This window comes from Vipera berus, assembly GCF_964194415.1.
Source record: "Vipera berus genome assembly, chromosome: 4".
NCBI classification, from domain to species: Eukaryota; Metazoa; Chordata; class Lepidosauria; order Squamata; family Viperidae; genus Vipera; species Vipera berus.
In genome coordinates, this window is record NC_138206.1 from 97187289 (window position 1) to 97455775 (window position 268487).

The following is a 268487-nucleotide window of genomic DNA, read 5'->3' on the forward strand; positions in this document are numbered from 1 at the left end:
GTGTTTGTTAAAGCCATGGTTTTAACGGTGCACACTGCATTTTGTATTGTAGTATTCCAAGGTTCAGGGGGAAAAATAACTGAAATCTGGATGTCAATTTAGAAATAAGCACCACTAACTTCAATGAGGTTTATTCCCTGTAAATAGATAACTGCATTGTTTCCAAAGGTAAGCCATTTTAGAATGATAAAACTTGAGGTTTTCTATAGGTTCTATTGAAATACTTTGAGTAATAAATATTTTTGAGTGAAGTGATGGACAAGGGCACAGAGGGGAGGATCTGTTTCATCTGGAATGGTTACTCCTGAAGACCAAACATATTACAATCATTATAGGGCAGACATATCAAACTTGCAACATCATGTGATGGCGCACAATGTATCAGAATAGTTTTGCCATTGCTGGCAATGGGGTGGGCGTGGCTTCTGCATAACACATCCAGCCCACGGGCTGGCAGTTTGACATGTATTCGGTGTATTTCAGAACAAATCTAGATTCTGTGTGGTTAGTTAATTTCCAGTGAAACTTGGAAAAGTTTTATCAATTTTTTTAAAAAGGAAAACCCAATTCTCTTTACTTATTTTCTGTGCTAACTGGTTTTACAGATGTTCTTATATTCTTGTTTCTCATCATTCTGTGGTTCTGTTTCAACTGTATCCTGGTTTTCAGTCCTCTGGCACATGCTATATTGGTCTAGGCCACGGGTCGGCAACCCGCGGCTCTGGAGCAACATGCGGCTCTTTGAGCCGTCTCCTGCGGCTCCCAGCCGCCCGGTGCGCGCGCACCTCTTCGAACGGGCAGTGGTGCGCGCGCACCTCTCCAAATGGAGAGTGGCACCGCCCGTTTGGAGAGGTGCGCGCGCACCTCCCCGAATGGGCGGAGCTGCGCGTGCACCTCCCCAAACCTTTGGAGAGGTGCGCGCGTACCTCCGCGCGAACGGGCCGCGGCGTCGTTCTTTGAGGAAGCTGCCGTGGCCCGTCTGCAAAGCTGCCGAAAGCGGCAGCTTTGCAGATGGGCCACGGCAGCTTCCTGAAAGAGCGACGCCGCGGCCCGTTCCGAGAGGTGCGCGCGCACCTCCCCGAATGGGCGGAGATGCGCGCGCACCTCCCCAAACCTTTGGAGAGGTGCGCGCGTACCTCCGCGCGAACGGGCCGCGGCGTCGTTCTTTGAGGAAGCTGCCGTGGCCCGTCTGCAAAGCTGCCGAAAGCGGCAGCTTTGCAGATGGGCCACGGCAGCTTCCTGAAAGAGCGACGCCGCGGCCCGTTCCGAGAGGTGCGCGCGCACCTCCCTGAATGGGCGGAGCTGCGCGCGCACCTCCCCAAACCTTTGGAGAGGTGCGCGCGTACCTCCACGCGAACGGGCCACGGCGTCGCTCTTTGAGGACGCTGCCGCGGCCCGTCTGCAAAGCTGCCGAAAGCGGCAGCTTTGCAGACGGGCCGTCGCCGTCGGGTAACCGGGAACCGGTTCCGTCTCACTTTTTAAAAAATGGCAACTGCGTGCGTCCGCGCATGCGCAAAAAACGTTTTGCGCATGTGAAAAATGTTTTTTTGCGCATGCGCGTGCATGGACACGCGCGCGGCTCCCAGTTTTTTTAATTTGTGATGGAACCGGTTCCCGGTGGCTCTTTTCCTTTTTTAGGTTGCCGACCCCTGGTCTAGGCCACAGGTCTGCAACCCGCAGCTCCGGAGCCGCATGCAGCTCTTTCAGGCATCTCCTGCGGCTCCTGGTCCTCTGCCATGTGCAGTCCCCCCCCAAAAAAAGTGGGACTAAAAAAGTTCAATCAATTCAAATATGCAGGGTAGGTGCATATCTCGCCTTGGCTCCACTCTTCAGTCAAACCCTGTTCTGCGCATGCGCACATGTACGTGCATGCGCACATATTTTTTGCAGCTCCCAGTTTTTCCTTTTGTGAGGGAACCGGTTCCGAGTGGCTCTTTCACTGTTTCAGGTTGCTGACCCCTGGTCTAGGCAATCCATATCCTGCAAACTGTTTGAAACAGTTTTGGGAGCAGTACTAAGAATTTACAGAGGTAGACCTCTATGAAATCCTGGTTGCTTTATCAAAACATTTCAACTTTCTGCAAAATCTTTTCACATTTTTTTCTCTACAAAATTTCCACAACCTGCTCTTGGTGACAGTTCTATATTGTTTATTGCCCCTAGATGGAGGTAGTGCAATTTCAGAGAGGTACTTTACTTGGAAGACCACCCTGTCGTGATCTTTCCATAGTATGCAGTATGGAAAATACAGATGAATGAGCAAAATGTTTTAAGAATCTGGCTAAATATTCTACTACAGTAAAATGTGATGGTTGCCAAAATAAATAAAAATGGGATTTTGCCAACTGGACAGCAGGAACAGATTTGTTTCACCAGCTATATCCACAAGCATGTCTTGTTAAATTTTGTAACAAGTATGTTGCATTTCTCGTACCTCTGGACAAAATAAACCACTTGAGATAGAATAAAACCTGCCCTTTGTCCCAGGTACTGGGAGAGCCAAACTTCACTTTGCTAGTGAGAGACAGCTACTTCATCCTTAACCTTTGGAAGAAATGACTAGCTCACCTCAGTGTGTGGTCAGTTCCTGTCTGGCCCTACCTAGATTTTGAAGCTAGATTGGGTTAGGTCTGAAAGAGTAACCAGAAATTTCCTGATCTAGACCAGGAAGTCAAAAAATATTCTGGAAGAAGGCAATGGCAAATCATTTTTGTGATCTTGCTAAGAATGATAAGCTGCCTAGAGTAGCCGCATGGCAAGATAGGTAGCAAGTAAATTCAGCAAATCAATAATAATTAAAAACTACACGACTGCTCATTATGTTATAATGAGTTAAATTTAAGTTGAAGTAGAAATTAGTGTTACATCATCTAATCACATTCTAGGTGATATACAAGGAAAATACAACAATACGAAATAATCCCATATGAACATCAAAACGTTTGGTTCATCTTCACCTCAGGATGAAGACTCAAGGCCATGTAAGAACAGCAAAGAAAAAACTTCATTAGGACTAATGGACATTTCAGTACCTGGAAGTGACAACTATCTAGAGCAACAATTGAAAGAATTATAAAATTTTGAAACTTGAGAAAGGAAAGCCGATGAAACAATTGAGATGCCATGCAGTCACATTTTTAAAATTCTATTACGGTTCAACAGAATTTTTATTCCACTTTAGATACCACTGAAGAGAAGTATTAACTGTCCTTTTATAGTTTTATGAGTGTCTCTTAAAATGCAATGATCTCCAAGGCCCAATTGCTTCTCCATAACTACCTCTTCTGTTGCACTGATACAACAGATTGGGCCTTTTGTATTCCTCAAGGAAACTCGGTTTTACATGTTTCTAAAGCAAGAACAGCTTTTCCCCCCTGCTTATTAATTTCCTATTCATACCACAGGCTGATATTCAGAATCCTATTTTTATAGCCCTCATTTTAAATAAAAGACTAATTTCAAGAATTACAACTACAAAATGTGCACATATAATTACAATGCTTATAAATAACTGAGCACCATATAGCATTGAGCCTTAAATAATTTGACAGCTGCTGGTACATACAATGAGGGTAAAAATTATTTGAACCCTTGCTGATTTTGTACATTTGCCCACTGACAAATGATCAGTCTATAATTGTAATGGTAGGTTTGTTTTAACAGAGATAGAATAACAACAAAGAAATCCAGAAAAATGCATTTCAAAAAAGTTATAAATTGATTTGCATTTTAATGAGTGAAATAAATATTTAATTCTCTGAATAAGCAAGATTTCTGGTTCCCAGGTGTCTTTTATACAGGTAAGGAGCTGAGATTAGGAGCATCTCTTAAAGGGAGTGCTCCTAATCTCACTTTGTTAACCGTATAAAAGACACCTGTCCACAGAAGCAATCAATCAATCAGATTCCAAACTCTCCACCGTGGCCAAGACCAAAGAGCTATCCAAGGATGTCAGGGACAAGATTGTAGACCTACACAATGCTGGAATGGGCTACAAGACTATCGCCAAACTGCTTGGTGAGAAGGTGACAACGGTGCAATTATTCACAAATGGAAGAAACATAAAATAACTGTCAATCTCCCTCGGTCTGGGGCTCCATGCAAGATCTCACCTAATGGAGTTCCAAAGATCATGAGAACAATGAAGAATCAGCCCAGAACTACAATGATCTCAAGGCAGTTGGGACCATAGTCACAAGGAAACAATTGGTAACACGCTACGCCATGAAGGACTCTAATCCTGCAGTGACCGCAAATTCCCCCTACTCAAGAAAGCACATTTACAGGCCCGTCTGAAGTTTGCCAATGAACATCTGAATGATTCAGAGGAGAACTGGGTGAAAGTGTTGTGGTCAGATGAGATCAAAATTGAGCCCTTTGGCATCAACTCAACTTGCCGTTTTTGGAGAAGGAGGAATGCTGCCTATGACCCCAAGAACACCATCCCCACCATCAAACATGGAGGTGGAAACATTATGCTTTGGGGGTGTTTTTCTGCTAAGAGGACAGGACAACTTCACCGCATCAAAGGGACAATGGATGGGGCCATGTACAGTCAAATCTTGGGTTAGAACCTCCTTCCCTCTGCCAGGGCATTGAAAATGGGTCATGGATAGGTATTCCAGCATGGAAATGACCCAAAAAACACGGCCAAGGAAACAAAGAAGTGGCTCAAGAAGAAGCACATTAAAGTCCTGGAGTGGCCTAGCCAGTCTCCAGACCTTAATCCCATAGAACAGACATGTCAAACACAAGGCCTGGGGGCCAGATCCGGCCCGCGAAGTGGTTTCATGTGGCCCCCAAAGCCATCCTGGAAACAGTGAGGGAATGACCCCCACTGCCTTGGCCCAGAGACCCTCCTTCTGCCAGAGACCCTCAGATCTGTCCCACTCCTGCCCAGGACCCCATAGGCACCCTTGATGCGAACGATGTAGAGCTGGCCATGCCCACCCAGTAGGCCATACGCACTCTAGCCACACCCACCCAGTAGGCCACGCCCACCCTGGCCATACCCACCCGGCCCCCTGAGGGCAACCGCAATGCTGATGCGGCCCTCAATGAAATTGAGTTTGACTCCCCTGCCATAGAAAATCTGTGGAGGGAGCTCAAGGGTTCAAATACTCATTTCACTCATTAAAAGGCCAATTAATTTACAACTTTTTTGAAATGTGTTTTTCTGGATTTGTTGTTGTTGTTATTCTGTCTCTCACTGTTAAAATAAACCTACCATTAAAATTATAGACTGATCATTTCTTTGTCAGTGGGCAAACATACAAAATCAGAAGGGGACCAAATAATTTTTCCCTCACTGTAGCTGTTACCATGTTGACATGCATATTTAATGATCACAAATAATGCTTTGGGGGCTCTTACATGAAGGTTGCTTGATTGATCCAATGAGTAGATGATTGAAAGTGAATGCCTACATACTTTAAAGGTCAGCACTTGCTCAGTAGGTCTGCCATTAATTTTCCAGCTAATCAGTGCTTTAGGGTTATTGACCTCAAGCCATTCCCTATGGCAATAAGAAGAGAATACTTCAAGGCATCCAAGTAGCCCCACCTGGGTTATGGAAAATATGGAGGTATCATCAACATAAAGAGATGGAGCGTGAAATTCTAGTTTAGCAAAGGCTTCAGTTACAGCATTAATATATCCATTTAGCAATAATGGGGCTAGTATGCAACCTCATTTTATACCTTTTATCTTGGGAATAGATTTAGTTAGTTCACTTTACCTTAACTTGTATGGTACTTTCTAAGTACAGTCATATTAATTTAAGAAGGTTGCTATCAATCTTATAGCTAATTTTCTCTGGAGTCTCTTGCATGCTATAGAATCAAAGACCATCTTTAATTCTATGAAAGCCACATAAAGGCTGCCTTCGGTAAGGCTATTTCTCACTTGGGTAATGTAATTTTGTGCCTTGGTTCAAAGTTGAATGGCTGGGTGTGAACCCTGCCTGCTCTGGTGCCAGGATGATTTTGGAAAGCCCCCCCCCCAACCGTTAAGTTAATAATATAAAAAACTGGTATATAATTTACTGATTACAGATAAGGGACTGATTTGGTGATGGTTTGCATAATCAGATTTGTCTCCTTTCTATATGTAGGCAGAATAATGGAATAATTGTGGAATTGGGAAAGTTAGGGTAGTTAAGAAAAGAGCCAGAACAGATGCCATTGGGTGAAATTAGTTTTTAAGAATTTGGGTAAAACTGTTTACCACTCTTGGATGGGGTCCTTGTTATTTTTCAACTGAGAAATTAATTTTTGAACTTCTCTTTATGAGACCAGGGCCATTACAGTTTATTATTATTTTCAGATAATTTTCTTGTTTTTATGATGATCTAGATTGCTATCTGCTCTGAATATTCAGGAATATGAAGGATATAAAATAAAGGCATATAAATAAACATAAGGATCCTCTCCTAATTTTCCTTATAATACGCATTTCTTGTATTTTGATATATTTTACAGCTCTTTGTGCTGTTGAAATGACATCATGATGAATAAAAATAGGCTAGCCAACACAAGAAATAATGAGAGCCTTTACTCACCAATGTCTGGTTTTCCTTCTTTGAAACCTCTGCAAAGTGTGTTAAGGTAGAAAAACATTCCCCTTTAGCAAATTTAGTTACAGGTAGATCTCAACTTACAACCACAATTGAGCCCAAAATTTCTGCTGCTAAGTGAAAACATTGGTTAAATGAATTTTGTCCCATTTTACGACCTTTCCTGCCACAGTTGTTAAATGAATTAGTGCAGTTGTTAAGTTAGTAACATGGTTGTTTAATGAAACTGGCTTCCCCATTGACTTTGCTTGTCAGGTCACAAAAAGTGATCACATGACTTGGGTCACAGCAACAATCATAAATCTGAACCAGTTGCCAAGCATCCAAATTTTGATCATGTGACCATGGGGATGCTGCAACAATTGTAAGTGTGAAAACAGTCATGTCACTTTTTTCAGAGCCATTGTAACTCTGGTCAATAAATGAATGGCTGTTGAGGACAACCTGTGTTCAGTCAGGCAAAAGGATGTGCTTGCTAAATTGCACATAGGCACAGTGCAGATTAGTAGCCAATCGGGTGAAAAAGCAAGTGTAAGCAAAATCCTAAGATTCGTCAGATCCAACACTCATCTAATCCAACTAATAATTCAGTAACATTGATGTTACCAGCAAGAAAAGATGTATTCAGAAAACCTGAACTGCTACTATTTTATTTATTAGATTTGCAGCACACAATTGGTTCAGGAACTCAAGGTAGTGTAACAAAATGCCCTACCCTCTAGTATTTCCTTATAACCCTGTAAGTTAAATAAAATGGAAATAACTGAGAATGAGCTACCCTCATTTTAACACCTTAACCACTAACCATAACAGGTCTTTTTTTAAAATTATTGTCTAGCCTAGAAAAGAAAAACCTTATAGAGTTCTTTGCAGTTGATTTTCAATAATACAGTAAACAATATGGTATTATCTCCAATGCTTCTGTATATCAATGTTAAAAACAGGAACAGAATTGTTTTGCTCCTGCTTTTATTTAGATCTTGTGAACAAGATTTTTGGTTGATAATTTATATATGTTCAGCTACAGATCTTATTGGATTCAGATGCAGCATGTTTCTTCCAGGTAAATTGGCATTCAATTGCAGCTTAAATGGACTTTTTATTTTATCAAGGAAAGCTACACACCCTTGTCATGAAGCATGATTTATATTACAATAAATTGATTCTCAAAGGTGAGGTGCTATTTATTCAATGAAGGGAAAATTAATAACCATTTGCAAACATATTTATGTTAAATAGCCAATCACTGGAGAAATGTACAAAGGTGTTTCCACTTCAAGAAAATGTGCTTCAATTATCCTTTAATTATGGAATTTCACAACGGATTCAGGAATCACATTTTTTTTATTTGCAAACTTTGCTTTCTTCAACATTCTTCCATTCTTTTTTGCAGACAAACCTTGTTAATGAGAACAAAACAAAACAATTTTACCACACCTTTTAGTGAGTGCTATTATCTACAACTGCCACTCTGGGAAAGTGACAGGCCAGGGATTATGGACAGCTCCTGGCACAATCTAAAAATACGGTACTATGTATTGCTGTGGAGTTACATCTATGTATCCTTTAAATAAATAAATAATATAGCTTAATGTATTTTTCGGAGCACGCTTGCCAATAAAGCTTGCATGGGGAAATCAATCTGCCTCATTTCTCAAACCAGACACTGCTGCTTTCCAGTCACCTCCCATTTCCTACCCAGTGCAATTTTCTCTTATCGCACACGGAACATTGTTCGGGAGGGAAATGTAGACAAGCTGCACCCTTGGGAAATAACCATTCTAGGATCTGTGGGTGTAGTAACTAAAAAAAAAGCGGGAAACGTCACCTAGGAAAGATACTCTACTCTGGACTCCTTGTAGCATTTTGGGAATGTCATAAGGTAAAGTACCTTCGCTTTTCAACAGCGATACAAGTAAAATTTGACCGGATTTCCACCAGAGGTGGTTAGGAGTTTTCTGTCGGGGATAGTGGCGTCCTCGGCCTCGCTGCGGATCCCGGAGCCGCCCGCGCTGACCGTTCCGATCCGCTTCCCTTTGTTCCCACTTTGTACCGGATTCAATCCCGCGCTGCCCCCTCGGTAGAGCTCGGAACACTTGTAGCCACCGCCACGCCTCTTTGCGCAGGAAAGGCGCACACACCTCAACACCCGTGCCCGTTAGAAGGCCTCCGGAGCCGCCACGGCCCGCCCCCTCCCCTCCCCTCCCTCCGCCGGCTGCCCCCGAGCTTGGTCCACCGGGAGGAGGAGGTTTCCACGGGAAAGGACTCGGCCCTTCGAGGCTGAGGCGGAGCTGTGCTTCTGGGAGGAGGCGGGGGCCGAAGCTGTGTGGCGGGGGCAAGACGCGCCCACGGACGCTGGAGGGGGCTCTACACCGCCGCGCTTCCCCTCCCCGCCTCCCCTTTAGGCGGGGGCCGGAGCGCTAGTGGGAGGAGAAGGAGCAGGAGGCGACGGCAGCCACAGCCACCCGGAGCAGCTGCGCCGGTTCACCCGCTCTTGCCTCGCCTGGACATCTCGAGCTCCCGCTCCCGCCCCTTAGCCGGGGCGCCTTTTTCCCTTTCCTCTGGCGCTTCAGCCATGGCGACCTCGGTCCCACCGCTCCCTCGAGATTGCCCTTGTGGCCCTCCTCCTTCTGCTGCTGCCGTCGCCTCCGCCCCCTCCTCTGTCTTTTCCAAGACCCTTTAATGGCTCGGACCCTCCAGCGACCGCCACCCGATTTGTCTGCGCCGCCGGTGGCCGCCACAACGAGCAAAACCCGAGAGGAGCGCCGCGCACGGTGAGGGAGCGCAGGACTTGGAAACAATGGGAAGAAGCGGTTGGGGTGCGCGCGCTTCGGCCGGCTGGCTGGCTGGCTGGCTTGCGGGGAGGGGGGGGGGGAAAGCTCTGGGGGGGGGCGGCGCGGGGAGAAGGGCTGATTGGCAGAGGTCGGCCTGGGGCGGGGAGAAGCAGACGGCGACACACCGGTGGGGGTGGGGTGGGGAATCTCTTGCCCTGGAAATCCGCTTTAAGAAGGCTAAGCGCAGCGTTTTCCAACCTTAGGAACTTGAAGATGCGTGGACTTCAACTCCCAGAATTCCCCAGCCAGCTACGCTGGCTGGGGAATTCTGGGAGTTGAAGTCCACGCATCTTCAAGTTCCTAAGGTTGGGAAACGCTGGGCTAAGGTGTGTGCGCTGTTCTCTTTCCCGCCCGCCCCCCCCCGCTCTCCAGAACATCCCCGCCCCGCCTCGCCTCGCCTCGGGCTTGATCTCCAAAGACTACTTTGCGAAGTTGGTGCCTTTTGTTTCTTCGGGATTTGGAACTTGTGCGCGCGAAGGGACTTCGCTCCCTGCTCCCCCTTACTTCGCTCTCCCGCCCCCTTTGCCCTTTATTTTATTTATTTTATTTTATTTTAATTCCATTTATATCCCGCCCTTCTCCGAAGACTCAGGGCGGCTTACGAGCTTAGCAGTAGCCTTCGTTCTATGTATATGCCTGCTTGTTAGGGCTTTCACACACACACACACACACACCCCCAAGCGGCATTATTACAAAGTCAGCTTAATTGCCCCCAACAATCTGGGTAGACCAGCGTTTCCCAACCTTAGGAACTTGAAGATGCGTGGACTTCAACTCCCAGAATTCCCCAGCCAGCTATGCTGGCTGGGGAATTCTGGGAGTTGAAGTCCACGCATCTTCAAGTTCCTAAGGTTGGGAAACGCTGGGGTAGACCGCCGGTGGGCGGGGGAGGAGCGGCTGGGAAGGAAGGTGGCATCATCCGAGCCGCTTGTTTTCCCAAGACACTGGAAGCCAGCCCCTTTACACGTTATCACTCTCCAGACCGAGAGACTCACCTTTGATCATCCCGACTATCGCCCCACCCTCCAGTCAGGTGGGGCTGGGCACAAAGGAAGGTGAGGTGAGGGAGAGTCTCCTGGGTATGAGAAACCAGACCTGGATCTCTTTGGTATCATAGTGAAAGGTCGATTATCGCCCCGGGGAGGCAAAGTTGATCAGGACTTTGGAAAATGTGTTATGGGAAGGACAGAAGTGACCCAGGTAGTGGGACTGAGCGGGTCCAGGTCCCGTGGGTGGGTGGGTGGAATTTGAGTGTTTCTGGGGGCAGGAGAAGCCAAAGGGACATACGATTTGTGAGAAGTTTTATATGCAAATATATTTTATTCTTTGTACTATTTCCATCTTCCCTTAAAATATTAACAGAATCCACAATGGTCTGAGAATCAGTATCTCCACTAGATAATTAACAGTCAAGCTGAAACTAAGTTAATCAACTAAAATTAGCAAACTTCCTCAAACCCCAAATAGGTTACCCAGACCTAATCCCTATAGCAAAGGATAAGGTCTGCAAACATGGAGTTAATTAAATTAGCTCTTCCAGAGGAACTGCATGTTCACAAGAATAAACACACCTACGTACACACGCCCCTCAAATGTCACCCTAGAATCAGCACATAGACACTGTCTATGTCTGTCATCCCCTAAACTGTCATTCCCTAAACTCTGCTGAAGATGTTATCTAGCCTGGTAACGAAACGTTCAGAAACCAACCCACAAGCTCCGAAAATGAACCTTTACCCTCATCCTACACCCTGAGGAAACTTTTGATGGATTATGTCCTGCTCCATTAATTATTAGGCAAAAGATGCATTGGGTTGTTCTGCTTCTGGTATTGGAACCTTTTAACTTGACCTTGAAGGGATTGACCAAGAGCCAAATCTTTCCTTTAAAAGAAACCATTCCATCCCAGGGAAGCAATGGTCTAGCCCAGACATGTCAAACTCACGATGTCACCTGACGTTGTGTGATGTATTGTGACTTTTCCCCCATTGCCGGCAATGGGGTGGGCGCGGTTTCAGTATGATGCATTCAGCCTGCGGGCCGGCAGTTTGACATGCCTGATGTAGGCTAATAAAAGTGCAACAGCTGTCAGTATAGTGATATTTGCAACACACATTTAATACCAGTGATATTTGTAAATTTGAAAACTGAACAGAACAATGGTGGAAGCTATAAAATGGAAGAATTCCTGTAATTGCATGCAGTGGATTAGAACAGGGCTTTTCAACCTTTTCACTGATTGTACCACTTTTAGGATATGGCAATATTCGAGTACCACCTGGCAAGGTATGAAAAACTTGATGACCAAAACAAAAAAAAACCTGTTCAAAGTTGCAATCGCACAGAAATGACTTATGAACATTTTTCACACTTATGACCATTGCAGCATGCCCAGGGTCATGTGATTTATATTTGGATGCTTAGCAACTGATTCATATTTATGATGGTCACAGTATCCCAGGGTCATGTAATCCCTTTTGCAACCTTTTGACAAGCAAAGTCAATGGCAGGGCTGCTGGTGGCTAAGTGCTGACCTCCTTCCCTCCTTTTTCATGCCCACCTCCTTCTGAAGGAAGAATTTGAACCCCCCTCCCATATTTTCTCTCTTCCATATATTCAAACAAGGAAAAGCCTCCAGAGACAGAAAAGACAAGCTGCTGAGTGAACTAGCTTAAAAAGGCACATTCCCCTTTAAGAATTAGCTACTGGCTAGAAAGGAAAGTTAAGGAGCGCAACCAGCACTTAAGGAAGAAAAAAAAGTGTAATAAGTATTGGCTGCCGACTAAGGCAGCCTTCCCAAATGGCTCCATTCATAAGTAAAGGAATGCTACAGGCAAAATCCATTCAGGAGAAAAATACTTCAAAATCCCTTGCAGCAAAACTTACAGCTAACAATAGCAAAGCAATAGAATCTAACATGAGACATCAGCCATCCGCCTAATAGAAATTGCCAAGCATTCCTTAAGAACACAAAGCCCACATTGCACAAATCCCAGAACTTCAAAGTCACAAAAGCAAATAAGAATCCTTCCACTCACCATCTCCCTCCCTTGGTGTCTCACCTACAGCTGATACTGCCTTTCTTCATTGCTACCTTTTTTCATTCCTGGTGGAGGGCAACCCCTCCCCGCTGCATTTCTTGCCTGATTGTTGCTGTCAGCACAGGTGGCTGCCACCAAAGTTGTAGATAGGCTCATGGCCAGCCTGCTTGGCCTGCTTGATCTCTCCCCCCCACCATCCTCCTTCTTCTTTCCTTTGGTACAGCTAGAGCTGACTCCACCTCCTCCCAAGGCAGCTTCTTTTTTTTCCCTCTCCCACCCAAACTACCTCCTTTTATAGCCTCTCCTGTCTCCACCCCTCCTCCTCCTTTCTCATGGGGGAGGGTGAGCCAGAAGTGAGCCTGGGATCTTTGCCTCACCCCAGCCACTCTGCAGCTCTGGAGGACTCTCACAGTACATCCTTACCTGCGCTGGCTCTTTCCCTCACCCACTACACTTGGCTAGGCAGGGCTGTGTACCACCTGCCATGTGTAAATGTACTACAAGTGGTACGTGTACCTCTGGTTGAAAAGCCCTGGATTAAAATACACACCTGTATTTCTCTGCTGCAGATCAAAATAATGCGTGTATTTCAGTAGAAATGAAATATATTTCATTGGGCAGCCCTTCTGAACTTGATGCCCTTCAGAGGTTTTGGACAACTCCCTGTTATTTAATGAAAAATAATAAGAATTGAAGTCCAAACATCTGGAGAACCCCAAGTGAGACTGCAAACATGATGAATTGTACTATGATACACAGCTCCTAAATCAGGTGAGCTACTTTCAGATCCATCACAAATAAGCTGTTTTCTTATCACTCAGTTATTCTATGCCTGATGAATTGTAGCTGATTGGATGGATGTTTTATTTATCTAAGTGATTCTGGGCAGTTAACAAATAATTGAATAGAATGGAAAAGCACTTTGACAAGAAATAACATGATTTTTTTTTAGATTCTGGTGACTTACTATTATTTGCAAATTATCAATACATTCTTATGTTTTGGATGCTTGACATTTCTCATTTATTTTATTTCTTTACTGGGGCTTTATGCCACTCTAGTCCAGCAGGACTCTTGGAAAACCCTGCTTGCTCTTCTGCCAGTTATCTATTTCACTCTTTCTCAACTGAATGCTGTTCATATGACCTCAACCTCATCCCCAACAGTGTAACCAGCAACATTTGGAGCATAGTAGATTGAAGAATACTGGAATTTTTAACACTTAGGCATACAGTTAATAGAATACATTCACAAAGAAATACATGTTTCTCACCTATCATGGTGAAGAGGTTTTGGATAGCTAGAATGTTTGGGATTAAGTTATTTGCTATGTCTGTATTTGTACTATCATTGATATGCCTATACTGTGAATGCAAATCATACATTTTGCCATTCTGTTCAGCCCTGCTCCTTAATAATTGATATGTTATGACGACTTCTGCATGTCAGAGATACATTCCATAAATTAATCCTTTCCCACGTATATTTAGATAGCAAGTGAGTGTAATTGTAGTTTGTCATATCTAGGATACTTCCCATATGGCAAACCATCTAGTGAGGAACCAATGCAAAGAAGGTTGAAAGCAAGACAAGACTAGAGTTTCTAGGATGATGCAGGCTAGTTTCTTTGCAGCCAAAGTGCATACAGGTTTTGAATCTCTTTGAAATAAATTCCATTTTTTCTCTTGAAAAAATAAGTGGCTCTAGACTTGGATTCCCTTATGCAATTTGCTGTGACTGGCTCAGTTTCTGTTCCTTAGCACAGGGCTTTTCAACCAGTGGTACAGGTACCACCTGTGGTACATTGGCACCTGGCAGGTGGTACGCAACCATCCTAGAAAAGTGGTAGTGGGAGGGGAATGAGCTGAACCGGTGGCAGCACCGCACAAGCCTAAGCGAGAGATGGCTGGAGCTGCGGGGCTGTCAGGGCTCAGCGGAAGCACCAGGATCAGCACCAGGCTCCAACTGGAGCTCGGTGCTGATCCTAGTGCTTCTGAGCCCAGAAGAAGCCCCAATCAGCTGCAGTGTTGTAGCATCTCCAGGGTCTTGTGATTTACATTCAGATGCTTGGCAACTGATTCATATTTATGAAGGTCACAGTGTCCCAGGGTCATGTGAAGTGACCAAAACCTGCTGCAACCACCCAGCAGAGGGGGGGGGGAATAAAAACCAAACACACCCCACCCCCGCTGCCAATCTTCAACAGAAATGCTCACAACAATGAAAACCTCGGACAGGAGGAAGAGCGCCACCGGGCAGGCAGGCAGGTGTCTTGCTCGGGTGTGGCTTGGGAGGTACTTTTTTCAGTGCCATTGTAACGTCAAACAGTCACTAAGTGAACTGTTGTAAGTCAAGGACTACCTGTACTTCATCATTTTTTTCCTTTTTTTTTTGGTCATCAAGTTTTGGACACCTTGCTAGGTGACTGGTGGTACTCAGATGTTGCCATATCCTAAAAGTGGTACAATGGGTGAAAAGCTTGAAAAGCCCTGCCTTAGCACAACCTATTTTACAGCGTTCTTGTTTCAAGAATAAAATTAAGAGAAAAGCCTCTGTATAAATTCCCTCAGAAAAGGTAGGATATAAATGCCACCAAGAAAGTAATGAGTCAGGACAACCACTGAAACTATTGAATTTGCTTTTGGGGGAGAAAAGATGTAATAAAGAAACAGAGGTCTTCTGAAGGACAAAAAAGGAAACTCAAGGAAGGGCCAGCAAAGTAATTCCTTTCATGCACTATGAAAGTGCATGGAAGGCTAGAAGGGACTTCACTTTGCTGAGTCCTGTCAAGGCATTGCGTTATGAAAGGTATGATTGAAGCAAAGCACCTCTTGGAAGGTTCACATATACATGATACTTATTTCGATGTGAAAAATAAAGATTGTTTAGTTTTTATTTCCTTCCTTTTTAAAAAAAAGCATTTATTGGTTTTGACACTCTTTAACCAAAGCATGTAATGAGTTTTTCAGTCATGATCTCAAGGTTACTTTCAAATTAATAGGACTCTGGGGAACAAGAAGATAACTATGTAGGCCCTAGGATTATTTAGTTACCGTATATACTTGAGTATAAGCCGACTCGAGTATAAGCCGAGACCCCCAATTTCACCCCCAAAAACTGGAAAAAGTTATTGACTCGAGTATAAGCCGATCCGCCGTTCTGCAAGCCTCTGCCGCCAGCAGAGGCTCGATCCGCCATTTTGCAAGCCTGAATACACAGGAATACCCTGTGTGGCCGCGGCTCGTCGGCAGGTCTCCGTTCCTCCTGCCGACCTTTGGGGAGGTTTGGGCGCCTCCCCAAACCTCCCCAAACGTCGGCAGGTCTCCGTTCCTCCTGCCGACCTTTGGGGAGGTTTGGGCGCCTCCCCAAACCTCTGCAGGTCTCCGTTCCTCCGCGCAGACCTGCCGACCTTTGGGGAGGTTTGGGCGCCTCCCCAAACCTCGGCAGGTCTCCGTTCCTCCTGCCGACCTTTGGGGAGGTTTGGGCGCCTCCCCAAACCTCCCCAAACCTCGGCAGGTCTCCGTTCCTCCTGCCGACCTTTGGGGAGGTTTGGGCGCCTCCCCAAACCTCGGCAGGTCTCCGTTCCTCCTGCCGACCTTTGGGGAGGTTTGGGCGCCTCCCCAAACCTCCCCAAACCTCGGCAGGTCTCCGTTCCTCCTGCCGACCTTTGGGGAGGTTTGGGCGCCTCCCCAAACCTCCCCAAACGTCGGCAGGTCTCCGTTCCTCCTGCCGACCTTTGGGGAGGTTTGGGCGCCTCCCCAAACCTCGGCAGGTCTCCGTTCCTCCGCGCAGACCTGCCGACCTTTGGGGAGGTTTGGGCGCCTCCCCAAACGTCCCCAAACCTCGGCAGGTCTCCGTTCCTGTTTGGGGAGGTTTGGGCGCCTCCCCAAACCTCCCCAAACCTCGGCAGGTCTCCGTTCCTGTTTGGGGAGGTTTGGGCGCCTCCCCAAACCTCGGCAGGTCTCCGTTCCTCCGCGCAGACCTGCCGACCTTTGGGGAGGTTTGGGCGCCTCCCCAAACGTCCCCAAACCTCGGCAGGTCTCCGTTCCTGTTTGGGGAGGTTTGGGTGCCTCCCCAAACCTCCCCAAACCTCGGCAGGTCTCCGTTCCTCCGCGCAGACCTGCCGACCTTTGGGGAGGTTTGGGCGCCTCCCCAAACGTCCCCAAACCTCGGCAGGTCTCCGTTCCTGTTTGGGGAGGTTTGGGCGCCTCCCCAAACCTCCCCAAACCTCGGCAGGTCTCCGTTCCTCCGCGCAGACCTGCCGACCTTTGGGGAGGTTTGGGCGCCTCCCCAAACCTCCCCAAACCTCGGCAGGTCTCCGTTCCTGTTTGGGGAGGTTTGGGCGCCTCCCCAAACCTCCCCAAACCTCGGCAGGTCTCCGTTCCTCCGCGCAGACCTGCCGACGTTTGGGGAGGTTTGGGGAGGCGCCCAAACCTCCCCAAAGGTCGGCAGGAAGAACGGAGACATGCCGAGGTTTGGGGAGGTTTGGGGAGGCGCCCAAACCTCCCCAAAGGTCGGCAGGTCTGCGCGGAGGAACGGAGACCTGCCGAGGTTTGGGGAGGTTTGGGGAGGCGCCCAAACCTCCCCAAACAGGAACGGAGACCTGCCGAGGTTTGGGGACGTTTGGGGAGGCACCCAAACCTCCCCAAACGTCGGCAGGTCTGCGCGGAGGAACGGAGACCTGCCGAGGTTTGGGGAGGTTTGGGGAGGCGCCCAAACCTCCCCAAACAGGAACGGAGACCTGCCGAGGTTTGGGGACGTTTGGGGAGGCGCCCAAACCTCCCCAAAGGTCGGCAGGTCTGCGCGGAGGAACGGAGACCTGCCGAGGTTTGGGGAGGTTTGGGGAGGCGCCCAAACCTCCCCAAACAGGAACGGAGACCTGCCGAGGTTTGGGGAGGCGCCCAAACCTCCCCAAATGTCGGCAGGTCTGCGCGGAGGAACGGAGACCTGCCGAGGTTTGGGGAGGCGCCCAAACCTCCCCAAAGGTCGGCAGGTCTGCGCGGAGGAACGGAGACCTGCCGAGGTTTGGGGAGGCGCCCAAACCTCCCCAAACAGGAACGGAGACCTGCCGAGGTTTGGGGACGTTTGGGGAGGCGCCCAAACCTCCCCAAAGGTCGGCAGGTCTGCGCGGAGGAACGGAGACCTGCCGAGGTTTGGGGACGTTTGGGGAGGCGCCCAAACCTCCCCAAACAGGAACGGAGACCTGCCGAGGTTTGGGGACGTTTGGGGAGGCGCCCAAACCTCCCCAAAGGTCGGCAGGTCTGCGCGGAGGAACGGAGACCTGCCGAGGTTTGGGGAGGTTTGGGGAGGCGCCCAAACCTCCCCAAACAGGAACGGAGACCTGCCGAGGTTTGGGGACGTTTGGGGAGGCGCCCAAACCTCCCCAAAGGTCGGCAGGTCTGCGCGGAGGAACGGAGACCTGCCGAGGTTTGGGGAGGTTTGGGGAGGCGCCCAAACCTCCCCAAACAGGAACGGAGACCTGCCGAGGTTTGGGGAGGTTTGGGGAGGCGCCCAAACCTCCCCAAACGTCGGCAGGTCTGCGCGGAGGAACGGAGACCTGCCGAGGTTTGGGGAGGTTTGGGGAGGCGCCCAAACCTCCCCAAACAGGAACGGAGACCTGCCGAGGTTTGGGGACGTTTGGGGAGGCGCCCAAACCTCCCCAAAGGTCGGCAGGTCTGCGCGGAGGAACGGAGACCTGCCGAGGTTTGGGGAGGCGCCCAAACCTCCCCAAAGGTCGGCAGGAGGAACGGAGACCTGCCAAGGTTTGGGGAGGTTTGGGGAGGCGCCCAAACCTCCCCAAAGGTCGGCAGGAGGAACGGAGACCTGCCGAGGTTTGGGGAGGTTTGGGGAGGCGCCCAAACCTCCCCAAAGGTCGGCAGGAGGAACGGAGACCTGCCGAGGTTTGGGGAGGCGCCCAAACCTCCCCAAAGGTCGGCAGGAGGAACGGAGACCTGGGGAGGTTTGGGGAGGCGCCCAAACCTCCCCAAAGGTCGGCAGGAGGAACGGAGACCTGGGGAGGTTTGGGGAGGCGCCCAAACCTCCCCAAAGGTCGGCAGGAGGAACGGAGACCTGCCGAGGTTTGGGGAGGTTTGGGGAGGCGCCCAAACCTCCCCAAAGGTCGGCAGGAGGAACGGAGACCTGCCGAGGTTTGGGGAGGTTTGGGGAGGCGCCCAAACCTCCCCAAACGTCGGCAGGTCTGCGCGGAGGAACGGAGACCTGCCGAGGTTTGGGGAGGCGCCCAAACCTCCCCAAACGTCGGCAAGTCTCCGTTCCTCCGCGCCCTGCCTGCCTGCTTCTTTCCGCTGCGGAAAGAAGCAGGCAGGCAAGGCGCGGAGTTTGGGGAGGTGCGCGCGCACCTCCCCAAACCTCCCCAAACTTCGGCAGGTCTCGGACGGCGGTGGCTTGGGAGAGGTGCGGGCGATCCCGGAAGCACCAAAGCCTCGGCCGCGCACAAGTCCTCGGTAAGTTTTTTTGTTGACTGGAGTATAAGCCGAAGTGGAATTTTTCAGCCCAAAAAGTGGGCTGAAAAATTCGGCTTATACTCAAGTATATACGGTATTTGTATTTTAATTTTTTGGTATGCATTTTTGTTGTAAAGCATCCAACATAAATCTTGGAAGAAGCCGTTGATATTGGATATGACCCAGTTTAAATAATATTATAATGCTGTTTTTTAACAGTCTCTCCAAACTCTTTTGTTAGTAGAAGTAAGATGAACAATTATGTACTCACATTAAAATATTACTCTGCAGTTTGATGTTCAATTAATCAGATTACGTATAATGTAGTATCAAGAGTCTTAAAGAAGCTTAACTGAATTAATTAGTTTAGCTGAATTCAATGCTTAACTGGACTGAAATCTGCACTGACTATAATATATAATCTTCCAGCAAATCAGAAGTGGCATCTTGCTTTAAAATGACTTCATAAACATGGACTTGTGCTTACTGCTTTGATGACTAATACCTAAAACCATTACTCTTTCAAGCAACATTAGCAGAAGCAAAATAGCAAGACTAAAGAGAAGAAAATCATAACTAGCTGTAAATTGTTTGGAAAGTTCAAACATGGCTTTATTCTGTCTGTGGAGCAAATCACAGCCTATTGCAATATCTGAATTGAGCAAACTGAATGGTTGAGAATAGATTGGTATATGGTCGCTATTCCCTTGGACATCTTATGAGCACATGAAAAGTTGCCCTGATAATATTAATTGTACAATATGTATATCTTGAGCTTTCTCTGTTTTTTAAAAAAATATTTTATCATTATGTAAACATTCTACAGAGTGGGAGATCAAAAGCAGAGATAAAGATAAAAGGTAAAGGTTCCCCCGCACATGTGTGCTAGTTGTTTCCAACTCTAGGGGCCGGTGCTCATCTCCGTTTCAAAGCCGAAGAACCAGCGCTTGTCCGAGGACGTCTCCGTGGTCATGTGGCCGGCATGACTAGACACCAAAGGCGCACAGAACACTGTTACCTTCCTACCGTAGTGGTCCCTATTTTTCTACTTGCATTTTTACGTGCTTTCGAACTGCTAGGTTGGGACGAGTAACAGGCGCTCACTCTGCTACGCAGCACTCGGGATTCGACCCGCCAAACTGCCGATCTTCTGATCGACAAGCTCAGCATCCTAACCCACTGAGCCACCGCATCCCATAAAGCAGAAATAGATATTACATAATAAAATATATCGTTAATAAAATGATTCAATATTCATTCTTTTTCCCCCTAATAATTAACCACTATTTAGATATTTATACTTTGCTCAAAATCTTTGTAATTGTCCATCTGAGTCATTTTCTTTTCAGTTCTTTTTCATCAATTTCTCTCTTTTCTTCAAAAGCCGTATTCTAAATGTCTTGGCTGATTGTGCGGCATACATAATATGTTGCATGTAATGCAGCCATTTCTGCCAGAGGTTGGGAGCTTTCTTTAAGTAACTTCACTGGAAAAATGCTTTTATATTATCGGACTGTTTTGTAGCATCACTTTATTGCAGTTGGTGTAAAAATGAATGGGATAATAATTTAAAATACTTCACAATAATGAAAAAGGAGAGAATCTGCTTCTCAGCCCTTTCAGAGACCAAATGAGCAAAAAGAATAAGAGTACTTCAGGTCTAGGATATAGACTAGGGGTCTGCAACCTTGACAACTTTTAAGACTTGTGGACAGAGCTGAAGACCACAAGTCTTAAAGTTGTCAAGGTCACAGATCCCTGATATAGACTATAGCAGGGGTGTCAAACTGCCAGCCCACGGGCCAGTTGCATCATGCAGAGGCCACGCCCATCCCAGCTCCGTCAATGCAAAGAAAGTCGTGATACACCGCAACACGTCACGTGATGCAGCGGGTTTGACACCTGTGGACTACAGTAACCGAATTTTGGAAGCATGGCTGTGTTTGCTCTTCCTTGGGAGACCAGGGAGTTCAGGCAGAGTCATTTTCTTTCTAATGTTTTCTTCACTAGGAAAAAGAAAGTCCATTTCTTTACTGGGCTTTACAGGTATTTCTCGACTAGAATTGAGCCCAAAAATTTCTGTTATTTTACAACCTTTCTTGCCAAAGTTATTAAGTGAATCACTGCAATTAAGTTCTTAAAACGGTTGTTAAGTGAATCCGGCTTCCCCATTGACTTTGCTTGTCAGAAGATTGCAAAAGTTGATCACATGGCCCCGGGACACTGCAGCCGTCATAAATATGGGTCAGTTGCCAAGCCTCTGAAGTTTGATCACATGGCCTTGGGGATGCTGTAATGGTCGTAAGTGTGAAGATGGTCAAGTCACTTTTTAAAATGCTGTTGTAACTTTGAACGGTCATTAAAAGAACTGTTATAAGTCGAGGACTACCTGTAATTGTAGTTTTCTAGCTGTTGCCATGTAATTTCTCTAAGATCGTCCCTGTATATCACCACACTAGTATGATAGAAAAACTGCTAATGGATCACAGTCTTCATGGCTAACATCAACCAGGGCAGATGATAGGGATGAGTTCTTCTTTTCCTTTTCCTTTCCTTCCTTCCACCCACCTGCACACCTTGCATCTCTCTTAATCTTTTCTGGAGGTAAAGTATATGAAAGGAATTTGTAGATGTTTTCTTTAAGAAAAATTACATTATTTTATTTACATCTATTTGGTATAACTTCAGAAGACCAGGATACTCAATTTCCTATTGAATGCAGCATTGAACTTGGTATTATCTAACTCAGCACATGTACTATTGATGTAAGACTGATGATTATGAAGATTAGACTGTTAAAAACTAATGTCAAGCTTATTGATAATAGTGGCAGCTAAGGTTAATCAGTTGTTATCTAATGAGAACCAGTATTTTTTTTTATTTAGGTCTCAGTAATAAGGATACAGATATCCATCCCCCTATTGTTACTTTCATTCTGCCGATGTTTAGTCTTGAAGGACTATTCTAGAATTTTTAGAGGATTCAAAATCAGACTTAGCTGACACCCACCATGGAATTGCACACTCAGTACAGAGTTAATGATCCATGCTTCAATGTTGGTAATTTATGTAGAACTGATGGCAATCCGAATGAAACTCACTCTGTCTTCCACAACACTTATGTATAGGTTCAGCATTTTTCCCATATTTCAAACAAGTGACACTATCTTTTTACAACTGTATGCATGTTTTCTAAATAATGTATATGCACAATAGAAGAGCAGTGCCAGGAGGCATATAATGGAATTGTTAGCCCAGCTCATGATCCACAGAAATGAGCATGGAAATGAACTTTCCAGTGATAATGACTCTCACTGGACTTAAAATTGCTTAGCTGAAGCAACTGCATTACCTTTAATTATAGCATAAAGAAGAATGTGTTCCCAGTTAGTTCTTTAAGTACATTTGTCCAGTGATTGTTGAATTGCAGCTACTTTATATTTCCTCTCCTTTGAAAAAAGGGATCAACCAAACACAACTGTACATTTTCCTGCATGAACCGGGAATGTTAGATTTAGTGGGGAAAAATGTAGGATAATAATAAGACCTGATGCTGTGAACTACTATGAGACTAGGAAAAATAGTTGAAAATATATAATCTTGATTTTTTTAATGTTTTATTTTAACATCCTTTCATTGACCTGTATTTTGTATCATCCAAATGTGATTCACCCTGATACTCATTATGGATTATTTAATTTTAGAAGTGAGTTTCTTGAGTTTTTAAAAATTGGCATATGTTAATTTGCTGTTTATGTGGATAAATGTAGTCAGATTCTTGGACACTGATGGTCAGCTTGATTTATTTTCCAGTTTTTTTCCCATTCACTGCACTTATTTCCTGTTGTCAAGGTTCATATGTAAACGGAAACATCATTTTTTCCCTTTTATTAGGCTTTCATGTTTAATCTCTGTTCTCCTGTCCTCAGTTTAAGAAATAGTTTTGGTGCCTGTTAAACTAACTAACTTCCCACTCCTTGTAAATTTTTGCTATTCTTGCCTGGTGATGTCACTCTAAGTGCTCCAATTATCCAGTATGATACATGTGAAATAGTTTACCTCCATATAGATCCATGTTTTTGTACTCTTAAAATGCAACTTATATTGTAGTGTTTCTCTGAAAGTTCCATTGCCCCTTTCTCAGTGCTGCTTTTGATACATTATTCTCAAATTATTTGAGAGCTGATTTGTAGCCCAGAGCATCCTTTTAATTGTGGCATGTAGAAATAAAGTATGTGCTGGTGCAGTTTTTATTCAGATGCCAGATAGTGTTAGTTTTGTGTTTCTGCACTGCCGTGTTTACACCTCGGTTATATTTGTTACTGATTTGTGAAGTTTTGGAAATCTTTAATGTTGCAAGTATGGCAGAGATTTTATACTGGTATTCCTTACTTGGAAGTCAGAGAAAACCAAGCTGAACTGAGTGTAACCATATTTCCATGAAAAGCATACTTAATATTTATGGAATGATATTTTCCAACCTTCTCAATCTCTTTGGTGTGCTTGGAAGTTATAGAAGGAGGAAGAATTGGTAGATTTCCCCCTGCTATTGTGTAAATTGAGGTCCTGGAATCAAACACATATCTTTTCTGAATCTTAATGAATGAACTGATTTTTTGCTCTGGCTTGCTGTAATTTTCTGCAAATTCCAAACTTCTTTCAACAGAAACAGTTATAAACAACGGCCACTGAGCCAAATATCATTTTGGCAAGCTATGTAACTATAAGATGTTACAGACAGCTTTGTATGCTACCATTAGTAGTGAAATGTTTTTCCCATGGTATACTGTGATATTGGTGAACTGAATAAAGACATTGTGTGCTGCTTGGATAGCATCTTAGTGCTATCAGAATGTGAATTTTGGATTTTCTTCCTATGGCACGCTGATTTGCTGTTCTTACCTTTCTTTTGAGGTAAGAGCCTCTTGTTGCAGGTGAAGAAGGAGAGTGCAAAACTTGGGTTGAAACTTAACATTAAGAAAACCAAGATCATGGCATCTGGCCCTCTCAATTCCTGGCAAATAGATGGGGAAGAAATGGAAGTAGTGACAGATTTTATTTTCCTGGGCTCCAAGATCACTGCAGATGGGGACTGTAGCCAAGAATTTAAAAGACACTTGCTCCTGGGGAGGAAAGCCATGGCAAATCTAGACAGCACACTAAAAAGCAGAGACATCACCCTGTCAACAAAAGTGCGTATAGTCAAGGCTATGGTCTTCCCAGTTGCAATGTATGGCAGTGAAAGTTGGACCATAAGAAAGGCTGAGCGCCAAAGAATTGAGGCCTTTGAACTATGGTGCTGGAGAAGACTCCTGCGAGTCCCTTGGACTGCAAGGCGATCAAACCGGTCAGTCCTAGAGGAGATCAATCCTGACTGCTCTTTAGAAGGCCAGATCCTGAAGCTAAAACTCAAATACTTTGGCCACCTAATGAGAAGGAAGGACTCACTGGAGAAGAGCCTAATGCTGGGAAAGATCGAGGGCAATAGAAGAAGGGGACGACAGAGAATGAGGTGGCTGGATGGAGTCACTGAAGCAGTGGGCGTGAGCTTAAATGGACTCCAGAAGATGGTAGAGGACAGGAAGGCCTGGAGGAATGTTGTCCATGGGGTCGCGATGGGTCAGACACGACTTCGCAGCTAACAACAACAACAACACCTTTCTTTTGAGTGGTCCAGAATTCATATGTCACAGCAACCCTGGCTATTTAATGGAAGAGGCTGGAGTTGGTACAAATGGAACTGGCGAGGAAGCAATAAGGCTGTAGCTAGAAATGAGTATCTCAGCATATAAGTATCCTAATTTAGACAATCTAAAATTACATACGGTAGTTATTTTCCATTTGAAGTTGGGGCTGATGGGCTGAAGTAGTCAGTGGGTTGTAGCCAGCTGACTGTTGGAAGCCTCTACATGTATTGACATCTATCTAGATGGCTAGAGAACTCCCCACATACAATGACATTTGCCTTGCAACTTCAGCCCCATATGAACCAACAGTCAACTGGCTTTCTGATTGTTGGCAAATGCTGAAAGTCCCAGATGAGGTAGCAAGTTATTCTGGCTAGTGAATTTAGGTAACTTCTGACAGAACTCCTAATTGACCTTGCTGATAGAGCAGTCTTTGAGAATCTCTGACTTAGAGGGTCTCCTCTTCATCATACAATCTTAACTCCATCCAGCTTGAACAGATTTTGAATCTAACTTGAATTTACCGGTAACTAAGGTTTGTTGGTTCTGAATTCTTGTACAAAGTGGCCTTTCTTTTCCATCCTCTCCACCTTTTTTCCATTTTCTCACTAAACTCTGCATACACTAAAATGAATAAATAACATCTGGGTTCAGAATTCGTTATATTACATTGAAGGATTTCAATTGAAGAGATTGTTTAAAAAAAAGGAAACTCCTGATTGGCCTTAATTGTGATTGTGTCTGAAAGATTTAGTCAAGAATCATATTTTTTTCTAGATTTTCTTCATTGCTTCTTCCAACTTTTATTTAGCATTTTATTGATTGAAGATTCTGGAGGCTAGTGGCAGTTAATGATCTGCTTTTGAATAGAAATTCTAATAAAAAATATTCCTGAAGTAACTATGAATTTTCTCAGCTAGAGCTATTTATTTATTTGTTGAAACTGTTCTTAGTTGATCATATAACTTTATGAAATCACTTCCTGAAAGGACATAGCTTTGTGGGTTTTAACTAGAATGACAAGGTTTTAATTTGTTTTGATTGCAACCTAGTTTAATTTGTTTGCTTGTAATCCAGCTCATACAGTCATTATACTCTGAGCAGGCAGCCATTGTAAAAATGGAATATGGAGACACAAAATGGTTCAGAATTGAAAAAGACATGTGACAATGTGTTTCCATCACCTATGCTATTTAACATGTACACGGAAATAGTTATGAGAAATGCACATTTGGAGGAATGTACCATTGGGGTTAAAATTGATGGTAGAAATAACAACTTCTGATATGCAGATGATACAACATTGCTTATGGAAAGCAAGGAGGATCTGGAGTGACTAATCCTGAGAGTCAAAGATGAAAGTGAAAAATTTGGACTGCATCTTAACATCAAGAAAAGATAATGACATTTGCAGAGAACACACAGGTCGGAGTGTAGATCAACAATTGAGATCATCAAAACAATAAAGGAATTCATCTTCCTGGGCTCTAAAATTGACCAAAGTGCTGACTGCAGCCCTGAGATCAGAAGGCATATAGCACTTGGAAGAACTGCATTGTCCAGCATGAACAATATCTGGAAGAGGAAAGATATCAACCTCACAACCAAATGCAAATTAGTTAATGCAATAATTTTTCTAAATTGCTACATACAACTATGAAACTTGGACTCTGAAAAAGACATATAGGAGAAGGGTGGAAGCCTTTGAACTGTGGTGGTGGAGATGACTTATTATGCATCCCATGGACTCCAAAAATAACAAACGAAGTCCTAGATTATACCTCACCAAAACTATCACTTGAAGCCAAGATTGCCAAACAGAAGCTGTTACACTTTGGTCATGTCATGTGAGCTGACTCACTCAAAAAGTCAATCATGCTGGGAGTGATCAGCAAAAGAAGGGGGTGCTCTAGTCCCTCTTGTTGGACACTATAAAGGACAACACTGGGATGACCATGGCAGATCTAAAGGAAGCAATGAAACACAAAGAGGCATGGAGATTGCTGATCCATTGAGTGGCCAACGGTCGGACACAACTGAATGGCTGACGATGATGCTTGCAGCCAAATGAAGTGACATTAATACCATTATCATATAGTACTAGACACATTTTAATTAAAAATATAATGTAAATGAATTGGAATACTCCTTAGAAAGTATTGTACCTTTCCAAGAGCTGAAAAGAATTGAAAGAATTGATGTTTTGGATCACTTTCTGTAAGGAAGTTTTCCAGGATATTATATTTCAGAAATCTGTTTTACAAAAGGAAATATGTGCACTGCAAAAAGTAATGTCTCACAAACCTATTATTCATGGGATGTGATCTGCATTCTGTTTTGCCATTTATAGTTTACAATATTTTTCCCCTCCCTATGGTTTTTAAAATAATTTTTCTTTTATTATTTTTTTTATGTTTGCTTTTTGATATGGTGAGCTAAATCAAGGCTTTTCAACCAGAGGTACACGTACCACTTGTAGTACATTTACACGTGGCAGGTGGTACACAGCCCTGCCTAGCCAAGTGTAGTGGGGGAGGGAAAGAGCCAGCGCGGGTAAGGATGTACTGTGAGAGAGTCCTCCAGAGCTGCAGAGTGGCTGGGGTGAGGCAAAGATCCCAGGCTCACTTCTGGCTCACCCTCCCCCATGAGAAAGGAGGAGGAGGGGCGGAGACAGAAGAGGCTATAAAAGGAGGTAGTTTGGGTGGGAGAGGGGAAAAAAAGAAGCTGCCTTGGGAGGAGGTGGAGTCAGCTCTAGCTGCACCAAAGGAAAGAAGGAGGAGGAGGGTGGGGGGGGGGAGAGGAGATCAAGCAGGCCAAGCAGGCTGGCCATGAGCCTATCTACAACTTTGGTGGCAGCCACCTGTGCTGGCAGCAACAAACAGGCAAGAAATGCAGGGGGGGAGGGGTTGCCCTCCATGAGGAATGAAAAAAGGTAGCAATGAAGAAAGGGAGTATCAGCTGTAGGTGAGACACCGAGGGAGGGAGATGGTGAGTGGAAGGATTCTTATTTGCTTTTGTGACTTTGAAGTTCTGGGATATGTGCAATGTGGGCTTTGTGTTCTTAAAGAATGCTTGGCAATTTCTATTAGGCGGATGGCTGATGTCTCATGTTAGATTCTATTGCTTTGCTATAGTTAGCTGTAAGTTTTGCTGCAAGGGATTTTGAAGTATTTTTCTCCTGAATGGATTTTGCCTGTAGCATTCCTTTACTTATGAATGGAGCCATTTGGGAAGGCTGCCTTAGTCGGCAGCCAATACTTATTACACTTTTTTTTCTTCCTTAAGTGCTGGTTGCGCTCCTTAACTTTCCTTTCTAGCCAGTAGCTAATTCTTAAAGGGGAATGTGCCATTTTAAGCTAGTTCACTCAGCAGCTTGTCTTTTCTGTCTCTGGAGGCTTTTCCTTGTTTGATGAATATATGGAAGAGAGAAAATATGGGAGGGGGGTTCAAATTCTTCCTTCAGAAGGAGGTGGGCATGAAAAAGGAGGGAAGGAAGTCAGCACTTGGCCACTAGCAGCCCTGCCATTGACTTTGCTTGTCAAAAGGTTGCAAAAGGGGATCACATGACCATCATAAATATGAATCAGTTGCCAAGCATCCAAATATAAATGACCCTGGGTATGCTGCAATGGTCATAAGTGTGAAAAATGGTTATAAGTCATTTCTGTGCAATTGCAACTTTAAACAGGTGGGGTGGGTTTTGGTCAAGTTTTTATATCTTGCTAGGTGGTACTCAAATATTGCCATATCCTAAAAGTGATACAATCGGTGAAAAGGTTGAAAAGCCCTGAGTTAAAGAAGTGCTATTATAGTATAGTTGTTATACTGTAAGGGTTGAGAAAAAGAACATTCTATTTAGTTGTGTGAAACAGCTGTGTTTAGTCAAAGGATACTGACATTTTTTGAGGATAAATTTTGAAAGGAAAACATATTTTCCAAGAATTCAAAAGAAATACTTAATATGACTGCCAAGTTGGACATTTGCAAACACACTCCCATACTTGTTTTATGCGATAAAAATCAATCCAGATTGAATTTTAAAGGAAGTGCTAAAGATGATCTTCATTTCTTACTAATTTTTAAAATATTATGAGATGCTTTTGAAGTTTTGGGCTGATTTTTTTTCTTTTGTAGAAAATGAGTTCGAATTGATTTCTGAATTTTGCAGAAAGTGATACCCACTGGGGCGTTTTCAAGCGGTTATGTTGCCAATAAAACTATATTGGATGATGTAAACGATCCATCTTTTGTACGGAAAAAAATTCAAGGAAGAAACATGCTGCTTAAAGGAATGATGAAATATTAATTTATTATAGGACTTGGAACCAATGTACATTTAGTTTGTAATCACTTTGTAATTAATCAGATTACAAATACATGAATCAAATTTCCTTGACTAGGTTGTTGAGGAATACAAGAATTTGGTATGCCTTCCCAAGCCAAATAGACTAACTTAATAAAGGAAAACATTTCAGGTTTTAAGGCCAAAGGAATGAATGAATGAACCTTTATTGTCAAAGTACAACCATGTATACATTGAGATTGGCTGAGCCTCCCTTCGTGCCCCCACCCCCAACTAACAGTGACACAAACCCTCCATCTTATTACACCATGTGAGCTAATTGCACAACACACCAGCCTCGCAAGTCAGTCATGCATAAAGGTTATAAAATTATTTCCCATTCAAAAGCCTAACAGCCCATGAATATAAGCTGTTTTTCAGCCTGTTGGTGCGGCTGGCTATACTCCTATATCTCCTACTCATGGTAGGAGAGTAAAGAGGTACTGACCAGGGTGTGAGTCATCCCTAAGAATTTTCCTCACTCTTCCAAGGCAGCGAGCCCTGGTGATGTCATCCGGTGGTGTCAGGGGACAGCCCACAATGTCTTGTGCTGTGCTCACCACCCTCTGTAATACTTTCCTATCCGTGGCTGTCAGACCAGCATACCAAACCACAATACAGTACGAGAGGATGCTCTCTATAGTAGACCAGTAAAAGAGGGTCATTAGCCGTTGTTCTACCCTGTTCTTCTGCAAGACCCTGAGAAAGTGAAGTCTCTGTTGGGCCTTTCTGGCCACCTGGTTTGTATTAAGTATGGAAACTAGTACCGTACTTTGTATATGCTGTAGCTTCTTTGTGGACCAAGCAGCACATTCTGTAATAGAGCACATGCTTTGCATGCCAAAGGCCAGATCAATCATTGGGATTTCCAAACAAGGTAAAGACTTCCTTGAGTCAATCCTAACCACATTTTGTTTGGCTCCTTTCGCAACAGTATGGAAGTGCATTGTCATTGCTGCCTTTCCAGATCCTGCCCTCTCCTCCCCCCCCCAGTTTAGCCAATAGCTTTAGGATTTCAAGGCAGGTGGTAACTGCCTCTTGACTTTGCTTAGTTTTGGGAATATAAGTTAAAGTTTGCTAACTAGAGCCACCGATTCTGAAATCCTATTGTTTTACTACAAGTTCAGATAAAACAACACAATACTTTCCAGATGTGGACCCTGGCATCTCTAGCTCACCATATATGAATAGAAAGGGTAGTTTGGCAATATATAACTAAATAGATTGATAATATGAGTAGAAAGCAAATTTCTATATCCCGATTTGTTGAGTTACATATATCGCATATGCATCTGAACTTTACATTTACTTCTTGTATACCCAAAATTCCAAGTAATTATTTATTATGATGATCAGAAAAGGATTATTTTAAAAGCATCTCAGACAGAATGTATTGATTTTTTTTCTGGCAAAACACTATAATTGGGAAATATTTTTCACTAACGTTTTAGGATAAATTTAAAACAGTCTATAGAATTATTTCTCTTATTTTTTTAGCATTTAATCAATGTCTCTTACTGTGCAGTTATAGATTTCTTCTTCAGTCATAAAGAATGAAATAATGAAGAGTGATTAGGTCTGTTCATTAGCCACCTAATATAATCTACTATAAAAAGAGTTTAAGCAACTCTTAAAATTAGCTGCAAATGTTCCAGCAAGAGTGATTTGTATAAGGCTACAATCCTTTTTGGAGTTTCCACAGAATTTCCAAGTTTGTCATGTTTCTCAGTGACATAATTAGCATACCCAGAATATTTGGAGAGTAGCATAGCCAGGTAGCTGTGGAAACTGGTCTTAAAAGCCTGATTTGCATTTGTATCCATCCACATAACAACACTTGATTAATAATGTATCCCATCAAGGCTTTTTTTTTTGTCATAGAACGCCCGCCCAGAACGGAGTTCCGGCACCTTTTTTGGATGGAACCTTGTAGGGTAGGCAAGGCGGGTTGTATGACGTGTGTGAGTTCCGGCACCTTTTTTCTTTTTGTTTCTTTTTTTAGAAAAAAAGCACTGTATGGGACTTAAAGGATTTTTAAATAGCTGCAAAATGGCTAATATCTAGTGTAGGGCTTGGTAGCTAGTTTCTATCCTTTTGCAAGCTTTATTGATTGATTTTGTGCATTTTAAAATGTGGATTCATCTTACATCTTAACTCTTAAGTATTATTTAAAGGACTGAGAAATACATTGTAGTTTTTTTTCTTTAGGGGAAGAAACCCCCAAATAAAAAAAAAAACAAAAGGGAAAGGAGAGGAGAGATTTCCTCTTAATTTTTTCCCTATTTTTGTTCCCTGAATTTTTGCAGTCAAGGGCAGGCCAAATTTTCGGAGTAGTGACCATTACAGAAATCTTGAAACCACACTGACTGCCTCTCAGGAGGAGGAAAACATGGCAATCTCGAAAATGTCTGTGAGGTGGCTGATAGATCAATAATTTATCATGACAAATAGCTGAGTTTGCACTCTATTATCTGCTATGAGTCTGTCAGAGACTTTGTACCACATTAGCTTAGCTTGTCTCATTTTTTTAAAAAAAATATTTTCTAAGAAAGGTCTAAGACAGTGTTTTTTAAAACTTGGCAGGTTTAACTTGTATAGACCTCAACTCCCAGAATTCTCTAGTCAGCATGCTGGCTTGGGAATTCTGGGAATTGAAATCCATTACTTCTTAAAGTTTCCAAGTTTGAAGAAACATCAGTCTAAGCTACCTATGTTGGCTGAGTGACATTATTACAAATAAAAATATGCAAGAGATTTATATTGTAGCAGCTTCCAAAATATGTTTTAAGTTAAAAGATTTTGATTTTTTAAAATTAAAGTCACGCTTCCTAGGGAGCTTGCGGAATTCCTAGGAAGAGACTTGTAGATGCTGCAATGTCAATGAAGGAATAAGCTATAGCTCATGCAATCTTCTGACATTATACCTTTTAGCCTTTAAATTGCTTAATCCTTAAGGATTATTGTAGTGTTTTGCAACTGCAGACTAAAATAACCTCAACAGACTGGAGTGAATTAATAAAGGCAAACATTTCAGATTGGAGCAAATATTTTAACTAAATTTGTGTATTTGATAGGCAATATGTAGCCTTCCAGATGATGTCAGAAGCTGAAAGGATTGATGGTCGAAAGCAATGAAGCCAAAAAAATTCAAACAGTGCCAATTTTCTTGTATTTCTAAAATTGAAAGTAGTCTTGAATTGCCTCCAAGAATACATTTTGGCTTTTTTTTCAAAATTAATATCTTTCATCGGGGTTCTTTTTCAGATTGCTTCTGGAACGCATCAGGTCTATATTCCCAACTTTAGGATCACATAATATAGAATAGAATAGAATAGAATAGAATAGAATAGAATAGAATAGAATAGAATAGAATAGAATAGAATAGAATAGCATATGTATCTACCTTGTGTTATAGTTGCAAAAAACTGAAATTAGGTTATTTTTTTCTTAATTAAAATGTTCTTGCCTTTACAAAATGGTGTTTACATTATACCTAGGCAATGAGCCTGCTTATTTTGATATGCCATGAGTTCTTTTATTGAGAACTGTTAAGAAATTTTGATTCCTTTATCTTCCATGACATTTACTTTAAAGGACTACAGATAGTTCTCAACTAAATACCACTCATTTAGTGATTGTTCGAAGTTACCACAGTAATGAAAAAAGTGACTTATAATCACTCCTCGTGCATATAACCATTGTAGCATCTCCATAATCACATTATCACAATTGGGTGCTTGTCAACCAGCATGTATTTTCAATGGTTGCAGTGTCCCAGGGTCATATGATCTCCATTTATGACCTTTCCACTTGGCTTCCAACAAAGAAAGTCAATGGGAGAAGCTGGATTTGCTAAATGACCATGTGCTTCACTTAATAGCTGGAGTGATTCGCTTAACAAGTGTGGCAAAAATGTTGTAAAATAAGGCGCAATTCACTTGACAACTGGCTTGCTTAGTAGCTGAATTCTGGTCTTAACTATGGTCATAATAGTTAAATGAATGTGGTGTTGAATGAATGTGATGTTGAATGAATGTGATGTTTTCTAGCTGGTACAAGAATCTTATTTTTAATAGGGCCTGTGTCACAGTTTTCATATATCTGTGCTTTAGTTAATCTTATTAAAAAGGAATTTAAAAGTTTGGCTGCAAGTGTATCTAAGACTCTACTTCATCTTTTCGTATTCTGAAATAACTGCAAAGTGCTTATTGTAGCTCATGGGTTGTATTAACTACTCAACTGTCTGAAAGTGAAAATTTGTGTTTAATGGTATAACCTAAGAGCATTCAGCCAGGAGTTTATTTTATTTTATTTATTAAATTTATATGCTGCCCAGCTCACTAACAAGTGGCTCTGGGCAGCTGAGATCCACAGAAGTCAGTGACACTGGATTATAATTAAATATTAAATGTTTATGGTTAAACATTTTTAAGCTCTTTAAATGGCTTACTTTGTAACAAAATGTGATACTAAAGAACAATTAAAATATTCATAATTTAGAATTAAAGTCTTAAAGTGTATTTTTTCAAAGAGAATTAAAATAATATACTATGGTAGTTCATTACATTTGAAATCATCAAGACTTGAACTAGTATGTAAATACAGATTTGAAAATTATTTTCTTAGAAGCTATGTAAATAAAATAAATTAGTTACCTTTAAATCAATAAAAGGCAGTTTTAGCTATCACTACCTCCAGTAAGCTTGAAAATAGTTTAACTATTTTACCGGATTGTTCTTCATGTAATCAATCTTCTATCAATGCTACATAATTTCAATAATGAAGTCCAGTACCATACTGCATTGAATAGGAAATTGGGGTAGGGTTCTTCAATGGTTAAAAGAATAGACATAAAATACGTTGCTTTTAAAAATGTCTTCTATTCTTAAAAAGGGAAATATGGCAAGAGTTACATTTGGTTCATAGATGATGAGTGTTAACACAAGCTCATTTTAAAAAATGTTAGGTTCTTATCTCTTTTATCTATGTTCTGTTGGATAGTCAGTTCTTCACATTGCTTGAATGTGTGCCATGGATTTACTCTAATAGTTGATTTCCTCCATATGGATAAACTCTTACCAGAATTTATACCTTCTGGTCTGATTTCTCTTATTGTTTATCCTCGATTTCTAACCATGTTTGTATTTCAGAGAAATGTTCCATGTATCTGATCATTATAATACATGAAAGATTACTGATAGATGAAACTGTTAATATGAAGATGAAAATGTGTATTTTGATAAATTTACTCCATTCATCTGAAGAAATAGCCTTGATCAATGCAATCATTATGACAGAATAAAAATAAGTTTGCTTTAAAAGACCTATCAGTGTCCTTACTATTCTTTTACAAACATACTGCATGAGACAGCTTTTTTGGCTTCCAGTTTTAAATAATTTCACTGAAATAACTTGGTGACATTTAGATATTTTGCATTTCCCTTAAGGTTGGCTATAGTTATGACATTTAGGTTTAGTGGAACTTGAAGGTCAAAGTTTAGGGAAGATATCAGATAGCTTATTGCTTAGATAGTTGAAATGCTATAATTAAGAGAGAGCGCATAGCCTAATATTTTGTAATAGGCAATCACTTAAAAGAGCCTTGGTGGAGCAGTGGGCTAATGCCTCCTTAAGTAACACCAGCTGCCTGCAATTAGTGCAGGTTCGCATCCCACCAGGCTCAAGGTTGACTCAGCCTTCCATCCTTCCGAGGTAGGTAAAATGAGGACCCAGATTGTTGGGGGCAATTAAGCTGACTTTGTAATAATGCCACTTGGGGGTGTGTGTGAAAGCCCTAATAAGCAGGCATATACATAGAATGAAGGCTACTGCTAAGCTTGTAAGCCGCCCTGAGTCTTCGGAGAAGGGCAGGATATAAATGGAATTAAAATAAAATAAAAAAATATTGAATGTTCCAATTGACAGAGGTTAATGTCTGTGGTTTTTGTTCTATGGAAAGTTGTAGTCAGGAATGTAGAATGATTACTACCACACCTCCAAACAATACATACATTGGTCTAAATCAGTATTCAAACATGTCACTTTATAGGAGAAATGGGTAGCATAAAAATTTAATTAATAAATAAAATAATACAATTTACTTCATCATCATTTTAGCCACTGTTTATCTACTCCACAATGAAGACCTCTTCCGCCTGTTTCCATCCAATTTTCCAAACATAGAAACGTGGAAAATTTACATACATTTCTCTAAATCAACATTTCTCAATAGCGACAGCTTGAGATGTATGTGGGCTGGGGATTTCTAAGAGTTGAAGTCCACACATCTTAAATCCATCGAGGTTGAGAAACCCTGCTTCCATTTAGCTTACAATGGGTTGAACTGTGAAGTCCTTGGTGTGCTCTGAACTTGGTTGTTTGTTCGCAGATATAGCCAACTAGGTAATATCATCAGTGCAAGCAAGTTTGGTGTTTGCTCCTTGTTTATATACAGTAGTGTGCCCTGTCAGTGTGGTGGCGATTTTTTTTATAGTTCCTTGATTAGGATATTTTCTGTTTAATGGTTTGTCCGTGTTAATCTCTGTTTATTTTGGTTGGCTACTGAAGAGGATGTGTTCTGGTGGTTTTGTTTGCTGCCTATCTTTTTTATGGTCTCTTTTTGAATGGTGTGTAAACGTATCTGCTTTTTATCTCTGTGTGTCTGTTGGTGACTGATAAGGTCTCAGTGACAAGCTTCCAGGAATACCTTAGCATTTTTGCATTTAGCTTGGTCTAAGATACTGACAGTTTCCCATGTGTTGTGAATAAAATGAGATTGAGTGAAGTGACAGGTGGTGACATTTGTATAAGTTACTTTCTCCTTAGGCCAGCAATAAACAGAACCTGAGAATACATTACCTTTACACGAGTCCCAAAACTGCACCAACATTTTGTTTACTATGTTTTTTAGACAGTGCAGCTACCTAAATCAGTAGATTTTTTAAATCATAACAAGTATAGTTTCTTTCTTTTGCTATTCTTTACAGTATTTGTTCCTACTTATTTTTCTTTGTAACCTTGGAAATAGGTCATTTCAGTTAGGCTTTTTTCTTACTTAATATTCTCTTGTATTTCTTCATAATCTCAATTTAGGACTTCATAAATAAGACTACTGAAGCCAAATTATAATTGGCAATAATCTCTAATAGTTATAGGAAAATTACTTTGTCCTTTGTTTATATAACAACACAAGGCTGGCTTTAGCTGCTGTGCCTTTAATATCATTTTATATGATCAGTTCATATTGTCTTTTGGTGACTAGAAGACATTGTACTTGTAGAAACTTACAGTATTTTTTTCCTAGATTCTGGAGACCATTAGATAAGGGGACACAAGTGAAGTAATAAAACTGCCTCTTGACCCAAGCACAGGAATGAATGAATATCCAATTTTTTCCTCTGTAATGTCCATGAATCATTTCTAAATAGGAAATAGGAAATAGTTTAATTGCTGAAATTTTTGTAACACATCTCTGCTCAAATAAACCTTGTTAAAAAGACTTCTACTCATCTGAGGACCCAGATTGTTGGGGGCAATAAGCTGACTTTGTAATAATGCCGCTTGGGGTGTGTGTGAAAGCCCTAACAAGCAGGCATATACATAGAATGAAGGCTACTGCTAAGCTTGTAAGCCGCCCTGAGTCTTCGGAGAAGGGCGGGATATAAATGTAATAAAAATAAATAAATAAAATAAAATAAATAATCCCTCTCACTTGCATTTGCAGCTTATTACTGGAACTATCGGCAATGGACAAATTTGGAGAGTTTTCAAGCTGAGAAGGGAAAACTTAAATCACTCTTCCCTGTATACCATTGGAGATATTCCAGAGTAAAATAGAAAAGTGCATTCTGAATGATTATAGATACTTGTTTCAAGACCTTTTCAAATATTGTTTATTTCTTACTCCTCACATATTGAAATGGCCTTGGAATAAATTTAATGATACCAGCTTCTCCTTAAGTAGTCAATATTGTTTTCTTGGCAACAATATGGAAACGATTTGCCATTGTTCTTTGTTGGGATTTACTTTTAAACTTCTCAGTTCAGGCTACAGCCCTGGAATTTTGAGCCAAATTCAACCCCAACCTTTTTGAACCTCAACCAAACTCAGTTCTATAATTCCACCTGTTCAGATCTTGCTATAAATAGAAGAGAATAATCAACGTTTTCTACAGCAAATTGGATACAATTATTGATATACCGGTAGTTTGACCCAGAGAGATTAAGTAAACATAATGAAGAGCTCAATAATTGAGGGTCCTCATGATTCAATGCAGGAGGAAGTGCTTCATTTTGTAGCTGTCAGATAATTAACCTAGGATAATACATGGAGGGGAAATAATATTCTATTAAAACTTGTTGAAGATGCTATTTTTTTCAGATACTTACTTAATTCCAGTGAAGCAAACAAGTATTTATTCCATAGACCTGGGTAACTTCATTAAACACAGAGGTATAAATCCATTCAAAATGTATGTCCTGTTAGCTAAGAACCTTTTCCTTTTTTTAAAACACCCAAATTTGTATAGCTACAATAATTATGCAAAAAAAGCAACCCCAAAAGAACAAATATCCAACTAGTAGTCAGCCTGCAGCTCCAAGTCCTGAAAGCATTCACACTAACGAATATTCTGAAATATGAATGTTTTTTGTATATTAATCAATATTGTGTGATTTTCAAATAGAGTGCCTGTGATAAATTATATTTATAAGTATGTCAGCCAGGAAAACATTTTATTTCTTTTGTATCTTTCATTTTGTTATATTCTCGGGAATTATAATTCATGAGTGCATAAAAGACATAAAGGATGGCTTATGAGTAACAGCAGAAGACTTTGCACTAAGATTCATTTTGGCTATCAGAGGAGCAAAAGAAAAGATGAAATAATGATCTGATATATCAGACAAATAACATTTACATCCATCAGTTACAGGGCTAACAGTGTTCCATAGTATCATCTTAACTGTTACCCACAAAGAGTCGAAAATATGTAACCTTTCTAAAAAAATATAGTTCAAGAATCAATTACCGTAACTTTCAGTAAAATCAGTGGAACAGTTTCTTGCCTGGAATTTCTTTTCCCGTATAAATTAGTTGAATTTGCATTAATTAAAAAAGGAAACCCCTATTTTAGGCAATATTAAAGCCAAAAAATCCTGATTACCCCTTCATTAATTTTCATGATTTTTCTAGGATTCCAAGCACGTTACAACCAGTGACCTTTATCATCATCACGCTTACTTTACATATTTTTGAGCAATTTTTGTTGTGAACACTGATTAGTGAAAACATGAATAATTTCATCTCAGCCAAAAAAAATCTTAGCTTTATTGTGAAATATTTCTTTTATTTAGTAGATTTAGATCTACTATGTAACCTGTGTAATCCTTGACTTACAACTATTCATTTAGTGACCATTCAAAGTCACAACGGCACTGTAAAATATGACTTACAACCAGTCCTCACACTTGCAACCAACCTAGAATCTCCACACAATCACAATTCGGTTGCTTGGCATGCAGCATGTATTTAAAATGGCTGCAGCATCCTGTAATCATGTGATCACCATTTGCAACCTTTCCAGCCAGCTTCTCATAAGCAATGGGAAAAGCCAGATTTGCTTAAAGACTGTATAATTCACTTAGTGACTAAAATGATTCACTTAAGAACCATAGCAAAATTGGGCATGACCCACTTAAGAATTGCCTTGCTTAACAAAGAAATTCTGGTCTCATTGTGGCCGCAAGCCACTTGAAGTCTTGAAGTAATTGAACTAACATGGTACCATATTTTCTTTGTCTTTGCCCCTTTCTTAGAAGTAGAAGCTTGTCTCTTCAGATATGGGTGAAGTGGAGCAAAAAGCGACAACAGGATCTCGGCTAGGAGTACAGGAGAATGCTGGCATCAGTACTTTGGAACATGGACAGAAACTGCCTTCAACGCCTACAGGAAAACTTATTTCTATCAAAGTCCAAATGCTGGATGATACACAGGAAACATTTGAAATTCCGGTAAGGTGATATTCTGAGTCTATGGTTCATTCTTGGCTGGGGGTAGGGAGGGAAGCAAAAGGTTCACCCAGGCAGATCTGCCTCTAGTTTTGTGACTTTGTATAATGTGATAATAGCTCACATACGTGAGCAGTATTAAAAATCTTAATATTTAAAAGATACGGTAGTTAAAATTGCAATAGGAGTCCAATATCTCATATGTCCCTGGTATCATCACAAACTACTTAGAAAAAAATATTTTTAAGATGCTATTAATTATCTAAATTAATAGCTGCTGCATTTTGTCATCCTGAGCAATAATATATAATGGAAAGAGCCTTTAGGTTCCAACATGAACTGACTGAGAACTAATTCTCAGAACTAGATCAGTATTTTTAATCAGACAAGAAATGTGGTTTGGGAAGGGAGTTTCTAGATGCTCTTCCACCACAGTGTGTCTCTCCTATAGTGCTGCATCCCTTCTTGAGAGTATCTCTTGAGGACTAATTTTTGTGCTTCTTTTAAGTGAGACTAGGGAGATTGGTGGAACAAGCCACAGATAGGATTGATTTACGTCTGGCTGCTAACAACAATATCAGATGAGATGCCATTCTACTATGTAGGAAACCCCTAGATCAGATAAGTATGTCATGATTTATGATGATAAATCCCTTTTAAAACTCCTATAGTAAGAGTGAAAATAGAATCAAGTTAAGCTTTTATAGCAGTGGCGAAAGATTTTGAGTTAATTTTAAAAGGGGAAAAAACTCCTCAATCGTCATTTCCTATAAATAAGTGCTTCAGGGACAAAGTGCCTTCTTTGGGATGCACATCTATAACAAATCTGTCCTTTTATTATCACATTAAGGTTCTCCATCACCAAGTGTTCAAACATGTTTTTACTGGTTTCATTTTTAGTAACTCTCCATCTGGATTTTTAAAATCTTCTTTGCTTTATCACTTCCAGTGTACCAACTCTGATATTGTATGCCAACCTGACAGTGCCGTTGAAAGAAGGATATTTTCTAAATTGATTGAAATAAACTTAGAAAGCTTAAGTACATGGTTGAGCATGAGACACCAGGGGTGTTACGTTATTTTGATATCATCTTTGTTTCTGTCAGATATTATGGTAGCTACTTACCTATGGCTCAGTAGCTGTTTTTTCATGCAGTTTTACTCACTTCTTATCCTTTACCTGCCCTGTTAAGCTTGAAACTCTAAATCTGGCAAAACTATCAAGCAAAAGTTTGTGAAAAACCCATGAAGCAATCTTTTAAACTTTCTATACCTGTTTCATTGTGGTGTAAATTGATTCTCACTCTAACTTTAGAAGTGAACAGTAAGCCAGGTTCCACTTTTGTTTATCTTTGGCTTTTCTTCACCATGCCTGAAAGAATACTATTCATACTCTCCCAACAGATCAAACATTAAATAATTATGAAAGCAGACCTGAGAACAAGTTTAGCCTATGAAATTAAGAATAAAATCAATGATAATTTTTCCTGTTTATTACAAGGACTATGTTAATATCAATTCTTCTTAGAACCACATAATAGATTTTCTTTAAAGATTGATTTTTCACTAAAAGTTAATTGTTTTACTTAAAATGCAGAGAATATATGCCATATCTTTTAAAAGTAAAAAAACATGTAGTATTGAGTGATTTGATCATTTAGCTTCACTAGATATGGCAGCATTGTTTTAAATAATTTTATGGTCAGGGATATGCATTTCAGAACTGATGTGTAAAAAGGTGCCAATAATTTTCTGTTGTTATCTCCTCTGATTTTTTTTTATCATGGCTCTAGCTACTATACAGACAAATTATTGTTCCCATTTGCATTAAGAAGTAAAACGATATCCATATCTTAGGATATATCTTGCACAAGAGATTGTAGATAATTTTGTATGTATGGTACGGATGATAAAAACGGTAGCTAAGTAAACTAACAGACAAGTAGATTTTTATTGTTAGCATTATTCACAAACAACATCAGTATTATAGTACAAATAGCAAATGTTAGGTTGAAATCTGTGCCAATTAGCTTCTTAATGCCAAATAGAATAACATGCATAAAATTATCTGACAAAATAATAGCTGCTTTTTAAAAAATTTCTAATCTGTCCCCTTCATCATGAGTAAGCTTGTATCTTACTCATTTACATGTATTTCTTCCATTAATTCTGTTGTTTGGTTTTCTTTTTTCTTGATCCACATATTTCTCATGAAGTTTGTAAAATGGAATTGGTTTACATGAATTATAGATACTATTCCTATTATTTGAATAATTATTATTAGAATTACTTTTTCCTTCTTGATTATTTTTTTAATCTATGCTATGCTGGATCCTCCATCTGGATAGAGAATTTTCCCCTTTTCAGTCTTTTTAAATTCCACATAGTATTTGGAAATGGCTGCAGTGTTGATATAACACTTGAATACTAAGCTTGCTCAGGGCTAAATAATAATATTGGGTCACATTCTGGCAAATCATCAGCATTTATATAATCCTGGATATTTATTTTAGTCTTCTCTGTATAATCTTGGTTTCACCTTTTGTAAGTTTTTTTAGTGTGCTGTATATAAACATGTTTTATAACCCTATATTGTGTTATATTGTTTGAAAACCTTTGGATCTGGTCTAAGCCTCAAATAGCACTGTTGTACATGGTTTACTGGACTAACAATCCTGTGTTGATTTCCCTGTAAAATAGATTTTTATTTTGGATGGCAGAGTTGTCTATCAACCTAATATCTCAATAGAGTACACCTACCATAAAATTAGTCAGGATCATAAACTGCAGCTATAGGTAGGCTTGTACTATAATGCACCAGATTAATAAAATATAGTTACTATGAACACAAACATGCTGTGCTCCAACAATCTGTGGGGTAGATTATAGAATAATATGTTTATACATTATGCTAAGACAATAACTGGGTTTCCATACTAAACCATTTTAGCCTGTTCTAGGATGCTGTGGGAATCCAGTGGCATTTCATCTGTCAGAATGCTATATACAAGTATTTTCCTTTAAGGTTTCTGAATAGAAAAAAACACACCATAATCTTCATTTAGTGACTGCAATTGGGACTGGCAACTTGGTAGTTAAGTGAAGCAGTTGCTAAATGAAAATGATTTTACTTCAGTTTTTCTTCACTTCTTGCTACTTTCTTCAGGCAAATAGGTGAATTCTTTGAGGACATCTTGTTTTGGGTTGAAAATACCTGCTTTGAAGGTCATAAATGTGAGGACTGGTTGCTAAGTTGTTTTTTAGCATCATCATAACTTTGAATGGTCACTAAACAAGGCAGTCACTAAGCGGCAAGTATCTGAATAAATGTTATATTTCGGGGGGGAGGGTCTCTGTGTTTATATAGAGTGTAGACACTGTATGTTTTTTCAGGTTTCAGTACTGCTTTTGGTTGTCAGTATAACCAGTGGCATTTTACAATCACTCAATACTTCTAAGATTTAAAATCTCCACTCCTTATTTACTATAAGTTATGACAAGTTACAAAATAAGTACATATTATTTGATATGCTAGTTGTTTCAGATCATTCCAGGAAATTCCTTTCTGTGCCAAAGATCAAAACAAGGTTTGGAAAATTGGCAAAGTATATTTGTTTCCTCTACAAAACACTTTTTAGAAACATGCTGAATTGTGGGGGAAGGACGTATCTTAAAAAAGTATTAATAGTGCAGACAAGTGGTTGCTTTCATTTTTAGGGTGCTGAATTATTCTCCCAACCAGCTAGTTATATAAAGAGGAATTCTGGGTTGAATTAGACCAGGGATTGATGGTGTAACATAAATGTAAAATAATCATGGTGATGCCATTGTGTATGTGTATGTTCTTTTGTTGATGCTGAGAATAATGAGAAACTATAAGAAGTTTTATTTAGATTAATCCCAGATAAAAGCAACTCAGTACTCACTCCTTTGCCAGAACAGACAGAATGGAACCCTTTAAGGCAAGCAGGTCAAACTGCCGGCCCGTGGGCCAGATGCATCACGCCGAAACCGCGTCCACCGCATTGCCGGCAATGGGGAAAAAGTCCCGATACGTAGCATGTCACATGACATCGTGAGTTTGACATGCCTGCTTTAAGGGAATGGGAAAGGCAGACGGATCAAGAGCAGTTCATCAGTTTATTTTTTCACTGAGTGAATCTATTATTGGAGTCATTTAAAAAGAAAATAAATGAGAAGGGAATGAGATTCTGGTTGAGAATGCAGAAAGAATATATGAAACCATAATTTGGTAAATTGAGACTGGGTCAGGTGTACTATTTAATGTATCATTTAGGCTTGGAATGTAAATGGGGTTGTCCCTTATTAAGGAAGATGGAAAATACCCTGGAAGAAGGCAATGGTAACCCACTTTCATGTTGCTGACAATGAAATTACATGGACATGAAGTGTCCAAGAAACCAATTCAAAGGAGACATAGTCCAACTAGATAGCAGCACCTAGCCAATCTTGGGTAATCCAGAATGCTAAACCTGGTTAGTATTTGGAAGGAAGAAATCCAGGACTGTGGGCTTGACAGTCTGAACAAGAATTCTTGAAGAAGACACTGGTCAGTCATCTCTGTATTGCCTTAAAAAAATTATATGGATTTCTCCATGTAAATCACAAGGAGTCATGCTAAACCTGAAGGTGATTTGATGTTATACCAGGACCAGGAAAATAAAGGTTGAGGTTTAGATTCTCACTTAACTACTTCTCTGAGTAGCTTCTACCACTTAGCATGCTCAAACATTCTCTGGTGAGGGGTAGTATAGCACACATTGCCTTCAGCTCTTGGAAAGAAAAATGCGATGTAATTGACATGAAATAAATCATGCTTTTTTCCTTGTTTCTTTCTTCCTTTCTCACGCCGCCTCATGAAAAAGAAGCAGTGATGTTCCATAAACAGAACATTTCTTATCTCTGGATTTACAAGATGTTTGACAATGAGAATTACCCATGGCCATGATAATAAAAATTGGCAATAATTATTAACACAATAATTAAATGAAAGTTCCCTGTCTGGAAGTGGTCCATTCTGATTATCTGTTGCTGATAGGAAACAGCTTCTGGCTACTGGTTAATGGAGGCAAAATGTGGAACTAGATTGGTTATCCAGATAATATCCAGCAATGTTATTCATGAAGTTGTGACAACTTGTGTAATATATGATCAAACACTGAGCTATCCAGCATGGGAATTTTGGAATCCTGTCCAGTTATGAGTATTCTGAATATTTTATTTTCTGTGTCTTTTGAGTCAGTGTCAATTCCTGGTGATTGCCTACGCAGGTTCCTACAGTGTTCTTGGTATGATTTTCAGAATGGTTTCCTTCAGAAGTGCCTGGCTTAGGGTCACCCAGCTGGCTTTGTGCCAAAGATAGGACTAGAACTCACAGTCTTCCATTTTCTGGTTCCCTGTCTTTATCTTGTAACAGAGAAAATATTGTATATAATACATCAAACTGTATTGTAGCTTAACGTGTCCTGTTTATGGAATTATTAAAATTCAGTAACAGTTTCGACATAGCTTCATGCCCATGGATTGTGCTTATCTCTTCAAAGTATGTCCTTTTTGTCCCTTCCCTCTGATGAAACCTGAAATAATGTTAATGTATACTTTGTGAGTTTTACAGCTGCATCAGAGATTTCCTTTTCTCCCTGGCCTGTAAATATGTGAATAAAATAAATTCTGTTCTGATGTTAAGATATTTCTGTCTTTCTCAAGACTTCCTTTCTGAACTGCCACCAAGTCCAGCTGGGAATTGGAGAAAGATTTTCTTTCAAAAATAAGCTGCTGACATTTGAAAGATAGTTCAGGCTATTCAGTTGCAGTCTTTTTGTTTGTTGTTTACATTAAGCTTTACTTTTACAAGTCTATAGAGAATGTGATGTTTGGTTTCTGAAATGCTCAGATAAATGTCTTGTTAAGATTTAGCTTTAATAGATCCCATCTGGTGCTTTTTTAAATATATTTTACTCTATATATTAAGAAAAAAGACACAGGCTGCTCTTCCAGTATTTACTTTTGGGATATACCGTACTTCTCTAAAACCATCCTGGTAGATTGGGCAGTTTTTCAGGTTTTGGTTTGAGTGTTTCTTCTGCTCAAACCAGAATCCATTGTAGACTGTTCCATTTTATAACAATAAAAAAGCCTAGGAAAGCCATTAAAATCATCACTGTCTTCTTCCTCAGGGGCATTCAGTAATTGAGAAAAGTTTTTAAAAAATTCTGTCAGTACCTGCTTATTTTTCCCCTAGAATATGAAGGATAGATTTAATAAGTAGAGGTATTATGTCAGGTGCAAATAACCAGGAGCATTTATTGAGTTCAAACCACAGAAGCGTTTATTATTGCTACCTCTAATGAAAGAATCTAGCGAACTAATGATCAAAGCTAAATTGGCGCTAGATAAGGATCAACAGAATCCAGGGGGAGGGTGGTCTTGGGTCTTTTGTGGCAATGCAATGACTCCAAACAGTTAACTCCATCTTCTCTTCTCCTACACGTGCTTGCACTTCCTCCTCCCATAATTATTCATTCTGATATATGGTAATAAGACTACTATCTTACTTAACCTTATTAATGAACCTCTGATAAAACTTCACAGTGCATAGAGCAGTGATAGCAAACCTTTTAGAGACCGAGTGCCCAAACTGCAACCAAAACCCTCTTATGTATCATTGGGTGCTGGGTGGGCATGGCCCATTGGGTGGGTGTAGCTGCGGTGGTAACGGCAGACTGGGTGGGACTAAAAAGTTCAATCAATCAATTCCAACTTTGTGAGATTTTTTTTCCCCTGAGAAGTTGAAATTGATTGATTGATTGAACCTTTTTTTTTTTGCACACGGCGACGGAGGCCTAAAGTGAAAAGGTTTTATAAAACCCAGCTAAGGCCTAGGACTGGGCCGATGGTGTGCGTGCCCACAGAGAGGGCTCTGCATGCCACCTGTGGCACCGTGCCATAGGTTCACCACCACGGGCATAGAGCAACATGTTTCTTTCCATGTGATCATTTTTTTAGGGTGTAAACTGGGAGAAAAATCCTTTCATTAATCTGAAATTATGTTCCTGCACTGTAGGAAATTACGTTCTTGCACTGTAGGTCCACAAACAGTGTTACAGGAAGGACATCTTATGAGATGGTGACATAGGAGGCTGTACATATGTAAGCACCATCTGATGTTTTAAATTTTTATACCATAAACATTGGATAAGTAAAAAAAAATGGTAGCCTTCAGTATCAGCTGTGGTTTGACTGCCAAAAGCTAGGTTATTGTAGAAGTGTGATATTCTGATAACAAACAATGTAAACTAAAGATAGAACTCTAAGCTTCTTATCTCCCAAAACTTACTTAACTCTCCTAATGGCAGCCTGCTAGTAAAGCTGAGAGCACTTACTGCAGGAAGATAGAAGAATGATTGATAACAAGGGGGAGAATTTTTGTTATTATTTAAATACTCAAAATGGCCCTCACAAGAAGTGGCTATCCTCGGCTAGGATTAGGACATCACATTTTTTGTTTAAGCAGTGGCTCAATTGCCCCAAATGAGGCCCTATAGTGTTAAGCCATTCCATGACTGTTCATTAGGGCACTACTGTATATTTACGACAGAGCTGGTTGAAAGTGGAGGAAACCTAGCTGAAGAATTTGCCCTCATGGATCAACAATCTTACATAGTGATAACAAATGACACTTTCATAGAGAAGAACTGGACTATGCTGTGATGTAAGGAGACTGAGAATAAAAATGACCCTCCATCTGGAAGATTAACTATTGAAAATTCTAACGAATCATTACAGTTACCGTAAGTTTACTAATCTTAACATGCATATTTAGCAAACAACAGAAGTTAAATAACCTAGCCTACACTTGGGCACAGACCATCTCCATGATGAAATCCTTTTTGTTGTTGTTGTTGTTGTTAGCTGCGAAGTCGTGTCCGACTCATCGCGACCCTATGGACAACATTCCTCCAGGCCTTCCTGTCTTCTACCATCTTCTGGAGTCCATTTAAGCTCACGCCTACTGCTTCAGTGACTCCATCCAGCCACCTCATTCTCTGTCGTCCCATTCTTCTATTGCCCTCGATCTTTCCCAGCATTAGGCTCTTCCTTTTTAGCAGAATGTAAATACTTACTGCAAACATTGATGGAATTGACTCTTAAAACAAAAAATGGAAAAGAACATAAACCAAAAAATTACAGAACCAGAACTGGAATATCCACAGTTACAGTAGGCTATATTCCTGATTTTGAAGGAGAGGTAGTAGAAATAATAACTGGGAAACAAAAATAAAAACATCCAAAGGAGGTATTAAACTAAGAAAGAAGGCTAATGAAAAATGAAACCAAGTCAACATATTTTTGTTGACTTGATTTTCTTTTTCATTAGCCTTCTGTCTTAGTTTAATACCTCCCCTGGAATCTTGTAACTCAACAAAGAAATTCAACCTAAACAGGCTACTGCATATCATGGAAACTGAATGCAAAAAGGGAAAATATAGGCGGTCCTCAACTTAAGATCACAATTGAACCCAAAATTTATGTTGTAAAGTGAGACATTTGTTAAGTGAGTTTTACCCCATTTTACGACTTTTCTTGCCACAATTGTTAAGTGAATCACTGCAGTTGGTAAGTTAACAACCTGCTTGTTAAGTGAAACCAACTTCACCATTGACTTTTCTTATCAGAAGGTCGCAAAAGGTGATCACAAGACTCTGGGTCACAGCAAAGGTCATAAATATGAATCAGTTTCCAAGCATTTGAACTTTGATCACATGATCATGAGAATGCTGCAAAGGTCGTAATGATGAAAAATGATCATAAGTCACATGTTTCAGTACCACCGTAACGTTGAATGGTCACTAAATGAACTGTTGTAAGTCAAGGAGTACTTGTAACCAGAAAAGACTCTGATATTCAGGGAGAAATATATATACAGGTAGTCCTCGACCATAAATGAGCCCCAAAGGTAAGTGAGACAATTATTAAATGAGTTTTGACCCATTTTACAATCTTTCTTGCCACAGTTGTTAAGTGAATCACTGCAGTTTAGTAACACAGTTGTTAAGTGAATCTGGCTTCTCCATTGACTTTGCTTGTGATAAGGTTGCAAAGGGTGATCCCAAGACATTTCAACAGTCATAAATACATATCAGTTGCCAAGCGGCCAAATTTTGATCACATGACCAGGGAGATGCTGTTATGGTTGTAAGTGTGAAAAATTGTCATAAGTCACTTTTTACAGTACCATTGTAACTTTGGATGGTCACTAAATTAATTGTTGTGAGTCAAAGACTACCTGTACAGGGGGAATAGAGAGAAGTAGATATCACAAAACAAATTCAAAATATGGAGTAGTAAAGGCAAACAAGGAAGCTCCATCCAATTAGGAGATAATAGATGCATAGAATTTAATACACTTAATACACAATTCCATTGAAGCATCCTCTTTAAGAACTATTTAATAAATATTGTGTTTGAACAAAATACTTGGCATTTACAATTGATCTCTATCAAACAGACCTGTCATAATAACAGCTCCAGACATATAATATGGAATGAATCTAAATTAGGAAATGGAGGATGGGATCTACTGTACATGCATAAAATGGGGGACTACTTTCGTAAAAGCATAATACCAAAACTACCAGTATATATGCCTTTCTCAGGTCTACTCCAGATATTTTTATGTAGAATAATTGCAATATTGTAGACAAAAGTTAAGTTTATTTGTATTCAGTATTTTTTTTTAAAAAAATCAATCATTATTTATCATTTATAATCCAATTTATATGATTGCCCAGCTCACTCTCTCTGATTCCTGGCGGCTTACAAAGATAAAACCCCACTAAATAATAACACCCACTTCTATGGCAACAACAATCAGACAAGCCACTTGATGGGCTTCATATCACTCTGGGGTCCCCAGACCCAATGGGATAGACTAGAGTGTCAAAATAGCGGGGGGGGGGGACAATCATAAGTCTGCAAGAATAATGTTCAACAGAGAGGGAGCCATCATGGAGAAGCCCTTCTTGATCCCACTAGATGCACCTCCTTAAGACAGGTGACCCTCCCTGCTCTGGTAGGTCCGGTAGATATGACAGGTGGTCCTTCAGATAATCTGCTCCCAAGGAGATTATAGGGCTTTGAAGGTGACAACAAATATCTTGAATTGGACCCAAACGCAAATTGGCAGCCAATTCAGCTCCCTCAGGAGAGAGGGCATATGTACAAATCTAAGTTTGCACGAAACCATGTGGGCACTGCATTTTGAACCAATTTCTGGATCCTTTTGAAGGGCAGCTCCTTGTAAAGTGCATTGCAGTAGTCAAGATGAGAGGTCACTAGGGTGTGGGTAATTGTGAGCATGAGTCCAGGAAAAGGCATAACTGATGCACAACCCACAATTGCACAAAGGCTGTCCTGGCCACAACTGGCACCTGCAGGAGTCATGAGTCCAGGAGAATATCCAGATTCCACACCAAGGTCTGTCTAGAACAGTGTCACTCCACCCAAGATCAGAGATGGAAATTGTCCAAGGACAAAGAGCCCCAAGATCAGAGTCATTCCATCTTGCCAGGGTTCAGTTTCAGCCTATTGCTCCTCATCCAGCCCTTAATAGGCTAACAGCATCCAGGCACTGCAAGAGGGAGGTCGTGACATCACTTAAATCACCATGGGTTGAGACATATACCTGTGTGTCATCAGCATATTGAGGATCTGTGGTAGCAGACATATTCCATCTGTTTTTAGATACAGATAGCCAGTCTCTGTGGGTTCTTTGGTCATTATATTGATTGGGACTGATTTAAGTAAAGAGCATTCAATTAGGTTGATTGGGACTGCTTTAAGTAGAGAGTATTTGGTATGCTGGTGAAAGTAGGTCCAGTCTTTATTATTCATGCTTTTCAGATGGATTTTCCCTCAAAACTTCTCTGACAGTTCATTTCCCTTTCTAGTTTTATGGTCACACCATGTTTGATGGCTTGAGATTTACATTTGAAGAAGAAAATACATCTTGCCAAAATTCCCTGTATTTCAGCTGCAGCTATGGAAGCTTATGAAGCCAAGTCTCTGAGGACTGAAGGCAGCCAATTGGCTGCACAAGAGGAGATGCTTACTTTCCCCCTTGACCTGAAAGGAGGGAGGGTAATAAGCCAAGTAAGCTGTTCTTCTCCTGAGAAAAGGAGAAGAACTGCATTCCAGGGAGCTTCAAATAATCCCTCAAGTCAAAGGAACAAAAACAGGGTCAGGATCTCTCTATAGAAATCCTGTTCCTATCCTCTTTTCAGATTTTTGCAGTTCAGTTGGCTGTTGGGTATGGCCTTTGTTTGTATATCTGATGCTAATACAAGATTGAGATTTTATCCATCTTTGCAAACTTTCGATTGTTATCTAGATGAGGAAATGGTGAAAGGGATGATAAAAAGGATGGATGGATTTGCCATAGGAGTATAAAGGCATGGACAAAAGGCCTCATATTGAAAAGATGTGCATTCGAGTCTTGTGTGAGTAACTCAAATTATTATCTTGTCTATGCAAGGTTATGACGTTTCCCATGCAATCTTTTTTCCATTTTTGGTGTCGTTTGAGGATTCTTGCAAATAAATACAGGTGTATATTTACATCTTTCATGCCCTAGACCGGGGGTCGGCAACCTTGGCTCTTTTATGACTCGCGGACTTCAATTCCCAGAATTCCTGAGCCAGCATAGCTGGCTCAGGAATTCTGGGAGTTGAAGTCCGCGAGTCATAAAAGAGCCAAGGTTGCCGACCCCTGCCCTAGACAAACAAGTAATTTTAAAACTATTAATGTTTACTTAAATACTGATGACTAAGAACTGTCAACATTATTTTCCACTGTTGAAGGAAAGATGTATTTTTTTATTTGCATTGTTATTTTATGAGTGTATTAATGAAATTAAGCAAGCAAATTGTGAATGTACCTTGTTAAGCATTGCTGGGTAAAGTTCAGTTAGAATTTATGTATATAATTGACAGGATCATTATGCATGAAACATGAAAGAAGCCACTAATGGCCTGTATTATTGTAAAAATACTGGATCTTTGGTGGACTTGCATACAGATTTACCCAGCAGCATGTAAGTCAATTTAAGACCAGTCAGGTTAAGGAAGTAGATTCTTGCTATGCCAGTTCTGTTCAAACTATCCAATGAACAATTTTTTCAACTGCTTTGAAATTTGAACTGCCTGAAACTATTTGGATTGAAAGGACAGTGAAAGGTAGAGAAAGGGGAGAAAAAAACATTTAAAATGCTCCCTGATTTTAATGATTTTAATGTCAATAATCAGTTTTGTTTTAAATCCCGATTCTGCTATGCAATAAAAAACAAAAATTGATAAGAAAACTTGGTAACTATTTTAAAATCAGGAATTCATTCTAGGTTAAAAGGAATACATATTTTTGTCAGCTGAGATCTGTTTGTTTGATTGAATTAGAATGTGCCTATCTTTCCATGCTGTGATGTATCAATATTTAACCAGCATGAGATTTGCAAGTTTTGTGGAAGATGAGATGGCATAAACAACCCAAATCATTTTGCTGAAATTGAGTGGCAAACTGCTTTATATTAATTGATGTGGGAGAAGGAGTGGCAGAACCTGGGGCAGAATTAAAAGAGGATTCAGCCTAGAATCCCCACGTACAATAGCTATAAGCAGACTAAGTCCAACCCTCCTTGAGTGCTGTTGACCCTTATTCTAATTCTAAGTAGTGGCTGACCGTAAGTTAAGAAGATTTTTGTGCAAAGACTATAGCAATAAATCATATGTGAACTTGGTCTTTTGTACCTGGCATTAGTACAGTTTTGTGCCAAATAACTGACAGGGAAACAAGTGAGATATACTAAAAACTAGTCATTGGTTTTACAGTACCATGGAATCCTCTGTCAAAAGCCATCCTTGGACAAATTGCTGAAAACTGATTTCATGATTATCTTGTTCCCAGCCTCCCCGATTCTATTAACATTTTAGTTTCGTGGTGGCGAACCTATGGCACGCGTGCCACAGGTGGCACGCAGAGCCCTCTCTGTGGGCACATGCGCCGTTGCCCCAGTCCTTGGCCTTCAGCTGGGTTTTATAAAACCTTTTCGCTTTAGGCCTCCGCCACTGTGTGCAAAAAAAAAAAAAGTTCAATCAATTTCAACTTCTCACAGGAAAAAAAAAGATCTCACAAAATTAGAATTGATTGATTGAACTTTTTAGTCCCACCCAGTCCCGCAGCCATGCCCACCAATTGGCCACACCCACCCAGTGGGCCACACCCACTCAGCACCCGATGCTACATAAGTGGGTTTTGGGTCGCAGTTTGGGCACTCAGTCTCTAAAAGGTTCACCATCACTGTTTTAGTTCCTTCAACATTACTTACTTCCTGGAACCTTAGGAAGCAAAAGATTTACAATCTCACTTTTAAAAGGTAAGGCTTAAGGAATTCAAGCAGTGGAAATACTTCCCTTGAGCATTTTACTCACCATCTCCCCCCCCTGCTTTAAGTGTCTTCATATTCTCAGTGGAAAAAAGAAATTAGACTAGAATACCACTTGTAGGATGTCTGATGGGAGAATACAGCAAGAAGTGATAGCATCGGATAAATTCCAAGGAACTATACGATTTTTCAGGAAAAACAGACTTCTTCACTTCTTTTTACTTTAGGAGATTTTGAGCTTCAAGGAAGGAACTAAAGCCAATAAAATTATAGAGTTCTTGTTCTTGTTCTGCTTTACAAGAATTAAGAACAGCATATTTTTTTTAAGAAATATTTAAGTGAAAGTCATAATAGATATTACATCTGAGGTTTAGTGAGAACCTAGAGCAGGGGTGTCAAACTCAATTTCATTGAGGCCTGTATCAGCATTATGGTTGCCCTCAAAGGGCCAAGTGGGCATGGCTGGGTGGGCGTGCTCAGCTCAATGTGGCCAGCTCTACGTCGCTCACTTGGTGCAGCTGAGGTCTTTAGTGGAGGAAGGCAAGATCAAGGTGAGCACCAAAGCCTCGTCCACCAGAGGAGCCTTGCAGTGGTGGGGCAGGATGGCCTGGCAGCAGGGCCCCGAGGTCTGTGAGTGTGGTGCAAGGGGGGCAGGGCCAAGTGCGGCTTATTGCACATCCCAGGCTCACATCCAGCAGGCCATTGCAGCTTGCCAAGGAGCAGCTGAGAGGCCAAGGAGCTGCAGCTGCTGCTGGGCAGCCCCCCCCCCTGTGCTCGCTACCTCCTGTGTGCATGCCCAAGAGGAGTGTCCAGCTGGGGTGGGGCAGGGCTGAGGCAGTGGGGGCCTGCCCCTCACAGTCTCCAGGGTGACCCTGCAGGCCAGATCTAAACCCATCACAGGCCGAATCTGGCCTGTGGACCTTGATTTTAACATGTTTGACCTAAAGTATGTTCAAAGATGAAACCTATTAAATTTTGCTCAGTTTTATTTGTTTCCAGCCCTTGCCTTCCTCAAATTGGTATTTTATTTTTATAACTCTAACAACTTACTTTATTTAACCAGGAAGATTAAAATATCGCTGCTGTTGGAAGATCCTCTCCCTTTCCCACAGAGTTACAAAATATTTAGTGAGGAAACAAAACCAAAGATTTCACACAGGCTATTAAAAGAGATTAATGCATCCTGTTAGATTTTGCATGTGGAAGTTAGCATCTTTTGTGGCGAAAGAGGACCCAGAACAGCAGTCTTTTTTTAGCTTCTGCAGGTGGTAAAAATAATCCTGTTTCATAGCTCATTCCTTCAGTCAAGTAGGAGACAAACTAAGGCAAAGATTGGATTAATTTATTTTAACTGCAAAGAACCAAAGAAGTAATCATTAACGTTTCAGACCAACCAGCAAGGATGATCTGGATACTGCTTGTAGCATGTGTTGGCTGGCATTTTGTGTTGTGGAAGAAGCTCATATTCTGCCTCTTCTTGAGGTGTGAAGGATTCAGTTCTGCAGCTGTCAACAGTGCAAGAGCACATCACTGCATCTTTTTCAGGGCTCAAATTGCTCTCTCACAGACTCAGGAAAATGCATATTTGAGTTGAGAAAGCAGCAGGAGGATCATAAGGTTTGGTTGTATCTTGTTGCCACCACCACAATGGACCCTGAACTCAAATGTACACTGATAGCAGCATGCAGTTTGTCACACAGAAAATTGTTTATTCAGGTGCAAAACTTTGCATCCCCAGAGGGAATGCACAAGGACTGAAATGCTCTTCAACTGCCAATACGCTTGCAGAGTTTGTGCTTATATAAATAAATCCTTTTGGACGCTCATTTGCCTGTTACATTATAGCTCACCATGCCCCTCCTTCAAACCTTCTGTACATTTCCTCCTTAGGACTGGTATGGCAAGTAGTTTTAGCCATAGGAATTCCATTTTGTTGAAAAATTACTTCATTTTGCTTTTAGATGTTTTCCCTTGGGGCCTCACATTTCTTGGATCTCACATCCTTGTCCTAATGTTCCTGGAAGGCTATCTGATAGCCTTATTTTACCCATCACCTCCAGTTGTAAAAGTTGTTGCCAGATTGTAATGTTCAGTATGACAAATAGGGAATATTCCTATTAGCCGTACCTAATTAATTATATTTTAACTTCAAATTCAAAATTAGTACTAATTCTCATAACAGTCACATGAGAGGGAGATAGGAGATATGTATCCACATAGCTTCCACATTGCTGAGTCAAACTCATCTGATATAATTATTTTACTTACTTTAAGTTTATAAACCAGGTTTTTGGAATTCTATTGCAGAAGAACCTAATTGAAATGCCAATGATGTTAGATGTCTGTCTTATTTCAAGAAAGTTTACATCATTGATTAGCTTTGAGCTGCGATATTTATAATCTGATGCCATCCACATGTTTTGCACAAAAGTTCCTACAATCAGTTGCTATTGGCTAAGACTAATGGAAATTTAATCATAGCATCTGGAAGGTATCAGGTTATATATCCTTCATCTAAAACTACAGATTACTGCCAATGGTTTCTTCTGTTTTTAATACCAAGAACAGGACTACTGCAGTTGAGAAATCAGTCAGTTCTTCTTCCAAGACTTATCATCTTGCCTTAACTAAAATGTTGTATGCCATTGTCTTATAAAGATATTAATATGTAATTAAACTAATTAATCTTTTGAAATAAATTAATTTTAGTGAGTTAGATGTAAGCGCCATCATGTTAAGCATATGTTAAAAGTACTTTCATGTTAAGCATCATTAATATTGCATTATGCTGTTATGTTAAGAGTATTTTGGTGCATTCATGACACAAAACCATAATGTGAACTTTGTCTATTTATGAACCCATCAATTATGACTTGGCTATATATGTGTTAGACCTCTATGGCTTATTCAACAGACAGTGGAGTCTTGCCTCTTGAATTTAGCTCTGTTTTGATTTTCAGAGCCATAATGTGGCTTGTCTGGGTTTGGCTCTGTACCCTGTATAAATGCTGCTATTGTGTCCATGCCATAGTTTATGATTAAATGTGTAAATCCAGCCAACTATGGTATGGTTAAATGATTGTTTAACATGAAGCTTAAATCTTGCCATTATGTCATGAATCTCTGTGACAGATTAATAAGACATTGATATCACTGGCATTTATTAGTTGTTTTGTAAGAGGAGTAGAATTATTGTAAAGAAAAGCTGCAGAAATTAAGATTTTCCACTTGTCTTTTAGTAGCCACTACTTAAATTTGATTTGATGGCATATTGATTTTAATTATGTCATGCTATGGTCACATCATGATGAAGAAAGCAGACAGATTATTATTGCATTGTGTTTTATTTCTGAGACAACTGACAAACAATGATTTGTTCCATTACTAGCCATGCTGAGTAAAATCTTGTTGGATGTCAAGATGCAGAAACACAATGGAAGGGCTGGCATATTAATATTTATTTATTTATTTATTTATTTATTTATTTATTTATTTATTTATTTATTTATTTATTTATTTATTTATTTATTTATATATTTATTTGATTTGTATACTGCCCTTCTCCCTAAGGACTCAGGGTGGTGAACAGTGACATAAATAACAGAATGCACAAATACAGATATTGAAAACAAATTAAACCCTAATTTTGCCCAAATGCAGAAGATAGTTACCTTAAAACAATAATTACAACAGAACCCGTCAGACCAGACCTGATTGCTCAAACAGATATGTTTTTAGGTCGCGTCGGAAGGAGCGAAGGTTGGGAGCCATCCGGACCTCAACCGGTAAACGGTTCCATAGGTCAGGCGCGCCCACAGAGAACGCCCTCCCTCTGGGAGCCACCAGACGGCATTCTCCGAACGGCGGAACCCTTAGGAGGCCCTCTCTGTGGGAGCGCACTGGACGGAGGGACGTTGACGCTGGCAGCAGGTGATTCCTAAGGTACTCCGGACCCATGCCATGTAGGGCTTTGAAAACCATTACCAGCACCTTGAATCTTACCCGGAGGACAACTGGGAGCCAATGCAGCTCACGGAGTAGAGGTGTAACATGGGAGTATCGGGAGACTCCCAACACAACTCTCGCGGCTGCATTCTGTACCAGTTGGAGCCTCCGAGTGGTCCTCAAGGACAGCCCCATGTAAAGAGCATTGCAGTAGTCTAAACGAGAGGTCACGAGTGCATGAGTGACCGTACGTAGGGCAGCTCAAGGTTGACTCAGCCTTCCATCCTTCCGAGGTAGGTAAAATGAGGACCCAGATTGTTGGGGGCAATTAAGCTGACTTTGTAATAATGCCGCTTGGGGTGTGTGTGAAAGCCCTAATAAGCAGGCATATACATAGAATGAAGGCTACTGCTAAGCTTGTAAGCCGCCCTGAGTCTTCGGAGAAGGGCGGGATATAAATGGAATTAAAATAAATAAATAAATAAATCTCGGTCTAGATAGGGCCGTAATTGGCGCACCAGGCGAACCTGGGCAAAGGCTCCCCTAGTCACAGCTGTTATGTGGTCTTCCAAGGAATACCACTGCAACATTCATTTTGCTGAAGACACCAATGGAGTTAATCAAAAGCTTTTACTGTGGGTTTCTTCTGAAGAGATGGCAACATCTGAGCTGAAAAGCTAAGAAGGATCAGGCATGTTTAATACTTCAGTGAGGGGGAATAAGTAGTTGTAAACAGGCATTAGTCAGAACAAAGGTAATTTCTTTCAATCATTTCACTTGAGCCACTTAGATTTTTGTGCATAAAAACTCAGGCACACATTTTAAATAGCATAGTTCCTGTTGAACATCTGGAAATGAATGCCACTGGTGTTTTCAAAGAGACAGCTTTTTGAAAGAGAACTAACACATATTAGACAAATATATTTTAAAAGTTCTGGGTCTATATATAGAAAATTAAAAGGTATTTTTTAAATGGTCTTATTGTTACATGACTCGCACCTCATCATGATGTTTGCTGTCATCTAAAGGTTGTCTGGATTTGTGGAACCTAAATAATTTTTCTAGTCCAGTTGCTTTTTTTGCACCTTCAGTATATTACATAGGGCTCCTGCATCACACCTTTGGGCGTTCTAATGCAGTGTTTCTTAACTTCAGCAAATTTAAACCATGTGGACCAACTGCCAGAATTGTCCAGCCAGCATCAACATATTTTAAAATTGGTCAAGCTGAGAAACATTTTAAGGGAGAGATCTTCAACCCCTGAGCTGCAGCCTACTACCGGACCTTGACCTTTTTGGAATTAGACCGCATGAGTGGCTGGTCGGAACGTGCATACATGTGCACTCAGCTCAACTTGCACAAGTGGTGGGCTAGTGGGCACTCATGCGCATGCACGCTGGCCCACCACTCATGCAAGAGCTGTGGCTGCACACCAGCCCACTGCTTGCGCAGCCCAGTTCCCCTCTTCCCCCCCCCAACAACCAGGCTGCCAAACCACAAAGATTGGGGACCACTGTTTTAAGGGACCGATTGCTTACATGGAAGCACAAAACTTTTAGTGCACTGGATCTTGAAGTAGCAACTAAAGTCAGGAAGTTGGTACATTGAATTGCACAATTAATCCATCCACAATACTATCCTGGAGTACCATAGTTCTTTTTAAACTCTTCTCCAAAATCTTTTTAACTGTAAATGGATCTGTATAAAAGTGATTACTGCCAGGTAGTTTCTTTTCCTATAGTAACCCAGACAAGTTCTTGCTTTTTAAGCCTTGATTAAATTGTGCTAATAAACCCAAAATCATTGAATATATTTAAGAATTCTTTAATTCTTTAAATAATTTAATGATTAATAAAATTAATAAGACAAAATAAATGTATTAAAACAATTTAATAAAACAACTCAGTGATTTAAATTATATAACTTATGAAGAATCTCAAAGTATCTAGATAAATTTCTGAGAATCCAAACAAAATGTTTTGGTTAAAGCAGAAAATGATAGATTAATTTAATTAATATATTCAATGCAATAAAAGGAATTCCAATTTTAGGGAGGGATTTGTATAAGTACTCTACTCTAGATTCAATGGAGTTGATTTGCTTCCTCCAGTACTGAGAACTCTGCTAAAGAAGGATCTTAATTCATAAAAATAATTAAATACCCTTGAGCAGTTCTGAGATAAAACATGCTAATTGCAAATCAGTAGTGAAGTACTAACTTCATTCATTATAAATCTGCTAATTAGCAATTAAGTAACTGAACAAAGAGTTTTAAATTAGAAGTTAAAGCTTTTAGCATGTCATTCCTAGAGGGAAATAATAACTGGCATAAATAATGAATAAGCAAAGAATAATAATAATTATAATAATAATATAAGAAGAAAAAAGAGGAGGAGGAGGAAGGGACCTTGGAGGTCATCTAGTCCAACCTCCTGCTCAGGCAGGAAACCCTATACCATTTCAGGCAAATGGCTGTCCAGTCTCCTCTTAAAAACTTCCAGTGTTGGAGCATTCACCACTTCTGGAGGCAGGTTGTTCCACTGGTTAATTGTTCTAACTGTCAGGAGTTATATTTTGTTTTTCAGCAAAGCTTGAACAGACATGTATATGCTGTTAATCCTTCAAAGACAGAAACTTGGAGAGCTGTATACCATGAGTGCATTATCTGCTCCTCCTCTCTTTCCATGACTTTGTCTCATGGCTCTTGATTTGCAGTAAGCCAGAATGCCCTTTTATATCTCAGTTGATGAACTCTGAGGTAGTGTCAATTTTTCATTAATATTAACAATGTTAATAAGGTGCAGAATAATTAGAGAAGGGCAAATAAGGAACATGTGCTCATTATGATAGTGGTTTCATATATTCTGAATATCTAGTGAACATGGTAATATTTCTATTTATTTATTAGCTCACCTTTTAATTTTATAAATAACTCAAACTGGTGAACATACCTGATACTCCTTCCTCCTCCTGTTTTCTCCACAACAACCAGCCCTCCAGGTGAGTTGGGCCAAGAGAGAGTAAATCATCTAGCTAGCTTTCATGTTTAAAGCGTGAGTAGAAATCACAGACTCCTGATTTCTATCCTGGTGCCTTAACCATTAGGCCAAGCTAGTTCTTTAAATATAGTCTCTGCTTCAGATTGCAATTGTTATATAGTACTAAACTTATTCTTACTGCATTGGGATTAGATTCTTATTCTGCCTTATCAACATGTAACTGTTACTGTCTTTAAGAACTTATCAGTTGCATTTTAGTAAAAGTTATCAAAAATGTTAAGGAGCCAGACCAATAAAATGATTTAAACCAAGAAAAAAGTCTAAATAAATCATGGAATTATGGCATAGCAGAAAAAAATTCAGTACTGGTATTTTTACTTGTTTTATTTATATTACCATTGTATTGTATTGTTACATTTACATTATCATTATACCCATCATGGCACTGGAATGGTAGCATTTGATCAACGTTCGGCTCATATTTATGCACTTTAACCAGTATCTCTTTGTTGTCATTGTCATTGAAAGAATAGCTCGGCATTCAATAGATGTTTTCTACTTAGGTGTAGAGCACCTAGTAAATGAAATGGGGGAAAAATAGGGGTGAGGAATCTGGCATTAGTATATGTTGGCCAATATGTAAATAATCTCATGATTGGGCTATTACAGTTACTGATTTATTTCAAAAACCTCATTTCTACTGCCTCACTACAAATCTCTTATCTTCCATTATGTACTGAAGTCACAAATCATTTGAATTTATCCGACACAAATAATACAAAGAGCTTGAGCCCATCCATTCATATCAACACTAAGTAATGCAAACATGCATTTCCATAGCATGTACCATTATGTTTAACAGGAATATTGAAGGAATGTTAAATTGTGAGATTTGAAATGGAGGTTGTCATAAAGTGCAATGTTTGAATGTAGTCCCCAAATAACATTTTACTCTTTTTGCCTATTCTGTCAGGTTCTGGGCATTGCATTTTAAGAATAAGTTAGAAAAGTTGGAGGAGGTATAAGAGAAAGCTATAAGGATACACAGGGGACTGCAAACAGTCTTATGAGAAGGGTCTGAAGAAACGCAGTGTGTTCCGTCTTTAGCAAAGATGATTGAAAAGGTTTATGACATGTTTTCCAAATACCTGATGAAGCACAATAGAGAAGAAGGCAATCTCTCTTGTTGCAAAGTGCAGGCAATGCGGTGATACTCTTTTGTTGAACAATTTGACAGTGGTACCAATTATAGAGGGAGATAAGCTCTCCTTCATTTTGCTGAAAAAAATGGCTGTCAATTACTAGTTGCAGATGCTTTAATTGGGATTCCTGCCCTAAACAGAAAATTGGTCTTGATAAATTCAGTGGTGGCTTTTAATTCTGATTGTAGGACTCAAATGTTAACATAATAAATGTTGCCTGGAGGAATTTGTTCAAAATTTGATTGTGGGCCTTTGGAGAAAATATCAGTGGATATTCAGTAACTTTCTTTTATAGTCTAATAGGTTTCAACTGTCAATTGTTCGTAGAATTAAAGAAGAAGAAAAAAGAACATTTCCCAACATCTGCCTATATTTTTGGTCAGCAGGTTTTCTTTTTCACCCTTTTTTTTTGAATTAGCAAAGTTTAATACTGCCTATATCTTGGTTCATTAAGTCAGGTGCACTAGACCATAGATTGATTTAGATTTTAGATTGTTTTAGATTGCAGTGACTGGACTCACAAAATCTGCTAAACAAGAGCCAAAACACAGCATGACTTAATGTGCGCTATAAACCAATGATGATGTCTAATAAAAAAAATTCTTGGAGTGATTAATCACTGTTCCTCTAGTGCAGTTGTTTCCTTAAATCCCATTTCCCATATATTATTGATTATGTGCATAAGTAAACTGTTGAGGTGTATCTGTTGGGGCCAGAAACTATCAAACATTGTTACCAATTGCACTCAAAGGAGAACAAAAACAGCCATAGCCCTTTCCAGAGTTTCAGCACAGAAAGAAACAATTGACAGTTGAAAGTGCATTTTAGGAGAAAACTCTGTTGGGATAGATTATTGTGTGTAGACCAACATATTTCAATTGCTTGTCTTTCTGATGACCATCCAGAGTGATCCTGTTAGCTTTATTGTGAATGTCATTTACTGAATAACACATGGTATATACTTCTTGAACCTTGAACATTCTTGATTATAACCAGAGTCTCCAAATTTAGCAACTTTAAGACTTGTGGACTTCAACTTCCAGAATTCCTCAGCCAGCATGACTATTATAGCCAGACCCCTGATTATAACCAATGCCTTGTATCAAACCAAATGGAGAATTATAGGTGCAAATATATAAATTGAAAAATGCACATTTTCCCCTCATTCCTACAAATAACAATGGCCAGCTTTATGAATACAGTAACACTAAACCAGACAAACAATACTATTGATTGACATGATATTGTGAAACGTTCAACTGTTTTACTTTCCCCCTTGTGTCTTCCGAAGCCTTTCAGTTGAGTTGTTGCTAGCTGAATGAAGGTATTGTTCAACTATATACTCACATTAACTAGGATTAAATTACTCAATCTAAACAAATATGCATACGTAATAGACTTTTTAAATTGAAATCCCAGCAGTTTTTATGATGGCTTTCTATCTGTTATTTCTTGCTGTTTTGCTTGTGAGTGCTGTTTTGTAAACAACAAGAATTCCACCTTTCCAAAAATAGGGTTGGAAGGGAGAGGGGGAAGAATATTGGTCAGAATATGTCAGAATATATATATTTCAGGGATGCTACACAAACAATCTATTCTGCTATTCCTCCTCAGAAACACATTCTTTTCCTGGATGACTAATGTCTGTTTAGCTATCAGCTGACTAGCAATCTTAAATACCCATAACATCCTATACTTCAGGGGTGTCAAACTGCTGGCCCGCAGGCTGGTTTCATCATACTGAAGCCGTGCCTACCCCATTGACAACAACGCAAAAAGAGTTGCGATACGTCACAACACGTCACATGGCGTGGCGAGTTTGACACCCGTGCTATACTTAATCAAGCACTATCCATTCTATAGCAATTTCAGAATGTTTTGAACTTAAACAAATGTATAGCTAATAACTGTCAATAAGAATTTAAGAGAACATTTTCTTAAAATTACTGAAGATGCTGATCAGGAAGAATGCAAATTCAAGTTGGGTTTAGGTAAGATAAAACCGGAGGCAACATTTTTATTATATGCACTAATAAGCTGCCATTCATAGACCAAAATTGCTTAGCTGGCCTTATATTTCTGCAAAGCTTAGCTATTATGCTAGTAGAGATGGTGTAAATATCTATGTTTAGCAAAAAACTGAGTAATGAAAATGAGAGGATTATAGGAGAGTGAGATTAACCGTCTAGACAACTTTCCCACTTTTTAATATTTTCATTTTGGGCATTCCAAATTTGTATGGTTAATTAAAATTAAGCTTTATATTTGATTGCATAGCATATTGAATTTCTGCTTTTCCAAGATTTTCTTTCAGTGTCATGGTATTGTTAAAAACAAAAAGTAAAAAAGAATTACCATGGAGAACTCTTCTCATTGTTTAAAATAAATGCTTGCTTGTCTACTTGTCTGGTTTCTATTTTGCTTTTATGCTGTAGAGCATTTAAGATATCTTGTGGAAATTTGCAGTGAGTATCAAATGCCATTACTCAAATCTGTCTGTTCTTACAATACAAACAGAAATAACCAAGTTTAAAAAAAAGATTTGCTAAACTAGGGGACTCTACAATAGCTCAGAATTGCATTTTGCTAGTTGCTACTATAGAAAACCATTGAAATTAATATTAAGGCTGATTGCATAATGTATTTTAACACTATCAGCTGTAGAGCTCCTTTAAAAGGAAATTAAATCCTGTATGTCAGTTATAGAAATAATGCTGGATCAGAGAAAAATATTGAATCAAATGTTTTCCTTTCCATATGGATGTCTATAAGAGGTCCACAAACAGAACATGAGCACCAAAATGTTTTTCTCAGTTGTTTCCAAGTGTTGAAAGGCTTACTATCTGATATTAGAGGTATTATATGGCCATACAATGAATAGATATTGATAACCTTCATAAATTCATTTATTTTTAAAGCTATGCTAAGTTAATGGCTAACACTGACTCTTATGGTGGTGAATTCCATAGTTTAATAATGTGCTGTGTGATATAATGTGCTTTTATCTTTCTTGTGCCTCCTACCACCCAGCTCATGGGATTAAGGACTCTGAATTAAGAATGAGTAAATGATTTATTCCAGTTTTGGAAGGAAACAGATTGTTTTAACCAGCTGATTTTTGGCAGGCATTATGTCATGAACCATAGATGAGTACGTTCAGTATATCTCTGCCAGACAATAGTACCTGCTAGTATTTAACTGTAAGTCCTTTGGCAAAATAGATTAATATATGTAAACAAAACATTCATATGGGAAATTTTATGATAACACAATTATAAATATAACATAGTAAGTACTGAGTTCACAGTGTAGTAATTGCTTTAAACAACTGCATACATTTTAATGGTCACATTAACATCTTTTAAACCCCACTAAATGCATAGACATCTGAACAGCTATGTAGAAATGTATTTTTAAGATTAAAATGTTGCATACTTATCCACAGTTGCACATTTATGTGCATTGAAAATTATGTGTGCCCCCCCACTATATGATTAACTAGCAATTTTTATTATCAGAAGAGAGAATGACCATATATTTCTATTTCCAGATTCTTAGATCAGTGGTACCCAACATTTCCAGCTTCATGGCCTAACAGGGGTGGGGAGAAGGAATAATTTTGTGTGAGTGGCAGATGCATGCGCAGCTCCATTTTCACAAGCAGCGGGTTTGCACGACCACCAATCACGCAAATGGAGCTTCATGCATGAGTGCTTGCTGCTCGCACAAGTGGAGCTGCATGTGAGCTCATGCTTACCCGCCGCTTGTTCCGAATGGGCTGCAGCTCAGGTATTGGGGACCCCTGTCCTAGATCATTAGTTTTAAACTACAACAACTCATATTCAAATATTCAGGTAAGCTCATAGGATGGTCATATGTAGGCAATCTCAGTTAATTTAATGGGTTTTATGATAAAATGTGGAAAATGAAGAATGAAATAGAGAATTATAAATATAAATATATATATTGTTCGATGATGGCTGCATCAATATTATAATGTGTCTTCCAAGAATAAATGTTACTACATGAAATATCAAAATAATTAGGCCAGTAGTAAAAACATTCAAGAGCAATAAGTATGTCTATATAACACCTTGAAATTACAGCTTTGTGCATTCTACTTACAAATAAATTCCAGTCAATTTGGTGGAATTGCACTCTAGGAAATGAACATAGGATTATATCTTTAGTTATAGACACACACACACACACACACATACACACACACTCATTATTTTAATAAAACATTCAGACATTAATAGCAATAATATTAATAAATCTTGCTGATAATTTTTATTATTATCTTGTCCTCAAATGCTCTAATTTTTCACATGAAGGCTGTAGTCATCTTTTTTACAGAAATCTTTCAAGGCATGTCAACAGGATTATCACTCTGTTATAAATGGGGTAGGAAATTCAAAATCTGATGTGAAATTGAGGTTTAGTTTAGACTATCTAAAAATATCATGGGTAAGGTACAGATTGAACTTTGCACTGGCCAATTTGATTTGGAAAAGTTAAGCGGAGTTGTTAAATTTTAAATGAAAGATCACTAAGAAATCCTAGGGCTTGAAAGAACATTGTGAAAGAAAGTAGTGGCAATCTACTTTTTGGCAACCTACTTAGCATAGATGCAAGGACCAGGCGACCAACTCTATTTGTTGGGTTTAGTTTCTACTGAACTTGGGACTTTTTGATTCACAGCCTATCACAGAGGCCTTTAAACTGAGGGTAATTATCCCTCCCCAAGACACTTGTGCAAAACACCAGAATATTTTTTGTGGGGAGAATCTCAGAGTTGCTTTTCCAAAAGGCAACTGGACTGTTTTTTTCCTTGAGGAAGAACAACAAAACATTTCACTTCTCATCCAACAGGATGGAAGGATAGCTACTGACTGTTGAGACTGGATGGTGGGGGCATGGAAGGATAGGTTCTGACCAGATGGTGGGGAGGGATGGAAAGAGTGTGTTGTTGTTTTTTTGCAGTCATCTGGTCGTTGGCACTCTCCTTGAAAGCTTTTGAGGTCACTTGGGGTTTTATCTTTGCACTCAGGGTCACCTGAATCACAGTGCAATTGGTTGTGGAATCTTCTTGGAACTGCTGCAAGAGCTGCATGGTAGACTGAAGATAGGTGGTGCCTTATCCCTCCCCCTAATAATATTGAGACAGGGATGCTCAGTGTTAAGATAAAAGGCCTCTTTTACCCCTCTTTAAAATCCATCTCCACATCATCCAGTCTCAATGGTCAGTACCTATCTTTCACAACTGTTGAAACTTCTTGGATGAGAAGCGAAACATTTTGTTCTTCTTCCTCAAAGAAAAAACAGTCCAGTTGCCTTTTGAAAAAGCTTTTGAAAAAGACAACTATAACCAGGATCACTGAGAATTTCCACAGACTTGTGAGGAGAATTATTGGACACTGATAAAAGGAGTAATTGGAACAGACAATTAAAGAACCACTGGTCTATCATTTACCCACCGTGTATTCTCATGCATACAGATATTGCTGTTTTCATGCTCACAATGCATGGAGTTTGGAAGGGGCATCAGCCTAGAATCCTTATGTAGCCACAAATGAACTAAGTACAACCCCCCCCCCATTGAGTATTCTTGACCCTTATCTAACTAGCCATGTGCTGATTGTTAGTTGAGAAGTTTCCTGTGCATAGGCTTTTAGTAACAAATCAGCTTAAAATACCGCCCTTATCTTTTGTGCCTGATAATTACCATTCCAGTTTATATCCAATTTGTTTTATTTTCCAAACAGAGGCTAACCTCAGCCACAGGAGGCACTCAGCATTTGTCCTGTTATGTGAAATGCTGACACTATGGCACTCAATAAAGCAGGGATTCTTTTATACAACAGATCATGCATAGCTTCACAACAACAGAGCAGTTTGTCCATACTACATCATAATCAGGACAAGTCAAAAAATCCCAACTCCAGAGTCAGCAAGCAAGGGACCTAACTAGCTGCTTATTTTCACTTCCTCCTTGTAGTCTTGCTGTGAAATTGAAACCAAACTCACTCAATCAGTGCTGAATTTAGTTGCCATGACAGCATATATGTCACAGAGGAGGCTTGTCTGCCTCCTTAGATTATTTTTGCTGCAGATAAAAGTCTGTTTCACAATAGATACTAATACAAAGTGCACAGTGCAATGTTGCATGTTGAACAATATAGATAAAAACATATTGTAGAAAAATAATGCACTAAACCAGGGGTGTCAAACTCAATTTCATTGAGGGCCACATCAGCATTGCGGTTGCCCTCAGGGGGCCGGTTGGGTGTAGCCAGGGTGGGCGTGGCCTACTGGGTGGCCGTGGCTAGAGTGCATATGGCCTACTGGGTGGGCGTGGCCAGCTCTACATCGTTCACATCAAGGGTGCCTATGGGGGCCTGGGCAGGAGTGGGACAGATCTGAGTGTCTCTGGCAGAAGGAGGGTCTCTGGGCCAGGGCCAAGGCAGTGGGGGCCGTTCCCTCACTGTTTCCAGGATGGCTTCACGGGCCACATGAAACCACTTCGTGGGCCGGATCTGGCCCCCGGGCCTTGTGTTTGACATGTCTGCACTAAACAAATGACAATATACAGACATAATCCTTTGGGTAGAGAATAGAACTTTTCAGGAAAAGCTTTTATATTACACTTCCAATTCTCTCAAGATTTCAGGGTTCTGTTTCTGCAGATACAGAAAGCAGTACTGAACAGTAGTGGTGATGTCCATTGATATTAGTCCTAGACTGAAAAAAAATGTGAAGAGATTTCTTATTGTGAGGGGTATTTGGTGCTCTCTGAGCTTGGTTGGTTTTTTGCAGACATTTCATTACCCAAACCAGGTAACATCGTTATCAGCACTGATGATGTTACCTGGTTTGGGTAATGAAACGTCTGGAAGAAAACAACCAAACTCAGAGAATACCAGGGATCCCTCTTTTCAAACCTGAGTTACAAATATTCTCCTTTATTGGTACTTCTTGTTTTAAGAATTGGTCAGTTCTAGCTTTAACCCAGTGCTTCCCAAGCATGGGTAAATTGCCCAAAATTAAAAGTGGGTTTTTTGTAGTGTTTTTTTTGGGGGGGGTGGCGGGGAGGTAATGCCCATCACACCAGGGACATTTAAAGTAGGACACCGTGAGTTCAGGTTCTGCCTTAGCCATGAAAGGCAGCTATGTGACTTTGAGTCAGTCACTCTCTCTCAACCTGATCCACTTCACAGGGTATTGTTGTGGGGAAAACAGGTGAAGAAATCTGTATTGGAACCTCATCTTGAGTTACTTGCAGAAATTATAAAGGCAGGATACAAATCAATAAATATAATTGATTTAGATTGCCATATGCACCAAAATATATTTGGAAACCTTATTTAGTATTTCTAATATCCATTTTAAATTAACTTAGTTAAGACAAAAAATGATGAAATTACTAGTGTTAATATTGAAATGACATAAAGTCCATTCAATGATATCATTTTTATAAACAAGGTAGTCTTTAAGTTGTTACTGGTCCTTGAAGTTTGAGAAGACTTTCTGAACGTGGTTTTGGATAATGAAGGAAAAAAATTGAGAAGCACTGTTTTAATCACTCAACATTATGCCTCTTCGCATTCTAGATCAGGTCCAGAATTCTACAAATTTGGAGTCCTCCATCCAAGTTCCTTATCATTTTTTGTGTCACTTCTGTGAGGGACTTAATGCTTCTGAGTGGCAGAGGTTATCTATTGCTCTGTAAGTCTCTGCCTTCATCATTTCGCTCTGTAGCTCCCACATAGAACAACAGTTGTTTTCTCTCCATCCTGGCCCACACAGTGCTTTAGTCATGCCTGAAGGGCTTGTCCTCTGTCCTAGTGAACAAGGCCTCTTTTATTCAAGTCTATAACAAGTTTTTAGTTTTTTTTTCTTTAATGGCACCATGTAAAAACAACAACCCACAGTCTAGCTTAGCTGATTCCTTTTTAAGTCTCAGTCTCCTTTCTAACGTGGTATGTTGAAATTATAAATGAGATGCCTGAAAGAATTTTTTAGAGAAATAATCTAGTATAAGATGATTCAGTGTGGCAATGTACATAAAAAGGAACACATTTTCAGTTTTAAAATTTGGGTAAGTCTGTCAAAGAGGACCTTCTTTTATTCCTACAGTGCAGCCAGAGAATTCGATGGTGGGATTTTACTCCCTTAATTAAGAGATTCCCTTGAGGGTCTGTTCTGCAGTAGAAGATGGCTCTATTCCCATTCCGTTTTCACTTTGGTTTGGAGAATATAGCAAGTTTACAAGCCATCCATTTGACCAGTCAAGCTTCCAATACCTAGATATTTTTCTTATTTCATGCTTTTAAAAGTGTATTTTTTCCTTAGTTCATTTTTCTGTATAAAAATATTTTTCTTTACCATACTATGTATATAGTTCCTGTATTTTTAGTAAACAATTTACCTTTGTGGGTGTCTAATTTATGCAAACTAGATACCCACAAAGTATTACAGTAATTTTAACGTTAGTAAACTTATTACACAAATATTATATTGCTAAGGTGTTTTAACTTGTTTTTTATTATGTCACTGTGTAGCTTGTAACAACTTAGCTTGTTCTTACTGCAGTACAATAATTCAGGTCATCTTTTCATTCTCTCAAATCTGTGTACAGATATGAAGTGGTCATTTAGTGAAGAGATGCAGAGATACTAACCAGGAGTTCTTTTGTCAATGAGATTAAGTTATCTATAATAAAATTATACATGTGGATTTATACCACAGTCTTCAGGCGCAAGAGTCATTTTCCTGAGAGGATATCTTCCTGCCACTTTTCTAAGAGCTAAACTCAAAAATTCTTTGTGCTGTTTAAGCATTAAAGGTCTCTCAGGGACTTGGTGTCTGGTCTGCCTGAAGTAGCTTGTCTGCCAGCTTTCCATTTGTAATTTTGTAATCCTCCTTAATTGAGATTACATTTGGTCCCTGGATTGTCTGTTCCTAAAAAGCTTTAAAATGTCCCAAAACATAGTATGCTGTATAGTTTTGTCCAAATCGAAGCCACAAGGAGACAGTTCTTTGTTAGGAACATATCAATCTATGATTCATACTGTCATGTTTTCTATAAAAGGTCTGTTTGTGAAATGCACAGTGGAAATACCTTACATTGTTTGCCTACAAAATATAAAAATAAATCCATTTTATGCATGTCAGGAACAGGAAACTTGTCTGGCAAAAAAATTCTATTTCAGCTCATTTGTTGTCATTTCAGTACAAACACTTGCAAAGTATTTTTTCTTAAAAGTACATTCCTTTTTATGGCTCTAGTATACAGAAAAAAGGACAAAAGAAAAATATGGCTTGTAATACATATAGAAACCATCTCAGATTTTAAATACGGCAGGAAATCTTAACTACAAGACATCAAATGATATTTATTACTCTTTCCATTTTATTGATAAACAGCCAGTTCATAAACATATGTAATCCTGGATTGACCCTGCCTGCCTGCCTATCTATCATCTATCATCTATCTATCTATTGGTTTTATACAATTCGAAATCACATTCATATCTTTTAACCATTTTATTTTTCCCAAAACTAATTTAGAACATGAGCAATTAATGAGATATATACCCATATCATCCGTGTATATGTATGTGTGTTTCTGTATTCCTGAAATATATGAATCATCACTTATCTCCTGTTTTGAAAAAGGAACTAGGAAGTTATAACAGTCTTAGCAATCTTATTGTACCTATATTTAATTATGTAGTGCAATATATATATAATATGCTAAATACTTTTTATCTTCCATATCTGATCAGTTCATATTACATTCTGCTGGGAATTGGAAGGTTTAAATATAGAAAAATTGATGGCTATTATATAGTACATTTAAAACATCATAACTCTTGCTTTACATAATAGGGTTATCTTATTATTCTCTTCATTCAATATGCTGACCATTACTTAAAAATAGGAATTTAGAATTTTGTTTATGCTTCTGTATAACCTTTAAATAATGTAACCTTTTTTGTTTCATTTGCATGTTTGAGAATTTGAGAGGTAGACTAATTCTGGTCAGAAGATGTATATTAAACAAATCATAACAATTTACATGTCTGTCTATGGAATAAGTCATTTGGCAAGTCAAATGGATTTCTATTTCCACTGTGAGTACAGTCGCATATAGCTACATGTAGTACTTATATATCAGGGGTGTCAAACTCAATTTCATTGAGGGCCGCATCAGCATTGCAGTTGCCCTTGGGGAGCCAGGTAGGTGTGGCCAGGGTGGGCGTGGTCTACTGGGTGGGCATGGCTCTACATCATTCACATCAAGGGTGCCAATGGGGGCCTGGGCAGGAGTGGGACAGATCTGAGGGTCTCTGGCAGAAGAAGATGGGACTGGGGCAAGTGCCAAGGCATGGTCCACTGTTCCTCTCAGGCCTTGGGGGGGTGTTGGACGGTGGCACGGAGGTCAAATGCCCAGCCAAGCCATCAAGAACCCACGGCACTAAGCCCAGCTCCACTTCCCCAAGGTGGCACGCCCAGCTGCACTTACCTCCTCCTCAAGGCTGCTGCTGCTGTGCTTGCTCTCCTTAGCCAGGTTGCTCATGATGGGTACGAGGGCAAAGTCAAGAGGGAGGCCCACTCCCTCTCCATGGCAGGAGACCTGGCTTTGTATCCAAAGCTTCCTTAGCAATAGGATGGGAGACCCCCCAGGATAGGCCAGGAGGAGGGGGCAAGGGGATGGTGAAAGGGCAGGAGGGCAGGACTAAGGCAGGACTTCCCTCAGACCCTCCCTCTCCTTCCTTCCTTCCTTCCTTCCTTCCTTCCTTCCTTCCTTCCTTCCTTCCTTCCTTCCTTCCTTCCTTCCTTCCTTCCTTCCTAGAACAGAGTGGTAGGAAAATATTTGAGATGAGGGAGGGAGAAAAACAGGCAAGAAACACAGCTGGGGAAGTGTCATCCTTCATGAGGAATGAAGAAATGCACCATCGCCTGGAAGTGGACAGCACATGGCCCTCACCTACTTCACATATCCAGCTTGGTGGGCTCTGGGGGAGGGGATGCCATGAGCAGCATGAGAGTCGATGTTACCTGCGCAATGCTGCCCAGCCCCCAGCCTGCCCGGTTTTGGCAGGCAGTGGGGCACTTTCCTGACAGTGCCGAGAGGTTGAGCTGAGTGGCACGAATCTGAAGAGAAGCTCAATGCTGCCCAGGCCCTAGCCTGCCCAAAGTAGGCAGGGCCATGTGCTGGCCACTTCCAGGCGATGGTGCATTTCTTCATTCCTCACAAAGGGTGATACCTCCCCAGCGTGCACCCAGGGGGCAGTGCCAACATGGCATGGGCTCGTCCCTCACTGTTTCCAGCCGGCCCTGTGGAGCTAAGACTGGATGCATTTCAGCATAGATGGCCACCACGAAATTGTACATTGGCTTCCGGCTGGCCTGGGCCGGGGCCAAGGCAGCGGGGGCCGTTCCCTCACTGTTTCCAGGATGGCTTCACAGGCCACATGAAACCACTTCGCGGGCCGGATCTGGCCCCCGGGCCTTGTGTTTGACATGTCTGTTATATATGCTTCATATTTTCTGGTGCTGGGAAAATAATTCAAGCTATATTATTGTATAATAATCTGCACACTCTTTAAGTCTCTTTTTCTTTCTGGAGGAGTTATATTCAGATGTTGGCCTCTTCCAATCTGTTATCCGTTGTTTTGTTCTCCAGATTTGCCGGCATGGCTTGTTTAGAATTATTACTGATTCTCCCCTGTTGTTTGGGGGATTTCATCAATTCCTGTAGCTTTCTGATTTGGTAATGACCAGCAGGTTGATCTAATTTTATCTTCTAGTACTAGAGGTTCTTGAAAGTAGGGAACATTTTCTAGTGTATTTTGGTTATTGACATCTCTAATACACTCGTGCCCTTTAACAGAACAATTTAAAGCTGAAATCTTCTGATTTCTGAGATCTTTTAGAAGTCTTCCCTTTTTCCCCCATATCTATTTCCATCTTTTTGCTTCACTGATGGTCTTAGGAATTCTTTGTTAGGTGACTTCCTAAGATCTTTGTCTTTTTTGTTTTGTCTTCTTGGAAACTTTCAGGGTTTGTTTTGACGTCACTTTCTTTTATTTTTTTATCTTTACCAGTCTATTTTCACATTCATCCTTCTCAACTTTAAATTCATGACTCATTTCTTTGGCTGTCCAATCAATGAAGTTCAAAACTTTAAAGCAATTTCTGATGAAATGATGGGTATATACTCAAGATCATATTGTGGAAACTGATTCCCTTTCTTATTCTGCTTTAACCTAACTTGAGTTTGTACATGAACTGTTTGTGATCTGTTCCATAATCTTTGCTGAGTATGGAGAGGCATAGTTTTTAAACAAGTTTGCAAATGAGATCAGTATTACCATCTTTTGATTGAAGATGATACTTAAATTGACATGTCTGTTGTAGTGAATTCAACACAGATTGGTTGTTCAAATGTCTTCTAATCCAGATATCATTGACACAGTGCTCCCCAGATATGTTAGGACTGCAGTTTCCAGGTTTCCAGAATTCTCAGACAATATCTCATTCTGACAGTGAATTTTTGGAGTGGCTGTAACCACTAAAATATACTAGTTATCATCATGTGAATATGTATCATCCCTCTGGGCTAGACCAAGGAAAAGAGAACGCTACAGTATTTTATAATACAGACTGAAGTAACAATATCTTGAAAGCCTGGCAGAGTTTCTCTTTCTCTCCCTCTTAGATGAAATAGAGGGAAGGCAGAGCAGAGTAGTCTTGAGTTTCTTTCTCATTATGCAAAGAGATGCCTTCACCATGGGCCAGGCATCTGGAAGTTATCAGTAATTGTTAAAGAAAGGATGAGATTAGGGATATATTTAAAAGGCAGCTAATTGTTTGTCTGTTTCTGAATGGCTTCATACATTACACTAAGCTGTAATATGATTTGATTTCTGCCTAATATGCTATGTGAATGTGACCCGCTACAATTTTTTTTTAAAAAAACTGTATATTTTATTTTTTATTTTTATTTTAATCCCATTTATATCCCGCCCTTCTCCGAAGACTCAGGGCGGCTTACAAGCTTAGCAATAGCCTTCATTCTATGTATATGCCTGCTTATTAGGGCTTTCACACACACACCAAGCGGCATTATTACAAAGTCAGCTTAATTGCCCCCCAACAATCTGGGTCCTCATTTTACCTACCTCGGAAGGATGGAAGGCTGAGTCAACCTTGAGCCTGGTGGGACTCGAACCTGCACTAATTGCAGGCAGCTGGTGTTACTTAAGGAGGCATTAGCCCACTGCTCCACCAAGGATAGTGCCATACATACAATAATCTCATTGCAATTATCACGTAAAAGACAAAATCCCATGACTGTCCATCAGTCCCAAAGGAAAAACCTCTGGCTTCAATTATATATAGGTAGTTCTTAACCTATGCCCGGTTTTTGACTGTTTTTCGAGTTATGACAGCTTCAGAAAGGGTCCTTCACAGCATGTAAAGCACTTACAGCTGACATAAAATGTCGTGCCATTTCCCCCTCCCAGTCACATGACTGCATTTGAGTTGCTTGGCAACCGGCTCACATTTATGCCTGATTGCTGCAACTTGTGGTTACATAACCTCAATCTGTAATACTTTCTGCCAATTTCCAGCAAACCCATCAGGAGAATGATTTGGACTTATGACTGTGTGATTTGCTAAATGACCATTGTAAAAAATGGTCATAAAATTGTGTCTGGTCACATGGGTGCCTTAATGTATGACTGTCAGCCCCCTCCCCCCCCCCCATGGAAGAAATATTTTCGGGAATATTAAAAAAAGCAGAATATATTTTTCCAAAGGAATAATGGAAAATCTTAGGCAGAACACTCCCCCCAAAGTCTCTCTGCCCCAAGCAGAAACCAGGTGAAATGCAGATTTGATAATTCCTTCAGAAAGATTGGAGCCAGGAAGCTTGGAGCTGATGAGCTTAGAAAGACAAAGACCCCTAAAATCTACATCCTCCACCTAAACTCGTAAGGACAGGAAACATGACCTTTAGGACACAATAGGATTAACCCACCACCATCAGAATACAAAAAGGGCACACACAGACTCAGGTCAAAGTATATGACATGGGAAATACAAAGCCTCAAACAAGAATAACTCCAAACACAAAAGCCCAAGAAGGTATAAAAACCCACCACTCCCAGCAACATGTGGTCAGCTGCTCCAGAGCCTCATGACTTGTGGTTCTGCTCTTCAATAAACTACAACCTTCTTTTTAAAGCAGTCTCCATTTTGTTTATTCCCGGCTTGGACTAGACCCTGATGAAGATTTTTCATTCAACAATTACTTTACAGATACTGCTTATTGCATTTATGAGAAATCTTGTTATTTTCTAAGCAATTGTATTCTGTTGGTTTTTTGCCTTTCTCTTCTATCCTATTTGGTTGAGAAAGAGATTTCTTTCTGAAATTCTATGTAATTACTGCTAATAAATGGTTCATGGTTCGACATACCCAATTGTCTGTATTAACTTGTAACCACTTATATTCCTGGTATTTTCCTGTTTTTAAGACACTTCTTTCAAAGCCCAGTACAAGAAATTCAATATTTTTATGAAGTTTGATACTACCATTATTCTCTCTGACAGAGAGTACATATTTCTTTTGTTCTGGTTTTTCACCAAGTAGACAAATATCAAAAGAAACTAAAGAGCACAGAAAAGCAACTTGTTAATTTTGCACTGAAGCAGAAAGCAAAACTCAACAGTGCAGATTAATGCCTCAACTGGTTCTGCAGAAAATCCTTTGGGGCTGAAACTTATCACATTTCAATCTATTCTAATATTGTTTCATTTCCATTGTCAAGAGAATAGTGGTTTTACTTTGCGAAATGCAAAATCTTGATTCTTCTACAGCATGTCTCCAGATATATGTTACACACATACTGGCCTGCCATATCTTTTAGAATATAGCATGCTTTAAAACACAGTTTCTCTTTTTGAAAAAAAGAAAATATATGAAAGAGAGATAATTTCTATGATGGATATAGATTGTTAACTGAGAAAAGCAGCAAATATTCCTTAATTTTTTAAAACTGCATCCTAATTGTTCCATTTATCTCTAATTGTCAAATAAATTCATGCTGTGGGGGCAGTTTAATTGCAGAAAACCAGACTTCTGAAATGTTCATAATTCTATTGGCTGTTCTTCAATTATATTGGACTGTTGTCTGGTTTGCATTTTTTTAAATCACATTTATATCCCGCCCTTCTCCGAAGACTCAGGGCGGCTTACAATCTAAAGCACAAATCAATGTGCTTAGCAATTGCATTTACCCAGTCATTTAAGGAATCTAAAATTTTATCAAGCTGGCAAAAAGTTTGAAGAGCTGATCAGTATTTTGCTTCTTTAAGATAAGAATTTACTCTTAGCCTTATGCAACATGTTTGCTAATTTGTGAATGTAACAAATGTGTTTCCTGAATGTGAATTAAAATTTTAATTCAATAGAATTGGAATTAATAACTAGTGCTCTTATCCTTCCTGTGACTTGAATATATATTTCTGTTTTATAACTTTCCAAATTTAGTGCTGTTCTTCAGCTACTTCTGCTTAATGATTGTTAATCATTAAAATCTACCATCACTGAAAGAGTGTTAGGCTATAAATGATTAATCCAATGTTTTAGAACAGACATGTCAAACACAAGGCCCGGGGGCCGGATCCGGCCCGCGAAGTGGTTTCATGTGGCCCGCAAAGCCATCCTGGAAACAGTGAGGGAACGGCCCCCATTGCCTTGGCCCTGGCCCAGAGACCCTCCTCCTGCCAGAGACCCTCAGATCTGTCCCACTCCTGCCCAGGCCCCCATAGGCACCCTTGATGCGAACGATGTAGAGCTGGCCACGCCCACCCAGTAGGCCATATGCATTCTAGCCACGCCCACCCAGTAGGCCATGCCCACCCAGGCCATACCCACCCGGCCCCCTGAGGGCAACCGCAATGCTGATGCGGCCCTCAATGAAATTGAGTTTGACACCCCTGTTTTAGAAGGTTTTCAACCACATGACTTATTATTAGTTGTTAATGATAGACGTATAAAGATTTCCACATTGTTGACTGTTTTTACTTCATCTTTTAAAACAACAAAATCTCTTTTCTTTGGTGGTGCAAGCTAGAACACATGTTTTTGTTACGTTATTTTTAATACAGACTATAAATTTGGAAGCTGTTGTGATTAATAGGTTGAAAATTGTGCATTATGAAAAGAATGTAGAAAAAGTAAAAAAAATCTAAAAAGGTCAGTTCTTATTTATGAAATGTCTATCCTGTTTTTTCATGATTAAAAACAATCCCTAAAGTGCAGTATGTTAAAAGATCAGAAAAATCTCTAAAAACATGTCTAAGGTCTTAAATTTGTATTTTAAAAAATTCTAAACATGGAACATGCTCAATGAAGCACAGCTGCATCTGTTTAAACCCAAAGCATGAATGGTTTTATCTTAATCTGGCTCCAGATTAAGCTGCATGCCACATAAAGCTGCAGATATGCAATTGTGTGTTTGCATGTCTGAATTTTCCCCTAGCTAAACCCCATTTAAATATAAAATTAACATCAGATGGATGAGTTCATTTTAAATCAAGCATGTATGCAGTCCATGGACTGCACTGATTTTCTGTTCCCCATCTCTCCAATTTCTTAATTCTGGAGGAAAGACCACACCAAATATCATCTTCCACAACTAACTTGGTACTGCTTGCTTGGTAATTGTTGGGAAAAAATCAAATTGCAGAAGAGGACCCAAAAGGAGAAACACTCAAGATAGTGGAATTCCTGCAACATGGAGAGGAATCCAGGTACAACAAGCATTGTCTGTATACACAGATATGTATATTGTGCATACCTGGCTCCCTTCATCTCACATTCTCCTTAAGACCAAGCAGGTTGCCATCCCATTATATTTTTCTTCTTTATTTGCTGATTTCCTTTGAGTATTAAGAGAGGGAGAGGAAGAAACTTTTTCTTCTTAGGGAAACATTAAGACATATTTCCTGCTGGAGTGGTTTACATTTGTAAAAACCACTATAGCTTGCTGCTTTAAGAAATTAACTTTTACTTGCTTTCATTCTTGAAAGTAAAAACCTTCCTATTTTTCCCAAATCTAAGTAATATTGCAATCCTCAGAACTTTTCCCCTAAGACTCTTTTCAGACAATTTGGATTTGTATTCTGATCCTAGTTTAGCTTCCATATTACAAGTGAAATGTAACCGTCGGCAGAATATTAGACAGATTATTGTATTTAGCTCACAAGATTTTCTCTATAATGTCAAATCCCTTTCCCATAGCACACTGAAGACAGGTAATGTTGTGTCTGTAGATTAATTAAAAGGGGCCTTTCTGGAAGCGCGAAGCTCGTGAGTGCAATGATTGGCTGATGCAACTTAGGCGGGAGTTTCCGGGCTGGGGATTGGCCACTGTTTGAATGTAGCTAACTATATAAGGGGGAGTTAAACGGTTAATTGGCAGTTGACTTATGCTTGTGTTAATAAACGTTCTTGCATTAAACCTCACGGCGTGATCGTCTATTCGAACCTAACAGGTAACCTTGTAAAGAAGAAATGAAGAATTAAAATAGTATCAATAACTACTGTTTTGAAACCAGCCAAAATTAAGTACATCTGGAAAGAGAATACTACCGTTTTATGGTTAATATCTGATAAAGAGATTACGGTACATATAAAGCATGTATATTGAGAATTGAGGCCCTGAAAACATTATTGATTTTCTTTTCCTTTTAATTCTCTCTAGGAGAAGATAACCTGAAATGTCTTTATTTTGAAATCTTGCCTCTGAAGAGTAGAAAAAATAAAAGATTTTTAAAATTCTGCTTCTCAGCACCTTGGTAACATAGTACTGATTAGCAAAAGGATGCACCAATCTCACTTATATTGTACCAAGTTAAATAAATGCTGATTGGGTTAAAATCATCAGGTTCTCCTTAATTCACCCTCACCATGGCAAAAAATCTTTTGATGATGGTGGGGAAAAGTTTTCTTCTGGGTTCATTCTTCTACAGTATGTTATTGTCATTTATTTACACCAGCCTTTTACAACCTACTGCCATTCAGATATGTTGGACTACTACTACTACATTCTTAGTTTGCATAAGTGATGGGAGTTTATATAAAATCAATAAATCTGTATCCCATCCCATTTCCACACATGTAGTCAATGTTATGGAGGATACCAGATTGAAGGGAAATTTATTTCTAAAAAGAGTAGAAAGGTCATCCTCAGATGTACATCTGGTGAGGACCACAAAAAGGACCTTATCAGTGGTGGCCCTTTCTTTATGGAATATCATTCCCCCCCCCCAAAGTGCAGTTCCCCCCATTGCTTTTCCAAAGCCCTTAATAGTTTTGTTGATGGTGGTTTGTTGTCTGAGATTGCTGTTTAACTTTCAAACATTTCGGCACTGGGCTAGATGACATCCTTAGCAGGACTTTGGTTCAAGTGTCTTGTTTCAGTTCTTCACCGTTTTTATTGATTTCATGTGGTCAGTGGGTCATGTGACCAGCTGGTCATGTCATGCAGACCTGGGACCACAAATGGAGTTGGTACCAATTAAATGGCTGATTTGATCGTGTTGTTGCTGCCATTGAGGGTGGGGTAGGTTTTTCATGAGTTTTTATCATGCAGTGAATTTTTATGAGGTTTTATTATGCAATGGAATGTTGTAAGCTGCCAGGAATCACCTATTTGTAACTTGGAGTATATTTGTTAAATGAAATACATACAAATGAAATAAAAATGAAAACAATGTACAACTGCACAGGGAAACACAGAGGCAATTAATTTTTTTGTGTGTAGAAATCAATCAATGTCATGAAACTACCATTAGTAAAAATATTTAAGGATTATCATTTCTGATTGTATTAGCAGACCTATATTTTCTACCAAAGAAGGACACTGCACCAAGTCAAAAAGACCTTGGACTATGTGAAGATATGATGATGTCTTTCTTTGAGTTTATGGTTGCTTCAGAACAGAACAGTTCTACTGCTTTTTCTCTCAAAGTGTTTTCAAATATCACACATTCCTATGACTCAGAAAAGAAAGTGGGAGCTGAGGTGGAGGTTAGGTATGTTTATGTATAGACAGCATTTCAGAAAATAGATGAGGCTACATTAATCATGTGTAAAGCATTCTTACCAGCTTGAAATCTACAAGGTCATCTTTTCAGACTATGGAAAATAATTATTTAAAGTATTTAAGGTTATTCAGTGGGTTGCTTGAGTGAATTAAATTGGCAGAGCACATCATTCCTGGCAGTCTGCATTTTAATCTCAGGAAAAAAAGCTACAAAGCATGTTGGAAATAAATTCTTAAAAGCAGTCAAGAACTCACATTAAGGAATTTATTCCAGAGAGAGAGAGAAAGAGAGAGAAATATCAATATTTAGCATTATGCAAATTAGTGTTTTTTGATAACATAAAACTACTACTACTATAATACTACTGAATATCAGTGTTATTATCTGAAACATAGCTGATGTATCTGTTATAATTGCAAATCTGCTCTTGGATAATACCAGTTAAGAAGTAATATTTTATAGCACTGTGTTTGCTGACCTGGCTTTTTCCTAAATGTTTTTCGGCCTTGCTATACCTCATGTGTTGTCAAAAAGAATGGCAATTCAGCTTTTGCAAATAGGAGAACTAAAAATATTTGTGAATAAAGCTATCTGCAAAACATTTCTTTTTACCATTGGACACTCCAGTTACCACTGCCTCTGATAATCCTGTGTTTCCAGTTTGATACTCTTTGGACACCAGTGTATCTGCCAGTAGTACTTGACTTTTTACATTTAAAAAAATGTTTATATAAGAAAAGGAAAGCTGGAGCTCTACAAAGTAAAACAGAAAAAACATTTTTATATCCAACAATATCTGCACTATCCCAAATGAGTCCCATTAGCTTTTCTAGAACATAAAGTTGAATGACTGCAGTCCACTTTTCTATTTTGAAATAGGTAGTCCTCGATTTACGACCACAATTGAGCCAAAATTTTCCATTGCTAAAAGCAAGACAGTTGTTAAGTGAATTTTGCCCCTTTTGTCCCAAGTTACAACCTTTCCTGCCACTGTTGTTAAGTGAATCATTGCAGTTATTGTTAGTAACATGGTTGTTAAGTGAATTTGTATTCCCATTAATTTTGCTTGCCAGAAGGTCACAAAACGTGCTCATGATCCAGTACACAGCAACTGTCATAAATATGAGTCAGTTGCCAAGCTTCTGAATTTTAATCATGTGACCATGGGGATGGTTGTGAGTGTGAAAAATGGTCATAAGTCATTTTTTTTCAGTGCTGTTGCAACTTTGAACAATCACTAAATGAAAGTTTGTAAATTGAGGATTACCTGTACGCTCATCTGTTCTAAAAAAAAACAAAAATGCACAAATCATTTGGGAAAGAAGCTAGGCCTGGTAAATGGAGCACATTTGCGTCTTGGAAGGATGTGATTTGTAAGGTCCACCATCGCAATCATGTTGTCAGAGTGTCTGGGAGATGCTTTCAGAATTCTAGCCTAGCACTGAAGATGTTACCATGTTTGCGTAATGAAATGCCTGCAAGAAAGCATCCAAGCTCAGACAGAACCAAGGACCCCTAATTTCAATGCTGAGCTACAAAATTCTCCTATATAGATACTGTACTACTCTACTGAAAGGCTGCTCTGGTTAGGATCATTTATAATAAGAGCTCAAATTAGATGCTGTCTTTCAAGAAATAAAAATGGATGGAGAAATTTTAACATGTCAAGATACCAGTGAAAAGTGGATAATAGGGGGTCTGTTGCCAAGAAAGATTGTTTGTAAAAAGAAGCAAAAATGTACATACAAAAGAGTTTTGGCCATTTTTGATATATGATAGTATTTCAGGAGAAATTTATGAATTCAGGGAGAATGGATTGCTTAAGCACATGTGGTTAAAAAAAATGGGTTTGACCTATAATGAATGGGTCTGAGTGAATATACAATATATAGAAAAGTGAGTGACTAGGATGAAAGAAATACACAAGAGATTTTGTCTTATAGACTGAATGAAGATTGAATTGCAAAGCAAATATATGAAGGGACAGTGAATGGAATGATGGGAAGGAGAAGACTAAAAGAATCACGGTTATACAGAATTAATGAGAGCTTCAGAACAGAGAAGTAAGGAATTTAAAGAGCAAAAAGATAATGCATTCAATGTATGGATATGATGGAGGCCAAGATGATTTCAAGACATAGGATATGAAGAGAAATATTGAATAGTGTTGTTGTAAGCTACATTTAAGTGTTATTTTCTTTTCTCTTATCTCTTGCCTTAATTGATTTTGCTTACTATTTTTTGCTGGATTTCTGTGCTTTGTATACTCTTTCTTGTTGTTAGTTGCGAAGTCGTGTCCGACCCATCGCGACCCTATGGACAACGTTCCTCCAGGCCTTCCTGTCCTCTACCATCTTCCGGAGTCCATTTAAGCTCACATCTACTGCTTCAGTGACTCCATCCAGCCACCTCATTCTCTGTCGTCCCATTCTTCTCTTGCCCTCAATCTTTCCCAGCATTAGGCTCTTCTCCAGTGATGGTATATCTATATAGTACTAAAACTCTGTTTGTTAACTGGGCAAAATCATGCATCATAGGGCAACATTTTTTGAACCAAGATACCCCTAAATGGGCTAATTTATAGAATGCATCCAAAATCTGGGACCCATGTCTATCGAGGGAGTGAAATTTGGGAAGTTGTAGTGCTTCAATGTTATTGGCTGCTGCTGTGGTTGTATGACATTTTCAGCATTCTGCGGCGATTTCCCAGGGCAACTTACAATCCCTATCTCCCTGTATTCTCATATGGAAAAAAGACAATTCACTCTTTAACATGGCTTCATCCTAGTTAGCAATAAAGATTCTTATCTAGCTGCATCTAACTAGATGCATCAAATAACTGGCCACTTTCTATTGGGAAGCCAAACATCTGATGACAGAGCTTCTCAGATGGATTTACATTTTGTAATGCAGCACTTATATTTTCCATAGAAATGGCAGCCACATTTTTAATAATAGCTTAGAAAAATAGAGTGTGCTATATAACAGATGCAGATTTAGCAAATTGTGGAATGTGATGGTATAATTCAAATTTCTGTTGAAGATCAAGAGAAGTCTAACTAGAATATGTGTTGTCTTCAATTTACTGATTACACAGATTCAAGAAATTGCCCCTCTAGTCCTGGAAGGATTGATTTTTGCCTTTTTTTCTTTGCAGCATCAAGTTGGGGAAGTTGAAAAAAATAAGTAATTATTTGTTTTTGGGGGTTTTTTGCTGAATTGAGCCTGACAGTTATGATCGTAAGTCGTAATGGATGTAAATCAGGTCATCACATGACCGACCCAATTTTATGATGTTTTTGCAGCAGTCATTAAGCAAGTGCCACAGTCATTAAGTGAAACTATTGATCACTATGGACCATTTTTGCTAGAAACCAGAAGTAAACAACAGTTTCCGCAAAACTGTTGTAAGTAATAGTCACATGAATGCAGGGTGCTGGAAACAATTGTAAATGCTGGCCGGTTGTCGAGCATCCAAAATACAATTGTGACCACGGGCGGGGGGGGTGGGGTGCAACATCAGAACTTTGAAACTAGATCATAAATAGCTTTAGGGATCCCATTGTAACTTCAAACAGTAAGCGAACAGTCGTAAATTGAAGACTACTTGGAGGAAACAGATCACCTCTCCTTCCTTCATTCAGGAGGACATTGGAAGAATAAATACAACAAAGCTTCATTCTACAAGGTCTATCACTAACAGAATTTCCTATGTCCCATAGTTTAATTTGAAGCTAAAATAATATTATTCTAAAGGATTTTCATGGTTGAACTTTTTTCCATGGGCAAATCGCTTTTTCTGTAAAGGTGATCAAGTGTCTTAAGACATCACACCTTTTTTTGAGTTTAGTTAACAAACTAGTCATGTTGTATAACAGCTTAAAACTAACGAAATTCTGTATTTGCTCCACTTTTTACTTCAGAATATAAAACTTCAAGCATAAAAAGATAGGACCTGAAAATACACTGTGATTATTAATCCCTTCCTTAGCCCAAAGATTCAAGCTGTGACTTTGATCAGCAATTTTTTTTAAATTGAGAAACTGAAAGTTACTAATATAAAACAAAATGTATCAAAATAATATGTTTTCTAAACAATGAACACAAATGTGCATGCATGCGTGCACTGCACACAGACACACACACACACACACACTACTGATTGAGAGAATAAGATTCTCACCTGCTCGGACTATAGTGGAGTTCAAGGATGAATTTGACTTATTTGCTTTTACATTTCAGAGTTGAAAAATGTGTAATCTAAATTGGGGTGGTTCATCTGTGGGTTACTCAGGGTCTCCCAGCCCTACTTTTGTGGCCTGCAGTTCAGAGGCTGATTTTTAGTGGCATGTTTGGGCTATGGAGGGAAAGGGAATATGGGGGCGTGGGGAATAAAGCAAGGGACGGGGGGGGGATAATTTTTTTAAAACCCAAAAGCAGTGACTTCAAACTTTTTTTAGGTGCAGTAAGATATATAGTAAAATTATGATATCAACTTTTTAGTTATGCCAAATACGGTAATAGCCTCTAGTCTAGCCAGTTCTTAACCCACTTCTTTGTTAAAAACCAAAGTCAACGTTTCATTTTTTTCTCTTTCACCCAAAGTCCAGAAGTGATTTCAGTTTCCAAATAACCACAAAACTGTTTGCCTTCACCACCTCTAAGCTCATCCAGAAACTACCAAGCAGCCACTTGCAGCTATCCAAGGAAGGTTGAGTTACTGCTCTGTGGACAATTCCCTCCTCTGTTCTTCGTTTAGTCTCTTGACAGATAATAAAGCTCGTCCTCTCCCATTGATGTCTTTTTAATTTGAGAAAACAAAGTCATACAGGATGAGATGTTTATAAAGGCACCAAGAGACAGGACTGTAGGCAGCTCAATCTCTGTCTCTGGCACATCCATTCAAGAGGTAAGGTTAGTCAGGCACAAGAAAAATTAGGATGGTCAGACGGGGAGGAGGAAGTGATTCTCTGTGATGAGTCTTTGTATCAGAGGCACACGACGTGAGGTCCAGAATGTTTGCAAGCCTGAAAGCCATGGATGTTTCTATATTTTATTAAAGTTGATACTAAATTTTAATGTTTGATGTGAGAGGAGTGCATACTCAGCTGTGAAATATCCAGCTGGATGGTGGTATGATGGCAAGTTATATTAGTTGTACTGAAATTTTCCAAAATCAGTCCTATTGGATGTTATCTAAAAACAAATCAGATATGGAGATTTGGAAGTCCTAATGATTATCTTCTTGCCACAAAGTTGAGTTTTTCAATTAGAAAAGTCACAAATGTCTTTTATTTGGTCTCTTGAGTCGTTTCTTGCTGGGGAATGTTAGGAATTCTAGTTAATAAATCCTTTATTATAGTCATTGTCTGACCAGATTTTTTCTTACAGTTGGATGGAATTACATCAGTCCACTGCTATCTGTTCCTGGGCTTTCTGCCAAAAATAGCCAGCAATTTCCACAGGGAAGTTGCTGGTTTGTTGATGGTCTTTCATGCAGAAATACAGTTGTTGTATAATAGCCCCAGCTCAGAAATCTTTGGATCAGGAGGACCTGTTGCTGGACTCTACTTAGTATCAGAGACAAATGTGGATGTTTTATGGTATATCAACTTTTTATTCTGTCTCTGATTTTCTGTCAAGCTGTTGCTGGTAATCTGGAACATTGTCATAATGGTTTAAAGCAGTGTTTTTCAATTTGTGGACTTTACAACTTCCAGAATTCCCCAGCCAGCTTGTAGTCAAAGCCCGTACATCTTAAAGATGCCAAGGTTGAGAAAGACTGGTTTAAAGGAACATAGTAGAATTTTTAAAAAGATGCTGTCTGCCTACTTGTTTATGTCTTTCACTATTATTAAAATTTAAGTACAGATGGTCCTTGACTTACAACAGTTCATTTAGTGAGCGTTCAAAGTTACAATGGCACGGAAAAAAGTGACTTACAATCCTTTTTCACACAACCTTTGCAGCATCCCATGGTCATGTGATCAAAATTCAGATGCTTGGCCACTGACTCGTATTTATGATGGTTGCAGTGTCCTGGGGTCACGTGATCATCTTTTGTGACCTTCTTATAAGCAAAGTCAATGGGGAAAGCAGACTTACTTAACAACTGTGTTAGTTACAACTGCAGTGATTCATTTGGCAACTGTGGTAAGAAATGTCGTAAAATGGGGCAAAATTCACTTAACAAATATTTCGCTTAGCTACAGAAATGTTGCGCTCAGTTATGGTCATAAGTCGAAGACTTGCATACTGTAAATTGCAGTTTTATATCTATTTCCCAGACAGCAGATCCCCTTGAGTGAACTTGCTTTTGAGTGAACATGCATTGGATTGTGCTGTTAATTATCAAATTTATTTCTACAAATTACAAATAATATATCTCTTTTTATGACACTAGTTGTCTTTGATAATATTACACTACATCTTTGTCAGCTCTTTGAGATAGTTCAGGTCAGGAAACAGACATTGCAAAGATTAAAGGAATGCTACTAAATTGTAAGGTATAATTAGAGAATCTTGACATTCTGCCAGAGTGTCAAGCAAGGGTTATTTTCTTTCTCATGCCACCCCTTTTCCAGGAATGAGGGGTTTTTTTCTTTTTTAACTGCTCCTGGAGACCCATTATCAAGAATATCTTCACATTCCTCTATGTGAGTTGTACTGAGTTGCTTAATTCTGGAAGAAAGGAGGAAGCCTGGAGGATAATTTGGGCCCTTTCTGCATTTTCTTCCATTTTGTTCCTCTCAGCACTGTTTCTTTGCTTGTTTAGCAAACGTTTGCAACTTTAACAGCTGATAGTAGCTATACTAAGTATGTGGAAGTGATAAGTAAATACTTAAGAAGAACAAGGATTTGAAATAGTGCAGTAGTGAAATCCCCCTTTTTGGATTACAGTACTAATTAATTTTGTGTAAGTAGATGTTGTTTCTGCTTTTTAAAAATTATTTTTATCTGTTATTTTTATAGTATTTACAGGAATGAGACTGAAAAGCTAAAATAATTTGTAAAAGTATAAATGTAAGGTCTATTTAATAGAAAAGAAATATGTAAATTAGAGTAAAATATATTGTTCTACTTGTATGTATACTCAGTTTCAAACATTCAGCGATTGGGGGGAAAATGAGACTGCTTGAAACAAAAGCAAAAGAAATGTAAAACAAGTATGATAAATTAGAATACCTAATTAGGAGAAAAATTGTAGAAATAAACCCTGGATTAGTTCATAAACCAGGTTTGTGTATTTAATTAAATTTGTGTCAAGATATTTTTGCGAATGAATCTATTTTTCCCTCATGTTAGAAAAAAATTAGAGTAATCTGGAGGACTTGCAGTTCTTAATGAGCATTTTCTTGTCTTAAAGTATAGGTAGTTCTCAACTTATGACTGGCCACTTAGCCCAAAGCAAACCATTGGTTGCTTAATAACCATGGCATTTGCTTAATAACCATGGATGCACTTCATGACCATGGTAATTTTCTTAACAACTGCCATAAAAAATGTAAAATCAGATCAGCTGCATCATGACCACTTTATTATGATCATAGTGGACAGGCTCCATTATGGTTGTAAGTTGAGAACTACCTGTAGTTCCTTCAGCTTCTCCACCATCAAGTGTTCAAAATTCAGGCACTTGGCAATTGGCATGTTATGATGGTTGTGATGTCTTGGGGTCATACTGGGGTCACCAACCTCCAGTCCGTGGACCGGTACTGGGCCGTGGCATGCCAGCAGCCCGTCCTCACAAGCAAAGCCCCCACCCACAGGATGCAGGCAGCACACAAAACTATGTGTGCTCAAACTATATGTCTGAGGAAATACCTCTCTCCACAGAACCGATCCCTGGCGCCCAAAAGTCAGTCCCTGTCTGACCTATAAACAGACAGGAGTTATTTACTATGTGGTATATAGTCAATTGAGGGACGCGGTGGCTCAGTGGGTTAGGACACTGAGCTTGTCGATCAGAAGGTCGGCAGTTTGGCGGGTCGAATCCCGAGTGCCGCGTAGCAGAGTGAGCGCCTGTTACTCATCCCAGCTTCTGCCAACCTAGCAGTTCGAAAGCACGTAAAAATGCAAGTAGAAAAATAGGGACCACCATGGTGGGAAAGTAACAGCATTCCGTGCACCTTTGGCGTCTAGTCATGCTGGCCACATGACCACGGAGACATCCTCGGACAAACGCTGGCTCTTCGGCTTTGAAGCGGAGATGAGCACCGGCCCCTAGAGTCGGAAACGACTAGCACGCATGTGCGGGGGAACCTTTACCTTTCCCTTTATATAGTCAATTAACACTATTCTCTCTATATATGAGACCCAGCTACTTGATGTACAGTAATTGGGTCTCACATAATAACATTAGTTGCTGCTACTTTTCAGATTTTGAGAATCGTTTGAAAATATATATTGCCATTCATCTTACATATGAACTCTGGGTAGCAAACGCAAAAAAAACCAATGTAACAAAACCTTTATAAAGCAAAAAAATTAAAAATGTATTTATTTATTTTATTTATTTATTAATGGGATTTATATCCCGCCCTATCTCCCAAGGGACTCAGGGTGGCTAACAACATCAAAACTTAAAGGTTTCTGTACAGTAAATTAAAAATAAAATTTGAAATAAATTAAAATAAATTAAAGAATAAAGTTAGAATTGTAAATATAATTAAAATCCCTGTCAGTCTAGGTCAGCCAGGTGGAAAAGGAGTGTTTTGAGGCCGCGGCGAAAGGACTGGAGATCTTGGGCCATCCGAAGCTCAGGGGGGAGCTGGTTCCACAGGGCTGGCGCTCCCACAGAGAAGGCTCTTCCCCTGGGGGTCGCAAGCCGACATTGTCTAGCCGACAATGTGGTATTTAACATTTGTTAAATTTATATGCTTCCCATCTCACTATTGAAGCCGCTCTCAAAATAATCTTGATCATAATAAAAGGTACCATATAGCAGTCTCACCTCATAAAACAAGCCTATGCAGTATTGGGCTTATTTAATATCTTAGCTTAGTGCCCGGAGGAAAATCTGGGTCTTTATGTTTTTCCAGAAGATCAAGACAGTTGGGACAGTATGTAACATTGGAAGTTTTATTGATTTGTTTGAGTGACTGATTGTTAGAACACCATGTTCTAACTCTTTTTTTACAAGGATAAAGTATCAGTGGTGCAACAATACACTAAAATAAGACTATAAAAGAACATCATCATTCATTTAAAACCAATGTAGTAGCAGCAATGAATGTAAGAATTAAAGAATGAGGCGGGTGATTAAAGGTGTTTTTACTGTGCAAATTTTGTGTAAATGGATGGGTGAGGGAATTATACAATGAATTTAACGGCTAACTCTTGAATTATGATTGCTTGTATGATAGTTAAGGTAGTTAAAAATTGCTGAAACCATAAGGTTCAAGAAAGCATTATTAATGTTTTGGTTTTTTTGCTATATCATAAGCAGTTAAAAAAGTGAGACAGGAAATAGCTTTTGTAATACTTTGTTCCAAAACAAATGCCTTAAAATAGAGCATAGTATAAGAAACCGCTGCCTTTTAAAGCTTTAAAAATTTTACATGGCATTTATTTCCTAAATAATGTCTCAAATACAGTAAAGTCTGGATGCCAGAAACTGTTTTAAGACTGATATATCAAATTTGAATTGGATGTAAATTGAATCAAATTTATTGTTGAGCATAAATATATACATGTGAAAGTCCCTTGGCACCAAATCTAGGCTATGGGGGTGGGGGTGATCAAAAATATCCTAATGAAACTGCTTCAAAAGTTCTTGAGTGCGTCTAGTGGTGTGCAGACAAACATTATTGGAACCAACAGCACACCAGAAGTGGAGGCATAGAAAATCCCGCCAAATGTGACTATGCCAAAGGAGTACTGCGAGTGAAGTTCATGGAGCATGGTTCAACCATCAAGTCAGAAGTCTACTGTGAAACGTTACGAAAACTCAGATGCACTCAAGAACTTTTGAAGCAGTTCCGTTGGGATGTTTTTGATCTTCCTACCATAGCCCAGATTTGGCACCGAGAGACTATTACTAAGGAATTTCAAGCCTTGTAAGAGGTTATGACGTGCCTCAATTTGAATGGCGATTATGTTGAAAAGTAATGCACTGTTGTAGTTTTCTAATGTGTATAATAAAAGTTCTGTATCTTTTGAGTGTCTGCCATTGATAACCAAACAGAGGTTTATTTCTGAATTGCCCTCATATATGAGCCAGGGGTCTTTTTTTGCAAGTGCCAGTCCAGTCCAACTGGAACTGAATCAATTTAGAGTGATTGAAGAAGTGAATCATAGTAAAAACAACTTAGCATTATAAATGGGACTTTTTCCAATATTGCTTAGGATTTGGAAGCATAGTATTAAATCTAATTAATGAAATGGTATAGGGTTTCTTGCCTGAGCAGGATTAGAAACCTCCAAGGACCCTTCCAACTCTTTCACTCTGTTATTCAGTATTATCTCAAAGGTGCTTTTTGCTTCAAAAGGCAACTGGACTGTTTTTTTCTTGAGGAAGAAGAAGAAAATATTTTGCTTCTCATCCATGAGGAAGAAGAAGAAAACGTTTTCTTCCTTTTCCTCAAGGAAAAAATAGTCCAGTTGCCTTTTGAAGGAAAAGGCACTTTTGAGACAACTTATGACCTGGATGACTGAGAATCTCCACAGACATTAATTCAGTTTTAGCTTCTCACGAGCCATTCCTCCACTACTATACAATAGTAATGCTCTAGGGATAGCAGCTTGATTTGATAGCAAGCTGATCTACTCTCAGCTGCTGAGTAAATACACTATTCACAGGGTGACTCAAGGTTGAAAGGGGAGGAGAAGGCAAAAGAACTGCTTTGCAGCTGTTCCCACCACTCCCCCTTTAGAAGGCATCAACAGCAATGGCACACTTTTTGCAGTTTATTTGAGCATAGTTGAGCTGAGAAAAAACTGGTGGGAGGGATCAAGGAGTAATTAGAGGATGTTTGCATAGTTGCCTGGTAACCACACAAGTGATTCAAGTTTATTTTCACCTTCCTAGCCTCTCCAGCATTAACTCTTTCTCAGCACTTGAAAAGTGTTACACCATCATGACCATCATCTACCAATTTATGCAATAGCTGGAGAAGTACTGTTAGAGTGTTTACTCAAAAGTGTGTTTGACGAAAGACTATAACAGTACAGGTAGTCCTCGACTTACGACCACAATTGAGCCCAAAATTTATGTTGCTAAGTGAGAAGTCTGTTACCGGTAAGTGAGTTTTGCCCCATTTTATGACTTTTCTTGCCACATTTGTTAAGCGAATCACTATGGTTGTGAAGTTAGCCACATGGTTGTTAAGTGAATCTACCTTCCCCATTGACTTTGCTTGTCAGAAGGTTTGAAAAGGTGATCCCATGACTCCAGGACACTGCAACTGTCATAAATATGAATGTGAATCACATGACCATGGGGATGCTGCAAAGGTCATAAGTGTGAAAATGGTCATAAGTCATTTTTTTCAGTGCCATTGTTATTTCAAACAGTCATTAAATGAACTGTTGTACTTCGAGGACTACTTGTAGTGTTACAACGTAAGTATCTAATCCTCTTTCAATGCAGCAGAACTTTGCTGGAAGCGCTATGTTATGTATAGTTAAGGAACAAGCTATAGTAAAGTATACAGAACATTTTGGTGCTTTTTGATCTTTTCAATCTTTAGATGTGCATCAACCTTGTTTGTTTTAAATCTTGAAGATCTTGAATTTCATGTTTGTATTCTCTAAATATAATTTTAGGTGCTATCAAATAAAACAGTAATGTGATGGCATATAAGCAACTGTTGCTTAGCTAGTATTTTTGAAGTCAGTCACAGAAGTAGATTCTATCCATCCATTCTTCTCCAGATGCAGATAATTGCACCAATAAAAATTGATGGGCCTGTTTTCATGAATAATAGTGGAGTTGTATAGTTCTCATTTAAATGTAGCTGCCTTGCTGTATATAACTGAGAGACCATCTCTTGCCAGTCACATCCAGCTGACCCAATAGAGCGAGGAGACAAGGAATGTTGCGGGTCCCATCCCCTAAGGAGGTACTCTTGGCAGTTCCCAGAAGAAGGGCCTTCTCCGTGGTGGCTCCCTCCCTTTGGAACATCATCTCTCCCGAAATTAGACTGGCCCCCACTCTGACCCTCTTTAGGAAGAACCTGAAGAAGTGGTAATGCCAGTGGGCCTGGGGAACCCAGAGTGAGATGGAGCCCATTAAATGGCTGGTTTGAGTGTCTGTTGTCGCCAAAGGAGGGTGGGGATTATTATTCTATTATTTTTTTATTATTTTTATTTCTTCTACATTGTATTTTTATTTTCTGTAAGCCACCTAGAGTTGCCATGAGTGAGTAGATGGATATATAAATTTTCCAAAATAAATAACTTCATTAGATAGTAAAAAGGAAGAAAAGTACTTTTGTCCTAAAAATACATTTAATTAAGACAACTTGGGGGTGCATTCAGGTGATTACATTACCTAGTTATCATTTCTGAAACCTCTATGTGCAATCAGTTAACTTTTCCAACTTTTATTTCTAACCATTCAAACTTCTGAAGAATGTTTTCATTCTACATACATATGCCAAATGCTTACATTGCATTTAAGTTGTAATCAATACATACAGATATTATAACAAAACTGTCGTGGTTCCGACAGATGAAACTCTTCAAAGAACTTCGAGGCATTGTTTACTGCTGCTAACATCAGATGTTTTTGCTTTGACAAAAACTTCATAAATAATATCTAATTGCAGAAAATACAATAAACAAAATGTTTACATAAATATGATTACGTTTGATAGATCCCGGGAGTGCCTAGAGTTCTTGCATAAAATTAAATGTAGCATATCTAATTATTATTGGGTCTTCATGAATGAAGAAAAACTAGCCTTTGTCCTGTTCTCAGAACAAGTGATGGAAGAACGAGGAGGAATATTCAACTTTATTTATCAATAATAGTATAGATATGTTGATTCATCTGTCCATAAAATAGACTGGTATATAAGTTTTGTTATGTACTGGGCTCTTGAGGAATACCACGCAGCTAACGGCTCTCCAGCAACCCAGACTACTAGTCTCCTGTGCTGCAATTGACTATCTCCAGGTGGCAATGGTTGATTCAAACCTATTGGCTGCCGCCTAGGGGCTAGACTATATATTGCGGCTAGTTGCAGCCATTTCCGCAGTACAGTTTCTGCACAAAATAAACTATCAGTTACCCTGTACTCAGTACCACGTCTTCATTCCTGCACCAAAGAACCCGCTATTTAACAAGTTTAATGGCCAGAATCCAGGCTGGTATTCATAGGGGTTTTATAACAGAAGTCCCTTAAGATTGGCAGGAAATATAAGAAACAAATTCTTCCTCCTCCTCCCTTCTCACAGGAGGGAGATGGATACTGCATCTTGACCTTGTTATCTAATCTGCTTCTGTTTCCTTCTTAGATGGGTACTCCTCCAAAAGCTAGAATCTAATACTGAAAATAGGTTCAATGGGATTAGAAATGTGACTAGACTAGCATTGTGCTTTGCGCATTTATTCAAAAACAATATGGTATCTGTTCAACAGTGCTTACTCTCATATCAGTATGTAGGAAGTTGGAGTCTAATTTTTTGGTCTGGGCAACAGTTTCATATTCTGAATTTGGGATTATATAGCTTTCCTCTACCTCAGGATAGATTGTTTTGTACATGAAAGGATCTTAAATACATTTTAGGATTTGTTTTTTTGTTGTTGTTGTTTTCTTTTTCATAATGGCAGGAAACATTGTTCTCAAAAGAGATTTCAGAAAAAGGCAGTTTGGGGATTGTGCGTATTCCTTGAGTTGTCTTTCTGATTGTGTATATTCAGGAGACTCCAAAAAGGCTTAATTTTTATTATTTATTTATCTATTTTTCATTCCGTTTGGTGACCACACAAATTCAGACTGACTCTGGGCGACTAGGTTAAAACTAGAAGCCGAATGGCAAACTGATAACAGTATTTGCTTAATTGGGACTTGGTTTAGAGTTGCAAAGGGACGTGGTGGCTCAGTGGGTTAGGACACTGAGCTTGTCGATCAGAAGGTTGGCAGTTTGGCAGGTCGAATCCCGAGTGCTGCAAAACAGAGTGAGCGCCTGTTACTCATCCCAGCTTCTGCCAACCTAGCAGTTCGAAAGCACGTAAAAATGCAAGTAGAAAAATAGGGACCACTGCGGTGGGAAGATAACAGTGTTCCGTGTGCCTTTGGTCATGCCGGCCACATGACCACGGAGTCGTCCTCGGACAAGCGCTGGCTCTTCGGCTTTGAAACGGAGATGAGCACCAGGCCCTAGAGTCGGAAATGACTAGCACGCACATGCGGGGGAACCTTTACCTTTACCTTTTTTAGAGTTGCAATAAACTTTATGGAGCACAAATGTTAACTAAAAAAAAGCTAATGTAATTGCCTATTAATAAATATTCTATTCCAAAGGAACTCACCCCACTTTTTATTGTCAAGGTTATCTGTTGTTTACTAACCATATTTTTGAATTCTGTGGAATTGAATTGTATTCTCATCTATTTTCTTAGTTTTTAGATGGTTGGTAGCTGTGAAACTTTTAGTTTGAAACTGAGTTTAGAACAGGGAAGTTTTAAAGCTGCTTTCTTACCCGGTGCTTCTTTTGCTATGAAGTGTACCTACCTTCCAGTAGTACTTTGTGGCTGTTCAGGAACAAACAAAGTTTTGACTCAAATCTGCCAGTAAAATCCATAGTTCAGTCTTCTAACAGACAGGGAAGCAATAGTACTCTGCCTTTCCATTAGGTGCTCAAGGGTACCATGCATAGCACTCCCTTCTCTCATTTTACCCATAACAAAAATTCTGTGATTGCATATGTTGTGACTTTGTGAAAAAAACATAGTTAGGTTCTTTCATGTCCTCAGCAGGTTATTGGGAGGGTGGGGGTAGGGAGGTAATAAAAGCTACTTCCTCTGACATTAAGGCTTCTGTACCAGCCTGATTAGTGAAATATGGAATGATTGCATACAGATGAATGGAATTTGTATCAGCCCCTAAGGGAGAAGTCAGAGTTTAGCTCTTATCTCTAACTTATTTTCATGTTTATTGTAGCCTCTACGATGGTAGAGGCCTTTTCCATTTCCCAGCAATCTGTAGTTAGTACAAAATATGACATGGTGTCATTTCTTCCCTCTCATTGCTGTTATTTACAGGAAAAATACACATTCATGATATGAAGCATTACATTTCATTTATACTCTTCCAGCAGATGTGAAGGGAAGCAATAAATAACCATTTATACACATAAACAAATATAGTGTGTGTGTGTGTGTGGAGAGAGAGAGAGAGAGAGAGAGAGAGAGAGAGAGAGAGAGAGAGAGAGAGAGAGAAACACAAAGAAGCATATCAGCAGCAACTGTGCCATCTCCACTCTATCTTACTTTATTTATCCTTAGTTCTGTATAGTCAGAGCTCTGTTACTTCCTCTAATAATTTAATTGTTGGGTTTAGGTGACTTCAGTAATCATAGTGGAATCAGTCAAAAAGAGAAAGATCTAAACTAAGATCTAAACACAGAAAAATCATTTATGACATTTGGTCAGGCTACTGTATAAAATAAACCCACAGCAAATAACACCCAAATTTTTGTCCATCAGATGCATATCGTGGGGTAAGAATGAATGAGAAATTTGCAGTGTCTCTTTTTACTATGTTTGCTGCATAGTTAAACAGAACTGAATGGCACTATTATATTATTCCCCTGAAGTTACAGACGATGAAATTCAATCTCAGGTTTTCCTAACAAACATTCTGAAACTTGTTTTAGGTTTAGTGAAGAAAGAACGAACATAGTGTACTTTTGACTAGCTTGGAGGCCAGGGGAATACATTTTTTTTCAGAACTGTCAGGAAATATTGAGGAAAGAAAAAAAATGGCTTGTTTGTTGACGATGAATATGCTTGTTATAAAATCAGCACTTTTTGGGGGGGAAATGAAATTTTAAAAATAGGTTAATTAAAATTGTACAGGTTGCTTCTTGGAGTTTAACACATTTCATTCCAATTAAGATGCATAAATGTCACTTCATCTATTAGTGCAGAACATCATGGGAATTATTATTGATCTCTGTGTCAAAAGAATCACTAACGTTACATCCTGGTAGGTAAGGCAGCCTGTCTTGAGATACCGAGTTCTGAGGTACCGTTAAAGGAGGGAAATGTCACCTCCAATTGATGTATTATTTCCTCTGATGACGTGAGTGAGTGGCAAGGTTCATTTGATAATTTTTCAAACATCTTTTCAGTCAAAGGCATTTGTGGAGGGGAATCAAATAAGTCAGGATCAATCCCTCCTTTTGTATGTGCAAACAGACAACCTTGTTTCCTTCCTGTTGGAATGATAAGAATTGGCTGATGATAGTGGGTCTTTTGGGCCTCTTCCTTAATGCTCAGAGGCTCTTAGGAATACATGAGTGTTGTTTTTGTAATCTTCCAGGACCACTGTTATTGACGTTACTTGCTGTTCCCAAATAAGAAAGGATGCTTTTGAATATGCTCAGATGATTAATGGCCTTAATGATGAGACTCGTATTGTTACTGTTCTCCTTATTGTTTAGCAACTGATGGAGAGATGGAGAGAAGTAAATTAGATCCGAACTTTATTTTTATTTTAATCCCATTTATATCCCACCCTTCTCCGAAGACTCAGGGCAGCTTACAATTTAAGCACAAGCCAATGTGCTTAGCAATAGCCTTCATTCTATGTATATGCCTGCCTTTGCATATCACAAGCCTAAGATTTCAAAAATATATATTATCACTATTCATGCTAATGTTGTAGGGAAAGGACTGGTAGAACCTGGGGGCGGGGGGCAGTTAAAAGAGGGATCAGCATAGAATCTTTGCATAGCCACAAAGGACTAAACTAAGTCCAACCCTCCTTGAATTCCGTTGACACTTACCTTACTCCTAGCAGGCTCTAACAGTTAGTTGAGAAAAATCCTGCGCATAGGTATAAGTAGCAATAAATCAGTAAACTTAGACCTTCATCTGTTTATACTTTATACATGAAATTCCCCCATAATCCATTTATATATTCCAATATATAATACCAACCAATATTTTATTTAGAAGTGAAGGAGCTTGATGAAAATAAAGCCAGGGAATCAAAACCTAGACTAAAAAAATATTCCAGATTTTTACTTTTCTGTGCTTGTTAAATTATCAATATCTGTGCAGGAATGAAACTGAGAAAAAGAGCAGGAAAGAAAAAGTTGCACAATGTCGTTTCTTTAAGAATTAAGAGAACACATTCTCTGAGAAACCAAAATTGGAAACAACGAATCTGTATCATAACTTATACTGAAGAAGCTCAAGGTGTTCTGTTGGGGCAAAAGAAGAAACAGAAGTGCCAGAACCAAAGTGGGAGAACACCCTGAATGCATGGTTGCAGAAGTAGGAAAACAGACCATGTTTAAAATTGATTGATTGAGTGAGTGGGATGGGCTAATGTGATAGGAGAAAGCTGGTCCCATAGATCAGGGCTTTTCAACCTTTTCACCCATTGTACCACTTTTAGGATATGGCAACATCCGAGTTCCACCAGTCACCTACCAAGGTGTCAAAAACTTGATGACCAAAAAAAAAAAAAGGTAAAAAGTGATGAAGTACAGGTCGTCCTCGACTTAACAACAGTTCGCTTAGTGACTGTTCGAAGTTGCAATGGCACTGAAAAAAGTGCCCCCCAAGCCACAGCTGAGCAATACACCTGCCTGCCTGCCCGCCCAGCAGTGCTCTTCCTCCTGTCCAAGGTTTTCATTGTTGTGAGCATTTCTGTTGAGGATTGGCAGCGGGGGTGGGGTGGGGGGGGTGTTTGGTTTTTATTCCCCCATCTGCTGGGTGGTTGCAGTGGGTTTTGGTCACTTCACATGACCCTGGGACACTGTGATCGTCATAAATATGAATCAGTTGCCAAGCATCTGAATGTAAATCACAAGTCCCTAGAGATGCTGCAATATTCCAGCTGATCAGTGCTTCTTCTGGGCTCAGCAGAAGCAGCAGGATCAGTGCTGCTTTCCAGCTGATTTGTGCTTCTTCAGGGCTCAGCAGAAGCAGCAGGATCAGCAACGAGCTCCAGCTAGAGCCTGGCGCTGATCCTGGTGCTTCCACTGAGCCCTGACAGCCCCAAAGAAGCGCTGATCAGCTGGAAAGCGGCACTGATCCTGGCACTTCCGCTGAGTCCTGACAACCCTGCAGCTCCAGCCATCTCTTGCTCAGGCTTGTGCAATGCTGCCACCGGTTCAGCTCATTCCCCTCCCCCACCACCACTTTTCTAGGATGGTCGTGTACCACCTGCCAGGTGCCAATGTATCACAGGTGGTACCCATACCACTGGTTGAAAAGCCCTGATTTAGTTCATATCTGAGTGGCCTAGTGCTTTCCCCTACTTTCTTCAATTTAAGCCTAAATTTTGCAACAAGAAGCTCATGATCTGAGCCACAGTTAGCTCCTGGTCTTGTTTTTACTGACTGTATAGACTAGACTTTGGCTGCAGAGCACATAGTCAATCTGATTTCTGTGTTGGCCGTCTGGTGACATCCATGTGTAGAGCCATCTCTTGGGTTGTTGGAAAAGAGTGTTTGCTATGACCATCATATTCTCTTGACAAAATTCTATCAGCCTGTGCCCTGCTTCGTTTTGTACTCCAAGGCCAAACTTGCCTGTTTTTCCTGTTATCTTTTGGCTTCCTACTTTAGCATTCCAATCCCCCATGATGATAAGGACATCATTTTTTGGTGTTAGTTCTATAAGGTGCTGTAGGACTTCATAGAACCGGTCAATTTCATCCTCTTCAGCACCGGTGGTTGGGGCATAGACTTGGACTACTGTGATATTGAATGGTTTGTCTCGGATTCAAACTGAGATCATTCTGTCATTTTGGGGGTTGTATCCCAGTATTGCTTTTCCTACTCTTTTATTGACTATGAAGGCTACTCCATTTCTTCTGAGGGATTCTTGCCCACAGTAGTATACCTGATGGTCATCTGAATTAAATTCATCCATTCCTGTCCATTTTAGTTCACTGATTCCTAAGATGTCGATATTCAATCTTGTCATCTCTTGTTTGACCACGTCCAGCTTTCCTTGATTCATGGATCTTACATTCCAAGTTCCTATGGAGAAAAAATCTTTACAGCTTCGGACTTTCCTTTCACCACCAGATACATCCACAGCTGAGCGTCCTTTCGGCTTTTGCCCAGTCGCTTCATTCTTTCTGGTGCTACTAGTACTAGCTCTCTGCTCTTCCCCAGTAGCATATTGGACGCCTTCCAACCTGAGGGGCTCATCTTCCAGCGTCATATCATTTTGTCCATAGGGTTTTCATGGCAAAGATACTGGAGTGGGTTGCCATTTCCTTCTCCAGTGGACCACATTTTGTCAGAACTCTCTGCTGTGACCTTTCCGTCTTGGGTGGCCCTGCACGGCATAGCCCATAGCTTCATTGAGTTACACAAGCCCCTTCACCGCAGTAATCCATGAAGGGGGGAATTTCTTTAGGGTGAGTCAAGCTTTGAAAGTACTGTAATAGAGTCTAAGAATGCAATGTGCAATGAAAGAAGAATGAAGATCCTTATTCCAAGAGAAGGGATGGAATGAGGAATGCTGGAGAATGCAGATGAAAAGCAGATGAAAAGTATTAGCTAATATCACAAAGAAGCTTTTTTCATGAGGCAAGTGGATTTTCTTGTTTTTTCTTTGAAGATGTTTCATTTCTCATCCAAGAAACTTCTTCAGCTCTGACTGGATGGTGGAGAATGGAAACATTAAGATGACCATCCAGTCAGAGCTGAAGAAGCTTCTTGGATGAGAAGCGAAACGTCTTCAAAGAAAAAAACAAGGAAGTCCAGTTGCCTTGTGAAAAAAGTATCTTTGGGATTACTGTGACCTGGATGACTGAGAATCTCCATAGACACTTATCTATCTAATGCCTTGGCTGAAAATCTAAACATAAGTGCAGGAAAATAATCAGAACTTAATACTGGGAATTATATCTGAACAAATTTAAATAGGCTTTTATGATGAATCCTGAAAACTTCAATGTCAGCACTGATGCCTCAAGGTTTACATAGGACAGTTTACAATTACATTGTCAACAGGCTTATCTGAAATGGAAATTTATGTTTTCCAAAACAAAAAGTTGGGAGAAAAGTTAAAAATAGGCTAAATTTCAGATTATTATAGTGAGGGGGGGAATCTAGAATCTCTTTCATGGTTATTGTTGCAATTGTTCCCTTTTTATCGGTGTGTGTGTGTAAATTTCAAACTTAGAAATTAGTTGTCCCTTTCCGTCCTATTTCTTAAAGAGAAAATGGCTACCTAGCAGCTGAAGAACTAAATGGAAGAGTATTCAGCTAGCTTACCTTCCTCTCCACTCTTCCACTAACTCATTCTACTATAAAGTAAAGCAGAGACACCATAGGGCCTTCAGCACTTTGACATTCACCTAAAAATAGACTGTGCACAGGAAAGCATGATTTTGTTATCATATGTGAGAAGACAAAATAACTTGAATGTGAAATGGATTTTTAATGTGGCTTTTTCATTTTTACATATAATATATAATATTTGTTCTTCAATACAGCAAAGAGCTCCAGGAAAGATTTTATTGGATGCAGTCTGCAACCATCTGAATCTTGTTGAAGGTGATTATTTTGGCCTTGAGTTTCTGGATCATAAGAAGGTCATGGTATGTAAAGATATTTTGCCTAAATCATCTCTCCCATGATATCATTTTATAACCTTTTCACGCTCTTTGCCACTTCCTATCTGCCTTAAAATATTTTCTAGTTTTCTCACTTGAAAGCAAAGTGGATATGCAAGAGCATATGAGTAAACAATGTTTCCTAGCTACATGATGATGATGAAAGTTGTATACAAAATTTATCTAAAATAGACTGTAATTTCAGGTTTCCATCAAACACATCACAATTAATCAGTCACAAATGTGCAATATGCTTGTCCATAAATAATATACACAGCAGTAGAGTAAAACATATTGTTATAGATAGACTACAGAATTTACACTTTTGTTTTACTAAAATGTGTACACATATTTTATTGGACAGTTTTTTATTATTATTTCAAGAACAAAAATCCAGTCTTGATGGAAATATAATTAATCATGGACTGAGTGATAGCTATCCAGTTCATTATGTTTAACATTATGAAAATAACATGTGTTCATCCTTTTCTTCCTCTCTCCTACTAAAAACAAATCTGTTGTACCTTGGCAACTGTTCTGTATTTTAAGCTTTTGTAAGAGAGGGTCACTTGCTACTACAGAGTGTAATCTGTGCAGTTTTCTTTCTGAGTATCATCTCTGTGCCAGAAATAACATGGTAAAGCCTTCTACTCCTGTGCTGGGTATCCATGCAATTGTAGCTGGGTTACATTTTAGTCATTCTTTCCAGAAATTTGGACATGCACACATTTTTCAGGGTGCCAAGTGTGTTCAAAACATAACATTAATAGAAGGCCAAGAAACACCAAGATCTGTTTTTTTAAAAAAAAAACCTAAAAACTGTTTTTTCACATATGAATATAAATGACTAAGACATAGAAGTTTTTACTGGCTAACAAAAATAATTTTAAATTAATTGATTTTTTCCTCAAAATAATCAAAATGCATTAATGGTCTAAATAGAACTTACAAACAATATGTTGTTGGTGGTGGTGGGTTTTTTTCCCCTTCTCCAGCTGCAGTCTTCAAAAATGAAAGCTTCCAAGGACATCCAAAGTCTTATCTGAATCTGGGCTTCAGGCCAAATTTCCTAGATGTTGTTATTGCCTTCTTCCAGCTTCTAACTTATATTGCAAGCTTTTCAAGTCTCTTTTCTAAAAAAAGTCTCAAAAGCACTTTTAGTCCCCAAATTTCAAGGCTATATATCTATATTGATTCCAAATTAATCTTATAATTTTCTCCATTTTCCCCCAAGCAGTTAGTTTGCTGTTTTTTTCCTGAAGGAATGGGGCAGAAATTTCCCTCTCCCATCAGGGAGGATTCTTTGCTTTGGGCAATTTTTTCCAGAAAAAAGTCTTAAAGTTATAAAGAGAGGATAGAGTCTCACCCAGTTTCGTCCACATTGCTCAAAAATCGCTCGTTAGTGCTTATTTCCTTTGGTTGTCAGCAGCTTCTGACTGTCTACACGAATGTAGCCAGTCTTTTCCTCCGCCAGTTTGGAGAGATTCCTCAGATCAAATGGAAGGGCTGCCACCCTTCTGCGATCAACAAGGGTCCCCTCTGTCACCTCTTCAGGGCAACCTTTGACCCTTTTTAGGGTCCCCAGCGGGGCAAAATCGAATGTGGAAGACGGAGCCCTGTCTCCTGCGTTCGTCACGTTGTGACGTCAAACCAAAAGTCAAGAAATTAGTATTTTAATCAAATGACAATTACCTGATAATAATCAGGTATGCATGTGGGAGATTCTGCCTTATTTAAAGAACAGAATCCTGGGTGTTTGCTACCAGACTCTTCACCACACCGGTTTGTGGAGTGTGTCATGGCTTGAATAATGAAAATTTGAGACCTCCAAAATACCCTGGTTGATGGTCATCAGGTTAGAAAAGATTTCCAGAGAGTTTGAACTCCACCAGTCCACTGTCATGCTGATTGTGTAAAAAGGGAGAGAATTCAACATCATTGTAATAACTCCGAGAAGTTACTAAAAGCAAAGGTTCACATTATTCAACCACACACCTATATGCAACTTTGGATCATTTTTGTCAATAAATAAATGAACAAGTAAAATATTTTTTACTCATTTGTTTAATTGGGTTCTCTTTATTTAATTTTAGTATTTGTGTAGATAACAGATCATGCTATAATTAGTTTGGTGGGTTTTTTTGCAAGATATCACTATTGTTAACACGTTTTTTTCCTCTGAAAATTCAGTTTAGTACAGTTTATATCCTACTTACTATGTGTATGATTACTCCTTGAGTTAGTAATCCAGATTTGTGTCTCCTGTCCTCATTGCACTCTGTCCAATGAAATCTAAATGGAAAAAACTACAATGATTGCCAAATGCAATATCCATTGATTATCCTAATTTATACAGTTCAGATCTGGTAAAAATGATGCAATCTAGGTATGATTGGGTTATAAATTAAACTGCACAGCTCTGTTTTTTGTTTTAGCTGCATCAGTGATTGTATCCTTTCTTTCCCCCCAGGTTTGGCTGGATCTTTTGAAACCTATCATAAAACAAATCAAAAGTATGTGTTGACAGTTTTCTTTTGGTGCAAATATAGATCCAGTTTCAGATGATACTTAGCCTTCCCTGATTTTATTTGAACTATTAAATGTATAGACAAAATAATATATATAATTGAATTTTACGTGCAGAGGCCATATTTGAACATTGCCCTGACTATAAATATTTGAGAATGTTGGAGCTATAACAAATGTGCCAAATAAAGAAGATTAGATGCACCTGTCCTCTCCACAGATGGTTAGGACAAAGAGTGTCAGTTAACTCTAGAATTTATTTGATTTAGGACAGAAAAAATGTTATTTTTGAATACTGTATATTTATTGAACCTCACCTTCTGTCTTTCTGCCTACTATTATGGCATACAAACTTAGGCGAGGTTTACTTCTAGTAATATCTTTAGTAAACCAACCCTGAGTAACAGCAGTGAAACAAGTTTGTTAATTGTATATTTTCCTTTTAATCACTTAAGTATTTAGTTCAGGAACTAAGTAGTCTGCATTTTTTGAGCAGAGCATTTTTTTTGTCTATATAGATTACAGGAGAAGAAAAAATATAAATAGCATATTGGCCAAAATGAAATTTGACATATTTCCTCATACAGTGGAAATATTCCTTATTCCCATGAGGAATAATGTAGCGAATCACAAGGCAGCCAACACTGACAAATTCTAACTTGTGCATTGAGTACCAAGCAAGCAATAAGTACTGGGACAAAAATTCTATGAGTTTCATAGCAGATGAGTACCACTGTACTGCTACCTTGGAATTTAATATTTTATGGAATTCTCATATAAAGTGCTAAGGTTAAAAGACCAAACCAAAGGGGAAGAATACAAGGTGATTATTAGTTATTAAGGACCATGTTAGGACCAAAGAATGAGGCTTACAAATTCCTGATTAACTAAATGGTTTTCAAAGTAGAATATTGATGGTCATATTAGGGGCCACAGCTAACTATTTTTTCGAGTAAGGTTTATATCAGGTTATAAAACATATTTGGTTAGGGCTAAAATTAATACTCATACCTGAATATAAGTAACCTAGATTACTCTGTAGTCAAAAATTGCCTATATCCATAAAAAAAAGTTCAATTTGGCACAATTCTCAAACAAACTTCAAAATTTTAGTTTCTTAAAGTCATATTTCTTCCAGTGTAAACTAATATGAGAAAAGTGTGATTTCATACAAAGAATAAGAGAAATAAATCTTCCTTGAGTAAAAGACAGATAGCTGCTCTGTATAAAGTTTGAAAGAAAAACCAGAGACTGATGTACGTGTTTCTATATTAGACATTTATGATTTATGAAAAATGTATACAAATACTAGATATCAGATGATCCCATCAGCTGCATTACAGGGGAGATACAGTATATAAAAATGTCTTACCTGTTACATTTTAGTTTTAATACTAAGTCAATTAAAGTGTAGCGGCTAAAGCACAAGACTTCCACAACAAATGGAAGACTATAGGTTCTAATCCCCCTTTAGACAGGAAACCAACTGGATGACTTTGGGCCATCATACTGTATCAGCCATAGGAAGAAGAAGGTAATGCAAATCTCCTCTGGCCATTTGGCCAGAAAAACTGCAGGGACCTGTCCAGGAAGTTACCAGGAGTCCAGAATGACTTGAAGCAATAAAACCCTAACCATTAGAATATATTTTTAAGATCTTACAAATTATCTTTTTGATTATTAAAAATCTCAAAAATCAGAGATTAGTATTTGCAAGATAATTTCATATAAATTGGTTTGCCCTTGAAAAAATTGACTATTGTTTTTTCAAGTAAGATTCTAGGATTATTAAGACAGTGGCTACATTTCTTTTGCCCCCTCCATTTCAGTCTGAGACATAGTTTGGTTTAGTCAATATTATATCTGATTTTGCATTGGTTAACTTTTTACTAATATTACATAGTTTATATTGTTCAGTCACTTCTAAAGACATGCTATGAATGAAATAATTTTATGCAATATATGTAAACAATAAATTTATGAATTTTGTCATTGCTGTCCTTCATTTTGTCTCTTAGGACCTAAGCATGTCATTCTAAAATTTGTGGTAAAATTCTTCCCACCTGATCATGCTCAGCTACAAGAAGAATTAACAAGGTTGGTGTAAGCAATTTTAATTATATGGTATTATTATTATTTTTATTATTAGTATTGTTTAATAACTTTGATATTAATTTGTTTATGTTTTTATTATTATTATGTCTACTTTTATTTTGTTTGTATTTATGTTAAAGGGGAGTTAAAGCGCATTATGAACTTGGTTATCTATATAGTTGGTTAATGTTAGTTAGATTATGATTATTATATTTGTAACCCTGTACTCAGCTCTGGGAAGTGGGGGAGGGAGGGGGGTGGTTTTGGGTGGGTTGGTTTTGGGGATTATATTGTAACTTTTATAAAACTTTTTAATAAAAAAAACAAGGTTGGTGTAAGCGTCCATTTTATGTTCCTCTTCATCAACACAAGAAGAATGGAAATATTCATACCAAATTTTAAAATAAACCATTTTAAAGTGAGGTCAGGAGTTTACTTGAAAGGATTCCAGGCTTTCGAATGACTGATCTAAAATTTGATTTAATTTGTTCTGTTGTTATATTCAGATTTATTTTTTTAACTGGGAATAGAGCTGATTTTTTATTTCCGTAGCCCAGTATCTTCATATTTTAAAATGAATTATCAGCACTTGCTAATATTATAATTTAATCCATAATTGTTTATTTTATATTGCTGTTACCCAGCATGCTAGATTAGTCACTGGCATCTGAAGAGTAGTTAATTGGGAAATATTGCTCTTACCTATATGCATTCACTGAGGATTTTATCCCCACTGATTTTTTCTGTCCCTTTTCCTACCCCTAATTTCTCATGTTTTAAGTAGCCTTCTGCTGAATAATGTCTGTCCACAGCTGTGTCCCTTCTCTCTCTGCATAGAGAAATCAGCAGAGCTTGAAAGATGGCAGGGAGATTTCCTATTCCTCTCAAAATCAATAGAGTGATTGTACTAAGATATTCCTTGCCGAATCTTTGGATCTTGGGACATCTTTCAAAGAAAATACTAAGTCAAATGGTTAATAACAATGAAAAGACAGTTTTTTTCATGATGCAGAAATGAAACTTGTACTTCATCATTGACTGAAATATCTGGTAGTATTTTCCCCTCCTCTAATAGGGCTAAATTGATGGTCACCATAGTGAAATTAATAATCTAGGGTGCTTATAATTTATAAAAACATTTTGTGAAATTTGTTGTGCAAAAAATGTTTTGGTTATAGTTAGTTCTTGTAAGGATAAATTAGTGTTATATGAACAATATGCACCTTCGGAATTACAAATAATAACATAAAAATTAAATATTTAGAAATGGTAACTTTAAAAAAGTTTACACAAAAAATGGGGAGAGGCTTGACTGGACACCACAAATATTCTAATAGTGTCAGCAGTGAGACTCCCATAAAGAAGATATTTCAAGGTGCTAGAACCAAAAAGATACAGGCACACTTTATATGTAAATAATGTATCAGGTTCTCAGAGAAAGACCCCACCTGATAATCCTAACGTATGGGCAGGTTGTTCATCCCAAATAAACTTGTTAAGTAAGGGATGTGTAAACATTTTGATTTTATGAACACTCCATAAAAGCATTAGTAATATTTTCTTTTTTATGTGCCTTTTCAGGTACTTATTTGCATTGCAAGTTAAACAGGATTTAGCACAAGGAAGACTAACCTGTAATGACACTAGTGCTGCTCTTTTAATATCACATATTGTACAGTGTAAGTAAAGCTTTTTCATCTTTTACCTTCTGCATTTTGAACAGTGTGATATTAGGCAACATTTTCTATAGATTACAAAGCTGAAAATAAAACTGTTCCCAGAAGTTTATTTTTTTCTTTCCTATATTCTTGTATCTCAGATACTATGCAATATTTACCTAAAATATTTGTACAGTCGTAGTTCCACAATGTCTGTGTTTAGAGGGGGAAAACTAGCAATTTCTAATAAACTGTTACCTTGTTTATTTTCAGAGTTACATTTGTTGACATTCTAAAATCACTGACTTTATCGCCATAACATTAAGGGCTGAAGCTATAAAAGTGGGACTACACTCAATCCTTAAAAATAGGATGTGAAATAACAATGGGGGAATGTATAACTCCCTTAGCCAAATCCCAGCTTTTTCTTATGGGTACTCACTTATATTTTGAAAACGAATTGTTGTTTCATTCTTCTCTCTGAAGTGGTCCGAAAAATTAGTTGCTTTGGATTTAGATATGCAAGTGTAAGCCCAAACAGGAGCTTCTGGAAATAATCAAATGAAAAACATTTCAGTGTTTTTGGCAAAAGATCTCTGTTGTATTATAAAATAGAATTTTAGATTAATTTCATTGTCTGAATGTAGATCAGATGGCTGCTACAAATAGAATCAGCACAGCTACTGTGTATGTATGTGATTTTTTTGAAGCCCATAACAATAGATGACATGAAACACCTGACGAGAGTGAGGTGATAAACAAAATATGGGCTTGCGCAGAAATGGACAAGTTAACTTTGGAAATAAAAAATAAAGATCAGTCAGAGTATTATAAAATTTGGAACAAGTTTTACCTATGGTGGGAACAGAAAGGAAGGACTTAATAGAGATATACAAGATGTTGAACTTGAATAATATTAGAATAAGGTGAATGATAAGATCGAATATTGTATAATTGTATATAAATGATATGTATATAAAATGTATATAACATACAAAAAACGATGTAAGACAAGAAGGTATGTTAGACCGATTACACCATGTCCAAAGTTTTTAAATATTTTAAATAATAAAATTTGTATTAAAAAAATAGATGACATGCTGAAATAGTATGCTAAAGAAAACTGTGATTTCATTTTCCAAGTCTCCATATTCCAAGTATCCCAATCCATGAAGAGCTTTGAATTGACACATGGAGATCCATCCTCCTTTTCTAAGAATTTTAAAACTTTGGAGATCAATTCTATTGGGATTAATGAAACAAAGTAAAAAATAAACTACATGAGGTGCTGGGAATAAAAATCCTCCTACAAAAGAACCAGTAATTCTCCAGTTTCACTGAAAATGTAAAGGATGAAGAACAATGTTGGTCTAATCATCTAAGCAATCTGAAACTCAAGACTTTGGATATTTTAGAAAGTAATCTTGCTTTTCAGAATGACATTAGCAACAGAATTGGCTTTCAAAACATGGTTCTGGTTGGCAAGAGGATTTCACCTATTATGCATGTTTGGTATCATATTTATTGACAGATTTTATCTATGATAGATTTTATCAGATTTTATCTATTGTACCTGTCTGATATATTTATTAGTTATGCATGCAAATTAAAATATTTCTCAATTACATAACATGGTACCATTCTTAAAAAATCCTACATACCTATGATAATTTTATCAATGAACAAAGAGGATTTAAATATCTGACGGCATTTGATTTCCATAAACACATGATCAAACGATATTCTTTTTTATGTAGAAAACATTGTCTATTTAAATTTCTCTATTGTTTGTAAGCTTACCAATCCATAATGATGTGAATTTCCCAAAAGATTTCCCTTTATAATAATTGTTGGTCTACATTAAATCAAGCCTTGTGTGGTGTCTAAGATAACAGGTTAACCACTGTTAGTTAGTATTTATACTAAGAGTTTCAAATGGAAATCTTCAAGATGTGTCTTAATCATATCTGATGATATCCACTGAAACGCTAAATGTTGTAAGAAATCAGAAGGACATGGGGCATTATGGTGGTTATGGTGTATGTGTATGTTTGTGTGTGTGTGTGTGTTTGTCCGTGTCCATTTGAAACAAGTAGTAATAGGTGTAGATTTTTTTTATTTCCTAAATTCATGACAACTGCAGTTGCCCAGTATTTTATCTATGTGTTTTCACACCTTCACATGAAAAATACATTGTGCCATTTTGAGAATAAAAATTGAACACTCTGGAGGGACTACCTGTTGAACTAACTGCAATATATTGCTAATGTTCGTAGAATCAGGATGATTTATATCTTCTAGTGGAAGTCTCCTCTCCAAATCTAGATTTTTATTCATTGAGTATTTTTTTCCCTTTAGCTGAAATTGGAGATTTTGATGAAACCGTTGATCATGAACACTTAGCAAAAAACAAATATATACCTCAACAAGAAGCTTTAGAAGACAAAATAATGGAATTTCATCATAATCATATGTAAGTATATTGTACTTAAGCATGACTATTGGAATGACAATGATATGCTTAATACAGTAGGAAACGTATAAAGGATATTTTTTATTTTAATTATAAAATAAGTCTGAGAAATATAAAAGGATGGTGGAGGAGATCTGAATATGATGATATATCAAGTAGGGAGATTAATACAAAATATTTGCATTATTGATGGAAGAACCTTTTTTTAAAGTTAGAGATTAGTATCTCCCAAATTTGGAAGAAGCATTAGGTTGCTTTGCAGAGGAGCAGGAAGACAAAGTGATTATGCTTCTGGTTTATTGCTCTTATATATGAAACTCTCAGCTCTGTTAAATGGTATATTCTAGTGGATACTGTACTAACTAGACAATATGACTTATAAAGTTATTTTCTGTCTTACAATGAATAACAGAGCTTATTTGAGGCGGAAACAATATTTCCTTGAAAAGCCAGGTTCTTCAAAACTACTTTCATTTAACCTTGTGAAATGCATTATAACTCCTTCAGTGGTCAGACACCAGCAGAGTCCGATTTCCAGCTGCTTGAAATTGCCCGTCGTTTGGAAATGTATGGAATGCGGTTGCATCCAGCTAAGGACAGAGAAGGAACTAAGATCAATCTAGGAGTAGCTCATACAGGCATTCTGGTGTTTCAGGTGCGTAAGTGGCTCTACTTTGCAATCCAAATTGCAAACAACAAAGGTTGGATTGTTGATCTCTCCAGATCATAAATCACTGGTAAAATTTGTGGTAGAAGTAAGATAAGCCATGTCTTTGTTAATTTGGCTTGGTTAACAAGATCCAATAGCCATCTACAAGGGGATTTTTTATTCTTTTTTGTTTGATATGGGACAGTAATGCAAACTGACTACCAAATACCTTTTTTTACTTCATTATGTATTATTAGGGTTACACGAAGATAAATGCATTCAACTGGTCTAAAGTTCGAAAACTCAGCTTTAAGAGGAAGCGTTTTCTTATTAAACTACGGCCAGATGTAAATGTAAGTCTCTGAAACGGCAGACTCTCTGGGGATTTTAGTAATTTAGGATACTTTTCATTACTTCCTTAAATTAAGTCCTTATTTATTCCTGGCATATTTCTGTGCCCCACGTTTCTCTCCAGATCACAAAGGTGCAAGGCAAGAGTAACTTTAAAAAGCACTGTTTTCCAGGTCAACTTTCTGCCTTCCAGCTGCTATTTCACCCTGGCAACGCTCATTATGCCCATGTCCAGTTCATTCTCTAGCACAAGGCAGAAATAACAATCTGACTCCCAATTGAAAAGCATATATTTTTCTCATAAAGGACAATAGAATGCCTATTTCACAGGTGAGAAACTGTTAATAGTGCAGAAAAATACACAAGCAAAGCAACACACAACCTTCATTTTTAAAAATGTGATTGTCCTTCAGAATAAGCACAACACAGAACAAAAGCCAATGTAATCCTAAATTGCATTAACAGAGGGATTCAATCAAGGTCACATGAGGTACTAATACCACTTTATAAAGCCTTAGTAAGACCACACCTAAAATACTGTAACCAGTTTTGGTCTCCACACTATAAAAAAGATGTTGAGACTCTGGAGAGAGTGCAGAGAAGAGCAACAAGGATGATTAGGGGACTGGAGGCTAAAACATATGAAGAATGGTTACAGGAACTGGGCATGGCTAATCTAGTGAAGAGAAGGTCCAGGGGAGACATGTTAACAGTGCTCTAATATTTGAGGGGCTGTCACAGAGAGGAGGGGGTCAAGCTATTTTCCAAAGCACCTGAAAGCCAGACAAGGAATAACAGATGGAAACTGATCAAGGAGAGATTCAACCTGGAAATAAGGAGAAATTTCCTGACAGTAAGAACAATCAACCAGTGGAGCAGACTGTCTTCAAATGTTGTTGGTGCTTCATCACTGGAGGCTTTCAAGAAGAAACTGGACTGCTATCTGTCAGAAATGTGTAGGGACTCCTGCTTGGGCAGGGGGTTGGACTAGATAACCTACAAGGTCCCTTTCAACTCTGTTTATTCTATTCTGTTCTGTTCTTCCATTCCATTCTATTCCATTCGCAATTACCTCACAGGTGGGGAAAAAACCTATGCCACACAAACTCACAACAAAGCAAACTACAGAAATACATTAGCTACACAATCACATACAACTAATCCCAGGCACCTAAGAGGAATATTCCTTGTCTTCCTTCCAAGAAGCATGCATGGCCTTAAAATGCAAGAAAAAAAATATGAACAAAATAAAGCTAGGCACCAGTCTTTAAAAAAACTGCAATAAATGAAATACACAACACACATAAACACAAGGCCAAACGTATAGATGCAAAATAGTCCTTTATTGCTGCTGGGGTTTGGGGAGAATCTAACAAAAGAAGTTGAGATAGAACAAATTTAGAATTGACAAAAATAGTAGTAATGTCTTCACACCTCTGCAAAACTGCATCAGGGGAAAGCATTGCTTACAAAGCATTGCTTTAAAGAAATGAAAATGGTCATGTTAACATTGTTGGGCTTTGCCCAAAATATTCCTTTAAAATTCACATGTCAGGAAAATTCTTGTCTATTCTGCTTTTCACCTAAAAGAATAACGAATAATATATTATTTCATCTGGGTCTTGTCTGGATGCTATCTACACTTAGAAGGAAAACAAGCATAGATCCAAAGAATCAGTCTCATAACACATAATTATAAAGGTTTTCATCTTCATTGCAGACAAAATATATTCCATCTTCAAGTAAACCAGATAGCCAAAGGGAAAATGCTTATTTCAAAAGAAAAAAAAACCTCTCTCTCTCTCTTTGATATGTTTTTATTCCTTTTCTTTTTCCAATACTAAACCTAGTTTAATTATTTTTCAGAGTAACTTCCAGGACACATTGGAATTTCTAATGGCTAGTCGGGATTTGTGCAAGGCGTTTTGGAAAATTTGTGTAGAACACCATGCCTTCTTCAGGCTGTTCGAGGAACCCAAACCCAAACCCAAACCTGTTCTTTTTACCAGAGGTTCATCTTTTAGGTTCAGGTAGGATTTTGTTTTCCATTACCATAATCATGAAAAATGCTCTTTCCCAACAACCTATGTTAAATTTTAATATTCAAACTAACTTTTCCCCAATTTGACTTAAATCTACTAGGACTGCTACAGGTTACCAGATTCATAAACTCTTTCAGAGTTTTTCCAGAGCAAAATGAAACCACAGTGGCAATACCAACTGGAATTTCCATCACTGTGACACTTGTATAAAACACAACATCACATGACTGCCCCACTTAGCAATGACAATTCCAGAGCTTCCAGTTGCCATTGTTAAGCAAATCCCACACTGTGAGTAAATGAGGGTGTCATGTGGTTGCCATTTGCTTCCCCATTGACTTTGCTTATAGGGACTTAGCAAAGAACATCACAACTGGCAGCCACATGACCATAGGAAGTTCTGATGGCCAGAACTTCAAGGACCATTGTAAGTATCACTTGTTTAATGCCATTGTAAATTTGAATGGTTTCTGAACAAGTGCTTGTTAAATAGGTATACAGGTGAAACTCGAAAAATTAGAATATTGTGCAAAAGTTCATTTATTTCAGTAATGCAACTTAAAAGGGGAAACTAATATATGAGATAGACTCATTACATGCAAAGCAAGATAGTTCAAGCTGTGATTTGTCATAATGGTGATGATTATGGCTTACAGCTCATGAAAACCCCAAATCCACAATCTCAGAAAATTAGAATATTGTGAATAGGTGCAATATTCTAGGCTCAAAGTGTCCCACTCTAACCAGCTAATTAAGCCATAACACCTGCAAAGGGTTCCTGAGCCTTTAAATGGTCTCTCAGTCTGGTTCAGTAGGAATCACAATCATGGGGAAGACTGCTGACCTGACAGTTGTGCAGAAAACCATCATTGACACCCTCCATAAGGAGGGAAAGCCTCAAAAGGTAATTGCAAAAGAAGTTGGATATTCCCAAAGTGCTGTATCAAAGCACATTAATAGAAAGTTATGTGGAAGGGAAAAGTGTGGAAGAAAAAGGTGCACAAGCAGCAGGGATGACTGCAGTCTGGAGAGCATTGTCAGGAAAAGGCCATTCAAAAGTGTTGGGGACTTTCACAAGGAGCAGACTGAGGCTGGAGTCAGTGCCACCACACACAGACGGATCCTGGACATGGGCTTCAAATGTTGTATTCCTCTTGTTAAGCCGCTCCTGAACAACAAACAACGTCAGAAGCGTCTTACCTGGGCTAAAGAAAAACAGACCTGGTCTGTTGCTCAGTGGTCCAAAGTCCTCTTTTCTGATGAGAGCAACTTTTGCATCTCATTTGGAAACCAAGGACCCAGAGTCTGGAGGAAGAATGGAGAGGCACACACTGCAAGATGCTTGAAGTCCAGTGTGAAGTTTCCACAGTCTGTGTTGATTTGGGGAGCCATGTCATCTGCTGGTGTTGGTCCACTGTGCTTCATTAAGTCCAGGGTCAACACAGCCGTCTACCAGGAGATTTTGGAGCACTTCATGCTTCCTTCCACAGATGAGCTTTATGGGGATGCTGACTTCATTTTCCAGCAGGACTTGGCACCTGCCCACACTGCCAAAAGCACCAAAACCTGGTTCAATGACCGTGAGATTACTGTGCTTGCTTGGCCAGCAAACTTGCCTGACCTGAACCCCATAGAGAATCTATGGGGCATTGCCAAGAGAAAGATGAGAGACATGAGACCGAACAATGCAGAAGAGCTGAAGGCCGCTATTGAAGCATCCTGGTCTTCCATAACACCTCAGCAGTGCCACAGGCTGATAGCTTCCATGCCACGCCGCATTGAGGCAGTAATTGCTGCAAAAGGGGCCCAAACAAAGTACTGAATACATATGCATGCTTATACTTTTCAGAGGGCCGATATTGTTCTATGTACACTCCTTGTTTTATTGATTGCATGTAATATTCTAATTTTCTGAGATTGTGGATTTGGGGTTTTCATGAGCTGTACTCCATAATCATCACAATTATGACAAATCACGGCTTGAACTATCTTGCTTTGCATGTAATGAGTCTATCTCATATATTAGTTTCCCCTTTTAAGTTTCATTACTGCAATAAATGAACTTTTACACGATATTCTAATTTTTCGAGTTTCACCTGTATTGTACATACGGATAAATTGAGAATTTTAGGAGCCAAAATAGACCCCCAATTGGATTCAGCTTGTTCATGAATATATATGGCAATACCTTTCATAAATGCTTGTACACGCCATATATATTTGCATGTAAGCTCATCCATGACTAAGCAGACCCACAAAGTACCATGGAAAAAAATGTGATGAGCTTATCCATAGGCGGTTGCATTTTTCATGGTATTTTGGTTAAAAAATTGAGGGTCAGTTTATCCATAAATGGATTTATATGTGAGCATATGTATTACGTCATGATGTTATCACAGAAATATGGTAATTATGTGCCTGCATAGTGAAGTTTGATGTAAGAATGCAAGTTTTAACATTTGTACTAATGTCATGATGCGCATTCCATCTTTGTCCCGCTTCGCAAGCACCTGGATACCAGTAGATGTGCAGATGCCTCTCTCTGCCTCATTAAATCCATGGTGATAACAAACCTTTTCTTGGGGTAATTAGCAGAATAATAAATAAATAAATAATAACTGTAAGACTACTGGAATTTACAATATATAGTACTGTTACCAATCTCAGTATTTTTTGCAATATTTAGTTTTTGTTTTCTCTGTCTTCTTAGAAAGTTTATGAGCTCTCTCGGGATGTAGCCAAAGGATTGCATTTAATATTAAGGCACTCAGTTGTTGCCAGTGCCTACAAATAATATAATTAATATTTGAGCCTCTTAAAGATCATAAAACCAGTAGACTTTCTAATATTATTTTTAGAGTAGTTGACTTAACAGCACAGAGGCTATTTTCAGAGCCATAAGTAGAACGATAACAATGCATACTGCACTTTTCATCCATTTTTTTTCTGACATCAGCTACTGCCCATAGGTAAAGGGACACGGTGGCTCAGTGGGTTAGGACGCTGAGCTTGTCGATCAGAACGTCGGCAGTTTGGCGGGTCAAACCCCAAGTGCCGCATAACAGAGTTGACTGCCTGTTACTCGTCCCAGCTTCTGCCAACCTAGCAGTTCGAAAGCACGTAAAAAATGCAAGTAGAAAAATAGGGACCACTACGGTGGGAAGGTAACAGCGTTCCGTGCACCTTTGGCATCTAGTCATGCCGGCCACATGATCACGGAGATGTTCTCGGAGAAGCGCTGGCTCTTCGGCTTTGAAACGGAGATGAGCACCGGCCCCTAGAGTCGGAAACTACTAGCACGCATGTGCGGGGGAACCTTTACCTTTACCTTTACTGCCCATAAGAAAACAAAATGCAGTAAGAACATATAGGAATAAACCCCCAAAACAATGTTATTAGTTATTAATTTTCTGTTTTTTATAATTGTTTCTTTCTCTCCCTCCTTCCCTTTCTCTCCCTCCCTCCTTCCTTCCCCTTAGTGGCCGAACTCAGAAGCAAGTCCTTGACTATGTTAAAGAAGGAGGACATAAAAAAGTGCAATTTGAGAGGTTTGAGATACTTTTGATGATGGTGACGGTGATGATGATGATATATCATTTGTTTTTAAGATCTTTCCCTTGTTCAGGATTTTTCTTAATTAGCCACATGATAGTTGGCAGTTGGGATAAAAGGCAGTTGGGATAAGAGGCAGTTGGGATAAAAGTTGGTTGCACGTTTGGTGAAAGAAAAGCAGCCATGAATGCAGGAAAAGCAAAGTGTTGCGTATTTTTCCCCATCCAAAAGCCTTTAGCTACTTGCTCTTCTAGCCGAAATAGTGGTATTTTGACTCTGAGAACATTTGTTCAGTGACTAACTGTATTGCTCTTTGTCCCCTTTGAGTAAATAGTTCCAACTTGCCAGCTCCTGCATGTTATCTTTTTATTAGAATCACCTCTTCTGAAGCTTTCAGCCAGCTTAGTGCTTCTGCTGGGAGAGCTCTGACTTGGCTGACAGAGAATTACGCTAAGAGCAGAAGAGGTTTTCTGTCCAAAGAAGGTAGCTCTGATGACAGATGTTCCAAAACAGTCTTTGGATTATACTGTTACTAATGTTTAATGTTTTTCTGCTTTAAAAAAAATCAATTTATCTACTAGTGGTGAAATGTTAGACAATAGTAGAGTGGGTTTTGGCATGCCATTGCCAGATCTATTTCCAAAGCCCTCTGTAACATGATGAGTTAAATCTTGATTTTAGCAACAGGTTTTACATTCTGAGTCAGATTTTGGAATCAGAGGTCCTCCTTTCCTTAAGTTTTTGAAATATATTAGTGAAGTATATATATCTCACCATAATGACACCCCCCCACATACGCATCCCAAAAGCAATATGTTTATTTGGGGTTTTTGTTTTCCATAATTACTACAAGAGTTAATGAAGGAGTTGGCTGCAAACATTTTTAATTTTTAATTAATTTTGTTGGTTAATTTTATAGTCCGCCTTTCTTCCAAAAGCTCAAGGCAAACAACCGTGACTGTCCCTGCTTCAGTGGCACTTTTTCTCTCCACAGAAAACACAGCAAGATCCATTCTGTTAGGAGTCTGACTCCAAAATCTACAGAGCAACTTTCCATGGTGCCAAAACAAGTCAGTTATTTTTCATGCTTTTGCTAACTAAAAATCCAAATGCTGCTTTGTTTTTTGTTGTGTATTGTTATTTAAGGAGTGCAAACAAATTGCTTGAATGGGAATGCTGCTGAATAAATGGAAAATGCAAACAGACAGAAAGAATTTAACTTCAACAAGAGCTTTACCATACTGAAACTGAGTATTTAGCAAATTCACGCAAATCTGGGAGTTCTAACGGGGGTGTGGCATTGTTTGTAAGGACAAAGAACAAGAGGAGATATAGACACATTCCCAAAGGAAGTTGACCAAAATCAATCTTGAAGAATTGTTTAAACAAATGAGGTCTAAATAAATACAGTTGAAACATTGTGTACAAAGTAATGTAAATGCTTGGAAATGGATGTTGGGGAAAGAATAGATCAAAAGGATAATAAAAATGTCAAGAATAAGCAATGATGACAAATTAAACGAAAGAGAAAGTATGTCAATCTGTTCACTAATAAGAGGATGTGCCATTGCTCAGAGACTAAGCAACAGTGATGAGATACTGTAAGTCAGGGGTCTTCAAACTTGGCCCTTTTATGACTTGTGGACTTCAACTCCCAGAATTCCTCAGCCAGTGTGCCTGGCTGAGGAATTCTGGGAGTTGAAGTCCACAAGTCATAAAAGGGTCAAGTTTGAAGACCCCTGCTGTAAGTGAAACACACACTTATTTTTACCTCTCTATCTTCAGCTCTTCTTAAGTCGTTGCGACCATGGCAGATAATAGGAGTGTGAGCTCAAGACTCCCTCACTTTTAAAACAGAACAAATGATCGCTGAATCTCGTCCTCTTAAATCCTTCCTTTCCCTTTCCCTCTCCTACTCTCAACCCCAGTTCATTCTTTTCTGTGCCATGCAATTTTATGGAAGTGGGTTTTTTTTGTTATGGTATTGCTTTTGGCATCTTCATGGAAGGGTTTAATTTGAACTGGGATAGATTGAGTCATTTGCTGTATTGGAATTTTCTGTCAGTGTTTTCAGATCAGGGGTGTCAAACTGCTGGCCCGCGGGCCGGATGCATCATAGCAAAACCGCGCCTCACCCCATTGCCGGCAATGGCAAAAAAGTCACGATACGTTGCAACATGTCACGTGACGTTGCAAGTTTGACACCCCTGCGCTAGGTGTAATATCCAAGGTGGTTTTAATGGGGGGGCAGCTGAAAATAAAGAGTTTCTTATACTGAAGAGAGTCCTATTTATGTTGAATTTGTAAAACAGTTGCTATAAAGATTGATGATAATTTATTGCCTCCTGTATCACATTTCTTCCTTTCTCTTTCCAGAGTTCTAGTTTTACCTATGGAGATGGTGCTGATTCCCTGGTTGTGCAAAGCTGCCAACAGGGAAAGGAATTAAATATTTCAGTGGAAGATGGTGGACCACACACAATTTCTTCCCAGAAAAAAAGCCCTAAGGAAGGCCAGGGGATAGATGGTACTACAATGGCAACGATGGAGGAGGAAGAGGAGGTCGTAAAGGACAGGTCACAGTTCAGCAGATCTCAGACACAGCAGCCAAGCACAGGTCCTGCATCCAGAGCTACTCATGGCAGTAGCACATCAATACCTTTTATTGACTGCAGTGATGTAGATAGCGAGTACGATCTCCTCAGAGGGCAAATGAGTCAGTCACATTCCCAAACAAATGACAATTATGAGGGTGATTTGACCAGTGGAGTCCATGTTGATTGTAGGGGTGAATATCATAAAAATAGGTACAAGGAATCCTCTACCTCCCCTATAAAGGCATTCTACAAGGTCATGGAAGACTGCACTGATAACAGCTCTGGTAATATGTCCTTTTCTCTTGGTCAGAATCTCAGATTCCCACAGCATAGTACACTGGTTGAAGAAATGTTTAATGGCCCAGATATCCGTAGTCCACTGGCTACTCCCTTGCATTCAAGCAGCAAAAGATCAAGTCCCCTCATGAGTATTGGCAGTCCAGGTACTCAAATCCCTGAAGAATGTAGGGCAAAGAGGAAAAATAATGATGGACATACTTTTAGCTACCATAATTATACCAGGTTTTCCCCAGTTTTGCAAAGACCCCCATTGCAAAGATTTAAGAATGCTTGTAACAAATCTGAAACAGATCCATTTATTTTGAGCCAAGGATCTTCAACTCCAGCTCAAGAATATACAGCAGAGGGGTTTTGTAAAAGGCAAATGGTTAAAATGGTCCCTTTAGAAGGCAAAAGTATGGCAAATGGTATGCCAGCAACTGCACCATCAAAACAAAGTCCCATCATGCAATCCTTGTATGCCAGGGGTATGTCTACTATACAAATGATGGAAGGGTCTACAAGCAGTGGAACAGAGTCTAGTGACTCTGATTCAGAAATGTTTAATCCTTTCACACAGCCTCTTGTATTTAGTAATCCCATAGTACTGAGTTCGTCTTTAGGGTCTAGAAATAAGTATCTCTCTAGCAGTCTTCAGTTAAGTAAAGAAGCTGAAGATGACGAAGAGGGTGCTCATGTCCTCAGTTGTTGAGATTCTTGGACAGTCTTTCTAAGAAGAGCTAAGGAATATCCAGTCAAATCACTGTTGGAGTAGCTTTCCACAGCTTAGCATTTACAGCTTATATTCTGTCTCAATAAGAGACTAACTATATGAACTTTAACTGGGAATTGTCCAAGTTATAAGAGGATACCTGCTGTTATTTAATTATCAAGAAAAAAAAACATTGACCTTTAACATTTAGAATGATATTAATGAGATGATAGATGAAGAATTTGATATGGTAGTTTAAAGTGGTTTACAATAAAATATAATGGTGGCATATTTGTTTTTGAAAGAGAAGCTAATCTTGGCAGTAGATTTTTCATTAAGAAAAAGGACTTATTGCTATAAATGGCGCACTTAATGAAGTCTAAGCAGGATAAACAGAAAGAAATGACTTGCAGATCAGTAATGTTGGTTCTTATTTAGAAATAGCTTACTACTTTTCTCATTAGGATTTATCCCTGAGTAGATGTGTTTAGGGCTGCAGCCACTGCTGTTTTTGAAACAGCATAATGTTATATAAATAAATATTTCTCTCGTACTGAGGGGAACTTACTGTTCAGTGCCTCTATTTCAAGTTTTATACTGTAGTCAAAATGAAAGAAATTTGATATTTAAGCAAGTACTTTTTACAAGGTTTGATTATGCATTTTTATAAGAACTAATGCAATGTATTACCCATCAGCATTATATATCAGACATATTTGAAGTATTACAAATGTCAGATTTTTATTTTAAACATCTAACATTTCTGTTTGGATATACTGAAGTAACAGAAAAGAGAAAAAAACTGGGATTTTAAAAATGGAATCCTGGAGCAATTATTTGAAAAGCCTCATGGTTTCTAGAAGAATTTTAGAATTCTAGAATGTTGTTATAAAATTAAACTCGGCACAATTGATTCTGCAAAGTTCTCAGCAATAGTTAAGCCATTCAGATGGGAATTAAAACATGAAACTAATTTTCACACATATATTCTCAGCTGAGTGAGGAACGATATGAACCACATGTGTACAGCTTCTGTATACATGCTATATATACGTAATCCAACTTTTTCAAGAGAAAAAGTCACTATCCTATGTCTAGTCAGCATAACGGCTTGCATGCTTACATATTTGTCAAGGCATAAAATATTTCAAATCACATTTAATGATTTAAGAAGAGGGAGCATAAACATTCAGGAGTTCATTAAATGAACAGTATTTTAACTGAATTCTTGCATTTAGAGGAACTTCCTTGATATAAAAATTTATGCCCAGGCAAAATAAAATGTTTATTACCTGTCCTTAGCATTGTTATGTAATGTGTTTTTGTGGGTAACACTGAAAGAAAAGCATCAGAAATAAGAAATGGAATTAGCAAATTTTTGCTGCATGTAGTTGATTCTATATAAGTTTCAGAATTGTTTTAAAAGCAGAGCTTTAATGGCTTCCTGGGTTTATAGAACAACCACAGGAAATGTTGGTAACTATTTCTGAAGCCTTCAAAAAGAAATAGTAAATCTGTATAAATATTTGGATTGAACTCAGTATGTAGATGCCAAATGTGGTAATGATTTAACTCTTCTTATGAGAGGCAACTTTTTGCACTAAATGAGCCTTCTCCAAAATTCACCAATCTCTTTTTGGACTTCAGTTTATATGTTTCAGCTAATATAAGAAAAAATGACATCTTGTAAGCAAAATTATCTCTGTAATTATGCAGGCTGACTGGAAACTGAAAATTTCAGATTTATGTAAAAATCTCAAAGGATTACCTTTTAATTTTTTTTTACCAACTTGCTGTCCAGCTTTGGGAATTTAGGCATATACATAGGAACAGTTAATGTGCTCAGACTTAATTATGTTCTCTTTTTCTACCCTAGTAACTGCTTAATATGGGTTACAGACCTTATAGGCATACAGTTCAGATACTTGTTTTGGCAGTAGATAACAAGAAAATAGATAGGCAAATCTACTACTCTGTAGTTAGAAAAAATGAGGAGATTTTATTTCATGTAGTCAAGGGAATCAAATTGGGGCTTAGAATAGTTTGTCAAATTATTGCCTTTAATTTTCTGAATGCTTGCTTTAAAATATATCTAAACAAAAATCACTATAGAACAGGGGTGTCAAACTGGTGGCCCACGGGCCAGATGCATCACTCACAAGCCACGCCCACCCCAGCTCCGCCAAGGCAAAAAATGTCGCGATACATCATGATATGACATGTGATGCAATCGAGTTTGACATCTGTGGTATAGAAGTATAAATCTAATGTTTTGTATGGCAAACATGGGTGGATTAGGGATTCTCATTACCACTAGTTACTTCAATTATGTTACTTTAATCAGAATTGGCAAATCAGATCCATGAAATATATCTAATATTAATTTTATATGACTAAGAATGTTGATAAGCCGCAGCAGTTTACCAAATATTGTAAGAAAGATTAAGAAATATATGGGATTTTACATGTAATTCAGCGTGCAGGCCAATTTGCTCATATGTCAAGCAAGAACATCCAATGCCAGCCATGCATATTTTTAAGTGATAAACATTTCATATTCATTATGCAAAACACAATCTTGTGATGTAACTTAAACAGCTCCTTTTCTGTGATTGAAATAAATGTGCTTGCTTTGTTATTTTAGATGAATGTGAATAATAATAATAATAATAATAATAATAATAATAATAATAATAATAATAATAATAATAATAATAATGTCCTTGGGAAGAATTGATTAGGTGGATAAACATGCCAAATCCAATCTGGCTAACTGTGCAATGGATCATAATAATAGTTCACCTATATTCTTCAGTCCAATGTTCTTAATTCCAGCAAATACTGGTTTGGGGTTTGATGAGTGTGTATTAATATCAATTTATCATTTTTCATCCTCTTTTAAACCTGAAAGTTTAAAAAGAAGCCTGATGTTTTCTAATGATGCTATAAATATGCAGAGCATTTTTGGCATAATACTCATGGAACTGATGCATGCAACAGACATGAGCACTTGACTGTAGCAAATAAACAGTCATCTTCTCAGATTTAAGTTTCTTTAAAATCACATTAAATGTTATTGCTAGCATAAAATTATGAACCATATCAAGAGACACTCTAGATTTCTAACTGACTCAAAAATATAAATATAAAATATAAAAATTAGAATCTCTTGGCCATTTCCTTGTCTATACTTGTGTCTCTTTGATAGATTAAATATTATTGAAATTCTGTAATAAAGCAATAAACATACCTTTTAACAGTAGGTAAAAGATTAAACAAAATGTTCACTTTGATCATTCATGGAAACAGCACCCCTATCCTAACATTTTCCCTGGGTTTTTTTTTGGGGGGGGGGAAATTATTATGTCTGTGTGCGTGTGTGTATACACACAAAAACAAACACATATATTCCATATTTTTCTTGAAAAATAATATTCCAGAAGGAGGGAAACTCATTTCTCTATTCTTCCAGAATACATCATCTTCTTTTGTCGTTTCTATGAAATATAACAAATAATTCTCAATTAAAAATGATTTTTCAAGAATGTCATTATTTCCTGACTCTTGATATGCTTGGTGGTCCATGAATGAACCGTTGCTTGCATGTTTGTTTCTTAATGAGAGAGAATCTTTCCATTACTATTCTTCCTTTTTTACTCCATTTAAAATAATACACGTGTTTAATCCATCTGGTAATAATAATTAAGGTACTATATTATTCATTATTTGGAGGATCTGTCCTCCCCATATACCACATATTTTAATTTAATTATTCCTACTTAGACATCAACTATTATTAAAGAGATGTGTGAATTTAGTAGTTTCTATAAAGGATAAAATGATAACATTTTTAAAATTGAAACAGCCAATTTGGTCTAGTGCAGGGGTGTCAAACTGTTGGCCCGTGGGACAGATGTGTCATGGTGAATCCACGCCCACCCCATTGCCGGCAATGGAAAAAAAATTGTGATACATCATGACATGACGAGTTTGATACCTCTGGTCTAGTGGTTCAGGCACCAGATTAGAAATCAGGAAACTATGAGTTACAGTTTCAATTTAGGCACCACAGGTTTGTTGTTATGGGGAAAATAGGAGGAAGAAGGAGTATTAGTTATGTTCACTGCCTTGAGTTACTTATAGAGAGGAGGATTTAAGAAAAATCTGAAAAAATAGGGCTATTCTCAATAAAATCAATACGATCACTCTTTTTGCTTTGGGCTTATTTTTTTTACATATCTACTGCAATGAGATAATTTGTTATTTATTTGCCAATGTTCTTTCCAAAGCAACTCTCTGGCACTGCTTTTCCCCAATTCTGCCTCCTCTCCCCCCATAGAACATTAGCAGTTAAAACAAATTTATCATGTCACTTTTCAAAACAGGGAAAACAAACCTCATCAATTTTATCTGCGTATGTACATTAGAAGCAAAGTGTCATCATTCCTATCTTTAGCGGATTATGTTAAGGAATGCTGAGATTCCAGTGTGAATAATGCAGATTTTGGCTTCAAAAAAATCATGAAGCAAAATATGAAGCCCCCTTCAGTTTACAGAGCTCTTGCTTATTAGAATTTCTTAGATTGGCCATCTTTTTTTTCTTAGATTGCCCAACTAACAAAATCTGAGATATAAATTACTGCCTTATTTCTATCATCCATTTCTTTTCTGGTCATATTACAAATTCTAAATCTAAGTCTAACATTAAGATCAGTTTAAAAATTGCTGGGATTTTCATGCTCATTCTTGTCATTTGTTTAATAAGGTTATAACTTTTTTTTAGTTATTTCACTGTTTGCATTGTTTTATCAGCATGTGCCTCTATGTAAGGAAAAAGCTTTTTTTTGCACTATTCTATCTTTATACTAAGAGCATGATATATCTTATGTTCTTTGCATTGTTTATCACTCACCCCAATATCCCTTTCCTAGAGGCTGACCTAATGCAGAATGCTACTGTGATTCATCTGTAAAATTTTGAATTTTGTAGGACCCTGCTTTGCAAAATTCAAAAATGAAAACAAATATGATGAACAATAGTGACTTCAGGCACATATTGGAACCATATATTAACTCTGTGGAACACATGGCCCTTCATTTCTTAGTAAAAGAAATATCAAGAATAATTTAAAAATTATTCTAAATACAAAATTTCTCTTAAGCAAAGTCACTGCTGTACTGAGAGAGATTAAGCCAAAATAGACAATAGACAATGGATCCATAGCCCATTATGCATAGATTACATTAAGCACTGTTTAATGCGTAGTTATTTTGTTTGTTTTTGTATTTATATTTAAAGAAAGGGTCATCTTTTTTTCAGTTTTTCTCAGTGGTAGAAAAAATATAGAAAAGAGCAACACCTTATTCTTTTAAATTCACACATCCTATTCCGCCATTAGAAAGTTTGCAATGCCCTGTCATTTTTTTTTCTGTCAAAAGTATTCAACTATACTCTTAACTGCTGTGGTTACTGCTCAGTTTTGTACTTGCCACTGTTTAATTCTATTTTATATCACTTTATCCTGAAATTTGTATTCAAGAGGTGTTACTGGCTGCTAAACCTAGTTATGAATTTGCTGATTGTTTGTAAGCATGTCAAGACAAATCTATTTATTCACCTATATGCATGATCTTAAATTTGTTTTGCTTTCTGTTCCTTGTACTGAAAGTTTTCCACTCTTTCTGGCTGGTATATTGCTTTAAAACACTCCTTTGCTTATTGTGCTCTGAAATTATTGGCTGAATTGCTTGATCAAGTATGTGTTCTTAGTATGATCTTCCAAATTCACATACAGTATCATTCACCATCACCATTATCATGGTTTTCCTTGTTAAGCTTAGGAATCTAGCTTTTTCTTCCTTCCCATTTTTCCCTGTGGATAATACACTATATCACTTCCTCAGCAGCAATTATTATTATTATTAAAGTCAGAAAAATGTATTCTGTTCCTTTAATAATTTTGCCCAAAATGAATTTCTTTTTGAGGTAGGGAGAAGAAAACATGAGCACTGTTCCCTACCTCCTAACGTAATACTTTTTCTCCATGGGAAGATATATTATGTCATTCTGATTCGGAGCAGAATACGAATATTGATTTCTGAGCCTCTACGGCCCTTTTTATCCCTCCATGCAACTTTCTTGTATTACTGAATTAGGAAGAGATTCAGTAATAATAACAGTACTGCATTTAGAATTTACCACAGGCTTATAATTAGAACCATCATGGGTGCCAGCTTTTGAGCTCTGATTTTGTATCTGCATTTTTCTAATACATTCTTTGTTGAATGTGTCTCTTTCTATTCATCTTTGAAGATGTCTGTTTGGAACAGTTAACAAAAGTTTTGGTTTTGGTTCTGATTGTCAACTGAAAATAGTTCTACTTAATAGACCTGCGCAAAGTCTATTAAAAAGATTCTTGAGCACAATTAAAGCATCTCTGTTCAAATGGTTAAAAGCACCATACTTTGTATACATGCAGTTTATGAAACAGGCATGCAAAATTGTGTAACCTCTTTCTAACGTTTTCCAAAACCATAATGGTTAAATCAGTGTAAGCTGTTTGATTGGCAGCAAATTACTTCATTTGCTATTTATAAACATGAGTGTGAAATACATTTCCATTTCTCTCTCGAGTTAATATCAACCAAAATTTGAAATAATAAATATTTATGAGGTCTGTAGGAACACAATCTAGGAATGCTCAGAAATATTCTGATTTAATGACGTCTAGAAATCTAAAGGAAAGCTTAACCTTTCATACACTTGTGAAGAATTCTTTTAGGGAATCATGCATTATCTGCTATATTCTTCTGGACATCTGATTTTGGAAAAGGCCTTGTTGCACAGGCATCAAGCAATGAAACATCTTCAGTCCTGTGAGTAAAGTAAAAGATTGAATGTTAATTTATATAAAGATGCAGCCCCTTAAAGGAATTAGCGCCATTTTTACTACTGTGGCAAAGCTTTACATGAACGTAATCATGAACGTAATCATTTATTAACAATAAGTTCTCTACATTGCTTACAGGGGAAATCATGCACATGATACCAATTTAAAATTGTGTGAATCTTGGGGGCACTAAAATGTCACTGGTTTTTTATAGAAAGTTTACATTTGTGCATAAAAATATACAGCACATAGCAAGCATTCCACACCTTCAGACTATAATAGTATAATGTTTTGCATTATCAGTTTTTTACATGAAGATTATTCTTTGTAAGAGCTATTCAAAACAGAAAAAAACCCCAACTGTTGTTAAACATAGGAGCTTTCTCCCTCTGAAATGTTTTTCTTAGAAGCAAAGTGGAAAACACTGATGTGCGTGATCATTTTGATAAATACAAAGTAATCCATTTATTTGGCATGCAAGGTACAAAATATTAATTTTGCTAGAAATGCATATTTAGAAAAGAAAACATTTAAAACCTACAAATCTATTATAGTTGTTATCTTTTGGCCTAGAGTATATTCACGATCTCTTGATTTCCAGATATTTTGATAAGTGATCAATATTGAGTAAAACCTCTAGGAATGCAACCCAGATACATTTGGATACATCCATTAATTTGAGCTTTCACTGCTCAATTACTACACAATCTCCCACCTATCAGCTTAATACAGATAAGTGCTTAATGCCAGTTCTTACTATACTTAGTCTGGGGTGATGAGTTCCTTAGCTACCTGGGGCAATTTGGATTCCTGTATGTGGGACTTCTCTGCAGCCCCATAGGAAGGTGAATCTGAAAGTTCCCCAAAGCCCTATACGGGATACTATGTAATACCAGAGCTTCCGAACAACTTTGGGGTAGAGCTTCCTTTTTTTTAAGCACTTCCCAGATAAATAGAAAATGATGTGTATTTGCCATTATTTAAATTTTTATCTGGCAAGTCTATAAAACTTTGAGATTTAGACTATGTTTAGTTTGGGTAGTTTAGATATTTTCACAATGAAATGTATGTTTTCATCCTGTCATGAGACCAGTGTAGCACCAGAATTCCTGCCTTTTTACTTTCATATTTAAAACGACACCATTTCCTTAGTAAATGTAGTTTGAATATGTACTAGTTATAAACCTAGAAGGTATCTTTTTATGAGTATAAATCCTTTCCTCTCTTTTTCCTTATATGTGGACACTTTATTATGAAAATATTGTATAAGGTTGTGTACTAGTGTCAATAAAATTGACATTGTGTTAACAAGCTGTGACTTTTCTGTCAGATTTTTAGTATATTAAGAACAAAAGTCTTTAACGCAGGCAAATTTCTCATTGTAACTTGGGGTTGGAATTTGGTGCTGGAAAAGACAATGGGATGAATATGAATCTTGGTGATTTACTTAAAGATGCATTAATTACACATATTACTGAAAAATAAATTACTCCCAGATCCTGCTCCCCTCATATGCCGCATTTCCCTAGTATTTCCATGCTCAGATGCAAATTAAAATTCTAACATTATTTTCAACAAAGGAAAACTTATTAATGAGTGTGAAACATTGCAGAATTTCACTTGCATGTTAGCTTTGGGTCTTAATAACTTCCTAGCTGACAGCATATCCACTTTTCTAAATTAAAATCCTGTGGAAAGTATGGGACATAAGGAAAGGTTATATAAAGAAATGGCTGGTATCATTATAAAAACCTCCATAGATTTTTATGCTGTGTCTTTGCAGAATCTGTAACCCACTTGTCTTCTAAGGAAAGGGAATTGAAACTTTTTTCACTGTTCTATTTCACATAGCCATAAATGTGTACTGTCAGGCACTTAACATAACTGTGCACATTTGAAACTGTCCTATTACAAGCTTTGAAATAATCCATCTTCTATTGTTGCAATGTAGCATTTCTATTCCAAACAATCGAAGGAGCAACTCATCAAGGTATACTGTATTAATTTTCTTGGATATAGCCAGAAGGCCTGAAGTAGTTTACTTCATCTGTTCTAGATGTGACTTTCTCCTAGGCATTTCTTTAGCACCTTCTGCAGTAAAAATGGACAGGCTGCATTAGTAAAAGGGTTTTCAAAAATTACAGTAATGCCTTCTTTGATTGAGATATTAAAAACTGAAGATGGAAGTCTGAAAAAATATATAGCAAGATCCTCTTTGGATGTGATTCTGCCCCCTCATGAAACTGTACACACACAGGGAGTCTAGGCTGCTTCTAGGAATTATAAGAAGTAGTGGCTGAAATTAAATATTCCATTTAATCTAAATATGGACTTCCTTATCTTATGACTTCACCCATTCACCCACTTTTCAAGGAATGGATCAAGTTATAAGGGAAATGTATGGAGAAGATAGGGTGGGATGAGTAAATCACAATAGTTGTTTCTCTGGATGATATAAATTAGATAGTAATTATTAACTGATGGTAACAGTAATCATATTTGTAGAGAAATTTGACTTTTATTACTTATAAATGATTTTTACTCAATTTCAGTTGCAGATAATTAAGCATAAACAGTGCAAGAGTCTTCATTTTCCTTCTTTTTCAAAAGAAAGGATGTAGTGTAAATTGCCTAGCTGTGGTTTTGAGTAAGCAACCACTTCCATTGCATTTGGTTACATAAATATGGTTTTGTCTCATTTTAATTAGTTGACAAACTGATATGAAAAATTTGGATTAATCTTGGTTTGGACATTGAACAAATCAATTGTTTTATTTAGGCATAACATAAATAGTTTATTCAAAACCATAATTAGAGACATTATTATTTTCCTGCTATGCATGAAGAACGAACACAATGGGAGAAGTGTTTGAGGACAAGTGTAGCAACTTCACTGTTTACAGCAACCTTGTTTGTTATGTGAGATCTAAGAAAGGCTTATACATCTTCCACAACTATTTATGATGTCTAGAGCTGGTTACATTCAATTCAATAGAGGCTAAGAAAGCAGTGAATAATAAAAAAATTTCACTGCTAAAGCAATGTGAAACTTACTCCAACCAGTTGTCTGTATTCAGAACAGTTTATGTTACTACTTAGAGAACCCTGCCAAAAAGATTGTAACCATTTAAATACAAATAGCTCCTCTGAACCTTATGATACCCTATTACTTAAATGGGTTGAGGGGATTTAATCTTCATATCTACTAAATGAAAGATTTCTGAATTTATTGTATTGTTCCTTCAGCAGGCTCTCTTGCTGGCAGCCCTCACCTTTCAGAACTATCAATCAATTCTCAAGGTGGACCAGCCATAGCAAATGCAACTTTGTCTCCTAATTTGAGTCCTGATAATAGGCAAGCTTCTCCATTGATCAGTCCCTTGCTGAATGATCAAACTGGAGTCCGCGCGGAAGATGAAGAGGAGGTCAGGAGAAAGGTACTGATGTTGACTCTACCTATTAGGTATGCAAAGAACATTTAGCATTTTTTCTTTGCTTTCAATGGATGACTGTTTTAAAAATTTCCATGCTCTCTCTCACCATCTTAAGCTACATAAGCAGTAGGACTTAGTAGTGATGGCAGAGTTGCCTCTATTTATATGCATATATACCACTTCTGACTCTAGAAGTTTTGTAAATTTTATATTTTTGGAATATAGCTATTCCTATTTGCTGATCTTGGTCAGTTTTCCTTAATTCTCTGTAATTTTGCAGCATCCAATTCTTTTAATACCCAAAGCTGACTGTAAAAGCCCTATCATTGTCATTTGAGTACAGATTAAAGTCACTTTGTCTTCTGACTAATTTCAGAGGTTTCCAACTGACAAAGCATACTTTATTGCTAAAGAAGTTGCCACTACAGAACGGACTTACCTGAAAGATCTTGAAGTCATCACATCGGTATGTTTCTCTTTTCCCCCCTTAAATTAAAAATATGCAGCCCATTTTTTCCAAAGTATTTTTTTCCTGTCTTTTACTACATCTCCCATTATCTCAGTCACCATAATCTCTTTTTTAATATTTTTTTTTATTTTTTACAATAACAATCTTTAGTGCTTAGTGAATAGCATGTTGTCTGGATTCATATATTTAAAAAATTAATTCATTTCTATAATTCCATAATCAATCTATTAATTAATGATATATTTCCTTGATCTTCTCTTCTTCCAGTAGTATTCTCCTTTTGTCAACAAATAGTTATTAATACTTTTGGTACATACAAGATTGAATAAATATTTTTCTTGTGTTTGTACAAATAACGGTAACATCAGTATATAACATCTTTTCTAATCAGCTTGTTTCAATTGTATTTATAAAAGTCATCTTATTAAGTCACTATATGTTCTGTTTTCAAGATTCTTATTTAAGCTTAATTTCCCCTCTGTATTCAAACCATTCTTATCAGTCATAATTTTCTCAAAGTTAATTACCTTTAAATATCCAAACTTTTCATTCACATATACCATCCCAATATTTTTACATTTCATATATTGTAAAAAATACTATACTACTTGTATATTTTATCCCTCTTGCTGTAGAGTCCCTTTATATCCATAATTTATTTATTCTCTTAACCATATTCAATCAAGTGTTTAATCATATAGTACTCCATCTGGTAAGTCAAATCAAATCTCTTGAATCTAACTCTAGCCTTCTTCAGCTTTCCAGGGGATTCTTCCTGTATTTTTGTGAATGTTGTTGGGAATAGGAAAGACATGTTAAATAGGATGTACGTTTTTTGTCTCCCAAACTCTAATGATTCTCCTGGCTGCTCTATAATCCATTTTGTTAAATCTTCTTTCCTATCTTCAAGTTTATTTTGAATTCCTGAAAAATAAAATATCTTTTCTATTTCCATTGTTGTGGCAAAGTCTTGCATGTTTCTTTTCTTTGCATTAAGCTGTAGTTCTCTTCATTTGTAGCTTCTCTCTTTGGGTCACTGTCTTCTAGTTTGTGTTCTGTTAACTGGTTTGTTTGTTCATTCTTTGTTGTCGTTTTCTGAGGGTTTTTTAATTGTAAGTTTAGGTTAAAGATGTGCTCATTTATTTCATCAAAGTTGTTTTTAATCTCATCATGATTTGAAACCATTGTCATTTGAATCTGTCGCAGCATTGCATACATTTCCTCCTGGAAAATATTTGCCTTGTCTTGGAGTATTGCTCCTGCAGATCTCTGATGTTCCAGGCTGGGGCCTTCAGAAGGAGATATTAGGTGTGGTTTCCTTCCACTTTTAGATAGGTATGGAACATCCATTTTATTCCTCCCCCCTCCAGATAGTCTTTCACTGGTACCATAGTCTGTGATTATCCTTGTCAAACCAGCCAATCTTAAAGTCCAAACAACCAAATCTTACATAGTTTTTATCTATATATATGGTTTTTATAATCCAATGCATTTCCAATTGTCAAACCACCACTAAAAGCAGTATTTTGTAACAGTTCTTCTGTTCAGGGGGTCTTACAATTATCAGGTAGCCAAAACTGCAGTCCAGAATGTTCAACCATTAAAGCACCTAAGAGCTTTCCAGTAAGTTCCCCCATAGAAGATTAGCCAAAAATCAAGGTTTTTCTTCCTCTGCAAACAATTCTTGAGCTTAGAGATCACAGCTCAGTATTTATAATCCCAGAAGGTCAGCAGCTTTTAAAACAAATATAGTTCTCACTCTGTAGTAGGTGGCCCAGTATATTTTCTTTCCTCTGTTCCCAGCTGTTCTCTATTTGGCTAGATGTTACTAAGGTTGAAAGAACAAGTTGTTCTTTATTTCTAGGCATCTTGCTAATTTCTGAGTCAATGCAGCTGCTCTAATCTTCTACTAGATGTCAGCAGTTATTCATTTTCCAACTTCTAAAACTTTGTTATTTTCTTGTAATTTCATCAATACTCTTTCAGATGTGAAATCTTAACAGTTTTCGTAATTTTCAGATTTATCCAAACTGTAGTATTATTAACTTCATTTCAATATATTTCTGTCTCCCATAAAAATTAAATCGCCACTTCTGTCTATGGAAGGGTGGGGGTGCAGTCCCCTCACTTTCAGAGGATTTTTTTGCTTCTTGGGGGTCTTTTCCAGGAAATTGGTTACAAAATAGAAGAGAGAAGATAAATATTCTCACCCAGTTCCAAGCATGCTGTTCACAGTTGTTCTGGTTAGTGCTTTTGGACTTTGGCTGCCGGTAACTTGGGCTAGTCACTGAGGTGTAGCTAGCTTTTCTCCTGTCAGCTTGGAGGGCTTCCCCCGGATCAAACAGATCAACTGCCATTGTTGCATGATCATCAGAGGGCCCTTCCTTCGCTGCCTCTCTGGGGCAACTTTAGACCCATTTAGGGTCCCCTAGCAGGGCAAAACCAGCTGTGGGGTGCGGAACCCAGCAATCCCTCAACTGTATCGGTATGATGCAAGACCGGAAGTCCCCAGTCAGCATAATCTTCATCACAGACATATTTAATCACAAAATGTTTCTGACGTGGTTGGAATTTCATCTAAGTAGCGGAGGATAAACATTTAAGTGTGTGTGTGTGTGTGTGTGTGTGTGTGTGTGTGTGTGTGTTTGTGTTTAAAAAAAGCATAGATGGTTTCTGATAGTTTTTCCCCTTTATTTTGTTGCAGTTTTAATGCTTTGTATTTTGGATCTTTATCTCATTTCTATATACCCACAAAACAGCATTCTTAGTATCATTTGTCATTACTGTTTCATCACTTTCAGCAATATTTTAAAATGGAAGAGAATCAAAGGATTCCTGCTTAATAAACAGAACAATTGTTTAAGCAACAGTATCCTAATCTGCGTGTTCCCAGAGAGGATATGTTTAGCTTTCTACAATGGAATTCAACAGAGGCTATACAGATAAAACTTAATTTGGGATTCTATAGCTTTGTCAGTTCTGTCTACATCTTGCTTAATGGAGTAAAAACACCAAATTAACTGAAAAATTGCTCAGCTCCTCTTTTCCAGTAGAATCCTAAAGAGAAATATTTTTTTCTCAAGTACTTTCCCATAGATTGTGAACTTTATAGCTTTCCTGGATATTTGAACTCAAGGCTCTGCATTAGGATATGCTTAGATATACCATGAAAAGCACTGAATGGGGATATTCTAAACATCTTCCCTTTTCCAAATACAACATGGAATTATCCCACTGAATAGTTTTAATATCTAAACAGAAGAGTACGGATAGTTTCTTCTTGGTGATTCCTCTGCTGATTCTGAATAACTGGTATTTTAGAATGACTGCACAACTCAAGAAATTTAATGTTTTTTGCATCAATGTACACAAACCTATCAAAGATGGAAGTTGCTGGTTAAAAAAATAATGAGATATTAGATATTTTCCACTTGTTTTAGGTCAGGAGAACTTAAATGTAGAAGCATGTTTCTTAAATAAAAGAAGCTGTCCTGTTGGCAATAAGCTAAAAAAAACCTAAGTTCAATGTTATAATACTAATTTATTAATAGTTACCACCAAACAAGTATTGTCTGATTCCCCTATACCAGGGGTAGGCAACCTCGGCTCTTTTGTGACTCGTGGACTTCAACTCCCAGAATTCCTGAGCCAGCCATGCTGAGGGAAAAGGGAGAGGTTTCCAAGCTGAGACATATGCTGACCCAGGAATTCTGGAAGCTGAAGTCCACGAGTCATAAAAGAGCTAAGGTTGTCTGCTCCTGGCCTAGACCTAGGCCGCTTTATGACTTGTGGACTTCAACTCCCAGAATTCCTGAGCCAGCCATGCTGAGGGGAAAGGGAGAGGTTTCCAAGCTGAGACATGCTGACTCAGGAATTCTGGGAGTTGAAGTCCATGAGTCATAAAAGAGCCGAGGTTGCCTACCCCTGCCCTATACACATATCCTAACCAGGAATATCTGTGCCAAGAGTTCCTCTGACTACTATGCTTGGTTTTTTGTAGTGGTTCCAGAGCACAGTAAGTAAAGATGACTGCATGCCAGAAGCACTGAAGAGCCTCATCTTTTCAAACTTTGAACCTTTGCACAAATTTCACACCAACTTTCTAAAGGAGGTAGAACAACGAATTGCTTTGTGGTAAGAATTCCAGCAGTTATTGTAATAAAATGACATTTTGATGCTAAATATTTTACATTCTATTCTACCATGTCCTATCCAGGATGGATATACTGTCAGTTCCAGCTGGATGAAAGTCTTAAGACTATGAATTCTGCAGCAGATTTCTGTATGACTAACAGATATTTACTTTTAACGATTTAAAATCGTCAAATTTCAATCTCAGTAGACACTTGAGCAAAAATATTATTATTTAGACTATTAAGAAGCTTTTGCTTGACATTTGCAATACAGAAGTATAATTTTTTAAAAAATATTTTAGTGTATCTTAAATTATCTTACTTTCCTTCTCTTTAGTATATACCACAGATTTAATTTCAAATTCTAGAATAATAGTCCAACTTAAAATCTACTTTGATTTAATCCGATCAGATGTTTACATTTAATTCAGTTTTATCCACATCCTTCTTCCTTATTTATTTTTTATTTAATTTATATGCCCCCCCTCCCAATCTTGCAATCAAGATAGACTCTGGGAGGCTTTTCCATTAGAGCTAAATAAATATAAAGGGAGTATGCCTCACCTAGAATACAGTGTGCAGTGCTTTTCTGTACTAAACATTTAGTGGTAAAGTTAACAACAGGACTAGAGTATAAACTTCCCCTCACTGTGTTTTATCTTTGCCAGGGCTTTCTAATAGGGAGGTGTATTCACTGCACTGTGAAACAGACCTATTTTGCTACTTCCTTTTCCAAATATGTTAATACTGATTCAGCCAGTGCACCACTAAGAAAACAAGCTATTGAGGCTCCAAGTTCTTTAAAGCAAAGGAAGAGTATAAGAGAATACAGATAATTGAGGTATGGGAGTGGGTCAGTGTAATACAGCCATAGAAGACTCTTGACCATTTTCCATCTATTGCAACAAAGATCAACTGATCTGCAAGTCTATAACCAATCTGGATCGCTTCTAATGTCAGTATTTCTTTGGCAAATATTATGTCTTCAAAATGATAGCTGCCAAGAATCAGATAATGTGTAGTTGTCTGAATAGCACAGGTAGTCCTCAACTTATACCCATTTGTTTAGTGACCACTTGAATTTACAATGGCACTGAAAAAAATGATTTATAACACATTTTTCACACATATGACTGTTGTAGCATACCCATGGTCAGGTGATCAAAATTTGGACATTTGGCAACTGGCATGTATTTATGGCTATTGCGTGTCCTGGGGTCATCTTTTGTGACCTTATGACGAGGAAAGTCAATGGGGAAGCCAGATTCACTTAAGAACTGTGTTACTAACTTAATTGCAACGATTCACTTAACAGTTGTGGCAAAAAAGATAATAAAATGGGGCAAAATTCATTTAATAACTGTCTTACTTAGCAAAGGATAATTTGAGCTCAATTGTGGTCATAAGTCGAGGACTACCTATAGAAGAAATATTTTCTTAAAAAAATTATTCCACTGAAGCTAGTGGAATATGAGCTGTTAGATTTTAATACAACACTAGAATGGTATCACAGTTAGGGCCAAAAGCTTTAATTAGAATGATTAATAAGAACAACAGATTGGACAATATAGGTACCAGAGCCTTTCTAAATTAATTTTAGTTTTGTTGATCTGTATTCTCAAATTATTTTCTGAGGAATATTTGATTTGATTGCATTGCTAATAAACAAAATTGTTGTTACAGGTTTTCAAATTAGCATCTGAAATGCATTTTGATTGCTTTATTGTATTGATTAAAAGCAAGATAGCAGTAATAAAATCATACTAGTCTAATGAGACATTTTATTTCTAATAAATATTTATCAAAAGAGACCTTCTTTAATCAATTAACTAAGCACATTTAGAATTCCATTGCTTTTAATAAGAATCTCTTTATTCTTTCATCTTCATGGATTAGGAGAGGCTGTTTATTTTCATTCCTGAAGCCAATAGTTACCGGTATATAAAGGAACAATAATCTTTCAATCTGAATTACTGTAGATTGCAGAAGAAAAGAGTCTAATCTAATTCACTGTGCTTTAATCATCCCTTCCAAATAAAGCCAAAAATGGAAGTGAAATAGTAGGATGCTGTTATTTATTATATGATATATTTTAAGCCTATGAACTCACCAATAGTATGTGCATCTATTATCACTCTTGCAGTTACTTATTACTCATAGACATATGTTTGACTAGAGATTTTTCTCCAGACTGTTTTAGTCAAGAGAAACTATGATCTTTAGATGTAGTTTTTCACCCTGTCCCAGCCATCCTCCCCCAGGTTTCCTACACCGTCTTTAGCAGTGAGGGAACTCTGATTCCCTGCTTGGCTATAGATTATGATCTGTTGATGGAGGGTAAAGCAGATGGATTTTGTTAGTGACAGAGTGACTGAAAACAAAATTTGGACCACAACTGAGCTTTATGTTATAAGGCAGTAGTAATATCAAGTGAGGAAATAGGATTCTCATTGATCTGAGCAGCTGTTGTACTTTTTAAAGTGTGTTAAGTCTCTTTTTGTTTTGTTTTCCACCAAAAGTCAGCAGGAAAGGATGCAGCTTATTATTTTAGCACCACTCAAAGTTAAGCACAGTACAGTAAACAAAATTTTCTCTCTCACCTTAATAATTAGGAAGACCTTGTTCAGATTACATCTCCTCCTTTTTCTGGATCTTGAAACAAAATGACCTTAAATCATACAGATGTCTGTTCTGGTTCCATATCTGCAAGTAGCTGAATAATCTAAGTGGCTTTTTCATAGTACAAGATTAAATGCAATCCCAACTTGGTGATTTAAGTAATTGCAATGAGAAAAGTCCCCTTCATGGATTACTGCCTTGTCGTGGCGAAGGGGCTTGTGTAATTCAATGAAGCTATGAGCTATGTCGTGCAGGGCCACCCAAGACGGAAAGGTCATAGCAGAGAGTTCTGACAAAACGTGATCCACTGGAGAAGGAAATGGCAACCCACTCCAGTATCTTTGCCATGAAAACCCTATGGACAGTACCAAAAGGCAAAACGATATGACGCTGGAAGATGAGCCCCTCAGGTTGGAAGGCATCCAATATGCTACTGGGGAAGAGCAGAGGGCTAGTACTAGTAGCTTCAGAAAGAATGAAGCGACTGGGCCAAAGCCGAAAGGACGCTCAGCTGTGGATGTGTCTGGTGGTGAAAGGAAAGTCCAATGCTGTAAAGATTTTTTCTCCATAGGAACCTGGAATGTAAGATCCATGAATCAAGGAAAGCTGGACGTGGTCAAACAAGAGATGACAAGACTAAACATCGACATTTTGGGTATCAGCGAACTAAAATGGACAGGAATGGGTGAATTTAATTCAGATGACCATCAGGTATACTACTGCGGGCAAGAATCCCTCAGAAGAAATGGAGTAGCGTTCATAGTCAAAAAAAGAGTAGGAAAAGCAATACTGGGATACAATCCTCAAAATGACAGAATGATCTCAGTTCGAATCCAAGGCAAACCATTCAATATCACAGTAGTCCAAGTCTATGCCTCAACCACCGGTGCTGAAGAGGATGAAATTGACCAGTTCTGTGAAGCCGTACAGCACCTTATAGAACTAACACCCAAAAAATGATGTCCTTATCATCATGGGGGATTGGAAAGCTAAAGCAGGAAGCCAAAAGATAACTGGAATAACAGCCAAGTTTGGCCTTGGAGTACAAAACGAAGCAGGGCAGAAAACCAAGATCATGGCATCCAGCCCTCTCAATTCCTGACAAATAGATGGGGAAGAAATGGAGGTAGTGACAGATTTTATTTTCCTGGGCTCCAAGATCACTGCAGATGGGGACTGTAGCCAAGAAATTAAAAGACGCTTGCTCCTGGGGAGGAAAGCCATGGCAAATCTAGACAGCACACTAAAAAGCAGAGACATCACCCTGTCAACAAAAGTGCGCCAAAGAATTGAGGCCTTTGAACTCTGGTGCTGGAGAATACTCCTGCGAGTCCCTTGGACTGCAAGGCGATCAAACCGGTCAGTCCTAGAGGAGATCAACCCTGACTGCTCTTTAGAAGGCCAGATCCTGAAGCTAAAACTCAAATACTTTGGCCACCTAATGAGAAGGAAGGCCTCACTGGAGAAGAGCCTAATGCTGGGAAAGATTGAGAGAAAGAGAAGAAGGGGACGACAGAGAATGAGGTGGCTGGATAGAGTCACTGAAGCAGTAGGCGTGAGCTTAAATGGACTCCAGAAGATGGTAGAGGACAGGAAGGCCTGGAGGAACATTGTCCATGGGGTCACGATGGGTCGGACACGATTTTGCAACTAACAACAACAACAATGAGAAAAGTAACACATAAAACCTGAATATAGAACCCAAGGATATGTGAGATAGCCAGACTGTGGGTGAGTTCAAGTCCTGCCTTAGCCATGAAAGCCAGCTGGGTGGGCCAGTCCCTGTCTCCCAGCCTAAGCCAGCTTGCAGGGTTGTTGTTGTGGAGAAAATAGGAGGAAGGTTTGTTGGGTATGTTTGCAACCGTGAGTTATTTGTAAAAATAATAAAGGCTGAATACAAATAAATGAATTCCAGCATAGTGTAAACTCTCCCAAGAGTGAAAAAAGCCGCCCATTTTAGCAGTTACTTTTTCATATCAAAGTCAGTTTCAGGATATTAGAGGGGGAAAAACTCTTCAGTGTCATTCAGACTAGATTATATAATTTGCAAATCAGATGGTTCTTTTCAAAGATTTTGCTTTCTAGTTACTCAAAACTGGTACTGAATATGTTTTGTCCACCTTTACCAAAATGTTATTCCATACACTCTTGAAGTATTTTCAAGGAAAATAATTTTCCAAATTTGTTTGTGTGTGTGTGTGTGTGTGTGTGTGTGTGTGTGTGTGTGTGTGGTGGGGACAAATTGCCCTGCAAAAAAAAAGTAATACAAAGAAGAATTAGCAATTCTCTACATGCTGTCATTTTTATCTGGCCCCAAGTAGGAATCCCTACACATTACTCTTTACATCTCCAGAACTTTCTTTCCAGGAAAAGCATCAGTTTTTTTATTAAACCAAATTTCATAGCTGGAATGCAATATTAGTAAAAGAAACATACATGTTATTTATCACATCTGTTGAACTGAAGTGTAACGCAAATGATTGCATTGTTTTACAGGGTGTGAGCTTTCATAATCCACCATAGAGTTTCAGAGTATTAAGAAATTAGTAGCTGATTGATGGGGGTTTGTGATTTAGATTAACTGTCACCATGTATCTTATACGGCAGCGGTACAAAGGAAGGAAGCGTAACTAGGAGGAAATGTATGCTTTCAGGATTGGGCAAAGCTATCAAAAAAGACACAAGACAAGGTTGTCCATTATCCCCATTATTATTTATATTAATACTGGAAGTATTGAATAGAAATATTAGGCAAGACTCAGAAATTAAAGGATTGGAGATAAAAGATGAATAAAAAAACTACAAGCATTCGCAGATGACTTGTTCTTTCTATTAGAAGAGCAGCTTGAGACAAAACTCAAGCTTATGAAAAAGACAGAAGAATTTGGAGAAGTGGCAGGACTGAAAATAAATAGAGAAAAGACCAAAGTGATAACTAAAAAACCTTACAGAAAAACAAAAAAAAATCAGCTGTCAGAAAAAACAGACCTTCAAATAGTGAAGAATGTCAAATACTTGGGGATATATTTAATAGCAAGAATACATATATGGTTAGAGAAAACGACTAAAAAACACATAGATTTTAAGCCAGAATTATTTTTGTTAGGTATAATTGTAGAAACCTATGAGGAGGAATGCGTATACTTAATGTTATATATGTTAACTGCAGCAAGAATTGTATTTGCTCAACATTGGAAAGATGAAGAATTACCAGCGGTGGAAGTGATAATTAAGAAAATTTTAGATTGTGCATAAATGGAAAGGCTGACACTGAAAATGAAAGAGAAAGAAGATTCAGAATATTTTAGAACATGGCATACATTTTATCAATAGTTAGAAAAATGAGGTAGAGAGAAAGGAGTTTAACGTGTATTAGTAAGCTAAATATTGAAACCCAGACAATATGTTTCTAATAAAATATTAAGCATTTGTGACTATAAAAAATTAATTAAAAATATTGAGAAAAAAAGATTGGGCAAAGCTAATCCTGCTAAGAACTAATTGAATTTTGCTGCAAGAATGTGGAACATGATTTGGTTTTTAGTAAATCTCAGATAATTTAGAAATGACTTGATTATTTCAGCAGCAGTTGGAATTTTATTTTGAATTGTTGTACATTATATAGCTATCTGGAAAGAATACATTGCATTACAAATTCTCAAGTACACTGTGGCAATGTGAGTGGTTAAAAACAGTAAAGCTGATTTTTTTAGTATATTTTGTGACAGATGTGTCCTGTTTGTTAGTTATGAGCCTTAGTCAGAGAGCTCATTGAAAATTAATCCTGCATTTAAGGCGTCTATCATAGCAATCAACTAACTATAAAACAATGGTGTTTGACTACATATTAGGAAACCTGAGGTTCCTGTGAGTTTATTAGGCGTTCCACATTTAAAGAATCAGTAGAATCAGCTATACTGCTTCTGTGTCTGCTTCTATGTCATTTCCAATCTTCTCTATGAAAGGGCATATTCGGTAATTTTTAACGTTTTTGTCAGGTTCCATCAAGCAAGTGGAGAATTCATGATAACCATGGACAGGCAATATACAATAATGCTAATGCTAACAATTTTGGACTGCAGAAATGTGTCCAACCATCAGATGGCAGGAAAGACATGGAGAAAGTGAACTATTTCCTACCCTCCTGAGGTTATCCATATTTTGCAGTTCAGGTCTGGTAGCCTTACACTCTAGAACAGACATGTCAAACTCGCAATGTCACGTGACGTGCAACATATCAGGACGGTTTTGCCATTGCTGGCAATGGGGTGGGCGCAGCTTCCGCATGATGCATCCGGCCCATGAGCCAGCAGTTTGACACCCCTGCTCTAGGATAACCTTATTTGGTATTATGTTCAGAAGCTACTGGAATTACTAGATGAACTCGTATAGAAAGATTCTGAAGACAAAAGTTTAGAAAAGAATATTTTCAGTAGTCATGTTTTTAGAATTAAGTAATAATACAGAACCATTGAATTATTTCACAACTCTTATGTTACAGGGGAATTCAGCTGAGGATCTTAAAACACTTTCTAAAAACAGAGGTAGAATTAGGCCAGAATGGCTAATAGAATTCATAAGCCTTTTTTACACTAAGATGAGCTGCAATTAGAAGATTTAGTGACTTCTCAGAATCTACTAAAGATTTAAGAAACCCTTTCAATCTTGTTTGATATGTCTATTTTTCTTGTTCTGGTTTATAAAAGAATAGTCTCTACAGTAGGGTTCCACAACCCCCAGGCTGTGGCCACTACCGGGCCATGGCTTATTTGCAACTGGGCCACGTGAGCAGCAGGCCAATGCGCACGCATATGTGCGCACCTTGACTTGCATGAGCAGTGAGCGGCACACATGCACAGATGTGCACAACTTAACTTGCATAAGTTGAGCTGCACATGCGCACTGCCCCTCCTCTCGTGCAAGTTGAGCTGTGTGCTCTCATGGCCGGTTCCCCTGCCTCCCTCCGCCGAGCCACCAAGCTACAAAGGTTGGGAGGTGCTATTCTGCAGAATTGCATTTTAATCTTTCAGGTTTATAGAATCATAGAATTGTGGGGCTGAAAAGGAGATTGGAGGTCTTCTAGTCCAACTCCTTTCCCAAGGCTGGAGTCCTTATATCATCCCAGACAAATGGTTGTGCAATCTTTTCCTGAAGGCCTCCAATGATAAATGCATACCTGGGAATAAGAGGGAAATCTGTGCTCTTGGACCCAGTGGAGAAAAATAACATGCTGAAAAGAGTAGCTTTATTTACATTGCAAAGCTGTGCATTGCAATAAAGGTCACTGTTATCTTTAGCCAGCATATCCAACATTTCTGGAGGGTGTAGAGTTGGAAAATACTGTATTAGTATTCATAGAAGAAAAAAAGCCAAGTTACAGCTTAACATATATTTCCTCAAGTGAAATATAAAGTTGTAGTTTACAGATACCTTTAATTTCTTACTAACTTTTTATTGTAATGTAAATAGCCCAAGATGGGCCTGTAATTGGTATGAATTTTGAATTAATACATTTCACCTGACTAACATTTTTTGCCAGAAAAGAATAGATGATATTGGTAATCTTATGTTTTGCTGGGGTTCCTTGAGGCTAGAGATTTTATTTGTTAAATTTTTATGCTGCCCATCTCTCCTAAAAGGCAACTCTGGGCGGCTTATAGATTATAAAAAACAAATAGAAAATTAATTAAAATATATTAAACTATGCAAATTAAAATTTTACAAAAAACAAAATTTAAGAGACAGACAGCATGGGGATGAAGTCTTTTTACCTTCTTCAACCGCCTCCAGTGGTGAATACCTCCATCAGGGTTCCAAACCAACCAACAAAGCCAAGTTTTAATACTCTTCTGGAAGGCCAAAAGGGTGGGAGCAGTTCTCTGAGGCTAGAGCACGGGTCAGCAACCTGCGGCTCCGGAGCCGCATTCGGCTCTTTAAGCCGTCTCCTGCGGCTCCCAGTTCTCCTCCACCATGTGCAGTTCTGAAAAAAAAGTGGGAGTAAAAAAGTCCCATTGAGAGAATGGGGCGGCGGAGGTTTGGAGAGCTGAGGTTTGGAGAGCTGCTGCCTTTGTCCATGTTTGAAAGAAACACAGACGAATGCAGCAGCTCTCCAAATGGGGAGGCGGAGGTTTGGAGAGCTGCGCAGCTCTCCAAACCTCCGCCGCCCCATTTGGAGAGCTGCTGCATTCGTCAAACGCGGAGGTTTGGAGGCCCCGGGGGGAGGGGCAGGGCACTCGGGTGGCTCCGGCGGTGCCCGGGCTGAAGGTGGTGCCGCGACCCAGTGCCTGTTGCCAGGGAGACCCACCACCGCCGCGCAGGTGCCTCCCGGCTCGGGGGAGCCGCAAGACGCTCGCGAGGCTTCCTTCGGCGGGGGAAGGGCCCGTTGCCTCCGAGGGGGGCCTGGGCGGGATCCTCTGAAAGGCCGTTTCCTTCATCTTCGCGCGGCCTTCCGTGGTCGTCTCGGCCTGCAAGTGCCCCCCGGTAAGCTGGTGGCACCAGGCGGCGACAGGTGCATGCGGCTCAGGATGCAGCATGGGCGTCGGGGTGGTGCACATTTTGCCTTGTTCTGTGCATGCACACGCACGCATGCGCGTACACATTTTGCGGCTCTCACTTTTTTGTGTGTGTGACGGAACCAGTTCTGAGTGGCTCTTTTGCTGTTTTACGTTGCTGACCCCTGGGCTAGAGTATTCCACAGTGGAAAAGGCTGTTCTCCTTGACCCCACCCACTGGGATTCCTTAGCAGATGGGATGCGTAGCAGGCCTCTTCATCTGGCATGGGTAGGACATTCCCCCATTGGGAAGAGATGGCTGCTTCCTTAGTAGCCTGAAGAATCATTTACTTGGAAGGAACAATGAAACATGACTTAATCAGATGATTAAAAATACACGAATTAGAAATAAAAACATTAATTTTATTATTTAAAATAGTCTTTGTAATTATTTGTTTACAGCAGAGGTGGGAAACGATGGCATGGCTGGCTCAGGAATTCTGGGACTTGAAGTCCACAAGTCATAAAAGGACTATCGTTCCCCACCTCTGGTTTAAGGTAATAAACCCAAGGCTGTTACTTTTCTTTCAGATAATCTCAGGTATTTTTCTTTCAGATAATCTCAGGTAAAAAATGTGCTGCTTCATGTTTTACTATGTGCTATTCCTCATCAAGGACTCCATTCATGCATTCAAAAACTGGATCATTCAACATATGAATCCAAATGTCCATTCACCCCCACATCCCGGCTGAAGTCACTGCTAATCTAGACTGTGGGCAGGCAGTGGCATATTCAACCTGAGCCAATAGTATCTGAGTGACACAAGGGAAACAAGATGTGGCATTCCAGTTTTTAAACACTTTTATCATGTTTTCTTTTTAATCATAAAATGACTGTTACTTGTGGATCCCCATTTTCCTCTATTCACTCTGTTATTTTGGATTTGTAGAGTGATCTCATTTTGGCTGTGACAGGTATGATTTATTTGCCTTTCATCCAATACTTCCTGGGAATTTGGCGCTTGCCTCCCACACTCTTTTGAATGTAGGTTTAGAATTCTTAAATTATTCCTTACTCTCTTTTTACATTCCACCTTTCCACCACGAATAGCTGCTTTTGAGACACGGCTGTCACTGGATGTGCTAGTTTTGACTGTCTCAGCACTAAAATTGACAGGCTGTAAACATAATAGAGGTCTCTTGTCCGCTTTGCTGTTAACTGCAGTTAGAATCTCAAAACCTGACAATACAATTTGTGTTGTCAATAAACATTGTCTGCCTATAAAATCAGTAATGTTTTCGTTTTTTAAGTCATCATCTCCTTGCAGCAGCTGGACAGATGGCTATGATCTCAGGCAGGGAATTTCATCAGACATGGAAATGGAAAGATCTAAAAATTGGGAGCAACTCCATTTGTAAATCCCATATAAGAGGGTGATGATGTCTTTTAGAGAGCTCCTCAGAAAGAATAAAGGGGTGAGGTGCTGGTTACTTACAGCAAATAGCTGTTTGCTTTTTAGATATCTGCCAACTTTGAGCTGTTTGGTAGGCTTAACTGAAGTTTGAGAAGCAGAATATGAGCACTGCCTTTTTTTCTTTTCCTGTACAAATACAGATCTTTGCTTTGATCTCAAAGTATGTTCAAAACTCCAGCAGAACAAGAATGAAAATAAAAGCAAAAGAGCAAATTAAAAATTGATTTTAGAAGAAACTTTTAACAATAGATACTACCCTGGACACCATCTTTCTGGCTACTTTAAATAGATCAGCTTTAAATAGAGAATTCACATTTCTTTGCATGTGCCCTTTTCTAAATATTTTGGAGAAATTAGTTCTTTAATGTACTTGTCAGATGATTTTCATGAATATGAACAGGTTTGTTCAGTTTCTTTTATTTATTTATATATACAACATATATATATATATATATATATATACAAACAGACATTTGGCCTGGTGATATTATTTACTAGTTCAATTATTGGTTCAAAAGGTAAAATTAGAGAGGTACAGAATTCTCATAAAAATATGAATTAAATTGTGAATTGGGAAAAAAACAGCTCATTGCTAAAGAGAGTACAAAAATAATACCCAAATGATGGTATGTAGTATGAGATCTATGGGAAAGAAAGATTATAAGGGAGAAAATAAACTGACCCATTTCTTTGCAGAAGCCCCTCCTCCACCCGAGTGTATACTTGTATGTTTGTTTTCCAGCATTAGAATTAGTCCAGACTTACTGTCTCTTATTTCAATATTAAATATTTTCACGAGGGAGCCAGCAACTTGGGACTGGCAATAATTGGGACCAACAATTTGGTCATTAAGTGAAACAGTTGTTAAGTATGCCCACCACTGTGGCATATAATTTCCTTCAGCTTTTCTTTGCTTTACAGACCTGCAAAGGTTGTAAGTGCGAGTATTTGTTGTAAAATTATTTTTCTATCACTGGTGTAACTGAGAATGGTTGCTAAACATGGCAATTGCTAAATGAGAACTGTACTGTTCTACCTGTACATCACAATGATTTTCTATGATCTCATATTTTATAAAATTTGAGATATTTTATATTTCTCTGAGGATAAGCTTAAATCTCCTATTTTGCTTGTTTAATTGCAGTCTCAAATGTATGCAGATCAGGCATCAATGCCTTGCTAGCAGCCTAGAGTCAAGCATTATTATTTTCCAGTATGCAGTTGAGTAAATATTACAACATGTTCCTCCAACTGTTCAGTTTTATTTATCCAAAGATTGACTAGTCTCATTGTTGAAACCAAGTTAGCTGGCTTACTGATTTCAGTGAAGCAATAGCTCATATTTGCAAAAGAAAAATAAATTAGCAAAGTATTTGTGTCCTGCTACTCTTCCAGTATAATCCCATTAGCATTAAAGATCTAGTTGATGGTATTTGGGAAATACAGTAGAGCGGAGTTGTGGAGTAGTTTTTCATACTTTCAGAAGAGTCCATCTGCTATATGCAATAAACTACCCATGGTTTATATGTGAATATATACAGAAGTATGTTCATAGCAAAACTTGGGTTATTTCACAAGGATATTTTTCTGTGCTTGATAGTGTATCAGCAAAGAATATTAAAAGTCAGCTCTATTTAAGTTTACTGTTTCTGTGTAGAGTTATTTCTGATTAGTTTCTAAGTAGGATCTCTCTCTCTCTCTCTCTCTCTCTCTCTCTCTCTCTCTCTCTCTCTCTCTCTCTCTCTCTCTCTCTCTCTTCGCAGAAGTTAACAAAAAGCCTTGGCAACAGGAAGGAAATCCAAGTTTTGTTTCTCAATTATGGAATCATAAAGATTGGATTTAAATGTGGTCTTTGACATGGAAAAATGCTTTATCTTTAGAAAATCATAGTAAATTATTATTATTTTACAATATGTATGTTACTTTGAAAACCTGTCTCTTTTTACATTGTACAATGTATCCCTGGGAGAAAGAATGATAGACTAAAAGAGAAAATATAAGTGAGGGCAATCAATTTTCAGGGAATCTTTGTGGTTTTTTTTGCAAAGGATATTTACAAGTGGAAATGAGTCCAATCCCATGTTTCATTACAGTGAAGCCTTCACCCAAATGAATGTCTTTCTGTGCAGATGTTTTGGTTGTCTAGACAGACATTTTAATCAGTGAAATGTGCTCTGCTCACCCAGGTTTGCGAATATTCATTACGAGTGCATTTTGGAATAGAATTATAAACTCTACACACAACATGTTTGATTGCTTTGATCTTCTTAAAATGAACATTAATTAATGCATGCTTAAGCCACCATCACTTATTTAATAAAATTTGAAAACGTCTTTGATAAACTAACTTTAATGGATGAAATATTTTTCCCCTTTGTATGTTTACAGATGGAAAATAGATTGCAAGTATTAGTGAGGACATTTTACACAAAGATATTCATGAAGGAATAGAGCTTCAATTTTAAAAATTCTGTATCTTAAGTAATGCAGATATAGAGCATCCAGTTGTATAAAAATGAGTAAATCAACAATGAGTAGCACATTCTGTCAATCATCTCTTTGAATCCTCAATCACTATGTTCTTTTGGACAATTATGACTTCAGTGTATGTAGTTATATGCTTTTGTTTATGGTGCAGTTTAAGATAGACGTTTGTTCCTTCGAATCTTTAGTTGGAAGTGAGATTAATTTTTCTTAGTACACAGCTGGATTCTTAAATGAAAATTTGAACTATTTGAGAATATATTTCAAATATTCCAGAAATTTTAATGCACTGAATTAACTGAAAATAATTTTAGATCAAGTTTTAATTATGTTAAATTCCACTAATTTAGACATCTTGGTTGTAAGTTTAATTCTCAAACTCTATTGTACCCATGCAAATTCAGACAATCGTTTACACTGCAAAAGTAAAGCAACTGTACCTCCCATGCCCATTTTGAGGAAAAGTAAAGTATTAGTGGAAGAGGTCATTATTACCATGGGTGGTTTAAAAAATCATTCGGGTTTTTACCCTGATTAGATATACCATCATAGAAATATCTAATGAAATGTTTTTGGAAATCAATCAAAAGAGATGAGAAAATCAGGACCTCAGGAATGGGGTTCCCTCTGAAGTTTGAACAATTCCCCACCCCCACCCCTGACTGGTATTTTGAAGTGTCCTGAAGATGTGGCTCTTCACCCAGGCTTTTGGCGGGAATGATTGGTGCCCCTTTTCTTTGTTCTCTTTATTCCCATCTGGGTTTATGTTCTCTGCCATCTTTGTTTTGTGTTATTTGTATTATTATTTGTTTTTAAATGTTTTAACAGTTGTAAAGCACCCAAAGTACCTAATATATATATAAGGACCTGAGATAGCAGATGTTGTTGTTTGATGGTGTTAAAGCTATCCTTGCAGCTGCCTTTTGCAATTGATTTGAACCATCATTAAAACAGTACAGAAAATAATGTTCTTCCTGTGTCAACTCAGGAAGCTCAGATTGCCCAATGATTTGCTGATACAATTCTATAGAGCTATTATTGAGTCTGTCATTTGTACCTCTATAACTGCCTGGTTTGGCATAGCAACCAAACAGGACAGGAACAGACTTCAACAGATAGGACTGCAGAAAAAACAATCGCACCCAGCCTGCTTTTCATTGAGGATCTGTATACTGCATGAACCAGAAAGAGGCTGAGAAAATATCTACAGATCCCTCACTTCCTGGACATTTTAAATTGTTTCAACTTCTCCCCTCAGGATGTTACTATAGGGCAGACATGTCAAACTCACAATGTCACGTGACGTCGTGCAACATATTGGAGCTTTTTCCCCATTGCTGTCAATGGGGTGGGCGTGGTTTCATCATGACGTGTCCGGCCCGCGGGCTGGCAGTTTGACACCCCTGCTATAGGGCATTGCACATCAAAACAACTAGACACAAAGATAGTTCTTTCCTCCATGCCATCACTCTGCTGAACACCTAACTCCCACAGAAATATTCCTCAAGTCATGTTCAGTTCTTGGTTATCCCATGAACATATTTATCTAGTATTCTCAGCAATGATACATAAATTACTATGCCCTGCCTTTGGGATTTTTTTAAAAACAGTTCACAGTCTAACTTGCATCCCTGGGATTTCCTGAAAGTTTCCCATTTCAGCACTTTCTATGTCCAATCCTACTTAGCTTTTTTAAAATCAGCCATCAACAGTTTCATGCTGCCACCGGCTGTTAACAAAATTAGGCTCTGGCCTTGGGGCTAGAACATTTACCTGAGTCAGTAATTATAACATAGTACAAATATTGTTCAGGGTGTCTCAAAAAAGTGCTAGCTTTCAAAAGAACCCTCTAAAATTAGAAGACATACCTATCTTCTTCATTATTTGGATCCATATGCAAATAAAGTATTAATTTTGTCCAACCTAAAAGTTTTCTCTCTATTACTTGCCATTATGTAGGAGTATTAGTGGGGAAAGGGAAGGGTAACTTCCCCTCCTCTTTCTCCCTTTGCTTCCATTGTTTTGATATGTTTCATCTAAAGCAGGATTTGATGTGCTCCTTAGGAATAGTACGTGTTCCACTGCCACACTCTCTGCATGTAGATATGGAGTTGCATGTGGAAGGACTGTAGAGTAGAAGGAACAATAAAAGGAAGTTCTCTCTTCTTCTTTTCTTCAGACATTGGTCCTTCTTCAGAAGACTGTTTTGCAGGAGGAATGGAACTTTTATTTCCTGAGCAACTCTAATTGACTTGGGAAAAAAACTGATTTGTGTGGCTTTATATGCATGAGTTGGAGTTGGGGGTGGAATCAGTCATGGTTCTGTACTGCTTCAAGATTATTATGGTGCAGATGTTAAAACCAGTTATTAAACGTGTGAAATACGTATATGAACTCTCCTGCTATGAGAATCTTTATTTTCTAGGCTTTTTAATCTTTTTTTTCCTTCATTGCATCACAAGTGACAGCCCATTTTGGTGGTAATCTGCTACTTCCAGGCACTTGTTAAAAGAGGTGTCAGGTCTCTGACATACCATTGCAATTGCCATCTTGACTTTTTTTGACCCCATTTCCCATGAACTCCCTGCTTCCAGCATTGCCTATTATTTATTATCTCTGTTCTGTTCATTACATAGATGATTTTCTAAGGCTTGACTGATATGGATAATTTTATTTCTGGCAGGGAAGGCCGTTCTAATGCCCACTTGAAAGGAGATTTCCAAAAAATTGGAGATGTTATGCTAAAGAATATTCAGAATATAAAGGTATGAACTAGATGTGTTTATGTGCTAACTTTTTCTTGGAATGATAATCATGCATGAGCTTCTGCTCTATTTGCTCACTGAAATGAAAAGAAATCAATGTATTTCTGAACATTTGGTCTGAAGAGATAACAAATCTGTCTGTGTGAAAGCCTTGTTTAATTCTGCTGTGTTCCAGACTGATTTATAATCCAACACAAGCACTGATTGCCTTTTTCCTACACACCATCTCCCAAAGCCCTTCCTACTCTTAGCTGTGCTTGGTGATCCTATGGTAGCTGGATCCATATATTGCATTGATTCATGGTTTGTTTGAATCATGATCAAATGAATAAAAACTTAGTGGTTGAGTTCCCACAGAAAACTAAGCCAAACTCAGTCAAATTGTATTAAGCTTGTTGGGGATGGAGCATTGCACTGGTAAGAAGCTGTCCTTAGGCTGATTCTGCTCTTTGTGGTGGCCATCACATTTTTAAACCAATCAGACTTCAAGAGTGTATGAAAAAGAAGTCTCATAGAGCAAAAGTAGAAAATTTGTGGCTCTTTTAATATGGTTGGATTATAATAATCATGGTTCCTGGCCACTGATTACTTGTCTGTGACCGATGGGATTTTGATTCCAATAATATGTTAAGGCGAGGGAGAAATTCTGTAAAAGATTCTAGGTCTAGATCAGACATGTCAAACTCGCGATGTCATGTGACGTCGCTCAACGTATCAGAGCTTTTTCCCCATTACCGACAATAGGGTGGGCGCAGTTTCCTCGTGACGCGTCTGGCCCATGGGCCGACAGTTTGACACCCCTGGTCTAGATCATTTGTGTGAATTGGTTGCCCTTCTGTGTATCCTGGGAACTCTTTGTTAGAAAAGCAATGGGTACCACTGTTTTTGCATCTTAAAACTGGACTTTGCCAGTCATCTCAACCATAATTAATAGTATAGCTCCAGGGGCTCCACTTTTGAGTTGCAATCAAGGGACAGGCGAAGTTAGATCCTTCTCAGTTGTGCTCCCACACACACACACTTCTAGAATCCCCCCGTGAAGGCTTGCCTAGCCTTTTATCTCACGTTGTTTCAGTCGTGGACAAGGCTTTTCTAATACCTGCTGAACTCCCTTGGAAATTACTCTCATCTCTTCTATGTTCGATTCATTCTCATATTGTATTACAGAGTGGCTTTTATTGTGTTGTGTTTTTTTTAAACCAAAAATTGCATCAGAGCAGATATTATGTGAAAATAAACCTAAATAAAAAATTCTTTCCTACGTAGAGTTACCCTCTTTTCTCTCTCCTCTAGCAACTTACCGTTCATTTGCGAAAGCATAGCAAAATACTGCTAGACCTGGAAAATGGAATCAAGAACTCTCGCAGGCTCGAGGCCTTATGCAGAGATTTTGAGATGCAAAAAGTCTGCTACCTTCCCCTCAATATCTTCCTTCTCAGGCCACTGCATAGACTGATGCACTACAAGCAGATAATGGAAAGGCTCTGCAAACATTATCCACCCAGTCATGGGGACTTCAGGGACTCCAGAGGTAAATGTGTGAACTCTTCCTGTAGCAATTCTCTTAATTTTAAATTTTGGAGGAAGTGACTTGACTGTTTTCATAGAGACCAGGAATCTAACCTGAGTAACAATGAGTATCTTGTATCTTTAACAGAAAGAAGATTCGTTAAAACAAACTTCCCATGTTATTGTTTTGTGTTTTGCCTTTGCTTTATTGTTTCTGTTGAGTTTTAGTTGTAAGTTCTGAGGCTTTTCAGTTTGGCAGCATTATAAATTTAACAAAATAATAATAACAACCACACATGAAGGGAGGGCAGGCAAAGCCTAGCTCTAGCTAGGCTACATCACGCAGAGAGTCAGACAGTTAATGAGCCTGGAAAGATATTCCTTGAGATTAACAATTTCACAAAAAAGGGCAGGCAGAGTCAGGTTAACCAAGGACCATAGAAGAAAATTCTAGATATCTGCAACCAGAGTAGATTTGCTTTCAGGTGTATGTGCACGATTGGAAGAATCTTGATAAATGCATAAAGGTGGTAAATATGTCTAGTAATTTGTTCTTGAATACAGATACATTATGCCTTGGCTTCAAAGGGCAATGATGTCCTGATCAAGCATATTTCTTAAGTGCAGGCTATAAAAATGAGATTTTTTTTAAATAAAAAAATCACAATGTTTCAGGGGCCAAATCAGTTAAGTCTGTTAAATAATTTATACTCATTCATACAGCAAACATCTATGGAAATCCATCATCTCCAAGTGAAATTCAGAAATATTTTGAGGGGGCAGATTCAATTTGAAACTGGAAGTCTTGTGGATATAGATTCTATTTCATTGTTAACAAAACATTAAACATTGCATGTTTTTTCTAACGTTCTTCAGATTTCTAATAGAGTAGCTCTACTTGATGGCATAATTTCTTTGTTTGTTGTTTTTCTCCCTTTCACAGCTGCTCTGGCAGAAATTTCAGAGATGGTGGCCCAGCTCCATAGCAGTATGCTAAAAATGGAAAACTTCCAGAAACTGCATGAACTGAAAAAGGACTTGATAGCTATGGACAATCTAGTGACTCCAGAAAGAGTATGTATCCCCACAGTATTTGGAATAAAATATTTGGCTGAAAAAATGAGCAATTGCAGGATTCTTGTCAGGATGAGATATGCTTTCTCTAGAATCTGCCAAATTAAACTTTTAACCATGTTAGATGCTAGAAAATCCATCAACTGAACTTGTGCTTAAGGTCAGCATGTCCAGAACAGATGGCACATCATTTTCTCATTAACGTTCCTGTTGGCTAATAGTAACTGTCTTCTTCAGATTAACTTCACATTATCTGCCTACTTTCCATTCATTTTTCTATCCAAAACTGATACAAGATATTTTTTCCAGTTTCCTTGATACCTAACAAAAAGAAGTAGCTTTTTCTTTTCATTCATGCTTTGTGGCCCACAACCCAGGTGACCTCCTGAGAGACCCCCCCTAAGATAGTGGACAAGAGAGATCAAATCATATAAGTACAATTACAGCAGATAGGAAGAATAAAACAGAATGATACTCTTCTCCAACAGTATCAAAACTCACCGAGGGCCAACCTGGATGAACTTCCCTGGCTAGCTCCTGGAATCAGTCCAAGCCACTTAAATCTCTATAGCTAAATCCAAAAGAAAAAGGTCTATTAATTCAATCTCATAAAAATGCTCTTGATTGTATTTTGTACTCTTAACACTAAAAATAGGATAAAATAAGTGCTCTTTTCAAACTCTTCTCCTTTGGTTGTATTGCTCTACAACTCTTATTTATTCTTTGCCAGCACTGATGGCAAAACTAGCTTCATTTGTTGTCATAGTAGTAGTAAAGTAGCAGTAATAGTTAAACTATTATATTTGAATGTATCCTGGTCTACTTTATAGAAGTGGTAGAGTTGTGGTAACTCAGTCTTTATTTCTCTTTATTGCTTATTATCATCATACTGTACTGTCTTCTAGAGTTTCCTTTCATCCCCAATGCATGAGTGAAGATTTGACAATTCCATTTACTGCTTTCATTTCCTGATATTTTCCGTTACTTTTCCTTTAATGCCTTGTGTGGAGTCAATGAAAATCTAATCCTCTTGTTTACTGCACACCAATGGCTGTCATTTATTTATTCATTACACATAAGGTACTTTTCACTTACATATCTCTCCTCAACAGCATCATATCATTAATTCAATAATACAGCATTAATGAATGGATCTGGGAAAGATTTATATTTATATTCATTTCCCTACCCATTAGAGTGGAAAGGCATGGAATGTTGCAGGTCCTGTCCCCTAGGGAGGTAAATCTGGTAGGACCTAGAAGAAGGGCCTTCTCCGTGGTGGCTCCCTCCCTCTGGAACGGCATCTCTCCAGAAATTAGACTGGCTCCCACTCTGACCCTCTTTAGGAAGATCCTGAAGAAATGGTATTGCCAGCAGGACTGGGGAACCCAGAGTGGGATGGAGCCCATTAAATGGCTGATACGAGTGTGTGTTGTCCCCGAGGGGTGTGGGGGGGTGGGGGTGATTATTTAATTATTTTTATTTCTTCTACATTGTGTTTTTATTTTCTGTAAGCTGCCTAGAGTCGCCATGAGAGAGTAGATAGCTATATTAATTTTACAAAATCAGTCAATGAATCGATAAATTTCCAAAAATATGCTTGGGAACACAAGGCGGCACAAAAAAAACCCATCTAAAACACTTTAAAGCTTGTGTCTTTTTTCAGGACCACAGGACAGCTGCAGGGTTTTGGGAAAAGGCATAGGTGCTGTACTCTGTGTCTTCCCTAGCACTTTTTTGGGGGAACTGAATTTCAAGTGCTGCCAGCCTTATTAATTACCACCCATGCCAACGTTCAGCCTGAGGTTTGATGTTTTCTATTTTGTGTCTTGTCTATTCCTCCACAGGAATTTATTAGGCTGGGTAGTCTCAGCAAACTGTCTGGAAAAGGCTTACAGCAGCGGATGTTCTTCTTGGTAAGTGGCAGGAACTGCTTAGAATGTGTGCAATTAAATACAATTGTGCCACAAATACCAAGGGAAAGGAAGGAGGAGGAAATTCACAGGAGCAGTAAGATGCAAATTGTGGAGTAATCTGAGAAGAGATCTGCAGCTTTCTGTTCTCCGCGATGAAAAGAAGCTCAGCGAAATGTTAAATAAACCAACAATAGATGAAATAATTCTTAAGAAATCAAAATCTACATTCACACAGTCTGCATTTTTTCTGCTCTTCCTGAGAATTATAAAATAAATGCAACCCAATATATATATATTTCAGAAAATGATGCATCCTGGAGTACTTTAATAGAGAAACTGTCAGCCATCCCAACTTGGTCAATCAGAAAGACTCTCACAGCCACAGCAGTAAAAAGTATACTTTACTGAGGCCAAACGGTTACAAAGCCAAACCTAACTTTTCAACCCCAAACCAAGTAGTTAACTTTTCCCCTGGGATTCATCCCCCTCCCCCCTTATTGAGTGACCAATCACTTTAAAATAAATTGATTTGGTAATAGTTCCCAGCTGTGTGAGTTCGAAGGTGTTGTGCTGCATTGGGTGACCTTGGAACAGGCTACAGCTTCCATGGGAACAGTGCACAGGCTTTCGCTTTCCTTTCTTCTTCCCCCCCCCAATTCACCCACCCCGCTGCTCTCCCTCTCCCCCCTCCACCTTATTTAAGACAGCCTGGCATCTAGCTAAGCAAGGCCTGCATTGTGAGAGGCAGGCCTGACAGAAACTTTGACTTGGACCACTATCTTAAAAGTGTTTTGAAGTAGGATATGTACGTCTGTATTACATGCACACCTACACCTTGGGAATTTAGGCTAGCTCACTGGTACCCAACCTTTGCAGCTTGGCGGCCCAGTGGGGGAAGGAGGAGAGGGGAACCAATTCTTGCAAGTGGTGGGCCAGCCCGTGGGTAAGTGGAGCTGCGCCTTCATATGCATACAGGCTCACTGCTCATGTGGCCCTGTTGCAAATAGGCCATGGCCCAGGAATGGTCATGGCCTCGGGAGTTGGAGACCCCTGGGCTAGACAGTCTGTGGATCATAGTTTTTTTTTAAATTAACTAACTTACAGGACAAACCTGATGTGTAAAGCAAAAAGTGTTATCACACAGCAAAGAAAAATGCCCTAATAGGTTTACCATGACCTGATCGGAAGTCAGCTATTTGGAATACAACATGAAAATATTTGTTCTACATAGAGAAGAAATCTAATTACAGTGTAGAAAGTAGAAGAATGAGTTGAATCTTCCCAAGAGCCAAACTAGGCACTGTCTGAATTTGGCCATTAAATCCTGACTCTATTAAAAGCTTACAATGTGAGATAATTCTTTGTCATTCAACTTAAATCTTCCATACAGAAGAAGGATCTGCATGTTTTGTCTCAAGGAAACAAAGCTAGTTTCTAAAATACCAGCATATATTACACTTCTTTTGAGGAAAAGCTCTTTCATCTCTTTTTCAAGCTCTTTTTTATTGTAGGTACTGGATGGAAACATTCTCAAAATAATGATTGGAGGGATATGGTTTTCTCCCATGTTCTTAAGAGCTAGTTCATATGATTGATCCTCTGGGTTAAAGTAGATATACTAGGATAACAGTCCCAAATTCATGCATGTTATCCTGCAAATAACATAACTCATTTATTAGATCTAAATGACAACAGGGCTGCAAACACCAATGATCCCATGTATATTAGGTCACATACAGAATATTAGAAGTATTTGGGGTTCCCTGTTTCCTCTGTTCTGACTATATTCTTGCCTGTTTTGTTTCAGTTCAATGATATCTTGCTGTACACAAGTCGGGGCCTGACAGCATCGAATCAGTTCAAAGTTCACGGGCAGCTTCCACTGTATGGCATGATGGTAAGTACATGCTGAGTTGATGCTGGATTGGTTACTGCTGAATCTCTTACATAAAAGGCTATGGATCGTATCTACTGTTTAGAAATATAAGCCTTCTCAATTACTCTAAATTGAATAATTAGAAATTTGAAGGAATAAATGCAACTGAGAAGAAAGTGAAAGTTTGAAAACTTAATGGATTTAACTTCAATCATAGCCATCCTTTCAGATTGAGAGAATTGTTGGTGATGGCATCTTGCTCCATAGAGTAGCTTTTGATAATCTTTTCAGACCTGAAGATCCACTGGGTTCTAGATTAGTCGTTTGGAGACTTGCATAGGAGGGTTTATGTGAACATTTGCTTTTGAATATGTACACCCAAATATCACCGCCTTCAAATACAAATTCATTCAGAAGATAACACACAAGCAATGCACAGGATTTAAACACAAATGGAGATGTGAAGGGAAAGGAAATGTCAATTTGCCACAGTGATTTAGAACCCCTTGCTGGCAGAAAACAAGCCAAAAGAATCATGTCTCCCTTCCAGGACAGTGGGTGGAAACTCATTGTGACCTCGCTGCAACTCCTGGCGATGTTTGAGCTCTCCTGTTGAAGGGGATAATTAACAAGGCTGATCCACACAATGGAGAAGAGCAGTAAAAGGGTGGAGATCATCATCTTGTTGCTTCCACTGGCAATGACAATATGAAGCTGCATTTTCTTTGCTAGAAAAAAGAGAGAGAATGAACTCAATAGGATGCTGCACAGATAAGAATGGCAGCAGGCGTAGATGACCCACAGATTCCTCTCTGTCAACTGCCAAGCTTTAAAAATATTCAGAAAATTTGCCCTTAATTTGACATCATAGAAAATAAAGCAGCTGCCTGTATTTCAACCCTGAGGTTGGCCTGTGTGATACCAATGGTGTGGTGCATATAATTCTGATGCCCATATTCTCGCTTTCATTGATTATTTTTGATTGTAGCTTTTAATGCATATAGATATGTTCCAGATCTAACCAGAGTATTGTCTGCAGCTATGAGTTTTGCCAATCCTAAATTTTATCTCATCCACTAACTCTGCATAATATCAGGAACGGCTAGTAACCTTGGAGCAGCAGACTTTAAATAGCTATTATTGTAGAATCCTTTGTGCTCTGTGAGTTTAGTTATTTAGTTGCCCAACTAGGTAACAACATCAGTGCTAGTGATTGTGGGGTAGGTTCCCTGTTTCTATACAATAGCCCAGTGGTATTGTATTTTTCTCCTTGGTGTTTCCATGAAGAAGGTATTGTTTTCTGCTTGATTGTTTGCCTGGAATTATCTGGGCCCTACATATCTGGATTTTGGCTGCCTGAAAGGGTCTGTTCAGGACTTTTTGCTTCCTTCTTAATGTTTTTATTGTCTCTTTTAAATGGTGTATAAATGTGGTATATCTCTATGAGTCTATTGATGGCTGATTTGTCTGGAAGTCAAGCTTCCCGTCTAGGATGATCACTAGTTGAAACTATTGTTGAGTTTCTTCATGAGTTGTGAGATTAAGGCGTTTTCATTGTATCTTCTGACTGCTAGTTAGTGTTCATAGATATGCAATGCTAGTTTTCTGTTTGTCAGTACTAAATAGTGGCTGTTACACAGAAACAGCTATTATTATTTCTTTCCATAATTTCCATATCGGTGAAAAGAAAACAATTGTTGCATTCATAGTGAAAAACAATCAGACTGTGGTAGCTTGAATTTTTGTAAATTATTGTCTACATGTGTTTGAAAATTTATTTTCCAGTTGGACGATGATGTCTCCATTTTTATTTTCTCAGATAGAAGAGAGTGAAGAAGAATGGGGGGTTCCTCACTGCTTTACACTGAGAAGTCAACACCAATCCATTGTTGTTGCTGCAAGGTAATTACCTGGACCATGTGCTTTTAGAACATCTATGTAGGGATTGAGACAGTGTGCCTGCTCTATTGTAGCTAGTTACAATGGTAATTCTGAATTCATTTGTAATCACCCTTTAGCAATAAACAAGCAGTAGTTAATATAAAGTAAAGTAAGCTTGCAGAGCAGAAGGTGATAGTATGCTTTCTTGTAACTTTATCTGGCCTGCTTATAAAGATCCCCCCCCCAAATAAATAGTCTGAAAGCAGGATTTGGCTTAATTTTGCCCAACTTGTGAGGCTCACTACTATTTGCAATGAGAGAAAAAAAGAACTACCCTTTTAGCATTCACAGGACACTGTGAAGACCTCTTCTCCCAAATATTGGGCTAAGATGGGGGTAGAGCTGTGAGGCTGTGTGGGCTGGCACCTGAGGGAAGGGTACTTCTGCTCTTATCTTTGCTTTTATGTATAGGTGTGAGTTGCCTGGAATTGTTATATGAAATAGGCAGCCATATAAGTCCTGCAAATAAACAATAAATAAATCTCTATTATTTTCCTAGTAACCGCATTGAAATGGACAAGTGGACTGAGGACCTTCAGATGGCCATTGACTTGGCAGAGAACTGTAATGATCCTGCTTCTGAATTCCATGGAAATAGCCCACCTGACACAAGTAAGTCCAGAACAAGAAAAGGGATGTGTGTGAATCCTACAGTTCATTATATATGCAGTACGTGTTGCAGGGCCCCTGTTTTAAAAACAAGGAAAATCAGTATGGTCTTTTCTTATCTAATTTCAGTTCAGATAGATTATATGGCAGCTGGTTTGTGGGTATCAAATCCTATATTTTATTCTCTCTTAAGAATTTTAGAAATGCGTTTAATAGCAGTAAATGGAATTGTATGCAAAGTAGTAAATAAAATAATGCTGAAATTAAAGAATGCCTTCTGTGTTCCAAAACAATAATTCATGTTTCACTGAAGTGTGTACTAGGTCACTCTATTTAGAGCACAGAATTACTAGGGCCTAAATTATAAATTGATGTTTCTTAATCTTGGCAAATTTAAGACTTCAGCTCCCAGAATTCCCCAGCCAACATGGTTCATGGGGAATTCTGGGAATTGAAGTCCACACATCTTAAACTTGCTATCTTTGAGAAACACTGTTATAGAAAATAATAATGTTCCTGTGCACAATCCCATAATGAGTTATTGATTAATCAATTGGCCACTAATTTCTTGTCAGGGAAAAAAATATCTTAATCTCCTTCCATATTCATGTTTTCCCTATACAACCAACTCAAAACAGACAAGGCACTAAGATGGCTTCTTCACCATTTTGGAGATTTCCCTGTATCAAAGATAGTCTTTTGCTTATGATTTCATGCTCCATATTTTATACAAGAGGAGAAAAAAAAAAGAGGCTTTTTCCCTGCACTTCATAGAGTCTCCCGAGGAGTCCACTGTAGACCAGGAATCAGAAGACGATCTCACTGCATCCCGCACCTCGCTTGAACGTCAGGCTCCTCACCGTGGCAACACTACGGTGCACGTCTGCTGGCACAGAAATACCAGTGTCTCTATGGTCGACTTCAGTATTGCAGTGGAGGTATCTGGCTCAAAATTACTTGGACTGCAGCTCGAAAGAGCCATCTTGCTCAGGCACCATTTCCTTTCCAATCATTGCCCTCTTGGTCAATTGGAAACTACATTAAGTCCATTCAAAAGACATTCAGGCAATTTATGAATAATTTTACTTTTCATGTGAAACCTTTCATGCTTCTAAATTAATTTCTATATGTTGATATCAAGAGGGGTCCTTCTGAGTATTTTTTTAAAAATCCTCAGTATATTTGGAAAGGGCAATAGGTCTGTCTATAAGCTGCAGTCTGAAATGTGCAATTTGTTTTATTTTCTGCTGTCTATTATTCTCTGGAGTCTTACAATATTCTCCTCTCAGGCTTATCTGCTTCTCTCATGTTTTCTTTATCAGAGGAGATTTCTCTGTGTATTTTTAAAGATGTATTTTGGCTGTAGCTAAACCAATTTGATACAGATTAATGAGGTATGGAATCCAAAACATTCTCATCCCAAATCAATGAAATTTGCATGGAGAGTATTGCATTCTCATATCAATTCATGTTAGCTTTTATATGGAACTTCAGTGTTTAATTTTATCAAAGATAAAGGGGACATTTGTGGAGATCATAATTGTTATTCTGCTTTCAGTTCTTCTTCATAAAATAAGGCTCCATTCAACTCTGTTGAAAAATAGAAGAAAACAGTTCTTCTGAAGCACAACAATTTTTTTATAAAATTGAGTTGAAGATGAAAAAATAACATAGAATTTCATTTAAATTATAAATTGGTTTAGCTTCTTTAAGGTACCTGCAGACACCCATTTCCAAAGGAATGCCTCTAGGTTGTTTTGGCTACATCAGGGAACACACTGGATATACATGTCTTAGTTTTATAGAATAAAAGGTTCTATAGCTTTAAAAATAACATTTTTAAAGAACTAAATAGTTCCCTTGGATTCAGACATACTTGGTTGTAATTCTCTCCAAATACATTTGATCTTACTTCTGAGAGTGTGTGTGGCATATTCTGTGAGAATCATACTAAGACTTCACCTCTGGGGATCAATAGGGTGACAAACGTTGCCGCCAGATTTCCCTCACATACTTGGAGTTTATCACATCAAACAACCTAGAAGCAGGTCCATCTGCACTCACACAACTGTCTTTAGTTCCACAGCTTTTCCCATGACCAGCAAGTTACAGTCATGCTTTCCTAATTCTGTGTTTAATGTCACATCAACATTATAGTTTATGCTTTCTCTCTGTGTCTTTCCTTCTTTCCCTCCTTCTTTCTCTTTTTCTTGTGCTAGAAGACCCTCTCACTGTCAATGACTGTCCTTCCCCACCTGTTGGACTGATCAGTGATCAGCGGCCTGTTTCCATTTCATATGTCTGCTGGTACCGAATGCAAAGCCTGTCCTTTTATGATACCCTTCAGAAAATGAGGTAACCAAAATCAAAAGTAGAGAATTAGGACTACATGTGTGTTATTGTATTCCAGTACACACACATCCTGTCTGGTTTTTTGAAACTGGAATGGGTCAAAATAAAAGCTTTCAAAACACAGTAAAAAGCTTGTTAGCCCTGTTGACAATTTGGAAGGTAACAGTGTTTCCTTTTAGCTGTTTTGATAAGAGCCTAGTTCATTATCCTGCTAAGCGTCAAGCAGAACAAAAAGAATAATAAAATTTCCCACTAAGAGAACAAAGATTCAGCAAGACTGATTATTTTTAAGCTAAAGTGTGTTTTTATCTTCCCTTTGTCATAATCATTGGATGTATTTGATATTTAGCATTAGCTTCTTTCAAATATATGGTAGGCACACATTTAATCCAAAGCACCTTAATTTAACTATTTCATCAAAAAAAAGTTGTCAAACACTTAATTCAAAACAAAGCCTCTCATTTATGCAACTTTACAATCTATTTAAGTTTTACCTAATAAAATCAGTGGGGCTTAAGTTATTGTGATTAAGCTACCTTTCTAAAGATGACTTAAGAGAAATACGTTCGTTTTTCTGGACCCTTTTATATAGTGGTGTTGTGTGAAATATTCTTTATAAATTTTCCCACCAGCACAAAGAATTATAACTTAAAATCATAGTAACATTGTTTTCTAGCCACACACCCTTAAAAATAAATACTCCAGCATCAAATGTGTTTCAGCAAGTGGCTGCACTTAGCTGGTCTTGGCTGATCTCAGGAGCAAAGCAGGGCTAGTAGCCCTAGTAACTAGTTGGAAGAGAGGGTTGGAATTTCAGGCCCAGAACATAAGCCAGGAAGTCAAGAGACCATTCTGGAAAAAAGGCAAGGGCAAAACGCTTCTGTAACTTTGTCAAGAAAATTGCATGTCTGCCAACACCACCTCAGTTTAAGTGGGGCTTCTAATAAGGTAACAGCAGATAATTTATTTCTTGCTAGATTCAACTTACAAGCTGACCTCACTGAATGAAACAGTTCAGAAACTTGAAACGCGATTTATTACCATTTTCAACAGACAAAAATAAACTGTTTCAATTTAGGCTGAAAAAATGCCATTCTACATGAGCCTTGCCTGCTTTTCCCATCATCTTGTTTTACCTTCTTCATGTATTTTATTTTGTTTGTTGTACTATTTCCCTCCTTTTTTCAGAACCAACTCTCTGGAAACCTTCTGCGAAAATTCAAAAACAGCAATGGGTGGCAGAAGCTTTGGGTGGTGTTCACCAACTTCTGCATGTTTTTCTACAAATCTCACCAGGTAATTAATTCTTCTGAAAGGAGAAAATAATCTTTATGTTGCCTTTTTCACATTAGAGGATTGAAATGCAGTTTGATTAATCTCAGGAGAGGTAGTATAGGTAGTCCTTGACTTATGACAGCAATTGGGATAAGACTTTTCATCACTAAGTAATGTACTTGTAAAGCCTGACTGCATCACTGAACAATGGCAATCTGTGCAGTCCTCATTATTACAGTCATTAGGTGAGACAAATTCTTACCAGCTTTCCGCATCCTACAGGCATAGGAAAGGCAGCGAGAAGTTCAAGTTACCCATAGGCAGATGAGTGGCTGTTGCCAGGTGAGGGATGGAACAAGGGGATAGGGGAAAGGGTCAGAGAGAGAGAGAGAGAGAGTGCGTGACAGTGCAAGGAATTGTGCAAGAGTGTCACATGAGTTGTGGAGAGTGAGAGGGGCTGTGAGAGACGCGCTGTGTGGGCCGAAGAAGACAATAGGGGAAGTGAGAAAGTGAGTGAGAGGTGTGGTGTGGGTTGGGGAGAGTGCAAGGGAGTGTACTGGATTATTGCATGGCTCAGGTAGTGTGTATGGGGATGCGCAAGAGATGTACAAGGGGTATTGCATGGAGGATATGAAGGGTCCATGAGAGGTGTTCTGTGAGTTAGGAAGGGTAAGGGACTGCAAGAGGGTGCACAAGATGTGTAATGAGAATGAGGAAGAGTTCAGGAGGCGTGCAAGAGCTGCCACACAAGTCAGAGTGGGTGCATGGGGGCATTCTGGTGTTGGGACGATATGCAGGGTGCATAAGAAGCTGACAAAATGCAATTGCAGAGGATCTGGGGAAGGGTGCACAAGTGGAAAGACTTACCTCAGTGACTAGCAATCTTCCTGCTAGCTTCCCCATAGACTTTCTTAGGAAGCCAGCAGGAAGGGTTGCAAATGGCAACTGCATAATTGCGGTGTGCTTGGCAACCGGTCATAAGTGCAACTGGGTTGCCAAGCACCCCAGTCATGATCACATGACCATGGGGGTATTGGGACTGCTGGAATGCCAAGAACTGGTTGTAACCACCATTTGTTTAGCCCCATTGTAACTTTGTTGCTGATAGTTGCTGATTTATTTATTAGATTTTAATATTGCCTTTATTACTGTTTATAAGTAACTCAAGGTGGTATACATAATAGTCCTTCCTCCTCTTTTTCCCCACAACAACAATGGTGGATTGGACTGAGAGAGAGTGACTGGCCCAAAGTCACTCAACCAACTTTCATGACTAAGGTGAGACCACAGCTCACACTCTCCTGGTTTCTCACCTGGTTGCCTTAACTACTGGACCAAACTAGCTCTCAGCTAGTTGAACAATTGAAACAGTTGGTTTGAATGGTCACAAGTCAAGGACAGCCTGTATTAGAAATTTCTGCAGTGAAAATTGTGCACTTTCATGAGTGCTGTTTGAAAGTTGCTATTCTGTTAGTGGTGGCTTTGGTTCATACATTTCATTTCTGTGAGGAAGGGTACACTCAAGGATATTTGAGATTAATTAATATGAAACACTTTACAGAAAATGGATTAGCTGCAGGGATAATTAATTATGGATGAACAACTTGGAGAGAAAAATCAGCACTGAATTCTACAGTTTATTCCAAAGGCACTTGATGGATTTCTGGGAATTCTAAATGCTTCAGTATTTCAGAATTAGACTGTTTAAGTGGAAATGCATAGTTAATAACTCTGCAGATAATAACTAATCCAATTTTTATCTGCAGAAGTCTGCACTGCTACAAAAATCTGCTATCCAGACCACTACTAACTTGCAGACATGTTAATCCTTTAAAAAAAATTACCTAGGTACATACTCTCCGCTCCTGCCTGCCCCCAAAAAAGAAGGTTATTCTTGGTGTGGTATTTTGCTGTTGGAAAAGGTTAAGTTATAGTAAGAAAGTAGCAGTTGAAAAGTGATGTCCAGATTTACATTGGCACAGATATGGCTGTGTGTGGAAAACAGAGGAACCGAACAGATTGGGAGCAGATGGAGCACAGAAAATCAATGACGGAACAAAATAGGCAATGCAGCCTCATTCTTTCTGCTTTTTGCCTTCTTGTTCTGTCTAGTGGGTTCTTTGTGGACTCTGTGCATCACACATAAGAGTGTGTAATGATTTGCTTCGTTACTAAAACATCATTATCTTGAGGATCAGAGCAATCACCAGAACTAGGGGCTTTTTCTTGAGAAAATCTTTATTGAACCACCTTCAAATATACTTTTGATGTCAGCTAAGGGGGAAGTTAAAGAAGAAGATGGCACTCTCCCTATTTCTCCTTGCCGTGGCTTTGATGTGCTTCCTATCTTATGCTCTTTAAGACACTGTGCCATAAATATATGAAATGCTGTAGTTAACTACTTCGCTTGGACGGAGATTTCTTGTGGAAACTGTATGTGTGTATATATTGTCCATTTTTTTATTGAATTTCTATACCGCCCTTCTCCCGAAGGACTAAGGGCGGTGTACAGGGCAATAAAAGTACTACATACAAAAGTTAAAAGTAAGATTAAATTAATTTAGCCCTAACAATAAATAGTTAAAAATACCCCAACCCTAGACCAGGCCGGCCTGTTCAAATAAGTAGGTTTTCAGATCACGGCGGAAAGAACGAAGGTCGGGAGCCATCCAGAGCTCAACCGGTAATTGATTCCAAAGGGCTGGCGCGCCCCAGAGCATGCTCTCCCCCTGGGGGCCGCCAGCTGACACTCTCATGAAGCAAGCCCGTAAAAGGTAGTGCTAGTCCAGAATCCCCATCACTAAGCAACATGGTCATAAAGTTGAACATTGCCTATTTGTGCCACTTAGCAATGGCAGTTTCTGCAGTCCTATTTGTTATTAAGTGAGGACATCATGTGACTGAGACTTCCAACTTCCTTCCAGCTTCCCCATTGACTTGGGAAGCCAGCAGAGAACATCAAAAATTGTAGTTACATGACCACTTTCCTGTTAATAGCATAATCACACTATTTTTCATGTATAGAAGAGCTAATAGTTTATTCTCAGTCTCTTCCTTGTCAATCTCTCTACCCTGTCCTCCTTTGCAGAGCAGAGATTGGATAGAAAGAGATTTCATGAAAATATTGCAAGCTGTTTGCATAGTGCATTTGTGGGTCCTAACTCCAGGCTGCCAGTACAGTTGCATTGTTTTTGATGTGTAGAAGAGCAAACAACTTACTCTCTTGCAATCCCTTCCTCTACAGTCTCTCTCCTCCTCTCTTCCTCTCCAAGTAGGTGGGAGGAAGAAAAAAACACATCAGACTCAGAACACTACATAATGACTGTAATTGTGTTCATGAACTGCAACAATAATAAATGGTCATCAATTGGTCATATAATTATTTTTTCAGCACCTTTGTAACTTTGAATGGTTTCTGAATGAGTAGTTGATAAGCGAGGATGTACGTACCTGTATGTACTGTGGAAACTTTGCTTGCATCACCTTGAGAAACTGAGATAAGGAACAGAGTCACCAGTGCATTGTGGATGAAGGTGTCATCCAAGAGTTTACCAGAACCATAGAATATTCTGACCATCTTCTCCATGCCATATTCCATATAACTCACAAATAACCACTTGAAGGCCACAGAATGATGAGCAGCCTCTCCTTTTCACTTGTGCACAACAGGAACATGAGAAGCTATGTTTACAGCCATCATGTTATAGGGAGTGTAGTAATTGTGCCAGTAGGGGTTCATATTTAGGTGCAATAGGTGTGGGGTCTCTTTCACAGAAACTCTTCTCAGTTCCAGTGCGATACAGAATACGGGGAAGAGACTGCCTTCTGGACTTGAGAATCACCTTTTGTAAAGCACCTGGTTGTTTCCTCTAGGTCAGGGGTGTCAAACTGGCGGCCCACAGCCCAGATGTGTCACATGCAGACCACACCCACCCCAGTTCCACAAAGGCAAAAAAATGACGCAATACGTCACGCGATTTGAGTTTGACACCCGTGCTCTAGGTGTTTGGTTTAGAAGGTTAGGTAAACTCTGTTGCTGATTTTTATGAGCAGGGTCTTTGGTTTATTCTTGGGTACTGCTCAGAGTCAGCTGTGTGAGATGAGCAGCCATATAAATCGTATGTAAATTCCTTCATTCATTCACTGGGCTGTGAGTTCAGTGAAGGTGCTGGCCTAGAAACCCGGAGACAGTGAGTTCTAGTCCTGCCTTGGGCATGAAAAAAATAGCTGGGTAACTTTGGGCCAGACACTCATTCTTCACTCACCAAATAGGTTGCTTTTCTGGGGAAAATAGGAAGAATTGGTATGTTTGCTGCCTTGAGCTGTACATGAAAGAAAAGATGTGATAAAAATCTAAGAAAAGAGAAGCTTGGGCAAATCCAAACCTATAAGCCTGTGTGCAGTGGCAAGACAAGAAGCCATTTGGGGAGGATCTTCCTGGGTTTTTGTCTTTTACTTGAAAGATATTGGGATTTGATGGTAGGAAAATAGTTTTGAAGCTCTTTGCATGCAGCTCTTTAATTTGTGAAGCGGGACCTTTGCTATTGCTACAACTTTATTGCCTTTTGTTTTCAGGACAATCATCCCTTAGCTAGCCTTCCTCTGCTGGGCTACTCTCTTACCATTCCTTCTGAATCTGAGAACATTAATAAAGACTATGTCTTTAAGCTACACTTCAAATCCCATGTGTACTATTTTAGGGCGGAGAGTGAATATACATTTGAAAGGTATGTTTGTTTACTCTGATTTTACTACATACTATGCTGTTAAATTCTATCATTAAAAATGGATGGGTAATAAGTACTGTTATAATCCAGTCAATTTAAGTAAAGCAGCATGAGTTCTACCAAGGAGCTAAGATGTCAAATTCTTTGCTTCCTACAAAATGTAAGTTGGGTGCACTTTTCCAGTCCAGACCCAGGAATCACACAAGATTACTAAATCACATTTTATTTTGCTGATCTCATGCATCATTTCCAAAATCTTGTATCAGTATTAAGACGTCACAAGCCATTTTAAAAACACTTAAAATCTTGTAACATCTTGTGAAATAATATCAAAATGTTGTGAAAGTGAAATGAGAGGTATCTAAAGTTTTGAAATGGGGAATATGGATTGTAATGTTAAAAATTCCCCAAATATTTTGGTAGTTCTTTGTGAGAATACTAAGTCATTGATATAAACAATTTATTATATTTTTTGCAACATGTGCAGAATTATTCACCCAGGAAAGGGAAGATTGTATAAGTCCTCTCACATCCCACAAGCGTTAGAAGGGGTTCATTTTTGTTGAGAAACAAGTTATAGATATAATTCATAGTAGAAGTGAACAAAATGTTCTATGTATGACTTAGATCTAAGGTAGTCTGTCTTTGAACCCAGGCATGTACATTTAGGATATCATGACCCATAGATTGTTTACTTCCATGTACAGACTGAAATGTGATAGTTCATGACAAAAATTATTTGGGATGGGGTTGGTAAGTAAGAGTAAGAAACAGCCAAGAACATTAGCAATCTGAATAATCATTTCCATCTAACAAAAAAGTGAAGTACTGGTCTTGAAAATTTCCAAACTTTCTATAGCGAAAGCTAAATATTCTTTAGCAAAATCCACTTAAATATATGTGTCTTACTCTATAATATAGGTTAAGTTTAGCTTACAAATGGTGGTTAAGTGCAGAGTTTCTCAAATTCCACCAACTTTAGGATGGGTGGACTTCATGCTGGCTGGGGAATTCTGGGAGGTTGAGAAATCTCAGAAACCTCTTGTATTTAACCATTACTACCCTCTTTTCCCCTTCTGCCACCACTCTATTCAGAGTGGAGGTTTTAAACTGTTCCCATATGAGATCCCATCAGAATCCCTTGGTTGTCCCAGAGAGATGAACTTCAAATGAGTGGAACAAAGACTGGCATTCCAGGTCATTTTTTTCTGTATCCTACTGGGGTCCTCTTAATCTCAAATTGCTTAGCAAGGCTATTAGGATGGGAAAGACAACCAATATCTTTGGGACAACCAATGGGAGGAGTCATCTCCATTGTTCTTCCCCAACTCCATTCCATTCTGGCCAACCAGATCAGCTGTTGGAAGAACAGGCTGACATAGAATTGGGAAAAAACGTTCTGTCTTATGCAGACAGGAGACCCACCTACTCCTTCCCTTTTCCCACCCTACTGATCTCTCCCTAATTCACCTAATAGGCAAATGTCTTCTGTGAAGCCACATCCACAATAGAAAAGCTTCCCACCTGTACAGTGTAGGAAGTCCTGATGTTTGTCTTTTTATTGCTTAGGTGGATGGAGGTAATCCGAAGTGCCACAGGCCCAGCCTCGCGTGTCCATGTATTAAGTCATGAAGAATCCCATGTTTATTGATGGCTGAACTCCAAATGGTTCATTCCAGCAACTGCTGCTTTTTAGCGGATATTTGAATTTATTTTCTTTCCCCTTTTAAGATTTAGTAAAACACAAATCTATTAAAAATGTTTTGGATCAGCTTTTGAAATAATGCCTCTACAGGTTTGTTTACTATTATCAGCCATGTGAGGGTTTTGTGTCTTGTATTTGTTCTTTGGTGTGGTTTTTTTTAGCTTGTGCCAGTATTAAAATATTGTCCTTGGAGTGCCAAATGCCAAAAGATATTTCTTCACCTCAAAAAATTTGCACCAGAAATATGTAGACCAATTTTTGTAGCAACTTCATTTTTTTTATACTTCCTTGAAAACCTGATGCCTCTTCTTTAATATACAGACCCTCAAAATGAGTTTTGGACTGATTTTTGTTTTGGTTATTCTAATCTATTAACTTCACCACCTCAACATAAATCTTCAAGGTAAAGTTCTTTTATTTTTGATGTTTCTACACAGTTTGCTTGTAAGAATTAAAACTGGCAGCCAAATATGTAGTTTGTTCAATTCATCTCACTTCTAAAAGTTGGAAATATTTCCTTCCGATATTGTCAGATGGGTTTGCCTGCTTTTTTCTGATGAAAATTAATAGTGAGATAGAAAATCATGCCCGAGAAACAGTTTACGTATTTTACTCCATGAAGTACTCGTAACAATGTCTTAGGAAATTTAAGATGGTATAATAATTGGTGTAACAAAATGTTAATATCTGTGTTCTACAAGGATTGTGGCATTAATTTTTTGTCAGAAAATTGGTGTTTCAGTAAGAACAGATGCAGGTGCATCTCTTCAAAGGAAACATTTGTTTCTGTAATGTTTTGTCCCAATATACTCTGTACTTCTGCACCTTTATAAGTGGTACTATAAATCCATTCATATTCTGTCTGTACAAATTTGGAAGCAATTAGATAGCCTTAAATATGTTCATTTAATCAATGTCCAGCCCGATTAAGAGTCCAAAACAGCCTTTCTCAACCATTTTTCCCCTGGAGGAAGCCTTGAAATAATTTTCAGGGCTCAGAGAACCCTTGCATAAAAATGATTCTATCTAAAGCTCACTATGATTAGCAGCATGTAAAAATTCCCACCTTTGGAAGTGTTGACATTGCATGGCACACAAAGTTAAAAAAAACAGTATTTTGTTAATATAATAATGACCTTTCATGGAACCCAAGTTGAGAAAGGCTGTTCTAAAGATTTGATTGAGAGTATAAACTTTCCAGCGATTGAAATATTGTGTATTATTAGATGTAATATGAATCCCACCACGTCACACATTTTAAGAAAAATGGTTTCTACTGTATCAATCTCTTGCTTTAAGAGCAGGTTTGGCAAATATAGAGGCTCTGTTGTATAAACATGTTTTAAGATTTGCTTACAGAAAAGGGAATAAAATACCTCAACAGCTTTAAACAGTGTATAGCTCTGAGGGTTTCTTGTCAAGATGTTTGTTCCTTGCCATTTACAAAAACTTATTTTGAACATGCATAGCTTGTATCACATAATTTATGTGTGTGCAACTGATTTAGGCAACTTACATAGGTTCATCAAAATGAGTCCATGAAAACCTGCCCAGCCATTTGCACGAACCTTTCTTTGGCCTACATATCCCAAAATGCATTTTGCAATCCAGGATTGGTTCAAAACTTTTTCTCTCCAATACCTCTCTCCCCCCCCCCCCCCCAGGCTGTGGTTTGATTTTTCCAGCTAAGCCATTAGATTGAAGCTGAATCCTGGAAGATTGTTTGTAGACCCTTGTTGCTGTAAAAAAGGGCACTCCTTTTTAATTGTTTTGCTTTTAAGTGGTAGCAAGAAGATGAAAAAAGTCAACTAGGTTGCTGCTGGCCTCATTATGTCTCTCCCCAGCTCTTTTGTTTCTTAGAGAAGTAAACAACTACAACTAGATTGGGAAAAGAAGGAAGTAAAAAGAAAACAGCTGGAACTATATTTAGAGTAGGTTTTGCAAATTATTTTGAAGGTCATATAAAATCATTGTGCAAACTTGTGACCCATTTTTCTTATTTACTAGATGCAGCTTTTAGCTTGTGCCTTTTCTGTTCAGCAAGGTTTGCATAGTCTGGTTTTAGCAGCTGAATTTGCTTCTTAGGGAGTCACACTATTGTAATGCTAAGGGTGGCAGAAGTTTTCAGCTTTTGCCACTATCTTGTTTCTCAGGATATAAATACTATGAGCACAAATCACTTATTCAGTGTTTTCTATTACCTATCAGAGACCTCTTGCAGGAACACTGCTTTATAGCTATTTTTGCTTTCAGCTCTTGCCATTTAGATTTCCATACAAAATATAATAATCACACCTCCTTTTTTAATATTAATGTTCCTAAATAAAGCAGCAACAGCACTGAAAGTGGATATAAGGGTTTCCCCCCCCCCTTTATTCCAAAGGTATACGGCAGGGGTCTTCAAACTTGGCCCTTTTATGACTTGTGGACTTCAACTCCCAGAATTCTGGGAGTTGAAGTCCACAAGTCATAAAAGGGCCAAGTTTGAAGACCCCTGGTATATGGTATAGTTATGCACTTCTATATTTGGTTTCAAATAATTAGAACTAATTAATAAGTAATTAACTGAAACAGTTTGTGCTAATTCCATTTCCTTGAATTTTTATATATAAATTGGACCAACTAAAGAAAGGAACTCAACAACTCCCGAATGACACAAGCCATCCTCATCAGTTTGGCAAGATACTGTGTGACCGTTTCACAAAATAACTGATTGGAAAGCTGATAAGCAGATATGTGGTACGGGTCTAGACTTACTCATATATGCATGACACTTCCTATATCGAAACTGATTTCAAAAAGTATATATACCTCCCTTGTGATTGTGTTTTAGTCGAGTCATGACTGGGGGGAAAAACACTAAAAATTCTTAGGCCATATTTCCATTTGTACACAACCAACAGTTTGATAAGAATATTTACGTCCATTCTTCCAGAACATGGCAACCATAACAGTATTTGGAGTTACAATAATACAATAGCTTATGGTTCTGTTTTTCCCTTAAGTGTCACTAAATTCTGAAGTCTACTTTCTTGTAAAACGTGTGATATAAATACGCTGCTCAATGACATATCAAAATGGTTGTATTTTTTTATTTCTGTGTCATGAAACATACAAGGTTTTGAGAATAGGTTGATATCTGACATAAGCAAATATACTGCATACAGGTTATAAACAGCAGAATTACAGAAGTAAACAGAGCCTGATCAAAGAATAGGTCTTCGTTGCATATGTCGCATGGTGGCTAAAAATGGGACTCCATGGAGAGAGATTAAAAAAGGCATTCCCAGATGCTTATGAAAAATATAAGCCAGATATTAGACTGCTATGTTGTGCGTTTTCAAGAAGCAACTGTTGGCCAGAGTTAGACCTTTGCCATAATTCAGAAAGGAAATCATAGTTTTATGTTTCTCTAAAAAAGCATCAAGTTCATACTTAGAATATTTTATCCAGCAACTGTGAATTACTCAATTATGTAAATGCTTCATATATTCAGACTCTTTACCAAAAGTTATTAGATGACAGAAATATACAGTTACTGCTCTCTTTCTAGTATCAATAATTTTAAATCTGAAGACTTTTAAAGTTGATTTATGGCTCTAACAATTAAACATCTCTAATTAAGAACATTTCTAGTTCACCATAATGTACAACAGTATAACTATGCTAACCTAAAAGAGCAAAAATAAAGTCTTGCGACATCTTAACCAATTTATTATGGCATAAAATGGATTAGAGACCAGTGAGATTTACTAGAGTGTTTTAAATTGAAAACTTTCCAGGAAATATTCTGGGATACTTAGTGTAATTTTCTGAAATATTACAAGTATTCTAGTGTACAATGTTATATACCCTTTATGTTGTGTATATAATGGAAAGGAGGATTTTATATGCTAATTGAAACACTTTCAATGTGAAATGACTTGTTTGGACAAAATGAAAGAGCCATAACTTAACGTTGCTAATTCATTTTATAAATTTTGGAAATGAAAACAAAAGAAATATATCCTTTCCACATTGCTGGACTAACTTTCTACTTTGTCAGGTACACAAGTGTTACTAAGATTTTGTATATGTCCATATACATTATGGGTGCCAAAAGGGGAAAAAAATCAATAGATGGAAAAGCCACAAAGTAACTTTGCAAAATTCAATTGTCTGCATTCTATGGGTACAGGTATTTCACAGCATTCCAAACCCACAAATAATTGCTGACTAGTAAAATTTCATTTGGTTGTTAAAATGGACTCCTGCCCATGAACATTTATATAATATCAGTAAGCCTTTAAAATGCTTTGCCATTTTGTGTATTTATGACTTCAATTCAGTAGCAGATTACAAGAACACAGTGAAGTCTAGTTTTGTATTTGTGCTTTGGCTCACTGCCTATATATTTCAGGACTTTGTATCCCAAATACCTGTCATCTTTCAAGTTCAAAATTCTTCCATCCATTGATACATATATAAGCCAATATACAATACACCCGTGTGCACTAATGACTGCAAAATTCCACTATTTTCAAAAGCACACTTCAATGGGTTCTAAACTATTACAAAAATATCAATACTGAAAATTATGTAACATACAAAATGCTTCATATTAGGGTCAAGAACCAAACAAAATGTAGTGCAATGAACTCCAAGTGGTGTATGCGGAGAGTGGCACCTAAATATGAGTAAACAGGAGCAACTTCTCACAATTTCACAAGAAAAACCAGTGGTCTCAGAGTTCGTTTACAACTGTGTGGCTATAATGGAAATATATCTTCTAATTAATACTTAAAAAGTGGCCCAATAGACCCAGATAGAAAACCTTTGCAGTTTGAAAGACTTAGCTTACTTTTAGATTGCTTAGCTATTTCATTATGCAAAATGGGAAATTTCTCCACTCTACATCAGCAAATTTTGGTGCCCTTAAGTAAAACGGTTACGACAGAAATATTACCTTAGTTAATACACAGGAAACTGCTACCAATTGCCAAAGAATAATCCTGAATACATACAACACTGCAATGCTGGATTTTTTTTAGGACAGTTCTAAAACAATGTTTAAAGGATCAATAAACAGTACTCTAAAGTTACACAGTCAGAGTAAAAATGGGACTCGAAACAACAAAAGGTGTTTTAGAATTTAAATTTCATTACAATATAATGCAAAGACAATTTGCTTTCACCAAGTTGTTTCATGTATATCAAACAAATGTCATTTTAAAATTCTATGCATATTTACAATTTATTGGGATTAAGTCAAACTGATATTTAAATAAACTGCACTGGCTCAAACAGCAAACTGGCAAAATAGTAATCTTTTAACTGGTTTAAAATAAACAGTGTTTGTTGGAAAAACCACATTTGTAAAAGAACATAGCTCTAACAAAATATTAATTTACTAATTTCAAAGAGCAAGTCATTGAGGTTTTTTGGTTTCCATTTACAAAATATTTCAGTCAACATTCTTGCAATCAAAGGTTACCAGATCTGGGAGTGCATACAAGCTTAGCTGAAAACTCAAAAGAGATCTCTCACCTATCTTATCCTAATTCAACATGTAGCTTACATCATGCTACATTTCACAGACTGTAAACACTGGGGTAGAGACTTAACACAAAATCCATCCAGTTAACATCACACCCACTCTGATGGGATGGCAGCATGGCTGACTCAAATATAAGGCAGTAAAATTTAGTAAATAGTTCAATCTTTACATTGATGAGACGATATTACAGGTCCTAAATATGCAGTGAGTTCATTTCCATTGACACAATGTGCCTATCCCTTAATCCATTATTATGTTTTTCTCAAAACAAAGTAGAAAGGAGATTTTCACCCAAGGCTTGGTCATAGGGTGAAATCATTTACAGCAAGTTGTCTTTTAGAGTTACTATGTTGATTTCATGTTGAAATCGAAACAGTGTAATAATATTGAAAACATGTTATTGTAAATCAACAAAGCCCCTTCTAAAATTCTTGACTAACCACACCCTTTTAACTACATTTTTATTCCACTTTCTCCAAATACCTCAAAATAAAAATTCAGATGGGATTTCTATCATGTATTTATTTTAACAATAGACAAGAATTATACTGTACTAGTTCTTACCTCTTAAAGTGAAACTGCAGTTTTTTATTTTAGATCTTAATGACATTTCATATATCTTCCTCTACCACACAATGAATTGCAGATATTAAACTAAGACCAAATTCTGATTTCAATGATTGTAACTAAAGTTGCTCACATTTTTAAAATTCTTTTTATAACCAGCATTTTGCAAAACTGCCATTATTTATCCAGGATTTCTAAGAAGCATATAAAAAAGTGCCTTTTTCAGTTATATGTTAAGATTAATTCCAAAATAAAACTATTAAAAACAAATTTAAACTTTGGATTGGCACAATTTTAAACAAGATATAAAACCATGAAGATAAGAGAGAACTCCAAAGAATATGATGTCCTAAATTAAAACAATCAGTTTCGTACCATGATTAGAAACAAAAAAAGAATGCTACTGTCTAACAAAAAAAAAATCTGCATCTGAGGTATAAACCAGATTTTTATAGCACGGCTTTATTTCTGACCTATAAACAAAGATCAAGCAAAACCTGCTATAATACAATTTAAAATTTTTATCGAAACAAAGACAAGCCTATAATAAGTTGATCTATCTGTCAAAATATTTACCTCACTAGTATCATCTACAGAAGTACTTGGCAATTTGTACAGAGGAATCCGTATGCATGTCAAGCAAATTTCAGTAAAAAAGTGATTATATACAAATTTGTACATAGAGCCAATAATACATCCAATTCACATATTTTTTTTTACTTAAAGCAGTTGCCTTCAACTCTTTCAAACCCCAAATCCATGTTAAATGTAAACATGGAACATGGGATTGAATTCCAGACTTCCATTTCTTTCTTGAAAGAAAATCTTAAAACAAAGAAAATGGTGGCAGTGCCACTAGTGCACACATTTCAGGTTGAAATGCCACCCACCTATGGATCCTTGAGCTGAAGGCCAATGACTTAACACAAGATACCTGAGATTTCACAATAGCTTTAGTTCCTAACTGAAATCCTAAATTTACATCTCAGAAATGTAGAAAGATACCTCCTTTGAATATGTGCATTATTATTATTATTATTTTAAAAAACCCTATACAGAGTTGAAAAACAGTGATCTTGCTAAAACACCTTCTTCTGTTGTTGATGCACCTTCGGGAATGTCCATGTGATTGCCTGCCAATTGTGGAAGACCAACCTGAGAACAGGTGCCTGCAGGAGTCTCAGTGAAGTAGCAAAGGTGGTCACACAGACTTCAATGGGATGAACTGCTCCCTCCAGATACTGAGTACCTATGAAGAGAAAAAGCATGTCATTAAAACCAAAGTAGTGAACAAAATGTTTTACACAGCAAATAAAAAATCTCTCTCTTGCAAATATTTAGAAAAATATACTCTTGCACTTAAAAGCAGAGTCCTTAGCAAGAATTAAGATTAGGAACCAGCTACCTTTCTTATAGGTTTTTAAAATTTTCTAAACATACAGTACCAATGGCCAATACATACCATGCACAGTATATAAAACAACTTTCACCATCAAAGAATATTATGAGCTTTTTTTCTGATTTTATATCTGAAATTGAAATAGCCAAAACATATTTGCTATTCTGGAAGGATCTGTGACTTTCAGCAGCAGGGATGCTTGCTTAAGTTCACCAACATCAAAACAAAAAGGCAAATATTTCCATCAGTAAAATACTATGCTGACCCTATTCTGATAGAAGCTAATATTTGCTATGGTCCAATAGGAACAGTCCAATAAAAATTAAAACTGCTTTTAAGTTGATATTGCTATTTTAGTTCATTAATAAGTATTCTAAACATTCTAAGAATATCATCATCATCCTTTTTATAAAGACCAAACACCGCTCCAATGATTTGAATATGAATAATGATAGGAAATGGGTGTAGTAACTATGTCCAAAATGAATGTTGTTGCTGTTATTGTTATTATTATTGTAATTAATTATTACCTCTGAAGCCGTTGTACTAGTTCAGACACCATGGTATCTGAAATTCCTGGGCAAGCTTCTTCAGCTAAATAAATAGCCTCTCTCAGTTCTTCTATGGAGCCCATGTTCCCCCCACAAGCTTGACTTCTCTCTTTCAACTAAAAATCAGAAGGGGATTAGTTCGAAGCATCTGAAACATTTGCAAAATAAATGTGTATGGATAAAAAAATAATAACAACAGAGCTCTGTGCTTTGTGTGGAAACATACAGGGTGCTTATAAACCATTTTATAGAGTCTGAATAAGCCTTAAATCAATGCAAATTAGAAAATACACATTTTCTATGCAATGAGCTTTAAATTAGCAACCGTTTGTCAATTTACATAAGAGACATAATCCAGATGGTACACTGCTAACACTACAGGACCATTTCTGTTATTTTGATCACAACTACTACTCTTCCTCTTTACCACTCCTATTTCCCTACATTAGAAATCCTTTTTAAAAGTAGAGGGAAGCAATACAAGTGAGGCTGAGGTGTTCTAAAAAAAGACTTATTACACCGCATCATTTTCACTACATTTAAAATCCTAGCATTTGAAACTGGAAGTGAATTTCCACTGGTAGAAGCCAAAAAAAAAGAGATATTTTTATTGCCTTTTAAAAAGGAAGATCTTACTATTGACTAACACTCAGCAGAATAAGAGTTTAAGAAAGGGCAAAGTAGGAACTGCAGTACTAAATGCCTAGTTAAGTCTTATGTGGAACACCTTCACATACGACAGCCAACAGCCCAGGTCCTCCTTCGCCGGGAGTTTTTTGGCATCACAATGGAAGACGAGCCAAGTTCTCCCACTGTTGCTGGTTTCTCCACCCACCCTGCTCTCAATTGGCCTTAAAGCCATGGAAAAGAAGCAGGCTCCTCTTTCTTCCTTCAAGGCCAGTTCCAGTTAGAAGTGAGAAGTCTAGCCCTACCCCCTGCGTGTGGGATGTCTCAGAGCTTGACAGACTCCTCTCTCCTATTTAACATTCACATGAAGCCGATGAGGGAAGTCATCTGGTGACACAGATTACTCAGCTCCTTTTTCACCCAAGTAATGTCTTCAAAGCTCCGTCTCCATTTTGGAGGTTGTGAGGGTATGGATGGAGAAAAGGCTCAGGCTCAGCCCTAACAAGATCAAGTGCTGTGTGATTTAGGACGACTAGATCATGGAGATCCTCTATCTTTTTTTGTGGAGAAGAAAGGGCTGCCCCAGTCACAAATTGTTTGCAATCTGGGGATACTTCTGGTCTTGCATCTCATGCTTTTGGAGCAAATGGCAGTCTTGGCTAGAGGGGCTTTTGCCTAAATCCATTTTGCATGTCTATGGCAACCGTGCCTAGATTGAGAGGCTCACCTATTGGACACCCATGCCTTAGTGACTTCCTTCACTGGATTATTACAAGGCGTTCTAAATGGGACTCCCTTTGAAGATCACTTGCATGCTACAGCTGATCCACAGTTCAGCAGTGCAGGTAATTATGGGCATATAATACTTTTATCAGAAGGTTTCTGGCTGTAAAGGTGCTGGTTTCCTATCATGCATAAACTCCTCCATGGTACAACCAGAGGTTATTTAGGGGTTGGTCTATCAGTGTTTCTGCCTACCCAAAAAGTTTGGATCCCATCAATTAAATAGTGCATCAGGTGGGATTTGGAAAGGCCATCATTGCCCTGAGATCTGGATGCTTCCAACCATGCTGGTTTTTAGAAATGTCATGGCTTTTCCCTTGGACTCTGGGCCAGGAGACTGCATCAACCATGTTTTGATATTAATGCAAAATTAATTTTGACCCCAGCACTACAAGTTTATGTGTATTTATATTTGTTGTTGTTGTTAGTTGCGAAGTCGTGTCCGACCCATCGCGACCCTATGGACAATGTTCCTCCAGGCTTTCCTGTCCTCTACCATCTTCTGGAGTCCATTTAAGCTCACGCCTACTGCTTCAGTGACTCCATCCAGCCATCTCATTCTCTGTCGTCCCCTTCTTCTATTGCCCTCAATCTTTCCCAGCATTAGGCTCTTCTCCAGTGAGTCCTTCCTTCTCATTAGGTGGCCAAAGTATTTGAGTTTTAGCTTCAGGATCTGGCCTTCTAAAGAGCAGTCAGGGTTGATCTCCTCTAGGAATGACTGGTTTGATCGCCTTGCAGTCCAAGGGACTTGTAGGAGTCTTCTCCAGCACCATAGTTCAAAGGCCTCAATTCTTTGGCGCTCAGCCTTTTTTATGGTCCAACTTTCACTGCCATACATTGCAACTGGGAAGACCATAGCCTTGACTATACGCACTTTTGTTGACAGGGTGATGTCTCTGCTTTTTAGTGTGTTGTCTAGATTTGCCATTGCTTTTCTCCCCAGGAGCAAGCGTCTTTTAATTTCTTGGCTACAGTCCCCATCTGCAGTGATCTTGGAGCCCAGGAAAATAAAATCTGTCACTACCTCCATTTTTTCCCCATCTATTTGCCAGGAATTGAGAGGGCCGGATGCCATGATCTTGGTTTTCTTAATGTTTAGTTTCAACCCAACTTTTGCACTCTCCTTCTTCACTCACAACAAGAGACTCTTCAGTTCTTCACTTTCTGCCATTAGAGTGGTATCATCTGCATAACTTAGGTTGTTGATATTTCTTCCGGCAATCTTTATCCCAACTTTTGATTCATCTAGCCCTGCCTTTCTCATGATGTGCTCTGCATATAAGTTAAATAGGCAAGGTGACAGTATACAGCCTTGCCGGACTCCTTTCCCAATTTTGAACCAATCAGTGGTTCCGTGACCAGTTCTCACTGTTGCTTCTTGGCTCACATATAGGTTTCTCAAGAGACAAATAAGATGGTCTGGTACGCCCATCTCTTTAAGGACTTGCCACAGTTTGTTATGATCCACACAATCAAAGGCTTTAGCATAGTCAATGAAGCAGAAGTAGATGTTTTTCTGGAACTCTCTAGCTTTCTCCATGATCCAGCGTATGTTGGCAATTTGATCTCTAGTTCCTCTGCCTCTTCAAAATCCTCCCTGTACTTCTGGTAGTTCTCGATCCACATACTGCTGAAGTCTAGCTTGTAGGATTTTAAGCATAACTTTACTAGCATGAGAAATGAGTGCAATGGTGTGATAGTTTGACCATTCTTTGGCACTGCCTTTCTTTGGAATTGGAATGTAAACTGATCTTTTCCAATCCTGTGGCCACTGTTGAGTTTTCCAAATTTGCTGGCAAATTGAGTGTAGCACTTTTACTGCATCGTCTTTTAAGATTTTGAATAGCTCAGCTGGAATACTGTCACCTCCACTAGCTTTGTTGTTGCTCAGCTTTTCTAAGGCCCACTTCACTTCACATTCTAGGATGTCTGGCTCGAGGTCAGTGACCACCTCATCGTGATTATCAGGGACCTTAAGCTCATTCTTGTATAGTTCTTCTGTGTAATTTTGCCACCTCTTCTTAATCTCTTTTGCCTCTGTTAGGTCCCTGCCATTTTGGTCCTTTATCATGCCCATTTTTGCATGAAACGTTCCCTTCATCTCTCCAATTTTCTTGAAAAGATCTCTGGTCCTCCCTGTTCTATTGTTTTCTTCTATTTCTTTGCACTGCTCATTTAAGAAGGCATTCTTATCTCTTCTAGCTATTCTCTGGAATTCTGCATTCAATTGGGCGTATCTTTCTTTTTCTCCCTTGCCTTTCGCTTCCCTCCTTTCCTCAGCTATTTACAAAGCTTCCTCAGACAGCCATTTTGCTTCTTGCATTTCTTTTTCTTTGGGATGGTTTTGGTTGCTACCTCTTGTACAATGTTGCGAACCTCTGTCCATAGTTCTTCAGGCACCCTGTCTATCAGATCTAATTCCTTAAATCTACTTGTCACCTCTACTGTATATTCAACAGGGATATGATTTAATTCATACCTGAGTGGCCTAGCGATTTTCCCTACTTTCTTCAGTTTAAGCCTAAACTTTGCAAGGAGAAGCTCATGGTCTGACCCACAGTCAGCTCCTGGTCTTGTTTTTACTGACTGTATAGAGCTTCTCCATCTTTGGCTGCAGAGCACATAGTCAATCTGATTTCTGTATTGACTGTCTGGTGATGTCCATGTGTAGAGCCGTCTCTTGGGTTGTTGGAAAAGAGTGTTTGCTATGACCATCGTATTCTCTTGACAAAATTCTATCAGCCTGTGCCCTGCTTCATTTTGTACTCCAAGGCCAAACTTGCCTATTATTCCAGTTATCTTTTGGATTCCTACTTTAGCATTCCAATCCCCCATGATGATAAGGACATCATTTTTTGGTGTTAGTTCTATAAGGTGCTGTAGGGCTTCATAGAACCGGTCAATTTCATCCTCTTCAGCACCGGTGGTTGGGGCATAGACTTGGACTACTGTGATATTGAATGGTTTGCCTTGGATTCGAACTGAGATCATTCTGTCATTTTGAGGATTGTATGCCAGTATTGCTTTTCCTACTCTTTTATTGACTATGAAGGCTACTCCATTTCTTCTGAGGGATTCTTGCCCGCAGTAGTATACCTGATGGTCATCTGAATTAAATTCACCCATTCCTTTAGTTCGCTGATACCTAAGATGTCGATGTTCAGTCTTGTCATCTCTTGTTTGACCACATCCAGCTTTCCTTGATTCATGGATCTTACATTCCAGGTTCCTATGGAGAAAAAATCTTTACAGCATCGGACTTTCTTTTCACCACCAGACATATCCACAGCTGAGCGTCCTTTCGGCTTGGCCCAGTTGCTTCATTCTTTCTGGCACTACTAGTACTAGCCCACTGCTCTTCCCCAGTAGCATATTGGACGCCTTCCGACCTGAGGGGCTCATCTTCCAGCATCATATCGTTTTGCCTTTTGGTACTGTCCATAGGGTTTTCATGGCAAAGATACTGGAGTGGGTTGCCATTTCCTTCTCCAGTGGATCACGTTTTGTCAGAACTCTCTGCTATGACCTGTCCGTCTTGGGTGGCCCTGCACGGCATAGCTCATAGCTTCATTGAATTACGCAAGCCCCTTCGCCACGACAAGGCAGTAATCCATGAAGGGGTATTTATATACACTGAACTAAATATAATTAAACTGAAACAAATACATGTTGTCACTCCAACAATTTTGCTGTGACAACTGCCACGTCAAGATCAATGTATGCTCCCCTCCACCTTACACCTTTGGTGGAAGCAATCCTGGAGTCAATAACATGGATGGCCTTAAAAACACCCTATCCAGGATCCCCAGTTGCTCTAAAAGAATGCAATTCATGGCCTTTCTGAACATGTCAAAATCCTTTTTATATATATATGTCTATTTAAAACTTTTATATAGTTGCCCATCTTATATGAAAATCTGGGCGGCTTCCAAACAAAAATTAAAAGAATAGCAAGAAAAACAACATAAAACCATACTAAAATCGTAAGCATTAAAAAACCTGGCACCAAGTTAAGTTTCCAACATGCAATCATTCATTAAATCCTCTCCCTATGTATCACAAGAGTTGAGCTACTTCTCTTTCAAAATGCTTGAAAGGTACGCTTATAAGAACAACTCTGACTGCATTAATTTTCCCTTATTTTCTCCAGCTTTTTCATATAATCTCTAAATGGGAGAAGAAATGATTAATACAATGAGATTACCTCTGTGAATAATGGCGATATAATTGTAGATAAGCATCGAGATGCAGGGCGCCTTTGAATGGTATTTTCCTTTCAGAAAAAAAAATACACTGCAAATTAGTTAAAGGAGAATATAAAGACTTGTTAAGAAGCCAGATTGCCTGTATAATTGTGTAAGTTCTTATGCTACAAAAAAATTAATAGATATATATCAAATTATGTGCAAGGCAAAGAGCCTGTTAGAACTGAAAAATGCATTCAATCCTCAAATGAAAAATTAAATGTAGCAAAATACATATATCTGATGGAACCTTGGAATGAGCTGATTTCCTGTCAGTCAGAAAGAAAAACAAAATAAGAGAAGGGAGTACAAGAATAGAAGTTTACACCCTGATTCTACAACTGCTGTTTTTTTCTCTCCAACAAATTAGGTCTTCAAATGTTGAATCAAGGATTCTTTTGAATCGCATCTCGAGCTTTTCATTGGAACGGGTGGTCGACTGTTCTCAAATCAGGTCTGAGACTTTCAGAAGAGTAAGCAGGGCCAGCATTTCCATCTGTTTGAAAAGGGGAGGTTGGGTGGAATTTGAGGATGATAAAACATGCAACCTTTATTTTGGCCCTCAAAAAGAGAAAAATATTGCTGCTGAAAACGTTTGCTAACTTTTCAACGTAATCTTGGGGAGGGAAAGGCTTTGCTGCTAAATTCCAGTGGTAGCAATCTAAGGATGCTTTGGGGCAGTGTTTTTCAAATTGGGCACATTTAAGATGTGTGATTCAAGTATGAGGCAAACTACAAGTTTAAGACATATGGACATCAACTCCCGGAGTCAAAGTCCATAAATCTTAAACTTGCTAAATTTAAAAAGCACTATTTTAGGGACTGCAAAAACAGAGCTGGAGACAACTGGGCTCATGGTGTTTTGGAGAACATAAGCAGACTTCCAGTTCTTTGGATTTTAGCCACTGCTGCCCTTTCAACTGACTCTAAATAAGATGATGACTGTCCAGACTTTCCAACTTGCAGGATAGAGAACACATAAGAGCTAACAACAGGTAATCAAACAATAATTCATACTGTACTTCACGCTGCTTTGCAACAGCCAACCACTGTTGAAAAAACAATTTGTCTCAAAGAAACAACAACCTTGGTAAACAGCACAAGGGTTTTTTACATTTGAGTTTTCAATCTGCATAGAAGGGGCATTGTCTTACCTGAATGCCTTTTCTCAGCATGACGAGTGGAGAATCCACAGACGGTTGATCTTGCCTTTCTGCCCTTGGAGACTAAGTCAATCGATATTTGCCATGCCTCTCTTTCTCCAGCTAGGACTCCAGTCACGACTTAGTCTTAGCCCAAGAGAGACGTGGTGAAGATTGGCTCCAGCAGAAGGCAACACTATTGGATTCTCCAGGTTGTATCTTTCCTTACTTTCCTTTTCACTGCGCTGATATCAGCACTGTAAGTCTGAGCAGCTTTTACAGGCTTCGGCTGAAGCCTCAAGAGATTTTTAGCTTCTAGGCAAGCCACAAAATAGGCATCACTGTTTAAAATACAACAATAATGTCTCACAATATTAATAATCGGAAAATACCTTGTTTCTTTCCCACTCATGGAGTTGGGTCGCTCCGTTCTCCAGATTCTTAGGATCTTTTTCTCGGATCGTGAATATCCAGTCACCCGAATCACTGCCACCTGATGCCTGCTCATCTGTTTCACTTTAACACAAATAAATTTCTGACATTTACAAGATGGTCTTGTTATTTACAATGAACTGATGATAGTAGAAAATCATGTTTTAAGCAAAACAACAAAAATCTAAATTATATTAGAAATAGAAAATGGTGCGAGAGATGCTTTTATTAATTAGCAATTAAGGCTCCTGAATTTAGCTTAGATAACAAGCCTCCTCTATCTTTACGTATATCTCTTGGAAACTTTTAGGAACCAAATTAAAGCAAGCAAGCAATATAGTAGTTTATACCACCATTATTTGTCTTGATTAAAGTGTTAATGTGTGTTCAAGTTAAAATAAGTCATTTGTGGAAGTCCGAGAGCAGAAGGAAAAATCTTTTAGTAGCAAGTCAAAATACTACAAAATGTAAGATTTTGTATTTGACAAAGTAATGTTTGTATTTACTTTGCCAAATTTTGTATTTGGCAAAATTTTACAAAGTAGATCACAACCTACTTCTTGGTAAGCTAGAAAAATGTGGGATAGACAGCATCACCACCATATGGATTTGTAACTGGCTGACAAACCATACTCAATGTGTAGTCCTCAAAGGAACTACATCCACATGGAACAAAGCAAGTAGTAGGGTATCTGTACATAAAGTGGTAACAGAATTGAGTTTTACATGAATGCCACAAAATATTTCAGAAGATTAATTTCCCCCAAAAGCATCAAATAACCCTTACAATAGCTTAATTAGAATGTTCCGATAAGGCAATATTTCTCAGCCTTCGCAACTCTTAAGATGTATGCACTTCAACTCCCAGAATTCCCCAGGCAGTCATGAGAGTTGAAGTCCATCTTTCTTAGAATTGCCAAGAATTAGAAACACTGAGATAAGGCATTAGATGTTCTAGATTTCTCTAAAACTTTCTATTCTTAGAATGGTAGAGTTTACACATGTTTACTTGAATATAATTTTCAAGAACATATACTAAATATTGGCCATAAATCTTTTGCTACTTTTTAAAAGATTGATTTGGAACACATCTAAGAATAGATTTCTGAACCTGTGAATCTCATCCATCATATCTGAAGTATTCCTTTATTCTCAAACACCAAATTGATAACTTTTGGGCTCACACTCACCCATCTGAATCTTCAGAGCTGGAATTATCATGATTCTGCTCAGCCTTCCATCTTTTATGTCTGTCAATGAGATCTGTCAAATAGGAAGTTTTCTTTGCGTTTCGTATTATAAATTTGTGCTTCAGGAGTTCTTTGGCCGTTGGTCTCTTAAAAATAGAAAGTAAGTTTCTTTACTAAACTTAGTTCAGTTACAATACGGCTAAATTTATTTATCTGTTTACTTATTTTTAAAATTTATTGGCCAACCACCTTGTTAAAAGTGGTAAAATTTCCACAAGTTTTGAAGCAATGGGGGAAAAAATCAATGAAAATAGAAGAGCTATTATTTATACAGCTCGTTATCAATCCTATTGATCTCACTTCCATCCATTTATCCATGCCTCAGAGCCTCATATATTCAGAAAAAAAATATTTTGTTCTGCAGTTGCTCTTTATAGAATACATTGTGTATAATTTGGTTTTACATTTTTCATATAATGCAAAAGTACCATTTATTCAAACAGTAATTATGCTTATTTTGAATTTACATGATAATGTTTTCATTCTTGTGGCAAAATAAGCGGATAAACTCTCAGAAGCTTCTCTTTTTGTTTAATGTGGGGAATAAGAAACCATCAATGCTGTAAATCAAGATAGGGATATTTCTGAATTACTATTTTTTTACAATTGTATCACAGATACAGAAAGCTCTGTTTTAGATGTAAGTTGTGTAGAAAGAGAATACATGTTTTTCCAAGTGAAACAGTCCAATTTGTCTCCTGTAATGAATCTGAAATGTTACGATTATCAGCACTTACTACTTCTCACTTTATTGATACTATTTTATTTATCTTCTATAAATATGTTTTGCATAAACTGTATTTATGCAAATATATTTGAATATATTTCTCCACCTTTTTCCCAGTTTATTTCTTCAGTTGGTATATTTCTTTCACATCTTAAGTGCCTTATGTATCATTAAAAGTAACATATTAATATTTCATAATCCTTTTTTTTAGTTTCCCAGTTTTGGGGAAGGAGGAAATCTGAAACTAGAAAAAATAAAAATGTTTTTATTTCAGACCTTCACTCTTTCAAGCTTTCCACAAGTTTTCAATTATGGAACAGTTCCAAATATCCTATTTTATACAGAACGTGAACAAACTGTGAGTAGGACAGAAGTAAAACTTAACAGCAAGCTGCAAAAGCCTTTAATAGAATGAGTCGAAAGAAGTGCCAGGCTGAGAAACACTGCACTGAAATAGAAAATGTATACTTCTTCAAATGAAGATAGTACTCCATCCTTGATTTTGAGTAAGGAACATAAAACTTGTTTATATTTAACTCTTTTTATTTTTAAAGTAAATGTTAAAATGGCATGAACATTCATGTAGGTTTATTCCTAGGGGGGAAAAACATGGAATCAGCTCTTCTACTACTACAACATGCAGAGACATCCACCAAAATCTAGTAACTTACAAAACTGGGGTCTTTGTTCAAGCAGGCCTCAACGAACTCCTTTAAAGGTTTACTGTAGTTTCCTTCTAAAGTTGGTGGGTTGTTCTTTGGGATCAGAAATAAAACTTTCATTGGATGTAGTTCGGAATGTGGTGGTTCTCCTTTCGCAAGCTCTATGGCTGTTATGCCCAGGGACCATATATCTGCCTATTAACAGAGGGATGAGTTTATAATTTGACAGAAATGAAAAAGTGAAATCATTTACATGTTTCCTATCTTTTTACCAACTACTCATTTTCAAATGTGCCTGTTTTCCTCTCTGCTTCTTAATTTTAGCTACAAAAGTAGAATATGCATGAAATACTTATAGTTAACTTTCTGAGTCAACTTTCCAAGGTGGCTACTTGGAAAGAAATGCCCAGGGTTGCAAGCTTGAGCAAGTGAGCTTGCCTTTTACATTAACTTCAGTCAAGGAACACCATATTAGTGAAAAAGATGAAAAAGAGTTTTAGCCAAGGGTTGAAATGGATTTGGGCATAATATACATATTTCACAGAGGCCAAATCTACTTCTCTTAGTAGACATGGTCTCTAGAAATGATACAACTGTTCTCTGATGCTCTCCAGGATTTCTTTATAATGAGCAACCTACATAAATGGCAGCTACAAAGGAATTGTTGTCATTTGCCTATCAGGTAATATAAAAGCTGCATTATTTTAGCTGGTGCAAAAAGTAGCAGTTGACAATAACCAAAGAAATCAGTTTATTTTCATTTCAAATTTTAAATCTTCATCATGCATTTATTCATGTCATCCAGCCTATTAAAGAGTCTGCCTATAAGCTTCCACTGTTATTCTTCATCAGAGTGATGTATTCAAAATGAAGAAAATAATTTTAAATATGTTAGGGATGATTCTCATGACACACCAAGTCAATACCCTTGGAAGAATCTTTTACATACTTTCTCCATTTTTAATAATAGTCTTCATTCCAATAAAATAAAAATTTATTGGAATCCACAGGCCTCTTCTGTAAAGCTCATCTATTGCCTGAGCAGGGACTAGAAGACCTCCAAGGTCCCTTCCAACATCATCATCATCATCATCATCATCATCATCATCATCATCATCATCATCATCATTATATTATTATTACTACTACTACATTATTATTATTATTTAGACCAGCTCTCAATCTCCTACAATTTTCTGTCACAAAGATTAAGTTTCTAAAGCATTCTAGAATGTGACCGTAACTATAATGCAAACACATGGAAAATACAGATCTTTTCCAGCATTCCCACAGATGATTTGCCAAATGCACATTTGCACATCTCAGAGTGCAAAATACGTTTCTGTCTTCTTACAAAGATAAAAGAATACAGCTCTGAGTGATGCCTGAAAATATTAAGTAGCACATTAATCTTACCTTTGAATCATAAGCTGATTGCTTTATTACTTCTGGCGCCATCCAAAATGGTGTACCCACAAATGTATTTCTCTTTATTTGTGTATCAGTTAATTGTCCGGCTACACCAAAGTCTGCTAGCTTGACTTCCCCTTGTTCTGAGAGGAGCACATTAGCAGCTAGAAAATATTTTTAGAAGAAATTTGTAATTTGAAAAATTGAACTTAAATTGTTAAAATGCTAACAGAAGCCCAATAGTTTTACCTTTAATATCTCTATGAATTTTCTTTTCTGAATGCAAATAATCGAGTCCTTTCAGAATCTCTCTTAATATTGTAGCAATCTGGATTTCATCAAGTGAACCTGGTTCTAACTAGAAGAGATACATTATTTTCAGGACAAAAGTCCAAATAATCAATGATCAATAACTAAAAACAACGAAGTCCAATAAAGTACATTTTTATTTATTCTAATTTTATTTAAACTTGTTCTAATGCTCAACAATTCTGACAAGTTCAGGGATATCAACTAGCACAGTCACCCAGAAGCATATTTGCCTGAGAATGCACTTGGATTTAGGTCTTTCAGGTTTAACATGTTAATCCCTCAAATATTTATTTTTTGGGGTAGCAAACACGCATGTTTCTATGAGACCCATCCATGAATAGAGTTGCAGGGTATGGTTTGCAGGTGAAAGACCCATCCATCTGCACTTTTCACTAGAAAAATAAACGCTGTAATTTGATACCCATAAGCTAAATAGGTTTCTAATATTATTCAACCAAGATTTTTTCAGTAATGCATATATAATTCTCCCTTGCTACATGAATAATTAAAATTCTGTTTGTGAAATTTACATGTTCAGTGGCCATAGATCTATTTTTATGATGTATATAAGATATAAAAGCTACAAGACAATATTTAAAAATTCAGAAGAATTATAGAAATTGTAATAAAAACTGGTTACTTACAAGGTCAAGGGCAGATCCACCACCAAGGTATTCCATTATTATCCATAATTTTGTGTCCTGTTGATGTATACAAAATGACATTCAAATAATGAAAAAATAATGTCATCATAATTTTAAGTGTTTATTGTATTATGCCTGCTTCATATCATGTCTGTACTTAACAACTTAAAGGAAGCACATAGTGAATGACAAAATAAATATGATTTGCCACCATAAATAATGGCTTGTCATTATAAAATACACAGATATAGTTACAGGTAGTCCTCAACATATGATCACAGCTGGGATCAAGGTGGTTGTTAATTGAGTCGTGCCAAATTTTACAATCATTTTTGCCATGGTTTAGCAAACCACCGTGATTGTTAAGTGGAACATGCAGTCATTAATCGTATCCAGCTTCTCCCATTGATTTTGCTTTTTGGAAGCTGGCCGGGAAGGTTGCAAGTGGCAATCCCATGACCTTGGGACACTGCAACCATCATAAATCCATGCCAGGTGTCAAAGGCCTGAATTTTGATCATGTGATTTAGACGCAGTGAAGGTCAGTAAGTACAAGGACCAGTTGAAAGTAACAGTTTTCAGTGCCGCAACAATTCTGAACAGTCGCTAAACAAATGTTTGTAAGTCGAAGACCAATGTAGGTGTTATAGAATTAAAGGACAAATTTAGAGCTTACAATAAGCATTCAAAAATAACTGAGTTGTTAAGTTTTACTAGACAATGGAAGCAACTAAAAAAAACTGAATTTCAAATGCACAGAAATTTTTATCTTCTGCAAAATAGTCTTAGTTACAAGTCCTAATTTAAGTCATGAGATGCAACCACACTTTGGACTGAAAATTCCCTCGAAATTGCTTTTTTAAAGAACTTGTATTTTAAGCAACAAAGAAGCCTTGGTGTGAAAAAGCAAGCTGCCCTGTCATCTCATTCTCTGGCCTTGGACCTTCTTCACCTGACAGAATGGCTTTGGACTCAGATCAAAAGGATAGGCCAGTGGGAGGCCAGGCAGTCAAAGGAGCCAGGCAGGGTGAAGAAAGGGTAAGACAGATCAGGGAAGGGATAAGCTGGATAGGTGTGAACATGGTTCATTTCTGCGAATCTGTGTTTTTGATGGGGTGCATAGGGAACAGTCTCTTGCATTATTTGGGGAAAATCATTTATCATCTGTAGCAGCAATATAGAAAATGTATGCAACTTACTCAGCAACTGCATTGCTTTACTTATCTACAAAGTAGTCATTGGACTACTTGTTACAATCAAAAGAACAGTGAGTGTTCTTTAGAAATGGCTCTATGGTTGGGTTTCAAAGTTGAAAATTCAGTGAGATGCCATCTATACTGCAAATGGGAAAGTGAAATTATGGCATTAAAATACGTGCAGGCTAATATAAAGCAAGTAAGAAACTGGAAGGGACCCCAATCAATACAAAGCTGTAATAAAATATCATTTCAATGGCAAAAGATCAAGTAATCCTTGCTTATTTTCTTAATGAACATGATTGAAGACTTTAAGTGTTCTGCTCACATCCTTGTATTGCTAGAGGTTTAGTATCATTTAAAGAAAAAAAGCAAATTATCTTAGAGCCTATTGACTATGGCATGAGAAAAATAGGGAAGACCTAGAAGATGGATTTATTCTGCCTATTTCCTTCCCACTACATCTATATGTATTATAACGTCTCTCACACAGGACTTTATCCATCTAATGAAGAGGACACGAACAACAAAATAAGATGCCACAAGACTCCTTGTTTTGTTTTTATTAAAAGGACCTAATCCCAGATAACAAATGAGTCCTGTTTTTCAGCTATACTGAACCTAAGAACAGGGCAATAAGTTGCCTAAACCCACCTGAATTTTTAAGATCAGGTCTTTTGTTTTGTATTACCGGTATATTGTTTTACAAAAATCTCTAGATCTTTAATTATTTGACAATGCAAAAACTGAATGGCAAAGCAATCAGCTTCTAAGGACATGGTCAATTCTGGGATTTTTTGACATTAAATTGAAAGCCATGCATAGATCTACTTGTCCCTCTACTCTCACCTCAGCTTTCTTGATTTTCACAATCTGAAGGTAATGTTTTTCTCTATTCTTCTCCATGGCTAAATTCACCGATCTGGAAATCCTTGCCAATCTATAGCAACTGGCCAAAAATATACTACTACACTTAAATTTATTTTAGCCTGTTCTGCACTAAAGAACATGTTCAACAAACTCTTTCAAATTGACTTAGTCCATTAAGCTAAAGTTAAAAACAGCCTAAGGACACTTAACACTTCTCAGTTCAAGGGCATTCAGTATTAAAATTAAAATAGCCAATGCCAGACAGAACTCTCGTTCTTCAATATGACATTTGTAATTACTTAAAATACTTGCATACTCAATTCAGTAAATAAGGATTCTGAACACTAACATTAATAAAACAGGATTGGCAACTTATGGAATAGCGTTCCCCTAGAGATTCAGATACTCATGATCCTATTAGCTTTTCACAAGGCATGTTTTCCTAAAGATTTGGGTCAGGAGGTTAGCTGAATTCTGTTATTACTGATGTGTTTTTTATGAACAATGTTTGTCCTTGGGTGCCGGGGTTATGGTTTTCAAGTTTTTAAACCTTATATGCAAGTCTCCTGTGTGAGATGGGCAGTCATATAAATAAATAATAACCTGCGTATAACCCCAAAATCTCTTCTTCAGTCTCCAAAGATTCTTAAACCAAAACACAGCTTCCTAAAGAGAATGCTCCACTTTTTTTTTAATTCCCATTTATATCCCACCCTTCTCCGAAGACTCAGGGCGGCTTACAATCTAAGCACAAATCAATGTGCTTAGCAATAGCCTTCATTCTATGTATATGCCTGCTTATTAGGGCTTTCGCCCCCCCCCCCAAGCGGCATTATTACAAAGTCAGCTTATTGCCCCCAACAATCTGGGTCCTCATTTTACCTACCTCGGAAGGATGGAAGGCTGAGTCAACCTTGAGCCTGGTGGGATGCGAACCTGCACTAATTGCAGGCAGCTGGTGTTACTTAAGGAGGCATTAGCCCACTGCTCCACCAAGGCTCTTTTTAAAGTCAGGATAGGCTTCATCCATTTCTTTAAAAGAAGACCTGCCTTGCAGCGCTTGGAAACAATGCAGTAAACACATTTGGTTGTGTGGCTGTGTGCTTCCACAATAAAGGATATGTGGCAAGACTTTTTTGAGTAACACATACTGTTCATGACACATCTACCAAAGTAAAGATTTCATAGGAATTTAATACTCAGCTTCCGCTACCTTAGAACAACTTTAGTATTAGTATTAGATATGTGCATGCATATGTGTGTGTGCAAGTATCACATAAATACAAACACGTTTATCTTAATCTCTATTCTCAATTTATGAATTTTGACTAAGGGCAACACTGGAACCTTTCATGCAATATTTTTTACAAAAACAAAATTCAGATTTATTAACAAATATTTTGGATTACAAAATGTGGATTCGTGTTTCAAAACCAAGAATTGTTTCTTGTAATAAACTCAAAATAGAATCTTAAAAACCCACAGAAATAGAAGCATCTGCAGAGAAGAGCCTGCTTTGCCAGAAGAACAAGTAAAACCTGTATTTGTTCAGTCACCGCCGAAGCTGCAATGAGGTCAAATAGAACAGGAAAAAAGGGAACAGCAAGCATTTATGAAAACTTCTCAGTTCTGATATGGTGAATCAGCAGGACATCCTTGTCAATAATTGTGCACTAACTTTAAACATTAAAATGGTCTGGAAACTAAAAAAGGTTATACATATTAGATCCTTTTACCTAACAATACCCTTGAGAGATCTTTAATCTTTATTATTATTTAAACCCTTGGTATCACAATGATCAGCTGCCCTAAGATATTTGTATCTCTTTGAGGGGAAATATAGATCAACTTCCGAATGCTAATCCTTGGTGCTAGCTATATAAAATATCCTTGCAAGAAAATAAATATTAGAGTCTATCATGTTTAGTTTTCCCCTCAGCCACAAGGTCAACCACAAAGGAAAATGCACATCTTGACAAGCAATGAAGAATACATTTGGCAAACCATAACTTACAGTTGGAGACTTATAAGGAAGCTGTAACACGAATAGCTTCAACGTGATAGGAAAGTAATATTCATATGAATGTTTATTAGTAAAACCAATCAATTTGTTAAATTGGATTCTTAGTCAAACTTTGAATTTTATCTACATTATTACGGCATAAAAACCACTACAAAAGACCTGATCTGCCTAAACAACATATTTTCTCTATCTTTCTACATTACAGTAAAATCTAATATACAAATAGGGAGCTGTAGACTTAAAATGTATGGTCTTTATGCACGAATCATACTATACAATTGTTGCTTCTTTTTTTAAGGATTTCAAAATTTGTGGCATGCAACAAAATTGGCTAAAAGTGCAGCCATCTCTACCATTCTGACATTTTAAATTTCATAATTTATTGGACAATTATTTCCTTGCTACTTTTTAGTTATAGCGTTCAGCTTTTATTGACAGGCCTAAAGCTATGCTTTGATTTTGTTTATTTCCTTTTCCCCCCTGTAAATAAGGCAACATTCCCTTAAAGATGGTCCACACTTAGGACTATTCAGACCAGCAACTCTATAGCTAAACAAAACATTATGTGTATGATTGAGTTATAATGTCATTTCCCATTTGGTCATTAAGCAAATCACCATGGGTTATTAAGCAAGACATCACGTGACCATGAATAAGATTTTTACTGCTGGCTTCTCCATTGACTCTGCTTGTTTTGAAGTGCACAAATAGCAATCAAATTACCATGGGACACTGCCACAGTCATACATGTGAGGATTGATTGCAAAAAGTACTTTTTCTGTACCATCATAACTTCGAACAATCGCTAAACAGGGTACTCATTAAGTAAGGTATACCTATAATACAATCCCACAATCAGTCCCATATGACCAATCCAACAAATTCAGAAAGTATCTACTGTACTTCCAACTGGAATATAATCACCCATATATCCGCAGAAAAGCAAAAAATAAAAAGGGAAAACAAGCAGAAACAAACTAGATAATCCTAAATTTGTCACTGTTCTATTATGCTATACCAGGGATAGGCAACCTTGGCTCTTTTATGACTCATGGACTTCAACTCCCAGAATTCCTGAGTCAGAGTTGAAGTCCATGAGTCATAAAAGAGCCAGGGTTGCCTACCCCTGTTCTATACATAACTTAGTTTTTTAGAATCTCTTAAAAAAGGCCCTTTATGGAAGACTTATAATAAAGGATTTAAGGTTATCGCAACAGTCCCTAGATTCTATATCTGTAGTGACATCATAAGCCATTCACTTCACTTTGAACATCTATCATTAAGCATCACCCGCACAACTGTCTTTCCAAAGCAGTCAAGAGCTTCAGATACTTTTATTCTGCGTGCTATCTTACATTTCCAACATAGTTCTCTCTATAAGCTTTGAGATATATGACCCATCTGACTTCAGTAAGCCACAGTTTTGTGCCAACTGGGTTCTGAGAATATTTTATTTAACATCTATTATCTTCTGTAAATTATATTTCTAAAAGGTTTGTGGCTATTTTGAGAATTGCTTATTTTGTCTACATTTCTTCCCTAAGTCTGTAAGTGGGCATTTAAGAGCACAAGGCAGTTTGACACTTTAGCCCCACCTTCTGGGAAAATAGAAGAATGAAACAGAAATGATCCGTTTTAAGGTCTCTTATGAAGGACAACTATACTGCAGACACATGTCTGATACTGTTTGAGGAAAGCCATGAAATCCCATTGTACCTTGTTGGATTAGTGCAAAAGAAAAAAATATCTGAAACCAGGAATTCCTAGTCATTGTGGTGGTAGGGAAAGCAACAATGATCCAATGCTTAGCCCATCCATGCTATTATTATGCTGATCCTCTTCCTAGACTTAGTTTAAATATAGACACAGACTACATAGTGTTAGTGTACTACAGGTGAAAAACAAAATTCAAACAGTAACTGAAATGTTCTGTGCACTGACATGATTCTCCAAGACAGACCTAATGACCTTCAAGAATTTTTATCTAATTCTACAAGTTGAGAACATTTTGTTCTCCAAAACTACAAAACTCACCCATGATCTGTTTCTTTTAATACCAAACTGCAGAATTTCTACAGCGAAATGCAGCCACTTTTCCAATTTATACCGAGCTCTATTTCTACACTCACAGGCCCCTGAACGTTCAAGGCAAGGTCTTAAAGATTGAAGCACAAAACCTGGACACACTATTAGCAACTGAGAATTACCTATGGTAACTCTGCCTCGGCTACTATCTCTCTAGACATTTGCAAAAAGAAGAACCATGCACATATCGTGGCCACTGGTACCTGATGTCACATGAGCCCTACAGGAATTTCCATGATCCAGAAATCGACTCTTACACTTCTGACCACATATCTGAAAAATCCACCATTGTCCACTCCTATACATTCCTAAGTGTTAGACTAGATATAATCTAAAATTTATTGCATCAAGAATTACTAGGAGCTTCCGCTTTGCTCCTTCAAATTCTACATCAAAATTATTATTTATTTGATTTATATCCACCTTAACTATCTTAGTTACCTTCAGGATAGACAACTTAAAAATATCAACCTAAATAAAATCTAATAAAAGCAGTTACAATCAACTATTATCTTATTCTGATGAACAAGGAAGCCAGCTGGCTAGGAAGACTTTTCTTAACCACAGTAATATTTGGTACTGAGAATATCACCTAAGGGAAGTACATTCCATAGTAAGAAGCAAACGGGTACCCACCAAACAAGTTAGGAAAACTTTTAAGAGAGCCTTTTTGGCTAATCTTAATGTCAAGAAAACTTCAACAGTGAGGGAGACAGTTGCTGAAATTGTCAGATCATAAGCTATTTAAACGCAAAACCAAATCTTCTGAGGCTTACCAAACTAAGGAAACTTTTAGTGTTGGTGAAGGGTATTGCAAATGAAAAGAGACAAGAAATGAGCTTTGTGCAAAAGGACCTCCCTAGCTGCAGGAACAACCTGCAAAATGAGTCAGGACTATCTTGCATTCTGGATGCTTTCCAAATGACAACTGCTAAGATTCTTCATAAGGAAACTAGTAATTAAAAGGTTAAATTAGCACTGACATTGTATTTATTCATACACATATGCATGTATATAAACATATATACACCCTCTCTAAATATTCTGACTTTATAAGCACACAGGTATTTTCAGCATATGTTGATGTCTCTACATAAACGAACAGAAAGGTCTTACAGAATGAATGAATGTTTCATTTTGTCTAGGCTTCAAAATGTCAGATGGCTTCATTTCATTATAGGTGTTTTACAAATACTCCAATTCATAAAATAGGCACACTGCGAAGTCAAGACTTACCTTTAAATAAGATCCATAATATTTGGTGACATATGGACTGTCACACTGACTGAGAACTGTTATTTCTTGCTGTATATCTTCTATTTCATCTTCAGCTTCTTCAAGATCAATAATTTTTATAGCAACAACTTTCTGTGTTCGATTGTCAATGCCTTTAAAAACTTCACCAAACGAACCTTTGCCAATCTTCTCCAGTTTTGTAAAGAGTTCTTCTGGATCTGCCTTCAAATTCTGGAAGAAACATTTAAATGAACATAATAAAGTTGAGGTTACTGAATTCTAGATTCTTCCACAGAATGGAAGAAATTCCAGAAACAAGAAATATAAAGGACTCAAAACAATGGACCCATGAAAAATAAAGCAGAAGTAGAAAAAATTAGATTTGCTCTTAAAAAAATATAGGATCATTATATTTGGGGGTTTGTAAAACTGAAAGACTTCAGCAAACAACCAGGATGTTGGTTAAAAACAAAACAATAATACAAGGGGAAGTGAGGGACAAAGGTAAAGAGAAGGCAAGGGTATGTTCTTCTGTCTTGGCCATTACAATTCTATCTCCGCAATTATTTTGAAAACTGAACTTTACACACTATTTATTAAATGTTTGCCACCTATCTCACCAATTTAAAAATCGACCTACAAACACGATAGTATAATTTTACTTCTTTTTTCAATAAGCATCTAAAATTACAACAAAAATACAGTTTCACACTATGGGGTCTATTATTAAATATACCTGTACTGTCATTGGTCTTTTTATTATAAATAAAAGGGAGCGGATTGATCACAGCCAAGTGTAACTTAAAACATTCCACAAAGTTAACACCATTATTGAAGTTCCATTATTTAACATTAAAACACCATCCATCTTTGGAAGGGTTACAAATCTTCATAGGTAACAGCCATAAATTGAAATAGTGGAAATTTTGTAAATAAGAACAAAGGATTAGGAAATCAGCTCAAAAAAAAAATAGCAAACAATCCTCACACTGGAATAGACCTGCCACTGTGACTTCCACAGAATTGATCCACATCATCAGCTACTGGAAGATGTATTTTAATTAGTCTGTTTTTGTTTTCAATATTTTTGCAAAAGCACAGAATGAATATATTTGATTTATAATAAAAAAAGTATCTAAGCAGTTTAACTCTAGTTTGGCTGATGACAAGAAAATGTAAGCAGGATTGAACCACCACGAGGTCCCTATGGGTTCCATGGTTGAAACTTAGAAAAAAAAATAGCACTTCCTGGAAGCAGCAGTACTAAACCATTATTGTCAAAATAATAATGTGATCATACTCATGAAATCAGCAAGAGTCAGTTCACACACCCAGAAAGTCTTTTCCTTTTATGGTTTTGTGCCATAAGCCTTTTGGAGAAAAGTCTGGATCTATTCTCAGAAAAATGTATTTAAATGCATAGATCTAGGAATTATTACAAAGGAAACCAACCAAACACTCATAGCAAATATGTAATATAAAAATATATGTGTTTCATTATGGTAACAAAGCAATACAACTATGATAGTTTATAGTTAGATTTATTGATGTTAATGAATATGTTTAGAGGTCATAAATTCCTTTTTCTTGCATTCATTATTGAAGGAAAAGTAAAATTTCAGTTAGTTTAGTCAAAATAATTTAATCAATCTTTTTTCTACCCATGTACAGAGAAACCCTCAGACTTAAGAAATCCAGGTTTGCGTCACACACTATGTGCAATTATAAGTAGTTCTCAACTTACAACTGTCCATTTAATGGCCATTCAAAGTTACCGAACTGAAAAAAATGACATATGACCATTTTTCACATTTATGACCATTGCAGCATTCCACAGTCACATGATCAAAATTCAGGACACTTGGCAACTACTCGTGTTTATGACTGTTGCAGTGTCCTAGGGTCATGTGATCACCTTTTGCAACCTTCTGACAAGCAAAGTCAATGAGGAAGCCAGATTCATTTAATAACTTTCTTACTAACAGCTGCATTGATTCTCTTAACACCTATGGCAAGAAAGGTCATAAAATGGGGCAAAACTCACTTAACAAATGTCTCAATATCAGAAATGCTGGGCTCAATTGCAAAATTGAGGACTACCTCTACAATTATGCACAGCGCAAATCATAGTTGGCCAATTAGCACCTGCATAGGGAGGTGGGTAATTTTATTTTCTCCATAAAGATAGTCCCCAACTTGCAACCACAAATGGGACTGGAATTTGCATCCCTAAGTGATACAATCATAAAGCAAAATGTCATGTGACTTGGAAACCACAATTCCAGTCCTGGGTCCAAAGAGGAGCCAGCAAAAGCAATAAGGCAAAGCAAAAGTGGGTTGGGGAACTGGGAGAGAAGGCAGCTGGGTGAATGAATGTTTGCTGGTGCTTCCTGGGTACTGAGGCTTAGTGCTAAATGGGGTAGGCTAGGTTGGCCATCACTTCCAAAGGCTGCTGTGGCTTTCCACTGTGCTGTGACTTAGGAGCTTCTTGTAGTCCTAAAGCCACATGGTTCTGAGTCTGCCTGCAAAGCAGGGTGCAGAGTGCAGGTGGCTAAAAGAGCAGAAATGGGGAGGGGATAGGCTGGTGGGGGGAGCTGAAGTGCAAGTGGGCTACCAAGCACCCAAATTTTGATTACCTGACTGAAAATCCTAAAACTTTGGAGATGGATCGTAAGTTGATTATTTTTTTTCAGTGCTACTGTAACTTTGTACAGTCACTTAACAGTTGTAAATCAAGGATTATCTGTATTGCCAAATAATGACCTAACCCAGGTTGAAGGCATCATGTATAGCAGGCATGTCAAACTGCCGGCCCCATAGGCCGGATGTGTCACACCAAAACTGCACCCACCCCATTGCCGGCAATGGGGAAAAAGTCCCGATACATCGTGTGACGTCACATGACGTTGCGAGTTTGACATGCCTGATGTATAGGATGAAGAAAGACTAGCTCATCTCTCAGATCCTAAACTCTTTTATACACCATGAAGAGGAAACAGCTCAGTAGAGGTAGTCCTCGACTTACAGCAGTTCATTTAGTGACCGCTCGAAGTTACAATGGCACTGAAAAAAGTGACTTATGATCATTTTTCACACTTATGACGGTTGCAGCATCCCCATGGTCACGTGATCAAAATTCATACCCTTGGCAACTGGTTCATATTTAGGATGGGTCATGTGATCAGCTTTTGTGACCTTCTGACAAGCAAAGTCAATGGGAATCCAGATTGACTTAACAACCATATTATTAACAAATGCAATGATTCACTTAACAACTGTGGCGAGAAGTCGTAAAATGGGGCAAAACTCACTTAACAAATGTTTCACTTAGCAACATAAATTTTGGGCTCAATTATGGCCGGAACTTGAGGACTACCTGTACTGTCAGAGGCATGGCTCCACTTAGTGGTTATTTCTAACCTCATTTCTTTGGAGAATAAATGTCTACTTAAGCATAAGCATCAATTCAGGTTTAGACAACAATCTGTCTCACAGACTGTGGAGAAGAATGCTGGGAATTTGTCCTGACAGCCAAAGGTTTTCCAATTTGTCTTAATCTGATAGATTAAACACTGAAGCAGGTGGTAAAGAAACAAAGTGCAAACTGTAAACAGAAAACTGATAAAGCATCAAGATGATATTGAAATTGTGGCTTTGAACAGTTAGCAAGTAATTTATAACCATACTGCATGAAAGACTATTCAGGATATAAAATTCCTTGTCCAATAGGCTTTTTGGTGCTAATCCTAATAGATATAAAAGGTAAAGGTTCCCCCGCACATGCGTGCTAGTCGTTTCCGACTCTAGGGGCCGGTGCTCATCTCTGTTTCAAAGCCGAAGAGCCAGCGCTTGTCCGAGGACATCTCCGTGGTCATGTGGCCGGCATGACTAGACACCAAAGGCGCACGGAACGCTGTTACCTTCCCACCGGAGCGGTCCCTATTTTTCTACTTGCATTTTTACGTGCTTTCGAACTGCTAGGTTGGCAGAAGGCTGGGACGAGTAACAGGCGATATACACAAAAATCCAACATGCCAAATATAAATATAATGCTTTGATTGAGTTGACTCTGTGTGTGTATAGGACAAGATAATGATAGTGATGGTGATATCTAAATTCCTAAATTTCCTTTATCATGGATTTCAAGGTAATATATACACAGAACCGGGTCTACATAGTTTCAGCAAAGTTCCTGTATTTTTAACTTGCTCTTTGATTAATCCTATTTAAAAGTAAATCCTATTTTAAAATATTAAGAACCCAAATTAATTAAGCAACAACCACGCATTGGAAAGTCCCCAGCAACTGAATAGTTTGTTCCCTTTCCTCAAGACAACTGGAACACAAAATGATTCACCTCAATCCAACAAAATGGTGTTGAAAGGAACGCACAGAAAATCAGTACATAAACCCTATATTCCCTTTCATTTTGAACAATGACATTATGATTCTAGGCACAAGAGCTTGTGGAAGAAATGGAAAAATAAAAATGAATATAAATAAATAAATCAAAAATTTTAAAAAAGAGCTACACAAAGCATTTTAAAGAGGCATTTCCCAGAATATTTAAAATAAAGCAAGGATCTCTCTTTGGTGCATTAAACTAGCTACATCTTTTGCAAAGCTCACCTGTCCTCAACCATCTCAATGTGTGTGTGTACAAGCAACATTTCCTAGTAATCCCAGTGAAACTGTTACCTGCAAATGCACACACAGGCAACTGGGGACAGATAACAATACATTTAAAGATTAGTGCTGTAATAAAATAACCAGATGCATTTTCTTTGGACAGGCAAGTCTTTTTACAAGTAGTAGTAACTTTTTACATTTCATCTTTACCTAGAAGTGCACAAAATCCTAGGGATGTACTGCTGAAATAGCAATAAAAATAAAAAATATACAGATACATATTCATCTGAGAGAGGAGGTAAATAAAAAGGATGCAGATTTACCTATTGCACTGATTTTGCCCTTTTTGTGCTTCCCGAAATGTAAGAAATTTTACTGTGAAAAGTTACTTAAGGTCCACTAAAATAAAGCTGGGGAGTTAATTATCTATCTCCATTGTGTGGTCTTTGTGCTTGATTTTATTGTACTGACTGCGTTTAACAACTATATGGGTTGGCTTAACTGGGAACCTCTGAAGTATGTAATTTTGATAAATAAGCAAACAATGTTGCTTTAACCAGTCAGATGTCCCCTCCAGGTATGTTCAACTAAAGTTTCTATCAACCTCAGGCACCATGGCCTATACTGGTAATTAGGACAGAAATTGCATTACAACACACCTGGAAAACATTTGAAAATGATTACATAGCAGATTATTTCAGATGAACAAGAGGGAATATTTTCCAAAGGTTTCAATTGTGAGGACTTTTCTCCCTTAAGTTAACTAATATAAGAAATGTAGGCTAGGAAGTTTTGAAGAATTGGTAGTTTCAATTTAAGATATGCAAAGCGTTAAAAATAAAATACAAGTACCGGTAGTCCTCAACTTACAACCATTTGTTTAGTTACATCTTAAGTCACGACAGCACTGAAACAAGTGACTTACGACCATTTTTTCCAATTATCACCCCTGCAGCATCCTCATGGTCATGTGAACAAAATTTAGTCACTCGGCAACTAAATCATATTTATGATGGTTGCAGTGGCCAGGGTGATGTGATCACCTTTGGCAATTTTCTGACAAGTAACAAGTCAATGGGGAAGCCAGATTCACTTAACAACTGTGTTACTAACTTAATAACTGCAGTGATTCATTTAACAACTGTGGCAAGAAATATCATAAAATGGGGCAAAACTGACTTTACAACTTACTTAGCAATGAAAATTTTGGGCTCAATTGTAGTCATAAATTGAGAATTACCTATATAGAATATAGTTGCAAAAAATTAAGACAATAAATTTAAAATGTAAAATAAAAGGACTTACTATAGGAAGATATTGTGGAATAATATTGAAAGCTCTTAGAGAAATGATTTAAAATAATTGAGATATAAAGTGCTATTTACAAATTATACTGTGGAGGGTAGAAGACTAACAGGTAAGCTATATGTAATTTTCTGATACAACTTGACTAGGTACAAGATTGATTCATTTTAAAAAGCATATTTAAATATAGCTGTATTTGGATATAATAGATTTGTCAATGTTTTAAATCCTTTTTGATGGTATGTTGGATAGGTTAAACAAATTACATTTTTATAAAATAAAAATGTCCTATTTTTACCGTTTACAATTTAACATCAGGGTAAATCTCACTTTCACCAACAATTATACCTATATGTCAAATCATGTAAACCATGTTGAATCCAGGTGATAACACAGAACTCCAACACTCCCCACAGAGGCTCCTGGAAACTAATCATAAATAATTGTTTTTTGTACTATGATCCTGGATCCATCAGTGCAGTGAACTCTAAGACAGCTTACCTGCCAGGTAAGAGCAATGTATGTAGGCATAATTTATTTTGGCCCAATTTGATTCATACTTCTTAGATTCCTTGCCCAATTTAAAACAAAATAAAATTCCTTTGTTTTTACTCCTTTTGTGCTAGTTTGATTTGTACTGTACACAATGCTGTAAGAGATACATGTGTATATCAGATATACACAACCCTTGTTTATCAGAGCCCTCCAGTACAGGTTATTGGAGGAGGCAGCAGAGTATGAAAAATAACCAAAAGATAGGAGAAAACAGAAAACATGGAATCTTCATAACTTCTTCTTAGTCAAACACTGATAGGATCTAACTTCAGGTTCTGATTAATGTCTTTAAAAAAGATGAAGAAGGTGACCTTTGAGAGGAACTATGAGAAAAATCAATGATCTGAGCAGAGGATCTTGCACATGTAACAAGCTTGAGGTCAGAGAAATTGGGTAATATTCTGGATACTATACAGAGTCTGTTAATTGAGGAAAAACTATCTTTTTAACTGATGGTTCAACACTCGCCACCCCCCTTCCCTCTTTGATGAACTGGGGACAAGGTGAGGACTGTCTTCTTCTACAACCACATTTCAGAGCTCTGGAATTCACAGGCTTCCTAAAGTACACAAGTCATTAATCGAGTTATCAGGCCCAGCAAGTCCTAGAATTCAATTTTTAAAAAAAAAAAAAGATACAGTACCCTGGAAGTACACTACATAGTTTTTTTTCTAGCTACATTTTCCCTATTGCCATTCAATCTCTCCAATGTATATTACACAGCACAAATACCACTTTTAAAGCATAGCCATCAAAGTAGAAGAGCCTGAAAAGATCCTTATTAGTGATTTTCCTTCACAGGTCCATTTTAAGCTCTCTGCCCATCCCCAAGAATTACCTCAGGAATGACATCCCAATGCTGCCTTCCTACATCTTGATTTTGCTAACCAATACCAAGCAAAAGAGCAACTGAAGATACAAAGCCTCTAAGAGAGAGAGAGAGAGAGAGACAGACAGAAGGAGTGGGGGGGAAAGGGAGAGATGGATCCCCAAATAACATCTGCGGTGTCCTCTAAATTCAGCTCCAAATGAGAAGCTGGGCACGTCCACAAATGAGCAGCGCAGGACGCCCTGAAGGTCAACCCTTCTTCCAGCTGATCAAGAGGGCTCTGCAAAGGTGGTCTGTTGTTGTTGTGTGTTTTTTTTGCCAACCCCACACTTGCGCAGGGACGCTCCCCGGGCAACTTAGTGGGCAAGAGAGGAGGCGAGTGGGGCAACCCGCTCTCCTCGCCCTCCCTCGTTGCCAGGGGCGCAACTGGAAGAGTGGCCGCAGCCACCAGCAGCCCCCGCCTCCCCTCCCCGCACGTGCCTCCCCCCCCCCCCGCCGCCCGCCCGCCCGCCTTCCCCAGCCCTCTCCCCGCCTGCTGCCGGCGCCCCTTCCAGAGCTGCGACCCCGCGAGCCAGGAACCTCGTGCCAGCCCCCCGACCAGAGAGCCGCAGCGAGCCCCACCAACCCCTCCTCCCGCCAGGACCCCAGAGCAGCTTCAAGGCCAAGCAGGGGAAGCCAAGGAGGTCGATGTACGCGCGCGCGCGCGTGTGTGTGTGTGTGTATTGGGGGGGGGGGCTGCTTACTCACCTGCATCCCCGGCAGGCCAGGCTGCTGGACAGGGGAGTGAGCCATGATGACGGAAGCGGCAGAAGCAGCGCTGCTCTTCTTCTTCCTCCTCCTCCTCCTCCTCCTCCTCCTGCCCCCCTGGCGCCCCCTCCCCCTTCCAGCAGCTCCAGGCAGGACCCGAAGGATTTCACATCAGCCTCCGCTCTGCACAAGCCAAGCCTCCGCTCCCCTCCGCCCCCCCCCCCCTTCCCCGCCAGAAAGAACCACGGACCGAGTACGGAAGGAACGTGAGAGAGGAGGCTGGTTGGCTGCTGGGCTGCGTGCGTGCGCGCGCGCACAACAGCCGGGTGGGAAAGGAGGAGGAGGAGGAGTCAACGCGGCCCCGCCTCCTGACGGACGGTGGCGCGGGGGAGGGGGGAGAACGCCGCGAGTGGGGGGAAAACGCGAGCCGGAGGAGGAGGGCGGCGCGCGGGGTTTTCCGGGTTTATCTGCCCCCCCCGTGCGCGCGCGCGCGCCCAGCTGCGCCTTGGGAGACCTTTTTATTTATTTTATTTATTTTAATTATTTCTCGATCAAGGTGGACCCGTCGAAGGGAAAGGCTGGGGCTCCTCTCTGCTTCTGCAGGAGGCCCTAATCCGGCGGTGTCCAAAGGAGGGAGCGGTGCGGGGGCATCTTGAACGCTCTTGATTCCCAGCCACGTGTCGCAAGATAAAAGGAGCCGCTTTGCCCTGTACCGCTCCGAGGTGCTTTTCTGTATGCCCGAGCTGGCCCACCGCGGTGCTTTTCTGGGGTTCCCCCGAGTCCTAACGAGCTCTGACCCGCATACTTCGCCAAGGTCAGCTCCGGTGCTTGGCGCTCGCTGCGACCTGAAGGGCCGCGGTGGAGATTCCGATGGAAACCCGCCGGCTATCTCTGCAAGAGAAGCGCCCGGAGAGACTTCGCCCTCTAACGCGGGCAGCAGCTCTGTCCTCGAATTGCCCCCTCGCTGCTGACCCCCCGGCCGGAGGGAGCGCCCTTGAACGGCCGCAACCTGGAAGCGAGCTAGGAGGAGGAGGGCTGGGCCGCTTTCTGCTCGCCTCTCGCCGCCTTGGCCGCAAAGGGCCACCTTGGCCGGCTGTAGCTTCCAGGGGTCTTCAAACTTGGCCCTTTTATGACTTGTGAACTTCAACTCCCAGAATTCCTCAGCCAGCCATGCTGGCTGAGGAATTCTGGGAATTGAAGTCCACAAGTCATAAAAGGGCCAAGTTTGAAGACCCCTGCTCTAGCCCGAACGGGCACCTGTGCCTGCCGGGGGGCTCCCAACTCGGGACAGGTGCAGGCGACAAGAAAAACCTGTAGGCAGCTTTTTTCCAAGGGCTGCGGGCTTTCCAGTTCAACCCGATGGTCAAATGAGCCCCTTCAGTGCTGGAAGGGTTCAGTTTTTTTTTCTTTTAATTGACCAAATTTGGAATAAGACCCGTTTCACCCTCTCCTTGGAATACAAGGGCCTTACTTTGGCTTTTTAAAGTGTGCTGCTCAGGTTGAGCCCAACAGTTCTGTTGTTAAGTGAGGCATTTGTGAAGTGGATTTTGCCCCATTTTTCGACCTTTTCTAATATTTTCCTGCCTCAGTTGTTAAATGAATGACTGCAGTTAAGTTGGTGACACAGTTCTTAAGTGAATCTGGCTTCAACCGTCATAAATATGAGTCAGTTGCCAAATGTCTGCATTTTGATCACATGACCTGGGCACTGCAAAGGTCATAAATGAAAAAAACCTGTCATAAGTCACTTTTTTCAATGCCATTGTAACAGTCATTAAATGAATTGTTAATCAAGGACTACCTGTATGTTACTGCAGTCCCTTTTTCAAATATCCTGTGATGGTTAATGTTCTGATGTGTTTTATTGTTTGCTCCTTAAAATATAAATAAAAATTACTGTTTGCTCTTTTTTTTAGCTTAATAGCAGGATGGATAGAGAAGTCGAATTCCCAGGTTGCTTTGGAATAGGGATGATCCTGAAATAAGTTTAATTCACTGTTGTGCACTTCTGTCTCGTTTGGATCTGTCTTCATTATTAGATACATGATTTTATCCTGTTTCAGAAAGTTGTTAATGTAGAGTGAGGAGAGAGATCCAGGATGCTGGAAAATCAAGGGTCAAACTTACTTGCTTACTGAGATCTTTTTTGTTAATACAAAAAAAGGAGAAACTTTATCTTCATTACTGATGGGAGGATTTTCTGAGGAAAAAAATGGTTACAGCCTGGTAGAGTTGGCCCATTCCAAGTATTACCATTTCTCTAATCTATTTCATTACAAAATAGTGAACCTATGCATCATAATACATATATTTTCACGCACACAAAATGCAGCTGGGTAATATTAGGGAATAATTCGATTACCAAAAAGCATGCTTTGATTTTCTCAAATTCCTGTGAACCAGCATAATATTTGTACCTTTTTGATCTCTAGGTTTTGCCATCCATTTTTAGTATATTTTTAATGATCTAGAGTCTGCAAAAATAACATCATAGTTTCTGATTTTGACATTCTGACAAAGCATGGTCCAAGAGATTCCATGGTTGGCCCCATTCCTAGCGACGGTTTGGTTTGGTTCAAGGTTTGGTTTGGTTCACCTATCACATAGTGGTGCTTAAAAGTTGGTGAATTTTCAATATTTTTGCATAAATCTGACATTCAGTGTGATTAATTCTCTACACAAGTCCTAAAAATAGATAAAGAGAATACAATTAAACAAGTCAAAAATATTAGACTTCTTCGTTTATCTCTTGTGGAAAATTGTTTAAAGCTACACATTTGCTTATATGGATTAACAGTAATTAATGAATACTAAAATTAATCAATGTTATGTAATTTCCATGGAACTGTTTTCCTTGAGATATAATTACTGGTAGTCTTGATTTAGAACAGTTCATTTAGTGACTGTTCAAAGTTAAATGACACTAAAAATGTGACTTACGACCGTTTTTCACAGTTACGATCTTTGCAGCATCCTCATGATCATGTGATCAAAATTCAGATGCTTGGCGACTGGTTCATATTTATGATGGTCATTGTGTCCCAGGATCACATGATCCTCTTTTGCGATCCTCTGACAAGCGAAATCAATGAGGAAGCCAGATTCACTTAACCAGGTTACTCCCTTATCAACTGCAGTGATTCACTTAACTGTGGCAAGAAAAGTCATAAAATGGGGCAAAATTCACTTAACAAACGGCTCAATAACAGAAATGGTTGGCTCAATTGTGGTCGTAAGTCGAGGACTAATTGTATATATAACTTATTGGTGAAATATTGATTATAGTAATGGATAAACTAACACATGCTGAACTATAACATAATTAAAATAATTAGTTTGGCTTAATGAGAAAAAAAGGAAGCCAAGAAACTTTTTTTATTCTCATTTGAGGAGCTTAACATTTTTCATTTTTTAGAATTTATACAAATTATAGTAACATGGAATTTTTGGAATTTTAAATTCTGGATTGATTGTTTCAATTGTTCCCCTCTGTTCATTTACGTTTATCTGCCTCATTAATGAAATACTCATACTACCTATATGAGTGTCATTGTGCAAATGCTGCAAACTTCATAATTGACATCTTTTGTATGATAATGTAGTGATTTTCTCACACACACACACACACAAACAACCCTGCTGCATTTGAAGGCTCTTTTTCTTCCCTCCCAGCCCTGTTGCATGGAAACAGATGCATGCAATCTGATATAATGCCATATTTGCTGGCCCCTCCATATTGTGTATTTGCTCTGCAATCTGAGAAAGAACTTGGAACTTTGCTTACTGTTAATTCTTGTATTCATAATAAAGCCATCTAGAGTATAATACTTTTGGTTATCAAGGAGCAAGTTTTAATTGTTTCTTCACAGAACTGGTCCCTGGTGCTCAAAAGGTTGGGGACCTCTGTACTAGAAAACCTGTGACCTATTGGGTCATTGTTTCAGAGATATTTCCTTACCAGATTCCGCAATTCCTTCAACAATGGCAGAGCTTCTAATGTACTGGAAAAGTTCTCAAAGGTTCAGGGTGATATTCACAGATGAATCTGCTTTTAAAGTAGCCCACATTGAACTGTTTAGTACTGTCAAACATTAGGAGTCAGCCATAGAAAATGTTTTATGACATTTTGTATTGTGTCATAAAAAAATTGTTAATTGTTTTATGAAATTTAAAAATGTGCCAAATTTCAATTTCAGGAGAGTCATAAGTCCTGGATTTTGGATGCTTTCTGTAAGTTTAGCCCATTTGAAATAACTTGGTTGAAAAGGTTTTGTATTTTGTCTGTGATGCACCACTTTAGAATATTAGAATAGAATAGAGTTGGAAGGGACCTTGGAGGTCTTCTAGTCCAGCCCCCTGCTCAAGCAGGAAAACCTATACCATCTAGACAAGTGACTGTCTAGCCCAGGGGTAGGCAACCTTGGCTCTTTTGTGACTTGTGGACTTCAATACCCAGAATTCCTGAACCAGCCATGCTGACTCAGGAATTCTGGGAGTTGAAGTCCACAAATCATAAAAGAGCCAAGGTTGCCTACCCCTGGTCTAGCCCCTTTTTAAAAATCTCCAGTGACAGAGCGCCCATGACTTCTGGGGACAAGCTATTCCACTGTTTAACTGTCCTCACTGTCAGGAAGTTTCTCCTTAATTCCAGGTTGCTTCTCTCTTTGATCAGTTTCCAACCATTGTTTCTTGTCCTGCCCTCTAGTGCTTTGGTGAATAACATGACCCCCTCTTCTTTGTGGCAGCCCCTCAAATACTGAAATACTGCTATCATGTCTCCCCTTTTTCTTCTTTTCTTTAGACTAGCCAAACCTAAGTCCAGTTAAAGATCACAGACACGAGAGTTTTAGTACAGTAGTACATAGAGTATGTGCCATCAAGTCATTGTCACCTCTTAGCAACCACATATATAGATTTCCTCCATGACAATGTGTCCCTAACATGGTCTTCTAATAGTGCATCCATCACTCTTGTAACTGAGTCCATCTACCCTGCTGCTGGTTGTCCTTTTCTACTTTTTCCAGCATTAGAACCTTTTCAAGAGATCTAGGTCTTCTCCTAAATTGTCCAAAGTAGAATCATTTGAGCTTGAATATACAACAGACTGGAAGAGAGTATAAGGTTTAAAACAACTTGAGGTTCCAAGGATTAGAAGCTACGTAATCCAACAATTCCATAAAGAAGTGGATGCAATTAAATAGAGGGTACTTTTTGATTTCTTCTGAACTAGTCATTGCCTATTGAGGGCTATATAGAAACTTTCTTAGGACATAATCTCCAGCCACTTCAAGATGTTACTATAGTTCTGGGCACTAGCCACAATATGTATCTACTGCAAAATCCCTAGTCCTTTGCTTCTCTGGGAGAAGAAAATATTTTTCTTCCACCCTATTCCATAAATGGATTGCACAAGATCATCCTAGGTTGTGTAGATGTCCTAGATGCCTGTCCTACAGTCTAGCTTGAGAAAAGACTGTTTTCGTGTGTTGATTAAAAATCAAAAAGGAAAATTGACAATGTATCAGCTGACTGATCCGCTCACCAGGAACGAAGCAGAGCCTTTTTTTCATCTGGAGCATTGTGTAATGTTGCTCCTTGATTGCTCAGGGTAATTCTAAACGTGTTTGAGGTCCCCGAGTGGCGAGGACAAAGTGGAAAAAGACAATCATTGAGTTTAAAGGGCCTTTGGGATGCTTTGCAAATGAACAGATAATGATGTGGCGGAACTCCATATGTATATTTAATAAGACAGAGAAGGGTGAACAAGGGATAGTAGAGCAATTTCTCCTTGTGTGGTGAATGTACCTTCTGGGGACCTGAAAAAGAGATTATCCACCAGCAGAGAGAGAAAGTTATAAAGCCATCCCCAAGTTGTTTGGGGAAGTGGGAATACCTGAAATTTTAAAAGGTTTGTCATGTGTGCACTTGCAAAATGGAGAAGATTGCTTTTCAATTCACACAAAACAGTTGTCATAGTAAAAATCATATCATGGGACACTAACTTACTGCAAGGAAGAGTATAGGTTGTTGATAACAAGGAACATCCTTTTAATGAGCAGCCATTATTTTGATGGGCTATGAACATCCACTAGTTGATCTCAAACAGCAGACTTTTCAGTTCTACCTAGAAACACCTTCTTGAGCCATTCTACACATCTTCTCCAACCAGCTAGACATCTTAGCCACATAACAAGCCCAAAATTCAGGAGGATTTTATCTTTGGCCAGATTCAATGGCCAATACCAGAAGAGCTTTGAGCAGATACTGTGTTGAATTGAAATACATTATTCTGTATTGCCTCCTCTGTGCAGATTCTCACCAGGAACTGTTATCTCCATTCTTTACTAAATAACCTGGTCATTCTGATTTGTTCTGTCTTGTTATTACTGGATCAGTCTAATTTTATTTCCTTGGCCACAGCAAAGTATTGTTCTATATTATTAATATTTATTTTAATCCTTTTTTTAGATATTTTAGAAGAATGTTTTTTATCCTAATTAATTGCAATGGTGGATTATCTGCTGATCAATGACTGAATAAAGATTGATTATGGAATACCTTTTCTACCACTGGTGAACACACTTCCCAGGACTTTGGGAGGAAAATGGGGAGGTGTTCAGAGAGGTGCCTCTGAGCACTATTTTGGAAATTTCAGTATTAGAAATATTTACATGAACCCATGTAGGGAATGTGGTTGGACTAGAAAAGAGTAAGATAAAAATAATTTAAAATATATATAAAAAACAGGCAGGATAATGATGCGAGAATGCCCACATTTAGGCTGCAAAGGTCCAGATTGATCTCTATGATAGCAGGAGATAAGAAAACTTTACTCTGCTTCCATCTAGTTGTCATATGGACTTTTGCAGTCCTGATTTGTTAGCTAATGAAAAAATATATTAATATCTTGGACTAAATACCATGCTATGACGAATGTACAAAATATATAAAACTTACATCTGCACCTGCATCAAGGTTAGGGAAGATGAAAGATGTGTAAAGTCCACTTCTTGTGACGCTATTTAAAAACCCCACAACCCAGAATGTCAATCAGGAATACAACAGTTACCTTCTAAATAAAAGCTGGGTTTTCATAAAAAAACAGTTGGAAGGTTTCCCACAATGACAGACTTAGCATCAATAAAAACTACATCTGTGCAATCAGCGGGCTACCCAAGGGGTCTGGGTAATACTGAGTGGGTGTTACTTGAGTGAGCATGTTATCAATGCATTTGATGTGATAAATAAGTGTAATATACTAATGGTTAACTTTCATTTAAATTATAAACTAACTACAGAATCTGGGTTCACACAAGGTATTGGCTAATTTGTAGCACAGAGTGACAGGTGAATACAGGTAGTCTTCAATTTATAACCACAGTTGGAACCCAGAATCTTGGTCATTGAGCAAAACAGTTAAGGAGATGTCATCTGATCACTTGGCTCAATGACTGCAATCCTTGCACTCCCGATTGTGATCACTAAACAATCCTATGAGTCATTAAGCAGAGACTTGGCTCTCCATTCTGTGTCTACAAATCCTCCATGCAAAAAATCAAAGCAGGATTTTCAGTCCAGAGCAGAGTCTGAAAATTCCACTTGAATTTCGGCATGGGTCTTTTTCAGCCAGTCCCCAGAGAAGGAAGTCCTCTCAGTAGGCGGCAGTAGCTTTTGACCTTCCCTGCCAGCTTCCCCATTCACTTTCCGGGAAAGATTGTAAATGGCAATTACATGATCGTGAGGCACTGGCAACCTATTGTAAGAATGGGTTGCCAAATGCTCAAATCGTAATCATGTGACTACAAGAGAGCTGCAACATATGTAACCTTGGTCATAAGGACTACCTGTATGGATATTTATTTATTAAACAAACTTATATCGCTGTCCAATTCCTGATGACTCCAGGTGGCTTATGTCTTTGTCATAAGTTCTTGCTAAGGCAGCCACGCTCAACATGCACATCTGAGAAAAAAGTTCTGGAGATTCCCCGTTCAGAGATATAAAAATAAAGCCTGGAAATATGGCAGTGTTTCTATCATTAGCACCTCCTTCCTGCCCCCATGTTTTGTTGTTTTATTTTCATAATCTAAGTCACTCTGAATTACTGTGTGGTGTGTGTGTGATCCAGTGTGATAAATATCTTTCTCTCTTCAAAGACGGAGCAAAACTAATAAGGACTGATTTGAATGTAACTTTAAGCTAATGAATGTTGTTCTTAAAAAGAAGCCGTTACAGCTTCTTCACTACAATCCCAACCAATTCAACTGAACTGTAGCAGGGTAGAGCTTTAATTACGTTATTCGAAAGTACACCACTGCAAATGGTAAAGCCTGGTTATCTTCTTCTGGAAAAGAAAGCTTGGACTCTAATGGTAAGAACAAAGTTTTATTTCACTTGCCTTGATTGTCTCACAGTGCAATTCCTTTTTTTTTCCCATCTCAACCACAGCAGCTGTATAAAGTTAGGCTTGGCAGAATCCTCTGGCAGAAAATGAAGGTGTCTAGTGCAGTACCCGATTGTAAACATTTAGCTGGCTCAGATCGATCTCCAGGAAAATGTGTATATATATATATATAACATAAACATTATTGGTACAGCAGCATAAAAACACTTGCAAATCATTGGGCCTATGTATACCAGGATACATAAATGCCTATTTGCTGTGAGCATTTACCTTCTTCCATATAAAATTAAAGTAGTTCTGTATAAAAATAGCACTCTGAATGTCTTTTCACAATGGCCAAGTGCAACTAGATTCAGATGTTATCAAAGTCCAGCCTTCTGCTGAAAACCTCTGTTCTTCACAGGAGAACTGATTTCTTAATCTTCAGCCACAGACATGGGTATTCATTTTGTGGTACTCTTTACTCATTCCTGTTCAATAAGACAGCTTATCCAGCTTTATCCCTTATGAATCTCAAACTTCAGGTGCAATGTTCTGCGTGTTAATTTACATTCTTATTCTGATTTCAAACATATTTTCACATCTTAGTTTGTAGCTCTGTTCCAACTTCATTTTCATACGTATGTTTTTCTTTTTCCAGTTGTTCTTTTTCTTTCTTCTTCTCATCTTCTGCAAACTGTGCTTCAACTTCAGCTGGATCAACATAGGTGTAAAAATAGGCCATAATAGCAAAAATTATAGTAACTGCAAACAACAAAGCTGCAAAGAGAATATATTCTGCCCACTGTGAAAGAAGAGGGGGGGGAGAAAAAAAAGATTTAAACAGGATTTTTGTACATTACAATCTTGTTAATGAATAAGCATGTCTACATTGGTTCAGAGAACAGAATGGTCTTATCTTTTCTATAAGGCGAAAATTACTATCTTTTAGGCTTAAGAATAACCTCAATTGAATCAAGTAGCAATTTGAATTCTAAGGCAGTTGCAGGAACTAGTACTAATGTAGCAAATTAAAATGGTGTTTCATATTTGGATCACCCTGGAAATCCTTTCCATTTTCTATACTTTCCAACCTTTTCTTTCATTGTTATATCTAAAGCACCACAAGTTGTATGCATACAGAATGTCCTTCAGTATCTTACAATCACATATCTGGGAGATGATATCACATTGCACGGTTCATTTTACACCATTCAGATGTCACTAGACTTGTGAAGTACACTTACAACATGTTAATAGTTTCTAGATATTAAGAGGTCTTCAATTTCTTACTCCTCGGCAGTAAGAGCACTGATCTTCAGTCCATGATATTTACACTATAGACTGACAATTCTCAGTGTCTGACCATTCAATGACATCTCTCAACACTGGCCGTTCTGCCTTAGGCTTTAGGTAATGCTAGACCATTAACATCAGGAGAACCTGATTCCTCTACATAATGTAAATCATGATCATCCTGTGAAGTAAGGCTCAATTAGAACATAACGTTAAGGCAAACAATACACATATTCCTCTGGACAAGTTTGGCATACACATGGACATTTTTAAAGGGATTAAAAATTACTGGGCAATAAAGGGCAAAGTATTTGGAAAAGGCTTCAACTTTAGTTCCTTTAGTTTAGGAATAGATACGGTATCTTGATTTTCAGTAGCCATGCCTAGAATGGTATTGTTAGTCTTTTAATTAAGATAGGGAATTGCTTGCCTAGAGATATGCCCTAGTCTACAGCTTTCCCCAATGTCCATTTTTGCAAATAGGGTATTTTAATATAAAAAGATCATCACTTGCCAGCTTCATTTAATGACACTATCTAGAACAGGGGTGTCAAACTGCCGGCCCGTGGGCCAGTTTCATCATACCAAAGCCGTGCCCACCTCAATGTTGGCAATGCAAAAAGAGTCGTGATACATCACGATATGTCTCATGATGTGGCGAGTTTGACACCTGTGATCTAGAAGGAGACTGTCTACCTGCAGTGATCCATGCTGCCATAATCTCCCATTTTGATTACAATACTGTAGAGTTCTTCATTGTATATGAGATTCCGTTTAAAACAGTCTGTTGCAAAATACATGTACAAGTAATATTTTTAAAAAAATACTCAGACAAATTATGTTCATAATATGTTAGTCTACAATGATTTCTTTTTTTTTTCAGGGCCAATTCAGTTGAATGGGGTTTGTCCAATAAAGTTCCACATATACTAAGAGAAGAACTCCCACACCTTATTCATAGCTTATCATTTTTTTTAAAAAAAAAGCCTCTTCTTTTTGGATCCCACATGTAGCAACATCAAGGAAATCTTTGTTGATAGTATTTTGAGGTACCCATCCCAAGGAAGTCCAACCACCATCAACATGTCAGTCTTTTTAGTCCTAAATAAAAACATTTTTTTCCTAGGATTTAAGATCTAATTTTTGTTCTTAATGCTATTTGTGGTTTAGTTTTATTGAATTTATACAACATATTTCTGTTTACTGTATTTGATTATTAAGTAAATAAGTAGTTTATTGAATGAGTTTCCAGATCAATTCAAATATAGGTAACAACAGGTAGCTATATGCAGGTAACAATAATACAGGCATATCTTAAAATGACACTAAAACTAATAAATTGTGGAGATTAATTCTATATTCTTTATTGATTAGCAAAGTTGATCAAAGTTTTGTTTTGGTGACTAATTATTTACCTGTTCATCAAGTTTTGAAGCACCAGCTATAATAAGAACAATGATATTGCCAAAGGCCACAGTCAATAGCCAGCCAGCTTGCAGCACAGACTTCATGTTGGTAGGTGCCTACAGAAATAAGATACACAATTCAATAGTTTTGAACCTTGTTTCAGAATCTAGTAAGATATATTTAGTTTTAAGGATTTGCAAAATGCTTCAGATCCACATAGTCATGAGAACTTCATTGTAAACAAAACTCAACCATCTTACAGTGGCCTGTTCTGAGGAAACCATTTTGATATGGGTTGTTGTGGTTAAGCTGAGTTTTTTCTCATGATAAACCAAACTCTACATTCATATTTTTCTGAAAAAGTGCCTTATATTATCAACAGCACAACATTCCACACAGCAGGACAGTTGTAAACCCAAGTGAGATACCTGTGAATATGAAAATTCAAGTCCAGTCACTGAAAAAACAACTTCAGCACAAGTAATAATGAAATACTGGGGGATTTGCCATGCCATACTGATTGTGTTGGCTTGAATATCTTCAATGTATGTAATGTTTAATTCTTTTCCAGTACACTGAAAGAAAGCAAATTATATTAATATTCATATACTGCCTTTTCCTAAAATAAGGAAAAAATACCAAAATGTAATTTCTTTTATTGTCATTGTATCATTTTTATCTGAAAGGTAGGTAGTCTTGAACTGAACATGACCTCCTTTCCCTCCATAAAAGAAGAGTCAAATAGAAAAACATCATATATCTCCATAATCATATTGTCATTCAATCTAAGCAAATCTTCCCATTTTAAACTTGCAGCATGGAGGGGGAAATCTGTTGCCCTCTCAAGATTGTACGATAATCTCATATTCCCCATGTCAAGCCATACAGAACACAGAAAATCATAAAAAATGAACAATTTATTTTCCATAATATTTTTAAGCTCTTCAAATTAATTAATTAGTTTTGAACATTGGGGCAGATCATAAATCATAACATAAAAAATAAATACAACCCCAAAACAAGATAGTATCTGGGCAACATGTTCTCATACAAACGTATGGAGAGATTTCTGACTTTTTACCAGGGGTGTCCTCAGGGAGTGAATCAAGATGGTGGCCAGAACCAATATTAAAAAATGGCGAGGTTTTGATCACACTGTTAGGGACACCATACTCAAGTGATGATCAAAAGAGTTTCTATTATAAAAACCCACTCCTTATTTACGTTACCTGTATTTTCCATTACTAACCACAACAAAACTTTCATGAAAACACATCTGCCTATAAATAACAATACAACTTTAGTCTTTTGCTTTCCTCTTTTATTTGACACCTGTGACAGTGTAACAACCATTAAGATAAGAAAGTGACAGTGCTAAAAATTCAACTAAGACCTTATTTTAGGTGTTTAAATCTTTGAATGGCTATGTAGTAAATATTTTGTCAATTTAGGCACAAAGTTTAGAACTTACCCCTCTTACTATAATAGTGTAAGCACTGCCATAACCAAATGGCATGGATGGAACTGTACACTCGTTATTATCAATTTTAGCAGTAATATTAGTTCTAGAAAAAGCAATGGGAAAAATTAGGTACTGATAACGTAATTTCCAAACAGAACTTTTTTTTTTAAAACTATACCCAAATTTTGGAAAAAAATATCAAAAATAAATGTAAATAAAGCCATTTCATATTACAGTATAAGCATCACCCCAAGGTAGGTTTGCAAACATTAATTCCTGACCATATAATGGGTGTAGCAGGCACTTTTTAAAATAGCTTGTGACAATTCCCAACACCTTGTTACATGTTCCTACTACCTGTAATCAACCAGCACAACATTCTTCCAAGTGTCCCATTAGAATATAGAAACTTGCCAAGCTCCTTTACATAATCCCAGAAAGAGCATGCAATTTAATCACAGAAAGAGCATGCAATTTATAAAATAGGCTGGCTGAACAGGCAGAAAACAAACAACTCTGCTACCAAATGGTCATAAACCCAAAGCAGGCAATAATAGTCTACAAACCAGGATCCAGTGAACGCCTAAGAACTTTTCCTCTCTTTTTGCAATTCAGCAGTTGCTTTCAGTGTTTTACCAAGGTATAGATGTTGGTAAGCCTATATCTAGGATTCTTTTCAAATATTCCATTAATGAAGTAACAAACATCATTTGTTTCCCTCTTTCTATCAAATATTTTCTTTCAAAAATCAACCAAACTAATTCCGTTTTATTTCAACTCAAATGTTATCTTGCTCAGCGTTCACCACTTCACCTCTTTTCACCAATGATGAAAAGAGGTAATGGGCATAGGTAAGAAAGTTTAAAAGGAATTCTTGTCTCCCTCCATTCCTACTTTTTTTTCTTTTCCTTTCCCACTTTTGATTGTCCTAGAACTTGTTTCTCAAAGGTCCATTAGTTTCATTATTCATTCTTCTCATATTTGCTTTCTCATGTTTTTTAAATCATTTTTCTGCCAGCTGTGACAATCGTAGCAATTTTACCTACTCATGGGTGGTGCACACTGAATTATTTCAGGCCAAGATGGGGAAAATGGCCACCACCATTCTTAGGGGAATTGCCGCTGTGTTAACCCAGAATGCCTAGACCTTGATGATTATCTCAATCAAAGGTTAGACCCCCTAAGGCAGGGATGTCAAACTGCCAGCCCATGGGTCAGATGCGTCATGCAGAAGCCACGCCCACCCCATTGCCAGCAATGGCAAAACCATCCCGATACATTGTGCGACGTCACGTGACGTCACGAGTTTGACATGTCTGGCCTAAGAGGTCATTATCTCCCCCAAAGGCTAAGAACAATTTTAGAATCCAATGTAGATAAGAAAAATGAGACATGAACTCTTCAGCACAGTTGTTCTGTCTCAACCAAAGGGGCTACTGTTGCTTGATACAGGCAGATAAACTCCACGGAAAGGGTTTCATGCAGATTACTTTAATTCATCAGGCATTCTCTAAACTTTAACTCAGTTACTGGAGAGATTCTTCGGAAGCACATTTCATAATCTGGACCCAACACGTAGGTGAAAAGAAGTAGTATTTCCCATACTGAAGGAGCAAAGAGCTCCCATGGCTGGTCTGCACGTAGCCAGAAATCACAGCTATCCAATCAGAAGTCCCTCCCAATGGCCAATCCGAAACACAGACGTGACTAAGTAACTTAAAACTACCTTACCCAAAGGGCTATCCCTTAAGGGGACAGTTCTTAATTCCTAAAATAGCTGTTTACTCTGACCAGCACAACAGTTGTCAATCAACCAGTAGATCACAGCTTAAACCCAACTTTATTACAGGTAAACTTACTAGTGAGGGGTCCTTGTGCTCTCTGAGCTTGTTTTCTTGCAGACATTTCATTACCCTGACTAGGTAACTTAATCAGTGCTAGTCCAATTAGCACTGATGATGTAACCTAATTAAGTAATGAAATGTCTGCAAGAAAACAATCAAGCTCAGAGAGCACCAAGGACCCCTTATATCAACCCTGAGCTACAAATATTCTCCTTCATTGAAACTTACTAGTCTATTCTGTGAGATTAATTGTACCTATTTTTTTATGGACTAACATTCACTTTATATCAATTCCATCTCACCAGCATATTTTCCCATACTGATACCCTCTAGGAACATTGCATTTGCAACTGTTAGTTTTGAGAATTGAAGTCCCAACACATCTAACAGCACCAGTTGGAGGAAAGCTGTTCTATCATAATGTTAAAGAATACTTACGATCCACTTTGAAAAGGAGTGTAATTGGTGACTGAGAAATTCATCACCTCTCCAAAAGCCACATCACCCATAGTGATATTAATAACTGAATCCAAACTGTTTATAAATCTTTAAAAAGTTAAAAAGTTGCATTAAAAAAATTGAAAGGTATTTTAGCCATTTATTATCATTAACGGGTATTTCCTTAGTACTATTTTATTCTTAAATATTATTAACAGAGATTTGCAAGTGTTTAGTAATACTATAGCAAAAGCTTTCTTGCTCCAAAAATTCTTTGACAAGATATAAAATTTACTTATGCAGCTAAAAAAGTTATAATTTAGATTAAATCTAAAAATCTAAAGAACTGTTGCCTTTAAAAAGGACAACTCTCCTTCCACCCACTCCCACCTACAATCTAGAGATGCTCTACATACAGTACATGATATCTCAACTTCTCTTGTCTTGTTTTTGCAAGTGACAGGCTATTACAACAGAGTCTGGTGTGGTTTCTTATAAGAGAGAGTAACCTGGAGACAAACTTGTGGTTTGTGGTGTAACATCACACCTAGATAGTAGAGCCTTCCAGGACTGTCTTCAATGTCAAAGTAACTTCCACAATATTTAGTTCCAGACTCTTATCATATGAATATCTTAATAAAATTAAACATTAACCACAATAAAGTATAAATTCACACAATTAATTTTTATTACCTGATCATATTATTGCCTTGTTCTGGTTTTTCTGTGATGCCATCTATAAACTAAGAGGAGAAATAGCTTGAATAATGTAATAAATACACATGAAACAGTTATATTTCTTTACATCATAAGCAGCTTTCATGATTTTTGTTCACAAAATGCTTATATCTCAATATCACAAACATTTAATTAAATGTTGTATGACTGAGTCAAATGACTAAATCAAACAAAAACAATAGTTGTTAGTTTGGATTGATGCACATTCTGTACCTTGTTTTCAACTCCTCAACATTTGTACTGCTTTCTGCAGTGTGTTCCATGAATACATCTATGTTAACTATGTTAACAGATATATTAAACTTTATTTTAACCACAGTTAAGATTAGAACAAGTCCTGTCAATCAGGATTTTAAGCCAGCCCCAACCCTGATAGAGAAAAGAGCCAGATTAGCTTTCACTATAGACAAATTCATGAGATTATAGGAATAATACAATATGTATATTGGTTCCAGATTTTAAAACACATAAAAACATACCATTCATGTAAGCAGGAGATGAAAGGAGATCTAATGAAATCTAATTTACATATGAAATGGCACTAAAATATATCCATATTTTTCTACTCCTGCACATCAATCTTGCAATTATTTTATCTGCATTCCCTTCATATTACTATTATTATATTTTGATTCCATTTTCAACCTTATCTTTATTAATAAAGTTCATATAATACTATATATAATTTAAAAATGATCCTGTAATACATTTTTGATATGTTAACTTTTCCACAGTTATCATATATAATACCGTACATCATTTAACCATTTACCAAATGAAGGGGAAACTGATTTCCAGCATTGGGCTAGTATCAATCTGGATTCAATCTTCTCTTTTTGAGGGTCTTATTAATTCCATAAAGCCACAACTTTTCTGATATTTTCTTTCATCTTGGCTCAATCAGTCTTTCTTCAGATATTTGTGTTGTGATTCAATTATCATTCATTCTCTTCATTGGATCAGACCACCTTTTTTGTATTTGATCTGCATTCATTTTTTACTTTATCTCTTCATGCTTTACCACTTACTTAAATATCCTACCCTATTGCATTCAACTTGTATGCTTCCCCTGATATAATCAACACTAATTTCCATATAACACTGGCAGATGTCTTCTTTCTATGAATACACTCTTTATGCTTTGGTGTATAATGCTAAATACAAATTCCCACAAATGGGAAGGCAGAAGAATTAAGCCAACATTTAGACACATGAAACTTTATTTTAAATATGATTCTTTTGTGATCATTTATCAAACTTATTCTGCTTTTTTTGTTGCTTAATTTATCTGGATGGAGTTTTTTATTTAATTATTATAATTATTTAGGTACTGTCCATATGCCCAAACTGTGTATACTTAGCAGCAACAGTCCTATTATAGCCTCTGCTATTATAATTGAAATTCTACCACATTTATACATTCTGTAACTCATACACCTTTTTAATAAACAATAAATGATCTAAACAGAACCTGGAATCTTTAAATAAATTTACCAGATTTTCTTCAATTTTGGGGTTATTTTTTATTGCAAGAGTGTGGCGTTGTTTTCCCATATTAATCAATTTTTTTGTTAGAGATCCATTTAGATATGCTATGTCAATATTGTTTGACTTGTCCATTTCATATGTGATATAATTTGTCTGTAAATAAAAAGAAAAAACAATAAAACAACTGGCATTCCTTTTATGTAACTGAGTTAATCTGCCAATTAATTATATTTCCTATTTTAGGGTTTTGATACCTAGGCAAAAAAAATCCTGCATTTGATCAGTTAGAATTGTTGAAATATGATCAGATTTTATTATTATTAATTTCCTTCTAATACAGATAGTCCTGAACGTACAACCACAATTTAGCCCAAAATTTATTTTGCTAAGTGAAACATTTGTTAAGTGAGTTTTGCCCCATTTTACGACTTTTCTTGTCACATTTGTTAAGTGAATCACTGAACTTCTTAAATTAGTAACATGGTTGTTAAGTGAATCTGGGTTCCTATTGACTTTTCTTGTTAGAAGTTCAAAAAAGGAGTTACATGACTTGGGTACACTGCAACCATCATAAATGTGAGTCAGTTGTTAAGCATCCAAATGTAAATCACATGACTGTGGGGATGCTGCAATGGTCATAAGTGTGAAAATGGTCATAAGTCACTTTTTTCAGGGCCACTGTAACTTTGAACAATCATTAAATGAACTGTTGTATGTCGAGGACTATCTGTATTGTATCTCCCCAACCATTTCAGCTGTACACATGAAATTTAACTTCTGAATAACTGGTTTCATTTCCCTTCTGTGATGTGTGATGCTGACAAGAGATGAAATCCACTGTTTGCTTTCCTAGCATATATACAAATAGGCTCACCCAACTATGGATGATGTATCAAAAATAAAGAAAACATAGAAAATGCTGCCTTGAAGTGCCTTACACTGAGGCATGAGGGAAATTATAACTTTATAACTTTGTAAGAAACTTAAAGTGGAGCCACTTTACAAAGTACCGTGCACGCCTAAGGACTAAAAGTGGGTAATGTGAATGGGGAGACAGAGTAGTGTTCTAAAATTACTAATCCTAAATTTTGTTCTACATAAGGAGAAGGAAGGGAAAACAGTACAATAGTTAGAAATACTGATTTCAGTATTGATGAGATACAGTTTATAGGCTCCAAAAGATACTATTTTTCATGCCAAGATCCAATTTAAAAGTTTAGGCATGGTAAACACAACCCAAAGAAAATGATGGCGTAATTTCAGAAATGTAGAAATTGTTAGTATTAAAACAGAAACTGTTCTTTTTTAAATTATGAGATGGAGTGTAATGTAGGAATTCATGATATATGCATGAAAAGGTGCATATTCCCAAACTGTATTTTCACTAATAGTATATTCACTAATTTCTAATTAATGCTGAGAAATTTTATCTTATTAAAAATGTATCTGTTTTGAAACTGGAATAAAACTTAAATGAAACATACCGCATTAAATGGACTCAAGTCAATGCTCTCTCCAGCAGTAGCAACTGTGGCTTTACCATTTCCGAGATTTATTATTTTGACTTGAAATTGGTTTTCTGAAGGAAAGACTGGAAGAGTTTTCTGTGGTAGACAGGTAATAAAGTGCTATTATGTCAATCTTCACCTTGAAAGTATCTTGAGAATTAGTAACATATATTTACATTCACAAAATGTGGCTTTGCATTACCCAATGGCAGTTTACATTGTAAACTATTACACTATTACACATTGTACACTATTTCCCCATCCATCCACAAACAGCTTCACTGTAAAATGTCTTTCATCTCGGAGCTACAAGTAGGGCTGAGCTTCAGGGTCAAAATTCATAGATCTATAATCCAGGTAATAACAAAAGAACTACACAGGAGTCCTTAAATCACCGCTCAGTGATGCTGCAATAGACAAGGACAAAATGGCCCAATCCATGAAAGGGGTGTGCTAGTATTCAGTGGGGCTGCTCATTCTTTTTTATTTTATTTTAAAGTATACTGTCTGCAACGACATGGTTCTTATTCTCAGCACATGCTGCAATTCTGAAGGAAACTTCCCATGAAATTTACGGTCTAAAACAGGGTAGCAACGAGCAGCTGTGGAGGGGGTCTTGCTCTGTGCTCACTGGGACCACTAGTTTGAGGAGAAGAGAAAAGACAGGGGAAGTCTTCTGGACGTAATTTTGTTAGACAAGGGAGCAGGCACACCAGCCAATATTATTTACTCATTGCAAAACTGAATTGTTAAAAAAATCATCAATAAAACAATTTTTTCCTTACTTCTGTCTTAAACATAGCTAGAGTGAAAATGACAGGAAAGAAATAAACTCATCCTGTTTCTTAATAATCAAATCAATTCTTTGTCTCTGCAGTCTCTCTCCACTTTTCAAAAATAAATCTTTGTCAAAGACTTAGGCCTAATCTAAGCTAGAGATTTTCAAACTTTTTCAAGCCATGAAACCAGTAGGAAGGAAGGAAGGAAGGAAGGAAGGAAGGAAGGAAGGAAGGCAGAAAGAAAGAAAGAAAGAAAGAAAGAAAGAAAGAAAGAAAGAAAGAAAGAAAGAAAGAAAGAAAGAAAGAAAAAGAAAGAAGGAAGGAAGGAAGGAAGGAAGGAAGGAAGGAAGGAAGGAAAAGAAAGAAAGAAAGAAAGAAAGAAAGAAAGAAAGAAAGAAAGAAAGAAAGAAAGAAAGAAAGAAAGAAAGAAAGAAAGAAAGAAAGAAAGAAAGAAAGAAAGAAAGAAAGAAAGAAAGAAAGAAAGAAAGAAAGAGCCCCAATCCAGTTTGGTGGGGCTTCTGAAGTCTAGCTGACAAATTTGCCCTACCTGCTATGCCATAGTGACTAAAGGGAAGAATATCTCTCTAAGAGACTTGGGGAGCCTTTTGGCAGAGAGTTAAAATAAATAAATAAATAAACCTACTCTCTCTGTAATGGACCAAGCAGGTGTAGAAATCTCTTCCAGGAACTCAATTTGAAAAATATTGAGTCTAGGTCTTTTTTCCCCAAGCCATTTGATTGCCAGTTATCTTTAAATGATATCTATCCTCCCATATAAGAAAGATATACAGGTGGTCCTCACTTAATAATCACAATTGGAACAAGCACCTTCATTGCTAAGCAACATGGTCATTAGGCGAGATATCACATCACCACGAACTTCAATTTTAATTCCAGCTTCTTCTTTGATTTTGCTTGTCAGAAACTAGTTGTGAAGTTGCAAATGGAGATTATGTGATCACAGGATATAGTGACAGTGCACCAATTCAAAGTGCCTGAAGCCTGATCACGTGACTGTGGGGATGCCACAATGGTTGCTTTATTCTGGGACTGGTCATAAAGTCATGTCTTCAATGCTCTTGTAACTTTGAATAGTTGTGAAACAGGACAGTTAACCCCAAGTATTCTATATAGCAGTTCACCCCCTCCATAATGCAAAATCAGGATTCTAAATCACCTAAGAGATTTATGAATACATGATGCCCACCACTTCAAAAGTTTAAGTCTTATAATTTAAAACATCCCTGGACAGAATTTGGCTCTAATTTTACTTACGTCGATTTCAACTTGTACTACAGCAGCAACAACAAAAGCCAAACCTGCCAGTATCATGCCAACCGTCATCTTTCTCAGAGGCCTGTGAATGAAGGACACAGAGCTATTCAGGAACACTTTAAATTAAATACTACAAACATTAAAACAACATTAAAATAAAAATAATTATGGACTTTTTATTAAATAAACAGAATATACCATAATACATAACTAATCCACATCTTCTTTAAATTCTCCCTTTCATTCAACCTGACTTCATTATTCAGAAAAAAAAAATCTCCTAATTGAGTCTAAGCTTTTAGAAAACCAAAACAAACCTTTCCAAATTACTTTTAAAAAGAAAATTATGATGATGGTGGTGGTGGTTAATTGCACAGCCGGCCATATGTTTAGACTGGATTTGGCGTTTTTGTCCACCTATCAATTTTTTCCCAAGCACTTCATATAGGCAGATTATGTTTTAGTTAGTTTCACAATCCAAGACTGAATTCAAGTCTTAATCAAAGACCTAAGAATTACTATTATTGTTCACAACAATGTGAAGTCACAACTGCCAGTTGTTTAGTTGATATTGGTCTTCATACGCATCACGTTCTTCCCAACGCAGATGTGCAGATCAAGCAGTGTGGCCTTTTGCAATTAACAGATGGAAATTTTATAAATGTGCACATTTTCTAAGTGCTATCCGTGGCTTTTTTGGTATGGCACCCATAATAGTTCAATTTTGATTTTCAGAACTTAATATTTTGTGATCTCCTCCAATTCTTTGTCTTTTATTCTACTATCCCCTGGATTGTATCCCACATCAATTATTCACACTTTTATCTTTTTGACCACAGTTATATCACATGTGTTATGAGCCTAGATTTTATCAGTCTGTATTCAAACAATACATATTTTAACTTACTCAGTTTCAACTACTTTTCGATTATGTGTTCCCAACAATTTTTCATTACTGTTAATTTTTTAAGATATTCCAGTGAATTTTTTCAGTGACTGTGTTGTCATTATTTATAATCAATTTGTGCAATCTTATTCTCTGAGCTGAGTATATGATCAACAATTCTTCTGCTTCTTTGTACAATCTGCACTTTGAATCATTTGATGATTTTTCAATCTTGACCTTGATTAAATTGGTTCTTACAGCTTGCTCTTGTGCAGCCAAAATGAAGCCTTCAGTTTCTTTTTTTAATGTTCCAGCTATAAACTATTGGAAGATTTTATCTTTATTAACTTCCCCTTTTGCAGAAATTGACCATGTAATGCTTTTCCTTGCCAGCATTCTGTTCATGTTTTTATTACATTATTTTGATATTCAAGTTTTGTTTTCTGTACATTTATTAAACTCCAATTTTTAACTTGCATCAAGAGCACACTCCATTCTGATGTGGCCTCCATAGCCACAAAAAATTGTGTGAGAACAGGGGTGTTTTGGAGACTAGTTGTTGGGTGTTAGTAAACATAGCATGTCACCCAAAACATTGTGGAATGTCACATATGTGAACTCACCATCACTGTCCTAATATGTCTGTAAGTAAAAGTAGTGATGCATATATCTTATCTCTCTGAAAACGTATTTCCGTTATTGTTGAATCTTTGTGTAGTCCCTCAAAACCTTTCATACAGTATGTTACAATGTCGAGGAATACACATTTAATCTAAAATGTCATTTTGCAATACCGAAAGACTTAGAACAGGTTTTCAAACCTGGTGCCTTTCAAACATGTTGGAATACAATTGTAATAACTCCTGAGAGCAACACCAAATTAGAGGAATTAGACCCAAAACATGTTGAATCAATAGATGTTTTTTCTCTCTTAACCTTTCTTTATCCACTCTTAGAACAACACAGACTTAATAACTGAATACTGAAAGAAATTTAGCAAGATGCATAACCCAATGTTATCATTTGATATATGACAAATAATTTTGAGGTGTAATTTTCACATTTTTAATAGTTTCTAGCATGATCAATTTGTTATATGTAAAAGTTGATACAAATATTGATATTAACAGGAATACGTTTTCTCATATGGGTACACTGAGCACATCCTACATCCTTCTCACTTGCAAAACACTAAATTAAGATTGTTGCTTTATAAGGTTGCTTTAATTATTAGTGAAAATTTTGAACGATGCTTATTTATTACTTACTGCTTAGTTATTTCTTCATCAGAAGAAAGGTACTTACTTTTCATATAAAAATATTTTTACTGGTTATGTCACCTTTATAGTTTGATTTGTAAACTAAGCAAAGTCATTCATGTTAATATTACTTAAGTTAAATTTCATGCATTATTAGAATTTGATGCAATTTTCTACTTAAAATTTTTAAAAGTCCATATTTACTTACGTGAAATTTAGGTGACACTTTTTAATTAAAGGGTAAATAACAGCATCTACAATTGGGACCATGATTACAATGAGAATTGGGTTTACAGTCTGTTACAGAAGAAAAAAATAAGAAAATTAATAATGTTCAGAAAAAAAGTAAAATGATTCTTGGAAATAGCTCAAACCCCCAAAAAGTATTCAAAAAACTGCTTACTGTACCTGCATCTGGTCTGGCTGAATCTGAACAGAACCCTAAAATGAAAGAAAAAAGAATAGATGCATTTCATTTTTCAAAATCTCATAAGAACTTAATTTAATAATTTAAATATCACTGCCCTAATCCAGCAAGGGAAATAGACATGGATATCTGTCAATTGAATGCTTATCACCTGCTGCGTGAGGAGCTGTCGATAACTTTTTAGGTATAAATACATAATAAAAACTCAGTCAGAATTTGATAGAGGGTCCTTGAGTAAGAAATAACTTACAAAATTTCCATCCATAGTTGTGGCTTGCAATGTCCATCGAGATCCCTTCAGAACAAAAATACAAGTTTTTAGGCAAATAACACTAATTAAATATTAATTGTCTCAGAATCCTATAAGCACAGTAACTATCTACATTATATTAACAATATTTACATTACTATTACACAAATCAGTGGTAGAAGGAAAAGAGATTAAGAGCCCACATTGTTATCTGGAAGTAATAGGCGAGTATATCAGGAAAATATAAAAGTAAATTGAATGCCACATAATAAACTTTGGTAAAAGCTAAAAATATAGGATCCAGAATGAAAAGGAAATATGAGTAAAATATGAATTGAATACTAAAGTGAATGACCAAAATGAAATAAATACTTTGAGATAGTTTGATCATATGGAGAGAATGAATGAGGATTGAATTATAAAGCAAACATATGAAGGAAGAATGACAGGTCAAGAGGAAGAGAAAGTCATGGTTGGGTACAGTTGATGATATCCTCAAAAAGAGAAAGGTGAGAATTTTAAAGAACAAAAGGTACTGTGTGAAGCAGTGAGGCATGGTCCCAGTGGAAGTGGCAATGGTTTTCAAAGGTATAGAGAAATAAGAGTGGATGGCCTTTGTGTAAAGAAGATTTAGTTAGATTTTTGTCTTCTATTGTGCTCTTAATTTTGTTTTTGTTTACTACTTTATACCCATTTTTTGTGCTTTGTATAAGGTACTTTTCTCAAAAGGGAATATTGTAGGATGATGAGAAGTATGGAAAGATAGATTGTTAAGATATTTAAAATTCAATAGCTGGAGCAGTGAAGGATTAAACAATGGGTAAGAGCACATAGTTATAGCTAATTAGCTGAAGAAAGCTGACCACTGCATGAGGGAATCTGAGCTGTGATTGGTTGCTGTGAGTGAAAAGGAGTTTCCTTGTGTCCCACCTTTTCCCTCTGTGTGCTCTCTGTAATTTACCTCATGATGTTCCTGCTGTGTTGAATTACCTGACGATGCAACTATTTGCCTATCTTATTTACTGTAAATATATTTATTTATATACAACTGCAAGTTCGTGTCAGCGTCTCCGACTCCATTTGGACACCAGCTGCGCATTTCCCTGACATGGATGCAATTTTTATTAACACTATAAAAAGACTTAACTGAAGAATGAGGTACACCATCTCTAATGTACAATCACATTGGTGGTCCACTGGATTATATTTTATGTATTTTATTCCACTGTGATAAAAATGTTCACATAGAGTTTTTTTAAGTCTATTTCCAATGCTAAATCCTAATCTACAATTATAGCAAAAGCACTGCACGGCCATATGAACACCGAAAGGAATAACAATTTCTTCTCTCAACTTACCTGCTGATCAAAAAGGGCCCAAAACATAGGAAGAGGAATGTACAGGAACAAAACTTTCAAGACCATCTTAACCTCAGTAATAAGCCGTTTCTGTAACAAAAGAACAAAACAAGAAATGTTAAATAGATATCTTCCTTATTCATTTGCATTTATTTATGTGTCAAATATTAAATATTTAAATTCTGCAAAATGAGGCCAATCTCCATATACAGATTGAAATAAGCAGCAACAACGCGTCTAATCTACTGAGAGGTACCAAGAGATAAGGAAAGTATGAGGAGGAATAGCAGTAGATATGGAAGAGGACTTTATTCATAGCCATATTATAAAGGTGGGATGTTTTACCCGCCCCTCAATATAAAAACTATACTACAGGTAGTTCTTGGTTAACAACCATTCATTCAGTGACCATTGAAAGTTATAGTGGCATAAGTACCAAATGGCACTTATGCCCATCCACTGAAGTCATGGCCAACGGAGGACCCCTGCAGTCATGTAATCAACAAGTGTGTACTTGGCAGCCCATCAGCACTTTCCTTCAGGAAAGGAAGTACTTCTGCTTAGTGGATATTGTCATCTGCTTGGATTGCTCTAAAGGGGAAATAGGTAAATTCATGGAAGCTAAAGTAATCTGATCCTGACAGGTAGACATTATTTCAGTAACTAAAATCAGTATTTTTTCCTCAACATCAGTGATGGGTATTAGTTAATTACAAGACACCTTACTTGTCATTTTAACAACACTCTATTAGGTGTTTATTTGCACAAGATCATAAGTGTTATGTTTGCTTATCTCAACTTGGCTTAATATGCTTCACATGTCCACCCCCATTTGGTTAATTTAGCAAACTCAGAAAATAAATAAATTCCACAACCATATTCTTTAACTACAACCAAAATTGGATTAAGCTTTATTTTTATGCCTATAATTGAAACATAGGTGAGCCATAATTACATAATTGATGAAGCAATGCAATGATTATTTTTACATCTCAAAATTTTGAAACTGAGAATGAGTAGTACATCACCTGATATAAACAAAAGATATGCATGATTTCTACAAACAGAATGATGTTTTTTAAAAAAGCAGATATCTCCAAAAGTTAATTTGAAAGTTAAACTTATTAAAGCCACATTTTTAGTCAGATACAGTAGATATCTATCTACAACTAGATACTGTTTTTATTTTAATCAGCCTATTGACATTGAAAAAATATTAAAGCATTGTCCATTTGTTTGTTTGCTTATTATTACTATCTTATGTGTGTTTTCAAAGTAAACTGATATTAAATCTAACTTCCCAAATGATACACAGGATGCTTTAACCTTTATTCTGAGTTTACTTAAACTTGTTCAAACTTCTGAACTTTGGGGGTTTCATGCCAATTGCTTTTCAATTATATTTGCTGTCATGTTTATCTTTTTGAAGTTGCATGCAAAACTTTAAGGCCACCAGGGGCCTTAAATGGCACAATGATAGCAGTCACTTAATGAAAATAGGTCAATCCACAAAGTAAAACCTAAAGGAAAGCTGTTGTTATAGTAGTATATAATGAAATTCACTACAGGCCAATAATAGAACATACATCATATTTTTCAGTAGCCCAGTCCAACCAGTGTTCTCTCTTGGGAAAGTTTTTGCTGCGATGTTTAAATCTATTTCGAATAGCAAACTGGAAAAGAAATAATTTGCAAATTAATTAGAACACAATTCTTCTTTTAATTACATTCATAAATATTTGGGGGAGGCGAGTACCCCAAGTTAACTGCCTGAAATACCAAAAGTTATGGGAACAGAAATGGTGCTAACTGGATGTGAACAAAGTTCTCGATCCAAGAGGCGATCCAAGTCCAGCCCCCCTCTCAAAATTTGTTAACTCTTATTTAGCACCAATTCAGTGCTGACAATTAGTTAACTAGGTTCTTGTGAATAAGTGTGAGCAATACATCTTCTTAACTGGAACTTAACTTGTAGTCCTGATTCTTCACACTTGACAATATTAATTAAGGTAATAAACAGTAAGGATAATACAAAAGACCACTTCCAGAACAATCAAGGACAGCCTAGTCTACCTCCATGAATATCCTTCCTGATGCTCTTCAAATATGCTGGACTAACATTCTGATTCCCCTTTTGGCTGGAAATTATGGGAGTTCCAATCTAATGCTTTCAATTTCTTGATTAAAGAAATTGGAGGAAGTGCTATTTTTTAACATTCTTTTACAAATACAAATATGACAAAAACTTCCAGCAAGATGATAAATTTAAGGAACCCAAACAGTTATTTAAATGCTGACTTATTAAATCAGTATTTTTTCAAACTTAGTGACTTTAAGATGCACAGACTTCAACTCATGCTGGCTGGGGAATTCTCGGAGTTAAAGGCTGCACATCTTAAAGTTGCCAAGTTTGAGAAACACCGTAATAGATGCTTTATTCAGGATATAAATCTTGCTTTTTTATTGGGAAACTGTGTCAAATTTTTGTACAGCATAGCAGTGCCCCCAAAGTAGATGACATGTTTCTGTTTCAATTTCTGTTTTCCAAAAATACTTTTCCCATTAAACTTTTTAATGCTATGGTATACAATAACTAGTCTGTACCTTAACCATATATCCACAATGTTTTTAGGACTAACAAATCAGTCAGTAGATAGCTGCTGATTTGCTGGAATATTTAACATGAGCTCTCCCAGTGATATTAGCTTTAATTTATTCTCCATTTGCAGAAAAAATAAATATAGTGCTCAGGAAACAATAAAAGAGAAAAAGGAAAAAAGAGCGAGAGTACCATTCAATATCAAGCATAAAGCCAAGACGCAGCCTTTAAAATAAGGTAAAGGTAAAGGTTCCCCCGCACATGCATGCTAGTCGTTTCCGACTCTAGGGGCCGGTGCTCATCTCCGTTTCAAAGCCGAAGAGCCAGCGATTGTCCGAGGACGTCTCCGTGGTCATGTGGCCGGCATGACTAGACGCCAAAGGCGCACAGAACGCTGTTACCTTCCCACCGGAGTGGTCCCTATTTTTCTACTTGCATTTTTACGTGCTTTTGAACTGCTAGGTGGGCAGAAGCTGGGACGAGTAACAGGCGCTCACTCTGTTACGTGGCACTCGGGATTTGATCCACCAAACTGCCGACCTTCTGAGCCACCGCGTCCCTTGCCTTTAAAATACTTAAAGCTAAAAACTTATTCAACCAGGTAATAAGTAACTGGTTTGACTAGGCTGCTTACATATTTTAAAGAATTCTGCATATATTTCTATATCCCTGCCCCCATACTATTTTATGGAAACATTTGATTTAATTGGTTGAACAAGGTAGGGATAAATTTTGTTCTGGTTTTGCAAGCCAAGGCTCAATCTTTTCTTCTTGGATTTCAGTTGGTCAGCTTCTGTATTTTTGGCTTTAGATAGGAAGATCTAAACTACAGGTAATTCCTGAGTTACAAGCATTCACTTAAGGCTCGTTCGAAGTTACGTGATGAGTGCCCCCTAGTGTTTATGAGCAAGTTCCGAAGTTATGAATATTGCAGCACCACGGCAGTCATTTGCCCTTACGAGTGACTTGAGTGGCACTGCAACATTCACCCTATTTTTTCCCCCACACCTCACAACTGCTTCCCCCTTCTTTCCTGCCATGCCGGGCTCACTTACCTTACAAAAATCCTCTCTGCCAAGGTTTCTTTCCCTTTGAAGGAGAGGAGAATTGGCTTGGAAGTGTTTTTTGCACCGAGAATGCAAGTTTCTGGAGTCTGTGATCTCGCGTGAGTGTTTGAAGTTGCGTCAAATCACAGACGTCACTTTCATTCTCTATGTAAAAGGTGCCTGTCTCCTGCTCCTGCCCCCAACTCCTTTCTGCCTGACAGCAAGCCTGAAGCATTCAATTGAGGGAGAAGGCCAGGCTCTTCGCACCTGCATCCAGCCCACCAGAGCTCGCTGCGCTGGGGGAGAAAGTGACCCCGTTGCCACTGGAGCCTTCCTCCAAGCATGCCTTTGGAGGGTTAGATCAGGTCTTTGGAAGCTCCGTTCCAGGCAGTAGCAGCTTGGAGCAGTCCTCCAAGGTCTGGATCCAGCCTCCAGAGGCATGCAGAAGTCTCCCCCCCCAACCTCCGTTCCTGGCACAAATGGCTAGGAAAACCCCTGGAGGCTTGGATCAGGCCCTTGGAAGCTTCTGCGCCCTCCCCCCCTGTGGTCCGATCCAGGCTCCAAAGGCCATTTCCAGGCCTCTACCGCCTGGATTTGCGACCGGGGGAACCCTTCTGTGCCCCTCCCCCTGTGGCCCGACCAGGGTTCCAGAGGCCTTTTTCAGGCTGCTGCGGCCCGGATCTGAGGCCGGGGAAGGCTTTTGCAACCACCCCATGGCCCGATCCGGGCTCTGGAGGCCTGGAAAAGACCTCCAGAGGCCAGATCCATGGCCGCAGACCGAATCTGTGCCCCCCTCCAGCTGTGGGGGGTGCAAAATCACTCCGCAATCATGAATCCGGGCTCCAGAGGCTTGGAAAAGGCCTCCAGAGCCTGGATCAGGCCACAGAACGGCCACACAATCACTCTGCTGCAATAGATCTGGGCTCCGGAGGTCTTTTCCAAGCCTCCGGAGCCCGGATTGGCCACAGGGGGCATGAAATCGCTCTGTGGCCATGGATTTGGGCTCCAGAGGTCTTTTCCAGGCCTCCAGAACCCAGATCGGGCCACGGGGGGCTGTGGATGCGTCCCCTGGCCTCAGATCAGAGTGGCAGCAAGAACCGTGGCAGAGAGGAGAGAGACCTTTTCCAGGTGAGTCCCGCGTGGCAGGAAGGGAGGGGGAAGCATGAGGTATCTTAGTGGGTCGGGGAGGCCTTGGGGGCGTGTTCCATCACTTGGCCCTCCATGACCTTCCCCACCCTGAGATACCTCATGTTTATTTAATGAGCCGCGTGCATTTTAACAAGGAAGAGAGTGATCTCACTAAAGGAACGAGATTCACTCTACGAGTTTTCGATTTACGAGTGGAATGGGGAGGCTCCATTACACTCGTAACTCCAGGACTACCTGTACCTTCCTGTTTATTTTTCTGCGAGATGAATTGAAGGGAGATGTAGAAGAGCCAAGAATTCTTCATATGGAATATAAGAAGGCTTGATCTGCATATTATAATTATACATGCAGATCAATTGCATAATTATAAGAGCCGTGCTGGTGCAGTGGTTAAATGCAGTATTGCTGGCTAACTCTGCCCATACCAGGAGACCGATCCTGACCAAGTTAAGATTCCAAGGTCAGTAAAATAAGGACTCAGATTGTTGAGGGCAATGTGCTGACTCTGTAAATTGCTTAGAGAAGGTTGTAAAGCACTATGAAGCAGTATATAAGTCTAAGTGCTATTGCTATTGCCATATTTACCAAATTACCCTTGGAAGAAGAGGCCTGCCAGAAAGCTTTTTACAGTATTTCTCCTCCTAGTTTGTAACAACTCTGGCTTCATAAATGTAGATTAGGCTTCAAAGATAATGGAAAACCTTTTAGGCAAAAATCAGGAAGAGGAATATTTCTGATCAGCAAGCAAACAATCAGTCTAGAGCTAACTCCCACACTATAATAATTCTAGGTAAGGAACTAGAATTGCTATCCAGATGAAAGGTTTTTATGTAGTTCAGAAAAAAGGGGAACCCTGAGACAACTAGTAAGAAAATAACTGAATACAGATTTAGTTCAATATCAAGTTCATAAAAATAAACTGCCCTTGAAAATGCTAGTCTTGCATTATATATTGCTTACTGAAATGCATTTAGCGACTTGGACCATGATGTTGCCTTCAGGTTTAACTTTCTTGTACATTGTGCTTCCAGCTATGAACACAACTGCAGACAAAAACCAAAAGATAACACATTTTGAAAAAGTGATTAAATTTCAACAAGTTGGGGTTGGGTAGCAAATCAATTTATAGCCAGTTTAAGAACTAGTATTAAACAAGTAAGAAGAGGGAGAATCTGCTATTAAATTTAAGATCTACTGTATATATTTTCTGATATTCTATTATTCTTTTGAAAGTTATCTCTCATGCACAATCCATAATAGGTCAATATGGTCAGGAAACTATCACAATGAACCAGAATACATTATGGGTAGTTGTGACCATAACTGGAACTGGAATTTTGGTTGCTAAGCAACGCAGTCATTCAACGAATCATCTTATGTCTAGACCTGATTTTATGACCATTTTTACCATGATCATTAAGCAAATCACATAGTTGTTAAGCAAATCAAGCTTCCACAACTGGCTTTGCTTGTTGGAAACTGGCTGCGAAGATTGCAAATCATGATCACATGACCTCAATCCTGCAACCATCATAAACCCAAACCAATTGGCAAGCGACCAAATTGTAATCACATGATTGGGGGGAGGTACAGTGTTGAAAATTCAAGAACCAGTCTAAGTCACCTTTTCTGAGGCCATAACTTAAACAAATAGTCCTAAGTTGAGGACTACCAGTACAATTATATCACTGTAACAAAATTAATCATATCTGAGTAAAAAAGCAGTACATCTGATAAACTTTCTGACTTACACAGTGCAATAGCCATTAGGGCAGCAGGAACACCAAATGCCAGAGGATAACATTTTTGTTTGTCGTGAATTCCACATTCCACTCCTGTACAAAAAAAAATAAGTGGGAGGCATAGTTGTGGCTTTTCTGCAACAGTAGCCTGAAAGAACAGGTCTTCCCTATCAATTATTCAGTGAATTAAATTACATATTATATTTGAACAAAAGTTTATACATGGGATTCTCATTTGGAAATATAGGCAGCTTGTAATGATTTATAGACTTAGGGCACATATATAGCACATTCTTTGACTGTTCTATTGTCCCATATCATGCCATCTATATACTAAGCTATTCTTTAAAAAAATCCTCTCTATACAGAGAAAACATTTAGTCTCCATGGTGGACTTTCCCTTTAGACAGATCTCCTGCTGCTGTGTCTTCCTACCCTTGGAAAAATAATTCCCAATTCATTTATTTCCTCTGGGCAGATCTTCCTGGAGAGATAGAGTGATAGAGAGCACACAGGTACATATACATACACTCATACATACCGTACATTCAGACTAGCAACTATCAATGGATCTCAACAATCCCATTCCAGATTCAGATTATGCAAGCAAAAAATTCCATGCAAAGAACTTGTTTTATAGATGCATGTTTACATTGAATAAATATATTTCATCATTATTTAGTGCAATTACTTTGTTATACCAGATTATGCTTATATTGATCTTATTAATATAGCCATACATAGTTTTTATAGCCAGGGCATTCGTATTCTGAGTTACATACGGTAAATCATTCAATTGTTGCTGTTAATAATGTCCACACTATTGCTAGAGTCTGTGGCTTGGATTCCAAATAAGATCCTACCTAATCAGAAAGGACATTTGATCTGTGTTAGAAACAGTAGGGAGAGAAAATGGGCTTTTTACTGGATGTCTACTCTAGTTTCACTTGCTGGGATTTATACTTCTGAGAATTTCAGAATAACAGAGTTGGAAGGGACCTTAGAGGTCTTTTAGTCCACCCCTCTGCTCAAGCAGGAGACCCTATATCAGGGGTGTCAAACTGCTGGCCCGTGGGCTGGTTGCACCATGCAGAGGCCGCATCCACCCCAGCTCTGGCAATGCGAAAAAAGTTGCGATATGTCACGACATGTCATGTGATGTGGCAAGTTTGACACCCATGCCCTATACTAGGGGTGTGAAACTCAATTTCATTGAGGGCCGCATCAGCATTGCGGTTGCCCTCAGGGGGCCAGGTGGGTGTGGCCTGGGTGGGCATGGCCTACTGGGTGGGTGTGGCTAGAGTGCGTATGGCCTACTGGGTGGGCATGGCCAGCTCTACATCGTTCGCATCAAGGGTGCTTATGGGGGCCTGGGCAGGAGTGGGACAGATCTGAGGGTCTCTGGCAGGAGGAGGGTCTCTGGGCCAGGGCCAAGGTAGTGGGGGCCGTTCCCTCACTGTTTCCAGGATGGCTTCGTGGGCCGCATGAAACCACTTCACAGGCCGGATCTGGCCCCCGGGCCTTGTGTTTGACAGGTCTGCCCTATACCATTTCAGACAAATAGTTGCCCAATCTTCTCTTAAAAACCTCCAGTATTGGAGCACCCATAACTTCTGGAAGCAAGTCATTCCACTGATCAATTGTTATCACTGTCAGGAAATCTCTTAATTCTAGGTTGTTTCTCTCAATTAGTTTCCATCAATTACTTCTTGTCCAGCCCGCAGATTCCTTGAAAAATAGGTTGAACCCCTCTTCTTTGTGGCAGCCCCTCAAATATTGGAACACTGCCATCATTTTGCCTCTAATCCTTCTCTTCATTAAACTAGACCAGAGGTCTGCAACCGTGACAACTTTAAGACTTGTGGACTTCAGCTCCCAGAATTCCTCAGCCAGCTATGACTTCAATCCACTGCAACCATTAGCTATGCTGGCTGAGGATTTCTGGAAGCTGAAGTCCACAAGTCTTAATGTTGTCAAGGTTACAGACCCCTGAACTAGACAAACCCAATTCCTGCAAATGTTCTTCATATGTTTTAGCCTTCGGTCCTAATCATCTTTGTTGTTTCTCTCCGCACTCTCTCTAGAGTCTCAACATCTTTTTTATATTGTGACGACCAAAACTGTATGCAATATTCCAAGTATGGTCTTACCAAGGCATTATAAAATTGCTCATATATAAGTGATTGTTCACTGAGACTCCAAGATCCCTCTTATATTACCTATTCTGTGCATTTGGTTTTTCTTGCCTAAATATAGAACTTTGCTTTTCTCATCATTGAATTTCATTTTGTTAGATAGGGCCCAGTATTCAAGTCTGTCATGATCCTTCTGGAGTATTAGCTATTCCTACCAGCTTGCTGTCGTATGCAAATTTGATGAGTTCCCCTTCTATCCCCTCATCTAAATCATTGATGAAGATATTGAATGGTACAGGGCTTAAGACAGAGCCTTGGGGTATCCCACTGCATACTGCCCTCCATGTAGATGCAGGTCCAACCATTGAATGTGGTTGGTCAGCCAGTTAAAAATCCATCTGGTAAGTGCTGTCTAACCCACATTTTTCTATCTTGTCAAGTAGCAGGTTATGGTCTACTTATCAAATGTGTTATTCAAGTCCAAGTAAATAATATCCATAGCATTTTGCTGCTCCACTAATTTTGTCACTGGTCCACTAATTTTGTCAGTTCAAGAGTAGATAACAAAAGATTTAAACAATCATAGATTATTTCTAATAAGAAGTATATTAGTTCAATAACACAGACCAAAATTAATACAGACCCCTCAATGGCTACCCTTATATTTTTATGTTTAGCAGACCCCATACCTGTATCAAGACAAACTTATCGGTCTGATGTAGAAAAATTTACCTCTAAGCATTGGGGTGATGATAGTAGAAAGAAGGCTTCCAGCATTAATGGAAAGATAAAATATAGAGAAGAACCTGCTTCTTTGTTTTTCCTGAAATACAAAGAAGAACCTTATTATAAATTAGTTTTTGACATTCTTTTAATATAAAAGTGCAGGTTGTCTATAAATAAATATGTTTTTGCAAAATCACTTATATAATTTTTAAAAGTTTCATAAAAGAATGTTTATAGGTAGTCCTTTACAACTATTCTTTTAGCAACGTTCAAAGTTACAAAGGCACTGAAAAAAGTGACTTATGATTGGTACTTGCACTTATGACCGTTACAGCATCCCCACAGTGACATGATCAAAATTTTAACATTTGACAACTGACATGTATTTACATCGGTTGCAGTGATAGTCATTTGCGACATTCCAGCAAAATCCATGGGGGAAGCAGATTTGCTTAATGACTGTTTGATTCACTTAACAACTGCAGTGACTCACTTAATATCCATAGTAAAATAGTAGTAAAATCAGGTGTGACTCATTTAGCAATTGTCTTTCTTGGCAACAGAAGTTCTGATCTTGAATTGTTATAAGTCAAGGACTACCTGTATTGTTTTAATGTACATGGAAATAAGTTAGACAGCAGAGGATTACTGGGACCAAAATGACTATGTTTATTCCTCAGGAGAAAGTTGCCAAGTGTAAGTTTGGCTACAGAAATATCAGCCAAAGTGCAGCTGTGGCAAAGAAAAGTATAAGCTGCATGGAGAAGCAGGAGAGAAAAAGGCAGATAATAAGTTTTTCAAGTATTCTAGTCAGAAATTGATATGAATCCTGAAATATTATGAAGATCTGCTATACTTCATTGAACCTCAAGTTGCATATTGTAAATAAAAGGTCAGATATCTCCATAGTGTCACACCCCCAAAAAAAATTCAAATGAAATCTATGTGTAGCTCCTTTTCTTGATCTTCTGTTTCCTTGATTAACAATACAGTGACAATATTGTCATGCAACCAAGGATCAAACCAAAGGATGAGAGTTTACAATATTTGTAAGTAGTTAAATAAAATAAAATTGATACCTGGTCTTCTTCAAACTGATCTCCCCCAAAGGCTGAAACACATGGTTTGATCCCACCAGTTCCCAGAGCAATAAGGACCAAACCAAGCATAGAGAAAGCTCTGCAACAACAAAAGTAGATTGACCCTACTAGGCGAGTGATCCTTTCACTTGTATTTTTCTATCTACGTTTTACTCTGAACATTGAAATGTACTTGTTAATGGGCTACATGACCAAACAGCTGAGGCACATCTCTGAACATCCCAAAGGGATCACAGCACAAAATATATCTAGTCACCCTGAAGATGACCCACTTTGAAGATAGGATTTGAAAAACTGGAATTAAAAAATATATTATGAATCAATGCATGTTGGCTAATACCCTATCCAAAGCATATTTTAATATGGTATAGATTTAGGCCTAGGTTAATATCATAATGGTGATTATTGCAATACATTTCAGATCCAAACTATATGTACATGACCCATAAACTCAAAGCCAACCACGATAAATAATAAATATTAAAGATGAAGCTGGCTAGCATATAAAGAAAGAAAACCCCTGACCAAGGAGCATCTGCACAGTAAATATGCATCCTTAGGAAAATAATGAAGACATAAACAAGATTACAGATCAAGAATGAAAACTGACATAGACACTGCTATGCTAGGCAAAAGTTAAAAGCAATACAATATTACAAAAGTATTTCTGAATATCCAGAATTTTCTGGGATAATCTGTAAACATGTAAAATGTTCATCCAAAACTCTTCCATGTTATTTCTGTGAACCACTTATTTTCCTGTTGCCTGTAGACATTTATTAATATTATAAAGTACAATTTTGAAAGATTCATTTTATAAGGGACAAGCATCTAATTTAGCCATTAGTAATATGCAGAGAGAGGATTTCTTATATAGTAATTTGGAAGGGCAGAATTAAAAAAATTAGCTTGTAGCTAGCTAACAATGAATCTTTAAGAATGTACTATAAATTTAGTCATTTTCTTTGTAAATCAAAAGTACAAGGTGACAAAGTTTCCATTTTAAAAAACCAAACCAACTCTTGCAAATGGTTTTCACAGCACAATCAAAAGATTGTAATGGAAGCACTTTGTCTAAACAAGCAGATCTGCAATCTGTTGCTACATCAGAAAAAAGCTTCTTGGACTTTGCCACATGATAGGGTCATGGGATGGTACAAAGGGAGGAACCAAGGTTACAATAATTAAGCACACAGTAAACAGCTTTGTGGTACACTGAATGCCTAATAGGTCCCAATATGTTTTCATGTAGAAGATAAAGATAAGTGCAACTTACATGGGAATGTTAATGTCATCTGGTGCACCATCGTGATTTCCATCCATCAAGTCATTTATGGAACTTATCGACAAGACTGCTTGCCCAACTGTGTACACAATGGACAAGGAAATAATAGTCCTGTAATGAAGGATGCAGACAGAAGATGTATTTTTAATGATGTCTCTCTCTCTCTCTTTTTAACACAAGAATATTACATTGGTTCACTCAGTTTAACACAGTGTGTAATAATAAAAAATGAGCATACTTAATTGCACATATGTAAATATCACTGAATGCTATTCAATCTTTGATGGTTGTCAGTATTTGGGTTGTCAGTATTAGTGGCTGCTTAGGAGGAAATGTTAAATATTGATAAAGGAGTGAAAAAATAGTAAAACGGTAAAGACTGACAAATAGAATACATCTGGAGACTCTAGGGACTTACATACACAGTATGTGTGTATGCCCATGCATTTCTGTATTAAATTTTCATATAAATGTGGCTTAAACCTCATGTTTGAATATTGGCAATGAAGAAGCCTTCTGAAAAACTGTATTTTCTGTTCTCTAGATATATCTGCTGTACTTGACAATCTTCTGTAAAAAAAAAAAATCCAGGGTTGTTAAATGCTCACTTTTGAGAAAATATAATTATCATTTACATCTGGCATTTAAAATAATTATGCCTGGAAGTCAAAAGTCTTTACTGTATTTGTTTTGTATATGATTTATAAATTCCCAATAAAACATTATTAAACTATAAAACATGGAATTTACATAGCATTTGTTCATTTATTGTTCATCTTTGCATGTTTGATTAGGCAGCAAAGATTCTAAATTGACAAGTTCAGTTGTGCCTTTTCAGAAATATCAGTTCTTCCTCTGTCAATGAATGTAAACATTTCCTGATCATATGTTAGTAGTCCCACTGGAAAACAGATCAGGGAAATCTACTGATATTTTTCTTATAGTTTTTTTCACTGTGGTGCAGTAATAAGATCATGAAATATCAGACATATCATCTCTGATCTCCCATGAAACCAGTATTCCCAGAACAACAAAGTAGGGAATAACTTCCAGGTGACACCCTGATAGAAAACAGAAACAAACGGCAAATGGTAACATGAAATCAAAACATCTCTTTAACTGATGTGATTAACCTGCTTGATGCTCATTATAATAGTTAACAAGATCTTACATGTAAATTATCTCTGACATAATTTTGTAATTTTCTTTAAAAAAAAATTTCTGAAAAGGATAGCTTGGCTGAATTTTATAAGTAAAACAAAGTATGAGCTGGAATTTAAGATTTGTGGGAAATATAAAAATATTATGTTTCCTAGGCATTATAATCTTTTTCTTCCACCTTGGGCAGATTGTCATAGAAAAATCTGTTTACGTGGTGTCTAGTTAATACTGACTTGATCAATGGCTTTTGTAGAAGCAAAAAGTTGAAGGCATGTGTATACCTCTATCACTGTACCTTGATTAGTGCAGCAGGATCTGGGATTTGAAGGGGAAAATAAGGTATGCATATAGGGACTGTTACACATGTCTGCATTTTTTTTTAATTCCTATGTTTTTTCCTGGGTTCATGCAATTGCTTTCTGAAGTGGCAATTCAATCCTGGGAGAAGCTGTGTTTGACTTAAGAGTTGGTGAGAAGTAAGTGTGCATTGTATATGGTTGAAGTCAACTTTTCCCCTTAGAATCCAGAGAACTACACTGCCATAATCTTTTAAAGAGGAAAATTATATTATTCACTGGATAGGAATTTAAAAATTGCAGCAAAATGTACTTCTTTTAGTATTAAACTAAAGGTGTGCAAACAAGGGACCTATAAGCAATGGATATGTTCCCCCATTTCTCAAAACATTGAGTGTAATTTTAATATAAGCAGAATGATACCTATATTTAATTAGTTATTTTAAATAAATCAAATTATTTTTCTGCCTTTAGGCCTCCTACTACCTACTTACTGGAGTACATAAAGCCCACATTATGCCTGAAAGAAAATATGCTTCTCTCTATTAAAGTCAAGCTTTGGTTGATTAATGAAATGTGCAGTAATCTGATCCAATTCTGAATTAGGAAATTAATCCCACCTTCAAATGCCCCAGGGAAAGCGTTTGAATCTCCTGCTTTCCCACTGATATACACTCACTTGAATTTTCCCAGCCAGGAGTCAGCTATGAGTGCTCCAAGGATAGGCGTTAGATAGCAGAGAGCAACAAATGTGTGATAAATAGCAGTAGACAGATTATCATCCCAGTGGAGAAAAAACTTGAAATAGAGGACAAGCACAGCTAAAAAAAGGAAAATAATAAGAGTAGTTAATGGGAAAATCATTGAGCAGCTGCATCAATAGCAGTCCAACTTAGAATATATTTTTTTTAAATCACCTCGCATTCCATAGTAGGAGAATCTTTCACAGAATTCATTGATGACTATGAAGAAGATACTAAGTGGATAGCCAAAGCAACCGACCTGAGGTAAAAACAAAAACAACAAAATTAACAGTAATGTTTATAAAACTACAGAAATGTTTTACCACAGTCTAGTGTCCTTCAAGGAAAAGAAGTTCTGAAACTACACAATACTTATAAACTGCTTCCTCTCCAAGTACATTTGGCCTTTTCAAGTTACCTAGAAGTAGCAAAGATTCAGGAGCACTAAGGTAGCATCACTTTGTAACTGCTCTATAAATTAAAATGGAGGGGATGAAGAAAAAGAAACGAGGGGATGATGCTTCATGGTTATTCGAATATGCTGTATGCTGAAGTCCAGCCTCTGACAGGATAGCTAAGTACTACAGACAAATTCATTAGATAAATCCACTAACATCATCAAAACCCTAATAAATCCTAGCTCGTCTCTGGGCTATACTGTACTCTGATTAGAGAATATAATTTTTGCTAGATTTAATTCAAATCCAAATATGTATATTAATTATGGATTAACCATAATAAGTTAATCAGAAAAAATTTTTGTTAACACTTTGATGTAATCTGTTTTGCTTTCCAAACTACTAGTAAAATAAGTCAATACATACATGAAGGCTACATTCAAAGAGATTAGGTTGACATAACCTTATAGGCCAGGGGTGTCAAACTGTTGGCCCACAGGCCAAATGTGTCATGCCAAAACTGCACCCACCCCATTGCCGGCAATGCAAAAAAAGTCACAATACATCACAACACATCATGTGACATTGCGAGTTTGACACCCATGTTATAGGCAAAGACCAAAATCAGCCCTGGATTTTGCACTAGAATCTGTCATAAATTATAGAGTGCAAGTAATGTGTTCTTAGAAAAAAGAAAGAGTCCACTAAGAACAAAGCTTCCACTTTTTTCAGCATAAACACTTACCCTATGTTTTCCTTTACTTTCCTCTGTAAAGGAAAAGAAAAAACAAAAATGAAAAATAAGCACTTTTGATAAAAGTAACAGTATGGTACAACAGTCATTTCTTACCGAGGGAATGAAATTTTAGCTATAGTTTTGTATTACAGGCATTACATCAGCAATATTTAAAGTTGATCCTCCATTACATATCTATAAAATATAAATTTAAATGGGAATACTGTAACTTGAAAGATCCATGAAAAACCTGAAAGGTAATCTTATTAGTTACATTTCCAAACTGCAGATTTGATAAAGACCTTTAAAAGATGCAAAGCAGCTTTTTTTTACTTATATTAGCCCTTCTCAAATACCACCTGTTCTGGATAAGTAATTATACAATATATTAGGGCAGGCTTGTCAAACTGTCGGCCCGCGGGTTGGATGCGTCACACCAAAACCGCAACCACCCCATTGCTGGCAATGGGGAACAAGTTGCGATATGTTGTGTGACATCATGTGACATCGCGAGTTTGACATGCCTGTATTAGGGGAACACCAATTTGGTGAAGAGCGCTGCTTGCAGATATTCCTGCACATCTCTGGCAATCATGAACTTTGTTTTCCTGGAGGACTAATGTCTGCATAATTCTAAAGCAACTATTAATCTTGGTTCACATAATGTCTGTCATGCCAAATTCTATTTAGGTTTAAAGTATGATTATTGTGATTTATGACCTCTCCCCTAATGTGTTTCTGGGTCCAGATAATAAATCTCAATGCCAAATGAAAAGTGAGATAGTGTATTACGACCTGTTATGGCAAGGAAACAAATTGAGCAATCTACAGGCAATATTATAGCAATGATTATGACATGCTTATTCTTAGTTCAGAATTCATACAATTCTACAAATGTATTCAATCCTGCAGGAGCAAATGGTGCGGTTCTTATCTGTGCTGAATATTATCTATCAATGTCACTTTAAGTACAGTCCCTCTCTTTGGATTAGGAATATGGAAGATACAAACTTGTTATCTACATTATGGAACACACAAAAAGAGCCCTAATATTTGTCACAGTGATTGTTTTGTTTCTTTCACTGAATTCTCTAAAAGTCTGAGCAGTAGTGGACCATAGAAATTATCACATTATATATCACTTCAGAATTTTAAAAGCTGGGACAATACCAGAATTCATGTCAGCATTTCTTAAGCACCTTTGCACCTTGCTTTACTATCTTGAAGATAAAGCACAAGTACAAGGAGGCTCTGTACTTTAGAACACTGATTTGTGGGGTAAGCATATCTATAGTTATTACAGGTCTGTTTGTGATTATTCTAATAGCAAAGGGTTCATAGTTCACAATGCATGAAAAAACTGACAGTGCTGTTAGCTACTCTTAAGCATCACACTGCTGCAGTATGCGCCAAGCACATGAAATCAATTGTCAGAAGTTATACAACTAAGTCTCTAGTGGTGCCCATTGCAAAAGGTTTGGGAAAATCAGCTTTCATTCATTTTTTACTTCTGCTGGGTGAAGTCATCCAGTGGTTTGGAGTGAGGCATCATCAATATGCTAATGATGCCCAGCTTTATATCTCCACCCCAGGCCACCTGAGCAATGCAGTAGATATTCTGTTGCAGTGCTTGGAGGCTGTAGGGATCAGGATGGGGTGCAATGGACTTCAACCCATGCAAGATTGAGTGGCTCTGGGTATCTGGGGCCTCTGATGAGAAGGTTCTTTCCTCTTTGGTCCTGGATGGGATGGCTCTAATCCAGATGAACCTAGCGTGTAATTTGGGTGTCCTCCTGGATTCAAGGCTTCTGCTAGAAAAGCATGGAGCAGCCATAGCTAGGAAAGCCTTTGCATACATTCAGGTTGTGCACCGTGCTATGCTCATGGACACTCACATCCTCATGAACTCTTGTTTGGATTACTGCAATTCATTCTTCCTGGGACAGTCCTTGAAAAGCATTAAGAAACTTTAATTGGTGCAAAATACACCTGTATGGGTAGTAAATGGTGTCAAATATTTGTCATTACTACATGATATTCATTGGTTGCTTGTGTATTTCCTGGTGCAATTTAAGGTGCTGGTTTGCCACCTTTAAAGCCCTTCATGACTTGGGATTCCAATACTTAACAGCCATCTTCTCCCAGTGGTTTCTACACATACAATTCTGTTAGGCAGATTGGGCATGATATGAGTCCCATCAGCCAAGGAATTGCGACTGGCAGGGACTCGAAGATGTGCCTTATCTTCTAGCCCATCCTCTAGAGCAGGGGTGTCAAACTGCTGGCCCATGGGCCAGACAGGTCACGATAAAACTGCACCCACCCCATTGCCAACAATGCGGAAAAAGCTGATACGTCGTGCGATGTCATGTGACGTTGCGAGTTTGACATGTCTCCTCTAGAGCAGGGGTGTCAAACTGTCGGCCCATGGGCCGGATGTGTCATGACAAAACCGTGCCCACCCCATTGCCAGCAATGGGGGAAAAGCGCTGATACGTCATGTGATGTCACGTGATGTCGCGAGTTTGACACCCCTGCTCTAGAGCATTTTACTTCAGAGCTGAGGATGACCCAACCCTGTAGGCCTTTCGTAAGGCCTTGAAGACCTGGCTTTGTGCCTGGGCCTCGGTGTGAAGGGCTCTGTTTCCTGAGTATATTGACATATATAATGACATCTTTTTCTCTGCTGCTGTTGTGATTCCTCACCAGCCAGTGGATCTGGCAGCTGAGTGAGAAATCAGATGAGGAGGAGGGGCCTGGAGTGACATTAGAGTCAGAGGAAGGCTCCGAGGAGCTCCAAGACTTACAGTCAGACGAGGAGACTGGCCCCTCTACTCACACTCAGGCTGAGACACCGCTGTGCTGGGAGCCTGAGTTGGACAGAGCCTGAATTGGACAGTTGGGAAAAATCCAGGATGCACGAAAGCACAAGCAAGAGAAGCAAGTAGAATAGAGGAATGCAATGGGGTGGCTCCAAAGGAAAAGGAAAAGGCATTAGGAAGCCACGCCTTGGCTGAATAATAAAAGGGAAGGTGTGGGAGGTGCTGGTTGCCAAAGGCAACCGTTCTTGTTGAGGATCGAGTTTCTGTGAACTGTGTTTGTTTGCCTTGGACATTGATTCAGGTCTGTGAGAATAAAAGGGGTTGGTTTTTCTTGCAGTTCCTGCCTGTTTCTTGGAAGAGAGGTTTCTCCTTGTGAGCATAACAAGGACTCACATAGGCTGGGACAGAACAGCTGCCCTATATAATTTGTACTATATTGTAATTGATTTTATTGTTTGTCATACAAAGTCACTTGTTTGAGATGGGCAGCTATAGAAATTAAATAAATAAATAAGTAAATAATACAGTTCTGTGCATCCTTCAGCACATGAAAAGGTCAACAATTGCAAACAATTGTCAATGTTGAAATGCAACAGTAGTCACCATATGGTTAGGAGATAATTAAACCCTTATCTATAATTTTAAACCAACTCATTATTTTCCAATAAGAACTAGAAATATAAAATCACCTAGTATCTTTCGAAAAGGGGAAAGAAGACAATGTTCAGATGAATGCTTATCTCCACCTTTATTATATTTTTATTTGATCTGATGGCTTCTTTTGTTCTGATAAATGGAAGCATTTGTATCTGAATATGCATGATTTATAAAGTATGATGCTCTAAACCAGGGCTTTTCAACCAGTGGTACGCGTACCACTAGTGGTACGTGAACACCTGGCTGGTGGTACGCGAGCCCTAGCTAATTGTAGTGGGGGCTATAGCTGATACAGCCACCCAGAAGCACGGATCAGCTGTAGCCCAGCGCTGATCCTGGAGCTTCAGTTAGCAAGCAGCATGTTTTCCAGAAGCGCAAGCAAGTGAGCTGGGTAGGAGCCCAGGATCAGTGTCTGCAGCTACAGCTGAGCCGTGCTTCTGCGCAGCCGCCCAGAAGCGCAGGTCAGCGATAGCTGCACACACCGATCCTGGGCTCCTGCCCAGCTCCATTCACTCTCATTCACTCCTCCGTGTCTTTCAAAGGAACCTCGCTCGGTCTCTCACACACACACTCCGTCTCTGTGTGTGCATTCTGTGTTTCATAGCCTTGCTGTGTTTCACAGCCTGCTTCCCTCGCTTGCCTTCTCCAACTCCAAACTGGGAAGACGAGCGTAGGATGCACGAGTTTGGAGTTGGAGAAGGCAAGCGAGGGAAGTAGGACACGCAAGTTTGGAGTTTGATAAGGTGAGACTTGGAATTTCTCTCAGGCTAGTTTAGCTGTTGGAATTGCTCACAAGATTGGAAGGTGTGTGTGTGTGTGTGTGTGTGTGTGTGTGTGTGTGTGTGTCCATTCTGTGTTTCACATCTTCACTGTGTTTCACAGCCTACTTCTCTCGCTTGCCTTCTCCAACTCCAAACTGGGAAGACGAGCGTAGGATGCGCGAGTTTGCTCATTCGCTCACTTACTGCATTTGGAAGCGACGGGGCAGTAAGTGAGGGAGTGAACGAGCAAATGGCAGAGGTGCTGCCAGGGCAAGCCAGGGGAAAAAGTGTGGGTGTGGGTGTGGGTGTGTGTGTGTCTGAAATCCCCGGCTGCAATTCCCGTGCAAGATTTCCTGCTTGCAAAAGGGCGATCACTTCTGCCTCTCTTGCAAAGACAGCATCTGGGATGAGGAAACCCCTGCCCCCCCATCTTCTTTTTTTCTGCAAGGTGGGGAGGAGGAAGGAGGTGGTGCAGAAGCAGCAAGCAAGATTGCAGACCAGCCCAGAGAAGGGGAAGGAAGAGCCAGTTGGAGAATGCATCTTTCTCCCCCCACCCCTGGAGGGAGAAGCCCCCCTTGCCTGCCTGCCGCCCCAGCAGCGCCGCACAAAGCTGCCAGCCACACCCAGCCGCAGCAGGTCAAGTGGCAACCCTAGGCAAAGGAGGGACGTGCGTGCAGCCACCTTCAAGCATGCGTTCTCCTCTGCCTCTGCCCGCGCACAGTCAGGGCCATGATGTCGCCAGTTCACTTCACCCCCAGCCGCTCCATGTGGTGAGAATCCTCCGCTGCCTGCCAAAACCAGGCTGGGGTCTGGGCATCATAGCGCAGAACAATGGGAGGGAGGGAGGGACGGAGGGACGGAGGGACGGAGGGAGGGACGGAGGGAGGGAGGGAGAGAAGGAAGGAAGGGACAAAGAAGGAAGGGAGTGAGGTAAGGAAGGAAGGAAAGAAGGGACAAAGAGGGAAGGGAGGGAGGGAGAATGAGAGGGAGGGAGAATGAGAGGGAGGGAGGGACAATGGAGAGGAGGAAGGGACAAAGAAGGAAGGAAGGAAGGAAGGAAGGAAGGAAGGAAGGAAGGAAGGAAGGAAGGAAGGAAGGAAGGAAGGGACAATGGGAGAGAGGGAGGGAAGGCACCCACCCCAATCCCACCTCCCTCCACCAGAGACCCACGGATTTCACACACACACACACACACACACAGGCACCCTGCAACCTGAGTGATGAGCTGGCCACGCCCCCCCCCCAGCCATTGACTTTGCTTGTCAAAAAGTTCCAAAAGGTGATCACATGACCCTGGGACACTGAACATCATAAGTATGAATCAACTGCCAAGCATCCGAATGTAAATCACATGACCCTGTTGATACTGCAACAGTCATAAGTGTGAAGAATGGTCATAAGTCACTTTTTTCAGTGCCGTTGTAACTCTGAACAGTCACTAAGTGAATTGTTGTAAGTCGAGGGCTACCTGTACTTTATTATTTTTTTCCTTTTTTTTTGGTCAAGTTTTTGACACTTTGCTGGGCGACTGGTAGTACTCAGATATTGCCTTATCCTAAAAGTGGTACAATGGGTAAAAAGGTTGAAAAGCCCCGCTCTAAACTGATGCAAGAAATTTGCAATCAATTATAAAGGCAATGATTTCAACACAAATGGGAATAACAAAGAGGTGACAATTTAAGAACAGTAAGTTCTGAATGATGAATCCTTACTGGGCAGCAGAACGGACAGCTATCTGGAGTGGCCATCAGGTGGTTCAAAAATAGTAACAATGGAAGTCTTGAACACACAATCAAAGCTCTGCACCCTTTGTATATGTATCAGTTTAACATCAGGCATGTGTAAAAAAATGGCCATGCTTCACTCACAAACTCTCAACTGTCAGCTTGATTTTTTGGACCCCTCCTTACCTATGCCATTATATCTCTTATATATAATCTCTCAGGCAGAGTTCCCAATTGGCATCCGTACAAAGGACAATTACACACCTTGTGTCATGTACCAAGTCAGACTACCTAACCACTTGCTTTCTGCTACAGAGGAAAAGGCTTTGTTCCTTGAGAAGACTGCAGGTGGAAATGAGCAAGAGGACATATACCTGTGTCTTAAAAGAGAGGAGGAGTCTAGTCAGCCTCTGATAAAAATATACCATGCAATTACTTTTTATTTTGACATTATGTCTGTTTAAGTCCTTTATATTTTTTCTGATATTACTGTTTTCTGTAAGCTCAGTCCTTGCATAGTTTATATGCATTTTTGTAGTGAAGTTTGATTCTATTCATCCTTTGTGAGATTGGTCTACCTGCCCATAAAAAGCACAGACCAATTTGCTCTTAGTCAAACACATCAGTGCTACAGAGCCAGAAGGTGGCGCTATAAAATTCATTTCCTTTTTATCGCCTATTTTCCTTTCATTTGCCAGCACGGAATTCAGAATTAAGCAGCTTTCTTTTCTCACATAATGGGATCAGAGAGGAGGATGCTACATGAAAAGCACTCCCCTGGAAAACACTACCAAGCCCCACATCAAGACGAGATAGTTCCAGAGGATTTTTGACGAATGTAAGATTTCTACCCCTTCATGGATTACTGCCTTGTCGTGGCGAAGGGGCTTGCGTAATTCAATGAAGCTATGAGCTATGCCGTGCAGGGCCACCCAAGACGGACAGGTCATAGCAGAGAGTTCTGACAAAACGTGATCCACTGGAGAAGGAAATGGCAAACCACTCCAGTATCTTTGCCATGAAAACCCTATGGACAAAATGATATGACGCTGGAAGATGAGCCCCTCAGGTCGGAAGGCGTCCAATATGCTACTGGGGAAGAGCAGAGGGCTAGTACTAGTAGCGCCAGAAAGAATGAAGCGACTGGGCCAAAGCCGAAAGGACGCTCAGCTGTGGATGTGTCTGGTGGTGAAAGGAAAGTCCGATGCTGTAAAGATTTTTTCTCCATAGGAACCTGGAATGTAAGATCCATGAATCAAGGCAAGCTGGACGTGGTCAAACAAGAGATGACAAGACTGAACATCGCCATCTTAGGTATCAGCGAACTAAAATGGACAGGAATGGGTGAATTTAATTCAGATGACCATCAGTATACTACTGCGGGCAAGAATCCCTCAGAAGAAATGGAGTAGCCTTCATAGTCAATAAAAGAGTAGGAAAAGCAATACTGGGATACAATCCTCAAAATGACAGAATGATCTCAGTTCGAATCCAAGGCAAACCATTCAATATCACAGTAGTCCAAGTCTATGCCCCAACCACCAGTGCTGAAGAGGATGAAATTGACCGGTTCTATGAAGCCCTACAGCACCTTATAGAACTAACACCAAAAAACGATGTCCTTATCATCATGGGGGATTGGAATGCTAAAGTAGGAAGCCAAAAGATAACTGGAATAACAGGCAAGTTTGGCCTTGGAGTACAAAATGAAGCAGGGCACAGGCTGATAGAATTTTGTCAAGAGAATACGATGGTCATAGCAAACACTCTTTTCCAACAACCCAAGAGACGGCTCTACACATGGACATCACCAGACGGTCAACACAGAAATCAGATTGACTATATGCTCTGCAGCCAAAGATGGAGAAGCTCTATACAGTCAGTAAAAACAAGACCAGGAGCTGACTGTGGCTCAGACCATGAGCTTCTCCTTGCAAAGTTTAGGCTTAAACTGAAGAAAGTAGGGAAAAGCACTAGGCCACTCAGGTATGAATTAAATCATATCCCTGTCGAATATACAGTAGAGGTGACAAATAGATTTAAGGAATTAGATCTGATAGACAGAGTGCCTGAAGAACTATGGACAGAGGTTCGCGACATTGTACAATAGGTAGCAACCAAAACCATCCCAAAGAAAAAGAAATGCAAGAAAGCAAAATGGCTGTCTGAGGAAGCTTTGCAAATAGCTGAGGAAAGGAGGGAAGCGAAAGGCAAGGGAGCAAAAGAAAGATACACCCAATTGAATGCAGAATTCCAGAGAATAGCTAGAAGAGATAAGAATGCCTTCTTAAATGAACAATGCAAAGAAATAGAAGAAAACAATAGAATAGGGAGGACCAGAGATCTTTTCAAGAAAATTGGAGAGATGAAGGGAACGTTTAATGCAAAAATGGGCATGATAAAGGACCAAAATGGCAGGGACCTAACAGAGGCAGAAGAGATTAAGAAGAGGTGGCAAAATTACACAGAAGAACTATACAAGAATGAGCTTAACATCCCAGATAATCACAATGAGGTGGTCACTGACCTCGAGCCAGACATCCTAGAATGTGAAGTGAAGTGGGCCTTAGAAAAGCTGAGCAACAACAAAGCTAGTGGAGGTGACAGTATTCCAGCTGAGCTATTCAAAATCTTAAAAGACAATGCAGTAAAAGTGCTACACTCAATTTGCCAGCAAATTTGGAAAACTCAACAGTGGCCACAGGATTGGAAAAGATCAGTTTACATTCCAATTCCAAAGAAAGGCAATGCCAAAGAATGTTCAAACTATCGCACCATTGCACTCATTTCTCATGCTAGCAAAGTCATGCTTAAAATCCTACAAGCTAGACTTCAGCAGTATGTGGATCGAGAACTACCAGAAGTACAGGCAGGATTTCGAAGAGGCAGAGGAACTAGAGATCAAATTGCCAACATACGCTGGATCATGGAGAAAGCTAGAGAGTTCCAGAAAAACATCTACTTCTGCTTCATTGACTATGCTAAAGCCTTTGATTGTGTGGATCATAACAAACTGTGGCAAGTTCTTAAAGAGATGGGAGTACCAGACCATCTTATTTGTCTCTTGAGAAACCTATATGCGGGTCAAGAAGCAACAGTGAGAACTGGACATGGAACCACTGATTGGTTCAAAATTGGGAAAGGAGTCCGGCAAGGCTGTATACTGTCGCCCTGCCTATTTAACTTATATGCAGAGCACATCATGAGAAAGGCAGGGCTAGATGAATCAAAAGTTGGAATTAAGATTGCCGGAAGAAATATCAACAACCTAAGATACGCAGATGATACCACTCTAATGGCAGAAAGTGAAGAAGAACTAAAGAGCCTCTTGTTGCAGGTGAAGAAGGAGAGTGCAAAACTTGGGTTGAAACTTAACATTAAGAAAACCAAGATCATGGCATCTGGCCCTCTCAATTCCTGGCAAATAGATGGTGAAGAAATGGAGGTAGTGACAGGTTTTATTTTCCTGGGCTCCAAGATCACTGCAGATGGGGACTGTAGCCAAGAAATTAAAAGACGCTTGCTCCTTGGGAGGAAAGCCATGGCAAATCTAGAGAGCACACTAAAAAGCAGAGACATCACCCTGTCAACAAAAGTGCGTATAGTCAAGGCTATGGTCTTCCCAGTTGCAATGTATGGCAGTGAAAGTTGGACCATAAGAAAGGCTGAGCGCCAAAGAATTGAGGCCTTTGAACTCTGGTGCTGGAGAAGACTCCTGCGAGTCCCTTGGACTGCAAGGCGATCAAACCGGTCAGTCTTAGAGGAGATCAATCCTGACTGCTCTTTAGAAGGCCAGATCCTGAAGCTAAAACTCAAATACTTTGGCCACCTAATGAGAAGGAAGGACTCACTGGAGAAGAGCCTAATGCTGGGAAAGATCGAGGGCAATAGAAGAAGGGGACGACAGAGAATGAGGTGGCTGGATGGAGTCACTGAAGCAGTAGGCGTGAGCTTAAATGGACTCCAGAAGATGGTAGAGGATAGGAAGGACTGGAGGAACGTTGTCCATAGGGTCGCGTTGGGTCGGACACGACTTCGCAGCTAACAACAACAACAAAGATTTCTAACTTTACACTTTTTTCACTGAATTTTAGGCAAATTAACGTAAGGAACCCAAGATGTACATTAACTTACAAGATGAGATGTAAAAAAGAATGACACGCATCACAGAGCTCTTTTAGATATAACATTTGTGACCACAGCAGACTCCAAAACATTTTAGATTTTGGGGCTACTGATTGGTCTGGATTATGGCACAGTGAACCTCATATCCATAAGGTGGATCCATCTTCAGTTACAAAACCCATTTTATAATGAGAAGGTACTGTGAAAGGAGAAAAAGGGAAACATTGCCTCCAGCATCCCTAGCTTATTTAAGGATATTCAGATTCAGTCTAGCCTTGCAGGAATTTGAATAAGCAACAAATTTATAAAAAAATAGCCAATTTATCTAAGGTGCTTTAGTTTTTGGAACACAGTATTCCATAAAACTTTATGGGTTCCTTAGGCGACTCAGGGCACATATAAAATTATAGCAAATTCACCTAAACAGAATCAATTTTCTAACACTTGACATTTGCCTCTTGATAATGGATTCCGTTAAACCAAGCTTCCTGTAAGTTGACTAAGCTTGTGAGCTCAGCCTTTCTGGTTAGTTTATGGCTAGGTATTTCACAAATGCAGAACACTGGTTTAGGAAAGGCTAGGTCTCGTCCAGGAGAGACTGACTGTTTTCTCAGCAAATGTAATGTCAGTTTGGCATGGTTTTATCTTGACACTGTACAGGCTGAACACTAAACATTTAAAGATAAGCTTTAAACACGCTCTAAAGTGAATATCTACCTGAGCATTGTTTAAAAGCCTGCCTAACAATTAGCTAACTTTGTTGATGAAACACACACCTTCCTGCCTTCTATTATCTAGTTGCTTAGTAAGCGAGACCAAGAGAAAGGCATTTAAACTAATTGCACCAAGTCTTCTTGTGAAACTCCAGTTCAATAGTCCAGTGCTTATTGGGAAGTAATATCCATAAGCAGCACAAGCATTATACTGGAGATTCTGGATCCTTCAGAAAAAGCGAGTGCGTATACAGGTGGTCCTCAATTTATAAAAGTTTGCTTAGTGGCCATTCAAAGTTACAACACTAAGAAAAGTGACTTATGACCATTTTTCACACTTATAACCATTGCAGCATCCCCACGGTCACACGATTTACATTCAGATGCTTGCCCAACAGACTCACACATTTATGACAGCTGCAGTGTCCCTGGCTCATGTGATCCTCTTTTGTGACCTTGGCAGGCAAAGTCAATGGGGAAGCCAGATTCACTTAACAACCGTGTCACTAATTGAACAACTGCAGTGATTCCCTTAACAAATAAGGCAAGAAAAGTCCTAAAACGGGGCGGGATTCACTTAACCAATTTCTCACTTAGCAGCATAAAATTTGGGCTCAAGTGCGGTCATAAGTCGAGGAACACCTGGCTATAACATCCCATTTTAAGGAGCCAGAGTTTACTTTTGGGAGGCAAGTCCTTGGATTCCCAGCGCAGCCCCAGAGCGCCTCGCCTTTTGCAGTTTCTGGTCAGAGACCCCTCCAGCTCCGAGCCCTCTCCTCTCCTCTTTGGCCGAGGGTCAGGTAGGTGCCCACTGGTTGACCAGGAGCGCGCGCCTCCCCAAAGGGCGGGAGAGGAGCGCCTGGGAGTTTCGGCTCCCGAGCGAGGGAGGCAACGGGCGCGTAAATTAGCAGCGCTTCGCCACAACACACTCCCCCACTCCATTTTAGCCTCACTCGCCGGGCTTCGCTTCTCCTGCAATGCGTCCCGCCCAGAAAATGAAAGAGGAAAAGAAGAAAAGAAAAAAAAGCGGGGTTCCTTATTAATTAAACCACGTCTGACTGAACCTCGGGTAAGTGGGTCAAGTGAATCCAGCCGGGGGCAAGAACCACCGCGGTTGGGAAAGCTCCGCAGGAGCGTAATGACGTGGCAGCAGCCTACTTCTAACGCAGCTGGGCTCGGCGGTGGAGTTCCTCGCCTCTGCAAGGATAGCCGCCGAGCGACCGGTATTGCCCTCCCCGCCTCCTTTCCACCCCCCTCCCCCTCCCTCACCCGAACCTCTTCTCCCCCGACGGCCAGTTCTCCGCTGCCGCCTGTTGCCCACAAACTGTCTCCTGCCAATCCTGCCCTTGCGCTCCTCGAAGCGCCTGGGCGGCCGCGAGCGCTCGCCCTCTCACACGCGCGACGGGCTCGTGAGGAATCGAATTAAGCGCGGGGGGTGGGGGTGGGGGTGGGTGGGGTGGGTGGGGAGAGATTTGACAGGGAAGCAAGCGGCCGCCTTCCTTTTCCTTTCTCGAAGACCTTATTGACGCGGACGTTCCTTAAGCGGAGTCGGGATTGTCTTTGAATTTTGCCGCCTACTATCGGCCACTTTGCGCTGCTCCCTGCGCGCTCGCGCCCGCTTTACGGGCAATAGAAGCCACCCACCATCCCTGCCGCCCGGGACCTCCTCCTCCTCCTCTTGGGAGGGCGAGGGGCAACCTTGGGCTAAAAGGTTGACTCAGCCTTCCATCCTTCCGAGGTAGGTAAAATGAGGACCCAGATTGTTGGGGGCAATTAAGCTGACTTTGTAATAATGCCGCTTCGGGGTGTGTGTGTGAAAGCCCTAACAAGCAGGCATATACATAGAATGAAGGCTACTGCTAAGCTCGTAAGCCGCCCTGAGTCTTCGGAGAAGGGCGGGATATAAATGGAATTAAAATAAAATAAATAAAATAAAAAAGGTCCCTCGGGAGATAGGGCGGGATATAAATCCCATAAATAAATAAATAAATAAATAAATAAATAAATAAATAAATAAATAAATAAATAAATAAATAAATAAACCAACCAACCAACCAACCAACCAACCAACCAACCAACCAACCAACCAACCAACCGCCTAGCATCCTCCACCCCACAGCAGTCTCCTCAGAAGTTACCACCTGTGGGGCTTCCTCGCAGAGGATCGGATAGAGCACAATCGCGCCCTAAAGGGCGCAGAAGTGCTCCCGGGCGCCCTAAACGCGAAGAAGCGACTCCCGACCCCGCGGAGTAACGACGGCGGCGGGCGGGGTGCGGGGGGGGGGGACGACGACGCCTGAGCGAGGGATGCAACCCGCAGGCTGCCGCCCGTTTGCTCGTCGAGACCGGAGACTTGCTCGATTGGGAGACCCACCCGCGGTCCCTCTGGTCCAGCCGCGGCGCCAACCCCCCCCCCTTTCCTTTTCCGTACGTACCCATTTGGGCCGCCCTGGGTGCTGCTCTCGGCGGGCGTACTTGGGGCAGATGCTGAGGTGGAAAGGGACGAAGGGGCAGATGCTGAGGTGGAAAGGGACGAAGGCGACAGAGACCGGTGTCTTTAAAGCCTCTGCCTTGGCCGGACTCCAAGTCCTACCCCTACCTGGCCAAGAAAGCGGGGAAGCAGGTAGGCGGCGAGCAAGGAGGAACTGGGTCTACCGCCCTCACGCCCGAGAGCGAAAAAAAAACACTCCATCGCCCCTGCAAGAATTTGTAGGGCAGGGAGTGGGAGGAAAGGCCGGCTCTCGACCTCCTTGCTCCTTGATTTGGCACGTCTGATTTGGCACATCGTTAGTAAGCAATTGAGAAGGGGGGGGGAATGGACAATCAGCCCATCCCACACACCCCCAACCATCGTTGCCTTTATCCCTTGGTCCTCCTGTGCCTTTTGTATGTATCGTGATTGGACAGAAATCCAACAGGTGCTGCTTCTGTCTGATTTACTGGTCAAGAGGCACCTGTTGAATCCCAAACCATCTTGTTGGATGGGGAGAGGATTGAAAGTGTTTTAGGTGAATTTCTTAAATGCTATCCACAAAAGGGTTGAGGGAGGGAGGGAGGGAGGGAGAGAAAGAGAGAGAGAGAGAGAGAGAGAGAGAGAGAGATGTAAGAACAGGAGATGCTGAGGCAGGGAAGAGAAATAAGCTTGGAGACAGCAAACATTTAAGAAAACATACAGAATGATTAAGAGATATGTATAAACAATTTGATAGAATAAAAGGCAATGAAATCGAGATCCTTATTTTAGTACTTTCATATATATTTTTTTGGCCTGAAAGTAAGGTAAGTTTAAGCTGATAGAAAAAAACAGATTTCTTGCATTTTGCTAATGTAGAACCTCTTTTATTATTTAATAATCCATTTCAGTGTTATAATTGTTTTTATTGCTAATATTTGAAAAAACGTAAATAACATGCATTAGCCAAAAAGTAGTAAATACCAAAGAAAACAAAATGTAGCAAATAATCTCCTAGATAGTATCAAGTTTTGTTTATGTTTTGATTTATATGTGTTTTGATGACATTTAATTCAAAGTAACTATAGACAAGTGCCAACCCAATTTGTTTCTCAATCTTGGTGTTTTTGAAACACTGTATCTCTATGGTACTTATGAGTATTCTGGCAAATAGACAAACTTTTTTTTGGACAAGTGACCAATAAAAAATAAATTCAATAAAACAAAGCAAAGTTAACTCCTAACATCTAAGACTGCCTGTGAATGCTCTGTTTTTTTTTAATCTGTATGGCTTTTCCTCAACCCTCTTCCCAGTTTCTTTCTCTTGCTTTCCAACAATAAAAATGGCTTGACACCATTTTAACTCTCCCATAAAAAAGCCTTTTAATTAGTGACTTATTTAGCATGTTACCAAACAAATATACCTTGGATGTGAAGGGGATATTGGACAACAAGCCATTTTTAAAAATGTTCTTGTGCTTTGTAGAAATGGGAGAAATATTTTTTTTTACTCCTGAATTGGTGGCCACTTGAATTTAGGCAATTATGTGTTTTTTTTCTCTCTCTCTCTCAGTGTTCTGAGGCCTCCAAAGGAAACAGTCACTGATTACCTTCAGATTACTTTTGAAGAATTGGGAAGTGGAAATAGTGGAGTTGTGGAAGCGTCCAATAAGTCCTCTGGCACCTAAAGCAAAACATTTCTTACAACATAAGGTTTAATTAGATAGTCTACAATCATTAATTACAAAGTACTTCTTTTATCTATGGTAAACCACAGCTATCACTTGTTCCTTAATTATGCAAAAAGTTGTACATCTCTTAAAGTATTATTGTTCCTTTAAAAATTGCTTATACTTATTATGACTTAAAAATCACTAACCAGAACAACATATACCCACAATATTATTCTGCTTTTACTTTTTGGCACCCCATTGCTAAATATCAACTTAAAAGGGTACTAATCCTAAATTTATATATATTTATCTATCAAATTTGTAAACTTACCTAAATCCATATTTTCAACCTTACAATAGAGGAAGCAGATCCTTACAGAGTTGAATCCCATGTATTAAACAGGTCTGCTAATTAATGTACATTCAGCTGGAGAACATTTTATTTATTAGATTTGTATGCTGCCCATCTCACCTAGAACATCTTTTCAAAAGAATATAAGCTTGTTTTAAGTGGCTGCATTCTTTTCTTCCACCTTCCTCCCTCAATGGAATCTGGATATAACATCAATAAGATACAATATAAACTTTGTGTCATGATTTAGCCTGAATTGCTTGTATGTGTGTATCTCATCTAATTGTGGAATCTTAATGTGTTAACAATCAATAAAGGACTTCCATATTCATTCCAGAGTGAACAACGTTTACTACAAGCAACACAGTTTAAAATTAAATGTTGAAAGAACAAAAGGCCAGAAAGTACTGATGCAGCAATTTTGGGCAATAGGATTTAATGGAAGTTTGGTTCATTTTGTTATTTACAAATAGTAAAAAGTACAATATGTATCTTCTAAAAATGTTGTGAAGGCTTTTGAGTAAATTTTCAACTTTTCAAATCTCAGACAAGCAAATTTATATCCTTGTGCATGCATTCCAAATTTAGATACATCAAAGAAACTGCAGCAAGTAAGGTGGATGGACCCGTTTCTTTGCTGCAGTGATTGTGAGTATTTGTTCTGTGTCGCTGCTCGGCTTTGCTATTTTATGTTGTTTGTATTTATAGCTTTCTGTTTTTGTTTTTAATTGTTAACTGAGGGGTCCTTGATGCTCTCTAAGTTTGGTTGTTTTCTTGCAAACGTTTCATAACATCATCAGTGCTGATAAGGAGTGGGCTTTGCTCTCAGTTTATATTCTAGTGACTTCCCCTGTCGGTGTTTGTGAGGATGGTCTTAGAGGTTCTTTGGTAGGGCTGTTCACTGTTAGCTTGTTTGGCAGTTCCTTGATTGGAGTATTGTTTACTTGATTGTTGGTCTGATTGTTGGAGTTAATCTATGCTCATCTGGGTGCCTCTTGCTGGTGGGGAAGTGTTTTGGATATTTTGTTCCTTTTTTTGGCTGGTATATTGTCTCTTTTATTTATTTATTTATTATTTATTTATTAATTTAATTTGTATACCGCCCTTCTCCCGAAGGACTCAGGGCGGTGAACAGGGCAATACATAATAAAAACAAGATACAAAAATTAAAAATTATTAAAAAGTAATTAAACAGTGATGCCTGTAATAATTAGTACAAATTAAAAGATAAGGCCAATTTATAAAACCCAACCCCATCCCATCAGGTCAGGCCGGCTTGTTCAAAAAGGTGGGTTTTAAGATCGCGCCGGAAGGAGCGGAGATCAGGCGCCGTCCGGAGCTCGACCGGAAGATGGTTCCATAAATCCGGTGCGCCCACAGAGAACGCCCTCCCCCTGGGGGCCACCAGTCGGCATTCTTTGACCGGTGGCACCCTGAGGAGGCCCTCTCTGTGGGAGCGTACTGGGCGGAGGGAAGTTGACGCCGGCCGCAGGTGCTCCCCAAGGTATTCCGGACCCATGCCATGTAGGGCTTTGTAGGTCATTACTAACACCTTGAACCTCACCCGGAAGACAACTGGAAGCCAATGCAGCTCGCGGAGCAAAGGTGTGACATGGGAGTGTCGGGAAACTCCCAACACAACTCTCGCGGCTGCATTCTGTACCAGTTGGAGCCTCCGAGTGGTCTTCAAAGGTAGCCCCATGTAGAGAGCATTGCAGTAGTCAAGACGAGAGGTCACGAGCGCATGAGTGACCGTACATAAGGCATCCCGGTCTAGATAGGGCCGCAACTGGCGCACCAGGCGGACCTGGGCGAAGGCCCCCCTAGTCACAGCTACTATATGGTCTTCTAGGGAAAACTGTGAGTCTAGGAGGACTCCCAAGTTGCGAGCCCTATCTACAGGAGGTAATAACTCACCCCCCCATAGAGAGGGGTGGGATATCCTGAATGTCCCGAGATGCCGGTACGCACAGCCACTCAGTCTTGTCAGGGTTGAGTCGAAGCCTGTTCCTCCCCATCCTTGTTTGTCTATATGTCAATTGATGGCTAATTTGTCAGAGTGCCTCTAGAAATCCTGTAGTGTTTTTGTACTTGGCTTGGTCTATGATGGTCACAGTTTCCCAATTGAAACTATGGTTAAGTCTTTCCATATGTTGGGAAATTAAAGAGTTTTCATCATGTCTTTTGACCGCTAGTGTTCTTGGATGCTAGTTGGACAGTCTTTTGCCTGTTTGTCCAACATAGTGGCTGTTGCAGTCATTAAACTGTATGTTGTAGATGCTGCCTGTTTTTTCTTCTGGGTCTACTAGGTCTTTTGGTTTACTTGGGATGTTTGGAAGAGCTTTAGTTGGCTTGTGTGCTATGCTAATTCTATGTGGCTGTAGTAGTCTATCGGTAGTTTATGAGATATTCCTGATGTATGACAGTGTTATTCACTTTAGGGCTTGTGTGGTTGTGCTGTATTGGGCTGAGTGGCCAGGCACTTTTTGAAAAACTTGCATAGATACCCATTTTCTTGGAATATGTTACATAGATGCTCTGTTTCCTTTGCCTGCTGTTCAGGTTTGCGGTGAGTTTGTGCTTATCTAAATAAAGTTCTTTCATGGCTTCTCTTGTGGGAGGTTAGGTTGTTATTCTGACAGTGGAGCATTTGGTTGGCGTGGGTGGTTTTTCTTCTGTTTCTAGTTTGCCTTTGTGGTCTCTGCTGATCCAGAAGTCCAGGAGGGGTAGAAAGTTGTCGTTTTCTTCTCTGGTAAACTGGATTTCTTTGAAGATGTTGTTGATGTTTCTCTGGGTGTTCTCTGATTGGTCCTTTTTATTATGGTAAAGGTGTTGTCTACATATCTGATCCATATTTTGGGTTGCATTTGTGGCAGTGCTAAAAACTTGTGCACAAACCTTTCATAAATATATTAATTGCTAAGAATTGTATTAAGAATTTATCATCTTATGAGTGCAGATTCAGTGTTCTTGATGTACAAGAGATAATGCATTGTTCATTTTTAAAAAAATGAAAAATGGATTAACAAGTTGTCCTAAAAGATAACTATGGCTGAAAATATTTAATACATTGTGCTTGTAATACATTTCAGCATATAATATGAATCTTATGCCGGAATGCATTTGCTTTTTGCCAAACATTTTTCATTCAAGCCAAAAAGTTCTTTTTGGTGTCATCCATCCACTGAATATTCTTCCAAAAAAAAGACCAACAATCAAATGGTCTTTTATATTACCGCTTCAAAGTAGCCCAGAGAAAACACACCAACCACAAAAATTATCACTACCTTTATTGAGATTACAGTAACAGAATCTTCAACTATAAAAGTACCTCTCCCCTCACCTCAAAAGAACCAAGGAAGGTCAATTTTGAGATGTTTTTTCCACCCTCACCCCCTCCTTTGGACTCAGATTTTATCACACTATTATCCACACTATTTTCCTCCTACCTCCTGCAAAATTTAGAAGGCAGCAATGTTCATTTTGGAAACTAGTGATTTTCTCTTTGCAACTCTTCCATGCATGCTGTTGTTCAAGGCTCTCCTGCTGGGAGTCTCATGAACACCAACAAATGCACCTTTAACTTTTGTAGATATTACGCGAACTCTTGGAGACCACCTGAAATATTATACAATTTGCTCCTGGTGTGATCTTGGTTGATTGTCCACTCCTAGGGAAGCTAACAATAGCTTGCCTCTCTGTGAACACAGTCTGCCTATTAGTGGATTGGCAGAATCCAAACTCCTTGGAAATAGTTTTCATAACCTTTTCCAGCCTGGGAAACATTTACAACTGTTTTTTGAGCAGTCCTCAGTAATTTCCCTTGTTCAAACCATGACTCAGGCATAAGTTGTGAGATCAGTTTTGACAATGAATAGCTAGAATTCTGTTCTTTAAATAAGGCAGGATCTCCCACATTCACACCTGATTCTGATCCCATTGATTGAAACACCTGACTCTAATTTCCCCTTAGAATGAACTGATAATCCTAGGACCTAGAGGTTCACATACAATATGCTACTCAAAAATATGTAGCAGCTTGGGTTCATTGTCCCCAATAAATAATTGTATAAATGTTTTGATTCATTTGTTTAGGACTTGGTGAAGAATAGATCATGTTTTAGATCATATTTGTGCAGAAATATTAAAAATTCAAAAGAGTTCACAAATTTTAGTCACTACATATATGTTTGCAATCTTTCTTCCTGGGATATTTTGAATCTATTGAAATTGAAGATTTTTTTCCCTGAAAGTTAAATGGTGAAACATCTACATCAGGGGTGTCAAACTTGCAACGTCACGTGATGTGGTGTGACGTATCACGACTTCTTTCCCATTGCCGGCAATGGGGTGGGTGCAGTTTCGGCATGACACATCCTGCTCACGGGCCGGCGGTTTGACACCCCTGATCTACATTTTTCTACTTACAAGCTTTTGCTGCTGCAAAATGTAGTGGTCCATTTGCTGCAGGTGGGCAAAATTGCAATTTGCATGCAATACTTGGTGGCGACCCTCATAGGGAATGTTGACTAATATTTGACTTGATTATTCTTTCATTGGATCAATTCTAGTGACCTCCTACTATTATCCCAGTCACTTCATTCTTTTAGCAGATAGTAACCACAGACACCTCTAAGATAATTTAAAGACATCCTCTAAATGTACACAATCTGGAGGGAACACACAGCCCCTATTTCCACATGGCAGAACACACAGCCCCTATTTCCACATGGCAAAGAGGAATGATGTGACTTTTAATTGCAATGAATGGTTGGAAACTTACCTTGTCAAGCAGTCTCTGATGCACAAGTCAAACAGGCACAAAGTACGCAGAGTTAACTCTCTGGCCTTGAACTACACTCATGTCATCAGCAGTAGCACATATTAGATACCTATTTCTCCAGCCCAAAAGATCATGTGCCAAGATAGAACTTGAAGAGAATCCATAATAAACAACTAATAAACAGTGAGTTATAAAGCTTTAGTAGCAGGACCTTACCGTATCATTCCAGGGTCAAAGGTCTGAGAATGAGCTCTATTGCCATTGCAATACAATCTGAAGGGATTGTAATGGGAGGAGGATAGAGGAGATAGATGGTCAGGCATTTGTCAGAAGACCACTTTGGAGGCCTAGCTATTAGATTCAGTTTCCGTGCTGTAATACTATGAAGGTTTTGTGCCTTTGCAGCCTTTCTTTGTATCCACCAGGATATTTCCATGTCTGGAGTTTTTCTAGGACCAATTGTCTACTTTCATTTTCAGTAACCTAAAGGGGTATATATGGCTTCTTTTGGAGTCCTTTCCCCTTATTTGCCTCTTCTCTTTTTCAGTTTTTATAGTAAAAATATGTGAGATGGCCTTGGGGTTTAAGAGCCAATGAATGCAGATAGCCAGGGGCGATAGGTAAGATGAGGTGAAAGCTTGTTTTCCTCTTGCCTTTCAGAATGTGTTGCAAGGCCTCTGATTGTCTGTCTGCTGTCTCTGTTCATTCCTGTATGCACCTATCAAGTTTGACGTTACTCTGCTCCAGGAAAGAGATCTTTCTTCCCCAGTGATGCTTGTTCTTGCTCTGATAGACCAATTGTCTTGCTAGTCTCCATCTTGCTTGCTATGGTGCATTGTAGATAACAAGATTGGGATTCCTTATCCAATGCCTTTTGAAGCAGGGCTGCCTTTTCTTCATGTCCATTTCCCAGCTTATTTAATTTTAATTTATTTATATCTTACCTTTATTATCTTTACAAACAATTCAAGGCAGGGACATATCCAACACATCTTCCTCCTCCTATTTTCCCCACAACAACAATCCTGTGAGGTGAGTTGGGCTGAGGGAGAGTGACTGGCCCAAGGTCACCCACCTGGCTTTCATGGCTATGGTGATACTTGAGCTCACAGTCTCCTGCTTTCTAGCTGATGCCTTAACCACTAGACCAGACTGGCTCTTTGGCAGTTGATTATTTCTTGTTGCATTTCTGTCAGGAGGCTAAGTGGCAGGAGTGCCATGGTCACAGAAATGGATAGCCCACTGAAAAGATGCTCTTCTTTCTCTGCCCTGTGCCAGGATGGAGACTCAGTCCTCCTGTTCCACTTCTTCCTCCTCCCTTTCTTATCTCAAACTTGAGCATCAGCTGTCTGCTACATTAAGAGGTTATCTAAGATAGATTGCAGGTTGTTGGCTTGTGGGATATCTGGAATGTTTTGGAAAGTAGGCCAGGTGCTGGTATCTCCTAGACTTAGAGTTATCTTCAAGAATATCCCCTCTTTTTGTTGTGTGGGAGCCCAGCCAGGATTTTGAGAAGTGGACATCACAATCTGACATGATACTCTGTAGTTACTGCACATCATAGGAATAGCTAGGCCAGGAGTAGGCAACCTCGGTTTTTTTATGACTCATGGACTTCAACTCCCAGAATTCCTCAGTCAGCTATGCTGATTGAGGAATTTTGGGAGTTGAAGTCCATGAGTCATAAAAGAGCCGAGGTTGCCTACCCCTGAGCTAGGCTGTTGCACTTATTGTATCCCATATTGGAATTAGGTTTTAGAGTTTAAAACAGTAAAATATATAATTGCAATTACATAATCCTAATTGGAGATAAAGGTATGACCTCAGAGCTGTTCTGCGGAAGCAGAAATGCCTCATGCACAGAAATAAATCCTACTGACTTACCTAGTAGTGAATCCTTTTGCTCTTAGACAATTGGCCATTCCCCAACAGCACCCAGCAGCTTCTATTCATTTAAAATCTCTGGAGAATTTATCCTATTTTTTCCCCATTTTGATGCATTTTCTAAAAAGGAGGTGAAGATCCTGGAGTCTGTAAGGAATTTCCACAAATGGACTCTGCCAATCACAAAGGAACTGATTTCTATAATCACATAATACCATCTGTCTTCATGAGCAGAATGAGGATTTTTGGTTCTATGCTTTTTCTTTTTTTGGATCAGCCATAGTAAAAAAACAATATGCAACTCTTATGTTAGGAAATGTGGCTGATGCCTTTTCAACTTCCTCTCATAGAAGCCATCCAGGTTTCTCACAACATGTAGGAAAGTGGGAACTTTTCTTTCCATGCAGCAAGGGCTATGTAAAATCCATTAACACACCAGTCTACAATAACTTGGCCCCAACTCCAGAAAAGTGTGAAAGTATGCCTCTGTGGCCTTGCTTTGGGCACAAAGAGGAGCATGCTACTGTTGGGCTGGTTAGCGCCCTGAAAGTCCACCCCACCTTTTAATGGATTTTTAATATTTCTTGCCTCTTTTAAATTTTATATGCTTTTGATATTTTATTTGTACACTGCTCCCTCTCTGAAGGAGATTGGCAGTTGTTAAACGTGATAAATAAATACATTTAGAGCAAGTCAGAATGTTTGCTCAACGTGTTCAGCGTTTCAAGCTAGGCATATCAGACAGTGATAATGGATCATCTTCAGACTGCTTTATATAGAGAGTGGAAGTGCCCTAAATGTAGAATTACAACTCCTATTCCTTCTCAGTCCTGGTTGGGAAGTGTAGGATCAGCAAAACCTGAAAGTTTAAGAGACGGTATATCACTGTGTTCCAGGGTCACTGGAAAATAGAGATAAAGGAAAAGCCTTGGTGCTAGATAGAATGTAGAAAGTCATGGATGTCAGTCAGCAAGAGGAACTCTCTTAGAGAGGAACAAACAGAACATGTCTTTCAGGGATTTGTAATCTGTACGGAATCTATCACTCTGGAGAAAGTCACTATTGCACCATCTCTACCAAAGACGTACATGTTATGTAATTTCTTAAAACCCCAGAGAAGTAGCAAGAAGTACTGTAAATCAGACCAATGTCCCCAGTATAACAAGAAATCAATATAGACAGCTAATTAGATGGGAAGAAAAGATGTTGATATCCCACAAGTGTCCTGGATTTATGAAAACATTTGGAAGTTTTATATATTTTGAATGAGAAGATAACTTACTAGAAAAGAAATCATATTGTATTTGCTGAGGTCAAGGTATCACTAAAGTTTCTAAAAATTAAATTGTGATTTCCTCTTTCAGCAATTTTTTTTAAAAAAGCAAGACATTTCAATGAGACATCATCATCATCGTATAATTCCACAAGCCTATACATAGGATTAAATTCAACCTAAATTTAGATTTCCAGTTCAGGCAAAATTCTAAGAAAAGGCTTAAAGATCTGCATAAAAGTTTAAAAAATCTCTAATTACTGAAAATGAAAACACCAAATATGAATCATTACTATTAAAGCAAAGGTTATAGAGCAAGATGATGGACAAATTCCAAGAAATAATTGAGTTCTACTTACCTACATTCTAAAAAGTAGGCCTAATAAATATATAATTACTTGTTCCTTTTAATTCTTATATAACTGTTAAATGTTTACCTCAACTTGTTTCCAATTCTGAAGAAAATAAAGACATCAG

General features: G+C 38.5%; 3 protein-coding genes across 4 annotated transcripts; 1 reads left to right on the plus strand and 2 right to left on the minus strand.

Moving 5' to 3' along the window:
• The first annotated feature begins 8845 nt into the window (after positions 1–8845).
• Positions 8846–171758, plus strand: FARP1 (FERM, ARH/RhoGEF and pleckstrin domain protein 1). 2 transcript variants are annotated; one of them, XM_081326826.1, is made up of 28 exons: positions 8846–9348; positions 38755–38949; positions 100321–100425; positions 102911–102953; positions 104985–105063; positions 106642–106739; positions 109077–109191; positions 109699–109846; positions 110098–110193; positions 112058–112221; positions 115713–115781; positions 116780–116855; positions 118162–118402; positions 129509–129699; positions 130073–130162; positions 134166–134299; positions 150051–150132; positions 151426–151663; positions 152585–152715; positions 154563–154631; positions 156439–156528; positions 158327–158409; positions 158948–159060; positions 159832–159995; positions 162598–162705; positions 167260–167411; positions 168981–171512; positions 171627–171758. In XM_081326826.1, exons 2-27 carry the CDS (start codon positions 38779–38781, stop codon positions 169060–169062), a joined length of 3132 nt encoding a protein of 1043 aa, XP_081182952.1. In that variant the 5' UTR covers positions 8846–9348; positions 38755–38778; the 3' UTR covers positions 169063–171512; positions 171627–171758. The 2 variants fall into 2 exon arrangements, with proteins under 2 accessions (XP_081182952.1, XP_081182953.1); XM_081326827.1 differs by having other exon boundaries at positions 129512–129699.
• Positions 171759–176241: 4483 nt separating this feature from the next.
• On the minus strand, positions 176242–205090 carry STK24 (serine/threonine kinase 24). Its single transcript, XM_081326829.1, has 11 exons — positions 204878–205090; positions 196813–197043; positions 189403–189459; positions 188696–188804; positions 188453–188610; positions 187046–187231; positions 185588–185733; positions 184358–184481; positions 182784–182852; positions 177149–177285; positions 176242–176468 (listed from the first exon to the last, which is right to left on the minus strand). The coding sequence occupies exons 1-11, from the start codon at positions 204920–204922 to the stop codon at positions 176432–176434; spliced, it is 1299 nt and encodes a 432-aa protein (XP_081182955.1). The 5' UTR covers positions 204923–205090; the 3' UTR covers positions 176242–176431.
• An 8209-nt stretch (positions 205091–213299) lies between these two features.
• On the minus strand, positions 213300–258107 carry SLC15A1 (solute carrier family 15 member 1). Its single transcript, XM_081326640.1, has 23 exons — positions 258029–258107; positions 244801–244823; positions 243832–243916; positions 243594–243735; positions 241449–241568; positions 240152–240251; positions 239079–239169; positions 236221–236304; positions 235430–235512; positions 231262–231348; positions 229676–229765; positions 228318–228362; positions 228049–228081; positions 227849–227937; positions 225496–225577; positions 223418–223537; positions 221940–222086; positions 220401–220450; positions 219708–219815; positions 217435–217528; positions 216392–216538; positions 215972–216079; positions 213300–214065 (listed from the first exon to the last, which is right to left on the minus strand). The coding sequence occupies exons 1-23, from the start codon at positions 258030–258032 to the stop codon at positions 213859–213861; spliced, it is 2139 nt and encodes a 712-aa protein (XP_081182766.1). The 5' UTR covers positions 258033–258107; the 3' UTR covers positions 213300–213858.
• Between the last annotated feature and the right edge of the window lie 10380 nt (positions 258108–268487).

Excerpts from the sequence above, each read along its gene's own strand:
- FARP1 (XM_081326826.1), top strand. The coding sequence starts at position 38,779 with ATGGGTGAAGTGGAGCAAAAAGCGACAACAGGATCTCGGCTAGGAGTA. Across the intron at positions 38,950-100,320 it reads AGGAAACATTTGAAATTCCG|CAAAGAGCTCCAGGAAAGAT; the intron begins GTAAGGTGATAT and ends TCTTCAATACAG. Across the intron at positions 130,163-134,165 it reads ATCTTGAAGTCATCACATCG|TGGTTCCAGAGCACAGTAAG; the intron begins GTATGTTTCTCT and ends GGTTTTTTGTAG.
- SLC15A1 (XM_081326640.1), bottom strand. Across the intron at positions 228,363-229,675 it reads GGGCCCTTTTTGATCAGCAG|GGATCTCGATGGACATTGCA; the intron begins GTAAGTTGAGAG and ends TTTGTTCTGAAG. Across the intron at positions 225,578-227,848 it reads AAGTGTCACCTAAATTTCAC|GCCTCTGAGAAAGATGACGG; the intron begins GTAAGTAAATAT and ends CTTCATTCACAG.
- STK24 (XM_081326829.1), bottom strand. The coding sequence starts at position 204,922 with ATGGCTCACTCCCCTGTCCAGCAGCCTGGCCTGCCGGGGATGCAG. Across the intron at positions 187,232-188,452 it reads AATCAGCTTATGATTCAAAG|GCAGATATATGGTCCCTGGG; the intron begins GTAAGATTAATG and ends CTCTGTTAATAG. Across the intron at positions 185,734-187,045 it reads TGAACAAAGACCCCAGTTTT|AGACCAACGGCCAAAGAACT; the intron begins GTAAGTTACTAG and ends TCTATTTTTAAG.